This window comes from Ixodes scapularis, unplaced genomic scaffold (assembly GCF_016920785.2).
Source record: "Ixodes scapularis isolate PalLabHiFi unplaced genomic scaffold, ASM1692078v2 PGA_scaffold6__148_contigs__length_123643588, whole genome shotgun sequence".
In the NCBI taxonomy this organism is placed as follows: Eukaryota; Metazoa; Arthropoda; class Arachnida; order Ixodida; family Ixodidae; genus Ixodes; species Ixodes scapularis.
The window spans coordinates 79,022,334-79,279,606 of NW_024609881.1; the positions used below are offsets into that span (position 1 = coordinate 79,022,334).

Consider the following 257,273-nt stretch of genomic DNA (forward strand, 5'->3'; position numbering starts at 1 on the left):
GATCAAGCTCTAGCAACACTTTCCTGATAGGAAAGGTTTCTCTGTCCCCTTCTTCGTCCTTGTTCATTCGGCGCTTTCCATTCAATTCAGTGCCGAACATGCTCGGTACGGGTTCGTATCATTTTGTCCCCACAGTGGCCGTATCGAGGAAACTCTTTTCGTAGCCTGGTAAATACATGACGCACTTGTTTTCACTGCTTGCGTTCTTAACCCTCCGAAAAGGCGTAACGCAAAGAATGAACACGAGAAGTGTTAACGATTCAACTATTTTATTCGACAAATATTTACAGCTCTCGCATAATGACGAACATGTATTTCCTGGAAGGTAACCAACAAACGTTTGTGCAATTGTGTTAGCAGGTCTTAGCCGTTTTAATCAAACACAAGCTAGTGCTGACAGGGGCGATTAATTAAGACTTAATTTTGTGTTGGCTTGAAAGGAATCATTTCCAAATGACAAGTTACTTGGTGCTACACATGCACAAGGAGCTCCTACGGTTACCTTCGTGCTTACTTTATCGTGAGCCCAAAGAATCAGCTAGTTCAGTTTGAACTACTGATTAACCTAAATAGTTTACGGACGTAAATGAATAAACTGGGGTGTTGCGTAAAGTGAGGACGTGGTGACAAGACTACAGCGGGCTGTTTAATTATCGTATTCCGATATTGCGGTTTGGACTTGTGCCTCTTTCACTTGTCAAGTTTCCTTCCGCGTTTTTATTTGGGTAGGATATTGTTTATCAGGAAAGATGCGACGTCTAGACTAGACCAGATTTGTGCTGGTACTATTCTTCTTGGTGTCATAGCCAGAGCTTGATGGTGTGTTTCCGCTTGTCAGGCTTCTCAAAACCTCTTCTTTCTTCTGCGACGCGGCACGACTTCAATCTCTTCTTCGTCTTCTGGCGGCGCCGGGTCCTCGGATACTTCCATCCAGTCCAGCATCTTTCCTTGCGCCGGTACCTGCTGCACTCCGGTTGGCTCTGGAGCCTTGTAGAGTGCCCTGAGTGCCCGCTTTCCGCTGAGATCCAGCTGCCCGTCAAAGTATGTGTCGTTGATGTAGTAAAGGAGGCGGTCCACTTTTTCGGGGAAGTTTGTGATCTGCGACTCGAGCGTCGGAACCTTGGATTCTGGCTCCAGGTCGGCAGACTGGAACCCAAGAAACCCTTTGAACTTCTTGCCTACGAAACTGACCATCTCAAAGTCATTGCACTGCTTTTCCACGTCCTCTTTTACAGACTGGAAGGAACTGATGATAAGCGTGACGAAGATGTTGAGCAGTATGACGGACGTCACCATGGCGAATACGAAGAACACAAGCGGTCCGACGAACGGGGATGCCATGGCGATGTCGTCGAACTTGAACTGACCACGAGCCATGTCGAAACACGTCTCGGCTGCGGTCACGAACGTGGAGAACTCAGACATCTGGGTGCCCAGAAGAATGTAGAAGACCATGACGAAAGCGAAAAAGGTGACCCAGAAGACGACAAAGAAGGAGCTGAGGTCACGCGAGCACTGGGCCAACGTGCTGTACAAGATTCCGATCCTCTTGTTAAAGCGGAGCAGTTTTGTGAATTTGAGAATCGAGATGAAGATAAGGAAGGACATAAGGTATCCAAACAATTCATCAATCGCCGCCACGACCTGAAGCTTGACGTAACCGTTGCCGTGGCTACGAGAGAAGATCTTAAGGATCTTGTTGGTCACCACCATCCTGGAGATGTAGAAGAACATGGCGGCGTAAGAGAGTCCAAGAGCCACTAGTTCGGCCAAGTTCCAGTAGCTCCGGAAGTAGTCCATGCGGAGGTTGAGGAAGCACTTTATCTCATGGACCGTGAAGTAGATGACAAATCCGACGAAGACGAGCTCGCAAATGAGAACAAAAAGGCCGAAGCCCTGATGGTAGCGCATGAGTCGGATGGCGTCGATGCGTACGTTCGGGACCACGCCACCTCCGGGGTGAAACTCGGCGATCATGGTCACGACGCCGAAGAGATTCACCTGGGCGTTGTAGACGCTGAATTCGACAAACACGGCGCGGGTTCCGCCATCTATCCAATCGGACTTCTCGAGGTCCTTAAGGTGTTGGATGATGCGATCATTGGGACCACGCAGCGGCACGAGGTATCCCCCACCTCCGTAGACATCCAGTTTTCCCCAGAAGGGGAGACCGTTGAGTTCTTTGGCTCGTCGGTGATGCCACTCGTTCACTTCAGACATTGGTATTTTGGGGCCACCGAGGGGGACGACCTCATCCCATCCTGGTAAGTAGCTACGCTTGTCCTCGTTCAGGACACTGGACTGGCCTCTGCAGCCGCTGACCAGCTTCCGCATCAGCTTCTCCACCTTACAGGAGTCTGCGAGGGAGGGCATTAAGAACTGTTGTGATCACAAATGGGCACTAACTATGTTGCTAGTAGTTGGGCCGCGTTTATTCACTGAGGTTCTTTTACATTCCCGAATATTAGCTTTTAGTCATCGCACAGTTTACTGCAGAGTCCATAAAAGTGTTGTGTTCTCTCTTTTTGTTTTTAGCATCATCGATTTTTTGCATTAAGACAAGCCCACGAGTATGCTGCAGCGAGGGAACCATGGAGCATGAGCATATAAATAGGTCCCGCCTTTTGGGCCTAAAGTTGGTTTTATGTCGAATTTGTGGTGCCAAATTCACACGACTACTACGTGCATATGCAGCCTTCTGTCTGGCTTCATTATTGTGCAAGAAATACATAAAACGCAAGAGTTAGGGGTGTACCGTTACTTTTGAAGTGCGAGCTATAGACTTTTGCAAAACATCTTCTTCTCGATACTGCAATTTTTGTCTGCTGGCTGTGGAACGCCTTCTGAGTAGGCGTTGTTGCTGTGCTGTGCGGTGTAACAGACGCTGCGCGCACATCCATAGCTCAGTGACTCAGCATTTTTTGCACCGGTGATAAGCGATGAAAAGATCTATATTCAGTTTTGTTTTAATTCTACCGCAGCTGACGCTACGTTCCGGAGGAGTGAATCAGCAGCGCCAAATTCGGATCATCAGGCGCTAATGTTGGTGATTTGTTTTATCACCAACTAATCTAACCACGCACAGTGAAGGCCCCTCGATCTTGCGGTATTTTGTACGCGATTGATTAAATTGATAAAGACAAACCCACACACAAACCCACAAAACAACCGAGAGCCGTGACTGTGCTTTTTGATGTGGCTCGATTGACTTCATCGAATCGAGACGTCGGCTGCTGTCAGATTTAATGTGAAAATTAGCATAAAATACAAACACATGGCGATCTCAGGCGCACAGAGACCGTTAAAATTCGCAGCGTTAGTTTATGAAACTTAGTTCAATGACTATAATACCCGAGCTCAAAATTACAGTGACCATAGGCGAGTCGCGCATTACTTAGTTGGACGCTGCTAGCGTCGAGTCGTCCATCGAGTTTGATGGAACTCACTAGAACAGAGTGCAGTCTTTCGGAGCTCAAAAGAAAGAGCGATAGTGCATATATACTCACTTGGTCTGGCCCTGACTTGTCTTAGCGAAGCGAATCCCATGATCCGATTCACTTTGTCTTCCAGGAAGCCCCGGAGTCCGAACGGCTGGGCGCCGTTGTACCAGGCTCCAGCCTTCAGGTTTGGTACCAGGACCTCGCGGGACCACTTCCAAAACTGCTGAGCATTTGCTATCTGGACGAAACCGAGAGATCGAGGACAATATATTAAGGACGCTGTGAAGCTAACATCTTTTTATGCGGGCACAAATGACGATTCGGGGATAAAATATTGGTAGGAAAAGAACTTGTAGGTCAACCCTGATGAAATATGCAGAACGGGGCTAGGGTAGCTTGAATCGAAAGAGAACACAGTAAAAACAAGCTAAGGTAGAGGTTTGTTTATCCTTCTTGTGGCTGCGCGGTACGCCGCAGCGATACACACAAATTTGGTTGCCAACGTGGATGAGATTTGCCAAGAACCGCGGGGGTTTTCCGCAGGATATTCGTTCATTTATTCAACTTTTGGGGTCCCCCTAAACAACCTGTGAGCCTAGAGAAAGGTGTGCTTTTTTGTCAGGCATATGCTGGCTAACGTAAATATAAAAACACATTGAAGCATGGACAGTTGGTGCAACACAAAATATGTTGTAAGAAAAGAGTAGTACGTGAGAAAAAAGAAAAACTTAAAATATTCACTGGTGTGAATATGTAACATCAACGAAAACACGTTTTGTGACACTGTAAAAAAAACAGAGAAAGGTACACAAGATAAAGGACAAGGCTGTCTAAAATGTAAAATACACAGAACTAGTTAAATTTTTGGTGGATGATGGACATTTGTCTCAACTTTTGCTTACTTCAGGGAACTTTCCGTTGTCAACAAATTCGTGTCGGAGGCTCTGCTGCAGGTAGTAGGCACTTGGATCGCGGTTGCCGTACGACAGCACCGTGAGGATCCAGAGGAAGAAGAGGTAGGTTCCGATCTCCCTCAAAATGGCCGTCATCTTGAGTTCACGTAGACGCTCCTCTCGCACTCGGTCCAGCTCAGAGTTGTTCTGGGGCTTGTACATCCGGCGACGCCGGTGACCGGGAGCTTCTGTTGGCCCACAGTAGAATGAAAAAAAAAAAAAAATAAAAAAAAAACTTATTTTCCATGCAAGTATTAAAGAAACAACTCCAGAGAATTATTATATTATTTTCTATACAGACGACATTGTCCAGCTTCTACGTGAGCACGAATATATTCAACGTTTTTTTTTAACAAATATTCCTACATATATTCTTACTAAAACGTCGCAACTCAGCACTAATATTTATAAAGAGGATTTTATGACACTGGAAATGGGATTGTATTGGAAGTATTTTTATGTGCATTTTAAACCCCAAAGGTAAGTCCCCATCTTTCAAGCATAGTCAGATAAACTCTTGAGCCTGATGCAGATCTAGCTGCATACCATAAGGACGCAGCCTTGGAATGTCGAAAAGCGGGCCAAAGAAGCGCTTTGTTAATCCAAGCGACCATTTAATCAATCGGTCTCGTCAAGCTCAAACATTTGTCTTTTACATACGGGGCTTGAGGAGGACTAGACAAATTACTAAGAAACTACGAGCTTCATTGAAAATCTCGCAAAGAAACCTCATGCGAAATTCATGCTTTGTTCCAGAATATTATCGCAAAGATTGAGAGTCACGGCACCTGAGTCAATGTGAGCGCGAAACGAAGCACGGGACAGCTCTCCACAGAGGGAATGCACACCGGTAAAAAATTGCTACGTGTCTCTCTCCAGTGCTCTAAGTGACTCGTCGGGCCGTAGCGATAGCCCTCTGGTTAATGTAAAGTCTCTCGGCAAAACCTCAACTGCCGGTCTAATTAAAAAAGAAAAATTCGACTCGAGCGACACTTGCTTTCGACTAGTATTCCTCCAATGATATTACCGTTGTGAAGCCATTCTTCATGCTCGAGAAGCTCGGGTTCCTCTTCGTCTTCGTCCACGTCTTCGTCCTCCTTATCGGGTGACTTGAACAAACTGGAGAACACGATGGCTAGCAGGAAGACCTGCCGGGACCAAGCACAGTCCAATTATTACGTGCACGTCTCCTGGAGCGGAGGGCACCGCGAATCACGATCTAGGTCTCTAGACTATGTCGGAATCGAAATGGACCTTTTCCGAGAAACGTTCTGCGCACGCGCGAGCGCCCGATGCCGAGCGGCGGAATTCGGCACAAAAAATCGAAGAAATTCGGAAGGAAGCTGTGGATCAGCGAGTGGAGCACGAGTGTGACTGTTCATCCGCGCTGTTCCATCCAAGCACCAATCCGAGTAGAGCACATAATTGTAGCATATATATAACTCTGTGACGCAAAAAAAAAAGGAAGTGGACATAAAAAAAACACAACGTTTGGCGGGACGCCACCTATGCCCCTCTTTAAAGTCGCGTTGGGCACGCGCTGCAGCTCGGAAAGCGAAGAAACTGGTAGCGTGGCTCCCATTACGGATTGGTAGCGCAGGTAGGTTACTTCCTCGATTTTAGTTCGTGCAGCTATCACCTGGTGCCGTCGGTATGTTGAAAAGGTCCATTGATGAACTGCCGTACCGACGGAGAAATTCCAACTAGGGGTGTGAACACAAAACCGGCGTAATCATCGAGCAAATTTGAACAACAAAAATCAGCAACTGATTGCCCTTCGGTTTGCTGTCTGGGTCGCTGCCATCAATTGAAAATTGAAAACGTTCGGTAACCCAAACGGTAGGTTTTTGGTGGTATTCACTGCAGACCATGCAAAAACTGGCTTCATAAAATACTGCTAACGGTTAGCTTTCATGAGGCTTCCGCAACATGCAATCAGCATCATGAGGGTGGTCGTTTTTGTCAGACCATATCGTTCTGAGCACGCGCGAACAACGAGCTGAGACGTCTTTTTTTCTGGTTCACACCCAGCAAGTACATTCCGCTAGATTGTGACTCATTGCTTGGTTACAACTAGACTAAACACCGAGAGAAATGCCTGATGTGCTAAATATTTTGCGGTCTATACTCATCGCAATGCAGAAAATACCTGAATTTAGATGAACCCACATTAAGAAAAGCTGTAGTCACTAATATAGCTTAAGTAGACTGGTGGAACAACGGCGTTTGTTGCTTCGACATTGACTTCTAACGTTTAAAAATAATACTCCAATTTTTTAATCGCGTTGCCCGCCCATTGATAGTGCGAGAATCAGAGATGATTCTTTTTAAGTAGTCGGAAACTCTAGAAACCTTCAGTTGCTTGCACCATGCACCGTTTCTCTCAGCTTCATGATGTGACTGCGCTCAGTCAGTAGCTACCTTGCTCGATTGTGCCTGGATAACGCAGCTCAGTGAGACACTGAACAAAGACCATAGTTGCTGTTCAAGAGGTTATCTTGACTCGGAAGAGCCGTGTTATAAATTTGTATGTGCAGGCCAAGGGGCGCGCTGGAAAAAAACCCTAAAAAGTGCTAAAAATATAAGTCAAAACTATAAACGGAGGTTAAACTGACGACCCCTTTGTTTAAGATTATGCACCATAAACTATTATGTACGCATAAATCGCACAACGCTACTCAATGGTGACACAGCGCTGTGCTTCAATCAAAACGCCACGTTTGGCGTTTGGCTGCACGCTTGAGTTTCAAGGAAGTACACATATCTAGGCCTAACAGACGTCGATAAACCGTGCTTCGAAGACAACCCGATTACAACGACCTGATGATGCGTCCTGATGCTAAGGGCTGCGTAACACTCTTATCAAAATTGCGATGTTGATGAAATACTAAGCCTGCCGTATGGCGTGCTACGTCTCCAGTGGAAGCCCCACTTCTACACCCAAACTTATCTCGATCTCAACTTTCACCTGCCTCTGTAGATGGCACTTATGACATCAATTCAAAGACGAGTAAGGGCAGAGGCAACCTGATAAAATACAACCAAACTTGCATTCACTGTGAACGGATGATTAATCATAATATTGATGACAGCTCATTACTTCTATCAGCAGTGAGATAGAGATACGATACAAGGCTTGCCGCAGTGCGTCCTAAGCTTCCAGAGTAGATCCAACCCCTAGCCCTAAACACTTACCTCAGCCTCAACATTGGCATAGATGCCTGTGTAAATTGCACTTTCTCCTACATGAGTAAAGGCATGGATATCCGATCAGACGCAACTAAACCTAACCCTAGATGAGACAAGGTTTGACCAAATTGGTAAAACACAGTGTAAACTTTGACAGTACCTCTGCGTGCTCTGAAGGAAATTGGAAGCGCTGAGTCCATTAAGAATACCGAGCAGAAAACCGCAGCCACACTGCACATCGTACAAAAGACACTGCGTCCTCCGCAGAATGTTTAGGCATGTTCTAAGTATGCACATATGCATGCTTAGAACACTCCTAAACACGAGTTTTGTATGAACAATATGGCAGGACCGTCACAAGGAAGAAACCGGACTCAGACAGTGCCTGCACGCTGTCTTTTGCATAATGTAGTAGCGGTTCGATCGCAGCTTAAGGTTTTCAATGAAAGCGGTATACCTTGATGGGCTGCGTGACCAGGACAGACATAAAGAAGGACACCAGGAGGGACGTGATCCACTTGCGGGTCTTCTCGTCGCCGAACTGGACGCCGTAAGCCCAGATGAAGAAGATGGACACGAAGATGGAGGCCAGGCAGAAGAACCAGGCCACGTAGCGGCACCACCAGGGGAACATGAACTTGCTCTTGCGCTTCCTCTTGGACGCCTTGCCCTGGCGGCGCAGTCCACGGTTCTCCTCGAAGACGTCAGTGAGCTCCTTTTCCTTGAACTCGGTCAGTTCCATCGTGGATTCGGTCTTGCCGTGCTTGGCGGACGTGGAGCGGCTCACGACCACGGACCCTGTGGGGCAATGTGGATATCTTCGGGGAACATACGCACAACCACGCGACACCTATGAACCGAAACGCTCTTGATAAAGAAGTCAGCGCCTGCCCACACCAGGTTTGTGGGCACTGCGTGTTGATTGCTGGAGTTGCGTGCGTGTTCTTTGTTTGGCAGCACATAAATCGAAGCTTTGACTGCTCTTTTGCCTTAAGTGATTGTCAGTTCAAAGATTTATATTCTTGTCGGTTCTAATGGTGACATACGTACATTCATTGCACCAAACATCTATTTCACTATTGCGCGAAGCGCATTGAAATCAACAGTTTAGCACTGTGTGCATCTAAGAGTGAAACTGCCCCCTTATGGTGAATAGATAACATATGTTATTTCAAGACGGTCTTAACGCCACCTAATCATTCGTACGACAAATACTGATAGTAACTCAAGCATCACCAGCTGGGCTTTTAACTCAGCTGGTAAAAAGGACTAGTAATAAGCAGCCAGGGTTTAAAAGACATACTTAACTGTGTTGTTAAAAGTTTGCTAGTCCCGACAAGAAATAGGCACAAGTGACATGAGCACAAAAAAAAAAGCAAGCGGCAAATAGAAGTGTTACCTCTCTTCTGCTTGAGGGCTTCCGTGATGCGGTTGGGTCGCTTCTGTCGGAGCCGGGATCTCCGGAACAGCGTGATCATAAGGAAGGTAGGCGGGAACACGATCAAGTTGGAGAGTACGCCCACACCGACCTGGAATGAAAATGTAACAGGAGCTTATTTATTTCTTGAAAAAGTACCTTTTTACTCGTTTTCATATAAAAAATAGTTTGCGCATTTGTTTATACGCCGCGTGAAATAGTTCTCACAAGATTTGGTTGTTGGAGGAAGATCCAATGCTTTCGGAGATTGAAACGTGTACGCCTTGCTAAGATAACCTATATCGAATCTGAAATGTACCTACTCACACATATCTTAATAATCCACATAAAAATGGGAATTTGTAATCCTTCGCGAGGAGCAGGTCTTTTCTTTACTAGAGTTCTTACGATCAAAACTATTATAGGAATACATTGAGAGTGCTTGTTCATCAAAAGCTCTGCTTTCTTTGCGGAAGGGAGCGGATCACTTTCACATTGTGAATGTGTATAGTGCATTATTGCCATTTTGCTTCGTACTAATGTTATGAACCCTAATCAAAACCGCCACCAAAGGTGCATGGCGACGAAATGTAATCATTTATTGCGTTCGCATCAAACTACTTGTGTGCAGTACAAGTTGTACACTTTAGAGGGACCAGAATGTTACCTCACGCAGCAATCTTATCCCCCTACGATTGTGTTTCCTGAAAGCAGTTGTATTATATCGCTCGTAATAATAGTTTATTTAGACATGATTTAGAAAAAAAAACAACATACTCCTCACTTCAAAATATTTGATTGATTGTTTTCGATATTATTCTAAGCATAAGAGAAGCGAGAGTGTAAAAGTAATCTCGCGTGGTTATCTCTACTCCATAATAATTTAAATGAATACCTATCCCACCCAGATGCGCGATTCTTAAGCACGCAACGCAACACAGCGCGGGCATGATAGGGCGTCCAAACTATATTTCAAGTGATTGCTTATCATCACTAACACACCTTGGTACATAAATCGGCACCGATCACTAGTACAGTCCACTAGATTGTGACTTGTCGTTTGGTGAAGCTAAAATAAAGACCGAAAAAAAAATATGAGCGAATGCATTTGATAAACTTGTCGCGCTCTGTACACATCTCAATGCAGAAATTACCTGAATTTAGATCGCTATCAGGATCACATTGACAGATTGATTGTTGCCGCTCCTATCTGCAAAGAGCTGCTGACAGGGGTGGACAAAATCAGCAGGCCCAGAATTTTGGTTACGGTCCTTGCGTAGCTGTTATTCACAGTACTACTCAGCAAGTCAATAAAATGTTTCGGCTGGGTCAAACTGGCTAATTAACACAACTTAATTAGCTAATTTTGTTTCTAAATATTAATTTGTACGCGAACTTCCTAATATAAAAGTTGCAGAGCATGTTGGAAATCATCCCATCGTGTTGTTTTCATCAAGGCAGCCTTGTGTATCCAATCATTTAAAATTATTTAAAAAAAGCGCGCGAGATTAAAAAAAAAATAATCGCGCGTGGCTGTGGGCACCAATATTGCAGTTCTCTACCGGGTAATCAATTATTTCTATCTAAATCTCGCGCGAGATTCTTGAGATTCTTTTAAAGCTAACACTCAAATGTTACTTTTATGGAAAAGACGGGATGGAATGTATCTCAACATGCAACTTCTGTATTGGAAAGTTTGCGCACAAATTCAAAACCTAGGTATTTTATTTCAGTCAATAAACAAATTTCGCACCAAAAAATATCCTCACTTGCTTAATACTGCTGTAAACAATACTGCACTGGTTCAACACGCGTGGTGTAAGTCTTGGTACATGCTTGTTAAAACACCCTACATATATTTTTTTTTTCGGGCTGTCTTGTTTTAATGGTTACCATTCTGTATATCTCTAATCCTGCAGAGGCTGTGGAAACGAGGACACCGTCATCACCTGTTCCGGGCTGAGCGAGAAAGGCCCGAGGTTGACGGCGGACGCGGACGGCTTGGAGGGCACCCTGCCGTACCACATGGCGTTCACCAGCATGGACAGGTAGAGCAGGGCCACACAGCACGAGACCCGTTGGCAGCGGGTGAAGCGGCTCTTGGGCGGCCGCATGAACACGCTGAACCACAAGTGGCCGTCGGCCAGGTTCTTCTGGGATTTGAGTTGGAACAGGTGATTGAACTCGGTCGCCTCGTCCTTGCCGGCCACTGGGAGCAGACGGTCAGTCTGCGGTTGGGAGAAAGAAAGTAGAGAGCAATTATGGGCGCTGCCATGAACATCTATATACTGTCTTCATTTGTGGTGTCCAGAGGGAACTAACTGTTTCTATTGATGGGTTATCATTAGTAGCCACATGACAGGGGAAAGCTGACGACGTCCGTGTGTGGAAAAAACAATAAAAAGGGTTGCCAGCTCCGCGTAGAGAGGAAGAGAGTAGTGAAGGACAACGGCGAGAAGGAGGCGACGTCACGGTGGGGAAGTCAATGCGCGCGAGGGTGCTGGGAAGAGTGAACACGCAAGTGTGGGGAGCGCGTATGCTTTGGTTTGTGATACAAAATGGAGTGTGAACCAAGTGTGAACCTTTATGGACGTTTTTATTTTATCTTTTCTAAGACTTAAGTCTAAATTATTCAGCTTCATTACTTTCACTATCTTTGGTGAACATGTTAACCATCGTCTTTCATGTATCGCAATTGTTGATAAAAAGCTAAAAAAGTAGGCATAAAACTAATATTTTCAGCACTATACTTCGTTTTACCTTACGTACGAGCGCGGCCGACGTTATGAGCCGAAGCGCCAGTCAAACAGCGTAAAAAGCGCAACGTCATGGCGTTCTCTTTGGGCTTGATAGGACTAACCGGCGGAGGAGCACGCACAGGGAGACGGCGCATACAGGCTGGTCCTATCAATTGCAGAGAGCACGCCATGACGTTGTGCCTTATTCGCTCTTTGATTGGCCCTTCGGCTCATAACATCGGCCGCGTTCGGACCGAAGCTGAAACGAAGCATTACTTTGTCGAAAAATGTCGAGTCACTGTGCTGTGGCCGCGTGCGCCCTGTCTCACATTTCGCCAAAGAAAGCTAGTGCACAAGTCAAGAACACGTCCCACGGCTAAGTACACAACGGTGGCAGGTCTAAGAAGGCGATTAAAACAACAAAAATAATTTTTCTAATATTTCTTTTTCAAACGTGCTCTTAATTAACAATATAAGGTTGATGGAGCCGGTTTAAAATCTGAAAACACGAAACAAAAACCGAAGGGACACGCACAATGCCGTCTTCTTTCTCGACGGCGAACCACCGGTTGGCGATGAAGTCGTAGCGAGCGTTGGTCTGCACGTCCCTGACGGACACGAAGCGCAGATGCCAGGACCGCATGGAACCCTTGCCGGCGTTGTCGTGCCAGATGCGCATGTAGTTCAGCCGGCCCAGGGAACTGCGTATAGGAATACACCGATGGCAGAATGTCAGCATATGTTTAGGATCAAAGGAGTCTTGACGGAAAAATAAAGTTAGATAATTTCTTTGCATGGCATTTGTTTTTCCTATTAATATAAGACGTACTAAGCGGACCTTCAAATGTGAGCAAAAACAAGGTTGGGCGCGTTCGCAGACGACCAAGTTAGCCCCGCTATTAAGCCTAGATTGAAAGAGGGTTCATCTCAAATAATGGGGAGCATTTGCAATGTCATGGTGAGAGCCTCCTGCGATGATTGATAAAAACAAAGTATGCAAGCGCTGCGTTTTCGCGTGGCAAGGATTCAGCAAGGAACGCGAAAAGGCGCCGGCGGAGACGTTTGAAGACGATCAACGTTTTAGGCACCTCCTCGCACAGTTCGTATTGCAAACGCGACCCTTAAAACAGCTGACCCCGATCGAGCAGTTGGAAACTGTCTATTATACAGGCTCCCTAAGCGACGCTAGCTACCTGTGGCGCCATCTCCCGATAGGCGCAGCGGACAACAACAGAGCGGACGCACTCTGTTGTTGTCCGCTCCCTGCGCCTATCGGAAGATGGCGCCACAAGTAAATAGCGTCGCTAACTTGGTCGTCTGCGTACGCGGCCTACCTTAGTTTATAAAAAATATTTTTTGCTCTAATTTTTTTTTTTTAGGAACAGAATTGCGCTTTTAAATTTTACATGATGAAGCATATCTACTCATTGCAGTGCTCATTCGGTGAAAGGTTGAGGATTCCACTCACAGTTGCCGATTTTTCCAGCTAGTTTTAGTGCGAGATATCAGGTTTTACGACTTTTGTGGCTATGAGGGAGGAAATTCAACCGCCGCGTATTTATAGTAACTAAGAGCTTACGAAACTTGACATTTTTTTTTTGCTCACTTTTCTTATTTCGTGATTCGTCCTTCGGCGTTGTTATCTCAGCTCCAATAAAACTCAACACATCAAACCCCCTAAAAAATGTTCTAGGATAGAGAGCCCTATATGAAGTAAGTTAAGCACTAGGCTCTCAAAAACAAACTAATTAAAGTATTAATCACATATTACAAAACAAACAAGGAACACGCGTCTGTACTATACGTACCGTGGCACCGTCATGACAAAGGTATCGATTCCGCCTTTGCGGAAAATCTTGCGTTTCTGGTCTCCGAAGGTGCGTACCTCGGTCTCGTCATCGTCGCCAGAAACGATGAAAAATACCTGCAAGATAAAAAAAAGAAGCAGAAAAAAAGGCGTCGGGGATATAAAAATTATTAGCACTTTGCATGTTCGCCACATCACATTTTGCTAAAACGTCTCAGGGGTGGACCAGAAGGTCGCTTTCCGAGTGACATTAGCGAAATATGCAAAATTGTTGGAACAATAACATAATAGTTTTAGAGCGTTTCACTACGGAATTTGAAATGACAACTACCTAAAAGCCGTTAACCCGTCAACTGCAACTAAAGTAAAAATTTACCTCAACATAGTTTCCGCTATGGCTTAACTTACATCTTGCGTAAGAATATCTGAAGAAAGAAGACTCAATTCATTACGAAACAAAAAGCTATATGAACTCGAGCGATGCCTTTACAGGAAGATCGGCGCAAAATTGTTAGATCAAAATGCCGTATGAAAGTGCAAATGAAAAAAAAAATAAAAACAAAAAATATCCACAAACGTTGTGACAATAATAATAATAATAATATTAATATTATTATTATTATTATTATTATTATTATTATTATTATTATTATTATTATTATTATTATTATTTTTATTATTATTATTATTATTATTATTATTAATTTTATTTCCATCAACGACACATTATCGATGAAGGGGGCCGAGGAAAAAAGCTGTTGATAGGCAGCTTGAGGAGCCCTCAACCCCTTTTCAGACGCAAAAAATAATTAAAAAAAAAAGGCAAAAAGAGCATTTATACAGTCTTATTATAAACAATCAGCGAAAAGCACAAACAGCATACACACACACTATTGTTCTAAAAACGAAACCAAAAAACGAAGGACAAACTTCAGAAAATGAAATTGTTTTTATTCGTTGTTTTCATCTAAGCAATTCAAAGGCTTAGAGAGCGTAAACTTTAGCATTTGATAGCCGTAGTTGTTTTTAGATCTAGGAGCTTTGAAGCACTCGGCATAACGAGTGGAGTGAACAGGCATAACAAGAGGGTAATTCAGTCAGTGCAGTTGGTTTTCTTATGTGTTCATCACTGAGAGCACAAGCGCAGGGCGCCTTTGTTGATTGTCCATAACTCCAGCACGGGCTTGTTGACTTCCGTCGTGCATTTGCTGCGCGAACATGCTCGAAACTAATAAGACGCCGAAGCATCATTGAAGGTACGAAGCTCGCATCGGAGGCTGGAAAATTGAAAGACCTCCCTCCCGTTCTCAACTTGTCAGTAACTATACTTTTATGGAGTGGGACGGCAGGCAATTATTTCCAGCCTCGGATGGCGAAGGCGCATTTTAGTAGAGCTTTCAGCTAGTATCAGCTAGAGCTTTTTGCATGCCATTCATATCCTGGCTACTGTAAACGTCAATTGAAACAAGTTTTGAACTACTTTTGACATAATAATAATAATAATAATAATAATAATAATAATAATAATAATAATAATAATAATAATAATAATAATAATAGTAATAATACCAAAAAAAAAACGTGGCAGTTCTGAAAGGTTTTGACTAGGACTGTCACATTTCAGGGGCATATGGCGGGAGTTGATTTTGAGACTCCGATGAGCGGGGATACAGTGATCAACAAAACGAAACAGACCAGCGGAGCGCGTGGCCTCGGAAGAGAAACTATGCATGCTCCGCTTTGAGGAGAACATAATCTAGCCTAGGATGACCACATATGGCTCCGCCATCCGTTTATCCCGGGCATCCCTAGGGTAACTGCATCGCGCGGGACCACGCAATCCGCTGGCTCGTTTTTCTTTTCTTTTTCTTTTGTCGAGTACTGAATACCCATATTCATAAGATATACCCATAGAAGCCAGCTCACGTTTGAGTCGGTTGCCGCTCCCTTCTTGTCGCCCGTGAACACCACTATCTCGTAGACGTACTTGTCCTTGGGGTCGTTGTCCTGCAGCGGCGTCGCTCCCAGCTTTGCACCGAAAGAAAAGAAAGAAAACCTCAGTTTCATTTGCTTATATGCAACGCATCTTTAATCCCTCAATCGATCGATCGAGTTCATCTGCTTGAACATGGTAATTGAGATAGTTGACGAGCGAATAGCTAAGCTGTAGCCACTTTGTTGGGTATGTTTGCAAAAATATTTGATTGCCCCACCCCCCCAAAAAAAAAACAAAAAAAAAACAAAGGCAACAATCAGGACGCCGTGTAATGCCGCAGCCATATTGATAATACGTCATACACTGAGAAACAAAAACTGCAGACATTGTTTGAAGAGTGCTTCTTCCTCTTACGATGGTCCTGTTGGTCATGCAAAGCGTTTGCAGACATGTTCAAAGCATACGTGCTTCGAACATGATTGAGGCGTTTCCGGAGATAGTTCTGTCATTTTGTCTGCAGCGGAGAGAGCGTCCTTTGTGTGCTCTCCAAATTAACTCATAAATATTTTAAAGAAAATCGATCCATGGGTTGTTGAAGCAAGGAAGAAAAGTCACGCGCACCACCGACATATTGGGAATGATAACAAAGCGTTTGTCAAAGTGCAGTAAAGTTATAAAATGGGCGAGAATTGAGTTGGTTCCGCAAATTTCCTTTCACAATTTGGAAACAGCCTTTGTAGAATGTAATTAAACGATGCCGAGATCATTTAGTAAAAATGGTTTACTGTAGCCACAACTTTGAGTCAACGGGAAAAACTCTCGGAGTGTCAGGCACAATACGCGCCACGAGCAGACAACAGTGCGCGACGTCTGCTCGCAGCGCTTATCGGGAGATGGCGCCACAAGTTAACAGCGTCGCTAACCGCTCATTCACGATGGAGGCGGATCCGCGTTCGCAAAGCGGTTGCGAATGCGGTTGTATAAAGATCCAGTACAATTGCACGCGCACTCGATGTTATCGAGTGCGCGTGCAATAGACCGATCTCCCCAAGCGTTCGACGCGTGCGCGAGGCAGCCATAACTTTAGTTCACAGGAGGCAATCGGCAGTGCACGAGACTATTCGTGGCCTGCACGCGCAGAGCTCCAGCGAGGTTGTCGCACGCGCAGAAGGACTAAAGTTCTTTCGATGCTTTGCGGCAGCGGTGGCGTAGTCAAACTGGCTGGTGAGATCGGTCTACTGCACTGGATCTTCATACAACCGCATTCGCAACCGCTTTGCGAACGCGGATCCGCTTCCAGTGTGATTGAGTGGCAACTCGGTCGTCTGCGAACGCGCCCAACGTGAATTTTGGAAGGTTTGTTGCTCTCATTTTTTGCAGGAAGTGAACTACGCTTTGGAAATTTTCCACGGTAAAACTGACCTTCTTCAGTGCATATTCGGCGAAAGCTTGAGCTTTTCGTCAGAAGGCGGCTATTTATCGAGCCCCATTTTACAGCGTCACATACACTTGTGCAACTCTATTGTTACATTGGCTCGATCATGCGTCTGTCACCTTTTCGAGGTCCTTCTTGTCCTCGTAGCGCGCCCAGATGAGGAGCACGATGTAGACGAGCATGGTGACCACCACGGTCATGTAGATGGTCACGTTGTCGGCGAAACCCGCGTTGGCGAACACGTACGAGAAGTCCACGGTGTTAGGCATTACGAAGAACCCGCTCCCGAACGATGTCAGGTGGTTGCACTTGCACTTGGTCAGCGCGTAGTTGGCGTTGGACACCTGCGCCCCCGAGAAAAAAGCTCCGATACCTTGATATATGGCGACCTATTATTTCTTAACGAGCGCGTTTGCCTACAGGAGATGTGACGACCGCGCATGCGCAGTAAGTCGTTTCTGAAAGTGCGAAGCATCTGCGCAAGCTGCGTTTCAGTCAGCAGCACTTTAATCTGACGTCGATAATATCAATCGTGACGTCATATTTCTTGAATTTCTGAACCGGTCGCCTGCTGATACAAGGTACTTGTTCGTTGAGAACTGCACCATTACATCATGACTCCCAACATGTTGAATCGACCGGAAAATACGATCCTCAATATTCGTTTCCAGAAAGCAAACCACGGCTTTTGAGTTTGTTTGTGAACCAGCAACCCAATCATTGTTTCGTGTATGTTTATTTCGTTCGCGAGACAAATTGTGACATCCAAAATCCCAGCGTCGAAAAAAAACGTATCGCTTCATTCTCTCTCGCAACGTAAGAACTGCAGGAGGGGCGCCGAACTCGAATTTTTGAGTGGAAATGGAGTGATTATACTCCTTTTCACTTTAAAGAGACACTGACATTGTATTCATGCTTGCTGAGGTTTTTAATTGTACATGACATATGAGCGCCCAACTACCCAGAACAGAATTTGCGGCACGAAATTCGGTTTCTTTTTCGCCCGAAAGCCACCGATCGAGAACTGGCCGGTTCGAGTCACGCTCACCCTCTTCTCCGTTGTCACGGGCCGTTTGCTAAGGGTTAGACACAACCATCAAATTTAATCAAGATTGTGGGTCATTGAAGGCACACACTCAATATTACAAAGATAAAAACATATGACACCCATTTTTTGTGGCTTCTAAGAAAACTGCAAAAACGTTGATTGAAAAAAAAAAAAGTTGCACAGAAAACCGGACGCATTATGTGCGTTCACTGCGTAATTCAACATGGCGTCGTATCGCGTATCCTGAACTAGCGTGCTGGACGGCGATGGCGGCGAGCGGTGCTCGTGGGACCTCTACTCCAGAACTGTCGCTCTGAAGTCAGATTTGAGGTGCCGGCGAATCTGTCTTCCTTCGAAAGAGAAATTTTGGACTCATCAAGACAGGATTTCGAACCACCAAGCCGATTTGCACGAAGACGTCGCCGAGTCGTCGCCACTTCTCGTGACCGAAGACATCGTTCGTCTTACGAACGCGAATTGGTAAGAGCTTGAAAAACGCGCAAATGTAAAGCACGAAGTGCGTACTTGGAGTTGAATATGCATGTGTACGATTCCTTTGCTAGGGGCGAAAGTGGCCAATGCGTGGTGTTGCACGACTTCGAGCGTTCGAGCCTGTGGAGTGCCTTTGCTGCGGGGAAATTGACAGCAAACGTTTCGACCTCGAATCGACCCGCTGCATTATACAAACAAGGAGTTCCCCCTCGTCTGCCTGAACATTAGATGTTAGAACTATCGTACTTAGAGCTCCACAATAGGAAACTGCCTATGCCCAGGACAACCACAAGTTTATGTTGTTAGGAAGTGGATATTCTGCCGGCAGCCGGCACCAACGGGGAAAACATTTTGCCGGCAGTTGTCCCCTATTGGGTCTGGTATAAAATAAATTGTTAAAACGTAGATTTAAAGCTGTAAAGTAGCTCAGTAAAAAGGTGTACATTTCACACGTAGTGGACCTATAGTTCAATCCAAAAAGTGGGCATACTGTTTTGTTCTTTTGTCAGACATTTTAAGATATTTACACATTGCGTTTTTTACAATTATCACTGAAAAAAAATGTTGTGGACGAAAATTCGCTGAACTAAATGGTATGGAACTCCTTTTTTGACAGCCGCCAACTCAATGTAGTCACTTTCCACAAAATGCGAGGAGCATATAAATCGGGTAGCGTCCGCTTTCCGAGGTGCCCGTAACTGTTCTGTAAGAATTGCCGCCAGTCATTGCTCCCGATCCCGTTGATATTTCAGAAACTTGTATAGACTCTGCCGCAAAATGCCACTTTTGGTTAAAGGACATGGGAGGCAGCTCTTCACGTAACATCTTGGGGACATTCTTTTCGGATGCCGATCACGGGCTTGCACCACGGGCACTCACTACTCATTTTCAACTCCTCAATGTACAAAACTTATCTTGAAGTACAGAACAGCAAGCGGAACAAACATAACTGCAAAGGAATCGCATGTCAAATGGTACCCACCGCTGTCGACACCGTCGTCTGCTACGCAAAAAAAAAAAAACACGGCCGGATGTAGTGGCGCGACTTCCGGCACTCCCCCACCTCCGTGCACAGGTTTCGGTTTCGGTTTCGGGCAGTTGCGTTTTTTGGCTTTATTAAAAATATACGTGACTCTGTATCAAAATATTAATTAGATAGTCTTCTGATACCATATTAAATCGCCTGTCAGGAAATAAAAATAAAAACATTTGTGGGGTGTCAGTGTCGTTTTAAGTCCGACCGCGCGGCCGGCGCCGCAATCTGGTGAAGCCAATAAATCAGTACCAAAGATGCATTTTCACTGCACTTTGTCTCTGTAGGTTTTCCTTCCCCACCTAAATGAATCACGCACGGAAAAAAAAGCAAATAATCGCGGCGCATTTACTGCGTCTGATTTGTTTCAATCCCCACCGCTGTCTGTTTCGATCTGGATGAGCATCGTGCAGTCGTGTATCACTACCTGCGTGGTCCACGTTACAGGGGTACTCCGGCGTTTTCTTAATGTATACCCGATTTGACTGTAAATTTGCTGAGCACACCGGCAAACATCGCCGAAAGAGGATCTTGAAGGTCAAAATATTTTTTTTTTTCCCGCTAAGTGAATGAGTTTACGATGTTGGCCCTCACCGTGTTTTTCAAACTAAAAATCTCTACTGGCAAGAATGAAAAAGTGACGCCAGAAGCAGGCAAAGGTTCACTCTTTCGACTTTAGAATGTGTTTCCAACAGATTCTAAGCAATTTCACGGTGTCAAATGTGTGGTTTGGAACCTCGCCCCAGTATACCCGCGCACCAGCACGAAATAAAGGCTCGCCATAGTTCATTCTTTGGACTGCCTGCTCGACTGGCAAGTCTGTCTGCCACAGATGTCGCGGCACTGAAAAGAGCAAGTATATTTGAATGCTGGTTCATAGCATCATTTTCATTCACCGATTTTACGATAACTATTCAGAATTTCGCGATAGTAAACAGCATACAGGAAAGAGTAATGTTCGGGAATTCAAAAAAAAAAAATCATGATTAGTTACAGTAGTAAAAACAAATCGCCGGAGTCTCCCTTTAAAGACAACAGGCTGGCGGTGCACAACACTGGCTAAATTTCTCACCTACAGCTGAAGAACAAATTGTCCGTTGAGGCAGACTAACTTCCGACTGTCTAAACATGTGTACTTCGCAATTACTTTACACGTGATTTTAGTCGATAATGGGAAACGCACAAAAGCGGCGAGCGCCATGACGGTGCACTTTTGGCGCTCTTTGATTGGCTTCATGAGATCACCGTGTCGAATGCGCTCGGACTTGAAGTGAGACTGAGTATAGACCACTCAGTACAAACACATCATTTTACTGATGTCACCAAAAGGGACGAGCACACGTCGGCGCCTTTTTATTTCGATATGGGGGCCCTCAAAAAATGAAAGCCGCTTACAACTCCCTGTAACGCCGAATTAGAGCGCAGCTCTTGAGGAGGAGGAGGGAAGGGCACTGGGGGGGGGGGGGGTTAAACTAACCAGGGGGGGGTCACGTTACCTTGGGGGTCACGTGACCCCCAATGCCGATGATGTCATCACTGACGTCACTGATGACGTCATCAGTGACGATGACGATGCGGGTACCGATGACGTCATTAGTGACGTCACTGATGACTTCACCAGTGATGATGACGATGACGATGCGAATGTCGGTGACGTCATCGGTGACGTCGCTGATGACGTCATCAGTGATGATGACGATGACGATGCGGATGCCGGTGACGACATCAGTGACGTCACTGATGACGTCATCAGTGATGATGACGATGACAATGCGGATGTCGGTGACGTCATCAGTGATGATGACGATGACAATGCGGATGTCGGTGACGTCATCAGTGATGATGACGATGACGATGTGGATGCCGGTGACGTCATCAGTGATGATGACGATGACGATGTGGATGCCGGTGACGTCATCAGTGATGATGACGATGACGATGTGGATGCCGGTGACTTCATCAGTGATGATGACGATGACGATGCGGATGCCGGTGACGTCATCAGTGACGATGACGATGACGATGTGGATGCCGGTGACGTCATCAGTGATGATGACGATGACGATGTGGATGCCGGTGACGTCATCAGTGATGATGACGATGACGATGCGGATGCCGGTGACGTCATCAGTGATGACGATGACGATGTGGATGCCGGTGACGTCATCAGTGATGATGACGATGACGATGTGGATGCCGGTGACGTCATCAGTGATGATGACGATGACGATGTGGATGCCGGTGACGTCATCAGTGACGATGACGTCATCGGGGGGTCACGCGACATCGGCGGGGGTCACGTGACCTCGAGGAGGGGGCCACGTGACTTCGGGGGTCACGTGACCCCCCACGAGGTCACGTGACCTTGGTGGGGGGCTCGCGCGGTGCATTATGGGACATTTCCCATGATCCACCGCGCGGTTACGCCGACGCCGACGGCGACGGCGACGGCGACGCCGACGGCGACGGCGACGCCGACGGCGACGCCGCTCAAGCCGGAAACGGGCCCCTAAGAGCTGCGCTCTAAAAAGTGAAAGCCGTTTACAAATCCCTGTAACGCCGAATTGGAGCGCAGCTCTTGAGGAGGAGGAGTGAAGGGTACTGAGGGGAGGGTAGACCCCTCCCCCTTCTCCTCCTCCTCCCCTCATTCTTTAATATGCTCCGGGGGGGTGTCACGTGACTTCGGGGAGGGGGTCACGTGACCTCGGGGAGGCGTGACCTGGGGGTGACCTCAAGGCCACGTGACCCCAAAGGTGACCCCCACGTGACCTTGGGGTCACGTGACCTGGAGGGGTCACGTGACCTCGGGGGGTCACGTGACCTCAGAGGGGTCACGTGACCTGGGGGTCACGTGGGGTCACGTGACCTTGAGATGACCTTGGAAGGGGTCACGTGACCTTGGGGATCACGTGACCTCGGGGGTCACGTGACCTTGGGGAGGCGACCACGTGACCTCGGGGGTCACGTGACCTCAGAGGGGTCACGTGACCTCAGAGGGGTCACGTGACTTGGGCGTCACGTGACCTTCAAAGGGTAACGTGGGGTCATCTTGGGGTCACGTGACCTTGAGATGACCTTGGAAGGGGTCACGTGACCTCGAGGGGTCACGTGACCTTCAGGGGGTCACGTGACCTTGAGATGACTTTGGGAGGGGTCACGTGACCTTGGGGGTCACGTGACCTTGGGATGACCTTGGTTACGCCGACGCCGACGCCGACGGCGACGCCGCTCAAGCCGGGAACGGGCCCCTAAGAGCTGCGCTCTAAAAGTGAAAGCCGTTTACAACTCCCTGTAACGCCGAATTAGAGCGCAGCTCTTGAGGAGGAGTAGGTAAGGGTACTGGGGGGGTCACGTGACCTAGGGGGGTCACGTGACGATGACGATGCTGATGACGTCATCAGTAACGATGACGATGCGGATACCGATGACGTCATCAGTGATGATGACAATGACGATGCGGATGCCGGTGACGTCATCAGTGATGATGACGATGACGATGCGGATGCAAGTGACGTCATCAGTGACGTCACTGATGACGTCATCAGCGATGATGACGATGACGATGCGAATGCCGGTGACGTCATCAGTGATGATGACGATGACGATGCGGATGCCGGTGACGTCATCAGTGACGTCACTGATGACGTCATCAGTGATGATGACAATGACGATGCGGATGCCGGTGACGTCATCAGTGATGATGACGATGACGATGCGGATGCCGGTGACGCCATCAGTGACGTCACTGATGACGTCATCAGCGATGATGACGATGACGATGCGAATGCCGGTGACGTCATCAGTGATGATGACGATGACGATGCGGATGCAAGTGACGTCATCAGTGACGTCACTGATGACGTCATCAGCGATGATGACGATGCGGATGCCGGTGACGTCATCAGTGACGTCACTGATGACGTCATCAGCGATGATGACGATGACGATGCAAATGCCGGTGACGTCATCAGTGATGATGACGATGACGATGCGGATGCCGGTGACGTCATCAGTGACGTCACTGATGACGTCATCAGTGATGATGACAAAGACTATGCGTATGCCGGTGACGTCATCAGTGATGATGACGATGACGATGTGGATGCCGGTGACGTTATCAGTGACGTCACTGATGACGTCATCGGGGTCACGTGACCCCGGGGGTCACGTGACTTGGGGAGCCACGTGACTTTGGGTGTCACGTGACCTTGGGGAAGGGGTCACGTGACCTTGGGGTGACCTTGGGGAGTCACGCGACCCCCAGTGACCCTTGGGGAGGGGTCACGTGACCTTGGGGTGACCTTGGGGTCACGTGACCTTGGGATGACCTTGGGGGTCAAGTGACCTTGGGATGACCTTGGTTACGCCGACGGCGACGCCGCTCAAGCCGGGAACGGGCCCCTAAGAGCTGCGCTCTAAAACAAAACTGCGCCTAAGATTTAATGTGCCCGTGCGCATTGGACGTGCAGTGGAGAGTTTTTCCTTGTGGGTGGAGCCTGTCTTCCGGTCATGTTCCAACTACTGACTAGATATAGTGAAGGGATTTGGAACACGGATCATATCCCAGAGGTTCTTAATTTTGTGAGTCGTGGGGTCGTGCATCATACAGTCACTCTGTTTACGAACAAAGCAAATACATCTATCTTTTTACAGATCATTCGGCTAGCCAATCACTTAGATCCACGGCGCACTCCGAACCAGTGACACTACTCCAAACCGAAAATAAGGCACAAAAAAAAAAAATAAAGATTTCCACGAAAGCGAAATTTTCTCTACATGTTGGACATGTCAGAAGTTCTGTTCGTTCTCAGTCCCGCGGTGCTGATATCCCTTCGGAGTGACGTATCGTACACTGGCTCCCTCTTCTCGATCGTAACGACTTGAAAATACGTTCAAGCCCACGGGCTTTGCTCGCAAATAGTGTGAGTTGTGCCACAAAATTGTTGCTCGGCTGCTTGTAGTTCCGGCAACCCAAATGTCTTCAACATAAAGCTAGGTTGCTTATACCTTGTTTCCCACACTCACCTTTGGTTACTGTTTTGGTTACGTCCGGTTACTGTTTATTAAACTTTTGGTTAAAGTCACCATTTTTCGCTGAACACAGAAAAAGTACGGCGAACATTCCTCTCGTCAACTTGAGCCTGAAGAACTATAGCTCTCTTAGCGAAACTGTGGCTGCCTTTTTGATGGCCCTGTTACCAGGACGTGGCTCAATTTAACGTGTTTTAACGAGGCATATCACGTATTTCGATGCACCTTGTCACGTGCGTAACCAACACCACCCAAAATAATCAAAGCCTACGCATTAGACTTTTTTCGTCATCACATTGAGATCAATCCAAGACCCGGATTGGACACGAATGCTGCGCCAGCGTTCGGCTCGGCCGCGCGTCCAATCAACGCGTCGAAGGACTCTCGGCATCGGGCTTGGGTCCAATTGCCGAGCTGGTGCCTTTCGACGGTGATGACGGCCATTGAAGAGGAGGATGTTTGCACGCACTGATTATTATATAGGTGGTGTTGCGTAAACTCGCAACAAACTGTCCGGAGAGGAGTTGACCACTCACGAAGCAGCCGTCGGCGGACCAGCCCTTGGTCTTGGCGTTGAAGAAGTAGCATCCGGACGTGTAGATGCGCACCGAGTAGTTGGTGCTGAACTCCCGGCTCACGTCGGTCAGGGTCAGGTTGACCGGATCGTCGGGGCTGAACTCGGGCACCGACCCGTTCGGCTGCACCAGGCCCAGGTAGAAGAAGCCCGTGCGGTTGTCCACCATCGAGTTGTCCAGGAAGATGTCGTACGTTCCTAGTGGGGCGGCAGATACGAATCGCGAAGTCAAAGTCAGATCTAATTGTCTCTAATGTGCCTCAATGTCCTTTTGTATAGGGTGAGGACATCGTTTGTAGCACCCGATGCTAACAGCACGAGCTCACAAAGAAAAGGCTAAGAAATCGTCGAGAACAAAATGTCGCCAGAGCACAGTCAGCGCCACGAGCGCGTACATGCACAGGCTCTATCAAGCGCTTCGGAACGAAAGACAAAAATATGCGTTTTCGGAACAAAATACGCAGATGGGATCACCCTAAGCAAATCACGCACGAAGGCAGCCTAATTGTGTTTACATGATTAGCGCCGAGAGGTTTCGGTGGCGTCCGCTTAAGCAACTCTCACACTGCTAATACGTCCAACAAAAGACAGTCTTCTGAAACTGTCTGAGGAAAGTTTCTTCCTTGAATGGATGGTCTGTCACATTGGCTATAAAAAAAAGCTGCCTGCAAACATGTTCCAGGCCTACATACCCATGAAAGAAGGGGGCCGAGGCACGCCGAGGGCTCATCGTGCTGCCTGTCAGCTATTTTTCCTTGGTTCCCGCCATCGAGAATTTTAAATAAAAAAAAGATTCAAGGAGCTGTGCAACAGTTTCAGTGCTTTGCTTAAATAATTTGGGAGTTCGTGGCTCGACTTTTCTGAAGTAAAGAACAACAAACCTCTTTTTCCTGCATGCAGTTTTTATTTTAAAAATGGACAAAGATTGAGGAACTCCATCACCATCTTCAGAGTCACGTGCGCTGTGACGTCAATGGGGGTCGCGCGGGGTTCATATTTATATTTATGTTGGAACGACAAGATTTCTAGGAAAGTTACCTTTTATCGAGCAGGTATCTGCGCAACTTCCTATTTCTTTTACAAGACCCCCTTTGACGGCATGCCGCGTGGTTCTCATGGCCGCCGCTCGCAGCTGCAGGTCGGGGAATTTTTTAATTTTTGCCTCGCTATTACGCGGCGGAATCGCAACATCTCAAAGGAAGGAGGCCTGTTTTCTGTCCTTTGTGACAAGATAAACAATGTCAAAAGTAGAAAATGCCAATTGTTTCAACGTTTAAATCGTTGAACAGCTTCTTTAATATTAATATTATTTAAAAAAATATACGACTATACACAATTTCAATATTAACAAGTTCTGAACCCAGCGTGCCAACTCCTCTACCTAGCACGCACATGTTAATCGTCGCTTCGGAAAGCGAGAAAATCACGCGCAATGCACGAAAACTGAAAATGAAACCGGCCAGAACTCGTTTTTAAAAGGCCTATAGCGTATAAGTTATAACATAGTGCAATTTAGGATATCCAAATTTGTCGCGACCTTTACCTTCAAAGTCTTATAACCCATAAAATGCATTATAGCGATGTTGTTGTGAAAATTGGAGTGTCACGTGACGAACATTTTGCCGCTAAATTTAGCCGGGAAACAAAATGGTTGGGTAGGTCACGTGACGGCAGGTCATGTGACGTTGATTTTTCCCGCTAAACTTAGCGGGGAAACTGGATCGGTGTCTGGGTCACAAGTCGCGAATTTTCACCGCTAAATTTAGCGGGTAAACTGAATTGCTTTAATTTCCCGCTAAATATAACGAGGAAACCGGATCAATGTTCTTGGCCACAAGACATGAATTCTCCCACCAAATTTAGCGGGTAAACTGAGTTGACGTATGGTTCACGTGCCGTCAATTTCTTCAAGGTGTATAAGTCACGTGATGACACTTCTCCCGTTAAATTTAGCGGAAAAAACTTGATTTGAACGTGCTTGAGGCGTATCCGCTGATAATGATGTCTTGTCTGCAGCGAAAACTGTGTATTCTGTATGATGCCTGGATAGTGGACCGCGGTTCGATGGCTTCCGTCAGTGATGACACAATCAACATTCACTCGCCGTGACGTCAGGGCTTGTTATCCTTGCTACTTATCGTCAGCTGCGAACTAAAAAGTTCCACGGTGTGTGTAAAAAACACGGTAGAAGTTTGGAGTCAACCTATTCTTAAAACAACCTCATGAAAGTTGGCAGTTTGGTATTACTCTTATTAAGGGGAAAGCCTTATATGTCTCATCGTTCAGTCCTTGAGCGAAAACACGTCGGCGACACGAAACGTACTAAAACCCTCGGTTCGCCACTGGACCACGAGATGGCGTTACTCGTGCCAGAATTGGCAGGGGCACGCGCGCGGCGCAAATCCAGCGGGGGAGGACACCAGATACGGACACACGCTGGGGCGGCGGTGAGGAGCGGGCCGTGCGGTGTGCCGGCGTCGTCAGAGAGCACGCTGTCTTCGGAGGTTCGCTGTCACCGGGATCGGCGCTTGGGCTTTTGCCTTCAAGTCGTCTTAGGGGTAACATAAAATACCCTGTGAATTCTTTCCGTCCGCGAAAGAAAATTTGGTTTGACTATACATGATTGGAAACAGCGCATCCCCTTACAAAAATGATCAATGAGTTTCAATTGACTTTCTATTGTGTTCTATAGAGTCAATTGAAACTCGATATAAACTCAATGTCTAATGAGTTTGACCATTAGAAACTCAATTTTGATTCTATTGAATTTACTCATTAGGAATGCAATTGAGACTGATCATAAGAAACTCAATATCGATTCTATTGACTTTACTCACAAGGAATGCAATTGAGTTTGATCATTAGAAACTCAATCATCAATTCTATTGAATTTACTCAATAAGAATGCGATTGAGTTTGGTCATAAGAAGCTCGATTTAGATTCTATTGAATTAACTCAATAGGAATGCAATTGAGACTGATCATAAGAAACTCAATATCGATTCTATTGACTTTACTCACTAGGAATGCAATTGAGTTCGATCATTAGAAACTCAATATCAATTCTATTGAATTTACTCAATAGGAATGCGATTGAGTTTGGTCATAAGAAACTCAATTTCGATTCTATTGAATTAACTCAATAGGAATGCAATTGAGACTGATCATAAGAAACTCAATATCGATTCTATTGACTTTACTCACTAGGAATGCAATTGAGTTTGATCATTAGAAACTCAATATCAATTCCATTGAATTTACTCAATAGGAATGCGATTGAGTTTGGTCATAAGAAACTCAATTTAGATTCTATTGAATTTACTCATTAGGAATGCAATTGAGACTGCTCATAAAAAACTCAATATCGATTCTATTGACTTTACTCACTAGGAATGCAATTGAGTTTGATCATTAGAAACTCCATATAAATTCTATTGAATTTACTCATTAGGAATGCAATTGAGTTTGGTCATAAGAAAGTCAATATCGATTCTATTGAATTTACTCATTAGGAATGCAATTGAGCTTGGTCGTTTGTGGATTACTGCACCCGTGTGCACCGAACGATTATTGCTTGTACCAATGTTTTTCTATTAAGGGATAGAGTCAAATGACGTCGAAACACTGTTTATCATTTTTGAGACTTCCAAGGAGGAAATAGCAAACTGGGAACCTTAGTAGATGCTGAGGTGGTCACCGGCCAAATGAATACCTTTCTTATGTAGGGTATATAAGGCGGTGGGGTAGTCAAGGGAGGACGATTAGTGGGTTGTGAGTGCTTAGTTACGATGTTTGTGTTTGTTTCCTCTATGTGCTTTGTTTCCTTCATGTTGCATGCTTTAAAGAATTGTGAAAAAAAATTCTCAACCAGAGCAATTTTTTTAAATACAGTTGCAATAAATTCTATTGAAGCACGTTGCAATAATTCAATTGAAAGTCAATTGCAATATTTTTATTAAAACTCAATAGCAAAAGTTCTATTGAAACACTATTGCCAAAATTCAATTGAAATGCAATTGCTAAAATTCAATTAAGACTCAGTGTCCAATAGTCTGGGACGGATCAATAGCGACTCAATAGAAAAAGTCAATTAAGTTTCAATTGAGACTGAATGAGGTCTATTGAGTGAGTCCTTTACACTTTCAATTGAAAGTCAGTTCATTTTTTTGTAAGGGTCCAGGGCCCGTTTGCTGGAAGCTGGTTAACTCTAACGGCGGTTAGAAGTTGACCCCATTTCCCTACGAGGGGGAATTTTGGGTCACATGACCGGCAGAGTAAGGACGGCGGGGAAACATGGCGGTGCCCCGGTGAGCGAGCGCCGCTCGCTTTGGAACAAATACGTCGTAGTAGCTGTAATATCGAGCGCGTTAGTCAGCAATAAATGGTGCAGGAGGTTTTCGCTATGACTTACCTCAACTAAAACGCAAAATATGAGCAATGACCTCACCGCATTTTTTTAGACAGACTTTCGACTCTGGCCATTCCTAACCCTAAATGAACGCGATAGTTGTCGGCATGGTAACGCCTTTGGAAAGTGGATTACCTTGACTCAATCGGCTTGGTATTGATAGCACACAAAAGCAGAGAGCGTTGCCATAGACCTTTTGCTAAATTTCAAAAGCACCGAGGTCACCGTGACCGAGATGGATGCTACGAGTGTAGTTACACGCGCTGCACGTGCTGGCATCTGCAGTAATAACAGTTCCAAAGCAAAAAGCCTAAACAAATTTTGCCGTGCACGCGCGTTCGTCAAAGATTTATTATGGCTATTTACTTCAAATCTTTTATAAGTGGAAGGCCAGCGCGCGCGGATTGTAGAATTACACTTCTAGCGTTTTTCTCGATGTTCGGGTAATTTACTAATAGGTCAATTTACACTGGAGTCGAGTTACAGGTGTTTCAATTTATGACGGTGTTATATACAGTTCTTACATGCTGGCAAACCATGCTGCCCGTGTTCCGCCCGCCTTTCACTGCTCACTTCTTTCTCATCGTTTCTAAGACAGAACTTCGTCGTCCTTTTTCGAACTCGGAAGGAAATTTCAACGAGGCTTGTCTTCACTTCATACAGCCAAATATTTAGAACATTTCCAAACAAGGGTTAATTTGGTTTTACCTTGCCGATTATCTGTACCACGAGCAATAAAAATTGTTTCTTAAGCTCAAATGTATGCCGCGCTGCGTCGCGAAAACCAGGCAGCGCGCATTTTTGGGTCCCCCTAGGGTGCCTACATGTCTGTCTGTCTCAGGGTGAAGACATCCATTGTTGCCCTGAATGTGCCAGTGCGTGACGCTCTCGCGCACTCGGTGCGTGACTTGGGCGGTAAAATGGCGCATATGCATTATCCAAAGCTAGGCGCTCGAGCAGAGTGACACCGGATTGCGCGCACTTCAAAATGCATGAAAAAACGAATGGGCGGAAAAATGGCTGAGATGTCACCACTCAAGCAAAAGCGCGCGTGTGCAGGAGGGCACTCTAGGTCCCCCCATTTCGGGAACCTTTCCACGAAAGCCACTTTTATTCGCTACAGCCAGTAGGTGACACTAGCTACCACCCCACAATAAAACCCGGAGCTATCGCTCATCCAGCCCTCGTCAAACTTGGCTAGGTACTTGTAGGTACCAAGTAGGGAAGGGCGGTTAACATTTAACCGCGGTTAAAGTTAACCGGCTTCGAGCAAACGGGCCCTGGAAGCCGCCGCTATTTTCCTACTCGTGTATGCATGGAAGCACGTGCAGTTGTAAGCCTACCAAAGTCACCTTCACGTGCATGATGCGCGTGCTTGCAGAAATAAGGCATTAGCGCATTAGTCGGGACGCCGTGCTTGCATACATGTATAGACATTTTCAAACATGAGTTTCCGACTGGTGCGCCATCGTGCAAGCACGTGTAGCACGCGCGTGAAGGTAGCTTTGGCGTACTTGCACTCAGAGCCGTATATGTAGAGAGTTTGGCCATTCGTTGGGAAGTATAGGAGACAAATGAAGCGGCGCCATTGGCCGAAAGCGGGCTGGGCGTGTTCCAGGGCGTCTTCAGAAATTCGAATGTGACCAACCAGAAGCCGGAAAAAATACCCTGGCGGTGGTCGCGAGAAACAAACCTGATAACTGCATTGGAGTAACTCTTGATGGCTGAAAATATGGTACACGTGACGTTTCAATCACACTCATCTAAAATGATGGTGGAACAGTGCGACTAGCAAAAAGATCGACATAATCCTTACGCCAAACGCCGAGCGCCGGAAATCTGCCGTCAGAGCGGTCACACTCTGTCCGCGCAAAACAGAGTTGAGCGGCGCATTCGTTTCTTACATCTTTCTGCATGATCATGATGAAGCCACACGTAGAACCTATTTTCAACCACAAAGAGTTACTACACTTCACTCTTACGCACTTATTAAAACCATATACGAACATAGACCTTCGATGCCTTCGATGATCGATCGGCTCAGAACTGTTTCTCGCTACCACCGCTAGGGGATTCTTTTCGGCTTCTGGTTGGTCAAGAGAGCATGCCAAGCCCTCTTTCCGAGTCTACCGCACACCCTGGCTCTGCCCGCGCCTCCCATTGACCAAACTCTCTACATATACGGCTCTGCTTGCACTTGCTATCCTCTATTTCACCTTATGTTGTACCGCAAGAAAGGCTAAAGGCGCGAGCTCCTTGCTCTAGGGCACATCTCGGCGACACAAGCACTCGCGCGTTAAGCACAGCTGGCAACGCTATAAGCTTCCGCTTCTAGCCTTCGCTGCGGTATAATGTGAGGTGAAACGGAGTATAGGAGGTATTCACTGGACGCCATATTTGAGGGCGATGTTTAGAGCGCATGCTCAGAACGAGCTCACAATAATAGGCTGCTAAGACCGGCAACCTTGATGGTGCTAAATGCACGCTTCAAAAGGACTGCGGAAGCTCGCCGTCAGTACGCGCTCAGCAGCAGAGCATACGAATATGGCCGCCAGTGAATGCTCCATATAGTGCTTGCTCACACGAGCGAGAACATGGCGGCGGCCAGAAGGCTTGTTTGCAATCAATCCAATATTTACACGTCCTCAGCCCATCGTGCTATCTCCTCAGCCTAACACGCGCATGTTCGCGGCTTCTCAAAGTGAGCAAATCACGCTCCAAACGCACGAACACTGAAAATGAAACCGGCCAGGAGCCCTTCTTTGGACAAGATTAGAGCTGCCAAATGACCTACACTTAGACTACCGGGACTCTGTTAACCGATATTGTTGTAGGAGCCGCCATCTTCGTGCTTAGTGCAGAGCAAACGCAACTGTCCATCGTCATAATTTAGAAGTGTGACTTCCTCAGCACAAGATTGGGTGTTAAGAAACTCATGGAACGTTGTTTTGCTCGGTCACGAACTGTTCAAACATTTGTGCAGGGCGGAAAAGCGTTTCCTGTGATTTCGGATGAATCTTGGGATAACTGGCAACTATGATTTTAAGCCCCAAAACTGGCCTGCGTCGTTACTCTGAAGTGTAGTTTATTTAGTGGCTCTGGATATGACGATTGCAAGCACGGTATCTGGCCGCCGCCATGCTTCAGCTCGTGGGTGCAAGTACTTGCAATTGGGGGCTCGCCAAAGCTACGTTCACGCGCACGCCGCACATGCTTGCAGGCATGGGGCACCCGTGAGGCGTCATGCTTGCAATTGTCTACACTAGCAGACAACTTTCTGTGGCTTTTCACAAGTGAAGAGTGTGAGTGGAGAGCCTCCATGGACGCTTAAGATGCGCAAGCACCCGTGCGCCCGTAGGCTTGACTACAGAGCCACAGTCTGAAAGTTGTCCGCGAGCATAAGGACGTGACAGTGAGCGTTTGACCAAGTGTAAATATCACAGGGACACTTTTTTGGCCAAGGACAGGTAAATTAGAAATACAGTAAAAGCTCCGCCTCCGGCACGCAATCACTCGTGTTTTTCGCTGAACGTGCGCCCGTCATGAAAAGCAGAAAGCCCAAGCGGGAGTCGAAGTATCTACTGAATTCTCAACATATAGTCGGTGGAAGCTTAAAGGGGCCATGAAACGAATTTTGGGTTGGGATGAATGATTTTAAATTGGGCCTTTACTAATCGCATATCGTTTAGTTGACCAAAAGAAAGAGGCTAGAAAGTCAAAAGCCAGCTTTTCGGTACGAACATTTGAAAATCTAGCGAACTATTTTGTACCTTCTTGCCTTCGAAAGCCCTCCGCCCTTTCACTATGATACATCCGCGGTTCAAAAGCGCGTCACCGGCAACAACCTGACGTCAGCAGAGCCCAGCTCACGCATTGGACACGAGAACTGCGTCACTCGGACGTATGCGCTCGTCAACAATCAATCCGTCGACGAATATTTGGATTCGCGTTCGTGGCCAATGAGTGCTCTGACGGAACTCATTGTCACTGGGGAATGACAAGTTCTATGGTGTGCATAAAAAGCACGGTGGAACCTAGCAGCGGGGGGGGGGGGGGGGGGGGGGGTACGTAAGTAAGTTAACAGGTCTGGAGCATGAAACAGGTACCTTTTATTGCTACTTGGACATGGCTACGCGGCTCAGACAAACACGTAACTTTGCGTCCTAGGCCAACCGGGTGAGACTCCACGGCACAGCCACCGATGCCAGTCGAAAATCAGGATATGCGATATGATAATCCCGCCGCGGGGCACCCGAGACACGTAGTTCGGGAAGGTGTGGGGAAGAGGGAAAGGAGGTGACCGAGATGATCTCGTGCGGATTGCTGTCGTAGTTCCGGAAGCAGGTTGCAAATTAGTCACGTCCAAACTGGAAAACAAAAAACGTGCCAACTAAAAAAAAAAAAAAAAAAAAAAATTTGTTGAGGGTTTTGCGGACTTCCGAAGTGGCTTCGCGGACCCCCTAGGGTCCGCGGACCCCCATTTGGGAACCACTGGCCTACACCTTCCTGGCGTGAAAAAATAAAGCAAGGCTTTAATACTGTTCGTATATAGCAAAAGTAGAATTACTTACGCGTCGCACACCCAGCCTTATAGTGCTGTTCTACGACGATCATCCCGATGACAGCCATTTCGATAGGCGTCAGTTCGCCCCCCATAGGCCGTGAAAGTTGCAAATTACTGTAGGTGTTCCCTGGAGCCCCATCAATCTCAAGACCGGCTTGCCAGAGGGCAGCTGCCCATGGCAGCCCCACGAAGACCACCGTCGCGAAAACCGCTGCAAGCCTAGCGCCCTTCACACTCTTTAACCGCAACATCAAACCCTCACCCTTGTACACAAGCTCCATTTAAACCATCATCTCCACTCCTTTTTAAACTTCATCTGTGCAATACCATCTCATCACGTTGGACGCGACGCCGCGGGCCTTCACGGTATGGGCGATTTGCCGAAGTAAATCACTATCACTATTTAGTGCGAATCTACAGGGTGTCACAAAAGAAAATTTACACCATCTTTTTTACCGCAAAAATAAACTAGGCATCGCCAAACGCTCATTCTCCGCCCAAAGGTAGAGTTAAAGGTCACAACCAGATGCCAAAGTTTCAGCCCGATCCGATAACTTAATCAAAAGTTATAAGTGATTTTATGAAAATTTCAATGGGAAAATGGCGGCCGACGGAGTTTTCAAACACATGGAGCTCTATGGCACCAGAAACCGAAAACGGGCAAAAATGGGCTCCATTTTCTCGTTGAACTTTTCAGAAAGTCACTTATAACTTTTGATTAAGTTATCGGATCGGGCTGAAACTTTGGCATCTGGTTGTGACCTCTAGCTCTACCTTAGGGCGGAGAATAAGCGTTCGGCGATGCCTAGTTTATTTTTGCGGTAAAAAAGACCGTGTAAATTTTCTTTTGTGACACCCTGTATATTTTGACTCGCCTTCCTGATTTTGATTGGCTCAACTTCTTGTCTTTGGCTGAAATGATTAGACGCGCAGATTGTGTGAAAACGACATCGTGGGCATTTTTTTCTACACCTTTCGCGCTTCGAGAAGATTAACCTTCAAAATTCTATCAACTTTTTCCTCGCCAAAGGTCTGTGTGTTGCGGCAAGAGGCGGGGAGCACATTTTGACCTGCTTCTAAGTTTAGTACACACTTAAGTCACTGGTACACACCAGCTCGGAGCACGTGGAGCGAAAGCTCGCGCTTCAGAACCCAGGATCCTGGGCTCAATCCCCAACCCTGCCCGTTTCGATCTGGATGAGCATCGTACCGGCGTGCGGTCGCGTATCACTACTGCGTGGTGCACGTTAAAGACCCCAGGCTAGCGGTTTTACTGCACTGGCTAAATTGCTCATCTACAGCTGGGAGACTCGTCGCCCCTGTGAGGCAGACCAAGTTCTAGGCTGTATAAACACACTACACAACCCAATTTTTTTTCTAAGTTTAGTAGACCGACAATAATGGTGATGATGATAATTCGTAGCTTTTTCTTTGTATTGATGGCCTGCAGCTGAGCCGGTTGGTTAGACATGCTTACTTGTTGGGTTTGGTTGCGAGCGCCACTAAGCGCTCCGCAGTGGCAGTCTCTACCGCGCGAATGCAATGGCCTGAGGAGCGCAGCTAGCCCGAGAAAAATCTTGGAGGTCATGGGAGGAGGACACTACGGCCTCGGGAAGCACTTCCGACAGGCATAGAGGCATTGATTGACCTTGGTCAAGCCACGGTTCCAAGAGATATGCTAAATACTTGCCGACAGCCATGTTATAACCATGGTACAAACCACGACCTGCTCTATACTTACGACCTTGTCACCTCTGCGCTCCCTATGGAAGAGCCTGCTCTCGGCCGATGACGATAATTATGCGGCTTTTCCCTTTATAACGGGCGAGCTCAAAGAGTGCTCTTGCACAAGCCAATAAACCTACAAGCTTCTGTTCTAACCTTTCTTCCACCAGCGTTTTCGTCCTTCGCACGCACTGCATGGTACAGACGGTACAGATGTCATGCCTTTCTCGTCGAGGGGCGTCTGCTCCGCCCGTATTAGCAGCGAGATGTTTTGGTGGCGCCCTCGTTCGGTTACCTTTCGTGACGTCGTTACCTTGTGAACAACAAGTTCGATGGTGTTTGTAATGAGCATTCTGAAAGCCTGAAATTATAGCCTTCTCAAAGCAACACTGCCAACACCGTCAAAATTGAAGTTCTTACATTACTCTTATTTCCGTCGATCAGAGATCCTTTGCTGACGTCATAGTCAGCATTCGGCCAATTGTGGTGGGCCGACCACAGCGACGCTTTCGATCGCACACGTCGCCAATAGAGGTTGTCAAAAGTCAAATGGGACGTTTAGTGTTTATACGGTGTAAGGTTGGTCTGCCAGGATGAGGCGACACTGGTTTACACTGTAGATGAGCAATTTTGCCAGTGCAGTACGACTGCTAACCTGGGGTCTTTAACGTGCTCACGCAGTAGTGATACACGACCGCACGCCGGTACGATGCTCATCCAGATCGAAACGGGCAGGGGTGGGGCTCGAACCCAGGATCCCTGAGTTCTGCAGCGCGAGCTTTCGCTCCACGCGCGGCGAGCTGGGTGTGCGCTTCAGCCCACTCGGCCACCGATGGATGTCTGAGTCAGCCATTGTATTAAAACCCAGTGCAGACTGGGTATTAACAGTGAAGCCGGAGAACTACCAGCGAGGTTGGCAACAGGCACTTACAAAAGAATACAAGGTGTTCAACTGTCTCAGGTACTTCTCTGCACGCGCGGCACATCGTGGAAACCACTTTGGGGTCAAGCCGCTCCCTATAGGAAGTATTCACTGGCGGCCATAGCTGTGTGCGCGACTGCTGAGCGCGTGCTGATGGCTAGCTTCCAGGGTTCTTCTGCAACGTGCATTCCACACCGTCAAAATGGCCGGTCTTAGCAGCCTATTAATGGGGGCTCGTTCTGAGCATGCGCTCTAGATTGCACCCACAAATATGGCGCCCAGTGAATACTCCTTAAGGTGTATCCTGTGGGAACCATTGGGTTCCCTCTATCCCTATCTAGGCCTAGCTTCAAGCAGGCCGTGGGAGTCGTCGTCACCAATGGCGTCGGCCTCCCGGATACAAGGAACCACGAGGCCGAATTCCCCGAAGGGGCCGGTTCTCCCTTGCCCTTTTGGGTGAACGCGCCATCGGCACACCCTTGGGAGTGATTATGGACGCGTCCCGTTTTCGAGTGACCTTCTACCAGCCTCCCCGGGCGCGTCTATTTCCCGCAGGCTACATAAGCCGGCCACCCACCTGTGGCCGGGGCTCTTGGTTAGGGGGGCTACGCTCGACGGAGCATTCATCGTTATTTTACTGCTCCCCCTTTTCCGTGATCCTGCCAGTTCCGGCAGCGCGGACCTTTCTCCTGGTGATCCTGTCAATTAAGGCAGCGCCAACCTCATTTCTCTTTTATTCCGCCTACGGGCGCAAAGCGTGTGGCGTAAGCCCAGTAAACACGTTTCTACGGTATCCCTGTGTTTGGTGTGGTCTCCCGTCCACCGGAGCCTAACGGCAGTCAACGGACGGACCCGGCCGTAGCCGTCATAGCAGCGAACTACGGAGTGGGTGTTGCCTCACAGCGATCAGCAAGGTAAGTCGAAACCTACTTTATTGCATCCGACGAGTTACGGAGTGGGTATTTGCCTCACTGAGGACTTTGGGGTAAACTAGAATCCCACGTCTGGCGCCCAACGTGGGGCCCGTCCGGTGTCTGCAAACAAAGCAGCACGTTCGCAATGACAGCGAACCAGGCCAATTTCCGGCCTTGGACTTCGTGGACGGAGGGAGAGGCGAACGCCCGAAACCCGACGCCACCCAACGGCTTAGTGGCCAGGTCAGCCACGCACGGACACAATGCAGTGTCTTTTGAGCCGAGCTCGCTTCTAAGCGGAGGCGACCCAACATGTCCGGAATGCGCCCGAGGCATCCCCCTCCGCGACACTCCAGCCCACTCTGCTGAGCGAAGCGCAGCTGCGCTTGTCGAGGTCAACCCCGCGCTCGCACAAAGAGCGGCGACGCAACAGGCAAATATAGCCTCGTACTGCGATGACCTTCTGACCACGGACTGGCCTGCAGCTTCCCCACAAACGGAAGACACTGCCGCCGTCTGTGAGCAATGGCCCAGCTCAGCGGCTTTATGCGCAACAGGACACACGGCGGCACACGGCGGCACACAGCCAGTGTACAGCTCGCCAGCCGAAAGCGTATCTCATCAAAGAGAAAATGCGCTAAACTCGTTCCAGCCACTGCTAGATAACGCAGCACGAGTTATCGAGAGTTTGACGGGAGCGTTGCAAGCAGCGACGAGGCCCCCGCCGCCCACGCGGCCACCGGTCAGAATCCCTATCCCGACATACCGAGGATACGGAGACCGAGTGAGCGCCACGGACTTCCTCGAGGACCTGAAAAGTTATCAACAGGCCATGGGAATGTCGGACAACGAGATACTGGAACGAATCCTGCCAATCTCGTTGGTGGACCAAGCAGCGCGATGGTTCCGTCTAACCGGAAACCAGCTGCTGACTATCGAGCAGTTCCGAAAGGCTTTTCGCCAGGAATTCCTCCCCGCTGACTACGAGCGCAGGATGAGGAGAGAGCTCGAGCAACGGACCCAGCACCCAGACGAGTCACTGTTGGAGTTCGTAAGGGCGATGCAAGAGCTCTTCGAGCTAGCAGAACCCTCCGCGCCACATGCAGAGCGGGTAGAGCGCGTCATTCGACAGGCGCACCCGACTTTTGCGGCGTACCTCCGAGGCAGTCGCTTCCGCGACCTGAACGAACTAGCCTCGGAAGCTCGGCGGATCCAGGGAGACATTCTAGCCGCCCGAGCGTACCGACCTCCGCCGCCTGCGTCATCGGCACTTGAGCCGCGCTGCGCATGGAATGGGGAGACGGCGCCCCGAAACAGGAGGCACGAAGCCGCCCACTACGCCGACGGACCGGGTCGAAACACGTACGACATCTCAGATCGTGCGCTCGACCCATACTCTTACGAGAGGCGAACAGCGGAACCCGCGCCGCAGTGGCAAAGGCGAGATCGGAACAGACAAGAGTTACCGACGCCCCGGGAGCAAACGCGGCCAATGCGTCCAAATGCACAGGACGAAAGGCCCGGCGCGCAGCAGAACGTGCGACGCGACTCGAGAAGGGTTGCGCAACCACGCTGCTTTCGCTGCAACAGCGCCGACCACCTGGTTCGACAATGCCCAGAACGGCAGAACCCCGGTTTCCAACAGTCGGGAAACGAGCAAAGCCACCGATAACCAACCCGGTGGCTCTAAACGGCACGGAGCAAGATACTCTTTTGCCGTCCGCCTACAGAATAGGCTTTCCGACAGGCACGCCAACGCCATTCATAGCGTTGACGATCGTTGGTCGGACGTTCAAGGCGCTGCTCGACACGGGCGCAAGCGCATCGCTTTTCGGTGACGAAGTGTTGACCCACCTCCGGCAAAACTCTGTCCGAATGAGGGAGGGAAGCACGACCTTTCGACTCGCGTGCGGCACCGCACATTCAAGCGGTACCGTCCGGTTGGTTGCGAGATGGGAGAATCGAGCAAGACGGCAACGCTTCGTTCATCTCCCCAGTCTTTCCGTTCCGATCATCCTGGGCAGAGATTTTCTCGCCAAAACAGGGATCGTGATCGACGTGAGTAGCGGTGGCTACCGAGAGGGCACTTTCTCTCCTCTGAAACCTTTCTGCGAACCCCCAACCCCAGAAAAACCGCTGGTTAATGGGGCAGGCAGCAGCAGCCGAAACGAGGCAACAGCCTCCCAAGGTGAACCCTCTCCGACGCAGTTGCAAGCGAGCGCCGTAGCGTCGGAGATAACGCACCCCCTGCTGACTGAGTCATGCAGCGTGTCAGGGCAAGAAAAAGCCCGTCTGTCGGCATTGTTACGACATTATGACAAGATGTTCACAGATCGACCCGGGTGCACCAATGTAGTGCGACACCGGATCGACACGGGCGATGCGCTCCCTCGGAGGCAAAACGCACGACCCGTTAGTTTGGCTAAACGAAAAGCCATTGACGTTGCACTGGACGAAATGATCGACACCGGAGTTGTCCGGCGGTCAAACAGTCCCTGGGGATTCCCCGTCGTGTTGGTCCCAAAGAAGGACGGCACTTCACGTCTGTGCATCGACTATCGCCGTCTAAATGACGTCACGCGGAAAGACGCATATCCGCTACCAAGCATTGACTCGATCCTGTCCAACCTCGGCAGCGCACGGTATTTTACAACCTTAGACGCCAGCCGAGGCTACCTCCAAGTTCAAATGGAGAGGGGTGACGAGGCGAAAACGGCCTTTGTTTGTCACCGCGGGCTTTTCGAATTCACAAGAATGCCCTTCGGTCTGTGCGGAGCGCCCATGACGTTCCAGCGGTTGATCGACCGCATACTGGGAGAAGCCAAATGGAAACATGCAATGGCCTATCTCGACGACATTGTCGTCTACTCGAACACCTTCGAAGATCATCTCAGAGACCTGAAGGATGTGTTCGACCGGCTAAAAGCCGCGGGAATCACGCTGAACCCGGAAAAGGCTCAAATAGCCGAAACCCGAATCAACTTGCTCGGCTTCACACTCGATTGCGGGCGCATTGCGCCAAACGCCGAGAAGCTAGAAGCTATCCGGGAGTTCCCCGCACCAACGGACGTAAGCTCACTCCGTCGCTATTTGGGAATGGTGAATTTTTATCGCCAATTCATCCCGAACTGCGCCTCCCTCCAAGCGCCACTAACGCGGCTACTCAGAAAAGCCGTGAGCTGGAGTTGGGGTCCCGAGCAGGAGGCAGCTTTCCGCGGTACTTCGATAGCACTCGCGGACACCGCGGAACTAAAGCTTCCCGACTTGAACAAGCCTTTCGTGATCCAAACGGACGCGAGCAAACTGGGCTTGGGAGCGGTCCTGCTCCAAGAGCACGAAGGTGTGCTTCGTCCCGTGGCTTTCGCTAGCCGCTCGCTCGTGCCGGCAGAGGTGAACTACAGCACCTGCGAACAAGAGTGCTTGGCAATTGTATTTGCCTTAAAGCGCTTCGACATTTATGTCGACGGGACCACATTCACGATCGAAACGGATCACCAGAGCCTAATATGGCTGTCAAGACTTCGCGAACCCGCAGGGCGGTTGGCGAGATGGGCTTTGCTACTGCAAAAATACGACTATGTCGTGCGGTACCGGAAAGGCAGCACAAACGTTGTGGCCGACGCACTGTCGCGAGCCCCCGTAGACTGCGCAAACCTTTCCGCGGGGAGCCTGGCCGAGCCAACGGCACACGCAATGCCCGGCGAAGCCGAAATTCACTCCCAAAAGGAGGCAGCACCACTGACCTCCTCGGACGAGAGCGTGAACCACGTAGACGCAGTGAGCGCAGTGGGGATCGTGTTCAGCAAAGAAGAGCTACTGAAAGCTCAGCAGAATGATCCGTTTTGTCGAAAGGTGATCGACGGACTCTCGAGTGAGTCGGACTCCGTGGAGTCGGGCGGTGCGTCCGCCGGGCGTACGACTGCTGGTATTGCAGTAAACGCCGAGTGTCGGGATGTATCTGGTACTGGTACTGACACGCTGGATCAATTTCTGCTGAACGCCGATGGGCTCCTGCTGAAGTATATCCCATCTGAGAAGGACACAGATAATGTGTTCAAGGTGGTAGTGCCAAAAAGTCTGAGGTGCGCAGTAATGCGTTACTATCACGACTCGCACTTGGCCGGACATGCGAGCGGCTCCAAGACTTACACAAAGTTATGTCACATCGCAACCTGGCCGGGCATGAAAAGGGACGTATTCCGCTACGCCCGCACGTGCCACACTTGCCAAAGCTTCAAACCAAGAGGCGGCAAACCTCCGGGCCTAATGCAGCCGACCCAGAGCCAAGAACCATGGTCTTTGGCGGCTTGCGACGTGGTCGGCCCTTTGCCGAGGAGCCCCAAAGGACACCAATATTTGTTGGTTGTCACGGATCACTTCAGCAAATGGGTAGAACTTTTCCCACTACGAAAGCTGACAGCCCGAGCGGTCATGGAGAAGCTCATGGAGGTATTCACCCGATGCGGGTTCCCGGAAGCTCTCCTAACAGATCGCGCAAGCTACTTCGTCGGGAAGGTATTTGTGGACGCTTGCAAAGCCCTGGGCATCAAGCACAAAACGACCACACCCTACCACCCACAAGCGAACATCACGGAGCGATGTAACAGAAACATCAAACCCATGCTGGCAGCATTTGCCGAAAAGCACCGCGACTGGGACGCATACATTCCTGAAATTGGGTTTGCTCTCCGTTCCACTGTCAATCGTTCGACAGGCTTCACCCCCGCCTTCCTCACATTCGGAAGAGAGTTGGCGAATCCCATGGACCGTGTCCTAAGGGCGAACGCCGGGGCAAACGACGCGCAGTCGACACAGACTGAACACGCGCGCTCGCTACAAACTCGGATGACGGAAGCCTTCTCGGAGGCCCGTCACAATCTCGGGGTAGCGCGAGCTAAACAAAAGGCTCAGTACGATCGCTCTCGCCGAGATCTCCGCTACAAAGTAGGCGATCTCGTGCTCAGACGAAATCACGTTTTGAGCGATGCCAGCAAAGGCTTTTCTGCTTCGCTGGCACCAAAGTGGCTGGGCCCGTACGAAGTGCGAGAAATACTTTCACCGCTCGTGTACAAGCTGACTGAGCAAGAGTCACGAAAAGTCGGAGGGCCAGTGCATATTTGCGATCTCAAACCCTACCACAGAAGGGAAAACGAGGAGCAAAACCCAAAGCCACTCTTGCGCAAGAATGCACGCGAAACGCGAGACGACGCCAAAAACGAGGCGCCCCGCTACAATCTGCGAACTCGGAGAAACTAATATCCGGAGTTTCGCAAAGGCAGTCCCGATAAGTGGCGAAATGTCAAACTAAGAGAAGTGCAAGGGCAAAGAATGCACCAGTTGCCTTCGGGAACGCGTCAGCCACCATTGTTGGCAAGCCGTGACCTAAATACAAGGCCACCTCAACGTTCGCTCCCGGGTCATCCCGTACGGGGATTCCCCTACATACGGCATCTGAGGGAAAGGGTATGCGTAACGCCCATTGGTCAGTTACTGCCGCCCAGGCTCACGTGTGTCACTACGTCATCCTGAGGGGCACGGCGAGAGCAGTTGTCACAAGCGGTGAGACCGTGATGTCATTCTGCCGCAGTAGGACTCCACTGTAACATCCACGAAGAGGATCTCCAGCCAGGACGGGGCTTCGGGCCGTTCGGGGGCTGCGCCAGCCTGTTTCCTGGCTCCGGGGTTTTTGACGGCGTTCTTGGTCCACGGGTGCTGGCGATTCCTCGAGCAGCCCCGCGACGCCAGCGGACCAGGGGACCGAACCAGCGGCCTGCCGGCTACGCGCGCCACTGGGACCGACGGCTGCGCGGGGTCCTGCCCGCCCTTCGACTTCGGGACCCGCGCGGCGACGGACAACACTCTGTCCAGGGGCCGGCTGTTCCCGTCCAAAGGGCTCCACGAACCACCTCCACGACGGTGAGCGAACGCCGGGAACGTCGCAGCAGACCGTATTTGTGAACCCCGGCATGTGGGGGTAGGCACCGGACGCGGTCGTTTTTTTTTAGTTCTTTTTGTTTTTAAGAGCCGGTAGGACATTTTGTTTTATTCAAGTCCTACCTAAGCCTTAAGAAGGGGGGAGTGTGGGAACCATTGGGTTCCCTCTATCCCTATCTAGGCCTAGCTTCAAGCAGGCCGTGGGAGTCGTCGTCACAAATGGCGTCGGCCTCCCGGATACAAGGAACTACGAGGCCGAATTCCCCGAAGGGGCCGGTTCTCCCTTGCCCTTTTGGGTGAACGCGCCATCGGCACACCCTTGGGAGTGATTATGGACGCGTCCCGTTTTCGAGTGACCTTCTACCGGCCTCCCCGGGCGCGTCTATTTCCCGCAGGCTACATAAGCCGGCCACCCACCTGTGGCCGGGGCTCTTGGTTAGGGGGGCTACGCTCGACGGAGCATTCATCGTTATTTTACTGCTCCCCCTTTTCCGTGATCCTGCCAGTTCCGGCAGCGCGGACCTTTCTCCTGGTGATCCTGTCAATTAAGGCAGCGCCAACCTCATTTCTCTTTTATTCCGCCTACGGGCGCAAAGCGTGTGGCGTAAGCCCAGTAAACACGTTTCTACGGTATCCCTGTGTTTGGTGTGGTCTCCCGTCCACCGGAGCCTAACGGCAGTCAACGGACGGACCCGGCCGTAGCCGTCATAGCAGCGAACTACGGAGTGGGTGTTGCCTCACAGCGATCAGCAAGGTAAGTCGAAACCTACTTTATTGCATCCGACGAGTTACGGAGTGGGTATTTGCCTCACTGAGGACTTTGGGGTAAACTAGAATCCCACAATCCACACGACGGACCAAATTGCTGTTTTGGTCCGCGGGCCGCGCATCGCGTGACCTTACGTCACCGGTTTTCGAGGTCCGCCGGTGGTCCGCGGCCCGCGCTTCTGAGAAATGTCAAGAGACTTTTCTCGCCCGGACCTTGGCGGCGGACCGCGGCGTTTTAGTATAATTGAAGCGCTAAGTCTGGCAACAAGCTGACTTTTGTTGTTTGGATTGGAATCCAAATCCAAAGTCGTTTTCTTTTGGCGCCAACTGTTGAAGACGAAGAAGACGAACCTTTTGTTGTGCGACAATGCAACGTTTTACTTCATCGCGCTCGTGGAGCAATTCCCCGCTCTGTGGAACAATAGTCGCGACGACTACTCAAATAATCATCTAAAGATGTTCCCATGCCTTTTTCGCTTCACTAAAGTCCTCCTCGTTCTCAATAGTCAACGCCAGGGCCACCGCGGCCAAACGTCTCTTTCGTTCAACCTCCATCTTGGCTCCTTACAAATAGCCTCAAAGCAGCTCGCTACATGCGTTTGGCGGAGCTGTGAGGTCGAGGGTTAGACCGGCCCGTTCGCTCTGTCGTCTGCTCTTTTGGTCCGCCGTGTGGATGCTCATTGCAGCCGGGCGGCCCGCGGGCCGCGCATCACGTCATCAATCGGTCCGCGGCCCGGTCCGTCGTGTGGATACACCTTCATAGGAAGTATTCACTGGACGCCATATTTGTGGGTGCTGTTTAGAGCGCATGCTCAGAACGAGCTCACATTAATAGCCTGCTAAGACCGGAAACCTTGATGGTGCTAAATGCACGCTCCAAAAGGACTGCGGAATCTCGCCGTCAGCACGCGCTCAGCAGCAGCGCACACGGTTATGGCCGCCAGTGAATACTCCCTATTACCGGCGAGATGTTTCGGTGGCGCCCTCGTTCGGTTACGTTTCGTGACGTCATTACGTTGTGAACAACAAATTCGATGCTGCTTGTAATGGACATGGTGGACGCCTGAAATCATAGCGCTCTCAAAGCAACACTGCCAACAAAGTCAAAATTGAAGTTCTTACATTCCTCTTATTTCAGTTGATGAGACATCCTTTGCTGACGTCATAGTCAGCATTCGGCCAATTGTGGTGGGCCCACCACAGCGACGCTTTCGATCGCTCACGTCGCCAATGTAGAGCGCCCGCTCGCGCCTCGAGCAGAAGGCGGCTGTTGCTTGTTTTTGCTGTACACCAGCAGTGTTGGCGTCGCTTGAGCGGCTTCAAACCATGGAAAGCCTCCCTCTTGTGCTTTGATTCCCACTTTGGCCTCCAAACCCTCACCCGTCACTGCCTCTAAGGGTTCTGCAAACAAGCCATATTTTTTTTAGTTGGTAGAGGCGCTTCTGCCACCTTGTTTGTGTCCCAGTCATGTGAATGCGTACAAAAAGTTTTTTTGCCCATCGCTTTCGGTCCATGTGGCGGAGTCGTGCATCATAGCTTATCTTGCTGGTGGCTACTCTGGCTTTGAAGCTAGACCATCCTAGGTCTCCCTGGGCGGCTTTGTTAGCGACATTGCCGTGACAGCCCATAGCTTGTCGTGCTACTGCTCGTTGTCGTCGCTCCAGAGCTTCACGAAATTCACCAGGGGCGCACACTACAGCATTGGCGAAGTCAAGCCCAAAACCATTACTGCCTTCCACACTTCCCGTGTAACTAGGAACCTATTGCAGCTCCAGAGACTTCTTTCTTAGAGGACGCTGGCCCTTTCGCCTAGTCTTAGCACCAAGCTTGGAGGATCGGCGCTAAAACTAGGCCATGATGATGATGATGATGATGATCTTGCAGCTGATCCCTTTGTATCGGGCGGTCCCAAACCACGTTCGTACCTAGCAAAAAAAAAAATATTAAACGAAAAAAACACTTATTTCTTTCACTTTCTCCTTGTCCTTCGCGTTCCTTCGCCACCAGTCCTCCAAACTCCCTTTCGTTCTTTCGGTTACTTTCCAGCTCCGTCCAAACGGCTTCGTGGACGCTGCGGCGCGCGTTTCAACCTCCCTTCGAGGGATAGAAACAGCATCTCTATCTAGAAACGCGTTCAGCACTGACCCCGTCGTAGGTGATTGGAAGCCGAGTGCTTCCGCCAGCAATTGGGATTGTGGAAGGGCCTGGCCAGGTGTCTGTGCGTTTTCAGGAGCGTAATACCACTGCACCGGATGCCTTGGTTGCAGGCTTGTGCATGAGAGGACGATGTGTTCGATGGTTTCATCCGCTTCTCCACAAGCCCGGAATGTTGTTGTTTCCACCATCCCATTATATTTCTGTTGGTACACTAGCGTTCTCAGCCCTCCTGCACGTGCCTCAAAAAGCAAGCGGCTGCCCAGGCTGTTATCGTATAACTGAGCCTCCGCTGATATTGCACTTTTGCTGAGGTTGTACACCCGTAGCGTTGACTTGCTCTTGGCCGCCTTTGCCCACTGAAGGGCCTCCTCCTCACGCACTCTCTTCCGCACCTCCGTTTCCCACTTTGTGTCTCTATTGGCACTCACGCGGGTAGTGTGAAGAAACCAAATTGTTTTTCCAGTTGATATAGCCGCTTCCTTCATCTTGTCTGTATACTTGTAAGGTGGATGTATACGAAGAGTCGCTTTGCCCACCAAGGGCTAGAGTGCCTTCATACACACGCGCGCTACCAAGGGCTTAATTTTAGCGCCGCCTGGAGAGCCGTTCTCACTAGGCGGCACAAAAACTCGGTCCCTACCTCGTCTGGCTCTTCTGCTATCCTTGGATGCGTGCCAGGTGATCGCGCATTCTGGTTTCAAGCGTGTTTACGCTGTAATATTTTTTTCTCTATGTAAAGGATACTGAAGGAGTCGAATAAAGACGAAAAAAATACCAACCCTCCAGGCTCCGCCGCGAGGCGCCGCTGAAACTCGGCCCTCCAGGAGTTGCGTGCTGGAGCGCTTTCAGATGGAGAGGTCGTAAGTGTAGAGTAGGTCATGGTACAAACAGGACCGTGCTAGACGCTAAATTTATGCTCGCGCCAGGAGTGCAAGGCACGTTCGTTTTTCTTTCACTCTGGAACGTTTCCGGACGTGCCCTGGACGACTGATTCCAGCTGCTGGTTTCCACTCCCCCGTGAGGTTTGGTTGAAAAAACAACCTCCCAGAAATCAACACCTGCCGGGATTCGATTGAACTGTGGTTTCACTTGAGGTGAGAAGCACTCCCGCCGCCTGTAATCTCGGATGCGAAAAAGGTACGAGGAACATTCGTTGTCCACGAACGCCATTGCTGAAGTAATCAAAGGATAGAACGCATGTCGATCGAAAGCGGACAAGTTCAAAGAACTGGACGTGAACAAACCGTCGAATCGGACACAACAACACAGTTCACGGCAGGAGATTGTGCCCACCTTATAGCTTACTGCACATCGTGCATCTTTATTGGAGCGGTTGTGGTCGTCGTCACTATCTTCATGCTGTCATATTTCGAGCCAAGCAAGCCAAGCAGCCCTATTGAAAGGCTTCGTGTCAACTACACCCAGCTGCTGTTGGACTCTCTGGACAGGTCCATCGAGCCTTGCGACAATTTCTACAAGTTTGTTTGCTCCGGCTGGATGAGAAACCACCAGAAGGATTATTCCAGTCTCATCGACGCTCTCGAGGCTGACACCATATTAGATGCAATAGAAGCGCTTGAAGCTGTGCCGCTATCGAAGGAAGTCACCGATTCCTTCGGACACAAAGGGGCGTCAAGGACGTCTCGTGGAACACCAAAAACACCTGCTGCAAACGCCTTGACAAAGAAAAGTATCAGCGTCATAAGAGACTCGAGGGAGCCTCTGAATATAACGCACCTATATCGAGGAAAGGCGCTGGCCCAAATGAAGGCCGGGATTTTGGCAGTGCATAAAGCTGCTTACTTCTATACAAGCTGCAAGAACATCTTCGCTCAATCCAAGATAGAAAAGGCGCACCTCAGAAACTTCCTGGGCGCTTACACCAAGTTTCCCAAAGCCGAAGTACTGGATGTTAGCACAATTGTCGGCCGTCTGGTGGAACTCTCTTTGACATGGAAGGTTCACGTCCTCTTCATCGTCGACGTCTTCGCTGATCACGATGCGGAGGCGAAGCCAACAGTCAGTCTTAGCCCCAACATTGAACTGGAGACGTGGTTACAGTTGATGAACACCTTACGGGAGACCGGAAAACTAAGAGAATTCATGCTATCTCACTTGGAATCAATCGTCGATGTGGCCAGCTTGAACGCTGAAGTGTTACTTTACTCAATCATTGAGGCGAACAATGATATCATACTGTTCCTTCGGAGTGACGAGGGAAGCATCCAAGCGCCTACGTACGATGGTCTTCCTCATATCATCAAAGGCACGACTGCGACCACCTGGCTAAATGCTGTAAACAGCCAAACGCAGGCTTCATTTAACGTAACCAATACTGATTACTTGAAGGTTAGTAACGAAGGCTACTTTAATCAAGTTGGTAAACTTCTCATTGACCAGGGGCGGGCCGAAAGGCTATCGCTGTTTCTTGGCTGGCACATGGTCCGCCAACTAGCACCTTTGGTAACATACAAAGCTGTCGAGGTCCTCTACCACGAGGAGAAAGACTTGCGTCAGGCCTGCTTCCGTCGTGTGATGGAGGTGATGCCGCTAACGGTCATCCATCCGCTTCTGAAATTGATGCCAGCACCAGAAGCTCTCGTCATCACCGAAACGATTGTGAGTGACATCCGTGCCGCTTTGGAATGGATTTTCGACAGGGTCCCCTGGATGGACGTTTCCACGAGGAAGGCGGCGCTCGCCAAGCTAGCCGCCATGAAGCAGGTTCTGCTCAACCCCGGTTTCATCAAGGACACGCAAGGGCTGGACGACTACTATTCACGCTTCGCGCTGTACCCCGACTTCTTCACGACCAACATGGATGCAGCGAGGGTGGCGACGGGGCTCAAGCTTGAAACCCTGGCTGAAGGCGAGGTCGCAGAGAACTACGCATTCGAACCGCTGCAGCTCAACGCGTTCTACGAGGGGCCGTTGAACACCATGTTCATCCCGATAGGTATAATTCGACCTCCCTTCGCCAACGAGAACCTGTCCTGGCCGTTCAACTTCGCCGGTCTGGGAGCGGTGGTGGGACACGAGATCATGCACGGCTTCGACACTAGGGGCAAAAACCGTGACGCCGACGGAAAACACAAGGATTGGTGGTCCCCCGACGTGAACAAGGCATACGAAGGCAAGGTAGGCTGCCTCGAGAAGGCCTACAACACGGACGTTTTGGAAGAGAACGTCGCAGACTTCGCGTCCTTGCCGGCGGTGTTGAAAGCGTCCACTGCACGGTCGTCCGCCGCGGAAAATGTTATCTTCAACGAGTTCACGCAGGTACAGCAGTTCTTCCTAAACTACTGCTTCAAGTTGTGCGCCAGGACGACGGAGGGCGCCGTCGGGTACGCGACGGACGAGGATCGATGCAACGTGCCACTCAGGCACCTCGACAACTTCGCTGCAGCCTTCAAGTGCGAAGGACACGCCGCGATCAGACCGACTGAAAAATGCAACTTTTGGGATTTGCCCGTTTAATGCCAAGTCAGCGCAGAAAAGCGATCCGCGCTTTTCTCAACGCATATCTATGGAGAGGGCAAGTCCGTCTGCTTCTTGCACAGGGTTTGCGATGATGTCAGAATGCCAAGCTCTTATTGGCTGACTGAAAAACGAAATCGTGGGTGGACCTCAAGGCATCTAGTAGTGAGGTCTACCCACTATCCTTTGAATCTAAGCCAGTCGAACCCCGGTGTCGTTCTGACGTCATCAGAAACTCTGCGCAAAAAGCAGACGACTGGCTCTCCGGATAACTCTGTTTCACTCTATGTCTGACCACAGCAGACTCAACAGATTAATTGGCACATTTGAACTACTAACCCAAAATATAAATTACGATAATCATTTTTGCAGCTACGCAATTCGATGGAGCCAATCAAGGAGCGCCAAAAGTGCTTCGTCACTGCGCTCATTACCTTCGTAAGTTCTTTATCGCCGAATTAACCAATCACGCACAATGAGTGCGCCGCAACCCTGCGCTTTTTCTTTTGTGCGCGATTGGTTCAGTCGACGATAGTGTACCAGCATAAACATCATTATGTCGTAACTTCGTCCGCGGACAGACCTAAATAGGGCAGAGAAACTACGCATCGTCGGAAGGTCAATCTCTACCCGATTGTGGCTCTAGCAATTAGGAAGAAAAGATTTAAGATTATCTTACTTAAAAGGTACACGTCTGGAGGGCGTGGTATCAGAGTCGTGCTCAGAAAGCGAACCTTTTTTTTTAAATTCAGCTAGCAACTTTTAATTTTAGTAATTTATACAGTTGCTATCTAAATAGACTGAAGAAAGGTTTAATCTCAGCCTGTCTGTAACGCCATAGTCATGTAGTTCTAGTCAGGCAAAAAACTTAAGACACTTTTTCAATGGCGATACGGCTCCACTCTAGGTCATCTGGGGCGTCTACTTTATTGCGAAGTAGTTGGGAAAGCCACTAACCTTAATGGACGGGGGGATCTTGGCGGATGCGGAGGATGAGAATAAACGTAGACAAAAGAAAATGGTCTGCCCTGTGATAATTGAGAATGGAGAAACGTCAAGCCCAGTCTAACACTGCAGAAACTTTTCGTAAGCCTAAACGTGTATCACATTTTCATCCACGTCATTGGCCGAGGTCCCTCCGTAAATTTCGCCGATTGGCTCCCCCAAGAGCTTTTCTGGGAAGTAGAAGCACCAGACTTCTTAGAGTGCAGGTTGCGTGTTTTGGAACGTGCAGAAATGAACTGGTGTTTTGGAACTCCAGGCACCACAAGCGCATCATGTCATATCAATATTTACGATAATCTGTTGAAGTGCTTGTACTCATAAACGCGCATGAAAACGTATGGCTACTTTAGATTTGTTTATTTCATGTTTGCTTAAACATCAACAACCACGTTCGAAAATAGCATTAGAAACACTAAAAACGTCCTATAAAAATATATTTTGTTCCTCTAATGTTTCATTGAACATCAACAACCACGTTCGGAAATAGCCACGTTGCAGCACCAAAAACCTTCTATAAAGAATATTTTGGTTCATCTAATGTTTCATGAAGCATTAACAACCACGTTCAAAAATAGCCATATTGAACCACTAAAAAAAAAAAAAAAACGTTTAGCGTTTTCACTTTGGTGAAGATGTAAGAGCAGTGGAGCTGACTATGTGCCGCGGTCACTCATTGATGGCGGTAGCTGTCCAAAGGGTTGCGTCGAGATTTATTTTCCCACGGACACGAAACTCGGGAAACTATACTCCGTCTCACCTTATGTTCTACCGCAGCGAAGGCTAGAAGCGCGAGCTCATAGCGTTGGCAGCTGCACTTAATGCACGAGAGCTTGTGCCGCCAACATGTGCCCCAGAGCAAGGAGCTCGTGCTTGTAGCCTTTCCTGCGGTGAATCATGAAGTGAAATAGAGCGTAGGCCTTAACAGCTCCGCTGTAAAGCTTCTTATAAAAACGTATTTTGTGTGCGTTCCCCAACATTTATTTTGCGGAAACCGCGGAGAGTATTATCAAGATTCTTCCTCCACGTCTGGTGTTGCGGGGAAGGGCGGTACTACGCCGAGTTTTGCACGACCTCCAAGATTGCCGGTGCGCGAAGCATTCTCCGGCCGGTTTTATCCTCAGGAGTGACGCCAATAAATACACTCTAAAATTCCGTCAGTCAACATTCAAAACAACTGTACAGCAAAGAACACCGTCACCTTCGTACGTTTACCGCAGGGGTACCAAAATGACGTCACCTGAAGTGTTACTAGATTCGTACCGCTTTTCTCATCCGAAAAGTTATGAACACTCGATTTTTTAAAAGCTCTACTAAGAAAATGTATCGTGGTAGAGACCCTAGCCGACATACCTTTTGCTAAATTACCCAAGTACCAAGAGGATGCATCCTGCAAGTGTAGTCACACGCAAACGAATGACACTTTGCACTTGGTTTTGTCAACTTTTTTTTATTATTTACTATCAATTGTTAATCGTAATCGCTTGTTTCCAGCATTTTTTGTTGGAGCTTAAGTAATTTAGCAACAGCTCTAGTTGAATTCTCCCCTGCTCGTTTCGATCTGGATTAGCATCGTACCGGCATGAGGTCGTGCATCCCTATTGCATGGTACACGTTAAAGACCACAGGCTTGCGGTCGCACTACGCTGGCAGAGATATCGGACGCCCATTGAGGCTAACAGGGCAACACCCCAGCAATTTCATTTTCGCGGGCGACGCAGCCGACGCAACGAGGTAATGGTACCAATCAAGCAGCGTGTCAAGTGCACAAGTCCATAGGCCTTTCATTTTTATGATTGGTTCAGGCAATGATAGGACACGCTCAAAACACGAGGAACGCAATGACTGTGCGTTTTTTTACGCTGTCTGGTTGGTCCCGTCAGCTCGTATCGTCGGCGGCGTCTAGACTTAAGCTGAAACGAAGTATAGCTTTCCCTGGATCCTATAGACCTTTTCTGCAAGTGCGCCGCCATTTTGAATTGACGTCACTTCCAGTATGGGCGGAAACATTGTTTCGGCTTTGCTACGCCAATAGAAGGCATTTAGGATATAAGCGTAACCGTCACACTTTCTCGTTTTGCCTCCCCTTTATTTTTTTCCTATTTGCAGGTTGAAACGTTGGATTATTATTCCGTCGCCCATACCGGATATGCCTATTAGGTGGCTGGGGACAAGAGTACACAGAAAAGGTCTATAAATGAAGTTGCTAGGACGAATTGCACGGTCTGAAAAGGCCAATAGATCTTTTTGCTAACTCCACCAAGCGCCCCGGCCCGCACTTGAGAAATCATGGGAACGGTGGTCCTACAGCTCCGTCGTGATCGGTAATTTTGACCCATTCGATCGTAACACCGTTTTGTGTGTAATCTGGAGCCACCCCTGACGTCTAGAGTTCAAGGACCTGTCAGATCAGTTTTTTTTCTTCTAAATTTCTCGTCAGTGTTAGCGTTTTTGACACTGTGCATGAAAACCACCTTTCAACCATGTTGGGCTGCAGAAATCTCCTACAATATTGTCATCCTCGTGATTGTTGATTTAGCAGGAATTGCATAAAAAGCCGATCATTCGCAGCAACCAAAACCAGGATTTAGCCAGGAGTCAGTGGGGTGGTTTATAGCCTTTTTAGCATTTCCAACTTAATATCAGCGTCTTTGAAGCTGTACGCGAATGCTAATATTGTAAGAGATCTCTGCAGCTCAGCCAGGTTGAAGGGTGGATCGCATGCAGAATATCGAAAACGCTGACATTGGCGAGAAATTTTAGAAGTGATGTGACAGGTCCTTGGACTGTACACAAAACTGTGCAACAATCGAATTGGTCGAAATTATCGATCACTAGGAAACTAAAGGAACACCGTTCCCATGATTCCTCAAATGCTGGCAGGGAGTTTTGGGGGGGATTTTGCAAACGGTCTATTGGCCAGGCCCAAGTTCAGACAGGGCTGGTTGTTCCCTAGATTTCCCTAGATCCTGGCATTGCGACACGAATTGCTTGGATCGCGTCCGGCTTGAAGCGGACGAGCAACTCGGACAACTCGGAAAAGTTTGAAGCGGCAGCAGCCAATCAGTGACGCGAAAGTTTCACGTGACACCCCTGTGTCGGTGATGATGACAACTAACGACTTTTTTCTGAATTGCAAGGGATCGTTTTTGGAAATAAACGGTTTCAGATAGATGAGTTAGTATTCTCAATGCCATTTATAGTTAAAGAAAAAAAAAAGAAACATTTGTAGCGCGTAACTGCGTATTTAAATAGTGCAAGAAAAATTAAATTGAATAATAATGATGACAATTCACAGCCATTCGGTTGCTGTTGCATGCGTGTGAACGCGGTGTTGCTGGTGTTTCGACGTCAAGTTGCTGGGAGAATCGGTCCCATATGAAGCGGGCCTTAACATACACGCAATTACTTTAGAAGTTTTTTTTCGATATTAGCCAAATCCAGAAGCCAAAACTAAGCCGATTTTGGCTGAAATTAGGAGTATATCTGGGGGTTCCTCGTCTTCAACAGATAATAATCTGAAATCGGTCATATTATGCGAGAAAAAACCAACGTAAAGGTAGCCGCGGTACAGAGTTCAAAGCTAGTCCGACATGCACACATTCCTGTTCATCTCAGTTTCGCTTCACATAAATTTGGCTCATAAAGAAAAAAAAAGAAAAAAGAACTCCTTTCTTAATGGCGAATTCGGAGAAATCCAAAGGCTCTACATGCTCGCGCCTTTAGTGTGGTAGATGCGAGCGCGCTGCACCACCCAAAGAAAACCAACAAAAAAGAGGTTCAAAACCACTCCAAATCCAACAAGAGAAAACCCATAAGTGGCTCTGGCGTCACACCGCTGCGGTGGCGCTGCCATTGGCAGAGCGCATGCGCAGAAAACCCACTCTCCGTGACTCTGGTTCACGCTCAAGCGCAGTGCCCACCCATGTGTGGGAACTGCGCGTTTACCCAGACATCGTGTAGGCTTGTCCGTAAACATCGCGTTGGACTATGCGGATTGCAAGTTCGTCTGCGTCTTTTGCAGGGATTGTGGTGACGTCACAACACCGCGCTCTGATTGGCTCCGATTGAAGGATAGTGGTTAGACCTCATGGCAGCTTGCTTGGAGGTCTACCCACTATCCTTCAATCAGAACCAATTAGAGGTCGGCGTTCTGACGTCACCACAGCCACTGCAAAAAAGCAGACGGACTTGCGCTCCGCGTATACAAACCGGCGGCCTGCTTTGGAGGTTCGCGAGCACGCCGTCTTACCGTTGGTGCTTCGGATAGTTGAGAGGTTGACCATGAGGTCGTAGGCGTTCAGCTGGGGCTTGACCCTGTGGCGGATGTAGACGAGGAACTGGGCACTCGGGTCGTGCGGAGTGATCTCAATGTTGACCGCCGAATCCGGCTTGGGTACCACAAACTGGTGGTACACCATCTCCTCGTTCCATTTCACTTGAGGTGCGAACTCTGTGGGCTCCGGCAAACCCTAGAAAGGCACAATGAGGACTTTGTGACACGCTATCTGTTCTCACCATGGATGGGGTGGGGAGCACGCTATAGCTGATGTCATTCGTGGACATCACGTATGTTTCAGCTTGTAGGACGGCCTGAAAAGTAAAATTCCCCTTCCCCCTACGAAAACAACAAAAAAAAAATACGACTCAAATTAGTCCCATGCCGCTTTCGTTAACTATGCGTTGAAGAGACCTCAAGGTGGTTCTAAACTATTTTCTAACTTCTGTGTCGCAAATTTGGCCCCAAATTCCTGCTGCAGTATACCGTGCCAACGTAAATGTTCCGCGTCTATAGTATTTGTTTACTAATCACACGAACCAAATAAACAGTGAACAAGCTCTTCTTGCAGACGTGTCCAATACGCCTCATTGTACTCAATTTCGACGCGGCAAGCGGCGAAGCCACGCCTCCCCCTGAGCCGATCGAAGCATCATGGTACCATCATGTTAAAAGATATTGTCGAAGAGTACTACTTCCGTGAAAAGCTGTCACGTGCTTTGCTCGTTAGCTTTAAATGATTCACGAATTAATCCCAAAACCTTTCAGCCTTCACACTCTGGGGACGAAGCAAGAGCAGCGGAGCTGTACTATGTGCCGTCATCTATGAGTGACGGCGGCAACCAGACAACCGGGAAGCCGTTTGTGTGGTTGCCGGCGTCGCTGATAGATGGCGGTAGTTGTCCAGAGGGTTGTGTCGAGATTTATTTGTCCACGGGCATGAAACTGCGGAAACTAGCCCTCGAAAGCTCAGCTGTGAAAAAAGAAAACAAATGCTAGGTCTATTAACATTGCTTAGGAGCAGCTCCTGTCGCCAAAAGACAACTTCGTCTCTTTCGGCGAGCTCATTCGTTTGCATAGTCGGACTAAGTTATCGCGGAATCAAGCAAACCACCAAGCCGAGCACTTTTACTCACCGTTCCGTTATCGCTGCCGGACTTCCTAGGCACAATGATCTCGAAGTAGCTCGTGGTGTTGCTCACGTCGATGGGAAAGAGATTCTCGTCCAGCACGACCAACTGCAGAGTCTGGGTGTCTTTGGACAGCACGTCCACGCTGCCGCCGAAGGACTGCAGGATCGACGGCCAAGACACCGCCTGCGTTCGTCGCCAGATAAGTTGGTGGGTGTCGCGGATCCCCTTACTCAGACAATGATCTACAAACGGTTATTATAGTCCTAGACCTACCGCCGTCATTGTCATTACCAGGATTCTTATGGTTTCTGTCGTCACTATAATCGCCGTCTGCTTAAAATATGCAAGGAGTGGCTTGTGGTAACTCTTCTTGCATTGTGATTCGTTCTTCGACTCTCTTGTCGGCCAATGCCGCAATTTTATCGACTGCAGGGTGATAATAACATGTTGGGGATACTGAGAGTCTTAATCTTTATTACCATGAGCTGCATCCTGAAGGCTGGTTCACACAGACCCGTTTTCTTACGTTACGTTACGAAAAGTCACCGAGAAATGTGTGCTTCGTATTAAGCGTGGCTACCAATTCAAGGAGATAGCCTGGCACGCAACATTCGAGAAACGAATGTTTCGGTGACGACGAGCCAGAACGGTGAGTTACCGTGGCAACCAAGGACACAAGGCTCGTCGTAACGTAACGTAAGGAGTTGAGCTCGGTTCAACCTTTCACTCAGCACCGTTTTCTTCCTTTACGTCAAAGCCACCAAAACATTCGTGTCTTAAATGTAGCGTGCCAGGCTACCCCCTTGAATTGGTAGCCCCGGTGACTTTTCGTAACGTAACGTAAGAAACCGGGTCTAGTGTGAACGAGCCTTGAAGAGGACAACTGCCAAGGCAGTTGTCAATCATCAGCATATAATGAGCGCAAGGCATAATTTTGTTATCAGTCACAGAAACACGTGAAGAAGATAGCACATGTCACCCTCTAAACGCTGAAGACAATAACAGAGTTTTTTTTTTTTTTTTTTTTTTGGGGGGGGGGGGGGGGGGAAGACGTGCAGTATAGAATAGATCTATTGCTAATTTACCCAAGCATCAAGGAGAATGCAGGGATTGGTGTTCAATTGCACCGCACGTCCTGGCCTCAGCAGTAGTAATTTTTTTAACGCAAATGCCTAAAACAAATTTCATCTTAAACGCGCGTGTTCGTCAACGCTTTGTTTTGGTTATTTACTTCGAATCTTTTATACGGGGAAGGCGTGCGCGTGTGGAGCATGAAACGCCAATCCCTGCATGCTCCTTGATACTTGGGTAATTGCGATATGTCTATTACAGATCGGTTGCTCACAAAGCACGTACGTGAGTTTCCAGTTTGGCTATAAGAATATGAACCCACCATTCTTGTTTAGCCAATGTCATAGTGACGTCTTAGTAGTCCATCGAGCTGAGACCTGGAAGTTTAATACACTCTACACAATTGTCGGTCTTCGATTTCCCTTTTTTCTTTGCCTCTATTTTTATATCTTGTGTTACAACTGTGAGCGTTTGTCGCGTGTTGCTTCAAGCGAACCAATCACAAGCATAGACATCTTTTGATGACATGCCACCATTCCACGTACTATACACATCAAAAGCAGGGTTTAGAGGGAACCCAATTATTTCGTCCAGTTTTTAAGCACTCTACCGGGTGATTCAAGGAACAGCCAGGCCCTTTAAATCGACCGCAAAATTCGGTTTTTTAACCTATCCCGTTACCATTTTGTGCGGCGTTGTCCACAGATGGTGCATTTTTTTTTTTTTTTAATTTGCAAAGAGCAAACTTACCTGAGGAAAAAGAAAAGATAGAAAAAGGCTTGGCTCCTATGGAAATGCAGCGAAGCCACCGATCTTTAAAGGGGCGATGCAACAATTTTTGTACCTCGCGCAAATACCACTTAGAACGGATCCCTGACTTTAATGACCTATGAAACACGCGTTCGTTTTTCACCCCACGCAATACAGTCCCACAAAAAAATTAAAGAAAAACGAGCAGCGTTCACCCCCTCAACTCGCAGCCAGACATTGTTATGGCTCCGCTACTGTCGTCGATGCAGCGATTGGACACGGGCCACTACCCGAACGCTTCTTGAGCTAGTAATTATCACGAGCCTAAATCGAGCGCTCACGCAATGCTCGGGTCCAATCTATGAATCGCATTCAAATATCGTCACTTGGGTGTACTTCAATCCCCACGTTACGTCATCAAATTTTGCAAAGGAAAAAATGATCGCTTTTGTCCTTGAAATTACACCGTAACAAAGGAGTTTCTTGGCCAGTGGCGTGGCGTGCGAGTATCCTTGAGCTCCACTAGTGCCAGTAAGCCCGTGTAAAGTGAAAAACATTTCAATTGAATATCGTTGCACCGCCCCTTTAAAAAATACGGCGCCGCTTCGCACGGGAGACAAGAGATGGCGCAAGCGGTCGCAACGCCAACTGCCACCAACGATCGAGCATACGTCGCCGAGAGCCTGCGTCTTTAGAAGATGATCGTTTCGACTCAAACGCGGCGCGCATTCTGCAGGCGGCGACAGTCGCAGAAACAAAAACAGGCGCGGTAACAACAAGGAACTGCAAAGCAGACGACATCAGTACCCCGAAAAAAACAGTCAAAATATCCCGAAAAAAAACATTTTTTTAATCGATTCTCTGTCAATTCAACATGTTTTATTAGTAAGGATGACAAAATGATGCATTGGCAACTGATATCAGAAAAGCTCGCGCCGCTTTTGAGTCGAAACGATCGTCTGCTGAAGACGCCGGCTCTCGGCGCCATATGCTCGTTCGTTGGCGGCAGTTGGCGTCGCGACCGCTTGCGCCATCTCTTGTCTCCCGTGCGAAACGGCGCCCTGTTGTTTGAACACCTTTGGCTTCGCCGCGTTTCCATAGGAGCTAAGCCTTTTCCTTTCTTTACCTTTTCCTCGGGTATGATCGCTCTTTGCAAATTTTACAAAAAAAAAAAAAATGCACCATCTGTGGCAACGTTGCACAAAGTCGTAGCGCGATAGGTTAAGAAACCGAATTTTGCGGTCGATTTAAAGGGCCTGGCCGCTCCTTGAATCACCCAGTATTTTTAATAGAAGGTATTGCTTCTAACAGGTTTGTTCACAACATTACCATTTTTAGCGTCCATATGACATGCTCCGGGGTGCGTGAAGGTACGAACAATGTAGGGACAAAAAGGTGTACTTAACTGATTTTAATGCGGCCTAATTAGAACATGCATCATTAGAATTGAACAATAGCTTGGAGGCCTTGACACTTTACGATCAAACGACTAATCAACGACCAAATTTAATTTGTTTATGGAGGTCGACCTCTAGAAATTCAGTATTTAGCTATAGCCTAATGCTCGTAAACCGCTTTCCATGCTTCAAAATTACTACAGAGATATCTACACGCATCTAAATGCATCCCCACCGATGTTTATAGAAGCTGTCTGAGTTATGGGATCTTTCTGAAATGTCATCTTGCTGAAATTTTTAGTTACTTATTATTGTTTTTTTTTTTTTAATTTGCACGCTGTTGCCATGGGATCGAAGTGACTATGATTCAATCTCACGGAAAGCATGATGATGATGATGGTGGTGATGATGATGATGATGATGATGTTACTGGTTTTTGCGGTGGTGGCAACGAAGATCATAATACTAAGATCAAAATTATGGTACTGGTGGTATGGTGCCTCATATGTCTCTCTCAGCGTGAGGGGATTCAAACCCCATACCATGACTCCCAGGGTCTCGTTGCCGGCGCACATGGGTCGACTGGCCAGGACATCACACACACCCGGAAACACGTACACCGCATCGCCATGTTGAATGGCACGACCACTGAGGGCGCCACCGCTAAACCTGCGCATGCCCAAGGACAACATCAAAGCCAAATTTATTATTTATTTAAGATGTGAAAATCGACGGAGATCACATAAATACGTTTGACCACAATTCCGACCAAGCTTCTATGGCATGCAATCACAAGTGCAAAGATTACTGCACAACGGGCACAGGAGATCGGACTGATGTCCCGGGAGTTTATCCAGGTATGTTGCATCTGGACTCCGCATGGGCACACAATCAATCTGCCTACTTTGAGCTGCTTATGTAGTAGCATAACCTCTTCTATACTGACAAAGCCTGGCAGATCGCCATGAGACGCGGCCACCGAAAGTGAAAAGGTAGAGCGGCAGAACAACGGATGAGAGGAGAATCATGTAACGGGCGCCCCACTGCGGCGAGATGCCAAAACACACTTCTCCCGAGAGATGGAATGTCCGGTAGTGCTCCTCGCGTTCCTCGCGCATCCTCGCCGTTGCAAAAGCTCTGCGCTGACTGCAATGCTCTGTGCTACTAAATCCTCGCGCTCCAAATCTGCGACCGGGCACTCTATGGCTCCGTCGTCAAACTGCCAGGCTTTGTGAGTATAGACCATACCATTTAGCGCTCTCTGGGCGGCATTATTTTGTTCGACAGCAGCGCCCTCTCCATACATCCGGGAAATTCAGCGGGTTCGGCGGGGTAAAACGAGAGAGAGGGTTTTGTCGTCTGCTAGCGGAGTCTCCCGACTCCGCTAGCAGACGACAAAACGGTAGGTTGCCATTCTCCATCTTTGGGCTGTATCGGCGGGCTGTACGGAACATCGAACTCTCGCTCGTGGCTGCCGTTGTGAACTGGTTCGCGTTCTTAGAATAGTTGTGGCTACTCCAAAATCAGCCTAGAGCTCTCTGTTGTTCTACTTTGGTAAATGATCAACTGAAATATCTTTTTTTCGTTACTTAAATAGCAGTTGAGTCAGCCGGCAGTACTACCCTCAACTACTGCGTGTATTGCGGCAGGAGAGCACGTTTTTATTTATTATTTCAGACATCCACTCATGGTCGCTAAAGGGCTACACCAGTACGAACTTTGTATAGTAAAAAAAGGTACAGCCACCGGATTCACTTTTCGCCGGAGAGACCGGCCCGTCTGACACAGTTTTCCCTATTTTTTTTTTATTTGCACGCAGATAACAGCGCAATCGGACTCTGTTAGTCTTTTTTATCTAGCATAGTAATACACGATACCTGGCATACCAAAATCTGCGCATCTGCGCTTGAAATTGTCAAAATGACGCGATTTTAAACAGAGTTTGTACGCCAGCCGGATGCTAGGTACTGCCCACTCGGCGAAGCAGACGACAAGCGGGCGAGAGGGGGAGGGCATTTTTTTCTATTTTTACCCTCTCTGCTATGGTAGACGTCGTAGTAATAAACAAATTTTTTTTTTGTATTGATTTTGTCATTATTTCGTTATGTTTCAACATTGAAATCACATGAGAAAGCTTTGTTTACGGTTTCGAGTCATCAGCACAATATAAATTGCCATTTTCGGGAATTGGGGTCGAGGTAAACGTTCAACGTTTCGTACTTTTCCTCCCACTCTGTAAAATGCGAAGACACAATAAAGAAACTCATGAATGACAAAGCTCCCGTTAGTTGATATCTTTAATTGGTTCCAGAGGCGCATACGAGTCGCTGACTTAGGGCTCCTATCTTTCCACCAGGCGAAACTTTGGCGAGGAATTCGACTGCCGTGATTGAACAGCGTCGGCGTCGAGCTCGGCCCCGGCCAAACACGGCCACCGGATTCCTAGACGGATTTTCGCCAAGTGTCCAGATTGGAGCCCCTGTTTTAGTAATCAAAGTAATAGATCGTCCCATTACTTTCGGTCTCCAGTAACCATGTAATTTAGCTAAATGATCTCTTTCCCAGTGCTCAAGCTGTAATTGTGACAGATCGCTGCTTTTTAGAAACATCCGCAAGATGGCTTTGATATGTTTTGTCCACGCAGGTAAATAAGATCCATTCAAATTTGGGTGTTTTTTTACGCGCAAAACCGAAGAAGGGCAATTGGCACGTCCATCGAACCACTGGGGATTTATTTAAAAAAAAAACACCAGGGGATCTCTCGGCGTGCAAGCAAAATCTCACGGTTACACGGCGTGTTCTCTGCAATATACCTCCGGCAGATTGCGGGCACCTCTGTCGAAATTCCAACCGCTAATTAAGGATCTGTAGGTCATCGTTTTGCTGTGAACAACGCCATCCCCTTTCCTTCCACTCAGAATAATAATAAAAAAATAAAGAATACAACCGGAGGTGTTTTTTGACCTTTGCACTGACACTGAAAGAGGGGGAGAGAACTGGAGCAGTTTCTGGGCGTCCAAAACGCTTGAATTCGCATGAAGTCATTATCTATCAGTCACTTTCTCAAGTTGCTCATGTGAGCGTTCACCAGCTTTGTATCGCACCGTCAAAACTGTTGCTCATGGCAGACGATAAGTAGCTGACGACACATGAGCAGCGCTACATCAGCGCTTCGCTGCATGTGAGGACTGACCTTTAAACTGTTTTTGTAATCAGCTCTCTCTGCTCACTCTCAGGTTGCGTAAAAAGTAACAGTTTACTCTCCGCAGTGAAAGCAGACACTAACATGGAAATGGTTAGTCCCAGGCCGCTGGGCGCCCGGAACTCTAGCGGTTTTTCTCCCACGATGATGTTCCTCAGAATGGCCAGAACCAGGTCGACAGTGAGCTGGACCATGGTCGTGATCTGCTTCTCAGCCTGCCGAAAGAAGACACGGAAGTCAAAACACCGAGCGATTCGTTTCCGTTCTCTAGTGCCTCAACAGAAATCAGCCGCCGCTTTTTTTTGGATCGAATAACTGACGTAACTGCGGCGCTTTTTTTTTTTTTTCCAGGTAATGCGAGATGCCCTGTTTTACAAAATAACAAGCCAGGATTATTCTTACGGGTTAACTGCTTCCCATTTTCAATACGCTTTTAGTGTGAATAAAACGAATATATAATGCTATAAAGTAAGTTTATTGCAAACAGCTGACTGCTTCATAAGACTTTTGATCTGGACGGGCTACAAGAAAACAATCGTGATGCCGCCTTTTGTGTCTGTTTACACACAGGCACTTACTTTATGACATCGTACAGAAAAGCACTGAACGTCTTCCAAGAGGACAGTCTGTTTATTTAACACGCTTCTACTAAATTAAATTAACACGTATTTTATGTCCGCTTATCCAAAAAGCTAACGTTTGAAAACGCGTCGCCCCAATTGTGACGCCACAGATTCTACACAGAAATTGACCACAGCGACCCACTGTTTTCTTTTTTTTTTTCTACTTGTTCAGCGTGGCAATTTCTCCTAAGAAATCAGTCTCGGTTACACCTTACAACTCTTCATTTCATTGCGCTAGAAAAAAACTCCCTAGCATATATCACAAAGTCATCTAGTAAATCGGGTCAGTGTTTCGGTTTATCAGCTGCCGGGAGTTATGCGAGATATTGGCCTTGCTTATCACGAAAATGGTCGATGGATTGATTTCTCTCTACCTCAAAAAGTTCAAAACGGAGAAGAATGAGCGTACCTTCATTTTTTCCTCCAAGACTACCGCTCTGGCAAGAGCCACTTCCATTGGGACAGTTCCGTCGAACAGGTTTTCTGCAATGTACACAGCTAGCGTCAATTCTTTTCAAAGTAAGCGAAGGACACCTACGGTTTTACACGGAACTTGACAAGGGAAATCTGGCCAAAAACCAAGCACACAAGACAACAGGCGTGAACAACATCATTCATGGGTGTTGTATTTTCTGCTTTTCACTTATTCCTCGGTCCCGTCACACGCGACAAGAATACAGCAGGCACTGCTCGCTGGCAGACTACCGCAATATCCCGAGAGATAACCCACCTAAAATCAAAAGGATATAAAGGGAAAATAAGGAATAAGCTAACTTTCGGTGTGCGTTAAAAAAAATCAATTCTAGCTTTAGAAACTCTGATCCGCAGGACTTGCGACCGCAGGGAGGGGCGATGAACCAAAAATGACCGTCAAGGGGAAGGGGTTAAGGGTTAGGGGGGGGGGGGGGGGGATTGAGGGGAGGAGGGCGGCCGGCACAAGATGGAGGGAAAAAAATCTTTAAAAAAAGAGAAGGAAAAGGAAAAACATTTTAAATCACTATGTCGAATATCTCAGGGCATTAAGAAATCGATATCCAAAAAAAAAACAAAAAAACTCTTACTTCTTGATTTTCCTATAGACCTCCTCGGTCCATTGCACCACCCCAATTAAGGGAAACTGGGAGCCACCTCTAATCCATTCGAGAGAACAAAATGGGAAGGAGGCGGAGGAGCATGTGGGACAGGGGAAGAGGGAGGGGATTCCCTTAAAAACCAACCATTCTCGGAACAACCCAAAAACAAACCAACAAACATCCAACAATAACCCCACTGGGACACCACTCTCGGATTAACCTAAAAACAAACCAACAAGCATACAACAATAACCCACTAGGAAACAAAAATGAGGCACAGGCACGACAGGGGACGATGGGGGGGAAATAATCATTCCATGAGCTCATTACAGAAGTTACAAGAGAGAAAACACCATCTCAAATCAAGCACCAACCCTCCCACCACAATCAAGAACCCAAGACCCAAGAATCATCACCAAAGGACGAAGAATGAAAATCAACCTCGAAGAAAATTGTACGTCAAGTACAAAACCAAGAGGGAGAGGGATTAAACGGAAAAAAGAAAAGGGGAAAAAAGGGGAGGGGAAATGAAATCCGCTGACCGGGCCCGCTCCCTGAACTGCGGTTTCGCTATTTATTTATTTTTTTTCTTTTGGCGCTCAGCCCTTTTTATTTATTTTATAATCGGATTTAAGTCTGCAATGCTAACGCGGGAGCAGACCAGAGACACAACATTTTTCTTATTTCTTTAGGTCTCAACATATTATATGTTATTCCCAATTAGCAATGTTCCCCGTGGCTGAGTAACCCGTGCAATGAATGGAGTTTGCCCTGACAGGTCGCGCCTTAGAAGTAAATTTGAGCCCGGGACGGGCATGCATACGCCTAGTTTTACGGCTGGTTTTTGAGACGAGACGCAAGATATTGATTCTATACGAGGATCTCACCTTTCTCCGGCTCTCCTTCCAAGGCGATCTCGGTGTCGTACTCGATGTTGACCGCCTTCGCTCTGTCCGTGGGCATAACGACGCCTTCGATGAGTTGCTTTGTCATGCGCTGCACAAAAATGCGAGACACAAAAAGTAAACAATAGAATTATACAAGATTGATCATGCAAACACTGAGAATGCGTGATAGGTCTTCTAGGGAAAAAGGGAAGAACATACAAACGGTTTCTGTCATTCTGACAGAAACCGTGATATGGCGCAGCATGACAGGAAAGGTCTCGAGGTGTGCAACAGCGCGTAAAATAGCTTAGTCGGCAAACCTAAAGTCCCTTGATACTTCTTTTTACAAGTAGCGACAACCAATACAAACGACGAAGCACATTCCACTGAAACAAAATGGTGTCATTCAGTTCAGCCTTCTGCTGTGCGCCGCCATTCGCTTCCTCAAATCTGCACCGTCACGCAGTCGGCGCTTCAAAGATTGTCGCTACTTGTAAGTAAAATTCCTTGATACTTCTTTTACAAATAACGACAACCATTACAAATTACAAAGCACATTCCGTTGGAATAAAATGGCGGCATTCAGTTCAAACCTCTGCTGTGCGCCGCCATTCGCTTTCTAAAACCTCCACCGTCACGCAGTCGGCGCTTCAAATCATGGTGTAAGGTGCAAAACAACAACGGACACAAGAGAGAAATCAAACATACAGGCGTCTCTTGTGTCCGTTGTTTTTTGCGCCTTACACCATGATTTCCAACGTTCACCAACTAGCCCAACTACAAGTTCTTCCACGGCACTTCGAAGATTTGTCACATATGGGTATCCCCGACAACGAACGCGCCGATGTCCTTGCTTCAAAGGCACACAAGGAAGGTTAACCCAGTCTTTTCATCCCACGTTATTGCGAAGCGCGCAGACTGTGCCAATTAATTACCAGAATGCGTCACCCCCATACAAAAGTTGCAAGCGGGAATCCTCCTCCATCGCTCCCTGAGTTAAAACTAACAAGATCAGATTTCCACGCTACTTCATCTCCTTCCTGCAAACTGTGCCTACACATCAACGGCGCTTCACAAGATCTCCAGGTCAAGTACTCCCTACTGTGCCAGATGCAATGTCCCAAAGGACCTCGACAACGTCCTCCTAAATTGTTCTCACTACGATCAAGCTCGACGGTCCTTTTTTACCGCCATCCTAAGCGCCAGCACAACTGTGACTACTCAAAAGAACGAAATCCTTTTTCCTACCGGAGGTCGACGAAGAAGGGAATGTGCTTATAAATCTCTTCTTGAGTACCTCCAAGCCACTGGACTTGCAACGCGCCTCTAGCTTACCGGCCCGCCACCTAGACCCGTCAAGCCTTCTCGTCTCAACCGTCATCGACTAATTTGCGATCTCTATACCAGAAGACAGTTCTGCAGTGTCCCTCTTCCTCAAGAAAATAGCCTCCTGATTCGACCCTACTCATCCAGAGATTGGTGACCAAATCACCCCCAATCCCTCTTTTCTTTTCTCACCCTCTTTCCCCGCCTGTGCGAGTCTTGCCCCTGCCCAAGGAGGCTAACATTACGTGCAGGCATCCACTCTTCCCGTGTGTAACAATAACACTCAACAACAACTCTTATCTAGGGACTTTACTTGTAAGAAGCTCTTATATAGGAACTTAAGGCAAACCACTTGGCTCACACTTTCAAGATGTTCCAATCTTTCGGGGGTCTGAAAACTTTTGATATCGTTTTAAAATATATTCTATGTTAAAAAGCAACCTCGGGTGTGTTTTACTCTACCGTTGTTGGTTGATGTGAATTTATCATGGAACTTATACCACGATCATGCGTGGTGTGCCGGGTCTGTCGTATCTTATGAAAAGGTTGAGAGCAACGAAAACGAAACGTGCGCTTGCAAATGTTGCTCCCCTCTTTGCCTATACAACGCTGCGGAGCCCAGTAGCACGTTGAACAGTACCCCAGACTATATGCTTATATCTATCATGAGTTAATATATCACACTCCGTCCAATTTCGACAGGAACAGGCATTGTGGCGAAGTGCCCTTGTGAAGATATTACTGAGAGATGGAGATCAAAATGTCGATAGTTCGTTTTCGGCTGAAATACAGACGCAGCCGACACTACAAGGAAACGGGACCAATCAAGCGACTCCAAAAGAGCAAGTCCCAAGGCCTTTGCTGTTTATGATTGGTTCAGCGATCACAGAACACGTACAGAAACATAACGACCACCATGATGGTGCGCTTTTGTCGCTATGTGATTGGTTCCATCAGCTCATGGCGTTGAGTGCGTCAGGTAAAACAAATCATAGGTTAACAGTGGCGCAGAGTAACTTCACACTCTCAAAATCAACGAAACAAACTTGACCTAGACTGTGACACATGAGAAGAACCAATTAGTCACATATTTGCTGTTAAAAACATTGCAAACGCTCGTGCCCGCTTACGACGAGAATATGGCTGAACTCTTTAAAGGGACACTGACAGCGTATTTATGCTTGCCGAGGTTTTTAGTTGTACGTGACATATGAGAGCTCAACTACGCAGAACAGAATTTGCGGCTCGAAATTCGGTTTCTTTCGCCCGAAAACCGCCGATCAAGAACTGGCCGGTTCGAGTCTCGCTCACTCTCTTTCCCGCGGTCACGGGCCGTTTTCTAAGGTATCGATGCGACCACCAAATTTAATCAAAGTCGTGGGTCACTGAAGGCACACACTCAGTATTAAAAATAGAAAAAAATATGAAACCCATTTTCTGTGGCTTCTAAAAAGTTGCAAATACGTTGATTGAAAAAAAAAGTTTCACAGACAACCGGAAGCATTCTGTGCGTGCGTCGTTTCGCGTATCGTGGGTCTCGCAGGGACGGCGATGGCAGCGGACGACGGGCGTGGGACCTCTATTTCAGAACTGTCGTTCGTGGTACTGGCGAATTCTGTCTACCTCTAAAAGAGAAATTTGGGACTGATCAGAAGAATTGGTATTCATTCCGTACGACACGCCCGACCACCAAGCCGTTGGCACGAAGACGTCGCCGAGCCGTCGTTCTCTTCTCGTGGCTGAAGACATCGCTCGCGCAAACGTCAAGCACGACGTGTCTACTTCGAGTTGAATATGCACGCGTACGATTTCTTTACAAGGCGAGAATGTCGCCAATGCGTGGTGCATTCCGACTTCGACCCGGGAGTGCTTTTGTTAGAGGAAAATCAGCAGCAAACTTTCCAACTTACAGTTTATCGGCTGAATTATTACTAAGGAAAGAGATTCCCTAGTTTCGATATGCCCCAGTAGCTTAGAGGGAAAGACGTCCGTTTCACACGCCGCAGGACCGGGTTCGAACCCCCGTGAAACTTTTTTTTTTTTTTTTCATATGTTTTTTTATGTTTACATTTCTTTTTTTTTTTTTTACAATTATCACTGAAAAAAAGAACAAGAAACAAATGTTGTGGACGACACGTCGCTGAATTAAATGGTATGGGATTTCCTTTTTTGACACCTGCGAACTCAATGTAATCACTTTCCACAAAATGCAAGGAGCATATAAATCAGGTAGCGCCCGCTTTCCGAGGTGCCCGTAAATGGTCTACAGGAATTGCAGCCAGCCATTGGTCCCGATCCCGTTAATCTTTTGGAAACTCTATCGCACAATGCCACTTCTGTTTCGGACGCAGGACATGTGAGCCAGCTCTTCACGCAACATCTTGGGTGTATTCTTTTCGAAGCCGATCAAAATTCACCACGGGCACTCACTACTCATCTCCAACTCCTCAATGTACAAAACAACTCATCTTGGAGTACAGAACAACGAGCGGAACATACATAACTGCAAAAGAATCCCACGGCGAACAGTTCCCATACGCCGCATGTCGTCTGCTACGGAAAGGAGAAAAAAAAAAAAGAAAAAAAACCACGGTCGGGTGTAGCCACGTGACTTCCGCCACTCGCTCTCTTCTCTCCACTTCTCCGACCTCCGTCGGGTTTCGGTTTCGGTTTCGAGCAGTTGCGTCTTTTGGCTTTATTAAAAAAATACGCTACTCTGTTGCAAAATATTAATTGGGTAGTCCTCCGACACCATAATGAAGCGCCTGGCAAAATATTAAAAAAAAATTTTGGGGGGTGTCAGTGTCCCTTTAAATCGGGCGGCGCCTGGCGCCACCTAGCCAAAGCGAACACACAGGCACACTGCCGCCATCTATCAGACACCCCTGGAACTCTTTTCAAATCTACGCACTGTTTATGAGCTGTGGTTGCTTATAGCGTGATCAGAATCACTTAAAGCACACGGTGAAAGAATGACACGTAAAATGTACTCAAGTATACACGTTTGCAAGTCCGGCTTCAGGGCGCTGCCATCTTGCCTGTCTGGGGTGCGCTTGGACCAGTCATAATCCGATTACGAAGCCTTGCTAAGGCGTCGTAATCGGATTATGGCCGCTCCCGAGAGCGCACCCCACTGAGGAAGATGGCGGCGCCCTGAGACCGGACTTGCAAACGTGTATAGCAAGTGTTTCAGGACCTCCCGACAGACGGCGTCAGTGTGTTCTCTCGCCCAGAACCGTTACAGGTCAAGGAGGTAGCGGCCAATGCTCCTCAAAGGGATTCACAGATCCCTCCGTCACCTCCGTATCCAGTAGCGTCCCATCGTTTCCGTGACGTCGCGGTCAACGCGGGAGGGGGGTCTTGCCTTCCTGTAAATATTTGCCTTATCTTTCGACTCTGACTTAGGGTTGTGGAGCCACGAGAGGGAGGTTACAGTTTTCCCCCTCCGATGGAAACAAATACTGCTTTCGGGGGTTAGGTTCCCCCTCCGATGAATACAAAGCCTACTTTCAGGGGCTCAGTTCCCCCTCCGATGAATACAAAGGTCGTTTTTTTAAAAGTGGGGATCGGAGACAAGTTGGGCATCTCTCTGTAGCCAATATCTATCCATTGAAACGGAACAAGGGGCGTTTCCAGTGAACTATTCTTTCAACTGCGGAGGGACTTGAAACGGGCGCATCACGTCTGTAGATGGAAATCAAAAGCAACGCAAAAATAAGGACAAAAGAGGAACATACACACACGACAGGACAAACGCTTGTCCTGTCGTGTATGTCCCTCTTTTGCCCTGTCTTCTGCGTTGTTTTTCATCGTCATGTACAACGACTGCCAAATAGCTTAGCTGCATTCTACTCTCGTGCTCAGCAGTCACAGGCGGCTGCAGCGCAGTCCATCTAACTCAAACGCAAAGCGTGAACCGGCTTTTGTACCCCTGTCAGACAGGCTAATTCAGCGCACTTCAACCGAGTGAACCTCGACTTTAGTGCCATATATTGTATGTGTGCCACAATGCTTCCTCCCGAAGAACATACTCGACTTCAAGGGAGTTTGACGAACTCACTTCGCTCGATCGAGTGCGTAGCGTCGAAATCAATGTTTCAAGAGTAAAACGTAACAACACACAAACAACGCAAAAAACTTGGCGTCTATTTTTTAAAGAATTAGAAATTCGTAAAAAAAAAGTAAGAAATGTTATTGCAAAAAAAAAAATAGTAGGGTGTACGTAGCTTTAAGATTAGCGCCGCGGCGAATCGATAAAAGGCGACGACATAGTCAGCCCTTCCAAAGCTATCTTTGTTTTTAGAGAAAGGTATAGTCTACTTCTGGGGGGGGAGGGGGGGGGGGGAAGGGGGGGGGGGGGTTCAGCTTGCAGGTTTATGAGACAACACAATAATCATGGTCTAAAAAGGAAGGGTCAGGGCCACCTTGCAGGCCTCCGTGGGACCAAGCGGAACGCCAAGGTTGGATCTGCTTCGTGTTTATCTTGGCTTGTGATGATCGATCAGACTGATTCAATTGGCGCAAATATCGTCAATTAACGTAATATTGTGTTGTAACGTACTTTTTTATTAAAGATACGAAATACTGCTAAGAAAAGAAATGTACGCTTTTACTTTAACATTTTACGTGTTTAATTTCATTTTACACCTCGTTATTCCCATCATTTCCGAGTGACACTAATTTATTCTGTGAGGTACCGAAACACTTGAAGTGACATTCGGTGAGCTGAAGGGCACGCGCGGTTGAAGTGCACTAAATTAGCCCGTCTGACAGGAGTATTAGATGTTTACTCGAGAACTTGATTTGTATGAATTAATCAAAGGTTTACTTTTTCATCTGACATACCTTTCCTACGGAGTGAAAGCAAAACTTCCATGCATCCAAAGCAACTTTGTTCTTTCATCAAGATATGAGTCTCAACGTGGGACTGTTATAGCACGAGTATCTTCTTGGTTCGAAGGGCAATTGCTCACCGACACGATGCCGCCCATGGTTCCGACGGCGTACATGCAAAAGTCGAGCAGTTGTTGCGGCGCTTCAACCTTGAGGTTGGATGCCAGGGACACCGTCTTCTGGAGGAGCTTGATGATGATCGCCTGCGGACACGAGACACGTCGTCAAGAGCCAAACGAACACTGTACAAAAAGCATGGTGCCTTCAAATGCCTGAAAGTGAAAACTGCCCAAGATCTGCGGGATCGTGTTATTTTTTTGTTTTTGTTTTTGTGTGTGTGTCGTGGCGTTGGTTTGTGGAGTAGACCATTACTGTGAAGGATGCTATCACGGCCAACCTTCAAGGTCAATCGTCTGCAAGGCACAGAGGAGAACGTGACTTTTTGCTGTCGCCGCTTGTAGGGAATGGAATAAAACTCTCGCAAGTGGAAGGATGAAAGAGGAAGAGATCATGTTACAAGAGGAAGTGAGGAAGCGAAGAAAGTTTCTAGTCCTACAGCACCAAAAGAGTTGCTGCTCTACACTGGAGACACACGACGCCACTTCAAAAAAGGTATACTAACTCTCCGCTGTCTAGGCAATCGTAGATCCCCAGGTGGCGGGTTCGAATCCCGACCGAGATGCCCGCAATATGACGGAGGCTTATTGCGGAGAAGGCGCCGTGTAGCCGAGCTTTCGGTTGCACGTCAAAAGATCCCCAGCTGGTCGAAATTAATCCCCAGTCCTCCGCTGGGGCGTGCCAGATGCCCGTCGTAGGTTTGGCACGTAAAACCCCCCAATTTTTTTTTTTTTAGGCAATCGTAGAAGAAATTTGACTTGTGTCGGTGCTACAGCCGTGGTAACCCTGCTAATACATCATTCAAAAAACCTCGTTGTGTTGTCTATTTTTCTTGTTCTTGTTTCTCGTTTTTCTTTCATGTCTCGGGGTTTTATAAGTATGATACCAAATACAGTCTTGAGACAGCAGAGAGTTTTAGGGAACCTTGTCTGCACATCCGATACGGTACGATGCGGCCTTCGCTACGAACTGCACATATGCGAGTCTTTCGCGGTAGCGCATGCGCAGTTTGCACAGGACGGCCCATCGTACCGTATTGAATGCGCAAAAACGGTTCCCTAAAACTCTCTATTGTTTGAGGCCTGTTTCTTAACTTTATAATTGTTCCGTCACATCAATCATACAAGAACTGTCGGCGCACATGTTCGAAGCATACGAATGTATGAAGCAAACATTAATTAAACATGCGTGAACGTAGATATTTTTGTCATAATGCCCGCGGCGAACGCCGTGTCTTGTTCGCCATACGAGCAGGGCGACCGTTTCAACTATGGTGATATTCGCAATGTCGAAAAATATCACTCTCTAACATTGGAGAACGAAGCGAATACAAAGTATTTGAACGAGGACTGACATCTGCATGGTGTTTCACGGGTATTTTTTTCCCCCTTTGAAGATTGTACCGTTAAAAAGGTATTTTAAAGCACCAATCAACAAACGTGTCGCGAAAAAAAAAATCAACCAATAGCTTTTTACCACAAAGCCGGTTATTCTAGGAAAAGTTTAAACGCTACCTATTAAAGGGATACTACAACGAAATTTCGGGGCTCATTTTTTGGTTTGTATGTGTTCAAAAAAGCAGCATCACATTGAACATACCAATATCTTGTTAAAAAGTCACGAGAAGGAATTTTAAAACGAATTAAATAATTAGCAAAGAGCACCTGGTGGATGTCGCTAACGCCTCGCTTGTAATGCCCGTCTAGGAACCTTGACAGCTAGTGACGGAGGTTGTCTCGTCTCCGGCCACGACGAGAGAAGAGGGGCAGGAGGAACTCCCCTCTTCACGAGAATGACTTTTGTGTGTCACAGAAGTCGCTATTGTCCCCCTAGAAGATTACAGAAGATTAACCCGTCACTCAAAATTCGTACAAAAGCAGCCGCTTCGGTGGCTGGAACGACTAGGCCATCCTCTCGACATCAGCCTCGCCGTAGCTTTGCTCGTCTTGAGACGACCTACGTCACGACTGCGTTGGATGTCACGTGGTCTCCGCTGGGCCTTCTCCGAGCGCTTGCCAGAGTGGGCCGTTTATTACGAAAAATACAGCCACCAGGCTCAAAATACAAACGCGCGATTGTCATTTACGGATATTGTGGATCATATTCAACCTATTTTTGAACACGACGGGAATATTTCAAATTTCTTTGAAGTATCCCTTTAAGGGCCCACAACCCAAGGAGCACGCATCTGAGCGACGTTTCGCTACTATCAAGCACTCTGAGTCGTATCGACGTTGCTGAAAGTATTTGGCGTCTCTCCGTCAATAAAGCCAGCGCGGCATTTTCTTACTTAGTTCAGAGAGTGAGTTTGGTTGTGCAGAGTTGTGCAGATTTTAGAACTAAAAGCAACGTTGTTTTTTTTTTGTTTTTTTCAAAACAATTGCTTTGATTAGCACTATCAAAAAATTGCTCTCTGTGATCTCATTTTCTAGCCTGGTGCGGGGTACGTTGTTTCTCCATACTGTAAACGTCTTTCTAAGGAAGTGCCAGCTAACACGTACGAACAAGCACCACATGTCTGAGGCCTCATACGCATCATACCAGCTACTTGTATGAGGCGTAAAGAGAGCGTCTTTTATTTTTTAACTCCACTAGATTACTGGTTTCAGCACGGATCGTTTATCAGAGACTATGACACACGCGCTACAACTCGCCCTATTTTTCGAAATATTATCTACGCTCTTGGATAAAAAAAATAACAAACTCGCCCAGAGTGACGACGCCAAAAACATCGTCCGCTACATCGGCACTAAAGATAAGAGTCGGCGTCAAAAGCCACGAACGCCACATCCGCTCGAGAACGGGTCAGCTGACATCCGGTTTGGTTGGGGGGCGGGCAATGGAGGGGTAGCGCCAGATGACCACGCAAGACAGTCTCAAGCTCCATGGCAAGTCAGCAGAGCTGGGACCAGCTCGTCCCCATCGGCGAGGGCTTGCCGTCCATCGGTGAGTGTGAACGAGCTCCGCGGCAATGCTGCCGTATCTCGTTAAGGTGAACCCCGTTAATAAAGAGTTTTAGTAGATCGTTCCGATACCGCCGATACCCCCGACACGATGCATGCGCAAAGGCGGTGGCGGAGTATCTGGTATCGTCATCGGAACAATCTACTAAAACTCTCTGCTATGAATACTCTGCCACATGTAAAAATGTACATCCTTTTTTTCGAGGACAAGCCGGTTAAAATAATTGCATTTCTGTCTTCGATATTATGAACGACTGGAGTTTGAGTAGATCCTTTCGATGACTCTGATAACCATACCCGATACTTTCCCAACGAGTGTGCATTGTGCCGGTTATCCGGAACCGTTGTAGTAAATATCGGAACGATCTACTAAAACCCTATTATGGACGATTGTGGGTGGGGGACGGATGTGTCCATATTTACGAGGCAAGCAGCAAAAAGGACGAGCCAAAACCGCCCCCCCCCCCCCCCAAAAAAAAAAAAAAAAAAATTTCGCTTCTTTTTTTTTTTCTCTTACTTTACTTTTTTTATTGTAACATTACCAGCATGTTCTAACCTGCCTTGACGTTCTTGGTCAGGATTATCTTCCAGTGGGCGGTAGAAGGCATTTCCTTCTTTGCTTTCGGGTCGCAAATGAAGTGTTTGTGTGTATTGTTGCCTTTGCCGATGTCCTCAAGATTCCCTGAGCCTATGAACCGTAACAACAGAGACTTTTAGTGAACCGTTACCGTATTCCGTGCACCGCACTACCGGAGCCTCTGACGCGTGCTTACAAGCGCAAACCCGGGTCATACCGTGACTACGGGGCATGCGCTTAAAAGCATGCTTTAAAAGCTCCGGTAGCGCGGTACGAGGAACACGATAACGGCTTGCTAAAAGTTTATAGTGTTTCAAAAGAGTACAATCGCCGCGTTCCCGTGGTCCTGATCGAGCAAGAAATGTATCAATAAAACAATAGGCAGTTTTATCATAGAGTTACCGCACGCTAGCGTGGGCACGGCATACGGCTTCCTGCGCGCACGCGCGCTGAGCAGCATATGCAGCGCGAGCTCACCGTAGCAATACCACTACGACAGCCCGACTTTACGCTATTTTAAAACTGCATAATTGTATCGGAAAGTATAGTCCCGAACACAGGAAACGAGAACAACAGATCGACAGCCACCCGCCCTCGTCGCAATCGTTATAGTGGCAGCTCTCGCGCAGCTTGTGGCAGGCTTCGAGGGCAGTGACTGTGCCAAGTGGCCGCCCCCCTATCAGTAAATAAAATTCGCACCCATTTGCTTCAGTCTCCCTGCACATTCGACGCCAGGCGCGAGCTAATAATGTGACACGCACGTTTTGAATTCCCGCTGATGAAGCGTAGAAACCGAAAATCAGTCGCCTTATCACAGTGACATAACAATTTATACATTACACGGTGCGACCGATGAAAGATTATTTTGAGGGGCGTACGAAATGTCGTGCCGGATTGTCAACTCTGAGAAGGCGTGGCGTTCAGCACCGCATGTTGAGGTAAGCCGAATGAAATCGGCGAGAGCCGAATGAAATCGGCGAGAATTCTATTCATTAAAAGGGCAGGTCACTTGGCACCATCACTACTCTCGCAACTGTGGGGTATGAACCATACTCCGTTTACCCCCGAGCCCAGATTGCGGTGAAAGCTACGAGGACGTTGGGCCAATCATACGTCCATCCTTCGTCACTTGATCACTCTGTTCCCCCACATCCTCGCGCGGAGAGCAGGGTCAGGTGATGAAAGGGAAGCGGCTGATTGGTCCGGTGAGAGCGTAGCTCCCATCGCAGTATCAGCTTTGGGCTGAACGGAGAATACTACTCTCGCTAGTGTGGGGTATCGCTACTGGCGATATTCCACGCTGGCTAGTGTGGTTGGTGAATATAGTTACAAAAATGTAGAGGGGGAGCAAAATGGGGCTTAGAAGGGCGAGGGGATGAATCATATTTTTGGTATCTGCTAGGTGGCGCAAACTATCGCCCATTATAAAGGGTAGAGTCATTAGCATCCATATATCCGAAGCACACCACAGGCCAACGTTACTTTGCCACAGGCAGCACGAGAGCTTCCGCCGATAACTGTTGAGCGGCGCAACGAGAGCGACAGGGTGTCGCTCGGGTGTTCGGGTTTTTCTTGTTCCGTGACCGAGTGGGCTAGCGCACACCAGGAGGTATGATCTGGACACTTGGCGAAAAAGTCTGCAAAAAATCCGGCGTCTATGATTGGTCAGCGACAAGGTTAAATGTGGCGTTGGTCAATCACGGCCGCCAGATTTCTCACCGACGTTCTCGCCAAGTGTCCAGATTAGGGCCCCAGCTCGGAGCACGCGGAGCGAAAGCTCGCGCTGCAGAACCCAGGGGTCCTAGGTTCAATCCCCACCCCTGCCCGTTTCGATCTGGATGAGCATCGTACCGGCGTGCGGTCGTGTATCACTACTCCGTCTAGCAGTTGACCTGCACTGGCTACATTTCTCATGTAGAGTGAGTAACAACGTCATGTTTCTGCCAGAACAACCTCTAGCTGCATAAACCCTTTCCGAAATTCAGTCTGGCCACTTTGATTACTATCATCATCTGTGGAACGGCATCTGTGCCATACCAATGGCGGCCTTCTAGTGACTGATAAAGGAAGACGTTGAAGATGCTTCTAAGCGGATGTTGCCAGGCCTGTACATTCGGGAGGTCAGTTCGACGCGACGTAGAAATGGAACACAAAAGCTACGTAAGTGATTATTTCTAAAAGCTCAGATTCAGTCAATCTGTGGACGGCACACAATTGGCTTTAAAGCACTTTGGTGTATAGAATTTTCTCGGGGCATCTGAGTGTGTTGGAGCTTTGTTCTGAATGCAGGTTCTTGGTCACCATCGAACTGAAAGTGATCGAGAAAGAACTCACACTGAACAATTCCTCGCGTGCCGTTGACATGCGAAAGTGACGGTGCCGATAAAAGTTAATTTCCGCCATTGATATGGCAAAACCTAAACTGCTTTACGAACCACCAGATGGCACTGAATTTCGGAAAGGGTCTATTACTTTTTGGTCGGTGACAACATTAGACGGTGAAAAGGTAAAAATATTCCATCGTAACCGGAGACACTGGAAAATAATAAAAAAAAAAAGTTATGTCTTTTTTTTTATTTTCCGGTGTCTCCGGTTACGATGGAAGTTTTTCACCAGCTCGCATGTGCTTTTACCCGTTCTTCGTTAAAAAACTTCGCAGCTCAGATATGCATAGAGGAAGGAAACGAACAAAGCCGAGCTGTATTTTATAGTAGGAAGTTAAGGTATGTAAGAAATAAAATCACATTTTATCATCTCTTAGGGGCTCTTAATATACTATTACCGCAGGCTCTCGCGGGCACGGTAACGCTCCTGACGCACGCTCGGTCTCAAACGCGCTGTCCGCATGCGGCCCGCGACTCTTTTGGACGTGGCCCGCAAGCACCCCGCTGTGGCAAGCTCCCGTTCCCTTGCCTCTAGTGCTACATCGCCATAAATAAGTTTCATATCGTCGATTCATTTCCGCTCGCAAAGAAGCGCTGCTCATATCACCTGTTAACCTATTTTTCATAATTCTATTTTATTATCCTCGTAACGCTTTCTCGTGTAAATCACCTGCATACGACAACACCGCTAATGTACTATAGTCGGTGACCGGTTAAGATAAAAGTGGAAGTCCTTTCCACCCCTCTCTCCCCTATGGCAGAGCGAACGCTGGAGAGGTGGGAGGAGCTTCCACTTTGCTCTGAACCTGTCACCGATTTTGGCTGCACGGACTCTTGCTCTGCAGGAGCAACCGTCAAAGATAAAACTTTGAGGTCGTCTTCTGCTGCAGTCAAAGAATACGTTTAAGATGTAAGTGTTTTCTTGCGATGCTGCTATAAAAATCATCGAGAATCCAAACTGTCGTATCAGGAGTTGCATTTTTTTTTTCATGCCGGTTAACTAAGGCGACAGTAACGACCCTTCGCAAAAATCCCAAAAGCCAGCGCGCGCCGCGTGACGAAATGGGAGTCCCATCGTATTTCCTCCGGCTCTCACGTGGAGAGCGTATCGCGTTGGCTATCTTGCGAGGCTGCCCATTTCTCATCTCTCTCCTTTGTACAGGCTCCGTCGTATGCCGACAACGTACAAAACATGTTCGGTTTGTCTGTTCGTTGATCCCCTTAACGTCTTTCCAATTGTAACCTGTACGACCTGTCAGAATTTTTCTTTTTCTTATAACGCTTGGGCGCCATTTTCCGGCCACAAACGACCATGTTTGTGACCAAGCGATACTGCGGGAGATGGCTGGGGTAGCCGGAAGGTGATTAAGTTTTCATGTCGAGCAAATTCATTTTTGTTTGTTTTGCGCTTGTGGAACACTATAGTAAGTTGCAGGTCATGAAGGTAGTGACAAATGCCCCTCAAAAGGATTCATATATCCCTCCGCCACCTCCGCATCCAATAGCGTCCCAGCGTTTCCGTGACGTCGCAGCCAACTTCGGAGGAGGGTCTTGCCTTTCTGAAAATATTTGCCTTATCTTTCGTTTGACTTAGCGTTGTGGACTTTCCGGGGTTAGGTTCCCCCTCCGATGGATACAAAGACTACTTTCAAGTGCTCGGTTCCCCCTCCAATGAATACAGAGGTCGCTTTCTTAAAAAGTGGGGGAAGAAGACAAGTTGCCACCACTCTGTGGCCAATATCTATCCATTGAAGCGGTACAAGGAGCGTTTCCAGTGAACTCTTCGTTCGACTGCGGAGGGATTTGAAAAGGGCGCATCACGCTTGTGGGAGGAGCTTCTCCTACCTTCTTGACTGGTAACCGACTGCAGTTGAACCCTGCCGCTGATGCGGTGCAAAATAAGTGAATTCGGTCACACTGCGCGACGTGAAGGTAAATTACGCCGCATAAGGTATTCAAATAATTCAAACAGCGTAAACGCATCGCGACAGGTGAAACCTGTCGCGATGCGTTTACGCTGCCAGAGATGCGGTACGCCGCCAACGACGCTCGACGTTCCTGCGGATGACCGGGGATGGCAGATGTCTGCGACGGCTGCTGGCGGTAGCTGCCGCAACTCTCGCGGAGGCGCAACGAGAAAGCGCGTGATCTGTACCGAGGGTTCCCGAAATCCCCTGCCGTCGTGGCGTTGTACGTTTTGGAACAACGGCAGTTTGCTTCTTCTCGCTCTATTAAAAAAAATGCCAGCACGTTGGGGTTTTAAATCTTACCTCATCACGTGTTAGCCCAAAGTAGTCGTAGAAGCAAATAAAAGCTAAATATGGCACTTGCAAAACGACGAGTTGACAAAAAGCATGTGGTCCCTTTAGTGAAAGTCTCCAGGGTGCCACTGCGAGTGTCGATTGCTTTACAACGTGAAACGCCATTGCTTTTTCTTTTTTACTCAAAAAACCAAAATATAAGTATTTCCCCCCCCCCCCCCCCCCCTCCCCTCGCCCTGAGTTGGCTCTCGATCTTTCGGGGGTGACCTATTCTGCCCCCGCACTAGAGTGAGTTTGAGATCCCTACTGTAGACACTGTGCGAACTCCCTGTAGCAATATCGTGGTGATACGGCTAATACTAGAACTACAAGAAACGGCGTAGGGCCCGAAAAAGCGAAGCTCTTGGGGGCGATAAAGCAATAATCAGTTTTGACAGCCGTCGCATAAATCGCATAAATATCCTGCGACTTGATTGGAAGGTGGGACAGTGATTGCAAGTATACATATTCAGGTCGCCTCTGTTGGTACCTTGATTGTAATGTCAGCGCAGACCATCAGCAAGGGGCAATGGACTTCTTCCAAAACCAACCCGCCCCATCGCGGCGAACTACCACGCAGTGCACTCTGGGAACTAGTTGGCCGCTCAGTTTCGGTTTCGACTGAGCAGCTTCATCTCATGCTATCACGCCGCAACCGAAGGCGCTGCTTGCGTTTTCGATTATCTGACTTTTCACGAACGTACAATACACTCATTCTCGAGCGATACAAAACGAAGACCGGGGCACTTTTCTTGGTTCCCGAAACACCGGATATTATGAGTGCTTATGCAAGCGTAGTAAGACGTGGCTTAGTCACCTCACCCCACGAGTGCATCTTTCAGTTCAATTTCAATAATCCCGTCTAGTACCAGTGAACAACTGAAATTTGTTCATCTGGAGCCTTTCACCTATTTTGATTGCCAAACGTCCGCTTCGTGTTACTTCATTGGGCAAAAAGCAAGCCGCATTCTCACAGGAGTATCAAAGTTGAGCCCAGCGTTGACGCATGAACTTTTAAGGAAACGCAATAAATTCGACCTCTCTACTGCACAAAAGTTACTATGATGTCTTCCTCGTGTCATCATATATCTCCCGTGCACTCAAATTTTATGCTGATAGAAGATTAAGTTTTCGCAAACGCTGAGATCGGCGAGCTACGACGGAGGCCTTAACAAGCGTCCCCTACTCCTCGCTAAGCCTTTTTGGACGAGCTTTTACTGACGCCCAAGATCTGTGCCTGAACGGTGTGTCTGAAATTATCTCGACGTACTCAGGCAGGAAGAAAGCAAACACATAACAAATATTACGGCCATTAGCAACTGTCAAACGAGCTTTGAATAATTTCGTTCGTTTGGCGCACCGCATAGAGGTTCATGCCCGTCCGGCGCACTCCCGGCGAACGGTGCGACAATCTTCACAAAAGTGCTCGACTTTTGCCTTCTAAAAATGGTCTGTATGTGCGAATGTGCCTATATGATTGCAGGATAACTTTATGCGCACACGCCATGTTGAACATTAGAGGAATGCCAAGCGGGTGGGGACCTCACTTCGTGCAGTGCTGCAGGTCAGTACAGATAAGAGATAAGAAGTGTGTTAAAATTGAGCTTTTCAATAGCGCCTCCGAGTTTTACCTCGCGTACTCAGGCGTATTAAGAAAAGCAGTAACTGCAAAAAGTGATATTTCGTCTATGGACGCACGAAACAAACAAACTTTCTGATCAACAACACTAAAGTAAAGGCCCGAGCTCGATGCATGCATACTTATTGGTTGCTACAGCTTGTTGATTCGTACACAAGCAAGCTCCCCGAGCTTCGCAGCGTCGAGATTCCCAGCACTGGCTCGTCCACATACCTCGATTGCAACGCTAACAGAAAGGCTCAAGTACAAAAATACAACAAGCATGAGTTAAGACAAGCTATACGTCTCGGGTTTGTCTAAAGCTTCGAGGTCTGGTCATTTAGGTTAGTTTAGAGACCACAAATGACGCTCTCGGGACCAGAAAACATGAGATAACGGCCGTTAATAGCCCACGCTCTGTGTATAATCTCTTGTCGACGCGTCGATCGAAACCGAAACCGTGCCACCCTCCTCCCTGGCTGGCCAACTAGTTCCCAGAGTGCAACGCGCGCCGTGTTGCATGTATATGGGGCTTTATGGAAGTAGTCTATTGGGAATTGCCGGGGTGTGTTTTCACACGCTTTAGCCGACTTTCCCTTGTAAAGGGACGCATCGTTTAGACTCGGAAACAACTGCCTGAAGCGCAAAAAAACGCACTTGGGCTTGTTTGTGCCACAGTGAGGACAAACTGGAACTAAAGAATGAATCGAGCACAGTTCAGTTCTGAATCAACAATAGGAACATCGCTGACGCTGAGCTGCCATGGAATTAACACTGAAACAAGGCTGAGTCAGCACTGTAGTGCAAAGTCAGCTCTAAATCAACGTAATACTAAGAACCTTCCCGACGTGCTATTTTTTTTTGTTTTGTTTTGTTTTTAATTTAGAATTGCTATTGAGAATAGTGCAACTGTTAGTAAAAGGGCAACTCCGGTCAAATATCGATGTTGAGAAGAAAAAAACGCAGTCCTTCGTCGTGTCACCTGAAAAGCCTACATGCAGTGGCATCACAAGGGGGGGGGGGGGGGGGGGGGGGGGGGCGGACCGCCCCGGGTGCAGCGCTCAGGGGGTTGTCGCGGCGGGCCACGAGATGGGGGGGGGGGGGGGGGGGGGAGTTGCGGCGGACCACGCGAGAGCGGGGAGGGGGGGGGGGGGGGGGGTCGCGGCGGGCTAGGTGCCGCTGACCCTCGTGACGCCACTGCCTACATGTAAAATATTACGACGCAATTCCGCCTCAAAGTTTATTAAATCGGCCGACGAAGTCTGAGCGGCTCTACGGTCACCAAAATCCACTCAGTCTAGCGGGCGACGGAGCATCAACAACTGGAAGAATTGTTTTGTTCGTTAGAGCAAAAGAGATAAAAAGAGAGCGTGGGGCTGTGTGGCGTGTGTCCAGTAGTAGACGAGCAGGACAATGTTTCCAGCTGCGGGAAAGTTTTGGGTTTCGCTTTGTGATTCTCATTTAAACGAGGTTTGCAAGAAAACTTTAATTTTTGAGAAATCGAACGGCACGAGCCGTTTATTAATAGCACCGCCCTTTAGCAGGGAGTCAAAACATGAAAGTTTCTTTATATAGCTACTGCGAGATGGCGCTGCAACGCTATACAAAAACTGCCTATTGTCGCTATGACGGTTCGCGTCGGCTCTCTCGTCGCCATTTCACGCCGATCTGTTTACCACCTCAGCAGCTGCGATTCCTCGGTGGATAACGCGCGCACACTTGCGCGTCGCCGAACAGCAGTGCGCATGCGCGGGAACCAGTGATGTCATAAAGCAACCCGGACAAAGCCAACGCAGTTGGTTGTACTTGTACACACGGGCTGCGGGGGTGTTTGCGGATCCCAGCGAAGATGCCGGCCCTTGCGCGACTCGACTGAACCGGTACGTGCGGCCGTGCAGTTCTCGGAGCGGCCGTGCAGTTCCCGGAGCGACCGCTGCGGGAGAAATGGCGGCGTTGCGATCGCGTCTATTTCATAGGGAGGCTGTAGTGAGGGTGGGCGCAACTCAAAACCTGGAGAGCGTTTGCAATATAATGGCGGCGCCTGAGGGAGAGTATTCGAGAAAGGATTTGCGCCAGTGTTGCCTGCACGAGAGCAGGCGCCCGCTCTGTTGCAACTCTGTTGCTCCATGCGCCTTTCCTCCTCTCTCCCCCCTTTGCAAGCAACGAGCGCCTTGGCGCAGCCCCTCTCGCTTCCTTCTCGCACCACGAATTACAAACGTCAAGCGGAGCAAGCAAAGTTGCCAGACAAGCAGCAACGTCCAAGATGGCGGAATTTACCATTTTTCGCGTTAAAAAAATACTTAACCTATCGCAAAAAAACTGGTGGCTATGGAAAAGTAATCATTTATACCTTGTGTAAATCATTCAAGCACCTTAATGGGCTTTTATGAGCCGAGTTAGGAAAGAAAACGACCCTTTGCCCCATAGACTCCCAGCAAAATTTAGCAATTAAATGGCGTCCATGTCCCGTGATCGCCGATCTAGCAGTTGCACCCACCCTCACCTGAGCCTCCCTACTATTTCAAAGGGGCATGGAAAGTAAATTCTGGATCTCATTTTTTTTGCTTCAACATGACGTAGGTAGCAGTAGAACCTCAAAAACATCAATACTTCGTTCAAAATGTAAGGAAACATATTTTAAACTGAATTAAAGGGACACTGACACCCCCCCAAAATTGTTGTTTATTTTTTGCCAGGCATTTTATTATATACAGGGTGTCACAAAAGAAAATTTACACGGTCTTTTTTACCGCAAAGATAAACTAGGCATCGCGGAACGCTCATTTTCCACCCGAAGGTAGAGCTAGAGGTCACAACCAGATGCCAAAGTTTTCGCCCGATCCGATAACTTAATCAAAAGTTATAAGTGATTTTCTGAAAATTTCAATGGGAAAATGAAGCCCATTTTTGCCCGTTTACGGTTTCTGGTGCCATAGAGCCCCATGTGTTCGAAAACTCCGTCGGCCACCATTTTCCCATTGAAATTTTCAGAAAATCACTTATAACTTTTGATTAAGTTATCGGATCGGGCTGAAACTTTGGCATCTGGTTGGGACCTCTAGCTCTACCTTTGGGCGGAGAATGAGCGTTCGGCGATGCCTAGTTTATTTTTGCGCTAAAAAAGACTGTAAATTTTCTTTTGTGACACTCTGTACTTCGTCTCACCCTACGATGGACTAAAGGTAGAAGCTACGAACCGCCAGATCCAATCACGAGCTACTTAGACATTGCGTGGTATTTCGCTTCGATGCACGTATCAGTGCCTGCGGCTCGGATAATGGGCGGATAGTGGTTCGGATCAAGCAACGAGTGACTCGACAATTGTACACTCCAAAGAATGCCACGACGTACTGGCTCTTTGCAGTGTCGAAGCTATAAAAAAGACGCAGCGTTTTTTGGATTGGGAGCATTATTCTTCCAAACCTAATCAATGCTAAGCGTGGCATAGTTTAGCGTGGAACGTGATTGGACCTGGCGGTTCGTGGCTTTGGCCTTTAGTCCATCGTAGGATGAGACGAAGTATAGTGTCAGAAGACTACCCAGTCAATAACTTTCTACTACGTATATTTTAATAAAGAAAAAATAAGCGCAACTGCTCGAAACCGAGATTGGACTCGGGAGGAAGAACAAATATCGAAGAGAAGAGAGTTGGCAAAAAACGGAAAATTGTGCAGCTTTTTTTTTTTTTTTTTTTTTTTTTACTCAACAGATTTGCAGTTTTTTTAGGAATTACAAAAAAAAAATGGGTCTGATATTTATATTTTATTTTCAATATGGAGCGTGTGCCTCCGCTGACCCACGACTTTGATTATATTTGGTGGTTCTGTCTAAATGATAGAGAACGGCACGTGACCACGGAGAAGAGAGTGAGCGCGACTCAAACCCGCCAGTTCTCAATCGGCGGTTTTCGGGTGGAAAGAAAACGAATATCGAGCCGCAAAACGTGTATAGTTCTGGGTAGTTGGGCTCTTATATGTCATGTAAAAATTAGAACCTTGGCAGGCATAAATACCCCGTCAGTGTCCCTTTAAATTATAACCAAAAATGACCTGGTTGTCGGTTATGAAGCTTCAATGGAATTGACAAGTACTGATTGTTGGGCGAGTTGGTATTGTACGTGAGAAATGGACATTTCCGTGTCAGAAGACTACCCAATCAATATTTTTCTACTACGTATATTTTTAATAAAGAGAGAAAAAAATACGCAACTGCTCGAAACTGAGATTAGACTGAGGAGGAAGAAGAAATATCGAGGAGGAGAGATATGGCAAAAAAACGCGTGGTTGTGCAGCATTCTTTTTTTTTTTATCAACAGATTTGCAGTTTTTTTTATATATATATAATTTAAAGGAATGTCGTGACGGCATCGGTCTCTGACGGCAGCGCCACTACATGGGAACTCAAGAAGGTAACGGCTAGTGCCACTAAATAAGCTACGCTTCAGAGTAACGACACTTGACCATATTGTGTCGTAATATCATGGTTGCCAGTTCTCTGAAGCTTTATCTGAAATCACAGGAAACGCTTTTCCGCCCTCCACAAATGTTTAAATAGTTCGTGACAGAGCAAAGCAATATTGCGTGACCTTTCCACAACCGAATCTAATGCTGAAGAAGTCGCACTTTTGAATCATGACGATCGGCAGTTGCGTCTGCTCTGCATACGAGCCAAAATGGCGGCGCCCACAACAATGCCGGGGAACGGAGTGCCGATACTCTAAGCGCAGCTCATTTAGTGGCTCTAGTAACGGCGAGGGAAAGAAAGGTGGAACCACCACCGCCACCATGTGTCAACGCTCATAACTACACTACGCTTGAAGGCCGAAGACGTCGCGGACGCGACGGATATTCCGAGATGCACCGCGCTCTTCGAAGGCTGATTTTAAAGCACTAGCTAGAATCGAACATTAAGAACAAAAAATACAGCTATCTGTTTGAAATACAAGCGTTCGATTGTCATTAGCGGATGGAGCTGATCTTGTTTAAGCTATTTCTAAACGTGAGAGGTATATTTTAGGTTTCAATTCAGGACCCCTTGAAGTCTGCTCCGGCTCTTGAGTACGATTCGGAGCCACTTTTTGAATGCAGGCTTTCCATGGCAGTTTCCCAACTGAGTTGTTCTATGGTAACGTTGGCCAAAACCAACATTCAAGCTTTCCCGCGTCCCTCCGTGGTGTGACGCCACATGTTGTATAACTTGAAAGTTGAGCAGGCAGTCTAAAAAAATATATGCGTGTGTTTGTTCTTTTTTTTTTCTGGCGTGAATTTTTTTAGCAGCAAGTCTCCACCATCAAGTTCCTTGTAATCCGACGGGAAAAAAAGTTGTACCAACATTTGACGTCAAGTGCTCAGTCTTGCGAGTAGTCACTCGTATGAACTTTAAAAATTCTATAACTTCGCGAATTGCTGCGATTTTTATTTCTTCGATATAGCGCGTTGTGTTGTCCTCTTCTTCCCTTTTGTCCGTGTTTACAAGCCCGACCATGTTCAAAAAATATATTTACGCCATTACAGGAACAAAATAGATTATGAAAGCCCAATCTAGAGAGAGAGATGGGGGGGGGGGGGGGGGGGGGAGGTCTTAATTTAGGAAGCGCAAGCCGCCACTCGATTCAAAGGCTTCAACCCTATCCAAACATTCAGTCTGAATAGAGCCAGCACGATCTCGCTTCCTTAGTCGAGTGAGTGCCCGCACAGGCTGGATTACGTGTTCACGAATTTTCATTCCAGAACTTCGTGAACAGGATATTTCCTAAAATGTCTATTTTAAGCCAAACCAATAGTGCTGGCTTTTTTTTTTTTTTTTTTTTTTTTTTTAGGAGGAAATTAAACGTTATGGAGTGTTGAGGTCACGTGCGCAGCGTCACGGATGTTCGCTAATCCAACGAGCACGCGGAGAGCTGGGACCCGCCTTGGCGAGGGAAGAGATGTGGAGGTCACGAAAGCTGGTAATGTCTTGATTCATCCGCAAGGGTGAGTCAGCGTGCAATGGAAACCGTTGCTCTCTCTCAGAAAACCACAGTATGTTGAGATGAATTCGAACATTCCCTTTGCAACTACTGATGTTGCCTCCCGCATGGGGGGCGAAAGCTCAATGTGCTGGGCAGGCAAGTAGCATCTTTCGTAGAGTTTTTTGGGGTGTGAAACTTGATTGTTCGTATATTGGTCGACAACGTTTAATGAACTTTTTTTCATTATTATGTGAAGTCCGCTTCCCCTCGTTTTGGGGAAAGGATTATGGTTAAGAGGAGAAGCGGTCACTCCGTCGTCCCGTCGGAGTGCCCGCCTCCCTTCGTTTTTGTGAAAGAATTACGGTCCGGAGCATTGAGCGTGGGCCTTGGGCGCGGTGCCTTTATTTTGCTTTCATTCTCGTTCGCATGCCTTTCGTTTGATGAGCCCCGGAATGTCGCAAAGCACGTTTCACGAAGACTCCACCGACTCAACTGACTACATGCAACATCATCATGGCTCAGATTTTCTGGACCACCTTGTCCTTCTTACGGCCTTTCCTCCTCGTAGATCTATGACGTACTTCGTTTTTGCTGGAAATAACGCTGACTTATTTTGCGACCCAGGTTACCATCCCGGATATGGTGCTCATTTCTACGTGCCTATGCAAGGGGATGCTACGTGGTTTGACCCGGCTTCGATGGCTACCCTCGGCTCTCCTGGAGGACCATCGCCCTACGCCCAGGCGGTTCTGCATCTGCCAATCATACCGGTAACTGAAAAAAACCGAATGCGGTAAAAATATTTCAACAAATCTCGGCGCGAATCCCGTTTGCCGAAAAAAAAAAAAAAACAGCTCACTTGGTACCGTTTCTATAACCTCGAAGCGCAACACAAGCTGCGCGTGCGCGACAGTTTTTTTTTTTTTTTTTCTTTTTTTTTTTTTTTATGATGGTTGCTCCGTCACTTGCGTTTCTTTCGTGCGAGACGACACGTGCCGCGCTATCGGCCGAAGGTTAGGTATTCTGGGTTGTATGTACATTGCGTCATATTAAAAAAAAAAAGAAGAAAAACATGCCGCTTGTGGCTTGTAATGCAACAATAGTCGGTGCAGTGTTAAGACTTCAGGGGAAGCCCCTCCCACCTCTTTCCACTTTAGCAGAGCGAATACTCTAGAGGTGGTTGTCTCGTCTCCGGCGTTTGCTCTGCTAAAGGGGACAGAGGTGGGGAGGAGCTTCCCCTTATTTTATTACCGACCATAATGTGCGACGCTCGCGAAACCTAGCAGTTCGAAAGCGTCTGCCAGTCTCTTGACCTGTGAACACGTGCGCAGCGCGACTCTCCATCTGTTCGTGGGTTGCGAGGTTTTCTGCCTTTCCACCTTATTTTCTTAGTCATGCTGCGTATCATTATTGTTACTTCCTGTTGTGCGAACCAGAGCTCGTTGCTTGAGTGCCTCCTTCTCGAGCTTTTATGCTCCGCATTCAAGAGAAACGATGTGAACAACGTCGAACGGACCACGACGTGAGACTGTGCGGAATGACGACTATTCTCCGTGCGATAATTCCCAGAGAATCCGTCTTGGCCTTCGCCTAAAATATCTGATCGGGTAGGAGGAGGGTCAGTGGTGTTCTTCACTTTGGAGTTGTGCACGAAGCAAGCCCTCCCCCAAATCGTCCTAAAGCGAGTCCTTCGTACACTCCGCCCGAACGCCGTGAAATAATTGTTGTAGGCGCAATTGTCTCCATGCGCTGTTTTGCTTTAGATGTTTGAGATGGTACCTCCTCTGATCCTCTGATGTCATTGAAATGTCGAGACTTCTTTAGTTTCTTGCACAAGGCCTGTCGTAGTAGACATTGGTAAATACGTAATCTGTGCATTGCGAATATCATCCTGAAGAGGTTCTTCGAAAACATGAGTTCAAGCTGGATTCCAGATTATTTCTTCCGTGAATCTGAATATCAGGTTTCCTTTTCGCGAGGATTGTAACTAAACACGAGCCCTCCGACCAGTCGTTACGTCATACCCAGATCTCCAAGCGGGTGCCGCTCGTGTGGGCAAGGTAGATTCCCTCGCACCGACACCAGGGCCCGTTTGCTCGAAGCGCTAACCGCGGCTAAAGTTAGCCGCAGTACGTAGGAGAGGGATTTTGAAATCATGCGACTGGTTCGATAGGGATGCGGGAAACATGGCGGTGCCCCTGTGAGTGAGCGCTGCTCGCTTTGGAACTAATATGTCGTTGTAGCTGCAATAGCGGGCGCGTTAGTCAGCAACGAATGGTGCAGGAGGCCTTCGCTTTGCCTTACCTCACTGCTCGCAAAGCATGAGCAATGGCCTCGCCGCACTTTTCTAGATTGTCTTTGGATTCTGGCCATTCCTAAGCCTAAATGAACGCGATAATTGTTGGCATGGCAACGTCTTCGGAAAGCGGATTGCCTTGACTCAATCGGCCGGGTATTGATAGCACACAAAAGCAGACAGCGTCCCAATAAACCTTTTTCTGAATTACTCAAGCATCGAGGAGAACGCTGGAAGTGTAATTCTACGGCTCGCGCTCGCTGGCCTTCCCCTTATAAAATATTCCAAGTAAATAATCATAATAAGGCTTTGACGAACGCGCGTGCAAAACAAAATTTGTTTTAGATTTTTTGCTTTAGAACAATTACTACTGCAGACGCCAGCACGTGCAACGCGTGTAACTACACTCGTAACATGCACCTCGGTGCTTGGGGGGACGCTTTCTGCTTTTGTCTGCTATCAATACCCGGCCGATTGAGTCAAGACAATAAATACGCTTTCCAAAGAAGTTGCCATGCCGACAATTATCGCGTTCATTTAGGCTCAGGAATGGCCAGAATCGAAAGACTATTTAAAAAATGCGGCGAGGTCATTGCTCATGCTTTGCAAGTTAAGTGAGGTAAGGCAAAGCGAAAGCCTCCTGCACCATTCGTTGCTGACTAGCGCGCCCGATATTGCAGCTACAACGACATATTAGTTCCAAAGCGAGCGGCGCTCACTCACCGGGGCACCGCCATGTTTCCCCGCATCCCTACTGAGCCAGTCACGTGATTTTAAAATCCCTCTCCTAGGTACTGCGGCTAACTTTAGCCGCGGTTAGTGCTTCGAGCAAACGAGCCCAGTTGTGACATCTTTCCCTGACCTTTTTGAAAATAGCGAGAGTGCCTGTGCATAGTTTTGATAGGCGCTAAAGATATGCGAGAGCGATGATTCTGGATACGACGTCACGCTCCTGGAAGGAGGGGGTTCAGCGTTTCTTTGAAAGTTATTTTCTGCAGCCTCCGTGCAGCAAATTAAAAAATAATCTCGCTATTCGCGGTCGTGGAGGCCAAATGAAAACGATTTAGGTGTTCTTCCTCATACAGAACGGCTTCAGTTTCCCTTTAATTATTCTCAACAGTAAAGAACTTTGTGGATAAGTATAGCTGAGTGGGTGATGACGTGAAGTAAAAGGTACCTTTCAGTCGCACTCTTTTTGTCGCGCATATAGACAACAAAAACGGCGCAGTTTTCTTTTTTCCCCAAAAGTGCTAGTGTTTCAATGACCGAAACAAAGTACGCTCGCTTTAATCGCAAACACAAAGAAAACCGCCGAACTCTCGTTGCCAGCAGTGTCTCAAGAATTCCGCCTAAGTAGGCTGCAGCTTGCGAGGTCACAGCCCGCTCAGCTAGGGTTAGCAGAGACGCCGGGGAGCGGGTAGAAACAAGCCTCAATCGCAATGAGTGCGCTCAAAAAAACGTTTTTTTTTTGTCCCTAGGTCCCAGTTTTTCTTGGAAAGGTGATCAGCGCACCGAGTGATTCAGCAGCACATACATATGAATTTCGGTGTATTACAAGAGTGTGTTGATACATCGAAAACGATCAGTCAAGATTCCATTCATTGCGAGGATCACGTGCCACCTTGTAGCTAGGGGACTTCAGAGTGTAATTAAAAGAATTGTCGTGTCTCACAACGCGGTCTCAAGAATGCTGCGGTCTAAAAGGAACGATCGAGGAGTTCTGGTTTTAGACTAATTTTCTTGTGGCTGTGCTCGCGCGTTCAAAGCATCTTGAGTAGTCATGCTCACGTTCCTGTACGTGCTGTTACTCTTGATGTCTAAAGCCGGAATCACGTTGCTCTAACATCATACGAAAGACAGTGGTGTTCGTTAAAGACACGATAGCGGAATTATCTGCGGGAACGCGTCAAGCATGCTTGAAGCGCTTCATATACATGTATGACTAAAACCTGTCTGCAGACATTTTTCGTAAACCAACGAGACAGGACCACTGTACAAGCAAGAATGGATGGATGGATGGATGGATGTTAATGGCTATACCCTTTGTAATGGGCGGTAGCTTGCGCCGCCTAGCCTACGTAAAACACACACACACACACACACACCTTGGACAGTATCTGCAGACTGTCTCTTGGCATGGTGTATTAAAGGTGCGAGGGTCACACTGCTTGCGAGATAAGACTTTATGCGCTGTGCGGCGAGTGACGCACAATGCGACTCAACGTTTTCTCGTTTCCTTCTCTCAGATAGAACTGGCGGACATGTCCGTCCCGCCGCCATCCTACCAGTTCCGGTTGCCGGATATCACCCAGCCACCCCCGTCCCTACAGTGGCGGTGGGTCGGTGATCGCTCTTCACCCTGCACGACCGACAGCGACCTGGGAGGGTCACTGGGAACCGCATACTCCAGTGCCTTTTCTGCGCCATCGTCGCCGCCAGCCACAGTGTATCCTCAGTGGACAAGTGCACCTGAGGAGTCTGAACTGGAAGCGCAGTTTTCTACCCTCAGTTTGGACATTCCTCGTTACTCCGGAGCTACGGCCCTCCTAGCTTCCCCTCAAGAGGAACAAGGGAGGAGCTTCAAGCGGTCTGGAGCCGAAGTCCCTCTGACTCCACTTAAAAAAGCACCGAGGGTGAGCTCCCAGAGTCCTGGAGCCCGAACCCCTTTGGCTCTACTTGAAAAAGAACCAAGAGTGAGCTCCCAGCACTATGGAGTCATGAATCTCCTGGCTCCACCTCGACAGGAGTCAAAGGTGACATCCCATTGCCTCGTACAACCCAGGGACTTCATCCGTGAGGAAGGAGAGGAGTCCACCGCTGCCCAGGAGGTTCTGACACGGGCGATGCCTGTACCTCCGCGTGAAAGGCCCGTAAGGCCGCGACCTTGGCATCTTCAGAGCCCCAATCAGACGATGCGCACGTAGGCCCCAGGAAAGTACGGCAGAGAGGGTGTGCACGTGGATGTGGCCATGCCGTGTCGAAGTTTCGTCTGCGTCCCACTCTCTACGCCTCTTCTCTCTTGCGCACTTTGCTCCTGCTGCCTGTGTCGACTCGGCAGATGTTCTTTACTCCTTTCCACCATATGACCGATTGCAGCGGATACTGCGAGCCATCAGAGCCAATCCAAGGCCGTGTAAGTGTTACGTGACCTTGAGGAGGGAGCGCAGTGACGCGGGGAGAGCGTACCACTCGCTACGCTCACGGAGCTCGATTGGCTGGGATGGCTCGCAGCATCTACTGCCATCGGTGTTACAGGTTGCTGGCAGGAGTATTCTTTGTCCGCATCTTCTCACAGCCTGGCGGGAGGCTGGCGAGCGTCCCCTAAGATGCACGGTCCAGTTACGAAGTGCCGTGGCGCCCCTATATAGCTGAATACGAAACGGAACCGGGTGAATGTCCGTTTGTGGTTTTGCGGTTCACTTGCAACATGTTGGGTTCGACGGTAGGCACCGCACCGTGATTGCGTCAGAAGGGACAGTTGGCTATCCTGACTGGCTGCTACCAAGCAACGAGCCGGCGTATCCAGTCAGTCATTGGCGACCCGACACGTGATCGTGCTCTGCTTACGTCAATATGTCAGATTTCTGGGATGGGTGCGATTTCTGCGTGCTAATATTCGATATGAATGTCATATTTTAATGGGTTGGCGATTACTTTCGTAACATGCTTGTGGAACCACTATAGAGAGCATCGAGAGTAAGACAAGCATATACCTTCCTTGTGTTCAAGCTGCTGCATGTTTGCAGACAGCGTTGCAAACACCGGTAAATAGTTCCTTTCATAAATTGCAAGCACTGGACTACCCGTCGTTTTTAGTTTCAATAAATTGTGAGTGTTTATGATCTGCTGATGCCCGAAGCATGTTTCGATCACAACCGGAATGTTTATGGCCGTCGTGTCCTTCCAACAACGCGGAGCCAAAAATAAGTCGGCCAGCGATCGCTAAAAAGGATGCGCTTGCGCGCGTTATTCTGTTTCGGTTTTTATTTCTAGACTTGCATAATTTTGTGCTTTTACTAAGCTTAGTGCATCTCAATGTTACGGCTCTATTGTATGTCTCGTCACCCTAGAAATTCTTTTCATCTTACTGGGTTTGGCGCATGTCTGTTTTATAATTTGGCCTCTGAAACATTGCCTTCTTTTTTTTCTCTCCTCGGTGTCACAAGATAAGTTCTAGTTCTGCCATGTGTACAATGACTATTAGCATGTGCTAAATAAACTTATTTCGGCCTCTTTGAAACTGACTTCTTGAGTTTTGTTTTTCTTTTATGCCTCTTCCGGCGGGCCGCCATCTTTATCGACTGAGCTGTGGGTCGCGTTCAGAGCATGCGCACTAGCTCTCCCTTCGAGATGCCACTCTGTAGACGCCACGCATGCATTCACAGCCCAGTGAGTTGGCACTTTTCGCATTGGTGATCAATCTAATCGAGGGCAGGCATTCCGGTACCGTTGACTGTGCACCTTTGATTGCGGAGCCACATAACGTTATTCTCGAGTATACAGCTTTCTGGCGCATTTCAACCAATTAACAAAACATGCTGAGTCACTATACTTTGTTTTCCTTTAGCCCAGACGCAGCGACGCTACGCGCCGATGGGACAAATCAGACGGGGTCAAAAGCCAACCATCATGGTGTTCGTCATGTTTCTGTACGGGTTATATGATACCGCCGCGTGCATGATCAAGAAGATGCGCTTCTCCGTTCATGTGGAAGATTCTCGTACACTCTTACCACGTCCGTAAACGATAAGGAGGCTAGAATAACCTTGTTTAGTCAGGCAGGTACTAGCGCTCTTTCTCGAGGTCGAATATTCGAGCTGGCGCGGATAGTAGATAAAGAGCCATCCGCCGTATTGCCGATTTATTTACTTATTCTCTCTCGCGAAAGCCAGCTGTTACGCCGACGCATCGTCGCCTGCTGCTGCCGCCGTCGACGATCGCTCGCTGCTGCTTTCTCGACGTGTGTTCTCTTTTTCGTTCCTGGCAGAAGTTTACACGCGTGAAATTTTTAGTTCTTTCCGTTTTCGCCTGCCTCATCGTGTGTCATTCGCGACAATATCATCGCTGGACCAATCATAGACAGAAAAGACGCGCTTTTGACGCTGCTTGAGTGGTCCCAGTACCTCGTAGTGCCGGCTGCATCTCAACTTAAGCTGAAACGGAGTGCATGTGTTTGCAAGTACGGCTTCATGCCGCAGTAAATCTTGCTCCCCCAAAGTATGCGCGAAGTCTGATATTCTGCAGAAGGGTTGGTGTGGACGCTCAAAGTGCGTTTCAGCCCAGATGAGAAAGCTAGTAGCTCGCGGAAAGCGATTATTAAAGTGGTCTGGTCATTTTCTTTTTCTGCGTGTGTGTGTGTGTGCTCTAATTAGGTCTGCAAATGCTTCAATAGTTATTACATAATCTAAACTTGAAGAAAACGTACTTTCTACTTATGTCCCCTGTTTAGTCCAGTGAGCGTTCAATTTGAGCATTTGTGGTAGTCTATGGCTTATGATAGAATAAATTAGCAGCACCGACTGACGAAACCAAACGAGTTTCTTCAGACCGTTCACATAGAATTATTAATTTACCCTATCGCAAATTTTTACTGCACATTGAAGACTTTCATACATTGACACTTCTAAATTAAGGGCTTACGGAGTCTGTCAGAAGTAGTCTCGTTTTTGCCCCCCAAGTTCTCGTCCGAGCGATGCGCTTCCCACGCTGCATTTCATGGTAAGGTTCATTGCATGCATGAGCGTTCGAAATATGACCCTCGAAAACAACTTAACAGCGTTTTTTTCTTTTTACGGCGTTGAGAACCCCCCCCCCCCCCTCCACAATTGCTTATATGTAAGCATGTTTATATAATTGAATCAATTGGTCACGCCAGTTTCAAAAACCAAAATATTTTCTTCAGCGCATCTTCATATACCGCGAGTTTCGGTGTTGCTTTGTTTTCCTACGCGGACGCAGGATATATGTTTTTCTTAGTTGATTCGTTGTGTATTCATCCCGCACCAAACATCCACAGACCTCTAATTGTTTCCATTCCTTCCTCTTACCAACGCGTTGTAGAAGGGCACCATGTCAATATAAAGGCTGACGACCAGACTCGAGATTCTGCAAGGCAGAAGATCCTCCTCACCATAAGGGAGGAGGAAGCAGGCAACGGTGGACAGTGTGGAAAGGGGGAGAGGAGGAAGCGAGGAAAAAGTGGAAAGCGCGAACTGGTGGTCGGTCTTTAAGCGAGGAACTGGTCACGTGTGCAAAATGTCGCCATCTGTGATGCGGGAATGGAGACTTCAGTATGCTTCGCAGTACCAAATTCACACTTTTCCGGATTCCTGGTTTGAGGATTTAGAAAAGCGCTGATAAACTTTATGTTGCGAAGATGCGTGGGCGTGGCGCGAGCGAGCGCGAATATTCCTCCGAGTAAGGACGCTAGATCCTGTTCGCTCAACTGAGCTATGGCGACCTGTATTCAGACTTGTACGTAGTTCAACTACTCTACTCAAGTTACTGTAGTTTAACTACTTTTCTGGGTAGTTTAGTAACTTTGAATTACATTTGTATTTCAGTAATTAGTAGTTTACTTTAATTACTTTTTTTTAGTAACTTTTACTCAAATTACAAATTACTTTCGAATTTTAGTGGTTGTTTTGCCTATCAACAAACATTCCTGCACAAAGGAGATGAGATGTTGGAAGATCAGATGATATTTGCAAAAAGAGGGAAGCATGTGGCGTAGAAAGGGGGGAGGGGAAATGGTTTTGAGAGTCCGAAACCGCCCCAAACTTTTCACGAACCCTCCCCCCACTGCAACAACACTGCTACGAGGCGCGGGGAGCGAATAGACGCGACGCAAGAGAGGCCGAGTAACTGCGGGATTAGCGCCGAAGACTGTCGGTTCTCTGTGTCCCGAAGCTCGAGGAGACCTAACCTATTTGAATAGAGGGCTGGTCCCCGCTTGTCCCCAACCGTCCGAACGTAGAAACTCTCGCACACTGGAGGAGGTGCACACCTTGCGTCCTCACTCAAAGGAGACAAGAGAACGCAGCACCTGTTCTGAAACCCATCTGGTGCTCCCGTAGTTTGAGTTGCACTCGAAGAATCGCGTGCTAAAGGGCAACGCAAAGATTACCTTTTTGCGTTGCCTTTCCTCCCAAAACTTAGAATATACACTATGCAGATCTTCAAAGATTCAAAGATCGTTCGAGAAACCTGCAGTAATTCCCCAACGTTTTTATATAAAAAATAACAAACATGCAGTGTTAGGAAGTACTCTGTGTACATAGTACTTAAGGCACTACTGTTTAGAAAAAGTGTGCTTTACTCTAATTAAATTCTCTTTACATGTACTTGTATTTTCCGAGTAAAGTGAAACTCCCGACTTCAATGCACATTCCCGAATCGGAAAACAAGAAATGGCTTTATCGTCGTGTGAAAACGCGCTCTTTCGAGACGTCATCCGGTCGTTTCTCTGAGTGAAGTAATGGCGGCTTTAAGACCGATGAAAATAAGTCTTATAAGTTGATTGTGTCAAATAGCTCGTCAGCGAGAGTAAAACAACTGTTTCGGCGACTTGACCTTATACAATATTGGCAGCCATTTCCGTAAAAGGCTGATGCACCTCCGATTACCCCTGGAGCAATGCATACCAGTTAAAAAAAAAAACACTCTATAGGGAATGAAAGGGAACCATAAAGTATTGTGTTAAACGTGCTTGTATTTTACCTTGAAATATATTTGGATACGTTACTTCAAGTACATTGCACCCGGTGTACTTGCTACTTTACTTGAAGTACATAACCTTTAATTTACTTCTTATTTTACTTCAAGCACTTTTTTAGATATACTTTACGCAACACTGTAAACAAGCAAACACTGTCTGAAAAATCAAGCCCAGGCAGTGCTAAACCTTAAGGTAGAAATTACACATTCGGAATACATCATTGACAAAACAAACAAGAAAGTACAAAATAATTAGACACGCAGAAGCAGAACCAGCTATTAAAGCATTTCTGTGAAAAACACAAGGCCGATTCATATTGAGCTAGCACAATTTCGTTAACGAATCAAAACCTCTGCACTTTCTTTTTGACATAAAAAAACATAAAAGTAACTTCAAAAATAACTTCAAAAGTAATTCGCTACATTTTTACGGTAATTAGTAATTTTCTCAACTACTTTCTATTTGAGTAATTTCTACTCTACTCAAATTACTTTTGACGTCGATACTCAGTAACTTAACTTAATTACTTTTTTTGAGTAACTTGTACATGTCTGCCTGTATTCAGCTCCGGAGAAATCGCTTTGGTTGCCCGTTGTGGCTTATCTTTGATCTCCAAGTTTGTACAAAGCGAAGAAGCCAGTCCCCTCTCCTTCCTTCTGACATCTTTTTTTTTTTTTTTGCTTTTTGGGTTTAACAAGATAATCCTCTGACAGGGGGCGCCACTTCTGCCAGAAGAGCTTAACGGCTATATGTTTTTAAGATTTGTATACCTGACGCGAGCCGTCACCCGATTAAAAAGATTCCGCTGCGTTTATCTATTCAGTGGATTGTGAGCAAACCACGTACTCTATCATAGCCTCCTCTATAGAGGAGGCTATGACTCTATTATACAAAATCTACCCCCCCCCCCCCCCCTCCCCATTTTCCGGCACAAAGAAAAAAAAATTGATTGCAAAAGTACACATTGTAGGACGCTCAGTTTCCGGCCAATTGCAGCGCTAAAGGTCCGGAGCAGATGCGAAGAGTGTTTGCCGTTTTGTTTTTTTGTTTTTTTTTGTTTTTATTGAAAAGTTATATAATAAATTTTTCAAAACTTTCAATGGGAATATAATGTTAAAAAGCGCGAACAAACTGTGGGCAATAAACAAAACAAAAAAAAAAAGACGACGACAGCGCGTGTCCTGTCGTTTTTATGTCATCGTCGTCTTCGATTTGTTAGCACTTTTTAAGCAGCTAACAAGTATGGACCAACTAGCCCAAATTCAAGATTTCATTTCAATTGGAAATGGTCGGCCGACAAAACTCACGAATACATGAAGATGAATGACGTCAGCTACCCGGAGCGGACCTAATTTTCTAAACGAGTGTTTAAGAAAGACTCTTACTATAACTTTTGAACGCAATAACGAAAGGTCTGAAATGTTGGCATCTCGTCCGGGCCGCTGGCGCTACATTTGACCGGATACTGAGGTTCGGCGATAAGCAGTTTATTTTTGCGATTAAAATACATTTGTACATTTTTTTCGGAAACAGTAGCTTTTTTTGCGTTAAAGAAATTGAGATCTTGCAAAGAGATAGAGGAAAAGGGAGAGATGGCTTTGAAGGAAGCGGGAAACGTCGGTCAATATGTGCCTGTGCGGCGCCGTGTCGCCGTCCTGTCTTGCAAATTGTTAACAGCTATGCGAACAGATATTGAGGCGCTGTGACAGAAATGATTCGTGGGTGGAGGCCACGGTTTAAGATATAGATGCCACATTGAGCCGCCATAGCCGGCCTTCTCGTCTCACCGAGATGTCGAGCCACTGAAGCGGGCGATGACGAGCCTCCACAAAGGCCTATGCTTGGAAAAAAAACACAGTAACACCTAATATTGCAATACCCTGTCCTGCTGATGAAGTGAAGCGAACGGAGTAAGAGGGAACAAAAACTGAAGATCGGTTACGGCGGCGCACATGCACAGCTCTCTGCCCGACGTTGGGCGACCAGATAGAGTCCCCTCACGAGCGCATGCCCAACAGCCCGAAGCAAACATAGCGACGCTCACTGGCGAAATTACGCAACTGGGAAAAGCTTAACTAAAATATCTCGTTGCGGCATGGTGTCAGACGAGCACGAGCTCCTTGCTCGAGAGTGTGCGACCACTGATCTCTTGTGGTAGGCTGGATCGGGAGCCCGTCGGTGGCACCACCGACAGCCATTACTTGACAACAGGCAATACACGCGAGTCTATGGGAGAGACAAACGAAAGTTGGAATATTGAAGCTTGCACGCTGTTCTCGAAGGCGAGTATTTTATGAAGTGCTGCGATCATTATATCGGATGGATCGAATCGGTATTTGTCTAGCGTTCGAACGCCTATTAGGAAAATCAGACGTGCCGGAGCACTCACGACTGACCAGGAAAGCTTGCTCTCGTAGTGGAGTAAACAAAGGAACTTGCCGTCAATAAGACCGCCCTCGGGGAAGCCCAGAAGTTGATGAATGTCGAAAGAGTTCCTGTTGACAGTGGCTTTCCGGTAGTGAGTAAATTCCGCGCAGCAAAGCCTTCAAGCTTGTCGTCTGATAAACCCAACTCATTGAAACCGCCACAGACTCCGCGGTAGCTCTAGGTGACTCTTGTCTCATTGAGATGCACAACCTTCTTCGTCCAGCGGAGTCACTCTCAATCGCAAAACATTAATTTATAAGAAGTGGGAGGGCTGTCAATTTTTGCACAAGCTATTTGGCTAGCATCCTGAACAGCAGCCAAAAAGTTTCAGAGCCGTCAACTGCTTAGAAGCGGGGGAAATGACACCTTTTCTCGTATTCCCCGTCCTATGAATTAGCTGCAGTGTCAAGTGATGGGTCCCGGTGGTGCCACTCGGCCCTAGCAAGACAAGCCTCGATCCGCGATCCAAGCTACTACAATAGAGATCAGTGTGTGCGACACTGTGTGCGACGACTGCGCGAGAGCTGCATTGGCAGCGAGATATTTTATTTTAGTTTTTTCACAGTTGCGTCGTTTCACCAGCGAGCGACGCTAGCTGGCCGCGAGCTGTTGGGCGCGCGCATGCGCAAGTGGAACGACGTTATCTGGTCGATCGCGTCTCATTGTTCCTCGCGCCAGTGTCCTCTCCCAAAGACTATGTATCTTACACCGTGGTGGAGGCAGAGCTAGCTGTCTTTGTCTCCGTTGCACTCGTTGAACGCGTTACAACGCCGAGCGCCGGCGTTAGCGTTCGAACGCTTTCGAAGAGCGCATTGGAGACGAAAGCTGCCTTTGTGTCGGCTGCAGCCGTCGAACGCGAAACGCTGGCGTCCGGCGTTTGGCGTCTGCGTTCTAACGCGTTCAACGAGTGCAGTAGAGATAAAGGCAGCTAATTTCGCCTCTACTTACTAATCATTCCAGTCATTGCTCGGCGCTCTTGCGTCTCTGCGCCCAAACGTCTCCTTCGGTTTCTGGCCTGACAGCTTACGAGACTCAGGGAGGGGCTGATTATGATTACACGTTTTGCATTGCCCTTCTGTGCTCTTACTTTCAGTTGTAATGTTTGTGCACAAGCTATTTGGCTAGCATCCTGAACAGCAGCCAAAATGTTTCAGAGCCGTCAACTGCTTAGAAGCGGGGGAAATGACACCTTTTCTTGTTTTTCTTATAGAGTCCTATGAATTAGCTGCAGTGTCAAGTGATGGCTCCCGGTGGTGCCACTCGACCCTGCGTCTGCGTTCTAACGCGTTCCACGAGTGCAGTAGAGATAAAGGCAGTTAACTTTGCCTCTACTCATTAATCCTTCCAGTCATAGCTCGGCGTTCTCGCGTTCCCGCTCCCTGTCGTCTCCTTCGGTTACTGGCCTGACAGCTTACAAGAATCGGGGAGGGGCTGATTATGGGATCACACGTTTTGCATTGCCCTCCTCCGTTCTTACCGGCTCATGCCGCCATCTAATTGACTGCGGATCGATAATAAAAAAAGCTCGAGACTCGCCCTGCATGGTGCCTCTTAGCGAGGTAGTTAGTGCAGCCGTGCAGCCCTTCCAAAGTTCCCGCAAGTAGATGATGTTGCAGTGAACTAGAGGAGGTGTATAGTGAGCAGAGCCGTATATGTAGAGAGTTTGGTCAATGGGAGGCGCGGGCAGAGCTAGGACGTGCGTCAGACTCGGAAAGAGGGCTTGGCATGCTCTCTTGACCAACCAGAAGCCGAAAAGAATCCCCTAGCGGTGGTAGTGAGAAACAGTTCTGATGAAAGGTCTATGTTCGTATACGGTTTTAATAAGCGCGTAAGAGTGAAGCGGAGTAACTCTTCGTGGTTGAAAATAGGGTGCAGGTGTTGTTTTGATCATCATCATGCAGAGAGATGTAAGAAACGAATGCGCCGCTCAACTCTGTTTTGCGCGGATAGAGTGTGACCGCTCGGACGGCAGATTCCCGGCCTTCGGCGCTTGGCGTACGGATTATGTCGATCGTTCCGCTAGTCGCACTCTTCCACCATCATTTCGGATGAGCGTGATTGAAACATCACGTGTACCATATTTTCAGCCATCGAGAGTTACTCCAATGCAGTTATCAGGTTTTGTTTCTCGCGACCACCGCCAGGGTATAATTTCCGGCTTCTGGTTGGTCACATTCGAATTTCTGAAGACGCCCTGGAACACGCTCAGCCCACTTTCGGCCAATGGCGCCTCCTCATTTGTCTCCTATACTTCCCAACGAATGGCCAAACTCTCTACATATACGGCTCTGATAGTGAGGTCAGTCACCGACGCACGCCGGATGGATGGATGGATTTTGATGGCTATGCCCTTTGTAACGAGGGGTAGCTTGCGCCACCGAGCCCAAGACTAAAAAGACAAACATATAATTCCTCCCGCCCTTCTAAGACCAGTTTTCTCCCCCTAACTATCACCAGGCGGTATGCAATATCCCCAGGATGACCTTTGTGGGATCGGGCAAAAAAACTAAACATTACCACCCCGCCTCTCCCCTCCGGTAAGGGTGTGGCCAATTTTCCCATGGTGAAGCCTTGTCGGCATTACCGCAGCACCGGACCCACTGGGAGACAGGGTTGAGACTTTCGGCCGGGGCCACGCGGGAGGGAGTCCCAACTTTCCTCTGTCCCGCCTGTCCCCAGCTGTGCTAGTTAGTTGTGCATGTTTCAATTTTTCCTAGATAATTTCCACCAATCTCCTAATCGACTCCTTGTGACTGTAATCCTTTTCTCTTCCGTTCTTCCATCGTGGCCAGCAAAACCCAGGGCCCCGGCCGAATCCGTTACCCCTTCAGGACGGGCAGGGCGAAGCCCCGTGCACTTTAAAACCAAGCGCTCTAATGTCTCGCCCTCATTATGGCAGGCGGCGCATAATGTGTCGTGTCTCCTGAAATTGCTGTGAAGCGGCGAGCGAGGAAAGGTCCCGAATGTACACGGCAGCGCTGCGGTAGCATGGGCTGGAGGATATATGAGCGTTCGCTGGGCCTTCGGCGAGCAGGTTTGGTCTGGAGCTTTGACAGCACGAGCTGGCTGCCGTTCAGACTTTTCCCCCGTGTTTTGAATCGCTTATGTCGGTTGAAGTACAATGCGGAATCGACAACGACAACGCCAGTAGCGCGGGAAATGCTATGCGGCGCACGGGCTACTACAGCCCATCTCTGCAGCCCATGCTTTAGTGGCGCCCTCTTATGCTGTTGACACGATGTGCGGCAGCCGTAAGCGCTCGCTGAGCTCACTACCACTTCCCCCCCCCCCCCCCCCCTCTAGCTCACTTCAATGATGTGAACCAGCGTTGCCTAATAAGGCCGAGTGATGAACTTTTGTGACATCTACCGGAAGCAAACGTTGGGCAGAGATTTCACACAAGCTGTGTGCCAGCGTTGAAGGGGCCATGAAACGAGTTTTGGGCTGGGATATAGGATATTAAATTGGGACTTTACTAATCGCATATCGTTTAGTTGGCCAAAAAAAAAAAAAGAAAGAGGGTAGAAAGTCAAAAGCCAGCTTTTCAGTGTGAACATTTGAAAATATAGCGGACTATTTTGTACCTTCTTTCCTTCGAAGGCTCTCCGCCTTTTCACTATGATACATCCGCGGTTCCCAAAGCGCGTCAGCGGTGCAAACCTGACGTCAGCCGTGTCGAGTTTCATAGGTTGGGGTGCCCACAACAGCTGTGAAATGAGCGACCATCCAGTCCAGGCTCCCAGGCAGAAAAACGTCTTTATCTCGTGCATTCCTTTCGAGCCGTCCGCACGTGTCTCGTGCCAGCCACGTCGCACGTGGGTCACTCAAAAGAGCTAGCCCAGTTTAAACACATCACAAAGTAATATAAAATTTATACAAAACATCTGGCCAAGTTTTAACACATCACAGAGTAATTTACAATATGTACAGAGAACCTGGTGAAGTTTAAATCGCGCATTATCTGTCGAACAACAACTCGGACAACAAACGTATATGGTGCAAAGTATTTAACAAAACCTCTATTAAAGTTTAAATCCCACTTCTGACACCATGTCGAGTTTCCTAGGTTGGGGTAGACTTGTACGTAATCCGTTACAAGTAACGAAATTACTTGTAATCCCTTACATTTATCAGTAATTTTGTAACGGAATAATTACATATTTTCTGGGGTAGTTTTAAAGCAATTCCCTTACATTTTTGACGTAAAGGATTCCTTGTAATCCGTTAAATTTTTTGACAGATCAACCCCTCCCCCCCGCCCTCATTCTAAATAAAGGTTGTTTTCTTTTCTTTTTTTTTTTTCATTTTTGTAAAGTCGAGCGCAGTGACACTGTCACGCGAATCGACCAGCGCAAAGGGAGGCTTGGCACTCTTCAGTTCCGCAAAGCCTTTTTTTGCAACACCAAGCCCATGTATCTATCATTTTTTTTAGACCCTAACATCAATGTCAAAAAATCCAAATGAACAATTCACGAAAAAAAAAGGGGGGGGGGGGGGGGGGGAGGGCAAGTTATTTCCGCTTTTTTTTTTAGTCCCTTTGTTTTTTCCTTGCGATCGAAGACGGGTAGAGGTGGACACCAAGTAATTGTGCGCCTCTTGGAGAAGCTCGAGGTGGTAAGTGCACTGAAAAGAATTAACAATGTCCCTCTCGGATATAGTGACTACGACCATTTTCATAATGTTACAACAGGAGACAACGCTCCGTCTACCCTACCCTTTTTGTGAGTCAGCTTTTTGCGAGCATTTAGAAAATGTAAATAGTCTTCCTTTCTTCCTCTTCCTGTTTTGCCCCAGCAGGACGCATCTTATCTCAAGCAGATATTTTTACAAATAAAACATAATGGTGGCTGACGTAGACTTGATATTCTGGGCTTGAGGAGAGAGTGAAATACACTTTGCTGCCCGTGGCATCAGTGGACGTCTATCTGGAGAACACCGGAGTAAACTGCAGTCGGTTCGTGCTCCGTGCGTTTTTGAACGGCACCAAGAAAGGTACACATGGCAAACGTGCGTTTACATTTTCCTGTTTTAACCTACGTTCAAATTAATTTATTCACCAACGTCTCAAGTGAAGCTCTAACTGTCCAGAACCAAAGGAAGAAGAATATCGAGCCAAACCTTATTTATTATTTAATTATCACCTTACTGTTACAACTATGTTTTGCTATTGATGACTTCTATACAGCTTCGCGATTTAGAGAATGGAGAATTTTAGTAGATCGGTCCGATGACTCCAATAACGATATCCGATACTTCGCCGCCGTCTTGCGTACGCATCATATCGTTATCGGGTATCGTTATCGCGGGTATCGGAGGTATCGGAAGGATCTACTAAATCTCTCGAATAGCAAGCAACGGCTGCAACGACGAAGCTTTGCTCTACATTCGAGGTAAATAGTACGTCCCTTGCTTCGCTGAAAAAGCTCAATGCAGAGCATGCAGCATTCGTGAGGAACAATATGGCACTCCCATCCAGCGCCTCAGCTCAAATGGTGTTCAGCCTAGCAGTCGACATATTGAGTAAGAAATAATGCAAAATGTCTGACGAGACATTCGAGAGCCAGCTGTTGCTTAAAATACTCAAGGTCAATAAATGGAACAGGTGGCAAGAATAAGAACTTGAATAACCCTCTTCCCTTTGTTTCTTACTTGAGGACATTAATGTTAAAAGTAACGCCACGAAAGTCACGGATTACTTTTTGAGGTAATGGTCAGTTACTTTCATGGGAGGGTAATTGTAATTGTAATAAATTACAATTTAGCCTCGAGTAATTGTAAATGTAATTGACCTTTTTCAGAGTTCGTTGAAGCGACCGTGGCGCACCCTCGTGGAGATAATTCAAAACGTTTGCGGGCTCAGTCCGTCCTCCCGTCAACCTGTCACCGCTGTCACTCCGTTCGCTTCCTCGACACGATCGTTTTGGTGCGTTCGTTGTGGAAAGATTTTCTCGCTGTTTTTCGGCTGTCATTCTCTACAAATGGCTGACGACGATCCCGGAGGATCGAGTAAAGTAACCGTCTTCGACACTGCGGACTTTATCCGTCTGTACGCTTTTCAAGACAGATGGAGTGCCGATGCTGCATCGGTACTGGTCGTCAACACAGTGTGCGTCGATCGGTACTTCGCGAAGGACAGCAGACAACTCCGAGAAGGACGCACCTTCAAAGAAGAAGCCTACGTCAAGAAGTTCATGGTGAACAACTTTGATCCCGATCACGCCGTTCACCTTGTAAGGAGCACGTGTGCATCGTCTGTGAAGCCGGGACATTACAAGCAACTAATATCGCTTTCCAAGAGCGCCGATATCGTTCAAGTGTATTGCGACTGCGTCGCAGGGAGAGTTTATGTCTTCGGTAAAACCCGTGGCGATGTAATAATGTGTTAAGGATTACAAGATGTGTCAATATTTGTAAGACGTGAGCTCCATAGTCACTATCGTTTCGGCGCATTTGTATCGAGATCCGTGTGTGCCAGTCCTTTGATCATATTTTATGCATGACGCTATAAGTTATCCAAAAAAAACAAAAAAAAAGATTTGTCGTCTTCGTCTTTTCGTGGTACTTCAGCATGCAACTAAAAAATGGCCAAGCTATGTCATCGATCTACTTATCGAACTAGATGACGTGCTGATATAAAAGTTTGTAGTAGGACATTTTTTTATTCAATATTTTAATGAGTTTCAAGCGTAACTATAAATTTTGCAGGTTGAGCGGAACATGCTAGCACATAGCTGGCCTGCTCTTTACACTATGCGACAGTGTAAAGATCTGTTTTTCGTGGCAACGGCTCGGTGTCCCGCCTCTTCGCTGCCCTGCTCTACCGTGCAAGCAAACTCGGTGCGCGGAGGCAGGTGTCGGCTTGTATGTAAACAAGGAGGAAGCGAAGTCCGGGTGATTCTGGTCTCGTGAAGACACCCCTGCATCGTAAAAAGCAGGAACAAAAACCTTGCTATGAATGACTGGCCCGCACAGAGTATAACAGGTAGCTCCAGAGTTCAAACAAATATGAATGAACTAACCTTCAATGAAGTGGACACTGTAAACACGCGAGTTCGCAGATGGCTGCCAAGGCGTCCCGTCGGAGTTCTGGCGTCGCAGCGCTTGAACCCATTCTCTTGAGCTGCGCGGTAGCTTTCGGGAATCTAAAGAAGCTCACGTTCGGCATGTTTTTCTTGCTGTTTGTACACCCAACAACCGAGCAGCGGTGAGGCGTCGCGAAAGTGCCGAACAGACACGCCTAGCAATGCGAGCGAAGCCGGGCAGCGTAAGACGAGAGCCCGCAAAGATGGCGCCTTTCCCTTTCCTACCCTCTCCTCACGTTCGGGCATGCGCACAAAATTCTCTGAAAAAGGTCAATTCCTTACTATTTTTTGGTAACGTGTACAAGTCTGGCCGTTGGGGTGCCCACAACAGCTGTGAAATGAGCGACCATCCAGTCCAGGCTCCCAGGCAGAAAAACTAAAGCCCCTTGATAAAAGCGTTTTTTACAAGTACCGCCAACCATTGTTGTGGAAGCGCGCGAGACACGTGCCATGAGCGGGTGCTCCGCCGCCATTCGCTTTCAAGGCCCGCTCATTTCAGTGCTGCGCCGCCATTTGCTTCCAAGTGTCGCTCGAGACATGGGCCTCGTGCACACGCGCATTTGACGCTACTTGCAAGACAAGCGCAAACACATCAAGGGGCTTTAAGAAAAACGTCTTTATCTCGTGCATTCCTCTCGAGCCGTCCGAACGTGTCTCGTGCCAGCCACGTCGCACGTGGGTCACTCAACAATCACCACAAGCCGAGCCCAGCTCACGCATCGGACACGAGAACTGCGCCACTCGGACGTATGCGCTCGTCAACAATAAATCCGTCAACGAATATTTGGATTCGCGTTCGTGGCCAATGAGTGCCCTGATGGAACTTATCGTCACTGGCGAATGACAAGCTATATGGTGTGCATAAAAAGCACGATCGAAGCTATACTCCGTTTCACATTATGTTGTACCGCAGACAAGGCTAGAAGCGCGAGCCCATAGCGTTGGGAACTACTCTTAACGCACGAGAGCTTGCGCCGCCGAGATGGGCCCTATAAGCAAGGAGCTCGCGCATGTAGCCTTTCCTGCGGTACATCATAAGGTGAAACAGAGTATAGGAGTCATCGCACCACTGCTGAAGAATGTCACGACGACGTGATTTAACAATTCGCATTTGAGTTGAGGATTACAGCTAAGGAGGAAGAAGTAGGAATTGAAATATTCCCGTCGTGTTCAAAAATAGGTTGAATATGATCCCAATATCCGTAAATGACGATCGCACGTTTGTATTTTGAGCTTGGTGGCTGTATTTTTCGTTATAAACGGCCCGCACTGGCAAGTGCTCGGAGAAGGTCCTGCGGAGACCACGTGACATCCAACGAAATCGTGACGTAGAACGTCTCAAGACGATCAAAGCTACGGCGAGGCTGACGTCGAGACGATGGCCTACTCGTTCCAGCCACCGAAGCGGCTACTTTTGTACGAATTTTGAGTGACGGGTTAATCTTCTATAATCTTGTAGCGGGACAGTAGCGACTTCTGCTACACACAAAAGGCATTCTCGGGAAGAGGGGAGTTCTTCCTTCCCCTCTTCTCTCGTCGTGGCCGGAGGCGAGACAACCTTCGTCACTAGCTGTCAAGGTTCCTAGACGGGCATTACAAGCGAGGCGTTAGCGACATCCACCAGGTGCTCTTTGCTAATCGTTTAATTCGTTTTAAAATTCCTTTTCGTGACTTTTTTAACAAGATATTGGTACGTTCGATGTGATGCTGCTCCTTTTAAATGATATAGACCGAAAAATGAGCGCCGAAATTTCTTTCAAGGGACCATGAAATGATTTTAAAATCGAATTTCATCCACCGCACGTCGTAAAAGGTGTGAAAAGAAACACAAAAACACAAAAATAGGGAGCTACAAAAAATTATTTGCTATAGAACTTTTAAAAGAAAACTGGACTCTTTTGAGCCTCCTTTCCTTCGCCTTTTCACTACGATGCATCCGCGGAAACGGGGCACGTCAGCCGCATCCAGGTCGCCTATTGGGTAAGAGCCTACCTCACCAGCACCGCGATCGTAAACAATAAATAGCCGGCGAATGTTTCCTAAAAGTTTTGTTAAACAATATTCAGATCCACATTTTGTAGCATAATTAGAGATGTGTGGCGAAAATTGCCAAATTTGATAATGCTGAGAGCTAAGCACCATCTATCGTATGGTAAACGAAGCAACTACTGCGCGTGCGCAGTAGGGCGACGACCGATGAACGTTTATTTTTCTACGTGTTCTTCTCGCGCGTGCCGACTTCACGCAGCAAGAAAAACAGTTCTTGAAACAGACCACGACGAACAAGAACGCTGAATCCACAAACACCCGAGAAAAGCGACAATGCCCACGAATCCACCGACTCCGACGAAGCGAGCTGCTCAGAATATAGGCCTAGCAGGCACTCCGACTCGACGCAGCGTTGCTTCGTCGCAAGACCGTCTGCCTACGACTGGCTGGCGTGCTGAATGGAATATTCCCGCGCTACCCTTGTGGACCCTTCCCGTATTATAGTTTGATCGCTGACCTCAATTTTAGATTAAGAGGTGAGGTCAATCTCTTCTCCTTGTTTTCCGAGGCAGTGTTGACGAACACTCGTCGATTCTACCTTCTTGTTTTGTGTGATAAAGAGCTGAAATAAACGCCGTATGGATTACCTTCGTGACACGGTATGTACACTTTGTTATTGGTATGCCATTTTTATTCTGACAGTCTGCACGTCACTGTCGAGCTATAACAGTTCGTGGGAGGTGTACGTGCAATGCCGGTCAAACCTTTCTTTGCCGAGTGTCGCGTCAGTATCGAGTTGCAATCGTAAAAGAACGGTCCCGAAGCGCTTACCAACAGAGCGAATACAGCACTTCCATCAAAGGCGCGCGTCCGCTCCGAGTGTGAACAGGTATTCACGTGGCTCTTGCCGACACTCGTAGTTTAAACGTATCTTTTTTAACGTCGGCTCGCTCCTGCATCTCCGAGGCCGCAAAAAACGCCGCGGCAATTCGTTTCCATCTATGTCGCTTTGCAAACGACTGACACGGGCCGCCTTTTACCAACAATGACATTTGGGTTGACTTTTGGAGTCTTCACCGGAAGACTCGCTGCACTTCCCAACAGCCATACCGGCGTATGGGACTAGTCCCATGCTGTCGCTGTTGCGCAACATATCTCATTGAATTTCGCTCAGCTACGATGCGGCGATGAGAGGCGCCGATTCAGAAAATACGTCGGTGACATCAGTGCAGTAAAACCTACCGGCGCACCCCAACTCGTCGCCGCTAACGCTCCCATTCTCCTACTGCCGAGAGAACTTCCGGCTCCGGAAACAGCGTACGTCACGGCTTGTTTTGCGGTCAGTTGGAGAGAAAGAAAAAGTCGATATTTCATTAATTTTTTTTGTGTAGAAGTTAATAAACCGAGACGAAAACGGATGCCTGTTCGGCATTCAGTGAACATTGACGGTTTACTGTAAAAGTTATCTGGAATAAGTAAAAAGGTCGTTTCATGGTCCCTTTAAGCTGAGACACTCACTGCCTGAAGACGTGTGCCAACCAAAACGCTGATCCACCACTTGTCTAATCTCTGCCCCACGCTCAGCTTCCGATGGTTGACGTAAAAATCTCAGCACTACGGCCTTGCAGGGTATTCGGCCACTTTCGGCCGCCATGGAGGGAGGGGGGGGGGGGGGGGGGGGTACTTCTGGTTTTTCTATGTTTACCTTGTGTGTGGGTGGGCGCGCGAAAACTCTTGGTTCCCTAGCGAGCAGTAGACGGATCGCACAGTATATTTCATTGCGCCACCGCGGTGCCACCATAGATCGTGGAAACTGTAGTCCTTCTGCACGCGCAATTAGCGATGTGCGCGGCCGAAAGCGTCGCTGCGGTCAGCTTTCCATGATTGCCCAAACCATGGGCATATATATGAACATTGTCAGATTGTAAACTTTGACGGTGTTAGTTTCGGATTGCGATGGCTCTTAGCTTTCATTGTGCTTTCTAAACACACCACCGAACTCTTCGTCGCACCTGATGGTAAGTAGCCAGGGTAACAACCGGTGACGTCACGGCGAGGCAAATCCCAGTCGTGACGTCACGGATGGAAACCATAAGAGGGCGCCACCGAAACATCTCGGCGCTAATAACCCTGTTTAGGGTGCCTTCATGTGCGCTTTGCTTAGTGTGGTGGCATCTCGCCATTTTGTCCCACAGGTTTATTTTTCTTTTTTGTTCAGAAGCGCGTGCAAAAGCGTGTCCCGGCCAACGAGCTTGAGTAAACTTAGAGCGGTAAACCAGCGGTCAAAAATGGCACCCCCCCCCCGGTTGCCGCCATCTTGCCTGTTTGCCACATTAGTGATCACGTGACGTTAAGATGGCTGCGCCCAGAGGTGGGCCAGATCAGATTGGCCAGATCGCGGACGGCAAATGGGCACTCTGGGGCTGCGTTCGAATCTTACTCGAATGGCGCCGAGTTATTCCGGCGGATCAAATCACGTGACAAGACAGATGCAGCAACGCTGGACGCGGGTAGGTTTTCGAACGCAACGGGTAGGAGAACTTCACCCAGGAGTGAGATAAAAGCTGCGTTCGATTAACTTGCACCTCCTTCGCCGGTGCAGAAAAGTGTAGGGCAGTCTACTTCTGCACCGGTGCAGGAGGTGCAAGTAAATCGAAGTTCTTGTACCCGTTGCGTTCGAAAACCTACCCGCGTCCAGCGTTGCTGCATCTGTCTTGTCACGTGACTTGATCCGCCGGAATAACTCGGCGCCATTCGAGTAAGATTCGAACGCAGCCCCAGAGTGCCCATCTGCTGACCGCGATCTGGCCAATTTGATCTGGCCCACCTTTGGGCGCAGCCATCTTAACGTCACGTGATCACTAATGTGGCAAACAGGCAAGATGGCGGCAACTGGGGGGGGGGGGGGGGGGGTGCCATTTCCGCTGCAGGCAGTGGGTTCCGGTTTACCGCTCTAAAGTAAGACTCAAGCTCGTTGGTCCCGGCACGCGTTTGTGGCGCTAACTGTGCTATGGCGACATTTTTTTTTTGTCCATTTCTTTGTATTTTTCTCGTGTGCGCGTGCTGTCGGCATCAGGTACTACAAACGGTGGCATCACCCTAAACAGAAGAACATTAAGGCACCCTAACCCCGCTGAGGGTCTGCGCGAGCCAGGTACGTGGCGGCATGAGCTGTCTTGCGAACTGGCTCCTGTTAATGAACTACAGTTATCGCGGCGTCACGCATGCGTCAAGCGTTTAGTGGCATTGCTCTATTGCGCGAGAGCTATAGGCTTGAGAAATACCCCAGTGTCGAGCTTTTAAGTTGCCGATGCCCAAAAGAGGAACGCCGCCTAGAAAGGGTGATCGCAAGATGACGGCATAAGCAGAGGGCGCTGGCCTACTTCGACGTGCTGCGGGCAGATGGCGCAACGCGACGAACGCGAGGGTGCCCGCCTCGACCGACCATCTCCGTGCAACGATAGGAGCATGGGCGTAACAACCGGGGGGGGGGGGGGCGGCAAGCGCTTGCCCCCTCCCCCCCCCCCCCCCCGCCCCAGTTCTCAGAGGGGGGGGGGGGGGGGGGGCAAGGCATGTGCTTTGCCCCCATTTCCCCCCCCCCCCCTCCAAACCGCCGCCACGCAGGGCAAACACTAGCCGGCGGCGCCACAGGGATACTAAGGGCACCGCCCCCGACACGAGGGGGGGCGGGGGAGGGGGGGGGTGTTGTGGTTTGCTTCCCCATTCAAAGACAAGTTGGTACGCCACTGGATAGGAGCAAACCTGGCCATTACGGCACGTATAAATGCAAGGTAATACGGTAATAAAAAAAATTGATTACGAAAGCAATGAAGTCCAAACATAATAAATTTATGCATTGCAGACACTCGCGTCGCGCTGAAAAAAGCGTAATTAAGACTTTCCGTGTCTGCTAAACCAAGACGCGCGGGTCGGCGACCCCTGCAGGGAAGCTCGGCGCGTATCTTCGGTGCTTAGGGGAGGTAGGTGGCCATCGCCGATGCCTCGCCGTTCACGAAGTATAGTTGGACCCTTTTAAGGATTTGTATGTTTTCAATCGTTCTCAGGTATATGAACCAGGCGGCTCAAAAATGTGAAAATGTGCCCACGATACCTTCGCCAGATTTGTCATTTCTTATGAACAAGCCATCTTTATTTCCATTTAAGGGATCAAGAATGCGTGTCGATGTCGATCCTGTATAGCTAAATTTCAGGAGGTACAGCACTTGCTTCTCGGCGGTGAGACTTTTAAAAGCACGCGCTACTCATTGCGGTTTCTCAAAACAGGCAAAAAGGATAGCCAAACGGAAGTAACATCCTCCCACCCCGAGGTTCGGCCGTGTTTGTCATTGTTCACCTCGACCACCCTGTATTGGAGGGATCACGCGCACGATGATCCTCCTACTTGCCACTGAGCAGCCGAGTGAGAGGCACAACGACGCATGCTCCACAAGTGTCCCCAGCGTACCTTCGCACGCATAGACGTGTGTCCGGCAAAAACAACCGGTTGCTTCGTGCTGCACTTTCCAATGCAAACAGAGCCATTGTCGCAGACACGATAAGAACGACATGGAGGCCTTTCAGTGGCCCCTCCTCTAGCACGAGCTTCCTGCCTTCAGCATCACTTCGGCAACACTTCGGCTTCTTGTAAGCTTCCAATGTGCACGAGCTGCCAGAGCACGGTGGAGTCACGAGCGCGGGTTGGAGGCCGGGTGTGATAGACAGACTACCTGCCGTTCTAATCCCGTCATTGACCATAAACGATTTCTCTCGATAACGGCGCTGCCTAACGCATCTGTCAGTAAAGTTTAATAATACCATGGCGCCGGGGGACGGCAATTTTGTTGCCATGTGACACCCTATATACAGTATATATATATATATATATATATATACGAGGCTGGGGCTAGATAAGAGACGGAAAAATTGCGCGGGTGCCTTACCGCAACCGCTAGCCTTGTACCTGCTCCACGAGTGGTAACTTTAGTGCACTACTACGCTTCTCACACGTTCAAAGTCTTTCTGAAAATGACTGATTTAGTGGTTTTCGATAACGCTCAGCAAGTTTCTAATTAGAACCATATGTCTATTTTGACTACTTAAAAAGTTAATAAGCGAATTTTAATTAATTAGCCGACTTATCGCAAAGATTAGCCACCCCCATAATGTCCCCCTGTGCGTATAACTCACTCGCACAAACCGCAGAAGTGTATCTTTCATGGCTTTTTTTTTTTAACAAATCTGCAGTAATAATAATAAAAAAAAAGGAAAACACCCGGTATATATTTGAGTCGAGGGTTTAGGTGAGGTGAAGAAAGGCTTTGAGAATCTAAAGAAAACCAGGCCTTGCATTTTGTAAATGCAGGTGACTGCGTGATTCCGCTAAAGCTTACCTTACAGAAAAAAAATATATATATTTTTTTACGATTTTTATTTGGTTAATATTTAAAGGGATACTTCAACGAAATTTGAAATATTCCCGTTGTGTTCAAAAATAGGTTGAATGTAATCCACAATATCCGTAAATGACAATCGCACGTTTGTATTCTGAGCCAGGTGGCTGTTTTTTTCGTTATAAACGACCCACTCTGGCAAGCGGTCGGAGAAGGCCCAGCGGGGACCACGTGACATCCAACGCAATCGTGACGTAGGTCGTCTCAGGACGAGCAAAGCTACGGCGAGGCTGACGTAGAGAGGATGGCCTAGTCGTTCCAGCCACCGTAGCGGCTGCTTTTGTACGAATTTCGAGTGACGGGTTAATCTTCTGTAATCTTCTAGGGGGACAATAGCGACTTCTGCGACACACAAAAGGCATTCTCGGGAAGAGGGGAGTTCCTCCTGCCCCCCTTCTCTCGTCGTGGCCGGAGGCGAGACAAACTCCGTCACTAGCTGTCAAGGTTCCTAGACGAGCATTACAAGCGAGGCGTTAGCGACATCCACCAGGCGCTCTTTGCTAATCGTTTAATTGGTTTTAAAATTTCTTTTCTTGACTTTTTTAACAAGATATTGGTATGTTCGGTGTGATGTTGCTTTTGAACACATATAGACCAAAAAATGAGCGCCGAAATTTCGTTGTAGTATCCCTTTAAAGCTCCCTCATTTTTCCTCCGGGAATGAAAACAAAAATTTAATGGATTATAATGATTCCCTTAGTTAAAAGAAGCAACGAAATTACTTTACAATTACTTTCCGAAATATGTAACTATTCCCTTACATAATTACTGTTAAATGTAAGGGATTACAAGCAATTTCGTCACTTGTAACGGATTACATACAAGTCTGGCAAAGACATGGCAAAAGAGGGACCTTAAACTATAAGGAGCGAGCAAGGAGCGCTTTTGGATCGCCTCAAATCTATCGAGGGAATTCCACATCAGAGGGGACATTCCCTGGATGCCATATTTGAGGGCGCTGTTTAGAGCGCATGCTCAGAACGAGCTCACGTTAATAGGCTGCTAAGACCGGCAATGTTGATGGTGTGGGAAGCACGTTGCAGAGGAACTGTGGAAGCCCAACATCTTAGCACGCGCTCAGCGTTCTCGCACACAGATATGGCCGCCAGCGAATGCTCCCTCGCGCCTGTCGAAACACGCAGCGAAAAGCTTAAGCGCGATCCAAACCAACGCTTCTTTTTGCACCTGTAGGTCGTGCGGCTGCGGATGTGACGTATTTTCGTGACGTCGCGCCGCTTCTTCGCTCCTTCCGGGCGCGCACAAGAAAGTTGGATAATTTCAACTTCTCAACGCGCACAAAAACGCGCGGTGACGTAGTAGGGCGCTTCTGTGTCCCGGCCAATCGGTGGAGGGCAAGCTAGTTCCGGCTCCGCGTTTCTCGCCGTCTGGCTGCCCTCTCCTCCCCCTCTTTTATTCTCTTCCAACATAACAACGCGATCTCTCTCTCTCTCTTTCTCTCGCCGTCTGGCCGGCCAGTCTGTCGCAGTTGCACTTTGCTTGTGCGCTCGTGCCTGCGTGCGCGCGTGCGCGCTCGCCCGAAGTTTCGCCCGTCCAAACCAAAGCGTACGGTTCTGACTCAGAAAGCGCGCCCGGAAACAGCGAAAACGCCACGAAATGCGTCACATCCGCAGCCGCACGACCTACAGGCGCAAAAAGAAGCGTTGGTTTGGATCGCGCTTTACGCTGTCTCTCGGCGAAAATATGAAACGGAGGAACGGCACTTATCGCGCACCGTCGAAGTCACAGACAGCGTGTTCATCATCTTTGTTTCTATGATATATTTAAAAAAAATAGGAAAAGAAATTACGGCTTGATACTAGGTATTATAACTGTAACGCCTTGGGGTTTGCCTTTCTTTACACGTTCAATCATCTGCTAAACAAGTCAAACGTTCCGGTTGCCCGGTGACTTGCCTTTTAGTAACTCTGTCGGTGTTTGTTTTCGTTCGAGCCTTCGACTACGCTCAAATTTAGGATGAAACGAAGTATCGACCAACAAACTGTTTAGAGACAAGACCGCGTTGGCCCACACCGGGTGTGGCACTGCGCGGGTGGAGAAACCAAATTCGCGCGAGGCGAAGCATCTGCGCATGCTCAGTACCGACAGCAGCGCCACCGCAGTGGTGTGACTTCAGAAAGTTCAGTTGGTCTATACGTTCCGATATCTTATTAGTGATTGTGAGACAAACCATCAGCCATATTTCATAACGAATAGAAACAAAAATGTCGAACACACTATCACTGATAAATCAAAAGACCTGAAGTATTGAAGCTAATTTCGTACGCCATAGAGCAGAAGTACGCAAATACCCTTCAAAAAAGGCCGTTAAAAAAAAAAAAAAAGCATGGTAAAGTTTTTTGTTGCCGGTAATCGCAAACGGGTCAAAGACTGTTCGAGGAGGTCAGCAGGCTTCTTATGAGCACAGTTTAAAAAAAAAACTGTGATGTGTAATAGACCCGTTTCGAAATTCGCGTGCCGGTTATCAGAGGGTCGGAACCTTGCACAATGCAAAACAACTGGCATTGCGGAACGTACAAGTCATTCCATAGGATAGCGAACGTCAGAGCGCAGCCAACGCTAGGCGCCGACAAGCCAATCAAAGTGTCGAAAGTGCAACGTCACTGCGGTGACCATCTTTTTCTGTGGATGTGTTTTTGTTTCTACTCCAACCAAACGCGTAAAGTGTGCCATGACATTACGGTTTTAGTCCGCCATGCCGCAGGGATTTCGCAGCGTCCAACAGAGGGCAGCATTTCGAAAGGGGTCAACCCCTCGCCCCCCTTCTCTTTCGAACTGACGTTTTTGTATTATCGGACACACGACAGGCATAAAAGGGAGTGTCTGCGGCGTGCTCGGAGCACTGCGACCCAGACACCCCATTGCGTTCGCCGCTGTTCAGGCCTAGCACAGCAAGAGGCGGTCGTTTGCTACAGAATTCGGACCTGACCAAGTTCCTATCCCGGAAACAAAACAACAAGTGCCCGCGCGCCATGTGTTGAAACGCGAAGAACGTCCACATTGCGATGGACCGTTTGGGCCTATCGCAGCAACTTGATGAAGTCTGTCCCAGTTTCGACGAAAGGACGACAGTGCTCGTCCAATCTCGGTCTGAACGACATTCCCCTTCCTTCTGCATGTAAGTACAGCTACTCCCATGTCTCATTTATACAACACGCCGCAGCGCTACCTCATCGCAATTAGCCAGTGCTGAAAAGAGCGCGGACTTCGGTGATGTAGCGCCAATACTGATTAGCATCAGTGCTAAGGTGACGTTCAGGTCAGCGTTGCATCAGTGCTGTTTCTTGTGTTGACTTAAGCGCCGTTCACACCCTTGCATCCGAGTACGACCGAGAGACAAGACCGGTTTTTAAGCCTCTTGCGTTCTCTTAGGACCAGCTCCGCTGCATCGCATCCCGTTCTAAGAAGTCGCAAAAGGCTTAAAACCCGGCCTGGTCCCCCTCGGTCTTACTCAGTCGCAAGAGTGTGAACGGCGCTTGAGATGTTTGGATGATTCAGTGTGAACCGTCTATCACGGGGCGTTGCCCGTGCAGTTTTCATCCGGTTGAGATTCCCTTGAGCTGGCGCGTGAGATAAGATAAACGAGTCTGCATGAATTTACAGATGCGTCCAGGTGCTGCGCTTCGCAATCATGGCAACATGTTCATTGTTCTCGAGGGAAGCGGAGCTGGGTTACAGAGTAGCTCGGATGTGGAAAAGGAACTCCTGTGTTCCATAGGTCGGAGGTTTCGAACTTATTTGAGTGTGGGGACCAGAGAGCCTACCCCCGAAGGGTCAAGGGTCAACGCAGAAGTCAAGAGCCTTCGTAGATAAGGAACCTCGCGCTTTGTCTTGTGTGAACTCTCCGCTTTGCCAGTGGCATCTTCAGGCTTGATTACACAGGTCTACTTTGAACACTTGCCTGATATGAAAACAGGAATTGAGATTGGAGACCGTTGATGTTTGTCTTGCAAATAGCGTTAAATGCGCCAATGCATGAGGTCCGCTTATCGTGCAGTTCTTTGGAGCAAATGGCGGTGATGCGCTCAATTGAGCCAGTCTTGGAAGCAAATCGCGGCTCAGCGCTCTGTCGAGGCACGTGTTCATCGAGTTCACACAATGATCGTCGCTGCTTGAAGGGCTTGAACTGTCCTTCCCGTTGCTTGGTCAAGCTCGACAGTTTATTTCCTTGACAAGCTTTATTAGCTACATGCGCGATCGAATGCGTCGCTGTCTTCGGCCTTCCCCGATTGGCTGAATGCTAACCATGACGTCAGCAAAGGATTTCTCAATGACTGAAGTAAGAGTAATGCAGCAGTTTCAAGTTTGACGCTGTTGTCAGTGTTCGTTTCAGAGGGCTATCATTTTTTGCTTCCACCGCGTGCTCATTACAAACACAATGAAACTTGTTTTTTGCAAGGCAATGACGTCACGAGAGGGAACCATGGGAAGGTGCAACCAAAAGGTCTCGCTGCTAATAGACCTTTGTAAAAATCGCCTTCTGCGCGCTGCCATCTTTGTCTGCTGGGCTGTGGAAGGCCTTCTGAGAATGCGCTGTTGCTGCGTTGTGCGGTATTTCAGACCCTGCGGACGCGTTCAGTTCAGTGACTCGACATTTTTCGTCCCAGGTGATAAACGATGCAAATATATATAGCAGCGGTCTAAAAACATGCTTGAATTCTAGGGGTGATAATTTTTGAAGGCGAGAATCCCTAGCTGATAGCCTTATCTTTGGCAGTTTCTCCAGCTGAGCGAGTTTGTGCGACCTAGGTGCGTCCTTGAGCTAAAAGCTCGTAGCCCAATAGCAAAAGTGTCCTAAAGGTGATTAACATGACAAATCTGGGAAGCAAATATTAAAACGACACAAAGCATTTCAACCAGAATAGTACAAACTGTGAGAGTACATTATAAGGGCAGAGCTACGTATGGAGAGAAATAAACACAGCGGAGTGAGTTCATCATAATTTTAGTTTGAGGCGCATGCTAGTTCCCGCGCATAAAACATCGGAATAGGGCAGCCGTGGCATGCGGACCGCGTCCCAGCGAGTCACGGACTGCCTGGGGCCTGCCTGTTTAGTCGGCGTTTTAGTTGGCCCTGGTTTGAAGACCACTTGGGGTTCGTTGCTGGAGTAGTTAGTGACATCACTAAAACTTCAACAATCAGGGGGAAGGGAGGTCAACCGACGACTGCTTGTGCAATTTTTTTAAACTGGGCATCCTCGAAATGCTGGACCATCAAAAACACAAAGAACTGTAGAGCTGGTATCGGCAAGATCAATCGTAATTTGTAATTTTCTTTATCCCAGTATTTGTTCCCCACAGAAACGACAAAAAAAAAAAAAGTTATGAATACAATGGATATTCGATTATCAAAACCGTAGTGTCGTCCCTTTAAAAGAAAGGAAGAAAAAAAATAAAGCAAAGAGTCCCCTTTCCTCGACAAAATAAAAGAGTAAAACGTCTAATTTCATGGTAAGTGGAATACTCACTTCATCTCTAAACTCAGTGCTGAAGAAGCGACGTGCTCGCCCCACCAACCGCCTCCCTTTTCATCACCTGCTCCCCCTCCCTTGGGCGTCGGTCTGGGCGGATGCGTGATCACGTGACAGAAGATGAACGCGTGACTGGTCAAAGACGAGCACGTTGCTTCCACCGCACTGTCAGCTGAGGGGTGAACGGAGTAATGCGGTGGCATTTTACCGCCAGGCTAAATTGCCCCCCTTCCGAATGGCCTTGGGGTCACTTTTCTTGTCCGAGCTCCCGAGAAGTGCCCTAGATCTCGAAACAAACATTGGTTCACCCTTCCCCAGAAACGTTCCAACTTGGCAGAAAGGTATCTTCGCACCCGGGCCTAACTAGGGTGCCTTCATGTGCGCTTCGCTTAGAGTGATGCCAACTGCCTGTTTCCCTTTCCCACACCCTCTTCCACCGCCATTTTGTTCCTCTCATTGTTTCCCCGTGCGCCGGAAAGTGGCCTTTGTATCCATCGGTCCTCCCATCCGAGGGGGAAAATGCTAATCCTCCCTCCGTGGGTTCCACAACGCTTATCCGAACTTGTGATATAAGGTGTTTGTTTCCGGGAGGCTTATAAGACCCTCGGATTATCGCCGAGAACCAACATGGCTGCTGGTTCGTTGGCGAGTCGTATTACAAAGGGCGGCGTCACCCTAGCAAAGCGCACGTGAAAGCTCCCTAGGCCTATCCGCATAATCCCCCGGCCTCTTTGGTTGTTCTCCCTCAAGACTGAGTTTCTTCTCTCCTTCAGGATCCAACAGCGGAGAGTTCGCCCCGCAACAGCTAACAAACTTTGTCACGTCGACCTCGGGAAAGACCGGCGGCCAAGTTGTTCACTCGCAAATCGTCGCCCCATAGTTGTGGTTCGGTTTCAACTTGCTGATCGCCTCGTCCTGAGCGAAGATGTTCCAAGCTCAACCGATTTGCGTCGTCTACACCGGTGAGTCCTCGCATCCTACGTGTTTCCTAAAACAGTGGGGAGCGTCTTTTATTAAATTATATCGCTAATATTTTCAGGATTAAAAGCGCTAAAAAAAAGCGACGACCAGTAAAAGAATGTACAGACACAGTAGAGCGCACTTGCATTTGAGGTTTAATCTGACTTAAACCAAAGCAAGCATGTATGCCTTCTCATCAAAAGTCCTCTGTTGGCTCAAGCTGAAAAGGTTAAATGTAGATTATTGGACAATGTGTTTACAGGACGTGGATGGTTGTTGAAAAGGCATGTGTGTTTTCTTTAGTTTTAAGTGAAATTAAACCTCAAGTCCGCTCTACTGTCTGTATCTTCCTTTACTGATCCTTGTTTTTTTGTTTTTTAGCGCTTTTAATCCTGAAGTCTGCCACATACTAGCCCAAGTGAATACCCTTTTATCCCTAATACCTTGTAAAATTAAATCTAGTGCTGCGCTTTCTTATGCGTCCCGTTTGAGTACCTTGCGTAATGTAGACATTGCAAGGGGGCAGCCCCCGTCTTTTTTGCACCTACGTGTAGCGGGTTGCCAAAATCAGTTGAAATATACCTACGAGTTGAATATTTTGGGGGTCGTTAACCCGAACATTAGGGAGCTTTCGTAGATAGTTCCCACTGTCCCGCAACGTTCTCCGCAACCTGCTTCGAGATCCGAGACTCTGCAAACCGATCTCTGCAGGTTCTTTAAATCGACCGCAAAGATCGGTTTCTTAACCTATCTTGCTGTAACTTTGTGCAGCCTTGCTTACAGGTGATGCACTTTTTTCGATAAAATTTGCAAAGAGCGAACTCGCCTGAAGTAAAAAAAAAAAAAAAAAGCTTAACTCCTATGGAAACGCAGCGAAGCCACCGGCCACAGTTTGGCACGGGAGGCAAGAGATCACGCAAGCGGTCCCGATGCCAACTGCCGCCAACGAACGAGCATACGGCGCCGGAGCCGGCGTCATTAGCAGGTGATGTTTTCGATTCGAAAGCGACGAGCGTTCCACAGGCGGCAATAGTCGCAGAACCAAATAGGCGCGGTAACAACAAGGAACTGCAATGCAGACGACATAAGTACCCCGAAAGAAACAAAATAACCCTTTAATCGATCATGTGTTCATTCAGCGTGTTTTATTAGTAGGGATGATAAAATCCTGCATTGGCAACTGACATCGAAAAAGATGAGAATAATCCCTGGAGAAGGGGAACAAGAGGGACGAAGGACACGCATCTCAACACAGCTAGGGGACTGGTGCGCGACCGAAACAATCCGCCTGGTCCGGGTATCGAACTCGGGACCTCTCCATTTCCAAAGGAGCACCCTACCAACTGAGCTAGCCAGAGGTTAGACACCTGTAGAGCAGAGCGGTTTTATCAGCCGCCTCTAGTCTAACACCAACGAGGCTTGCTTTCTGTCGCGGACGCCACCTAGCTTTGGAGATTTGGGTTTTTCCTTTGTCCCTATTGTTCCCTTTCTCCAGAGATTATTTTCGTGATTCTTGTCCGGCTCGCTTGCACCCTTGCATTTAATTCCATTATAATCGAAAACGCTCGTGTTTCTTCGATGTCGGTTGCAGTCAACAATATCGTGTACGCCGTATGCCCGTTCGTTGGTGGCAGTTAGCGTCGCTACCGTTTGCGCCATCTCTTGACTCATTGATTGACGACCGGGGACTTCACTGCGTTTCCATAGGAGTTACGCCTTTTTTTAACTTTCCTCAAGTAAGTTAGCTCTTTGCAAATTTTATAGAAAAAAATGCACTACCTATAGGCAACGCTGCACAAAATCGTTGCTCTATCGGTTAAAAAACGGATCATTGCGGTCTATTTAAAAAGCCTGGCCTCTTTTTGAGACACCCTGTAGTTGTCTTGGCCTCCTATTGGCGTCGCGACCAAACAACATTCTGCCCGCGTAATTTTCCGGTAGATCTCGGCAAAATAAAGAATGACGAAAGCTTTCACTCGCCCGGGATTCCCCTTTTGCCGTATATTCTAAACGCCACAGCAGCCCTTCTAACTAGGGAGCCTTCATGTGCGCTTTGCTAGGGTGATGCTAGGGAGCCTTCATGAGCGCACATGAAGGCACCCTAGGTGATGCCATCCTTTGTAATACCACTCGCCGACAAACCAGCAGCCATTTTGTTCCTCGGCGATAATCCGTGGGGCTTAAAACCCTTCCGGAAACAAGCACCTTATCTCAGAAGTTCGGAGCAGCGTTGTAGAACCCACGGAGGGAGGATTAGCATTTTCCCCCTCGGATGGGATTACCGATGGCAGGGGAATAGCGACGCCTGTGCAAATCTGGGAGGCACAAAGGAGGATCCTGATAAGAGGGGAGCTCCTTCTTCCCCTTTTTTCTGGAGGGCATCGGAAATGACGTCATGTTAACACCGGAAGTTCGAGGAGGACTCATGTGGAGGGTAAATCGCTAGCCTCGTAAAAAAATGTGCTGTGGGTGACATCTATAGAGTTGGACCTCGTAATTTTTGGGTTCATCCTGCGGCTCCGGGGCCGGGGGTCAGTAATTTCGTTACTGACGGTATTGAGTGCCGGATATACATAGACCAGCTTGATGCATTTCGCATTTTATAATCTCTTTGAAATACTGGGAGAGTATCATCAAAGGTGGTTGTAAGTTGAGGTATCTTCTTTCCAGGATACCATTCCGACTACGCTGCCCATCTCTGGATGCCGGTGGAGCCCGAGTCGGCATCTTACGACGTCGCCAGGGTCGCGTCGCCGGTCCACGCACCGTATGTACCAGTCATTACGGTAAGAATTGTTTGGTCATATGGCAACGGTCTTCGGCTTATTCTCATGTGCAGCCAACAGCAATTGCTACGCATCCCGTCGATCGTTTCGTCGGCACGCCCCGCGACAGAGTAGCCGTCAGGTAAGAGAAAGTACGGGTGGCAGGAAAGGGTTGCTGACCCCCATTACTGAGGCATTTCATGGCGGCGAGTGACGGCACTTTTCTATTTACGTTCGTGCACGGCGATGCATCTGCTATGTCCGTTTGGGACGTAGATGCCCTTTGCCTTTTGTTTCATCTCGCCGTTTTCACGCTTCGAGCGAATTATTGGGGCCCCCTGCCGACTACGGGCGAGAGTGTCACGCCGCGAGTCCTGTCAGACGGCGATCGGTCGGCGGCGGCCCCCGTGCATGCGCGCGCTTGCCGAGACGCCGCTGCCGGGGCATCGGCTTGTACCGTCCGGGAGGCGGTAACCTTTGCAGGGAGCGAAAGTATTCAGGCGAGCTGGTTAGAAAACATCTTAATCCAAGCTGCGAGACAATGAGAGTCGTCCTGTCCGTCATTTTATTTCTCCTTGTCTCTGGTTTTAGAGCGTGACGCTGACATTGCTATGTTTACTAGTACTTCGCAAAATTGTAACAACTTACTACGATAGCCTCCAAGAGCCACTCGTAAAATTTTGTGGAACGCAATGAAGCTTTCTTTTTCTTCCGAAAAGTCAGCCTTTTGTGTCAAAATTTTGTCGCAGCTGCATATCGACACTTTCTACTTCTAGCGCAATCGCACAAACACCGAAAAATTTCGTACGTAGTGGCCGGACGTCATAATCGTAAGGATCGGCACGTTTTTCGAAGTTAACATGTAAAAGAATGGGTGCTACCCTTGTTGAAAATATTGTGCATGCCAGCGCATGTCTGGGAAGTTAACGGCATCCTACACCTTGGTAAACGCGTCCGGGCGTGTGAAGTCGACCACCAGCAGCATGGCGCGGGGCGCAGTCCTTCTCTAGCGTGACGTCACGTGCAAGGCATGTATTGAGTGTCGCGTGTACGTAGACCAGTGTGGTGCCCCTTCGGATTTTATAGACTTAGTTTGAAATGTTGGGAAAGTTATCAGTGAAGGTGATCGTAAGCGAGAGTGCCTTTTTTCCAGGGTACCATTCCGGGTACGCTGCACATCTCTGGGTGCCGGTGGAGTCCGAATCGGTACCTTCCCACGTCGCCAGGGTCACGTCGCCGGTCTACGCGCCCTATGTGCCAGTAATTCCGGTAAGGATTGTTTGGTTATATGGCAACGGTCTTCGGCTTATTCTCATCTCTGGCAGTTCTCTTGCAAGTTTGTTTACTCAGAGAAGCTGTCGGCACCGCGCAATCGTAGATAGTGAGGACGGGGCTCCACAGAGCCAATGCGCTGCTCAAAGGCTGCGTTCGCCCATGCTCGCGGCTTCAGGACAGTGGCTGTCGACGCCGCGGGCAATTCCGGCCACCGGAAGGAGGTGAGGACTAACGCAGTGATTTCCTTACACCCCCCCCCCCCCCCCCCCCCCCCCGTTTTTCTGAAAGCGCGGTGCAACGATTGTCGGACTTTGTCCAGTGTTAACTGCGGGTATTAATCTGTGTCGCCTATAAAACGAAGAACAGAAAACCGTATTTTCTTGCGAGCGCAAGTTTTTATTTAAGAAAAAATAAAACAGATCGAAGGTCAAGGTGCCTCTCAACTCTCCGCGTTGCCTTTCGAATGATGTACTCAGGGGGATCACGTGGTCTCGCCTTGGGTTTTCTCTTCAGAAACCCTAGCCGCTTCCTCCGCGATTGTCGACTTTTAAAGGATTAGCATCGTCAAGGGGGCGGCGAGCGATCGACAGAATAGACGGTTCCCAATGGCGCTAACGCCGAATGTAGCAGCGGAGGAGGAGAGGTTTTTGCTAACTCCCACGTATCCCATAGTGACGCTGTCACCGCAGTTCCCGTGGCAGCCACAAGCGGCTGCAGATCGGCAAATAATTAGTTTTTGTCTTTGCGATTACGCAGTCGAATAGGAGTTTATCGGTCAAGGTGACGCGTTTTTTGGTCACTTGTGCTTTATAAACAATATGAAAAATACAAACTGCTAATCCTTTGAACATCAAAATCGTAGCACTCCCCCTTTATAATTCGTAACGACTCCCTAACTTCAATTCCTGGGGAAACCCCTGGACTGACGTCTCGCGCAAGCCATGTATATGGGGTATTCACGGGACGCCATATTGTTGGATGTTGTTCACAGCGCATGCTCAGAACGAGCTTCCATTCATCGTCTTCCGGAAACTATTCTCATTGTGTAGAATGGACGTTGACCGCGTATCCTCGTACATTCCTCGCGGTCAGTCAAGTCAAAGCTATGAGCACTCGTTCGCTCGCGGACTGGCAACGATCAAAGCTGTGCTCACGTCTACAGTAATGCCAGAAAAAGTGATCGAAAAAATAGGAGGTAAAAGCGCTAAAAAACGACGGACAAGTTGAAGAATGACGAACACCACAGAGCGCTAACTTGCAACTGAAGTTTATTACTGAAAACACGTACACATATATACACCGTGACATCAACAAGACAAGTGGCAATAATGCCGCTTGTTGATGTCACGGTGTATATATGTGTACGTGTTTTCAGTAATAAACTTCAGTTGCAAGTTAGCGCTCTGTGGTGTTCGTCATTCTTCAACTTGTCCGTCGTTTTTTAGCGCTTTTACCTCCTATTCATGAATAACCAACTAGCCCAAGTACACACCCTTCTACTGATCGAAAAAAGTTGGCGTGTGTATGTTTATACAGCCTGAAGTTAGTCTGCCTAAACGAGCGACTTGTCTCTCATCTGTGGATGAGCAATTTAGCCAGCGCGGTAGAGTTAATCGCTAACCTGGGGGTCTTTAACGTACCCACGCAGTAGTGATTGATACACGAGCGCACGCCGGTACGATGCTCATCCTGATCGGGCAGGGGTGGGGATCGAACCCAGAGTCTCCGTGTTCTGCAGCGCGAGCTTTCTCTCAAAGTGCTCAGAGCTGGTGCGCGCTAGCTCACTCGGCCACCGATTCTCACAAAAGTTCTCGAGAATCTTTCTGAGCATGCACTGCAAACAATGCGTTGTAGCCATCAGACAATTCAAAACTCAGTTCGGGGCTCCGTGCAGACGGCGTGGAACAAGCAAAGAAAATGCGCAGTGCTTTTGTTTGCTCGTATTTGCAAGCTCAGTCTTTCTGAAGCAAAGAAAGTTTCCCAAGGCCATATATGAAGTTCCCGCGCGATCCGCGCCAGTGCAGTGACGTCAAAAATTGAGTCGTCCTGCAACTCGAGTTTCTCTCACGCCTCTTAACTGTCCCGACCGAAGTTTCGTGCTCGCCCGCGATCGAACGCTCTTCTCCGTGCCTGTCGCCAATCGCTGCGAGCGGACGACGCATCACTTTAGGTTAAGTTCTGCAGGACCCTTTTGGTGAGCTCAAATTTTTTGAAACTGTGTGAAGTCGAAGGGAACGCGGAGTAACTTTTGTGAGGGACGTGAGGGGCCACGTCGCGCCGGTTCTGCGTGAACCCAGTCGTTTTGACCGTTAGACGATTCGCTGAGAGGTCGGCGGGCACCTAAGAGAACTTCGTTCGACTCGCCGATCCTCATTGCTACATGAGCGGAGCACTGCCAGCGCCACCAGGTTTTCCGAGGGAGGATAACAAGCCAGGAGGCGACATCACTCCGGACTCCGATTTTCGGTATCTCAAAGAGAAAGGCATGCGTTCGTAATTGCGTTAAAAAAAAAAACATGTTTTAGGAATGCCGTTTTTAAGTAATACAGAAATGTCGCTTGGAAAGCTTTTGAATTTCACAATTTTTGAATTCAAAAATAAAAAGGAGCGAGGAGGTGAGAAAAGGCAGAGACGAGCGCTAAAAATAAAAAGGCGCGCGCGTGGGAAACTGTTCTCTCGCGTTGTGATATTTTCTTGTGTGTAAGAGAACAACTTGCATCGCTTTAGATAACAACAAAAAATACTACCTCTAAGCTTTCGGTCTGTAATGAATCTTTAAAATCTTTAATAAGATTTTTGTCAGTTTTTTGCTTGTAATACTTGTGCCCATGCACCATTTTGGAAAGAAAAGTCAAAACTGCCGTGCACTTCGCATGGCTGGGTAATTTCTTCTTAAGTCATCATCCTAGGTATTTGTTTAGGCAGCTTAAATTTGGTGCCACTAGTTAGGCATCACATCTACTGCACCGTGACTCGACTTTGCGAATTGCGTTTTAAGCCTGAAAGTTTGAATAGCTAGAAGCTGTACATATATGGTGTGGCTTCATAAGCGATTTCATGTTCGCCTTCTTTCTTCCACCAGCTGGAACTGGCTGACCTGTCCACCCCGCCGCCATCGTTCCCGTTCCGCATGCCTGACACGACGAGGCCCCCTCCGCCCCTGCCGTGGCGGGTCGACGGCGACCAGGCTACTAGACTGAGCACCGCCCCCGCCATCGTCACTCCTGCGCCTCCGCTGACCAGGGCGGGACATCAGTTGACAAGCGGCTTCGAGACCCGGTTGGCCTCCCTCAGCCTGGAGGACTCTCGGAGTTCCGGAGCCGCGATGACCGTGGCTTCAAAACCACATCAACTGCCTTTTTTCCCTAGTCTTCGAGGTTGTGTACGTCTTCTAAAGACACCAACCTATTATTGCAGCTCCTTATAAAGATGTTTTCTTCTACGCGCTGCCAATTTTCTCCGAGGTCAGGATTATGTTAGTTTCGTTCTCCGGCCTATATTAAATATAATAGTCCTTGTCTCGACTCAAGCCCAAATATTTTTACCTTTGTTTTGAGATGTGTGACCCTTTTTGGGTACTCAAGTTGCGAAGGCATTTTACTGTACAAAATGATTATTTGCACTCCAAATAAACTTCGCTCTCAAACTGTTTCCCGCTACGGCGTGTGGAGTTCTTCCTGCTTTATTGTGTATTTGCGATTGCCCCAGGGGTCTCAAGCACGCGGCCCGCTGCGAACCGGCTGCGAGTCCCGGTTCCCATGTCTCGAACGCCAGAAGTGGCATGCGCCATAGTAATCTTATCTCGCAGATTCATTTTCGCTCGAAAAGTATAACTATGCTCTTTCAACGTCTTCACATAATTTATACTTATCGGTGTTCGTTTTCCATTTGTTTCGCGTTATTTTTAGTTCCCAGCTTCTTGTAATGGACAGCAATCCCGCTACTCCTGCAAGAGCTAGCTCTTCGTTGAAAAATCCATCTCTGCTGCGCAAACTCTCGATCAGCAGGAGCAGCTGGCAAAGATAACGCTCCGAGTTAGTCTGCTCGACTTCAAAAATCTTGTAATAAAAATCGCCAAAACAAGAGCTATCAAATTAAGATTTTGTTTTCTTTTTCTCGTTTATTAGACACATGTCGAGCTGGGTTAATTACTGAGTAAATTGAGCAACGGGAACAACAGTGTGTACGTACTTGTCCTCTGGTTCTATTAACTAAGCGAGCACGCTGTCGGGGCGGTGTCATTTTAATTCTTGTTATCAGGTCATAGCCCAAAGTAGTCGTATAAACAAATCAAATTCGGAGGTCACTGGCAAAGTTACGAGTTTACAAAATCCATAAAGCACGAGCTCTCTTGGGTTTGAAATCATTGAACTCCCCCCCTTCCTCCCCATCCTACTTTGGTCCTCGGACCTTTCCGGTGCGGGCTATTGTGGTCCTCTCACTCAAATGAGTTTAAGACCACCAACCTCTACTTACATTGTGTTTATCAATTCTTGCTTAGCTAACATTTCACTCTTCGTTGGTGATGTCAGATTCGATTCGTTGGTTCCTCCAGCATACTTCCGACAGGTGGCCGATATGTTATCTTCAAATATGTTGTTAATTAAATTAAAAAAAAGTGAAAGAAATCGTGAAAGGTGAGACAAGAATGTCAGAAGTTTGTCTTTTGCAAGGATACACCCGATGAAAGAATAGGGTCAGAAATAGATGTCAAGATTCGATTTAAATCGCCTTTTCGTCGCGGAAGGTTTAGAAATCAGTCAACCGCAAATTTATTTTTGATAACACTCCGGCGCACGCAAAGCCAGACGAAAAGCAATGAACTCGTGCGGCAGTGGAGTTTCTAATTCATTATTAATCAGGCTGTCGCCTATGATCTTACTACGTGGGTAATTTTACCGCAAAATTTTCTGCAAACTAAATTTATATTGTTTATTGTTTGATACAGTCCTTGTGCATTTCTTATGTCTTGGAAGCACAAAGTTGAGGACTACTTAGATGAGGCTGAACATGAGCTGAGAACATGGCGTGGCGCCACCTGACGGGCCTATCGTCGTGACGTAGGATGGGGGATCACGTGACCGTTTCCTGTACTCTGCGTCAACGGTGGAGTGTCTCGGGCTTCTCTTTTTTTAATACTACTGTTAAGGCTTCCTTTAAAGGGGTACTCCACCGATTTTTTGAGCTACCTCAACTAAGTATATTTTCTGACTCCCCGGCCTTTAGCCTTTCCCTTATGCTATTTAGCATCGCTAAATGCATAATAGGTATTGTGAAATCGGCAAATGAAAACGGTGCAAAAACCAATATTCAAATATTCGCGCACTTTTCAGTGCCGTGAAGTCAGTGGCAGGCAGGCTTGCCAGTCGAGCAAATAGTCTAAAAATAGAATAGGCCTATCATTTGTTCCGTGCTGGAGCGCGGATACGGGAGCTAGCTTCCAAAGCACTCATTTGACACCAAGAAACTGCTTCAAATCCGTTGGGAACAACTTCTGTAGTCCAAAAAGTTAACCCCTGCCTTCCACTGACGTCACTTTGTTGTTGTTGCCAGTACAGACTTTTAGTTTAAAAAACATGGTGAAGACCAAAACTGTAAATTCAATAACTTCGCGAAAAAACAATATTTTGGCCTAATATTTGGGATACTATTTTAGCAATGTTTGTTGGTTAGTTTAGCAAAATTTCAAGCAAATCGGAGACAATGAAAAAAACGGTGGAGCACCCCTTTAACCCAATTTTCGTTTCACTACTCGACCCCGTCAAATTCCTAAATCGGCTACCGTACTAATGTCAATGGAGAGCCGGTTGCAGTTGAGCAGGGAACCGGTCGCTGCAACCAATTTGTTGTCGTTTTCGTTGGCTGTCTCGCGCACCGCAATGGTTGCTGACGAAGTGCGACCTACCGTTGAAGGCAAGCGATGTTTTTAACTTCTATTCGACCGGCCACCCCGTTACAACTGTGTATCCCTTTTCGGTTGCGCTGCCTGTAAGTGGCATCAACGCGTTCGTGGACAAAGCCTACGAAACATCCCGGCTGTTGCTCGAGGGCGAAAGAGTTCTTGAAGCGGGACGCGTGTTCTCCTGCAACATCAAGAAGCTGGATAAGGCCTGCTATACGTTCATTAAATTTGTTCTCCAAACGTCGGCACTTACTTCGGACCTGCACGAGCTGGAGATAACACAAGGGATTCAGAAAAGTTCGGCAAGATTCGGAGCGTTGCCATGGTTGCCAGATCACGTTGATGAGTTTTCAACTTTTCGTGATACTAAATTCACTAAATTCACTAAATTCTACAAAGTGCACAAAATAATGTTGTAATATAATATCATAGTAATAAATAAAATGTTCCGCTTTGTTTATATTATTTTTTATGTTTGTCGAGAACGGTAGCCAGACATCGCGGGAAAATTGGTTTCGGTTCCGGATTACGACCAAAATAGGCGTGCTTGGTGCACGTGGAAATACAAGCGCATGTATTCATCGCCTCAAGAGATCGATGCCGTACGTGCTGTTTTGTACAGACACATTTCGTCCGCATAATTACTGTCATAGTGGCACACACCACACAAGTGAGTATGTTCGATTCGATTATCTCCAACGTGTGTCCACTGAGCTATTGTTATCGGAACACTGGAAACAATATGAAACTCCTTGCGCCGTACTATTACAGTCTCCTGTAATGCATTTGTACCTTTCTGATTAATGATATCCGATTTAGTTACAGTATCCTTTCACGGCCGACTTGCTGCCGAGAACGTAGAAATGACAGTGTGAATTAACGACGTTTTCTACGCCGTCGAAGTACGCGGTCGAAGTTGTAACGAGCAATATTCATCTCGCTCTCGCGCCTTACAGGTACGGACATACGCAGCTCTAGAGAAAACGAATCATTTCCATGCCTGAATATATTTTTTGTGCGTTGCGCCACATTATGTATAACACAACGTTTCCCTGCATTTCACCGATCACCGCGAAGCCGCACAGAAACCGAAACCGTGCATTGGTTAGCACTACGTCAACCACACCTGTTTTTAAACAGGCCCTGTTTAAAAACAGGCCAGGTTTTAGAACGACAGTATAGTACGTATCTTACGTTGAAATAAACAAGACGAAATATAATTATATACAGCAACATTGCACAAAAAAGAAAAGAGCCGACTACATTTGCGAGAGGTTTACAACAAGTTTCACGCTACCGTCTGCAACCAGCGACGAATCTGGCGAGTCTCTGAATCTGCCGAATATTCGTCGCGGGAAGTTCGGAAATTCCCGAATCTTTCCGAATCCGAATCTCCAGTGATTCGTCCCATTACTAATTAAAATAACTCCAGATCACTTTCTGAACATCTTCGCTCTAACCGCATACATGAAGCTTCATCTCGAAATTGCTTGCTGCACACTGTTGAACTTTAAAGGGGCACTGACACATCAAAATTATATTTTTTTTTTATTATCCGAAACGATTGAAACAATACCAGGACATTACCCTCAAAATTTGAAATTGGGAAATTCAGTATTTGTGAAGTGAAAAAAATAATTTCCAAATGCCGAATTCGAAGTTCCCGCGCGATTCGCGCCGGTGCGTTGACGTCAAATATTGCGGAGTCCTGAGAGTCCACTTTCTTTCACAACTCCCTGCTGTTGCCGTGGCGACCCAAAGCGAGGAGGAGAGGAGCAAGCGCCGGCGGGCCGGTTTTGAGCGGTGTCGCCTGTTTTCCGTGGGAGGATACAAATCCAGGAGACGGCACCACAACGGACTCCGATTTTCGGTATTTCAAAAAGAAGGGCCGTAGCGCGTTCGCAATTGCGTTAAAAAATATGTCTTACGATTGCCGTTATTAAACGTTATAGAGATGTTGCCTACAAAGCTTCTAAATAAATTACAGAGAAGATGCAAGCGAGCTGGTGAACTTTCAACATTGTAAAACCCGAGACGTGGGACAAAATGAGAAGAAAAAAGGGGACAACACAGACACAGGTCTGTGAGTTGAGTTGAGTTGAGACCTGTGTTTGTGTTGTCCACTTTTTTCTTCTCCTTTTGTCCCACGTCTCGGGTTTTACAATGTTAAAAGCTTCTAAATTTCATGATTCTTGACGTCACGAATCAAAAGAAGCGAGGTGGCGAGAGGCGGGAAAATCAAACGCCAAAAATAAAAAAGCGCGCGCGCGAAAAAATTTTTTTTTTTTCGCGATGCGGTTTTTTTGTTTTTTTTGCCTGTCTATGACTGCAACTTGCGTCGTTTAAGCCAATAAAAAAAAATACGACCTATGGGGTGTCAGTGCTGCCGCACAGACTGGACGTTCTGGAGGGAAGAACCTTCTCTCCCGAAGTTGGGGGACGGGGAGGGAAGGGGCCAGCGAAGGGATGGAAAGAGCGTCGAGAGAATGGGATTTGCCTCGGGGCGAGCTATCCTCTCGAGAGGGAGTGGGGACGGAACAAAGCTGCCGCGGCGTTCCGGCAACCAGGTGGAAGAAAGATAAGCTTGTCTAAAGGCGCATTCCCACCGGCGATGTAAGCAGTCGCGTGATGCGACTAGATCGCATCGCAAAAAAAGTTAGATGGTCACACCGGCGTGCGCGATGAGCGAGTCCAACGCTTCGTTGGCGAGTCGTTTTTCGAAAACTCTCGCTCCGAACGCCGTTGATTGGCTCAGCCGCACCGCGACTAGGTCGCATCGCAAAAAAGTCGGGTCGAGTAGCGACTGCTCAAATCGCGTCGCTTTTTGCCCGCGATGGTCGCTTTTGCGATGAAAGTTATCGCGCGACTAGATCGCATCGCCGGTGGGAACGCGCTTTAACGGCGACCTCGGATGCGAGAACGGGAACGTAAGAGAATTTGAAAATAGTCTTCCCGGTTGTGCTCTCGTGCTGCTTGATGAGCCGGACGACCCAGTGCGGTCTGCTGGCTTTAGAAGGTGACTTGGATGAGGAAAACTCATTTTGCTCCAAAATTCTAAAAGCATTCTGGAACGGGAATTCTGGCCACAAATGAAAATAACACAACATGTATGAAAAACTGCGAGGGCACCTACGCTTTCTCCTATGACGTGAGAATGCGTGAGCCTTACCTTCGGCCGAGTTATGTTGGCGCAACGGATAGCGCGCTAATTGCACGATCAAGAGGGCCTAGCTTCGAGACCAAGAAGGGGATGGTTTTTCTCTCGTTTTATTTTTTTTATTTGTTGTTTCGTCACGTGGCCGGAAAATCACGGGAACAGAGTTGTTTTTTTTTTGTTTTTTTTTTGTTACATTACCAAATATATATATATATATTTTTTTTCGGCTTGTGCTTTTCAAAACTCTTTGCACCTATTTCGCGTTACTAGGGCTTGAGCCAAATTCATATTTTTTTTATGGCAGGTAATTCTGCCGTACGTATCTTATGATACTATTACCTACCCCGGTTTGCAATTGGAATAGACAATTTTGTCCGGCAACCAGTTTGTGAATGACGAGGCCAAATTTGTGTTATAATTTTTTTTTAGGCCTAAGTAGAATTTCGGCCTCGTTATCCGTCGGTCTTGATGATTGCCTCGTCAGGTATCCTTTGGGAAAGTAGACGACAGGCATTTTTAGAGAGCACGTGTGTCGAACAAAGTGAACACTGCTGAAGCGCCTCCCGTGTGATTTTGGGCGTGAATAACTGGAGGCCCCGGGCAAACCCACCCGATGTAGAAAAGTATGTATACCTTCTGGTTTCATACAGAGCTATGAAAGCCAGAAGGGGTGAATCCCAGCTGAGTTAGAACAACCGGCTTGCAAATGCAATCGTGTTGATAATAGCGCCAAAGAGTCTGTATGACTCTTTCTGGCGGTGTGCAGAGAGTGAAGTCACGGAGGTTGTGCTATAAGCGTATAACAGCGGCGCACGTGCTGCAGACTGGCGCGATGAAGGAAGAGGAAGAATAAACGTTCTCGCTCGTGTGCTCAGCCTGGCTGGTCGATATCTCGTATTTGTCCGTTCCCACCCCGGGATAGCCGAACACAACAGGGTGGCAGCGCAAGTGGATTTATTTCAAACGAAACCACGTCACTGAAAAATCCTGGACGACGATACTACCGATCGGCCGGGGGCTACAGGGGATTCCTCCAGGTTGAGCCCCAGCGTTCCAACTGAAATGGGGTCTCCATTCCTAACATGACAACCACCGGAAGAGTTTGACTTCTCAAAGTCAGAAGACTGGCCCCGGTGGATTCGAAGGTTTGAGAGATTTCGCATGGTCAGTGGGCTGCAAGCGAAAACGAGCGTCGAACAGGTGAATGCCCTTATTTACACTATATGGGAGATAAAGCGGAAGACGTCTTGCTTTCATTGAGTTTAACCGAGGAGCAAATGACGCAGTATGATGTGGTGCGCAAAGCGTTTGAGGACCACTTTATAGTTCGACGAAATTTGATCTACGATAGGTCAAAATTCCATTTAAGGATACAAGAAGACGGCGAACCTGTTGAACAATTCGTGACCGATCTTCACGCTTTGGCTAAATACTGTAAGTTTGGCACTCTGCACGACGAGATGATTATAGAGATCGTATTGTTGTAGGCGTCAGAGATCACAAACTGTCCGAAAAAAATGCAGTTAGACGCCAACTTGACTTTGGAAACAGCAACTACTATGGCCAGGCAGTCGAAAACAATCAAGGGACAGCAGGCCGAACTTCGACCTACCGACAGCGTGAGTCGGGTAAAGGCTATCCGTCCATCAAAAGATCCTCCTTCTCACAAGAGGGCCCTTACTCAAGAAATTCGGGATGCCACTAACGACCGCCACTGCCTTGGATGTGGGCGAAATCGGCACGCAAGAAATGAATGTCCAGCCAGGAATGCAATATGTCGCAACTGTGGCAAGCCAGGACATTTCGCGAAAATTTGTTTAGGCTCGAAAGTTGTTCAAGAGCTTATCGTCGAAGACGAAGACATCTCTTTTCTCTGGACCGTGGTCGCCAAAAACACAGAACCATGGACGGTTATCGTGAAGGTCTACGATGTCTCTCTGTCTTTCAAGATTGACACTGGAGCCGGCGTCACGGTAATTCCCGAAGCCGTGTACAATCAACACTTTGGACAAGCCCCTTTGACTGGACCGACGAAGTGCTTAAGGGGACCTGGTCAAGACAAGCTGCACGTTGTTGGAGTCCTGCATGCTGATATAGGGCTGTGCGGCTGAAGTTTCGCCGCGCATACGCAGCGCCACTCCTCCCCCTGGCGAGGCGCGCCGATACTTGTTAGAAGTACGAGGAGCAGACGACGCGGGAGGCTGGTGCGTTTGTCGGGCTGGATTCGCGCTTCGTTAAGTAATGTACCGGATGCAAAGGGTACCCACATGTCACAGCATCGTATTAAACAATCAACGAAAAGTTTTGTTTGGTTCCTGGGAGGTGATTCAAGAAAGATCGCCAGAAGCATGAATCGCCAGCTGTGCGAGGAACAGGTTTAATTATTGTTTCTCTACCTTGTCGCGTGATTCAGTAATGCAGCTAGGCTTGCTTGTCACATTTAGGGACTTCTCGTGGCTCACACGCGGGAGCATGCAGGAGTTTTGCGTTGATTGGGGGCGGTATAGCTGGCGCTCGTGGGGCCCGGAATCCGACACTGACGTTCTACGATAAGTCCCTAATGTAGTAACTACGATGGTTCCCCATGGCTGTCTACAAACGAAACTCGAATATGCAGTTACCGTTTTTTTCTAAAAGATTTTCAATTTGATAACCAAGCTCACTTTGCTTACCCGTTCATTTTGTTCCCCGATGTTAATAAGAAAGTGGGTAAACGGCAACAGGCTTGGGGAAACATTAGGCAGATAATCATAGCACCTATTGCGTACTGACTTGAACGCATAATTGAAAAAAGAAAATTGACGGCTGTATTCCAGTTTTTTTATATATTATTAAAATGATGTAGTTATCCCACAACAGGTATAATTACTTCCTAAGTGCCTCACAAAATTAAATACTAGAACATCCCTGGGTCGACCAATTTGAGCGTGTTAGCAATGTTAGGTATGTTCCTAATGCAATAGGTAGGATCGTTCCCCGTGGGTGTCGACAAAATAAACCCGACTATGCAGTGACTATTTTTTAAACAAGTTTAAATTTGATAACCCAACTCACCTTGCTTACTTGCCAATTTTTCATTTTGATGAATTAGTGGAGACTGGGTCGAGAAAACTAGAAACATCAACCGTGGACAGAAGGAGGTATCCCTCATACACGGTTGATATTTTTAGTTTTTTCGCCACAGACTCGGGTAACTCATCCAAATGGTTAATATACACACCAGCTCGCCTGCGCTCTCACATGAATTTCTATCAATTTTGTTCCCTTATGCTTACAGCGAAAGACATGAGGGCCAATGAGGCAGATAATCATAGCCCGTATTGAGCACTGACTTGAGCGCATAGTTGAAAAGAGATTTACACTGACGGCTGTACTCTAGTTCTTTTTTTTTATATTATTAAAATGATGTAGTTAACCTTCAAGAGGCATAAATACTTTCCAAGGAACTCTAAAACATCAAACCCGGGCATTCCTCGGTCAACCAATAAGGGTGTGTTGGCAATGTTAGATGTATAAATTGAAAGCACCACTAAGAGGACGAGGACAGGGCACATAATAAAGGCCAGTAACTAAACATTCATGACTGAAATTTAAAATTAAATAATCTTTTTTTGCAGAGAGAGAGTGAAGCAATATTGACGAATCTGTCCTGGCACACATACTCAAGATATCTCAAGTTTAATTGTACCTAAACAGCAAACGAAACAAGGAGTGACGCAAATTTTTTTATTAGTTGTGAACCGGAACAGTGTTCGAAATTATCATTGTGCGGTCACATAAAAATAAGTTTAAAAAAGGAGACGCTTTACAACGCAAATGCAAGTCGGTTGGAAATGCCTCCCTTCACTAATAAAATTAAAAGTGGGTTACTGACGCACGTGCATGAATTACGATTCTACCGTTTTGACGTCAGCGACAGATGCGCGCAAACACAGCAAGTTTTTTTTTTTTTTTTTTGGACCCGTTCAAAATAAAAGCGGCGGCCTTATTGACGTGCCGTTTCGTTTTTTTATTAGAACTTGACCCACTGTTGCGATCAGGCTGTGCGTGCCTTGTCATTAACTTCATTCGGATGAATTAGAACAGGCGCGGCAAACTTCCAGCAGCCGGTAACCTGAGTTCAAGGAGTGTATGCGACAGCGCATCCTCATCTTTGTCCGAATAACCCTGACTTTGAAGAGCTAGCGAAACCATAAAGAAATAAAAATATTTATCTCGAAGCGGATGTTACAGTCGACGCTGTCTTGCACTTGCGAGGCACACTTCGCAAACGACAAATATTCCTATGCCTGGATTATTTCCTCCACCCCGGAGACCTAACACACAGGCAACCTTTCCTTTTGTGGAGGTTCGCCTCCCTAAAAAAATTATCAGTTTTTTAGCGGACAGAAAGCTTCAACGCGGTGCCCTCCATTGCAACTGGCAGCGCGATGGGACGAGCGAACGGCTAGGTAGGGCGAATTTGGGCCACTGCGCGGCGCCACTCGTATCGCTCCGGCGCGCCCCCTCGCCCAGCCGAACGGTCCCATAGCATTTCGGACGAACAAGGTGACCACTGACATCTATGTCCTGAAGAATCTCGAACTCCCTCTCTTGTCAAGACGCAACAGCGAGAAGTTGGTTGTGGTCAAGAGACTCAATGAAGTGTCCACTTCCAACTACAGAACAGTCAATGCTAAAACTGAGTTCCCTTCGCCGTTCACGAGCCTTGGTTGCGTGAAAATGCCTTACAAGATAAGGTTGCGCCAAGATGCTGTACCTTTTTCGTTGGCATCACCAAGAAGGATTCCAATACCTCTCATGGACAAGGTGAAGTCGGAGCTCGAAAACATGCTTCAACGTGACGTCATAGAACCCGTTGAAGGACCGACTGACTGGTGCTCCCCCATGGTAGTAGTCAGAAAACCCAACGGAAACTACAGAATCTGCGTCGATTTCACATCGTTGAACAAGTACGTTGAGAGAGAACTTCATCCCCTTCCTGTCACCGATCACATTCTCGCACAACTGGGAAACGCAAAGTTCTTCTCCAAGCTTGACGCGAATTCCGGCTTCTGGCAGTTTCAACTAGCGCCAGAATCGCAAATCCTGACGACCTTCATTACTCCTTTCGGGAGGTTTAAGTTCAAACGACTTCCGTTTGGTATCACGTCCGCACCGGAGTTCCACCAGAAGAAAATGAGCCAACTCTTGAGCGACATCCAGGGCTATGTGTGCAACATGGATGACATCCTTGTGTACGGCTCATCCAGGGAGGAACACAACCAGAGACTAAGAGAAGTCCTTTCAAGGCTACAGCAAGTGGGAATAACGCTGAACGACACCAAGTGCGTTTTTGAGGTAACCCGAGTTAAGTCTTGGTCACGTCATCGATCAAACTGGGATCCACTCCGACGAGGAAAATCTTGAAGCGATCAAGATGATGAAAACACCAAGGAACGTCAGCCAACTCAAGAGCTTTCTGGGCATGACAAACCACCTCGGGAAATTTGTTCCACATTTAGCAGAAAAAGCGCATCCCCTCACGGCGCTTCTGAGCTTTATGAACGAATGGGTTTGGGAACATCAAAAACAGAAAGCTTTCGACACCATCAAAGTAGCGCTGACTTCAACCCCAGTACTCGCTTTGTTTGATCCCAAGAAACTGACGGTTATCTCGGCAGATGCCTCATCCTACGGCATCGGAGCAGTACTACGACAGAAGCAGACAGACGACACATACCGTCCAGTAGCTTATGCGTCAAGAACCCTCAATGAGACGGAAAGGCGCTACGCGCAGATAGAAAAAGAAGGTTTAGCTGTTGTGTGGAGCTGCGAAAAGTTCCGTGACTACATCACCGGATTGAGAGTCGTGATAGAGACAGACCACAAGCCGTTGGTCCCGATCTTCCCAACAAAGTGTCTGGAAGACACCCGGTGAGATTGCAGCGAATGAAACTATACACATGATGAGATACAGCTATGACATCAGGCATATCCCAGGCAAAAACCTCGTCGCCGCTGATGTCTTGTCAAGACACCCTCTAGCTGAAGTTTGTGGGAACCATTGGGTTCCCTCTATCCCTATCTAGGCCTAGCTTCAAGCAGGCCGTGGGAGTCGTCGTCACCAATGGCGTCGGCCTCCCGGATACAAGGAACCACGAGGCCGAATTCCCCGAAGGGGCCGGTTCTCCCTTGCCCTTTTGGGTGAACGCGCCATCGGCACACCCTTGGGAGTGATTATGGACGCGTCCCGTTTTCGAGTGACCTTCTACCGGCCTCCCCGGGCGCGTCTATTTCCCGCAGGCTACATAAGCCGGCCACCCACCTGTGGCCGGGGCTCTTGGTTAGGGGGGGCTACGCTCGACGGAGTATTCATCGTTATTTTTCTGCTCCCCCTTTTCCGTGATCCTGCCAGTTACGGCAGCGCAGACCTTTCTCCTGGTGATCCTGTCAATTAAGGCAGCGCCAACCTCATTTCTCTTTTGTTCCGCCTACGGGCGCAAAGCGTGTGGCGTAAGCCCAATAAACACGTTTCTACGGTATCCCTGTGTTTGGTGTGGTCTCCCGTCCACCGGAGCTTAACGGCAGTCAACGGACGGACCCGGCCGTAGCCGCCATAGCAGCGAACTACGGAGTGGGTGTTGCCTCACAGCGATCAGCAAGGTAAGTCGAAACCTACTTTATATCATCCGACGAGTTACGGAGTGGGTATTTGCCTCACTGAGGACTTTGGGGTAAACTAGAATCCCACATCTGGCACCGGACGCGGTCGTTTTTTTTTAGTTCTTTTTGTTTTTAAGAGCCGGTAGGACATTTTGTTTTATTCAAGTCCTACCTAAGCCTTAAGAAGGGGGGAGTGTGGGAACCATTGGGTTCCCTCTATCCCTATCTAGGCCTAGCTTCAAGCAGGCCGTGGGAGTCGTCGTCACCAATGGCGTCGGCCTCCCGGATACAAGGAACCACGAGGCCGAATTCCCCGAAGGGGCCGGTTCTCCCTTGCCCTTTTGGGTGAACGCGCCATCGGCACACCCTTGGGAGTGATTATGGACGCGTCCCGTTTTCGAGTGACCTTCTACCGGCCTCCCCGGGCGCGTCTATTTCCCGCAGGCTACATAAGCCGGCCACCCACCTGTGGCCGGGGCTCTTGGTTAGGGGGGGCTACGCTCGACGGAGTATTCATCGTTATTTTTCTGCTCCCCCTTTTCCGTGATCCTGCCAGTTACGGCAGCGCAGACCTTTCTCCTGGTGATCCTGTCAATTAAGGCAGCGCCAACCTCATTTCTCTTTTGTTCCGCCTACGGGCGCAAAGCGTGTGGCGTAAGCCCAATAAACACGTTTCTACGGTATCCCTGTGTTTGGTGTGGTCTCCCGTCCACCGGAGCTTAACGGCAGTCAACGGACGGACCCGGCCGTAGCCGCCATAGCAGCGAACTACGGAGTGGGTGTTGCCTCACAGCGATCAGCAAGGTAAGTCGAAACCTACTTTATATCATCCGACGAGTTACGGAGTGGGTATTTGCCTCACTGAGGACTTTGGGGTAAACTAGAATCCCACAAGTTCCAGAAAGAGAACTGGAAGATGAGATTGACGCATACGTTCGCGGCATCACCTCTGATTTACCTGCTACAGACAAGAGATTGCAGCAAATAGAGGAAGAACAAACAAGAGACCACGTTTGTCAGCTCTTATCACGATACTGTGCTGAAGGATGGCCTGACAAAAACAAAGTAGACCTAACATGTCAAATGTTTTGGCAATACAGAAATGACATCTCCATGAACCAAGGACTTCTAATGAAAGGGTCGAGGATCCTTGTGCCTCAGTCCATGAGACGAGACATCCTGGACAAAATACACCATGGACACCAGGGTATCACCAAGTGGAGAGGACGCGCACGCGAATCTGTCTGGTGGCCTGGGTATCAACGCATATTGAAAACCTCGTCCGAAGATGCCCTCAGTGCATACAGGAAGCAAGTAACAGACGAGAACCGCTAACTCCAACGCCCTTCCCAGAAAGACCACGGCAACAAGTCGGCATGAACCTATTTTACCTCTCAGGAAAGTGGTACTTGCTCGTCACCGACTATTACTCAAGATTCCCAGAAGTTGCGCCACTCACAAGTCGGTCGACGACATCTGTAATTGACCACCTGAAATCTATCTTCGCCAGACACGGCACACCAGAAACAGTATTTGGTGACAATGGACCTCAATTCCAAAAACTCGACTCATCCGAATTTCACAAATTTTCTCAAGACTGGGGCTTCCACCACAAGACTTCCAGCCCGAGATACCCACAAAGTAACGGCTTTGTGGAGTCAGCCGTCAAAATAATCAAACGTAGCTGGAAAAAGACAGATGATGCCTACCGCGCACTCCAAGCCTACCGGGTCACCCCTCTTGAAAACGGCTACAGTCCAGCGGAACTTTTGATGGGGAGACGTATAAGAACGTCACTCCCTACGATTGGATACAGTTTAATGCCAGCGATTCCTAATCACGAACTTCTAAAGAAGTGGGAGGAAAACAACAAAGCAAAACAAAAAATGAACTTTGACAGAAGACACGGCACCCGACCGTTGAACCACTGCAAACTGGTCAGCGCGTATGGATCTCAGACCAGAGACAAGCGGGTCATATTACATTTCCTTCGGAGGCGCCACGCTCATACCTGGTTGAGAGCGACCGGGGAGTTATAAGGCGCGAGGTGATTAGGCCTTTGCCTAATCACCTCGCGAACGGTTGGGTATTGGCTGCAGAGATCCATTTCATTTTGTTTTATTACCGTGATTATATTTTTTTGTAAACAGTGATAGAGTGCAAGCGTCCGTTTTTTGTCGTTCCCATGCATCTCAGGGTTTACAAGATGTCAATTATATTTTGATTTCTTTGTTCCTAGTTTCACAGACAGAACAAAATCGCTTTTCTCGTGTGACGTCACGGCGGGGAAACAGAAATCAATCAGTGTACCGTAATTGTAGCGACGCTTGTGCTCGTTCTATAGCGACTCTAAAAACTGTGCGATCACGGCAGTGCAACGTCAACATTGGCTAAACTGCCGTTATTGTACTCGTATTGCACCGTGAGCGAACGACTGGGTAAACAGGAATAGGGAGAATGTGTGCGTGTGGATTTGTTGAGGTTCGATTCAACAAAGCGAGGTTCAACGAGTGCGATGGTATTGAATTCACTCAACCAGCTATACGAGTTTTCAAATGGAGTATAGAACGGTACACCTTCCAAGTATGCGATTCGTGTTCTGCCAGGGGTACCTGAGCTAGACTGTAAAGCAGAAGCGAGTTTTAGTAGACCGTGTTTCCCGCTCCGCTAGCCCTCCGCTACGAAGAAACCGCCACTGCGCCTGTGCGCCGATGGCCTTGGCTGTAGAGTTCCGGGTAGCGGAGGGGCTGAGCGGAGCGGGAAACACGGTCTACTAAAACTCGCTAATAGGGAGTTTTAGTAGACCGTGTTTCCCCCTCCGCTAGCCCTCCGCTACGAAGAAACCGTCACTGCGCCTGCGCGCCGATGGCCTTGGCTGTAGAGTTCCGGGTAGCGGAGGGACTTAGCGGAGCGGGAAACACGGTCTACTAAAACTCGCTATTATCCGCGTTGCAAAAAAAAAAAAAAAAAAAAAAGTTTACGGTGACTTGAGCCGCTCCCGCGCCGAATCACGTTTCACGTAAACATAATCTTGGGTTCGATGCACGACGAGAGGTCTTCAATCATAAAAAAGATTTTGATTGCGAATATTTGCAGCCGTATGAACGGAGTCGTCTCCTAATCCATTCTCCGTGTTGGACCCTTGGGGGAGGGCGGTAAAGGGAGGAAATGAGGGCAGGAGAGGAGGAAGCACGAAAAAGGGGGAAGCCGAACTGTACATGCAGCGATTCCGCGGCTGAAATCGCTGCCGCTAGCGGCGCGCACAGATCGCGAGGTTTCATTTCACATGAGCGTTTTCTACATACGCACCTGTTTTCTACCGTTGCGACGGCCAATGTTGCTTGCAGCAAGCAGATGCGCACAGTCGGCTAACAAAAATTTTAATCCCTTAATTTTCAGTTTCCACGTTAATTTCACATTAATAAAACGAGAAAAGCGCTTGAAATACTAAATAAACCTGGCTCTAGTTTGCTTATGTTTTTTGTTTTAAACTTCGTTGTCGCTTAGAATGAAACTTCTGATCATCCTCGGCAGCGTCACGGGCAGCGCCTTCCTCGGACGAAAAGACTCCAACCCGATCCTCCTGGACGGCGTTGGAGTGATGGATATTTCCGAAATGGGGGTATTTATTAGGTGTGAAGATTTGTATTGAAAAAACACGCCAATGTCGCTCAGTTCTTTTCTTCTTCTTTTGTTTTTCTCACTAGCGCTCGCACAATTAAGCCGCCTCCAATTAGCGTCTCTTGTGCTCGCTACAGTTGGTACTCAGGCGAGGAAAGTAAGAAAGAGGCACGTAATTCATTGAGAAAACAAATTCCGAGGAAGGGGACAGCAATCCCCCTCCTCTATATTCTCCTGAACAGTTCCGACGCGACTGCCTGAAGCAAAGAAGCTGGACCTACCGGAAAAAAGAAACCGCAAACCAGTCGCTTGCGTGCTTTTTCTGTTTGCCGTCTGTTTCAAGAAGGTGAAAACGCCGTCGTCCTATGCGCCAGCTTTCCCGCAATGTTTCTCCTCCTGTCACGTGATTTCCCGCCGCGCTGCGAGTGGCCAGCGCGCAATCTGCCGAACCGTGCCGCTCAGCCGCTGCGGCAGGCCAGAGCGCCGCGACGGCAGAAATCGCGCGGCTCTAGGGCCATAATAGCTGCGTGTAAAACCCGCTTTAGAGCTTAATTTGCCCATTCTCAATTTCCCCCTGACGAGGATGCGCGCATCCGCCGACGATGTCTGTGCAACAATAGGAGCAAACCTGGCCATTACGGCACGTATAAATGCAAAATGAAACGGTGCTCCAAAGGCGGAAAAAAGTCGATATTTGAGTACGAAAGCAATAAAGTCAGAACATTATAAAAGCGTGCATTTCAGAGACTCGCGCCGCGCTAAAAAAAGCGCAATAAAAACTTTCCGAAGATTGTCTGCTAAACCAAGACGCGCGGCTCGGCGACCCCGGCGGGGATGTTCGGCGCGTATTTTCGGCACATAGGGGTGGTAGGTGGCCATCGCCGATGCCTAGCCGTTCACGAAGTAGTTGAACCCCTTTAAGGACTCGTAGGTTTAAAGCCGTTCCCAGGTATATGAACCAGGTAGCTCGAAAAGGTAGTCGTGAAAATGCGCACACGTTACCGTCGCCAGAATTGTCATATCTTGCGAGCAAGCCATCTTTGTTTTCATTCAGCGGATAAGTAAGGCATGTCGATCCCATAGAGGTAAATTTCAGGAGTTACAGCACTTGCTTCTCGGCGGTGAGACTTTTAAAGTACGCGCTACTCACTGCGGGTTCTCTAATCAAGCAAAAACTATGGCCAAACAAAAGCAACGTCCTCTCGCCCGGAAGTTTTGTTTTTGTTTACCTCTGCATATGAGGGATCGCGCAAACGATGACCCTCGTGGTTGCCACTAAGCTGCCGAGTGAGAGGCACAACGACGCATGCTCCACAACTGTCCCCGGCGCACTTTCGCACGCATAGACGTGTGTCTTGCAAAAACGGCTGGTTGCTTTGTGCTGCACTTTCCGATGCAAGCAGAGCCATAGTCGCAGACAGGATTAGAACGGCACGGAGGTCGAACCCGCCTCTATAGCGCTAGCTTCCTACCTTCCGCAACACTTCGGCGTCTTGTAAGCTTCCAACGTGCACGCGCCAGAGCTGGCCAAATTACTCATATTTTGTAATTAAATTACATTACTAATTACTTTGCCGAAAATTGCTGAAATGTAATTAAATTACATTACTAATTACTTTGCCGAAAATTGCTGAAATGTAATTAAATTACATTACAAATTACCACAGCCAGAAAGTAATTAATTACCATTACAAATTACTCTTAAAAGTAATGTCATTACTTTCACATTACTTTTGTATACCTTTAAATATAAAGGAGCTATTGATAACTTCCTTTTACAGATAACTTTATTTACATTATTTACGCAGTTCATGGCACACAGCTAGAACTCTCTGTTGCATGTTTACCGATGGACGGAGGAACGCACGCGACTGATCCGTTTCCCACCCCAACCCGGACAACTATTTTTGGAGATGACTGAGGACCCTACGCGGATTATCTCTGGGTGGGGGGAGAACAATTGTCATTGTTTGCAAAATCGAGTCGAGGCCGTTCCACTAGGGGCCTTAGTTCGACCTACTTCCCCTCCTTCGTTTCCCGAGAATGTCGAGCAGAAAAGCTCGAATGGCAGGCACTTACCAGCCCTATTTCTCACAGTAGAAGATAACACAGAGAGGGTACGCAGCATGCATCAGAAAAAGTAAGCGGAAACTTTCAAGAGGGGCCAGAAAACGTCGAATGCAAAACCGCAAAACATAGGTAGAGAATCGCGCTGAGCGGGTTTTCACAGTTCAAGAGAGTGGCAAAAAATGTCTAGCTGAGAGCGGGCGCGAGAGTCGCACCAGCCGCATTAGCATCAGCAACATAGCGGCGGCCGAAGAGCGTTTTTTGGAAAGGTGTAGAGGAAAAAGAAAAAGTAAAATAAAAAGAAAAGCGCTCTTGTGTAATGTGGACACAAAGATATGCCTGGTGCGAAAAAGTAATTAGGTAATTTAATTACAATAGACCCTTTTCAAAAGTCAGAGTCCTCTTGTGGCCGTCCAAAAAGCTCCAATATTGTCGCTCTAATGGCGGTGATAGGAGATCATGCGCGGCTAAATCAAGCACCCTCGATTTTGTGCATCGAAGGTGACGTGAAACTACCAACAACTTTTCCTTTGTCTGCTCTATGCTTTCGAAGACGTTCGATTTTTCTGGTGTGGAGAAACAGTGTAGTTCCGCCATTAAAGGGACCATGAAATGACTTTTTTACTTTTTCCAGATAACTTTTACATTAAACCGTCAATGTTCACTGAATGCCGAACAGGCATCCGTTTTCGTCTCGGTTTATTAATTTCTACACAAAAAATTAATGAAATATCGACTTTTTCTTGACCGCAAAACAAGCCGTGACGTACGATGTTTCCGGAACCGGAAGTTCTCTCTGCAGTAGGAGATGGGAGCGTTAGCGAGTTGGGGTGCGCCGATGGGTTTTACTGCGCCGATGTCACCAACGTATTTTCTGAATCGGCGCCTCTCATCGCCGCATCGCAGCTGAACGAAATTCAATGAGATACGTTGCGCTACAGCGACAGCATGGGACTAGTCCCATACGCCGGTATGCCTGTTGGGAAGTGCAGATGGAAACAATTTGCCGCGGCGTTTTTCGCGATCTCGGAGATGCAGGAGCGAGCCGACGTTAAAAAAGATACGTTTGAACTGTCAGCAAGAGCCACGTAAATACCTGTTCACACTCGGAGCGGACGCGCGCGTTTGATGAAGTGCTGTATTCGCGCTGTTGGTAAGCGCTTCGGGACCGATCTTTTACAATTGCAACTCGATACTGACGCGACACTCGGCAAAGAAAGGTTGGACCGGTATTGCACGTATACCTCCCACGAACTGTTACAGCTCGACAGTGACGTGCAGTCTGTCAGATTAAAAATGGCATACCAATAACAAAGTGTACATACCGTGCTACGAAGGTAATCCATACAGCGTTTATTTCAGCTCTATATCACACAAAACAAGGAGAGGATCGACGAGGGTCCCTTTTCGACGAGTGTTCGTCAACACTGCCTCGGAAAACAAGGGGAAGAGATTGACCTCACCTCTTAACCTAAAATTGAGGTCAGCGATCAAACTATAATACGGAAGGGTCCACAAGGGTAGCGCGGGCATATTCCATTCAGTACGCCAGCCGGTCGTAGGCAGACGGTCTTGCGACGAAGCAACGCTGCGCCGAGTCGGAGTGCCTGCTAGGCCTATATTCTGAGAGTTTCGTCGGAGCGGGATTCGCGGCTGTTGTCGCTCTTCTCGGGTGTTTGTGGATCCAGCGTTCTTGTTCGTCGTGGTTTGTTTTAAGTACATTTCTTTCTTGCTGCTTGAAGTCGGCACGCGCGAGATGAACACGTAGAAAAATAAACGTTCAGTCAGTCAGAGTCTTGAGAGGAAGGAAACCAAAGGAAATAACCGTTCTGACTTGGCCCTGCCCTACTGCGCACGCGCAGTAGTTGCTTCGTTTACCACACGATAGATGGCGCTTGGCTCTCAGCATTATCAAATTTGGCAATTTTCGCCACATATCTCTAATTATGCTACAAAATGTGGATCTGAATATTATTTAACAAAACTTTTAGGAAACATTCGCCGGCTATTTATTGTTTACGATCGCGGTGCTGGTGAGGTAGGCTCTTACCCAATAGGCGATGTGGATTCGGCTGACGTGCACCGATTCTGCGTATGCATCGTAGTGAAAAGGCAGAGCTTTCGAAGGAAAGAAGTCGCAAAAGAGTCCAGTTTTCTTTTAAAAGTTCTACAGCAAATAATTTTTTTTGGCTCCCTAGTCTTGTGTTTTTGTGTTCCTTTTCACACCTTTTACGACGTGCGGTGGATGAAATTCGATTTTAAAATCATTTCATGGTCCCTTTAAAGCGTCGGGTCTGGCTCTGCCCAAGGTGGGTAGACTGACTTTCGGAAAGGGTCTATTACCGTCGCTGGAGTAATTCATTACATTACTAAACTACCTGCTACAAAAAGTAATGAATTACATTACTAATTACTGGAACAAGTAATTAAATTACTGTAATTTCATTACAGTAATTACATTACTGCCAGCTCTGGCACGCGCTGCCAAAGCACGGCCATAGCCTCCGCTATAAGGAGTATTCGCTAGGCGCCATATTTGTGGGTGCTGTTTAGAGCGCATGTTCAGAACGAGCCCACATTAATAGGCTGCTAAGACCGGTAATCTTGAGGGTGCGGAATGCGCGTTACAGAAGAACTGTGGAAGCTCGCCATCAGCACGCGCTCAGCAGTCGCGCACACAGCTATGGCCGCCAGTGAATACTTCCTATAATCAGAAAGCCTGGCAGTTCGACGACAGAAAGTGTGCCCGGTCGCAGATTTGGAGCGCGAGGCCCTGGTAGCACAGACCATCAAAGAGCCATTTCTCGGGGAACCTGGACGTCAGCGCACAGCTTTTGCAGCGGCGACGACCGGAAACACACTTGTTCGCTCGGGACAAGTGTGTTTCGGCGCCTCGCCGCAGCGGCGCGCCAGTCACTTGGCTCTCCTCTCATCCGTTGTCTGCCGCTTCACCTTTTCCATTTCGGCGGCCGCTTCTCGTGGCAATCTGTCAGGCTTTGTCAGCATATAGGAGGCTATGGATAGAGAGACTCCCTGCCGTTCTAATCCCGCCATTGTCCATTCACAATTTCTCTCGACAATGGCACTGCCTTACGTCTCTGACAGTAAAATTTGATGATACTGTGGCGCCGTGGCGCGGCAGTTTTGTTCCTATATCCTGAAAAAGCCAAAAACAAAGATGGCCAGAGATGGGGCTGGTATGTGGAGACTAGCGGTACCGCCAGGACAACGCTGGACGCTTTTACAAGGTGCGGCCGCAAGGACCGACACGTTTGGCACGCCTCGCAAAATTCGAATTCCAGGTGTACATATACCTGAAATTGGGCACGCGAACGTAGTTTCGCAAGAAGTTCTATGTCGATATATATTCGTTTTTCAGAGCTCGAGTCAGATGGCAAAATACTAAAGATAGAGCAAAAACGGCGGCCGTGCAAATCCTATGCCCTATACTGATTGTTCGTCGACTACACTCTAGTTTGCGAGCTTATTCCCAGGTGGTAATTGTTTATATATCTCGTTAAAAGTATTCCGTATCCCGATTATCTCGCTCATAACCAGCCTCTACTATTCGTTCTCAGCATTTCTGCGTTCAGCAAGCCACCCGGGAGAGAGCTCATAAATGGATGTGTGCTGACGACGAGGATAGGACATAGGAAATTCACGGCCTCCGATTTTGCTTTCTTTTTAATCTTTCACTACCTACGAGGTCAGCTCTAATAAAATATACAAGGCGTCCCCAATTTCAGGTGTGTCCACTTATCATCCGAATTTCGCAAGACATGTCAAATATGTTGTGCCTTACCGCCGCATCCTGTACAAACAAGTCTGGTAATTTGTAGTTCTTAGGAGCGCAAGGGGGGGGGGGGGGGGGGGGGGGACACTTTTGCGTTTAATTTACACAGGGGGTTGAAGGGATACCAGCCTCATTATCAAAAGAGAAGCCACTACTGAAGTTAACTACAGAACGAAGTGGAAAATGCGGAAGGGCAAAATATATTCGGTATTTTGAAACCTTTGTTCGCAGTCTACAGTTCTTCAAACTAAAACCATTCTTACATAAAAACTCTTTTTTTTTTTTTTTTTTGGGGGGGGGGGGGGGGGTTACTCTAATTTTGGACCCGGCCGTTCCGCGTTCTACGGCATTTGCAACTCCAGAGGGGACACACAATTAATAGGTTAAAAAGGGACCTTACACTATAAGACGCGAGCACGGAGCCCTTTTGAATCGCTCCAAATCTACTAATGGAATTTCACGTTAGAAGGGGTATTCACTGGACGCCATATTTGAGGGCGCTGTTTAGAGCGCATGCTCAATACCAGCTGAGATTAATAGGTTGATAAGACCGGCAATGGTTAATGGCGTTGAATGCACGTTGCAGAAAACTGTGGAAGCTTAACATGCCCTGTATGCTGAGCACGCGCTCAGCATTCTCGCACACAGCTACCCGTGAATACTCACTTGCCGCACCTGCTGAAACGTGCATCGAAAAGCTTCCGCTGTCTCTCGGCGAAAATGTGAATCAGAAAAACGGCATTTATTCCACACCATCGGAGTCTCAAACAGCGTGTTCATCATCTTTGTTTCTATATAAAAAAATTGTTGCTTTATACTCGGCATCAGTCTTTATTTTCATGCTTAATCATCTTCTGAACAAGTCAAGCATTGCGGATGCCCGGTTACTTACGCTTTAAGTATCTTAATTTGTCGGTGTTTGTTTTCGTTCGAGCCCTTGACTACGCTCTAACTTATGATTAAACGAAGTATACATTCCAATATCTTATTAGAGACAGTGAGACCAACTGTCGGCCATCTTTCATAACAAATAGAAAAAGAAAAGCCGAACACAGTATCACTGATAAATCAAACGACCCGAATGATTGAAGCTAATTTCGTACGTTATAGGGTAGAAGTACGCAAGTAACCCTGAAAGGTGTCCGTAACAAAAATCTCCTTTGCTGCCGATAATAGGCAGTTTTAGTGGAACGTACGCTAAAGCTTGGCGTACGCAAGGAAGCTTCGCGTCGGGCGTGCGCATGCGCAGAACGCAATAGAAGGGTCAGCGTATTGCGTACGCACGCAACGCTGGGGATTTTTCGTTGCGGTCTAGCCGATTTTGCAGGAAACTCTCGAGATCTCGGGCCCAGCGAGAGCAGCAGTTTCAAGATGGCGGTTACCTTGACTGGCGAAGCAAGAGCGACCGGGTGTTCGCGAAGTTCAGTGTTACGTGAAATTGCGTGGTGTTCAGCTCGGCAATTATTTTCGGGACCTACCGCAGTCGAGTCAGATCGCCGTGCAGCTGAAGGAGTGCATAGTGAAAAGGTTCACCGCTTGGAATGTGCCTGAACCAGGGATGGGCAGTATTTCAAATACAAGTATTTGAAATACGTATTTCAAATACTTTGTGTATTTTGCATTTGTATTTAATTACAAATTGGGTAATGTATTTGACGTGTGTGTTTAAATACTAAAACGTGGGTATTTCAAATACAATTCTAATTAAATACAATTTTGTGGGCCCCTCAAATTTATTGTCACTTTCCAGAGCAGGGAGAAAGGTATACCGAATGCAGTGTCTCTCAATCAAGCACGAGCGTTTAGCGACTTTGTGATTACGGTGCTAGTCCAGGGAAAGAATAGTGACGAAATTGACGTTCACAGGCAGACTGGCTAAATAAGTGCCTGTGACAACTTGTGATGCTTTCCAGCCTGATTTCCATCCAGTTTTGCCTGGAACATTCTAAATGCGCGGGTCGTCCAGATTTTTGTAACTGGTGCGAGTTGCAACAATAAAAAAATCTCTAGCTAGTGCTGCGCATCTTGGTCGTCTCGGTTCTTTGTTGGTCTATACCAAAATGCAATCGACAAAAAAAAAAAAAAACTGCTTGAAGCTCTGTACTTCTTTAACTATATATATACGTCCAAGCTGATTAAATATTTTTGTGATTATGTTTCTATTACGTTACTACAGCCTCGCACACTAACTCCTGAGTGTGCGATGCAAAAATTAAAATGAGATACTCAGAAACCCGTTGCAGGTGCCCTGAAGTCGCTGACGCAAATTTTGAGGAATGTATTTGGAAAAGTATTAGGAGGAGATCAAATACATTTGGTTGTATTTGCATCTTGTACTTAAATGCTTTCTTGGAAATGTAATTATATTTGTAATTAAATTCATTTTTGAGGAAGTATTTTTTGTATTTGTATTTCGGTACATATTTGCATGTATTTTGCCCATCCCTGGATTGAACGTTGCGACCTGCTCAACGCTAAGCCTCTTCGCGCAGTTTATTGCCGACGAACGAACGACCCTTAAAATAAATGCCAAAGTAGTCGCTGTGCACTGGACATCAGAATAGTCATAGATTTCTTTCCGCGATAGAATTGTTAAAAGGTGCCGCCTCCACGGGACGATTGACGGAGGCTCCATGGTCGAATTTGGCGCACTCCTGCTCCTAGCCTCCGTATCCCGCAGAGAAGCGCGATTGACCAGGCAGCTGCGTCTTGGTTTAATTTGAATTAAAATGATTGGAAACGGTTAATTGTCAATATTTATTTTGAAGAGCCTGGCGGCGCCGTAAGCCCGCGGACTTCTACCGCTCTAGCAAATTTAACCAAAACCATGCGAGGGGTTCACTCGGAAACGTAACGCACAGCTAAAATTGGTCCGAGCAGGTCGTTTTTACCGCACGCTATACTACTGCGTATTGCGTACGTAAGAGCCAGCAACGTTATGCAAAAACTCTCTAATTGTAAACGGGGCCAAGTCTGTTCGAAAAGGTCAGCTGGCTTCCTACCAGCCCAGCTAAAAAACGCTGATGCGTAATTGAGTAAAGTTTACTTATAAAAAAAACAACCTCCCCCCCCCCCCCCCCCCCCCCCCCTTTCCTCTTTCCAACTTACGTTTTTGCATTATCGGACACTCGGCAGGCCGAAAAGAGAGGTTCTGCGCCGTGCTCGGAGCACTGCAACCCCGAGACGCCGTCGCGTTCGGTAACCGGACAAAAGCTCACCGGACAAAAGATTAGGCACAATGTCTCTTCATTACGAATGCATGGGTTTAATTTAATTTATCGTTGTATTTTAGTGTCGTACGCATGCACCTAAGTTGTCTGCACACGTGTTAAGACCAACATGAAATTTTCTCCTGGTGGGCTTTTGTCCGGGTCAGTGAAGAAATGGGTGAGCTTTTGTCCGGTGAGCTTTTGTCCGGTGAGCTTCTGTCCGGTGAGCTTTTGTCCGGTGAGCTTTTGTCCGGGATTCGTCGCGTTCGCCGCTCTTCAGGCCTAGCCAGGCAAGAAGCGGTTGTTTTCTACAGAATTCAAACCCAAAGAAATTCCTGCCCCAAAAAAATACAGCAGGTGTCTGTGCGCGATGTGTTGAAACGCGAAAGACATCTACACTGCGATGAACTGTTTGGGCCTATCGCAGCAATCTGATGAAGTCTGTCCCTGTTTCAATGGGAAGGACGATAGTGCTTGTTCAATCTCGGCCTCACCGACACTCTCCTGCCTTCTGAAAGTAAGTAAGGCTACTTCCATGGCTCGTTTATATTATGCGCCACAGCGCTACCTCAGCGCCGATACAGCGCAGCATCAGTGCTGAGGTAACGTTCAGATCAGCGCTGATCAGTGCTGTTTCTTGTGATGAGTGAGCGCAAGGAAGTATGGGTGATTCAGTGTGAACCGTCTATGACCGGGCGTTGCACGTGAAGTTTCGTCCGGTTGAGATTCCCATGTGCTATCGCGTGCATCGAGATAAAAATAGATAAACCAGTCTGCATAGATTTACATGTTGCGTCCAAGGTAATGCGCTCGGCAATCATACAATCATGTTTATTGTGCTCGAGAGAAAGCCACAAGCATAGGGTTTGAGCCTAGTTGGATCCCACTTTATGCTGCTCACGATAATATTAGGTATTCGTGATTCTTTCCAAAGCGAAGCCGGGTTACAGAGTAGCTGGGATGTAGGAAAGAAACTCCCGGGTTCCATACATCAGGGGTCTCAAACGTATTTGAGTGTGGGGACCAGATAGCCCACCCCCGAAGGGTCAAGGGTCATTGTAAAGTCAAGAACCTTCATAGAGAAGGAACCTCGTGCTTTGTCTTTTGTGAGTGGCATATATAAGGTACAGGTCCCGTCAAAGTAAAACGGAGCGCCGGAACGGCGACCGAACTGCATCGCCGCGCTATCTAGCAGCGCCGGCTGGAACTGATAGGTGCCGTCTGCGCATGCGCGCGTGCCGTTCGCGGTGTCCTCCGTTTTCTTGTTTGATTCTCGCATTATTGGCGTGTCGAGCTGCCAAACGCTGTTCCAATAAACACCGCTAGGTGTTCGACTCACACTCGGAGATAACGTCGACTGCAAGTGGGAAAGGGCCTGTGTTGTCAACGAGCACCGCCCCTTGTGCTATCAGGCGTCGTTATAAGGAACATCGTTGCGCCGCTCGAAATAACGATAACGTGTGGGTTGAAAGAAGAAAACGGAGGCCCCAGCGGAAGGCACGAATTCGCATGCGCAAATGTAGCCTATCAGTTCCAGCCGTCCCTGCCAGATAGCGCGGCGATGCAGTTCGGACGTCGCTCCGGCGCTCCGTTTTACTTTGACGGCACCTGTACGTTTATACTCCAACGTAACGTCGACGTGCGTGGCGTAACGCAGCGCGCACGGATACTGATTGGTCGCAGATATCGAGTTTCTGGTTGCCGGCCAACGAAAGGAGCGCGATCTGCGCTACGCTGCGTTCACTGCGCTCAACGTCGGAGTATAAACAGCCCTCCAGGTTTGATTATAGAGGTTTACTTTGAACCCGTACCTGATAAAAAATTGGTTATTAAGACTAGAGCCCGATGATGTTTCTTTTGCAAGTAGTGTCAAATGCGCCAGAGCTTGAGGTCCGCTCATCGTGCAGTTCTTGGAAGCGAATGGCGGTGAAGCACCTGAACTGTGCCAATCGTGGAAGCAAATTGCGGCTCAGCACTCTGTCGAGGCACGTGTTCTGAGAGTTCACACAATGGTTGCCGGTGCATGAAGGTTTGTAATCAAAATGGTACCGCACCGCCAAGAAGCTGGCACCTTTTCATCGAACAACAGAGCAAGCAAACTGTCGTTCCCGTTGCTCAATCGAGCTCGACAGTTTTTGTTTCGCTGACAACCTTTACGGACCTTTCCAAAAATCGCCTTCTGCGCGCTGCCTTCTTCGTCTGTTGGGCTGTGGAACGCATTCTGATCATGCGCTGTTGCTGTGCTGTGCGGTATATCGGACACAGCGCATGCGTCCACAGCCCAGTGACTCAGCATTTTTCGCCCGGGCGATAAGCGAGGCAAAGGTCAGTCTAAAAAGAAATGGTCCAATTTTAACGGTGAAAATTTTCGAAGGCGAAGATCCCTCGCTTCTATCCTAATCTTTGGCATTTGCTCCTGCTAAGCGAGAGTTCGTGAGGTCGAGGTGCGTCCTTGAGCTAAAGGCTCGTAGCCCAGCAGCAAAATTGTCGTAAAGGTGGTTAACATGACAAAACGTTGGGAAGCAAATATTAAAACAATACACAAAGCTATTTCAACCAGAATAGGTGGTATTCACTGAGCCTACAGGTTCGATTTTGCCAGGGAGCGCCACCGTCGATCCGCCATCTTCGAGGTCTCGGTTTGACTGGCTTGGCTACGCTACGCGGTCGTCCGCTGCTAGTGTGTGCTAATTTCATATCGTTGAAGCTTCGTTGAACAGAAGAGAGAAGAAAAGTTGGTCTCGGGGGCGGGCCGTTTTCTTTGTTGCCGCCGAGTACCGTGTGTAAAGGCTGAACCGCATGTAAGCAATTTGGTGAGCGACGGGACGAGACGAGCGACAGCGACGAGACAAGCGACGACGACCCGCTTCGCTGTCGCTCGGTCACTCGCGCGAAGTGGCAAACCGCATGAAAGCGACGGGAGCAAGCGACCAAGGCGATAAGCGACCCTTTCTAGAAATCCAAAAACCGAGCGACGCGACGACCGACCGCGAGAAATCTCCGTCGCTCGTCGCCGACTCCCGTCGCTGTCGCCATCGCTCCCTAAACCGCATTCATGCGGTTCACCCTTCTGTGTCACTCGTCGCGTAGCTCGGTTTTGGGATTTCTAGAAAACTTAGCGCTCATCGCCTTGGTCGTGTGCTCCCGTCGCTTTCATGCGGTTTGCCTCGTCGCGCGAGTGACCGAGCGGCAGCGAAGCGGGTCGCCGTCGCTTGTCTTCCCGCTCGCCAAATCGCTTACATGCGGTTTTTAAATCGCTTGGGCTAATGAAAAATGCGCCGCATTTTTCATAAGCTGCGCACTCTGTGAGCCGCACGGTATGTTTCTGCACAGGAACGAACACCGAAAGCACGACGTATGTACGACACAGCGGCGATGGAGCAACACGGTTACACGGCCGTAGTACAGAAAATCCGCTAGAGAAAAACAGTAAAGAAACTAGCAAAACAAAACAAAAAGTAATCACACCGTGCTACAAAAGCACCAAAGTAGAAAAATTAGTTCTTGCAAGAGCTATACCGCCGTCGGCACGGCGGGCGACACGGAGCGCTTCATGGAGCCGAGGGAGCAACGCGGCCGCGGTAAACGAGTCTGATAGCGACAAAAACGAACTAAAACACGCAAAAAATACTCATACGGCTCTTCAAAAGCATCGAAGTATAAGAATACGCTTTAGTTTCGATCAAAAAGACCCTTTGAAGTTATAAACTACTGCTAAACCACGTTCAAAAGGTCCGGCCAGATGGCATTCGCGATAGCAAGAGACCTCGAAGATGGCGACCGTGGTGGGCGATGCCAGCGAACCTAGCGAGTGACGTCAAGTAAATGTCACCTATACACTCCGTGCGACGCGACTGGCGCGCCGCCGGACGGCTGGTACCGAAGGTAGGCAGTGAGAACCCCAGAGAAAACGAAACCGAAACCACGCCGCGTACGTTGGTACGCATTGAAGTCGGAGTTGTGCGGTTGCGCTGGGTTCACAGCATGAAGTGCTGCCTGTGCTGCGTCATTAAGTGCTTCAATAGTTATGCGTCGTATCTCGTGGAGACAAAGTTTCACAGTTTTTCACCTCGCCGATGTTTTGTGGGACAGCGACAACGGTGGACCCGTGCCGTACGACGCGAGAAATTTAGTCTCCCGATCATGTCTGCCACTGTGTCGGCGCGGCTGACATATTCTGCACTGCCGCTTTGCGCACTGCGTTTGTTTTCGTACCAGTAACGCCTACATATCTCAGCTCGAACTGAAATGCCATCCCACACTCGCGGGTATGCAGTGTAAATTTCGTTGGAGGACTGCCCTCCAAAGAAGTTTCGTCCCCATCGTACGTGTCGATGATATTTCCGAACTAGTATGGCACGCAATCTGTATGTCATGAAAAAAAATTTGTACGTTAAAAAAGTGACAATATAAATCTAAAGATAACAACAATGAAACTCGGAATCACTGGAGAATCGACGTTTGAGTATGGAAGTTTATGTGGTGTGCTTTCTTTCTTGATCAGCCTCCTTTTGGATGTGGAAACGCTGACACCCTGAGGTCTGTAGACAACATTTTTTTCTCGGCTTTAGAGCCACCTATCGCAAAGTGGTTCGAACTGGAAGTACCGTCCACTGGTCCCTTCCTACCTGTAAAGTGCGCACCTCCCACAATGAGTGCTATTATCTGACAGCATTTGACGCTCAAAGCAGTTCCCATTTAGTTACGCCGCCCAAACTAAATTTCCACCTGGTTTCGTTATGCAAACTCTTTTTGTTATAATAAGTGTTGGGCCAAGTGACGGTCATGTCAAATTACCTGTGCGCCGAAAATCAGCACCTCGCACAACAGGTTGTTACGCAACAGCTGACCGCAAAAGTCCTTGGCGGCCAAACCGTGTGTTGGCCGACAACTTTGTTTTCGCGGCTTTGAAACCACCTTTCGTATAGTTGTTTCAATTGGAAGTACAGTCCACTAGAGTCAGTTACAGGTTAAGAAGTTAGCGGCAAATGCCCCTCAAAGGGAATCAGATATCCCTCCGCCACCTCCGCATCCAATAGCGTCCCACCGCTCCCGTGACGTCGCGGCCAACGCGCGAGGAGGGTCTTGCCTTTCTGTACATATTTGCTTTATCTTTCGACTTTGACTTAGCATTGTGGAAGCCACGAGAGGGAGATTAGAGTTTTCCCCCACCGACGGAAACAAATAAGACTTTCGGGGATTAGCTTCCCCCCGATGGATACAAAGGCTGCTTTCAGGGGCTCGGTTCCCTCTCCAATGAATACAAAGGTCGCTTTCTTAAAAAGTGGGATCGGAGACGAGTTGGAATCCATTGAAGCGGAACAAGGAGCGTTTCCAGTGAACTCTTCTTTCGACTGCGGGGGGATTTGAAACGGGCGCATCACACTTGTGGGAGGAGCTTCTCCTACCTTCTTGACTTGTCGCGACTCCAACTAACTATAGGTGGCGCCACTCATTTTCCAAGATGGCGGGTTTAGTGAGGGTCAGGGATGCGTGCCGCTGTTGAGCCTGTCTAGCGTGCTGGCTTCACTGAGCGACATAAATTATTTCTGGTAATACGAAGAAGCGAATGTTTTATGAGCGCAGGTCACCTCTTTAACCTAAAAACAAGAACGGTGTTTAGCGTATTAATTACGGAAGGATGCGCGTTTTAATTCTGGAGCGAAACCGAAACTTATCTCTATTTTGGATTTAATTTCTCGACAGAGGTCTTAATTTCGGATTCTTTCATGACTCAAGATGTGTCTCATATCGTAATTATTTACTTAGAAAAGTTGTTCGCGGAAACTTTATATTGTGACATACTGTTCGATCCAGGCTGATATTCGTAGTTGTTGAAAAAATCAGTGCTGATATCTGTACGTTCTCGCTGCCTTTTTCTCGCACAGATAATTGTGATGGGAAATAATGACAATCATCCCAGCACAAGAATATGTGAATAATTCCAATTTTTACAATATGTCCACGAAACGCATAAACTGATAAATGCTGCTCTCACTGCAACAACCCAAGACGGAATCCGAGTCAGACAGCTGAAGTGTGCGTGTGTGTTTTTATAGCACCGCGTGACGCGTAGGACTTCCTATTACATCCAGCGTTTAACTGTTTGTCTATCTTGATAGCTATGTCAGAGTTTCTCATATGCTAAAAAGAAAACAAAATTATACCTCTCTAGAAAGACTATTATGGTTAAAAAGAGTATTCTCGTGATCTTGGCGGTAATTAGAGGCATACATTGCCGCGATTTTTATTAATAATAATAATATTAAAATTCAGATATTTGTATAAGTAATTCTTCTAGCTCTAATATAATTTGTTGCTTATGATCTAATTTTAAACGCGCGAAGAAACATGGCAATGAAAACTGTGCTAATTATCATCACTGGTTACAATTGATGCATTTTAATTGCAAAAAAAATAAAAATAGTCTAAAATCAATGGAAACATTCTAGCTAATGTGAGAAATCCATGTAAAATTACATTAATTGTGGGTAAAGTATATTGTGCTATCAAAGTCGCGACTTTTGACGATCGGCGAAACGTCCAAAGTCACCGCCAATATACTTCCAGACCAAATGCCCAAAAGTAAAAAAAAAAAAAAAAAAAAAACTTTTTTTTAATTATTAGTTTTTTCATAACATTTATTTGCTTTTGTATTTGCTCGCCGTCGTTTTGCCAATCTCAGCCTGTCCAGTTCGAAGGAATGCCTACCTGCTTGCACGTCTGCTCACTGCAGCACGTTTCGTTGGCGTTGGAAGCCGGTGAAACAGTAGTGAGTTTCAATATTGCGTATACGAGCGAACTGAAGCCCTGTGTGTTTGCGTTAGCTTTGCGCGTTCCACACTGCGCTTGCGCGGAGCCCGAAATCGCGGTCTTGGATGGCGCATGGTGATGAGGCGCACGCACAACCTGGGGCACGCAACTCTAAGGCAAACGCACACCGCTTGCGTTTGCTTCTATCCGCAATACTAAAACTCTCCAGTAAGGTACAATCCCATACCGGCTGCAGCACTACGTTCGGACAGTGAAGAGTGTTGTTTGCATTCGGAAACGACATTTCGCGAGCCATGATCGTGAGCAGTTCCGCCATGCCCGCTGAGCAGGAGAATCGGGGGACCCTCACTAGAGCGCTTCCCGTTTCCGCCGCGGGGGGGCGAGCGTCGAGCTGGAGACGCGAATAGTCCCTTCCTACCTCTAAAGTCTCCACCTCCCCCGACAAGTGGTATTCTCTTGACAGCCTTTTCATGGTCAAAACTAGGGATGTCGCGAACCACCCTAGATTCGATTTCGAAAGGTTTCGATATTTCCGAAGCGAACTGAGGTTCGATTTCGAAAAATTTCGATATTTTCGTACCGACCGAGCTTCGATTTCGAAAAATTCGCAACTTTTGACCACAGCGGAGTTTCGAATTCGAAAATTTCGAAGCTTTCACGGTTTCTAAAATTTCGAATTCGAATATTTCGAATATTTTTTTACTTCAGGTTCGATAAATTCGAAGATTTCGAAATTCTTTGTAAAAAAAATGCGAAAACTTCGAACGCTTCGAATTTTTATAGACATGAAGGTCGAAAAATTCGAAGATTTCGAATTTCTTTCTGCATAAAGTTCGAAAAGTTCGAAGGTTTCGATTCTCTTTTAACGCTAAATTAAAAAAAAAAAAAAAAAAAAACTTCGAAGTTTTTGAATTTTTTTCTAATCCAAGTTTTCAAAGTTCGAAGTCCAATTTTCAAGTTTTTCCATAGTTTCAGTTTCAAATAACGTTTTCACGACTCACTTGTTTTCGCAAAATCAAGTTTAGAAAAGATAGGATGTGATATCTGGATTCTGCGAAGTTGGTCAGGCAATTAAATGAGACGACGAGTGTCCCGGACGTGCTAGAATATTTGCCAGTGCAGAATTGTGACCGCCAGCCCCGGGGGGGGGGGGGGGGGGGGGGGGGGGGGGGGGGTCTTTATCACGCAGTAGTGATTGCACGAACACACTGGTTTACGAGACTCATCCAGTTCGAAACGGCCAGGGGCGAGCAGGAGGTTGAGGCTCAGAAAAACCTTGGAGCGACCTGGCAAACTAGCTCGCCACCCCTTGCACGCTGGTAGTAATCCGATCCGGTGAAGTTAATAATTGTCCTGGAGGTTTATTTTCTGGGACGGTAAAATTGCCTCGCAAAAAGCACAAAAGCCGACACAACTCGAGGTCGAGGAGCGTTCTACCATACAAGTGGCGTCGGAAGAGGAAAACCGGGGGGAAAGACGTTAGCGGAGGGGGGGGGGGGGGGGGGGGGGGGGGGGGGGGAGGGCTTCAGCCTCCTTCTCCCCCTTGCAGGTATTCTGAAATTATTTATGCATATGTATAGCTACTGTCGCTCTTCACTGCATAAAAGATCGCGTAGATGGTCATTGTTAGAAACTCGTTGTCATAAGGCACTGCTCGTCACATGCTTAGTGGTTCGGAAGTTCAAAGCTGTCTTTTCGACCCAAAACACCTGTGCCGATAGTAACAAAAAAAATAAAAAAAAAAAATAATAAATGCGGGAAAATAAAGCAGGAGAAAAAAAAAAACTATCAAGAATTCGTCGGAAGTGTTCTATTCTTGCATATTCAGAGGTTCAGAACTTCGAAACAAGTTTCTTTTACCAAAATATGTACAGGCTAAAAGAAACACGTCCCAGGAACGTGAAGCGAAAAAAAAAAAAAAAGTTTTCTTTTAATGACGTGCTGAACTTCAATACTATTAGAAATCTTCTCCCATGAGTTAATTTATTCCTTAACGTGAAAAAAACAATAAATATAATATTTTGTATTCTGCAGATGGCAATGATATGTACTGTCTGTGGTGTTAATTTAAATGCGATACCTCAAACAACTTAGACGAAAATAAATATTAAGTTTAGGTCATAATTGCATGCAGATACACGTTTGGACATTTCTTCGAAACTCACGTTGAATAACAATAATCACATCTTAAGACGGCACTTACCTAGGCTATACATAGGTCATTCTTAAAAAAAGTATAACATATATATCACAAATAGCTCCGGCTGCAGCGGCTTCAAATCTGGCACAAACGATAATCGTGAAAAACCCGTCGTCCTTCCTCGCCCCTTCGGGGATTTATTTCTTTAAACCTAAGCATGCCAGAACATTGAAATAAACGACATTGTCATTCGTAAGGAACGCAGCACCGCGTGTAAAAGTTCGAGAAAAAAAAATTACGAATGTACCCCACTACTTGAAATCAAATGAAACCGTCCGCCGGTCTTTCGAAGTTCGACGAACGTCGAACTTTTACCCTAAAAGTTCGAAGTTCGTCGAACTTCTGACTTTTCAGAATTCGAAAGTTCGAAACTTTTCGATTTCTCTTGATAATTAAGTTCGAAAGTTCGAAATTCATCGATTTTTTGGTCAGTTAAGTTCGAAAGTTCGACAAGCATCGAACCTTGCAGCGCAATAAGTTCGAAAGTTCGAAAAAGATCGAATTTTTTAGCGTAATAAGTTCGACGGTTCGAAAAGCGTCGAGCTTCTTAGCTTATCAAGTTCGAAAATTCGACCTCCGTCGAATTTTACGATATAGACAATCGAAGAATCGAAATCTTTCGAACCTTTCGAACCGCTTGATTCGATCATCGAAACTTCGATTCGAAAAAAGTTCGCGGCATCCCTAGTCAAAACCGGTTCCCATTGAGTTACGCCGCCCAAACCAAATTTTCACCTGGTTTCCCTATGCCACTTTTTTGTATAATAAGTGCTGTATCATGTTACTGTGAAGTCCAAGCACCTGTGTGCCCAAATCTGCACTTTGCACAGCCCGCTATAACACAACATTTTGGGTCCAATATTGGATATCCCGTACAACTTTATTTCTTTATTCGTTAAAAACATAACTTTCACGCCTGCTGTCTTAAAGAAACTTGGCACTCTTCGTGCAAAAACTTAGTAAACACCTCACTCGCCTCCAAATATCATGGTTCTAGCAGTCCTAGGTTTACAGCGACGAGCGAAATAAATTTCCCACTCAGAGTAAATATGGTGGCGGCCGTCTTGTTTCTCGGAAAATTGCTCCAACTCCTTTTTCGGCCGCAACTAGAGAAATTATCCCTAATAACGACTCAAACGCAATATATAAGAAGTGGAGAACAGCTAAATGCCCTTCTGCCCCAGAACTCATGCAACGTCACCCTCAACCTATCGGCTCAAAAAGCAAAAGTTTCGTCCGTGCGCCCTTCCGCCGCCACAGCTTGGCATGCGAAAAGGCGCCGCAGGCTGCTGAACGCGCCTCACAGTCGAACGCCAGCCCCTCCGCTAGCGGCGCTGCGCGCGTTTTTGAAAGCGCCCCCTATAGTTCCCGCACGGAGTGTATAGTACGAACTGTGAGACTACATTATAAGGGCAGAGCTACGTATGGAGAGGAAATAAACCTGCGGCGTGAGTTCATTATAATTTTAGTTTACGGCGCATGCTATTTCCCGCGCATAAAATATCGGAATAGGGCAGCCAGTGGCATGCCGACCAGGTCCGAGCGAGTCGCGGGCTGCGCGGCTTTTCGTTCAGATTTTCAATATGCTGCGAGTTTCAGGACCACCGGGGGTTCGTTGTTGGAGTAGTTAGTGACAACGCTGAAACCTCGAAAGTCGGGGGGATGCCAAGCGACGACTGTCTATGACCACTCAGTTTTGGGCGTACAAGTCCAAGTTGTGTAATTTTTCTGAAAACAAGCCATCCTAGAATTGCTGAACCATCAAAAAGACATAGAACTGTAGAGCTGGTATCAGCAAGATCGACCGTTTTTGGTAATTTTCTTTCTTCTAATTTTTGTTCGCGACGAAAAAAAAAAGAGGTTATCAATACACTGGTGGTCTCTCTTATTATCAAAGCCGTACTGCAATCCCTCTAAAAAAAAAAGCAAACAAAGAAACAAAAAAACCCGGAGGTTTTCTTTTTACTTTCAACGAAATCAGCAAAAAAAAAAAAAAAAACACCCGAAGAGCCCTTTTTTTTTCGACAAAATCCGCAAAAAAAAAAAAAAAAAAGAGAAACAGTAGAACGTCTAACTTCTTGGTAAGTGGAATCATCAGTTCTCACAGTGCTGAAGAAGCGACGTGCTCTCTCAACCCATCAACCGTTTTCCTTTCCATCACCTGCTCCCCCTCCCTAGGCGTGTGTGTGGGCAAGGGCGTGATCACGTGGCAGAAGATAAACGTGTGAATGGTCAAAGACGAGCACTTAGATTCCGCCGCACTCTCAGCTTAGGGTTGAACGGAGCACATGTGGTGGGCTTCTTATCGCCGGGCTGTATTGTCCCCCTTCCGGGTGGCCTTGAGGTCTCTTGTCTTGACCGAGTTCACGAGGAGTGCCCTAGATCTCGAAGCAAACACACTCTTCCCCACAAATATTCCAACTTGGCAGAAGGGCATTTTCGCACCCGGACCTATCCCTATAATCCCCCGGCCTCTTCGTTTGTTCTCTCTAAACACTAAGTTTGCCCTCTCCTTCAGGATCCGGCAGCGGAGGGTCCGCCCAGCAACAGCTAAAAACGTTTGTCACGTCGACCTCAGGAAAGACCGGCACCCCGGTTGTTCAGTCGCCAATCGTCGCCCCCTAGTCGTGGTTCGGTTGCGACTTGCTGATCGACTTGTTCTGAGTGAAGATGTACCAGGAACAACTGATTTGCGTCGCCTACGCCGGTGAGTCTTCCTATCCTGCGTGTTTCCTAGCTCAGTGTGGAGAGTATCTTATTGAATTCTATCGCGAATAACTCGTAAAATTAATTCTGGTGCCGCGCTATCTTATGCGTTCTGCTCGAGTACCTTCCGTAATGTAAACATTGCTAAAAACTGGGCCCTCGATTCTTTTTTTTTTTTTTTCTTTTCGCCTGCGTTTTGCGAGTTGCCAAAGTTCGTTGGAATATACGTGCGAGTCGAATATTTGGGTGTAGTTAACTCCAACATTAGTAAGTTTTCGTACATCGTTTCCGCTGTCCCGTAACATTCACCGCAACCCGCTACGGGATCTCGAACTCTGCAAGCAATGTTAGCGTCGCGCATGCGCAGTAGTGGCGTCTTCATTCCGGAGAGCGTAGCGGAGGTGGGAAAACGGCCTACGATTTGTTTCAGCGCAAGAGCTCGTTCGATTACGCTTTCGAAGGTCTGCCTAACTTGCTGTAGGAGGCAGTACTAATATCGGTGGTCATGCCGCTCGCTTATCCTCTTTCCCGTGGAACTATGGTAGGAGCCTTGAGTCCGTTGCAACGTTGCAACTCAAGGAGGTAAGGCGAGGAGAGGGGGACACCTCCCCCTCTCTCTAGCGTTCCCCCTGCTTCCTCCTCCCCGGCCTTCCTTTCCCTCGCTCTACTTTCTTGAGTTGCTACAAATTATAGATAAGCGTTCAACATAGGACTACTTTATTAAGGCCTCCTAAATGGGTGACAATTGGTAGCACAATTATGCCTGGCCGTTCGCAGATTTTCATGGCCCCTTTCCGGAGTTTCGGCGAATGAGAACGGAAAAGGAGCGTCTTACGAACGCCAGGCCTCCAGCACACATGCTCTGCGCCTTCCACCGTTCTTCGCCTACGCGCGCTCGCTCGCGGTGATCGAGTTTCCGAAGCGTTGTCGAAGGTGGAAAGACTGAGCTCCTCCCTGCCGTTCTAATCTTGCCAATTGCGCATTTCATACGTTTGTTTCCTGAATCGACAAGGGACTGCCCCTCGGGTACTTTCTCACAGTACAAAAATGCTTGACAAACGCCGTCTAGAAAGCCGCACTTAGTGTTTGACTTCCGTGTTGTCTTACTTATTTTGACCCCATTGTCAGGTCAGTTGAAAGCACCTTTTCAGGTTTCTGAGCCTCGTTTCGGCGTCGCGACCGAATGACAATAAAGCGTGTCTGCCAATTTTTTTCTTTCCGCCCAGCGCAACTAGTTTTTCATCCTGGCCGCAGTACATTTCCGTGTTTTCGAAGTTTATTTCTCGTGAAATTCGGAGGGTGCTTTTCGGAGTTTATTTTTTGCTGGGGATTCGGGGTTTGTTCGAGTTTATTTTTGTTAGATACCCAATTCCTTGAAATTCAAAGTTTATTTTACTGCGTAAAATTTACAAAAAAAAAAATTACCATCAGCCGTTGTCCCGAAGGAACCTCGACGTGCTAAAAGACAGACACATTATGTCAGTAAGTGGAATCTCGTCGGGACCACTGACCTTGTGGTCTTATGAAGTTTAGTTGTAAAACTCTTATTTGCTGATCCTTTTATCGTTGTGACCTCGAAATTCGGAGTTTTTCAATTTTATCCGTTGTCCCCGGTTACGTGGCTTGGACATTGCGTTATTCAGCAGTGCTGACAAGTTATTTCTGTTTATTGCTTTCAAGCAAAGTTTCGTGTATAGTTAACACCGAAAGTTCGGGGAGGGCTCTCGTGGCGGGCGAATTGCTAGCCTGGCAAACAATTTGGTGTGGGTTACACCCACCGAGGTCGACCTCGAAATTTTTGGATTCCTCACTTCAGATGATCCCTCACGCCAGTGCTTCCCAGACTGGAACCCATTCAAACCGTAAAAGCGTCTTCGCGACAGCAGAAAGTTTTAAGGAACCATTTTTGCACGTCCGATATACGATGCGACGGGCCCTCCGGCACGAACTGCGCATGTAGGAGCCTTCTGTGGAGCGCATGCGCACTTTGTACCGGAATGCCCATCGAACAGCATGGGACGTGCAAAAAATGGTACCCTACAACTCTTTATCAATTCTATCGCGACGCGATATCAGTAGGTTCGTTATTGAGTATACATGCCTTGCACCTACGTCACATGAGGACGTCGAACACCGTTAGCAACCACACTGGTGGTTGTTACCACCAGCAATTGCTACTCATCCCGTCGATCGTTTCGTCGGCATGCCCCGCGACAGAGTAGCCGTCAAGTAAGAGAAAGTACGTGTGGCAGGGAAGGAATGCTAACGCGCATTACTGAGTCTCCTGGAGGCATTTCATGGCGGCGAGTGAAGGCACTTTACTACTATTCTTTACGTTCGTGCACGGCTATGCATCTGCTATGTCCGTTTGTGACATAAATGCCCTTCGCCTTTTGTTTCATCTCGCCGTTTTCACGCTTCGAGCGAATTATTGGGGCCCCCTGCCGACTACGGGAGAGAGCGCCACGCCGCGAGTCCGGCCATACGGCGATCGGTCGGTGGCGGTCCCCGTGCGCACGCTTGCCGAGAAGCCGCTGCCGGGGCATAGGCTTGTGCCGTCCGCGACGCGGTAACATTTGCAGGGAGCGAAAGTATTCAGGCGAGCTGGTTAGAAAACATCATAATCTAAACCCCGAGACAATGAGAGTCGTCCTGTCCGTTATTCTATTTCTCCTTGTCTCTGGTTTTAGAGCGTGACGCTGACATTGCGTTGTTTACTGGTACTTCGCAACATCGTAACAATTTTACAACAGGAGTCTCCAAGAGCCGAAGCTTTTTTTTTTTCCGAAAAGACAGCTTTTTGCGTCAAAATTTTGTCGCCGCTGCATATCGAAACTTTTTACTTCTAGCGCAATCGCACAAACACCGAAACATTCCGCACATACTGGCTGAACGTCATCATCGTAAGGATCGGATCGGCACGTTTTTCGAAGTTAACATGTAAAAGACTAGGTACTACCCTTGTTGAAAATATTGTGCATGCCAGCGCATGTCCGATCAGTTAGCGGCATCCTACACCTTGCTGAGCTCGTCCGCGCGGTGTGAAGTCGACCACCAGCAGCATGGCGCGGGGCCCCGTCCTTCTCTAGCGTGACGTCACGTGCAAGGCATGTATTGAGTGTCTCGTATACGTAGACCAGTGTGATGCCCTTCGGATTCTATAGACTCAGTTTTATATATTGCGAAAGTTATCCGTGAAGGTGGTCGTAAGCGAGAGTGCCTTCTTTCCAGGGTACCATTCCGGCTACGCTGCCCATCTCTGGGTGCCGGTGGAGCCAGAGTCGGCATCTACCGACGCCGCCAGGTTAGCATCGCCGGTCTTCGCACCGTATGTGCCAGTCATACCGGTAAGGATTGTTTCGTCATATGGCAACGGTCTTCGGTTTATTCTCATCTCTGGCTGTTCCCATGCAAGTTTGTTTACTCAGAGAAGCTGTCGGCACCGCGCAGTCGTAGATAGTGAAGACGGGGCTCCACGGAGCGAATGCGCTGCTCAAAGGCTGCGTTCGCCCATGCTCGCGGCTTCAGGATAGTGGCTGTCGACGCCGCGGGCAAACCGAATGAGTTGCCGGCTGTCCGCCGCATATCCGTTTTGCGTAGTTCAGCCTTTTGTTCTTTGCCTGTAAATATAGCTTCCACTGACGTCACTTGGCCAGACCATAGCGGGCAGTACATCCCCCGCCCTGTTTATCTGAAAGCACCCCCTTAAATGCGCGGTGCAACGATTGTCATACTTTGTCCAGTTAACTGCGGATATTAATTGGTGTCACCTATAGAACGAAGAAGAGAAAACCGTATTTTCTTGCGAACGCAAGTTTTTATTTAAAAAAAAAAAATGACAAATCGAAGGTCAAGGTGCCTTTCAGCTTTCCACGTCGCCTTTCGAGTGACGCACTCTGGGGGATCACGTAGTTTTCGTTTGGGTTCTCTCTTCAGAAACCCTAGCCGCTTCCTCCGCGATTGTCGACTTTTAAAGGATTAGCATCGTCAAGGGGGCGGCGAGCGATCGACACGAAAGACGGTTCGTAACGGGGCTAACGGCGAATGTAGCAGCGGAGGGAAAGAGATCTTTGCTGACTTCCACGTATCCCCTAGTGACGCTGTCAGCGTAGTTGCCGCAACAGCCACCAGCGGCTGCAGATCGGCAAATAATTCGTTTTAGAGCGCAGCTCTTATGGGCCCGTTCCCGGCTTGAGCGGCGTCGGCGCCGGCGTAACCAAGGTCACGTGACCCCCCCCCCCCCTCTTCGGGGTCACGTGACCCACCAAAGTGACGTGACACCCCGAGGTCACTTGACCTCCCCGATGACGTCATCGTCACTGATGATGTCACCGGCATCCGCATCGTCATCATCACTGATGACATCAGTGACGTCACTGATGACGTCACTAACATCCGCATCGTCATCATCGCTGTTGACGTCATCAGTGACGTCACTGATGACGTCATCGGAATCAGCAGCGTCATCGTCACTGATGACGTCATCAGTGACGTCACTGATGACATCATCGGCATCGTCACGTGACCCCCCAAGGTCACGTGACCCCCCCCAGGTCAGTTGACTCCCCCCCCCCCCCAGTACCCTTCCCTCCTCCTCCTCAAGAGGTGCGCTCTAATTCGGTGTTACAGGGAGTTGTAAACGGCTTCCACTTTTTTGTCTTTGCGATTACGCAATGGAATAGGAGTCTATCGGGGCAAGGTAACGCGTTTTTGGTCACTTGTGCTTTATAAACAATATAAAAATTACAAACTGCTAATTCTGTGAACATTAAAATCGTAGGATTCCCCCTTTATAATTCGTAACGACCCCTCTATCCTCAATGCCCCCCCCCCCCCCCCCTTAACCGCCGCTCCCCCCGAAAAATTCCGACACTAATTTCCCCAAATTCAATTCCTGGGGAAACCCCTGGACTAACGTCACGCGCAAGCATGGGCGTACCAACCGGGGGGGCAAGGGGGGCACTTGCCCCCCCAGTTCTCAGAGTGGGGGGGCAAGGCGTGCGTTTTGCCCCCCCTGAAACGGCCGCCACTGGGAAGAGCAGACACAGCCCGGCGGCGCCCAAGGAATACCAAGGGCACTGCCCCCCGACCCGCGCGGGCATATTTTTAAGAGGGAGCGCTCCTCGATTTTCATCTCCGATAGGATTTCATCTCCGATAGAGCAGCGTGCGTGGCGAAATGGTGGCGCCCTCACGCGGCGCTCGTCGAACTAGTCTTGACCGTCCAAACGAGGAAAACAAGCCACAACACCTTGGTTGAGTTTTTTCGATGTAGTTAAAGAACGGATGTACTTACAGCTATAATTTTAATATAATTGAATTCCGTGTTAAATTCCGCAGATATCCCACCAGACACATTTGTAGTTAAAAATTCACAGGTTTTTAAAAACGCGTTCTAACGTAAACATGTCAAAACAGCCAATTCCGACCGATTTCACGATTTAATATAAAATATAATAAATTTTTTTATGAAAAATATGCTGGGTGGGATAGTTGGACGAAGAATCAATCTTTTTATAGCAAAAAAGTTTGAAAAAATCGGTGTAACGGTTATTAAATGAGAATTTTCGTAAAATGGCAGAAAATCGCGTGTATTCTCTATGGGGCTTGGAGGAGCGCTCCCTCTTAACGCGCAGGCGATACAAACCCTAGCAACGGTGCTCACGCACGCCGGATTGGCTGGTTTGTGGAGCCTTGCCCCACGAACAAGGCTACACGGTAACCTAACGGAATCCATGCGCGAGACATGGGCCGGACGGGCCGTCCAGACCAGGACGTAGGCCCTTACACAAAATAAAGTTTTGCTTGCTTGCTTGGAGATAGGCGCTGCCGCCGTCAACATAGGCAGCGGATGCAATGCGAGTTTCCGAAGAGGTAGCGTAACTTAGTGGTGAGATGTCTGCCTCATACGTGTCAGACCCGGGTTCTATTTATGGTGTGGGCCGGCTTACTTCTTTTTATTTTTTTTCTCGAACACTTTGTTTTGTCGAGGCATTTGGCGATATTTACATTTCTTTTTTTACCATTAACACTAAAAAAACGAATGTTGTTGACGAAACATCGCTAAACTAAATCGTATCGACTCTATTTACGGAAGTGCATGGGGGGCAGAGGGGCTTGGGTTGCCGACCGGACGCCGCAAAGCGGCGTGTACGGGGGGTGGGGAGGCTAGGTGGGTTAATAGATTTGTAATTAGCAGCCGCACACCGTCACCGCGAAGCGGCGTGAACGCAGGCGCGGGGGTGGGTTAACGCGCTTCGAGTGATACACGAGCAGCCCATCCGGCGTGAGCGTCGTTGTTAGGGGTTCTATCGCCTGCACCGTAAAAAGAGCAGTGTGTGCACCTCCTGTAGTGGGCAAAAATTCCTACATTGGAGAGAAGCGGGGACAAGCCCTTTCTTCAAATGCGTCAAGTCTCCTTGAGCTTCGGATTTCAAAGAAACGCCACTATTCGGAGCTAATCCCACAGTTACTCGACCTCTCTTGCGTCGTGTCTGTTCGCTCCCCGCGCCTCGTAGCAGTGTTGTTGCAGTGGGGGGGCTCGTTAAAATTTTGGGTTTTTTTGGACTATCTAAATCACTTTCTTCCTTCCCATCCCCCCCTTTTCTACTCCGCATGCTTTCCCCTCTGCAAATATCAGCTGACCTTCCGACATCTTTTCTGTGTTGATAGGCAAAACAACCACTAAAATTAGAAAGCAATTTGTAATTTGAGTGGAAGTCACTCGGAAAAGTAGTTAAAGTAAACTACGAATTACTAGAATATAAATGTAATTAAAAGTTACTAAACTACCCAGAAAAGTAGTTAAACTACAGTAACTTGAGTAAAGTAGTTGAACTACGTACAAGTCTGGCCCGGCAGGCGCTCTGCGTAAGGGTTTTCACCTATCTGCCTAGCCCTGCACACCATCACATGGGCCAAGAAAGGTGTAGTTTTACTGCAGAGGAGAAATCAGCAGGGTCCAAGATGGTGACAATAAAGGATGGGGGACTGTTCCAGTCGCTGATGGCTTGAGAAAGGAATGACCAATTGAAAGCGTTAGTAGAGCCAGAAATGTGTTTGATGGTGCAGACGTTGTTGAGGCGAGAAGATGTTCGGTCGGGGGGTAATAACAAAGTGGTTTTGAGGTCGGGAATGTGGTAGTAGATTTTGTGAATAAGGCACAGCTGAGATCCTTTCTTGCGAAGCTGTAAAGAGGACATGACTGGTTCAGTTTTTAGCGCTGAGACACTGAAAGAAGTCATAAGTGGATGAAATGAAGCAAGCAGCTCTGTTCTGAACTGCCTCTATAGGGTATTGATGAGGTACAGTCGATGGGTATTCCAGATGGTTGAAGCATATTCTATGTTTGGGTCTGACGTACGTGTCAAAGGTTAGTTTACGGACAAAGGGTGGAGCGCTTTTTAAGTTTCGTCTGCTTAGTCCAAGAGTTCCAGATGAATCGGCAGTAATGACTTCAATGTGGTTATTTTAGGGAAGGTCAGATGTTAGTCTTACACCAAGGTATTTATACACAGTAGCGGTCTCAATCAGATCGGAGTACAAGAAGTAAATAAATGACAGTGTTTTTTTTTTCTTGGTGAAGTGGATTAGTTTGCGTTTATACTTGTTTAATGACACAATCCACTCTTTGCACCAATTGTTAATTTTCTCTAGATCTTCCTGAAGCTGGTTATTATTTTGCACACAAGTTACTTTGTTATGGATGACGCAGTCGTCGGCGAAAAAGCGGTTTTTTGAAGGAATCCCAATGGGGATGTCATTAATAAATATTAAAAAGAGTAAGGGCCCAAGTACGAACCCCAGGGGAACACCAGGAGATACATTTATTAAGGAAGATTCATGATCATCATGGACGTGACCTGTACACGGGAAAAAAGAAAGTCACGAATCTATGCAAACGGTTATTTGGTCGAGGCAAAAAGATGATAGCTTAGAAAGAAGGCGTTGATAAAAAACACGGCCGAACGCTTTGGAAAAAAAACAAAGAAAAAAACTGCGTCAGTTTTTTCATTTCAAGGTTCAAGGTTCAAGGTTAGTGTGCAAGTCATGGATGAAGTCGCAGAGTTGTGTTTCGCAGGAAAGTACAGTCTCCGGCGATATGAAAGACCCACTGGGAGCGCGTGGCCGAGGCGGTGGCTGGTGGGGGCGCTGCGAGCGCTCCGGGCAGTTCCATTCTGCTTCGAGGGGAGGACGCTCATTCGGCACTCGGCACAAACTGATAAGCGCGTTTCGCTTTATCTGAGCCCGAGTGAGCGTCCTCCCCTCGAAGCAGAATGGAATTGCCCGGAGGGCTCGCAGCGCCCCCGCCAGCCACCGCCTCGGCCACGCGCTCCCAGTGGGTCTTTCATATTGCCGGAGAGTGTACCCTTTTGAAAACCGTGCTGCTGTTTAAAGAAAAGAAATGGGATGATAGGTGCCTCATGATATTGGAGTAGAGGATATGCTCAAGTAGTTTTCAAGAAATTGAAGTCAAAGAAATAGGGCGATAATTAGATGCGGAAGAGCGGCTGCCCTGTTTAAGGACTGGGAATTACCCTTCCCACCTTTTGGTCAGATGGAAGGCACCTTTGAGATAAGGACTGAATAAAGATAAGTTTTAAATACTCACTCGAAATAACACTGGTGTTTCTTTTAAATTTTAGAGTTGATGTTATCGGTTCCAGCGGACGAAGTAAGTTTTAGTTTATCAATCAATGTTATAATACAGTTAACGTTAATAGGATGCATGAGCTCGTAAAGCTCTTCAGGGAGAGTGGGGACGGAGTCCAAGCACTCGTTAGTAAACACTGAGGAAAAATATTCGTTAAACACAGAACTATCATGGTCGACGTTGCACATCCGACCATTCCTAACTCTCCCCATCTTCCTAAACGTCCGTGTGTGTCCGAACACCAGAAACCGGAATTTTAAAGGTTAAAAACGGCACGTTGCGAATATAAAACGCGCACTTTCATGCAAAGCTGACGTCAAGTGACTCAAATCGAAAAACATGCATATTTACAATATTGTTATCTCTTCTGGTGAAGGCTCAGCAACCGTTGCATCCGTTTTCGCGCACGAAACGGCGACTACCAGAGAAAGTAAGAACGCAGTGATTGCCTTTATTTTAACAATGTAAACACACTTGCAGGCGTGCGCTGATGAAGCCTCAAAATCAAAGCTCTCGTAGTGTGATTCGTGACTGTGCCGGCTACTACCCAACCTCGTTGTCACGCCACTTTCTGGAAGCATACACCAAAATTACAAGTAAACACACAAAAGCGACATCGATACAATTATCTTCTAGAATATCACCTTATTTAGTCATAACTCTTTCAATAGGCACTACAAGTTGTATTTATTTTAAGAAGAAGAAGCAAAATTTTTTTCGTGAGAAAAAACAAAATATCAATGTTAAGTCTGGTAACGTTGTAATTTTGCCGAATTATTGCCAAATCTTTAGAAAAGTTGGACAAAAGTTGCGCCGAATTTTCGATTTGGGGGGGGGGGGGGGGAGAGGGTCTGGTTTGCCCCCCCACTCAAAAACAAGTTGGTACGCCACTGCGCGCAAGCCATGTATATGGGGCATTCACGGGACGCCATATTGTTGGACGTTGCTCATGCCTATGCTCAGAACAAGCTCCCATTCATCGTCTTCCGGAAACAATTCTCATCATGTAGAAGGGAGGTTGAACACTTATCCTCATACATTCCTCGCAGTCAGTGAAGTCAAAGCTATGAGCACTCGTCCGCCCGCGGACTGGCAACGATCAGAGCTGTGCTCGCCTCTACAGTAATGCCAGAAAAAGTAATCGAGAAACGTTGGCGTGTGTATATTTATAGTTAGTCTGCCTAAACGGGAAACTTGTGTCTCACCTGCAGATGAGCAATTTAGCCGGTGCGATCGGTACGATCGCTAGCCTGGGGTCTTTAAAGGGGTTGTGCAACGACATTGGGTAGGAATATTTCTTACTTTACACCAGCTTCCTGGCACCAGTGGAATCCAAGAATACTCGAATGCAACACCACTGACCAAGAAGCGCCTTCGTCGCGGCGGAATTCAATCGATGAAAGCGGAGCATTTCTTTCACCGCCGAATTCAGAAACCTCACTCAAACTACACTCAAACTGAAGGGGCCCCTCCACCTAATCGAGGAAGGCGCGAGGGCCGGCGCTGGCCAATCGCGAGGACGGATCCGCCGTCGCCATTGGCCAGCGCCGGCACTCGCGCCTTCCTTGAGGAAGTGGAGGGGCCCTTCAGTTTGAGTGTAGCTTGAGTGAGGTGTCTGAATTCGGCGGTCAGACACTCCTTCCAAAGCCGCCTTTTGCTCCTTCGCGAAATTTGATGACGGAGCTGTGGGGACAATGGCAACAGTACGATCCCCGGGAACGCGTCATCGAGCTTTGCGGTGACGATATTCCAATGCTGCTCACACAGTGGACGTGAAGACTGCGTACGCATTCGATCTGGGCTCGTGACAATCGATGCCCCGACATGCATTCGGGTAGTTGCCCGTATCCAATCGCTGTAACGAAGACAATAGAGAGTTTTAGTAGATCGTTTCTCACTCCGATAACGATACCCGATACTGCGCCGGAGCCATCACGCATGCGCTAGAGTATCGGGTGTTTCGGGCGCAGGTATCGGGAATATCGGGAAATATCGCGCGCACTCTCGTGCATCGCGAGAGTTGACGAGATCCGGCAAAAGCTGAACGATCATGGCCGCTCCACTCGAGCCTCTTTTTGCCCAAGCGGGTCGAAAACGATTCACGATCATCGAGGATATCCTCCTTTTAAGGGAAGTGCTTGCGGTGAATCCGTTTGTGAATTCTTCACGGTGGGATACAGTGGCCGCGAACCTAAATGAAGCACTGGGGAGGAACTTCAGTGTTCGCGGAGTGAGAGACCGCTGCGACCTGCTGCTCGGTCTGTTCAAGCGAGACGACCGCACAAACTTGAGAAAGTAAGTCGTTTTTGAGTCCCGTTTGAAAGTTCAGAAGCGTTTTAGCTGGGGTGCCTTCATGTGCGCTTTGCTTGGCGTGATGACATCTGGTCATTTTGTTTCGAACGCTTATTTTTATTTTTTTGTTCTGAAGCGCGTGAAAGTGCATGTCCCTGCACGCGCTCGTGGTGCTGACTGTGCTACGGCGACATTTTGTTTCCTGCGATTTCTTTGTATTTTCCCTGTGAGCGCGTGCTGTCGGCATCGGGTACTACCAACGATGGCATCACCCTAAACAGAAGGACATTGAGGCACTCTAGTTTTAGCATACTGCCATACCCTGTCCAACAGCTGGCGCAACTGCGAGCTAGCGCGAGCTTGTTGCTTGGAAACGCACATGCCTGTGCCGCTAGACATTTCGCGTAGGAAAGCGCGTTTTCAAACTACCGAGTTCGCGTTGCAGCTTTCGCGACACGGAGATGTACTCATGTTCGTTGACTGAAATAACAGATCTACGCTTGAGGAAGACAGGCGCACTTGTTGATACCGCTCTCCCCCTGAAACCCTTAGATCCGGAACGGAAGAGCAGTACACCGAAAAAGAGCAGCTGCTGCAGGATGTTGCTGATCTGGCCTGTGAATTTTGTTACAAGGTTAAGCCAGTGCTCAGGAAGGCGACAGCCACCGAGGAAGGTGCCACCACCACCTCCACCGCTGCGCTGGAACCGCGGGAACGTGCCACAGCCACCGCAACCAGGCCGGCGACAAATCGGGCTGCTCGCGATGCTGCCACTACAGCGCGAGTTGTTGCGGCTGCAGCCGAGTACAGACCGGTCAATCATAATGCAGTGGCAGGGCAGTCTAGTAAGTATGACACGTGCGTCGTGAACCCCACCTGGTTAGGAAAGTCAGGTCGTCATGACCGCTCCATCAATCGCGTTTGTCTACGACTGATATTAGGCTACTCGCGAGTTCCCATCGAATAGCCTACTGAGGACGACTTACATGGTCTGCTGCTCTCAAGTAAAAGTGTAATTTACTTGGGTACATCTGTAGTTCCCAGAGCACAGCTTTGAGTAAACTGCCGAGTTCTGATTAGGTATGTTCTAAACCTACATTAATGTATGTTCTAAACATACATTAATGTTTCAGGCATTCAGAAAATGCAGAATGCTAAGCCGGCATGAACAGCTTCTTCTATTCATGGAACATTTTCTCTCACGCGCCGCACATCGGAGTGTCGTGATGTGTCGAGGAAACGATAAGAGGCACTACATATTTTGGAATGGTCTTTTGAAGATCTGACTCCATCATACCTGCGTTGTATTTTTCATACATTTTCAATGCCCAGCTCCACAGCGTGTGTCATGATACACCACAAATATTTATGCAATACTCTATTTACAGGTTCTGAGAACTGCCAGTCTATCTTTGCTGACATAATGAATGGCGTGGAGGACGCCGACGCCTGGCAACCAGGCAACACAGACCAAGTTGTGGAGCTGGCCCCAGCCCCTGTACCGCCGGTTCCGACCCCTGTGCCGCTGGTCCAACCCCCCTTGCCACCAGTCCAGGCTCGTGTGCCGGTTACTTCTGTCGCACGACCTAGGACTTGGGGCGGACAGGGTAAGCACTGCCATCTTTCAGTAGATGCTTCAAGCATACGTTAAACTTTTGAAAGAGGATACACATAACCCCATTTGTAGGAATTCTCCAAATCTGCTCTAGAAGTTTTGGGCTGTGATTTACATTTGTTATTTTTTGCTTACTAGACAGACATATCTCAGTCACTGTTTGAACACACATGAATTACCCAGTATTTTTTGTGCAGTACCTTCATTGAATGGCCAGGTCCAATAAAATAAACAGTCAATCAATTGTCAACCTACACACTAAGAAAAATTTTAAAAAAGTTGTTTATTTGATGCTGTGTGCATTGTTTCCTTTGTTGTATTTTTCCAGCAACCAGGCAGAAGCGGTACAGGGAGCACCTTGCATCGCTGGAGAAGAGAGCAGAAGAGGACCGCAGCATAAAAAAACTAGAGATCGCTCTTGAGGAAAGGCGTCTCGCCATGGAGGAGCGCCAGATGGAGAGGCGCCTGGCCATTGAAGAGCGCCAGGTGACCTTAAGCGAAAATCGCTTAGCGTTTGAAAGAGAAAAATTTTATGTGCTACAGGAGGCTGGAGCAGAGGAGAGGAGGCTTCGTCTCCAACTGCAAGAACATTACCTTAAAGTAGTGAATGGTCAAATTAACAAGTAAAGTTAAGTGTGAGCAAGTGGTATGACATCATAATACATAATGCAATAAATCTTTCATTTCATTAAACAATGTAGTTGAAAAAAAAAAACGGCAGGGGTAGGCCCGTTCGATTTACTATACAAAGAAATATTTTGAGTGTAATATTGAACAGACAGCAAATGCTATGTTGGCAATGACTGGCAAAGCAATAACATGAGACACTTGAAAATCACCACGCTGATAAAATGTATGTCAAGCTGAAGGCGCTTGACGAATAACAGAAATAGCATATACTTAACATATAAACCTGTATCGTTCACAAAACTAAAACAATATGGGAACACGGTTGCTGCTTTGAAAAGAACACAAGAGGCAGATAAAAGAAATGCAGCAGGTAAGCAACCAGACAATTGCACAAAAGTCATCCCGTGGAATAAATAGTCATAAAAGATGCTATGGTCTGTTGCAACTAAGAAGGTAGGGCGAGAAAAAGAAAGACAAAGGAGGAGGAAGCAGATGAAACGCTAGAGGAGGAGGTTTCCCCCACTCCTCTCCAGGGTTCCGTCTACTTCCTCCTCCCTGGCCTCCCTTTCCCTCGCCCTACCCTCTCGTGTTGCAACATGCAACAGACTATAGGCACTCGGACAAAAAAAAGATTGCACAAAAAGAATTCAAATTATACGAAGTCAATAACGAGGTGAAAGATATTCATCCAGCGTCGGCGGAGACAGCTGAAAGTACGTGGAGGTTTGGCTGCCATACAGGCACGTGTGGCAGTTTGTTAACAGTGTTGCAGCCTGATACATATCGCTCACGCGCTGCAGCCTGTGCTTCTGATTTTTTTTGAAATCTACAAAAGCGAAGAGAGTTGACACTTTCCCAAAGCCCCATTCTACTGCTTGCCTCACGCTGCTCATTTTTTTGTTAAAGTTCTGCTCTGCGGCAGTCAAGCTAGCACCCATGAATGGTTTCTGCAACAAAGGCCGCAAAGGATAGGCAGGGTCACCGTAGATCGTGTATACGCTGCCCTGCACGAGGTCCTCAAGCCTTTCATAAAGGCCGCTCAGCCGCAGGATACCTGAAAAAGGAGTCAGACGAGACACAACGATTAGACACTGAGTAGCACATAGTGACAATCACCACCTGCACGTCGATAAGCCACAAAGATCGACACGCCCTTTCCTCACTGCATAGAGCAAAACATTGATTTGTGTGACCTTGTTTGGCTTTGCCAATTTAGAGGTCAGAGGGTACTGTTGCCACTGCCACAGCCACCTTGTTTAATGTTCCAGTTTGAAAACATCCAAATTTGTTGGCATTTCAAACGCGAAGGGATTTACATCAGAGCTGTGGACGCATCAGCCGCCTCGGTCGAGGCAAAGCGTCGGCCTACGGATCCCCAGGTGGCGGGTTCGAATCCCCGCCGAGGTGCCAGCACTCTGATGGAACAGTCAAATTTGGGGGTTTTACGTGCCAAACCAACGACGGGTATCTGGCACGCCCCAGCGGAGGACTAAGGATTTATTTGGACCACCTGGGGATCTTTTGACGTGCAACCGAAAGCTCGGTTACACGGCGCCTCCTCTGCAATAAGCCTCCGTCAGATTGCGGGCACCTCGGCCGGGATTCGAACCCGCGACATGGGGATCCGTAGGACAGCGCTCTCGCCTCGGAGCCACCGAGGCGGCTAGCACTCTGATGGAGGCTTATTACAGAGAAGGTGCCGTCGTAACCGAGCTTTTTGTTGCACATCGAGATACCCAGGAGGTATAAATTAATCCTCCACTGGTGCGTGCCAGTCGCCCGTCGTTACTTTGGCACATAAAGCCCTCAACTTTTACTTCTGCGGACAAATCATTCCCACCACGGCAGTTAGGCACAGTCTCAGGTTACCAGCTTGACATCGTTTTAGCTTGCTGCCCTTGTTCGGCCGGTGTCTTGCACTGCGTCAGCGACTGTGACTGCTGCCGTCATGTGTTCAATAACTGGGCTAATGGTTACCGAAACATTGGTTTACTGGAATGCCCGATGATCTTGTGAGCTGCCAAGCTGGCAGCTCGCATGCAGGCTCTCGTCTGCACGACCGAACACGCTGGAAAACTATCCGCAACTCTGTCAGGCAGCCTAATGAAACAAGTAACCACGCAAGGGTAAGTGCTGCATTCAGTGGCAATAGGTCTACTGCAGTAGTCATAACTGACATGTTAGGATAGGAGTAAAGGACTGCCATTCCTGGTCCATTCTCAGCTTTGTCTTCTTTTATTCCACAGTCCCAAGCTTATACAACAACGCCCTTTAACAAAAAAGCAATGGGACAAGTGTTTGCCTCCCTTCGTACTGTCAGATTATTTTTCCACCCCAGTTTAAGAGTTTAACTCCCTGTCCGAAGAACACCAGCTTGACTTTCAGCATTTAAGCATGAAATAGTATTTCTTCTGTACTATCGCGGCCAAGATGAGCTGAAAAGCCAGAATGTGAGGCAGGCAGTACTTTCCAAGCCGCCTGCCGCACTGTTCTGCAAACTGTATTGCACGATGAGGCCAAGACATACCCCTTTCTGCGCTCGTTGTGCCACCCTGAACTTCTGTGTTCTCTGCCTATGAAACAGCAGTTCTGTTCAAATGGATGCCTCGATGGTCGGGTCATCTTGAAGCTCCCACTCCAATTGGAAAGAATAGGCTTTTTGCAAAAATCCTTCATTGCCTGCCCCCCCTGACACTGAAGAGAGCAAGAGGTATAGCACAGTTGCTCGCCTTACTTTGCTGTCGCCTCCCCGGTGCTGTGGACAGCGGCATCGTGCTTTGAAAAAGGTCTATTCACCGATGCAGCTCTGGCAAGCTGGCGGTCCCTGTCCCTTGAAACACGAAAACGCCCTTTACGTGGTGTACCCTGAGGTCGAAGCACATTCCTGTAGGTGCGATCTATGTGTTTCGGGCACTAAATCGTTTACCAATTATTGTGTTATCATAAGCACAGTCTTTCGACAAGGTCTGCAACAAAGATTTATTCTGCATCGTGCGTGGGTTTTGAGGTTTGGCGAAAGGAAGAAATGTCGCAACCATTTGCTCAATAGCAGACGACACGGAAATATAGAGGTGAGCCGCCAGTGTAGAAGGAACTCTGTGTTGGCCACGGCGCCCATCACAGTTTGCAGAACAATTCCACAGGCTGCCTTGATAGCAGCACGGGTCTTGCCTGTGGCGTTTCAACTTATTTTGGCTGTGATAGAGGCTGTTCCTCTATTTATGAGCGCTTCTTCCAAGAACCTGTAGGTTACGATTTCCGAGCTTTTGCTATTGACTTACCGGCGTCGTGTCGGTGTCCCGGGTAAGGGCCATTCATCTCCACGATGATGCCGTTGGCACACATGATGCCCTGATACTTGATGGCGTGCACACGCTTGTGGCCAGAGAAATAAAGCCGCTGGTCCTCCGTGGGTCGGCAGATGGGGCGGGCCGTTCCATCAAAGAAACCCCAGCAATTCTGAAGAGGTGCCCCCTTCGCGCGGACCGCCTGCAAAAGCAAAATCAACAACGCACTTGCATTTTTTTTTTCTTTTTTGTGTTTTTAATTTAACTTTACAATATGCTTACCTCGGAGAACTCGTCCAAGCTCGCACGGTTCAGCCACGTGTGAGCTGACAGATCCGCGGTCAGCTGCCCGAACGTGGACGTCAAATGGTTTAGCACCACGGTCGTCGCACTCGAAAGTGTCGAAGAGTGGCGGCCAAACATGCCTTCCAGGTCGCAGAGGCGGTTGGGGTAGGAGAGTCTCCGCAGAAGAATACACAGAGCTTCCTGCCCGGGGATGGCGACGTTCTGGGCCGTTCTAATTGTATGAGGGACTCGCAGCGCGCTACACAGCTCCATTAAGTCCATCTGCTCAAAACGAAACTGATGGCGGAAAGCTTCACTATCTATGTTGAGCACATCCAAGTAGCCTCGCCCGGACCTAAACCTCCGCGGAACGGGGTACTCCATATCCAGAAAGGAGAGTTCTTCAATTTCGTCCCACCTCAAAACAGCTAAGGCCAAGGGATCCTCGAAAACACACGTCGCCATGGCTCAGGTTGGTCACTCGCTCGACTCGCTCACGCCCGTGCCACCCGTGCTTTCTATGGCTTCCCGTGACAAGCCACGGGGGGGGGGGGGGGGCTAAATTGGCTTGTCTTTAGTTGGCTAGATGTAGCTTGCTGCTGCATTTCTCTAATTTCTGCAACTTATAAAACTTAATTGATGTTTTTTTTTAATTCTATTAAATGTAAGAACTGTTATTTTTCCTTCAGTGAAACATCTTTCTTTAATTTCGTTATTTTTCGTTTTGGAAATTGCAAATCGTTTCCACTAGGGAGTGCCCCAGCGCCTTAAGTGACCGTATCGGATGTATCGTCTTCAAAACGGTCTACTAAACGCTCATTCCTGTTCTGTGTATCGGTATCGTATGGTTATCGTATCGTTATAGGGTATCGTTATAGGAACGATCTACTAAAACTCTCTAATAGCCGAGCCCATAACAATGTCTGGAACTCAGGGGGGGATCGGTGGCCGAGTGGGCTGAAGCGCACACCCAGCTCGACGCGCGTGGAGCGAAAGCTCGCGCTGCAGAACCCAGGGATCCTGGGCTCGAGCCCCACCCCTGCCCGTTTCGATCTGGATGAGCATCGTACCGGCGTGCGGTCGTGTATTACTACTGCGTGGTGCACGTTAAAGACCCCAGGCTAGCGGTTGTACTGCACTGGCTAAATTGCTCATCTACAGCGTGTGACTCGTCGCAACCTTAATGGCTGACCAACAACACGCTGTATAAATATCCCCACAACCCCAATTATTATTATTGTCTGGAACTCAGCGCGTGTCCTGTGCTTTGCCAATACCAGCGCGTGGCTATGATCAATACTGGAGGCATATAATCGGCTCCAGATCACGTGGCCGCTTGTTCTGGCTGCGAGTTGAGGGGGTGAACGCTGCTCGTTTTTCTTTAATTTTTTTTCTGCAACTTCTATTGCGTGGGGTGAAACACGAACGCGTGTTTCATAGGTCATTAACGTCAGGGATCTGTTTTAAGCGGTATTTGCGCAAAGTACAAAAAAATTATTGCGTCACCCCTTTAAAAGGCCTCTGAAACGCCAAAAAAAAAAAAAATTTTTTTTTCGTGCTAGGCGTTGAAATGGCATATCAGGACATTACAAAAAAAATGTTTCACTATAGATTTGCGTAGCTTTTTTTATAAAAAATAGAAATACGAGGTCCAATTCAAAGTTCCCGCCAGTGAACTGTGACGTAACAGTGCACCGGAAGGTGTCGGGGCGGTCAGAAGGGAGGCATCGCCGGAAGTCACGTGAGTTGTATCCCTCCTCGTGCTTACCGCGAACGCGTGTAATATTTTTTTTTAAATATTTTTGTTCTTCTCCGCATCTTCACGAGCGATCCATGCAGACAAGGTTTCTTTTTTTGCTTTTCATCGCTTAATGTGGCTGTAAAGGTACAAGAGGAGGAGTCGCTGAATTGACGTGATCAACTGCAATGCCTAGAAGGTGCTGTCTGAGGGACTGTCCCGGTATTTCAGCAACTGAAGAAAAGATCACACTGCATGCATTTCCGATAGACATACAAGTGACGGACCGGTGCCTGACCGCGGTTCCCGGAGGACAGCCATTAGAATCCGTGGCTAGGCAATGGATATGATCGATGCACTTCAGTGATGAAAATTACAACCCTAGGCAAAGTTTACTAAAACTCACAGGTCTCGACGTGAGACCTCAGCTGCAGGTCTGTAAGTTTCCTGCCCATCTCCCTGCAGCAGCGGCACTCAAGAGGCTTGAATTCAGGCACTACGACGCATCGGCTGCATGTGCACCCAGTAAAAATTTCTACTCATGTTCTAGACGAAACACGTACTTTATACTTGACGTTTACTTGTACTTGGTACACTCACCAGTTCGTATTCTTTAGACGGCAGGCATCTTCAGCCTGGAGAGTATCCGATGATTCAACGACCACGGTGTCTGAACCTTCAGCAATGCGATCGGGCGGGTCGTATGCTAGCAATCCTAATTTGTGCGAGCGTTCTAAATATTTTTTTTTTTTTCAAAATTTGATAGTTTGTTTTGTGCGCCCAGTATAGCTCTGTATCATCGGACTGACGGCACGTACACTCGCAACGCTTTCATCATTGACCTCCATCACGTCGATCCACTGACTCTTTGTCCTCAACTTTTACAGCACGCAAACTAACCAACGGTGCAGCGATAAAGAGCTATAGTCGGATGCAACCTAAGAACAATCTTTTAGCTCCACCCACAAGCGCATTGCGCCCATCTGAAGTGCGTCCGCCGTCGAGAAAGTAGTTCGCTAGCAACGTTGCTTTTTCTTCCTCCAGGAAACGTGTCTTAAACTACTACAATATTTATTTAATTCATTCGGGACATTTAAATAAGTTAGAATACGTTTTTGTCAACGAAATAGCTGTTTAGTAAAGAAAGAAAGTCATGTCCAATGTACCGTCTTCCCAATTCATTTTCTGTCCAAGATACTGTCTAACATACCTCTCAGCAATGCTAAGCCTCGCGCCCGCTTCGAAATTTTCGTTGGCGATAGCGTCGCTGGATTCTCACGTTGTCGCGCAAAAACTGCTGCAAACGCAAGCCGATACCATTAAGATTTCGTGGCGTAACCTCGGGCACGTAAAACACGGTGCAAAAAAGCAGAATAATTGTCACGAGAAACTAGCGTCGCGTTGCTAAGGCCAGCAGCCATGTTGGGCTTTTCTTTTTTTTTTTTTTTTCAAAAGGATCGCGATTGGTCCACGGAATCGTGACGTCATGAAAACGATTGGCTGGCGTTTCTCGGCGATGGATTACATTTTCCTCTGAGAGGCATTTCCGGTTTTTTCTTAGCTTGCAACCGACTATAGTGGAACTGAAACTTCGTTTTCTACGATCGCTCGTATGAAGAGCAGAATAAAAAAAATAAAAACAAAGTCTTAGGCACGGTAGCGGAGAGCACGAGTAGTGAAACTCACGTGACTTCCGGCGAACCCACTTTTAGTAGCGTAGCCCGATGCCTCCCTTCTGACCGCCCCGACACCTTGCGGCACACTGTTACGTCACAGTGCACTGGCGGGAACTTTGAATTGGGCCTCGTATTTCTATTTTTTATTAAAAAAAAAAAAAAACCTACGCAATTCTATAGTGAAACAGAAACAGTTTTTTGTAATGTCCTGATATGCCATTTCAACACCTAGCATAAATCTTTTTTTTTTTTTTTTTTGGGATGGGGGGGGGGGGGGGGGGGGTGTGCGTGTCAGAGGCCTTTTAATGTACACCATGCAGTAGTGATACACGACCGCACGCCGGTACGATGCTCATTCGGATTGAAACGGGCAGGGGTAAGAATAGACCGGGCTCACCAAGCGTTCGGCGCATGCGTGATGCCGTCATAACTTTAGTTCACAGGGGGCAGACACCAGTGCACGAGAGGGCGCGTGCCGTCTCCTGACCGACACGCGGAGAGCTCCAGCGAGGTTGACGCGAGTGCAGAGAGACTAGAGTTCCCTCGATGCATTGCGGCAGCGGTGGCGTAGTCAAACTGGCTGGAAAGGTCGGTCTATTGAACCAGAGCCTCATCATATTTTTTGTCCTTTTCTAGTATCGAGTGTGTGCCTTCGATGGGCGCACGACTTCAATTATTTCTGGTGGTTCTGTCTAAACCATAGAAAACGGCACGTGACCACAAAGAAAAGAGTGAGCGCGACTCTAACCGCCCAGTTCTCGATCGGTAGTTTTCTGGCGGAAAGAAAAAGAATTTCGAGCCGCAAATTGTGTTCTGCGGAGTTAGGCTCTCATATGTCATATACAAATCAAAACCTTAGCGAGCATAAATACCCTGTCAGTGTCCCTTTAGGGGCGCTAACAGGTCAAACTGATCTTTTTTTCTTTTTTTTTTTCGAAACGATTAAAAAAAAACAACAGCAACAAAGTATTCGTGAAATATTAAAAAAAAAAAAAAAAATCCGATGACCGAATTTGAAGTTCCCGAGCGCGACGATCCGCGCCAGTGCAGTGAGTTCAAAGATTGAGTGGTACCGCAACTCGAGTTTCTCTCAGGCCCCCGACCACCCCGACCGAAGTTTCGTGTTTGCCCGCTTCCCGCGGTCAAACGCTCCTCTCCATGCCTGTCGCCTATCGCTGTGAGCAGACGACGCATCACTTTCGAGTTTCCCATTCCTGTAGAACCCTTTCAGCGACCTCAAAGTCTTTGAAATGGTGTGAGGTGTGAGGTCGAAGAGAACCGCAGTGCACTTTTGTGAGCGACGTGAGGGGCCACGTCGCACCGGTTCTGCGAAGGCTGCCCCGGCGGAGTCACAACTGGCACTACGGTACACAGACACCAAACCCAGTTGTTTTGACCGTTTGACAATTTCCTTTTTCGAAGTCAGAGGTCGTCGGGCACCTCAAAAAGAGAACTTCGTTCGATTCCTCCACTCACCGATCATCTAGAGTTCCTGTATAGGCTCCCTACGAGAGCCAGAGTTGCGCGTTTGATTCCACGTGCCGCGTGCCGCCCTCGCCGCTATTCGCCAAGATCCGATTACGTGAGGAGCCGTATCAAGAGTCGTGCAGCAAATAGACGTTGTACGCGCCCCGGCGTACGTTCCCCGGCTTTTGAGCGCGCCGCGCGCCTCGAACGCGCGGCGCTGCTATTCGCCGAATTCAGTCACGTGAGGAGCTGTATCCACATGCCATGCATGAACGCGCAACTCTGGCTCCCGTAGGGAGGCCTATACAGGAACTCTACGATCATCTTGTGCCGAGCGCCGCCAGCGGCACTATGTTTTCCGAGGGTGGATGAAAAGCCAGGGCGACATTCCTCTGGACTCTGATTTTCGGTATTTCAAAAAGGGCCGTAGTGCGTTCGTAATTGCGTTAAAAACGTATTTTCTGAATGTCGTTATTAAATATGATAGAAATGTCAAATCGAAACAGATTTTTAAAGTCACAAATAAAAAGAAGTTAGGAGGTGAAAAAAGGAAGAGAAAAGCGCTAAAAAAATAGGCGAGTGCGTGGGAAAATTTTTTTGGCCGCATTGTAGTATTTTCTTTTGTGTATAAGACTATAAAAGCCCTTCACACTCTTGCAACCGAGTACGACCTAGACAGACGAGACCTGTTAAAACCTCTTTAATTTTTTTTTTTTAAGACGAGAGAACACACTGGCATTCTGGTGCCATCTATGCGGTGACCCTGGAACTGCATTTCACAAAAGCGTAGCTTTTGCGGGATTTCCGAGGTGAATGTGCGTAATACCTATACAGAAGGCTCGTTTCTAACGTCGGCAAAAGCTTTTCGAGCCAAGAACGAAAGGATAATGCGCGCGAGAAATAGAAAATATGCAGGACCGCCAAGTTTACACTGCTACACAATAGATGGCGCCAGTCTGTCCTGTCGTTGTAAGAGGTTTAAAGGCACCCAGTTCTAAGAGGTCGCAAGAGTGTGAACGGGCCTTTACTTGCATCGCTTTCGACAACAACAAAAAGTACGACCTTTGGGGTGTCAGTGCCCTTTTAATAAGATTTGTTTTCAGTTTTTTCCTTGTAATACTTGTGCACATGTACCATTTAAAAACAAAAGTCAAAATCACCGTGTACCTCACGTGGCTGGGTCCTAGGTATTTGTTTAGGCAGCGTAACTTTGGTGCCGCTAGTTAGGTATCACATCTACTGCACCGTCACCCGACTTTGCAAATGCGTTTTTAAGCTTGCAAGTTTGAAAAGCTAGAAGCTGTACATCTATGTGGCTTCATAAGCGATTTCATGTTCGCTCTCTTTCTTCCACCAGCTGGAACTGGCTGATTTGTCCACCCCGCCGCCGTCCTTCCCGTTCCGTATGCCTGACACGACGAGGCCCCCTCCGCCCCTGCCGTGGCGGGTCGACAACGACCAGGCTACTGCACTGAGCACCGCCCCCGCCATCGTCACTCCTGCGCCTCCGCTGACCAGGGCGGGACATCAGTTGACAAGCGGCCTCGAGTCCCGGTTGGCCTCCCTCCGCCTGGAGGACTCTCGGAGTTCCGGTGGACTGTGGACACCCCGGGCTCAAGGACAGCCTCTCGGCCAGCACCAGGCGACTGCTCAGGTCGAGCACCGGACTCCAACCGTAGTCCAGCGGGCTGGACCACAGGCGACGCCTGTGCCTCCGCGAGCCAGGCTACCTGGGCACCATTCTGGGCGTCTCCAGAACCGGAGGGTGCGTACGTAGGCCGCAGGAAATTGGCAGAGTAGGTGAACAAGAAGAGGTGGGACGTAGACATAACGTGCCTATGTTGTGTCGACGTCCCTACTTTGTCCTTATGGTCTGCTTTGCTGCGGCCTACGTCGCGCCGTTGGCGAATCCATGTGGTGGGTGGGTGGGGATTCGCTACCGGTGGCGGACAGTGCAGGCTGTCTTGCACTGTTCAGTGTTGCCGGCGAAGTGGTAACATGGCAACTTCTATCCTGCCGTGAGGTGCGTGTAATACCCTATAGTTACACGGGCGCTTTAAACTGTCGTAAAATGTACGACAGTTATCGGCCAAACTGTGATTGAACGGAACTGTACTGAGATGGCGCTACACGGCTCTCTAGAACACAGTCGAAGCTAAAACTAAACCAGTTCTTAAAAACTTCAACTTGAAATTCTAACCAAGCTTTATTAAAAGCAAAGGTCCCGACGTTTCGGGACCAATTCGGTCCCTTGATCACGGGCGACTGTTTTTGTCGCTCCGAACGGCCTGCCCACGAACCCGAACCACCCCCGGGTGCTCTCCGGATTATTCCTCCTAATCCCGAAACAGGGTTAGGAGGGATAATCTGATAGCCAAACCTACGAACCCGAACAGCCCCGGTACTCCGGAGAGCACCGGGGCTGTTCGGGTTCGTGGGCAGGCCGTTCCGCGCGACAAAAACAATTGCCCGTGATGAAGGGACCGAGTTGGTCCCGAAACGTCGGGATTTTTGCTTTTAATAAAGCTTGGTTAGAGTTTTAAGTTGAAGTTTTTAAATAATTCCTAACCAGACGAATGTCCTTCGAAAATGTTTACATTTAACGACCGACGACCAGTTCGCGCTTTCCACTTTTCCTAGCTTCCTCCTCTCCCCCCTTCTACCCTGTCCACCGCTGCCTGTTTCGCCCTCCTTGTGGTGAGGAGGATAATCTGCCTTGCAGAATCTCGAGTCTGGTCGTCGGCCTCTAAAACTATAGTCGGTGACAGGTCAAGAACGAAGTAGAAGCTCCTCCCACCTCTTTCCACTTCAGCGGAGCGAATGGTAGAGAGGAGGCCGCCTCCTCTCCAGCGTTCGCTCTACTGAAGTGGAAAGAGGTGGGAGGAGTCTTCCACTTCGTTCTTGACCTGTCACCGAGTATAGTTCTTGTGCCACGTGATCAGTCGAATTCTTAAAGTAATTTACTCGGAGGCGCACCTTTTATTTATTATAAATATATCGTACAATATGTTCATACCTTGTTGCTTTTTAGCGGCGTTTACACGAGTACCAAAGCAGATTCAGGGCTGGATTGTGCATAATTTAGGATAGGTGGTGCAAGCTACTGCCCGCTACGATGGGCGAAGCCATTACTCTTTGTCCATTTAAACAGCGGGTCCCTCTGTCATCTTCGCTCTTTTGGTGGCTTGCCGGCTAGCCGGGATCGTTTTAGCGGCAGCTCGGACGCCTCAACCTATTCCTTCCCGGATATTTTGCTGCTACGATTCTTTCTAGACGCCCCCCCTGCATTCCGAAACAGTAAGTGCCTCGCAAATGATGGTCGGCGGCAGCGGTCCCGCAGACAGGCTCCATTTTACCTCCGTTGGGGAAGTCCGTTCAGTTGAACTGAGGCAGGGGCGGCTCGATGTCAGTTGGCGCCGCCGTGTAACTCCGGCCGATCGCCATCAAGTCAATAGGGAGTTTTCGTAGACCGCGTTGCCACCTCCGCTGAGCGTTCCGCAACAAAGAAGTTGCTACTGCGCCTGCACGCCGATAGCTTTGACTGTAGAGTTCCCGCTATCGTAGCGGGTTGCGGAGGGCCTTGCGGGACGGCGAAAACGATCTACGAAAACTCCGTAATGGGAGCTGTAGTAGATCGTTTTTCTCCTCCGCTACGGTATCCCTGAAGAAAACGCCGCAGCTGCGCATGCGCGCCGCCAGCCTTTTCTGCATAGTCACGGTCTTGTGGCGGATTACGGAACGCTATCCGGGTGCTTAGTGGGCTCCGGGAACGGTCTACTGCAATTGCCTAATGGCAGTTGAGAGCGCCCGTGTAACTAGGGTGTAAGCTGACTTTGAAACCGGGTGAATGAGATCAAATCCAGTTTCAACCGCCGGTGAGATTACTGCCTCCTTTTGGGGATTCTTTTCCCTAGTCTTGGGGATGTTGTATACGTCTTTTAAAGACGCCAATTTATTGTTGCAGCTTCGTACTTTTTTTTTTGTATGCGCTGCCGATGTTCTCCGAGGTCATTTGTGTTGAGATATTGCGACCTTTTTTGGGTCCTCAAGTTGCGAAGCCAGTGATATTTTTTTTAGTGTATAGACCGACACGCGGAGCGGCTCTGTTTACCAACACGGCCGGAAGGCCGCGCATGCGCGGTAGCTATGTGGGCAAAAGCATCCCGCCTCTCCGTGTTTTCGCCATTGCGCTCCATGGCGTGCGCTCGTTGTTGACGTTGTAGGGACGCTTGTATCTTTATTTGTGCGTCGTATTTCTTCATAACGTATGTCGTATGCTATGCCCGACTATTTGAGCTTGTTGCCCAAGCCTGAACGGTAGCGGTATCGAAACAAACTGTGCGTGGACGGCGTTGCCTGCGAGGATCCGTACGCCGTAAACAGTGCTGGACTTCCGACGTAAAGTTGCTGCCACGGAAGTCGACGGCTCAGGTCGTCGTTTATTTAGTTTTCGCCGAGCCAGTTCAAGGCCCACACGGTGCAGGCCTACAAGTCTCTCGAGGCCTACGATTACATCGAGTCGGTTTCCGCACTGCCGGCGGGATCAGCAGACTGTGGGTCTGCGGAAGTGTGTGTATTCATTAATTGATTAAATACACAGAGCGTCTTCAAGTCAAGGTATGATATTTTTCATACCCTCGTGACCACAAGGCTTTACAGCCAGTAAAGGTTTGTCCGTTCTGCAGTCTTGGCGGTAACAGGTTACAAGTAACGGCGTTACCAGGAACGCGTTACTTTTTTCAGTAACGTAGTAACCTACTCGTTACGTTTTCGACACAGTAATGGGTAACGTACTTATGTTACTATTTCAAGTTACGTAGTTACGTTAGTCGTTACTACTTCCCAAGCCTTAAAGAAATTACACTTCAATTGTTTCCGTGTTTTAGGCGTCAAGCCATGTTTTCTTTGCGTTTTTTCACGTAAGTATTTAGGTGAAACCATAAAAAGAGATAAAGTATTTATGTTCAGCTTCTGCTTGATATATGACCTGTATCGTCAAAACCGTAAAATGTGTTAAATCATAATTTAAAGAAGTAACGCAGAATCAGAAGTAACGTGCGTTACTTTTTATCGGTAGCGGTAACGCGTTCTTTTTATTTTTAGGTAACGTAGCTCACTAACACGTACCTTTTATTTGCAAGTAACGAGTAACGTATTTCGTTACTTTTTTTTCGGTAACGCCTACAACACTGCCGTTCTGTCGCTGTTCCCCTTCTGCTGGGTAGCACGGGCGTAACGAGCCTCCGACGAGCGCTTGGCCGGTGCTTTGTGCGCGAACACCATGGGAACAAAATCCGGGTGATCTCGATCAGACAACGGTTTCATTGCACATAAGCAAGCCTCGGGACCGAGATTGAAATGGAAGCCGCACTTGCCTTCAAGAAAGTGTTTGCCGCGCAAACGGTCGTTCGCGCGAGGCGACTATTCTTTTCGATTCACGGATATTATCCACCTTCTATGCCTTTCAGAGTCTGCCGGGAACTTGTGGAAACTCACTCCGCTGCTTTTCTTGTACATTTCGGTGCAATTAACGGCAACACAGCTTCGCGGCATGCTGAAATGCTATGACGCCCATGCGAAACGTGCGCGCTTTTGCCCACACCCCCCGGCTCCGGCGCGATCGCAGCGCCGCCGCAGCTCCGTGACGTCGAGCCCGCGTGTCGGTGTATACATGACTATTTACAGTCCAAATAAACTTCGTTCTCAAACTGTTTCCCTTTATGGCCTGTGTAGTTCTTCCTGCTTCAGTGTGTATTCGTGATCACCTATAATACACTGTGTGCTCATCAATTCTTGCATAACTAACGCCGACTCTTTGTTGGTGATGTGAGATTCAATTCGTTGGTTGACTCTAGCATACTTCCGACAGGTGGCCTATACCATCATTTTCAATTATCTTAATTAAATAAAAAAGTAAAAAATAATCATGAATGGTAAGACAAGAATGGCAGAAGTTTGTCTTCCGCAAGGATGTATCCGATGAAAGAACATGCCAAGTATCGTGATTTAAATCGCCTTTTCGTCGTGAAAGGTTTAGAAATCAGTCAAGTGCAAATTGGTTTTTGCTAACACTGACGCACGCAAAGCCCGACGGAAAGCCATGAACGCCGGCCGCGGTGGAGTTTCTAATACATTATTAATTAGCCTGTCGCCTATGATCTTACTACGCGGGTAATTTAATTGAAACGTTTACCGCAAAATGTTCTCTAAACAAAAATATATTGTCTATTGTTTGATACAGTCCCTGTGCATTTTATAAGTCTTGGAAGCACAAAGTCGAGGACTATTTAGATGAGGCTGAAGATGAGCTAAAAACGGTCTATATTCTGAGCAAAAATCCAAGCTGCATTCCACTTTGTTCGTCAACAACCAAATTGCGTGCGCGGTAGAAGAAACCGCCATCGTAGGGCCCAGATTGGGCACGTGTGTTCGGATGGGACTTGTATAGATCAGTGTTCGAAATCCTAGCCCCCAGCGATAAAAATGGGAAATAATAATCTCAAACGCAGGATCGTGTAAAGGAGGGGCTGCGCATGAAAAAAAATATATATTTTTGCTCTTTACTATACTCCGTTTCACCTTCAGTCCGAGCGCAGCGCACGCTAGGAGCCATCCCAGCCAATCCAGCGCGGAGAGAGTGTCATGCGACCTTGAGCTCCCTGTGTCGCGCTGCCCAACCGGCAGGTCACGCGACTTTCTCACTGCGCTGGATCGGCTGGAATAGCTCGTGGCATCCACTGTGCTCGGACTGAAGGTGGAACGGAGTATAACGCCTTTGGCATCGGTGTTCTTGGAACTTCGTGACTATGCATTTCTGACGTTCTTGCGTTATGATATCTGCGAATGTTTCTAAACAAAAAGCGCAGCCCCCCCCCCCCCCCCCCCCCCCCCAGCATAAACAAACATGGTTGCGCCCATGGAACAGAGCAGACACTGGTCTATTCGCGACTCCAGCGGGTCAGGCAAAATGGCAGACGAAATTCTTTTCGTCGTTCAGCACGAGACTACCATAAATTTCTTGCACTTCAGCGTAAAATTGGTGTTATATAGACCTTTTCCACAAGGGCGCCGCCATCTTGAATTGTCGTCACTTCCAGTATGGGCGAAAACATTACTTTGCCGTCGCCACGCCAATAGAAGGCATTTAGGACATAAACGTAACCGCCACACATCCTCGTTTTGCCTCCCCTCTATTTTTTTTACTGGTTACAGGTTGAAACGTTTTATTATTTTGTCGTCGCCCATACTTTAAGTGACGACAATTCAAGATGGCGGCGCCCCTGTGGAAAAGGTCTATATAAAAGCACAAGCAATTTTTTGGCGGTAAAAACCTAGTCGGTGCGTCGTAGGAATGGCAGGGCGGAAGCATAAAATAAATGACTGGAAACGATGTATGTTTCTATGCTGTCTACCAGAACCAAGCCGCGATAGCAGACGAAAAAGCCGAAACGACCTCCTCTCCTGAGCCTCTCAGCGTTGCCGCAACGCGGCGTCGATTTCGCTGACGTCTCGCCGGTGCGGTGGTGCGCACAAATTTCCGGGTATCGTTATCGGAGTCATGGGGACGATCTACCAAAACTATTAGCACAAGTCGCTGCATAAGGCTGATGCAAAAGTCCGTTCTACGAGGATCCAAGCTCAACGGTTTGCCGGGTTCGCAGCGAACCCGACTGCGGAAAACACGATACAGAGCAGAGGTATATTTCTATATACAAAAGCAACCAATCAAACGTCAAAACACACCGATGACGTTATTAGTACGTGGAGAAAAACTGCGGCGGTATGCGGGAGGGAACCATGAACCTTTGACCGGCCTGTCTGCGAACCGCCGAGCGTTGTCCTGCCGGAACTGGACGGACACCTTGTGCGGCTCACCTGTTTGGGACGGCCGGACAGAGTGCACACACTGCCATATGTTCATCGGCCTTCAATGTTTTCCCACACACGATAAGGCGGCCGGTCTGTTGTACTGCTTTTCAAAAATTTAAACGTTCGCCTACTCAGCAAACGTAAACATTTCCGACGACTGTGGTATGGCCTTGCCGTGGCTAGGAGCACTGACCAACACGAGTTAATCCTATGTTATCGCGTCCAAAAAAGGGGTCTGACGATTTCCGCCTGATGACTCCAAGGAAGTGTTATTTTGACAACCGCGTCCGTAATGATGTCAGCAGCGGTGGTGGATACCGCACACGCCTGTTCTGCTGCAGGTCACGCACCAGTTTGACAGTCCATGACGAGCTTGAGCAACCAGGAGTCGGGAAGCGGCGACGACAGCGATACTCCTGTTCGCTCGGAAACTTTATAACGGGACTTCTAGGACCAACCGCCATGATCGCGATATTCGATAACATGAAACGCCGGCTCCCGTGAGGTCATTCAATGCCACTTCGTCACCTCTTTTGATGTGCGGTCTGTAAAGGACACTAAACAAACGAATGAAAGAGGCGTCCAGGCATTGTGCGTGGATCGAACCTGCTGGCTGTGCCCTGCGGTATTGGATGGCCTTATACACACCGTCGCCGCCCAGCTGTCCTTTAACTTCGGCCAACTATCAAGAGTTATTTAAGCAACATAACCATTCTCACATATAAAAAAAAAAGTATAGATTTTTCTTTTTAAAACGTTGGAGGTTGCGTACCTTTCCCTCGTTGTCGACGCCGCTGCCGTCTCCTGCGATGGCGGTCAAGGCACTGCCCACTTGCTCCAGACTGCTCAGCGTGTCCACGTTCATGATGGAGGACACAGAGCGGACCATTTTGGAGCGCAGCAGAGCCTGCGCTTCCATCTCGCGGTCCAGAACCTCGGGATCTGTCAGGAGACACGGACACTTTCAGACAGCTGTGCATGGGCTATACGCCAACGGCGAATGTGAACAAAAAAAAAAAAAAAAAAAAAAAAAAAAAAAACTCGATGGATAACATAGGTGAAACTTCAAGACATCATGTGTAAAGGAAAATAATCGCGCCGAATTGGTTGCAGGTGGCTTTTTGATTTTGATTATTTAGTAGGTACACAGATATTAACACTTTACTACTGCGTACTATTTTGTTTTAGCGCCCACAAGTTGCGTCTCATACGTGATTCAGGGTCGCTCGTACATGTAGAACCGTTGACGCTGACATCAAAAGACGCCCGCTTTCAAATATTTTAGAATTCACTCACCGAGTTTGATTATATACTCTTATGGCATAGTTTCACTAAAACGACGAGCACCAATATGTGTCCCCAATCAAAAAAAAAATATTTTGATATTTTTGTTGACTCACTTTACCCCAGCGCCGCTTTCTCACATCTCTTGTGAGCCGACGAGGCTGAAGTACGGTGCGTAAAGCCCGTCTGTTTATTCCGCCCGTGCATCGAACACTGTCCGTCCCGAAATGGCAACCAATGACGTCACAAAGGACGGAGTGTCACGCTGTCGTATATCACGATCCTGGCGGTTGGTCGTAGAAACGCTGGCCAAAAAAGCACGACCAAACGTTAAGTGTCACTGTCGTCACGACGTCCCAAGCAAACTCCTGGCTGCCGAAGCTTTCGTATTCTGTCCATCTGGAGAGCGACTTGCAGCACAATAGTGGTCTGCCACGTCCACCACCGTTGCTGGGACACGCCGCCAGGATCGCGGTCGGCGATGGCATGACACATCTGTGACGTCATCAGGTGGAAATCGAGGGACCACTTTTTGTTTTGTTTTTTGGACGCGGTGAACACACCAGTTTTTGGAGACGCCTTCGCGAGATCGAAGCCGTCGCCACCGTGCGGCCGAAATCGGAAACACGCGTAAGCGGACGATTCCGCCGTGTGTCGTCTGCTATGGGCGCACGTTCAGAGGCATGGATCTCGACGACACAAGCCCGTTTCCAACTGAGTTAAACCCTCCTCACTAAATGCTTTTTTTTTGTCGTTTCTTCTTATTAAAGGTTGTGCTGTATCGTTTCACACGAGTGGAAATTAAGCAAAACGATTAATATAAAGTCGGATGCTCCCGTAATCTTAGTGATGTGGTTTGTAGAACAGCCGGTCCTAAATATCTTGTGATCTCGCACAAACCATAGCTTTCATAAAACACTGAGTGTTGATTGGAGCTGTGGGTTGATTAAAAAGTTAACTCGACTGATCGCCACCAACAGGCTAATCAATTGATAAATCCGTTGATTTTTCTCCAGTGATACTACACGAAAGACGTTAAAACTACATTTCTTTACAATGCCATAAATTGCATACTGCAGTACCGTTTCAAACTTCATGTTGTGACGCCCACAGAAATAAGAACACGGCAAGCCTTATAAAGTGAAATGATTTTTAAGTTATTATTTAAACAGTAATCACCATCAAAGACAATCATAAGCGTGCTAAAGTGGTTTAGTGTGCAATCCTGTGTAAAAACGCTAGGCACTAAAGCGGGCTTTCTTTTCCTTAATAGTTGCGCTGCGGCCGATGCTGTTTGTGTCTTGGTGCGGGTCGTTTGTTGGATTTGCAGTCTACTAGGTTAAAAACGCAGATGATTTAGCAATAAATTTATAATATTACATACCAGCCAACTCTTCCGAATTTTTCGTAATACGTACGAATTGGGACTAATTTTACAAATCTTGCTTCAAATCTTACGAAAAAAAAAAAAAAAAATATATATATATATATATATATATATATATATATATATATATATATATATATATATATATATATATATATATATATATATATATATATATTTTGTTTTGTTTTTGTAACTACGTTGCTCGTGGTATCTTGCACCGCCACAAGAGGGCGATAGGTACCGTCCACAGCAGCGTCGTGATTTTCACTATTCGTCTATCCGGTGGCCACGGATCGAAAACCAATCCAAAACTCAAAGCCTTTGTTCGTGTGTTTGGCAGTGCACAGGTGCACGTTTTTCGGCGTGTTCAGACGTTGTTGGGCCTCGTTGTTTCGGCCAGTTTCGAGGCGAGAAGTACGGCGTCTGTGTTTGTTGCACGTGTAACTGTAGCATTCTCCTGGTCACTGTGGCTTCGCGGCGCAATGCCGAGCTCGAAACCTCAAAAGAGGTACTTTCAGGTGTTCCTGAAGTCCTACACGTCGAAGTTTCCCTGCTTCGTGCCGCCCAAAAAGCGAGAGAAGTTTGGATTGTGTAGCACGTTCACGTGTGATGTAAGCGTTTCGCACGCTGGCCAGGCTGACATTAAGCTGCACATCGGTTCGCGTAACCCCCCCCCCCCCCCCCCCCCCCCCCCCCCTCCGCCTCAGCCGCGCGACTTTTACGAATTTGAAAGTCCACAGGTTAACAGGTATGATAATATTCTCTTGAGATCCGCGGCCCTCCTCGAGAAAATTGAAGCGGGTGAACCCACACTACCGAAAAGAGCAACGTTGCCCGGTTACACACGTTTATTCCACTCACGGCTGATATATTAGACCAGTTGGTTTCACTTGTTCCGTTGTCCTACGAACGAACAGCTTGCGGATCGTAACTATAAAGGCCCGTTCACACTCTTGCGACCTCTTAGAACTGGGTGCCTTAAAACTGCTTACAACCAGAGGACACACTAGCGCCATCTATTGGGTAGTAGTGTAAACTGGCGGTCCGGCATATTTTCTATTTCTCTCGCGCATTATCCTTTCTTTCTTGGCTCGAAACCTTTTGTCAACGTTGAAAACGAGCCTTTCTTATATATATTACGCCCATTTGACCTCGGAAATCCCGCAAAACCTTCGCTCTAGTGAAATGCAGTTCCAGGGTCTCCGCATAGATGGCTCCATAATGCCAGTCTGTTTCCTCGTCCTAAGAGATTTTGAGAAGTTTTAACAGATCTCGTCTCTCTCGGTCGTACTCTGCAAGAGTGAACGGGCCTTAAGATGCCCTCTCTCCTCACCGAAAAGTAGTGAAATTGTTCCCACTGCGAAATACTTACGCAGACCACAAAACATGTAACAAAAAATTGACTGCAGCGAAACTCTTCATTTAAAGAAGCTAGCAATAGCTCGATAGTTTCCAATACAGCACTCTATGCAAAATATTTATATTATGGCAAAAACTAAAAATTATGCACAAAAAAAAATGCATGGAGCCTGCAATTCCACAACCCAGGTGATCAGTATTATGTTAGTATTCGAGTTGGAATTCCTTTTTTTGTTGAATTTCCACGCTGGTAAACCGATACATCTATTTTAAGATAAACAAATGTTTAGCATAAATTGTGCAGTTCACCCAGAAACATGAATCCATCATGGTGATTCATGCTTCCCAACGTCTATCTGGAGCAAACAACGAATCCCCACGAGCGATTATTTAAATTTAGGCCGTATGTTGGTAACACGATTCGATCGTCACAGAAGCACCAAACAGTACCACACCTTACTCCGCTAAAATTGTTTTCCTACCGATTCTATGCGACAAAGTAAACGCAAGAATCTACACTGTCTCAAGCGCGAACATGGAGAGCCTATGGAGCCTTGGACTACCAGCCGGGGGGCAAGGCACGTGTTTTGCCCCCCCCCCGCTCCCCCAAGAACAGCCGCCACTGGGCAGGGCGAACACGGGCCGGCGGCGCGCAAGGGATTCCAAGGGCACCGCTCCCCGGCCCTGGTGGGGTGGGGGGGTCTGGTTTGGCCCCCCCCCCCCCCCCCCTCAAAAACAAGTTAATACGCCGCTGTATGGAGCGGCCATGCTTTGGTCCCCGCTTTGATGATGATAATAGCGCGACTGTAGCGCCACCTCTAGGTCGATTTCGAGGCCAAAGGCTTCTAACTTTGCTTGTTTGCCTCGTCTGCAGTCAGTGTTTTCTTGCTTGCCTCTTTAGTGGGACGTATCCCTCAGCGAATAAAGTGTCGTCCTTTCCGGACTGTAGTCCGCGCATTATACATGTTCAAAGGTTGAAATTTTATGCGGTGCTTAAATTTTAGAGGTGCAAAATATTCAATATTTTTTCTCCTCAAGATTGTTTAATATGATCAGAATAGGAAGATTTAATGCATGACAGGTTCTGTTAATGATTTTTGCTGCGCTCATAAAGCAGGCATTTCTCAAGGTGTGCTAGCTGTATAGGACATTTTTCAAGCCAGGTAAAAGCTTTGTATGAAAATCTTTTTTTTTTTTTTTGAAGCGATAGTTTTATGGGTGACACTTTGCAAAGATTTCGTCCTCGTCGCTTGTCGTCGTCGCGCGCGCGGAAATTGGAAAAAAGCCTTTCTTCTCTCCCCTCTTCCCACGAGGAGAGGAAAGTCGGGACTCCTCAATCCTAGTCCGTGCCGCGCGAAGCGAGCGAAAAGGGGACCCCTGGCGTCCCGCCAAGAATTGCGCAACGAAGAGAGAATCATCGAGTCGTCTGCTTGAAGGACTTGTTTTCTAACATTACTCGCGTTATGCGAAGTCCCACTTTGACAGTATCCAGTTGCTACTCGTAATGTTAAAGGGTTTCAGAAACTTCCACCGCGATTGCCCACTTGACGGATCACTGGTGGCAGTCGTCAGTGTCATCCACGACGCCAACCGTAACGGCTATAAAAATTAACCACGTCGTACCTCCGTCCTCAGGTACGTAACAGCACCATTCCACCCGCTTTGCGTGACCGTGCTACAGCTATTGTTTTCGTTTCTTCGAACATTGTTGGCATAAAATACGTTTTTCTCTTCTTTTGGCCGAAATCTGTTGTTGCGGATTATACACTAAATGCAAACTATAGTCTGAAAAAAAAAGCAACAGCATGCTGGCAACCCAAATATGGACGCACCGGAGTAGTTGATCTCGTTCTCCATCTCGTCGGGAAGGCGCACGTTCATGAGGGACGCGATGGCCTGCGACATCTGGTTCATGCGGGCCTGGTCTCCGGCGGCGTCCGCGTTGTCCAGTGACCGCTCGCCGAGGTACCGCTCGAACTCCTGCCTCGTTGGAAGGTACGTCTGCCGAGGAGGAGCACGGGGGAGATGTGGTGGCTCAAACACGCGTTCAGTGGAGCTGTGCTGTTTTCTGGAGGTAGGCAAACTAACTACATCTTCGGAATGCCCGTGTTTTACTCTTCCCGGCAAGCTATTAATTATCTTTATATTCGAAATAGCTATTGAAAAAAAACGACAATCGAGGGTGACGCCAAAACGAACATTCAAATTTTCCCGCAATTTCTCTTAACGTCACGTGTTGTAAAACATTCAGGTTGAGCAGGCAGTTCAATGAACGCGGCATGTCGAGCCTTTGTTTTTCTCGTTCTGCTAGATTGAGCTTCCGCAATATTCATTTCGCACCATCAATCATTTTGTAATTCACCGGAATCAGGTTGCACTAACCAAATTGCAACATCGACGGATGGATGGATGCCAATAGCTGTACCTTTTATAAAAGGTAGTAGCTTGCGCCACCTAGCCACGTTTTTAGTTTTGCCAGCGGGTCTAAATTTAAAAATTTGAGAACTTCGCGAAGAAATTATTTTATCCTATAATCTAGGCTACTAGTCTATCTATTTTTATTGACATGTCAGAACAAATTTACTTTTTGTCAAATGAGTATTACAAGAGAGGAGCAAACTACGTCCTTGTATTCGTTTTTGTTTAATTAACTAAAATCACCCTTCTCGAATTGTTGCGTCTATAAAAGTTGTGGAGAGTGTACAATACTATGATCTCTTGGATGTTATTGTTACACTCACGAAAGGTGTCCTGAAAGCTGCTATGCGGACATTCATTTATATACAGGCTGCATAATTTTAATTCGAACCGGCAAAAAAACAAATAGTGAGTTACACGGCTACGCCTTCACGATGTATTTATCAGCCTAGAGGCACATTGAATATTGGAGTAAACATCAAGGTACCTTCAACAATTAACTCAAAATTTATTGTTAATTATATTTTCAATTATTGCTTTTAAAGGTCTTGTAATTGCAGTATTGAGGGCAATTACTATGACAGGCTACATTTCTAATACAACGTGTATGTAATGCAGTAAAATGTCGCTAAAGTTACAGAGGGCGCAGTAACATGCGACATATAACTAATTTTAAGAGACCATTTGCCCATGAACGTCTCGTGTGGCCACTGTTGAGTGGTGGACGCATTTTTATTCTGCACTGTACGTTTTGTCAATGCTTCACATGAAGTGTGGTATACGCGCTGAAACCTTGCTAGGCTCTGTTTAACTTTTATTCACCTTTTTGTTTTCGTTACCACACCAAAAGGCTAAGAGTCGTATAAAACATGCGAACGAAATGTATAGACACTCTAAGAAATAAGGGGTGTATAGGGGCACACCCCGTGTCGCATATGTAACACCCCAAACAACAATTCGACGTCCAATTCACAGACATCGAAACAGGGATACCAACCTTCAAGAGCAGCTTGATAGTCGACTGATGCCACTTATTAAAATAGCTAATGTATACGGACTAGAAGCTACAGTAAGACAATCAAGGTTTTTTGGACCCTGCTGCAAAACCTCAGTGTTTTTGTTTTCTTGTCTTTGATAGGCACATTAGCTATTTAGTACGTTATTTTCAACAGATATCAAGCCGCTCGTCGAAGTTGGTAGCGCCTGGTGGACGTCATTGGACTGAGAGTTCAAATGTCGTTATGGGGTGTTACGTATGGGACACGGGGTGTACCGATATACATCCCCTATTTCTAAGAATGTAAGGTGGAAAACAAGAACCTATTCAATGTCGCCCCAAGGCACCGGTGATCGTTCGGCGTAAAGCAACGAATACAAATAAATAAATGAATAAACAAAAGAGCTTTCGTGCGCTTGTGGGGAGCCGAATTAGATGTTCGAGCGCTCTCCTCTTTCGAGCACTTACAGCGAGTGTGGTCATGTTGACCCGGGTGGTGGCGCCTTCCTTGTCCTTGACGTCGGCGCCGACTTGGAACTCCCCGTGAGGCAGCAGCAGCGTTACCTCGGAGTCCGGGCCGTACGTCAGGAAAGTCAGCGCGCCGTTCGCCATGTCGCGCACTGGAAGACAGAGATTGGCGCAGCGGGTGAATGCGAAGACAGTCGGGAACCCCACGTGCCTGGCCGTTTGGCAAGAGGGGGAAGCACGCACCAAGCGCATCAGCGTTTACAGTCACGACTTAAAGGCCGACGACCAGACTCGAGATTCTGCAAGGCAGAAGATCTTCCTCATCATGGTGTAGAGAGGAGGAAACAGGCAACGGTGGACAAGGTGGAAGGGGGAGAGTAGGAAGCGAGGGAAAAGGGAAAAGCTAGATTTTGTCGTCGGTCTTTAGAGAAACTTAGAGCGGTGGAGAGCCTCAAGCTTCTTACTGTCACTCTGGAGTCAGTCAGATTCCAATCTTAGCAAAAGAGAACGCTTACGAACAAATTACGAAGCAAGAATCGTGAACATTATGAGCCATGCACTCCCAGAAAAAAAGGTGTATTATTACACCCCTTGTCCCATATAATACACCCCAAAACTTTAACTCGACGTACAGCGCCCCATAATCGAACAGGCGTCCCCAAAGTTTACAAGGGGCTTGATAGCCGTGTGGTACAACTTATTAAGATAGCTGATGTACGTATTATTGACTACAAAAAAGATTATCGGACTTTTCTTGGCCGTACTGCAAAAGCTCCGTGTTTTCTTTCTTTAGTCTTTGATACGTACTTTAGCTATTTAATAAGTCATATCGCACCGTTATCAAGCCCCTGGTTAAATTTCGTGCCGTCTGTTCGACTATAGGGTGCTGTACATCGAAATGAAGTTTTGGGGTGTATTATATGGGACAAAAGGGTGTAAGGTGATACCCTTTTTTTTAGAGTGTGTCCTGTGTTTCTTGTGCTCACAGTGAATAAGGAATGGCGGCTGCCACAAAGTAAAAGGAGCGAGTCAATGTCTACGAGAAATAATATTCTCATATGCAGGGGAAAAAGTAGCATAGCCAAAGGGGAGGTGGAAACAAAAATTCGCGGCGGAGTGCCATCAAAGGCAAAAAGCTCTCGCACTCGAAGCGGAGATTCTACCGGGTTTTTAACCTGTCACTGACTTAGTCTTGTTCTGAACGAATCGAGAACAGAGGTTAGTTCTTTATAGGTAAAAAACGTAATATTATGCAGTTCTGATTCGAGACTTGGGTGTTCGCTGAGATTTAATTTAATCATCAAGTTACGCATGTTGTCAATTCGTTTCTACGCGTGGGTGTCATAACGGCAACGCGTTTATCTAACATCTAACCCATTTTGCTTTCTCGTCTTATTTTGTTCGCTTATGCGAAGCGCCTCGGGTGTGACTCAGTCGTGTGGAACTCCATTGGAGTCACCAAAATCGTCTAGTATTGAGCGTCTCCAAAAAAAAATTACAAGTGCGTTTTATGATTTTTATTTACGACCCAGTGTATTTTATGACTATGATAGAATTTTTATTCTGATAGGCTTAAAACACTTATGTACTAGACGAATGATTCGAGATTTGATGTTCTTGTACAAGGTTGTAAATGGTTGTCTAGACTCACCGGCGCTATTGAACTGTGTATGTTTCGGAGTTCCTCAAAGGGTAAGCCGTGTTTACTCCTTATTTCTTCCTTTCCCTTTGTACAAAACTGATTCCATTACTCGTTTGCAACTCGTTTTCAACAAATTTTAATCTAAATCAGGTAAGGAGAAGAAAAAATTCGAGAGTGCATCGATGTCTTTCTTTCATCCTGCAGGTATATAGACCTTTGCTTTGTCACTTGGACGTGATTTTTTTCCAATGCGCCACTAGAAAGGATTGTTCGTACGGCGCTCAAGCTACATAAAGGAAGCAAATCAAGCTCAAATAAGCATTCATACTCACGCGGTGGTGTTGGACGATGACATCTAAGTCATTTTACAGCACTTTTTTTTTCGTCCACGAAGCCTATCGATGACGTAACGTGCTCATTACCTAGGTATTGTTAGAGTTCACCGCCAGTGGATACCACGTAAACAACAGTAAAGGAACAGTTACGTGGTGCTGAATAGCATATAGTAGTTTTCCCACCTTCTTCCAAGATTAGCATGGGGGATCGAATCACGTGATTCCCACACATATAGCTTGAGAAAGGCATGACCTCTCCTTATCACTTCACGGCCAATAAGATTGCAGCATTAGCCGATAGGGAAGCCGAAGAATGCACCATGAAGCAAGAATCGCCGACATTATGAATCACGGCTAGCGTTTTTCGGGTTGTCGGTGACCACATTTCTGAAGAACTGTCTCTGAGTGCGCTTTTCCACAGAACACGAGACAACAAATCACGGCGAAAAAAAAAAAAACACGATTCCAGTAAACGACGAAGCTCGAAATACGGTTAGAGTAAGAAATATGGGATGTGCGCACGGACAGACTCGCACGGTAAATGGATTACCCTCTGGGGTAATTTCGTAATCGCTCGGATACGTTTATTAGGAAGTAATCCCCACAGTAATCTGAATACCTTTGTAAGTACTAAAATTACTTCTAACCGTAGTTATTTCTCCCACCCCTTGCTAACGGCGCCCCTGGTTTCTACAAGGTTTCTACAAAGGAATCCTCTGATGTACCAGGCCCCCGACATAAGAATGGTTTACCGAAATTGGTAAATTAAGAAGATAAGTAATTTTTAATTAGGTGATTCTAATCCAATAGCGTACAGTACAGAACCCCGTTTTCCAATCGACCGAAAAAAAGCTGTCGTTTTTTAATATCTGAAGGAACCGGAAAAGTAAGGGTTACCTTTTCAAGTAACGGCCAATTACTTTTCTTCTCGAGTAATTGAGTAATCTAATTGACTTCTTTTATCAAGAGTAATTGTAATCCAATGCGGAGAGCAAATCGTCCAGCTGCTTCTCGCACAGGAGTGGCGGTGACGTCAGATCGACGCTGAGCTCTTATTGGATGATTGAAACAAGTTGTAGGTAGACCTCAATGCTAGATGCCTTGAGGTCTACCCACTATATATATATATTTTTTTTAATCGGCCAATAAGAGCTCGGCGTCGTTCTGACGTCACCGCCACTCCTGTGCAAGAAGCAGCTGGACGATTTGCTCTCCGCGTTGGATTAATTTTTTTCGAGTAACGTGTACAGGGTGCGGTCGTAAGGACCAAGAGATTTGCCACACCTTGCAAAATTCCAATTCCAAATGGGCTTACCTGAAATCGGGCACCCAAACATAGGTTTGCAAGCTGCTTTATGTTTTTTTTTTTTTTTTTCAGAGATCAGCTCGGAGGTAGTGATATGTTAAAAATAAAGCAAACTCGAAGACGTGTATTTCTCACGTCCTACACCAGCCTGTTTGTTATCTGCACGCTGGTTTATGAGCTCGGTCCCGGGTGGCTTGCTGAACGCAAAAACGCTAAAATCCAATAACAGCTAGAGGCTGGCAGTGAACAAGATTATCGCGATAGTTAATACGTTTGACGAAATATATTAACAATTACCACCTGGGAAGAAGCTCACACAGCAGTGTGCAGACGACGAACATCCGCTATAGGGCATAGGAAATGCACGGCCTCAGACTTTGCTAAATTTTTAATATTTCACTACCTAAAAATTGAATTCTGAAAAAAAAAAAAAAAAATAGACAAGCTTTTGGCGGAACTACGTTCGCCTGCCCGATTTCAAGTATGTGCGTTAGGAATTGGAATTTTGCAATCCTTGCCAAATGTGTGGGCCTTTTCGGCCGTACCTTGTACAAGACTATGCAGGGGTGATGAGCGTGACGTGTCCCTACGCACATCCCACCTTTCAGATCAAATGGATTCTGAGCTTCGTTATTTTCAGGGATCCTCCTGTTCGCCGTGATTCGTTGTCACGTGTTACGCGGGAAAGCAAACTCACAGACCATTTTTTTAGAGTGTAGAGATTAAACTAGATGTCCGTACCCCAGAAGGCGAAGAACTCGATGTCCAGTCCTTCGGGATCTGTCCAGTCTGAGCAGGACGCCTTAAACTTGTCCATGAGGGCTCTGCCCTCGTTGGGCTCGAAGCTGCACTGGCCGTTCTCGGGGGGCTTGTTGATGTGCAGAAAGAGGTCACTGACCCCGCTGACTCCCCACTGGTTGGTCACCGTCAGCCGGGCCACGAAATCACCGAAAGTGGGATAGTAGACCTTGAAGAAGTCGTCCGACAGAGCCATCTTCTGTTCCGTCGCACCTGGGTATGCCGACCGAGTAGAAGGCGATAAACTTTAACATACAAAATCAGCTTGAATATATTTTAGACATTGGCGCTCGACTGAACGGGAATCAATCCACAAGTGTCTATTAAACTTGTTTTTCTTCCGAAATTTTAACCTGTAATTTTATCAAAAGCTGCTTGAATCCGGTAAGAGTCATGAAACGTTTTGTTAATCAGTAAACCCGCTGATATGTGGCCGCCGCATGTATTTCCACTAACTGTCTCGCGCCAGAAAAGCACGTAAACATAAAAGTAAGCGCAGCATTTTTTTGTTTATTGCGAAGAAGGAAGATTGCTTTCTGGCTTTGTTGCTTAGGTACCATACTGTTAACTGGGACCGTTAACGTTGTTCTTTGGATGGTAACATAGTTTTTAATATAGCGTAGCGGTATCAGCAACAGTCAGTCAAGCAACAGTTTAGTGAATGTTCATTAGGTCTGCTTTTAACTAAAAATTAAAAGCCACTGTCATGAAATAGTGCTCCAGAAACGTATACCTCTGAAAGATGAAATTCTTGGTGACGCTATCGTCCAGCTTCTTCACAATCTGGATTGCTGAAGTGGCTAGCACTTTGAGGTAGATCATTTTCGTTTCAAGGTTAAGTTTTACTTATTTGTAAATAGTGGAAAGACTTACTTTGGTTGTATAGAAGTGTAAAGTTTGATTTGTTTTACTAAATCATCGCTTTGGCAATCAAGGCAATTTATTCAACCGTCACCGATTTTAAAGCCATGAATTTGTGAGCAACAAACTTTCAGTGCAACTAATTGGTTTTTTCTTCCGAATCAAAACAAAGACGCGGGGGTAAACGTTTCAAATGATCCTGTAGCTTACTCACCGACAAGGTAGTCCCTGGCGTCTTCCAGATAGACCTCGGTGAGGTTGTCGCTGCCAAACACCTCCCAGCTGTAGACCATCTCTCCGTCGCAGTTCTCGATGCATAGACCGATCAGACCCACGCGCACTGGGTTGATCTTCTGGCCGATCGGGTCGTTCGGGTAGCACAGCTTCTCAGTCTGGCACCTGTATGGCGCAATCGGACAGAACAACCTTTTTCGTCTTGTCCCGTCTAGCCCTATGGACAACCAACAACATCAAAAGAGTAGGGAGATTCAGAAGTTGTATCTCCGCCTTCGTTTAGACCCAGAGATATCGACATCACACTTCCCGCTACAAACTTGTGAAATGAAGTTTTGACCTAAGCTACAGCTCCGAGAAGTGACAGAACCAGTGGTAACAAAAAAAGGAGCAGTGTTGTAAAGCTTTCTCAAAAACCGGAACGAAAGCTTGTTCTTCGCTCCTTCTCCATTTTGGATCTAGTTCTCATTACAAGTTTTAATTGTTCGAAAGGAACGCGTTCCCAATACATTCCTAAAGTAGAAAAGTTTCATTTTTTTAACGTTACATTTGCAAATTTTAATAAAATATTGGGCTGGATAATTTAAAGATAAAATAAAGCGAGGAAGTTAAAATATTCTCCTCGAGCTACGTGTCGGGTCGCAACGTGTTCCGGTCCTTTGTTTTTGATTACCTCGGACACTTCCTCATCCCTTAAAGTCGGAAGTTGAAATAGAGGTAACAAAAAGCTGCAATGTCTCCTAACGTCGGGCAAAATTGCAAAAGATATATATACAATAAAACAACTTTTTTTTCTAGCAATTCTTTTTTCTTTTTTTTTTTAATTTTCGAATTGCTGTTTTAGCTTCGGTCGATGCAAGATAGAAGGGCGGCGTTTCTCCGTTCTTCCAAATAAGAACGCGTTCCAAGAACGCCATCTTTTGAAACGCCGTTTCGTACAGCACTGAGTTTGAGTATTGATAGCTTGTATGGAACATTTCAAGGTTTGCAAGCCAACAACCCAGCGTGCAAACTACATTCTCCAGCATGTGTGTGTGCCTCGCTCTCAACGTTTGATATTTACTCTCAGAACAATTGTCATCAGCTTACTCGAAACAGAATTTTCTGCAATAAAACACTGCCAGAGGTCTATCGCTCCAGCAGTATGGCACGTGAAGATCGCGTCTCATGAACCCACGCTCCAGCTTTGTCAATGAATTGTTCCAGATTGTCTCGAATAAGACATTTGTACTAACAAGCCGACTTAGCTTCCACTTTTCCACACAAACTTGTAGGCCCCTTCAGCCTTAGGTGGAAGCAGAGCTAGAGCAAGCGCAGAACTCTTATCGGAAAGGTGTCATACGTTCTATCTTCCAGTATAACACTTAATGCTCCCGGCCTCGTTGCCTCGCTGCCGCTTGATTGCATCATTCTTACTACAGGGTGATTTAAGGAGAGGCCAGGCTCTTTAAACCGACCGCAAAATTCGGTTTCTTAATCTATCGCGCTGCGACTTTGTGTAGCGTTGCCCACAGATGGAGCATTTTTTTTTTTGTAAAATTTCCAAAGAGCGAATTTACCTGAGGAAAAAGTAAAGTAAGAAAAACGCTTAGCTCCTATGGAAACGCAGTGAGGCCACCGGTTTTCAAACAACATGGCGCCGTTTCGCACGGGAGACAAGAGATGGCGCTACGAACGCCGCCAGCGTACGCTAACGAACGAGCATACGGCGCCGATAGCCGGCGTCTTTAGCAGACGAACTTTTCGACTCAAAAGCGGCGCGCGTTCAGCAGGCGGCGACAGTCGCAGAAACAAAAACAAGCGCGGTAACAACAAGGAACCGCAGTTTCTTGTCTGCTAAAGACGCCAGCTCTCGGCGTCGTATGCTCGTTCGTTAACGACAGTTGGCGTCGCGACCGCTTGCGCCATCTCTTGTCTCCCGTGCGAAACGGCACCGTGTTGTTTCAAGACTGGTGGTGTCACTGCGTTTTTATAGGAGCTAAGCCTTTTTCTTTCTTTACTTTTTTCTCAGCTAAGTTCGCTCTTTGCAAATTTTACAAAAAAAAAAAATGCACCATATCTGGGCAACGCTGCACAAAGTCGTAGCGCGATAGGTTAAGAAACCGAATTTTACGGTCGATTTGAAGAGCCTGGCCTCTCCTTGGGGGGGGGGGGGGGGGGGGGGGGGGGGGAATCACCCTTTAGAACCAGTGTATGACATGCAGGATAGTTAAATTCGCAAAATAAAAAAAACGTTGTCAAGTAAAGACGCAGTTTGGTACTGGTAATGCTGTTTCTCAGGGGCTCCACCACAGCGACACTTTTTAGCGTTTCTTAATTTCTTTTTAGCTTTTTCGGAACACTGTTTGTTTGTGCATTGTTGATCGACGATAAAGTTCTCTTTGACAGGAGGACGCTCTTAAAAGGTACCTTCCACTGTAAGCGGTAGAAATAGATCAACGTGTGATCTGCTGACTCACTGCACACTGATGGAAGGCGGCACCTTCTCCATGAGCACCAGCTGGATGGCACCCCAAGATGGCGGCCGATCTGGCTTCTCCAGCTTGGCCAGTATCTCGTACGTCACGTTTGGTTTGTAGAACACGATCGTGCTCCACTCCAGCGCACCACCGCTGATGTTCACCAGTCCTGCGCAAAAAGCGACAGAGAAACCAAAAGACTGTGAGGGCAAGGAAGTGTTTAGTATTGTCTAGAGCCACTAAATAGGCTGTGTCTAGAGTTATCGGCACCTTATTATTTGATTATTTTGAAGGCGCCGCCATTTTGATGCGTCGTACAGAGCACGCGCAATTGGCGATAGTTGTGATTGAAATATAGGGCGTCCTGAATTCTGGGTACGGCGTCAAGGAGTTCATGTGTTTCTCTGCCGAAAAGTATTTTTAGCATTTTGGGAGGACGGAAAAGCGTTTTTTGCGATATCAAATAAAGCTTCAAATAATGGACAAAAATTATTTAAGCAACAAGAAGACTGAAGATTAGTTTCTTTGAAGCCCAGATTCTTCGGTGGCTCTAGGATAGTCCTGAAATGCTTATCATAACTGAAAAGGATCAGACTAAACTTTTCTGATTCAGTTTAGGCAACACATACGTTACCTTGATTTGCAGCTCATAATACGAAGAAACAATCTGTCACTTATTGTCTGCCGGGAGGTGCAACCTTGATGGCGTGGAATGCGCATTGAGGGATCGTTTTGGTAGGTTGCTGTTTCTTTTTTTCTCTAAGACACGTTATTAAATTAAATTAAAACGTTGCAATAAACGGCATAATATACTGTTCATTTGTTACACTACACGTCTAATTTGAAACTAGTTGTCATCTTTAGTATTGTAAAGAAATATTTCCATTAAAACAAACAAAAATATCTGCGCGGTTCCCATCAACTTTTGGGTAAACGCCGGCGCCACACAAGCCCAGTGAAGCTTCACTGCCTAACCTCAGTGAATTGCACCAGAACCAAACCGGGACGTCGTATTGCCACTGTAAATGGGAGGATGGTAGCCAATTCGCATTAGTTTACATAATTCATTAAAAATTGTAACAGAGCGTTGTTTTATCGAATTTTTGATTATGAATGACACTTGGTGAAGGTGAATATTTTGAATGTTCTTTTTAAACAAGTACTATTCTTCAAAGACACAACTGAACTCTTTCTTTTTCTTAGAAATCCAATATCTTGAGGGACCTTATAATATTTTTTAATACGCTTCTATTTGTCCACCTATTAAATAAAGCGCAGAAACATAATTACTAAATTATAAGGTAAAAGAAAAGAAAAACAGAATGCTAATGAATCAATTTTCATAGGAGCTTCAAGTGACAGCCGATGTTTTTGCCTTCAGAGGTTACTTCTTCAGCGCTAAGTAATTAAGCAAAACGTCGGGTGGTACTCTGAGGATTCCAGCCCCAATTAATCTTTATCTTCCTTCTACCAGTTGCGTCAACTATCTTCCTGATTCGTTTAAGGAATTGTATTTTTTAGTTCGGTGATAAACCAAGAAGACGTAGAACAGAAAACTACGGCTTGCCTCTGGCTGCCACCAAGCGAGATGCAATGCATCCGTATTTGAGATCCTTTGCCTGATGGATTATTTATTCGTTTTGGCCTGTTTCGTAAATTGATCCCTACGTTGCTGTGCTTGTATTTTGTTTTTAACTTTTGTGGGGGTCATGAGATCATCCTGTTCTCTCTTCTCCGTGGACTGGATAAAGCTCACGTGACACTGCGTTCAACGTCACAATGTAACATCCCAGCGTCACGTGACGTCAGGCCAAGTGACGCAGTGTCACATTACTTTGACATTCAAATGACGCAACTGCCACGTGACGCAATGTCACATGACATTGACAGTCATGTGACGTCATGTGACATAACAATGTCACGTGACGACATGGGATGCAACGAAAGTGACACAACGCATGTGACGTAACGATGTCACCTGACCCCACGTCATGTGACGCAGTGTTACATAACACGACACTGAGGAAAAAACAAGTTAAGGTTTGCCCGCTAAATTTAGCGATGTAACGCTATTCCAAATTTAGCCATTCAGCCGTGAAGGACGGACGAACATATTTCGAGCAGTGTTCCCAATTTAGCGGTTCTCCCGCTAAATTTAGCACTTTTCTGAGTCACCTAACGGGAGAAATGGCCATTTTGTCATTGGCGGTATTTGTAGCGGTTTTCAAGTCAACTTAGAGCGCTTTCCGGCGGTCTAAAATGATCTCCAGCTTACATTAATCCGTCGTAAATAGCTTAATTTTTGTGGTAAACCAAAATCATGGGTCGTTATTTCGACTTACTTGCAACAAAATTGTTTTCAGTGAGAATAACGCTTGCAACGCCATTGAGATAGTAGGGTTGCAAACATTGAAGCGGGGCCTGGTCCCCATACATAATTCGCGTTTTTCCGGAATTCCTTTAGCGGGCTTCTTTTATTTCTGATTTGGCAACCCTAAACGCTTCTGGGTTTGTTGACCCTAGAAATGCTATCGAATTTGAAACGAATCGTACCGGGTCCGGTGCCGAAGCAACCCCCCTTGTCTTCCATGCCCTCGGCGGCCAGGAAGCCGACCGTGTCGAAGTCGTGGCCCTGGGCCGTGATGTTCTGCAGCTGGTCGAGGCGGTGGTACAGGGGCGCCGTCACGTTCTGCTCTTCGTCCGCGATGGTCCTGTTGATCGTCTCGTAGGGCACGCGGCGGCAGAACCAAGTCACTGTGAAGTTCTAAGGGAGGACAGCGAACGCAATCTATCAATCAATTAATCAGCCAATAAATCAATCTATATATTAATAAACATTAAGCTTTCGTTTATTCTAATACCCCGATATTGCGAATTAACTCCAAAATATCGGGTAGTACGCCTGACTGCAAAATATATGAGCAGTAGTAAGGACACCTTAGTATTGGCATTGGTACTTGACCGGCCTTTTTTTCTGTAAATATAGTGGACGGTTGGGATACTCGAGTGATCAAAGCAACGAAGTTGTTTTTGTGTTTTCTTTCAGTGGGACACCTAAACTTCTTTCTGTGGACGATCGTGATTTGCTTCCTACGACAAGTTTCTTTTTAGTTCTCTTGTTTACTTTTCATTAAGTTTAGGTCCTCTCCCTTTGAATAAAGTAGTAAACTGGGACGAAGCTCACAGGTTAAAGGGGTTCTGAACTGAAATTTCGAGCTCACAATACAGGGCTGGAGCGATAGGCAGGACGCTGCAGAACCCAAAAGCATCACTTATACAGCGATATCTCTAAAAGACGGCCGTATTTTCGGAAAAGAAATGCACGACTGAACACGGCCGCCGAGGCCGACGAGACATGTGACGTCATGATTCTCACTCCCTCTCCTCTTCGCTTTGTCCCGTCGAGCAGGTGAACCGAAGCGAGCAGGAGGAGAGAAGCAAGGCCGCTTCACCTCATTCTCAACTTTTCCAGGAGGATCGTGACGTCAGAGTCCTCGGTTGATCACTCCCTTCTTTTCCAGAAATACGGCCATTCGTTTGAGATATCGATGTATGAGTGAGGTTTTTGAGTTCGTAGCGTCCTGTTCAACGCTTCGAAATTTCGGTTCAGTATCTTTCTAACTTTCTTGGCTTCCTCGTTTCTCCTTCCTGTTATGTTAAAATGCATGACTAAAGTCTATTTCGTAGACGAAATTAGGCTCAAGCTAAGTGATGGATTAAACGTTCGGTGCCTTTAAAATATTAAATAAAAACCAGAAGCTCAAGGTGCGCGGACGTCATACTGGGTTTGAAGGGGACACGAGGGTTGTATGAAATACATTTTGTTGGCTGAGTTTAGGCCCTTAATCTGTCACATTTCTTCAGTCCCTCCTGAGTTATCTTCACGTTTCCTCCCCAGTCTCAGTGTTTAAACATCATGATTAATACCAGCTCGCTTGCACTTTGACCATTTTTTCTCGGAAAAGAGTGCCACGTCAATCTAAAGGTGCCAAATAGTACAACACGCATGCCACCAACGGTGCTCTCTTCCTAGAGGTTTGACTGGAAGCATCGCGTCGTACCTTGTCCGTGGGGTCGTCGGGGTTGATGGAGTAGTTCCCAGGGTTCAGGATGAGGGTCTGCGGGAACCCACGTGTCACCCTGGACTGGGCGCCGTTGGACATTTGCGGGAGCAGCGGAGAAGGCTTCATCTCGATGTAGGTCTCCGCGAAGCGCTTGTGGAACATCGGGGGCTTGGCCCTCGGCGCTGCCACAAACAAGAAACGAGAGAAGATACAAAATAGGTCGGGGAACTGTGTATTTTATATTATGGAAGTGATACCAGGAGCAGCTGAAAACACAGAAAGACAGATAGACACACACACACACACGCACGCACGCACTCGCACACATGCGCGCGCACATACGCACAAAATAGTTTGGCGAAAATGCTTGAGAAGGTGTAGATGTGCTCTTGGTGATGACGGTGGGAAGCCAGCCAATAATATACTTTGAGAGGTTTAAGCGCATCTGGAGCGATGGATGCATATTTCGTCAAAAAAGCACCGTTGTTTCGCATACCGTACACCATGCATTGGTAAATTACTTTCAAAGTGTAATTTAATTACAATTAAAATTACTTTGCTTCAAAAGTAGTTTAACTACAATTACAATTACTACTACGTAAAAAGTGATTAACCACAATCACAAATTACTTTTAAAAAGTAATGCAATTATTTAACAATTACTTATTTCTGAGAGCGATCCCCGATTCGGGCCATATAACTTTAAACGAGTTTTTGTTCATTCCTTGCCTCATTATTTGAGGAGGCTTAAGCATCGCTGCATAAATGCCACGCATTGTACTTTTATGAATTTTGTTAAATTCATGATGTAACTTGACAGTTTGAGGCAATGAAGTACTACGTTGTTAATTTTTTATAAATAATAATAAATTAGTTCATATGCTGGAAGACGCTAGATCGCTAAAGAAAAAATTGGGTTGACAGAGTTTTGTTAGCCAGGCAAATGAAAATGCGACAATTAGTCATGTATGAATATTTTACCAGTGTTAATATAAAACTAAAATCCACGCGCGCTTATACGACCACATTCACATACAAACATCATGGTATTGTAAATTATTTACATTGAGTTGAAATTATAATGGCTCAGAAATATATAAGAATCGAATCGGGGCTCCCAAATCATTGTAACACTATTCACAGGTGCGAGGTCAGTCTCCAAATTGCTTATGAAAAAAAAATCTACGAATTAAAACCAACTGGAAATAAACTTGAAAATAGTGTAACCGATACAAATATGCGACAGTACTGGAAGAGGGACGTAAAAAACTGGCAAAACAAAAACAAAAATAAAACTGCATAGACAATTAAAATTCCCCAGCTCAACTAGCTCAAAAAATTGAGCTGAAGCTCAATTTCTTTGTTCTGCTGCATGTTTACGCTAGTTTTCTGCTCGCACAGCAGACGGCGCAACACGACGCCGTTGAGGTAGGCTCCAAAAAGCATTGTCTCTCAGCCCGCAGTGTAAGCAACAAAACAACAAACAATGCGACGCTATTTATGTTGTTCGTGTGTGTGAGTGCGTGTCTGCGTGCGAGTGTTTCATTGAGAGCTGGACCGCTTGTGCGAGCGCTGAGGCTCTCCGATGGCGCATTCACACTGGAAGCGGATCCGCGTTCGCGAAGCGGTCGCGGATGCGGTTCGCGAGCGACCCCGTTCAGACTCACCGAGAGGCGGTTGGCGGTTTCTCGGCGATCACGCGTGATCTTTCGAGACTTGCGTTTGGCAACCCTGTTTTACAATCCAAAATCCACTTTAATTCAAGATCCAAAGCCAAAGTTTTGTTATTTTGGCACTCGGAATATTTTTCTCCGGGATGTTCGCGCGCATCACTAGTTCAGGCAGCGAAAAAGGAAGCATGGACCCGCCACTCGCCTGTGATTCCCTCGACTTAGCCCACAAGCAAAGCCCAGCTAGGCACGCCTCGCTGACTCAGAACAGGATGCCCCCGACCTTTTCTTCGAAGTGGGCCCTTCCCGCATGAATAGCTGACCTTGTTTTCGGGATAGAGGGCCAGTTTTTCCCCCCTCGTTGTTCGCTCTTATCATTTTCGAAGTTGTGAGCGGTGGGGTGGACCGTGGTGCGGGGGAATGTGTTCGGTGCTAGCCGGTCGTGGCTTCGTTGGTGGCGGACTCTCCTCTTGTGACTTGCTCGTCGATCGAGTCTACTGTTTGTTTGACATTAAGCTCAAATAAACGCCGTATGGATTACCTCTGCATTGTCTGGTACGTGCACTTTATTCCTTGAGTGGGTTCCTTTTATTTATTTTATTAGTAGTAAACGTTACAGGTCGAGCTAGCGCAGGTACCCTGCCCCCTCCGCGGTAGTGCGTTGGCTACGCAATCGAGCTCACGACGTCTCTATCGGCCTTCGTGGTGGTCATGCACGGTGTCGAAAGCTTTCAATAGTTCACGCGACTATCTTAGTGGGTAGAAAGGCTGTTATTTCGGTCGATCAGGGGCGGGTTCCGACGTTCTACAGGCAGAGATTAACAAGGCAGCGAGCTTGGGCTGTGGCACCCGGGATAATAAACAAACTCTTACCCAAACCAAATCACCGGTGCGAAGCCCGTTAAAATTACGAGGCAATTCTTTTCGCGGCGGATTCGAGTGACGGACGTGAACATCAAGTTTCTCCGTTGATTTGTCGAAAGCTAAGACTACAGCGCTAGGACTACAGCGCCTTGGATGCCTCACCAGCGACAGGTGCCATCTTGTTTTGAAAGTCACTGGCGTCACGTCAGCGTCGCGTTGTGATTGGTTGCCGCTTTGCGGTTCTTGAAAGCGGTTGGGAGAAATCGGTCTCGAAGCGGTTGGCAAAAACGCGCTCCAACCGCTCGATCCTAGCCGCTTTGCGGTTGAGAACGCGCGGATCCGCTTCGCGAACGCGGATCCGCTTCCAGTGTGAACGCGCCATGAGAGGTTCCGTCGGCGCCGCAAAGTTTTGCAAAAGTAATTGTAATTGTGCTTGAAATTTTGTAATTACTGACGCTAGAAAGTAATTAAATTACAATTACAATTCCTTTTGGCTGAAAGTAATTGATTACAATTACAAATTATCTAGAAAAGTAATTAAATTACAGTAATTCAATTACTGTAATTGAATGACTATTCCAGTGTGCCGTACACTGAAGAATGCGTGATCTATGAGGTGCAGGTTTGAAATCTCAGCGATTTTACTATTTTTAATAGCTCTAAATCATTTCGCATAACACGCACTTGCTTAGGTAAAACCATCTATTTTAACAAAACCTAGCGTTGTAACTGTACTTATACGTAGCTGTAATGTAACTTAAATGTAACTACTATAAAGGTAACTATAATCCAGAAAGTAATATTTGAGGTGATGACTTGTGTCTATTCAAATCTTGCTGAGGCTCACAAAACTGATCATCCGAAATTCGATTACTACACCTCTTCATTCCTTCGAAATAGGGAGCATAACATCCTTATACCTAGCAGTCAGTTCCTATTTAAGTTAGCAGCAGAGGAACTGCTAAGCATGGTTTATTCAAGATACTGTGACATTGCAGAAATGATTGACAGTGCTTTCTGATATACAGCTCCACAAGACAGCGTGACCTTGAGCTCTGCAGAGAGTCTAAATGATTGATTGGGTGCTTAAGAATTCATTTGTGTGTCTTTCATTTTCATTTAATTCTATTAGCCTTAAGTCACCCATTTCTGGGCTTTACATAAAGGGGGGGGGGGGTACAAAATAATAATAAAAAATTACGTAAGTACAATACAATTTAACAACTGACACACAGGTCGTGCGCTTTTAGCGTATCTTTGAAATCATCCGTATTTGCTAGAATTACAATGTCATCAGGCAGCTTGTTCCACAGAGCGATCGACAGTTGCAATGGTGAGAACTTGTATACTAGATTCGTTCGTGGCGTGGATAAATGAAGTTTGCAACATTATCACTTCGCGGGTATATGTGATCCGCAGGTTTATAATATTTTTGCTTGTTCAACTCTGGGGAATGATAATACAGTCTATGTAACATTATTAGGCCCGCACGAGCTTTTCGATACTTCAAAAGGGGAATGTTAAGTGTATCCTTCATTGCTGTGACACTGCTTTCACGATTAAAGTCTTGGAGTATGAAAGGCACAGCTTTGTTTTGTGCCGATTCAAGCAGGTCTATTAAGTAAGACTAACGGGAGTTCCCTACTGACGAAGCAAATTCAAGCTGTGATTTTACAATAGAGTTACAGGCAATAAGCTTCGTTTCTAGCGCAGCTCACTTCTAATGGAATTTAATGTAAGCTAACGATCTGCTTGCTTTCATAACTATGCTCGTTATATGGGTTTTCCAGTTGAGATTAGCTGTTAAAACACGCCAGGGTATTTATCACTAGTAACGTTCTCTATTACACTGTTGTGGAGCGAATAAGTAGAATTTAGAGTCTTACGTTTAGTGGTAAATGACGTACCCTTTGTCTTCATTAAATGAACTCGGCCTATGGGTGTGTCTTCCGCAGGCAGGGAGTTGATCGCATAGGCTAGGTATATGTGACTATGCGGAGAGCAAGCTTTTCTGCCTCTTGAGCAGGAGTTGCGGTGACGTCGGCACGGCGTCAAGCTATGATTGGCTTTGATTGAAAGGATAGCGGGTAGACCGCAATGCTAATTGCCTTGAAAACTGCACACTTTTTTTTTCAATCAGCAAATGAGATCTTGGCATTCTAACATCATCGCAACCCCTATGCAAGAAGCAGACGAACTTGGTGTTCGCATACTACGTTTCGGCTTAAGCCCAGACGCAGCCAGCGCTAGGGGCATATGGGACGAATCAAGCATCATCAAAGCGAAAGTCACTGGGCCTTTTCTGTTTATGATTTGTTCAGCGATTAAACAAACCACAATGGTGCATTTTTGATACTGTCTGATCGGTCCCATCAGTTCGTTGCGTCGGCTGCGTCTAGACTTGAGAAAATACGAAGTATACTTAGAAGTTAAACCAAATTATCGATTCTATTAGGGTCATTGGAACACGTGGACCTACAGATGGCTTGCACTGATGCCATACCAGTGGCCATCCTGCAACTTTTGCCGCATGCCAAGATGATACTCGTTAATCTCAGCTAGCACAAGTTAAAATGACCGCCTGCATCATGCGATGGCGTCATGTGCAAGTCAGGTCTACTTGGGTACAGCTGTTTCTGGCATTCACAAGTAAAAACCGCGCGTGCACAGCTTTGAGCGGTGATCAAAGTGTGCGAGTAGACAGGTGCCCATAGCTTTTTGATTCTATTACCAGAAAAGTTTTGTTCTAGTGCGGTAGCGTCCACTCACCGCTCATGTTGACGTTGTAGCGTAGTTTGTACATCCCGGCGTCGAGGAAGAACTCCGGCACGAAGATCATGGACTTGGTGCGCGAGTCAAGGGGGGTGAGGTCGACCTGGCGGATGATGTCTCCTGTTTCGTTCAAGAGGAAGGCCTCCCAAGCTCGAGTCACGTCGATGGAGATGTTGCACTCGACCGACGTGAAGGTGTACAGCTCGACTGGACGCAATCTGCGGTCAGACGTAGCGCCAATACTTATTTTATTGACATCAAAACTTGATGCCTCAAGGGCATAAAATGCATGCGCAAGGGGCTTGTCACATCATGAAGTATTTAAGCAGTCACAACTTTCTTTAATGAAATGACAAAGAACATCGTCTACACTGTTTATTAGATTAAAAATATCCGGCTTGAAAAATTGCAGGTGTCATGAGAGTATTCAATATTGCGTCGATCTCAAATTGGTGTAATCGCTGTACGAGATGCCATTTGAGATGCCCATGTGCTCATGTCGTCCTTAAGTAATCTCAGTTTGGGTACTTTTTTTTATCAAATTCGGCTCACTTGTGCCATTATATTTTATAAGTACTAGTTTTACGATCTTTTTTTTTTATGAAACTTTACTTTTTTATAGAGGGACGCATTTTTGCAACCACTTTTCTGCTAGGAGAGTCTTGTTCATATCTCTCCACGACCCGATAGAAAATTGTCATTAAAGTGATGTCTCTTATTTTGCTGGACAATTAAGAATTTATAAGTTCGAACTTATATCCTAGCTCTGGCAGCTGCCTGCACTCGCGTGTGATAGATGCGCCTGGGAGATTCTTGAATACGCGCCCGTGTAGCCATTCCTGTGTCGCGCTAAGGTAAGTATCAGGAGACTTCCAGTGGATCGCCCTTCACCACAGTTGATACGGCGGGTAAAAGTGGAGGGACATATGTGGACATCAAATTAATTTATGAGCCACTTCTTTTTTTTTTTTGTTCTTGGGACGCTTACAAAAGCAACAATGGCAGGACACATTTTTCTTCAAAGGCTTTTCAATTTAGCGCACCTGTAGAAGACGGTGGCGTTCACCGGGTCCAGGACCTGATTTCTGATTTTGATGACAGGCGGCTTGCAGGGCTCGTTGTTTACGGTGATGTTGAACGAGGTGCTCTGCTCGCTGATATCGTTGAAGGCAATCAGCGAGAAGACGTAGTCGAAGCCGCGCTCGTAGATGTTTTGGAGCCACATGGGGTTCTCCAGCTCGCCCTCGTGCTGGAACTGGTCCGGACGGTACCGGGTGAAGCATTGGGACCTGATGGCAATAGAAACAAAACACAAGCAAGGTAACCAACACTTCCGCTGCTCCACCACAAAATTATTGTTTGGAATTTTTATATAACACGTTCAACCTAAACACTGAACTTTATGATACGTTACTATGTACGAATTGTCTTCTAATGTTGGTCAAAGTCATGACTCATTACGTGGGTAGTGCGAATTCCCGTCACCCATTTCATGTGCTGTTCCACAAACATTGTTTTTTTTATTAAATCCTCTTACTAACCAACTGTAGCTCGTACATTAGTTATATTTCCTATTTCATATACTGAGTCTAAATTTATCTTTAGTAAAAGGTGAATCAGTAAATAGACTACACGTTTAACTTCACAAAGTATCAATTCTTGCTGTCATACCACTTATCATTACTGTATTTTTCTAAAAAAAATGCTTTCCTTTTGTCTGTAGCTGATGTACCAAAGCTGCGATAGTACAGAAGTCTCATCAATGTTTGATCATGACCCCACTCAAACGTACAATACCCACCGGGAAATTAAGTTTGGTTAGACAGGTGGAACCATCTCGGAGATGGTCCGCGGCCGCAATCATTGCCGCAGCGGGCCGTCTTGGACATGCGATCTCGAGCTCGAATATCCGAGCTCCTTTCCGACCTATCACGCAGTTAGTGCTCGTGTGCAATCGCTCGGTGGCTAGGCCTCCCCAAGGTTGCCTATTTTGACCACCAGCCGCGCGGGCTAGCAGTTGACCGAGGCGCCTTCTATTCGCTGCCCTTGGGCAATAAACAAAGTATACAAAATTGGCAAACACGGCTTCTGGGCCAAATGTTTCTTGCTAGCTTGCTACCAGCGACAAATGATCTCGAATACAAGAGCGATATTGATGGCTTTACTTTGTCGCCACAGAAACAATATTCTGCAGGGCAAGCAACCTAGGTGCTTCTTTCACATGAATTAAAACCAGTGACATCTTAATCTGCGATATCTTCCAGGAAAATCCGATTAGCAGAACCTAGTTTCTAAGCCCTTTTGCAGCGTCATCGCTTCGAAAAGTGTATGGGCATGGCATTGGGCCTCTGTGTTGTTCAGGTTACACGAGAAGGTTCACAGATGAGCAGATCACAGGACGCCGCCTTGACGGTCCCTATTGGAAAGGAGATACAACCGTCGCGCCCCTAGACGCTAAATTGAGAACTAAACCGATGAGGACAACAACAACATAGATCATTCGCTTGTGTTTGGACGCAGCGCTCGACCCACGTAGAGCCGAACTTTGCATAATAGTTCCACTGGGGCTCGTGTCCAATCAGAAAAACCGAACCCGGACGCAGCAAAAAAAAAATGGGCAAGATTTTTGCTTAATCTTCGCCCCGCGCTCAATCGAAAAATACGAAGTAGAGAACACAGTGCGCGCGCCTCATGGTGGTAAACACAAAACTCCGGGGAAAACAAGTTGGACGTAGCGCCCCCTGTAGTTTTATCTTCTCGCCAATTGTAACTGACAGCCCAAGGAACTCTCTTATTACAGCGTCAGAGCGAATCACGTTGCTGCTCCACTTGATAAAATGGCCGAAGCACGGATTAGGAATTAAGAAGCACGAGCGTAATAGGGCATACCCTGCTGCGTATTTGAGCCCTCAGTGACTCTAGGTAGATCGATTGCTCAGAAAACAAATTCCCACAGTGGCCGTTACCTAGACCCGTAAGCCCTCTTGGGCGTCTCGTCCCCGTAGTCGACCATCAGACAGGTGTCGGTGCCCACGAGCCCGAAGGAGACGAGGAAGTTCCGGATGTGTTCGTCCTTGGGCGTTGTCTCGTTCATGTAGACGTCCAGCCCCTCGATGGGCTCCATGCTGCGGAAGCTCACTAGGAACGGTTCCGTGCGTTGCTGCACGTGGTTCCAGGCGTACACGAACACGTCGTGCTGACCGGGCTGCATGAGACACAAGAGGAGAAAGGCTGCTTTAAAGGAAAAGAATGAAATAGCAAGTTGAAGGTTTCGAAACTCCGGGTGAAGATTTATTTTGTTAGAGATAAGAAACACGAAGCAATTGATATATGCAATATAGGCATAAGAGGGCAGTGCGTTCTCTTAGGAGACACTGTGAGCCTGGTTTGTCGTATCTCGTGACAGCTTCGTGAATACATGTATAAAAAAAAGAGTGTACTGCTTCTTGTTCTGGGCGCCGGAAACATCGTGCGACAAAACTCCAGAGAAGTCGCTGAAAAACTAGTCCTTATGTACACTGCAAGGTTTTTTGCTTGATTTGGTTACGATATCATAAGACCTTGGAGTGCAGCTGTCTTTCCTGATGATCACGCAAACCTTTCAGATGCACAGGGGATCATTATTCGATGCATTCTTAATTTAAACCTCCAGCTATAAAGTAAAGCTAACCTCAAAACACGCACTGACATGCACACTGAACTCTCGAAAAATTAGCTTATCTTCCGTCAGACGACGATAGTGTTCCCGTTTCAGACTTAAGAACTTCGTTAAAATACAAATGGCGATCGCATGTATTACATTGCGGATATTTTTAACTAATTTTTCATTGACCGTGATCTGCGGCATGAGGTCCAAGATCGCCGGCATGTCTACAGCTTTACCATAATTGCTTTTTCGTATAAAATGCGTAGCTTTAGTGGAAAGAAGAGAAGAGAGCACGGGACTAAATTGCAACAACTTTGTCTCGCTCGACGGAAATACACCCCGGACTAAAACGAAGAAAAAAAATATATGTACAGGTTATAAAATCTTGCCCACAAAACAAGCTCACCTCCGGGAAGTTGAGGGTGTATTTGAGCTGCTTCCCAGTTCCGTTGGCGAGAAGCTGACCTTTTGCAGTCTCGATGATGAACTGTTCCACGATGCCTGGTAAATCAAAAAGCAGTTGCAAGGTTGAAAATCTTTCTCCTGGGTAGCCGCGTTCACAATACGTTAGGCAGTATCTCTATCACCCCTTGCCACGTAACTCCAGCACAAACTTTCATGTGGGACATCCCTGAAACTCGGTCTCCTCTTGAAATTTAGCAGGGTCACTGAGCACATGCCCACACCCACAACGAACAGCTCGTTCACCAGGTGTGCATTCTTTTTTGTAGTCGAAGAGCACGTGTTACGATCGATCCCCCGAGGGTTAATGAAAGCAACAGCAAGCTTTAAAGTTTACTCTACGCATAATTCTTGCTACTGTGGGCAATAACAGTGCGAAAAAATGCGTGCATTGGGAAGTTGAAGAGGATATTTCGCAGGGAAGTTCAAGATGGTTACTTCATAATCAAAAAAGAAGAACGAGGTGTCAAAATATATATAAAAAATAAAAGTGAGGAAACAGACGGCTAATAAACAGTGAATTCCGTTGTGATAACAGAAGTTGTTTTCATTGTGTGATTTACATGGTGCGACTACACTTCCAATTTCGCAGTTGCGACGTCGCCAATTTTTCAAAACGCAGATGCAACCTGTGAAATCACAAGCAAAATCGCACCATGTAAATGAAGATTGATATAGCCATCAGGATTTATCACAGTGTCAAAGCATTGTTCACTGTTTGAACCATTGCCGGACGTATCGGACGGTGCTCCGAACCATCATTCCCTTCTATTTCTTTGACTCACCGGTTCCCGTTTTCACGGTGAATACGACTGGTCTCGTTGTTGGGAAGATGTCGTTTGTCGCGCCAAGACCGACTCGCAGTGGAGCGATGTCGCTCGGTTGAAACTGGACCTTGGCCAACAGGCCCGTAGTTCGAGTTGCCGTTTCCACCTGCGGTTGTCCAAGAGTTCACATTCTTTAAGGAAACAAGCAAAAAAAAAAAAACAATTTCAGCAACCAAGTGACGGAAACATTAATATTTTCAATAATTCTTTCCCCTCTTCTTCTTTCGTTCGTTTTGATTGAACATGGCATCTATCTCCGACACCAGGCGTATGTCTCGTTTCTTCTTCTACGTTCTTGATGCATCTGTTTATGCAGAACGCCGAGTTTTATAATAGCAAGGCAGTTTACGAAACGCACAACGTGGCAAATACCCAATCTCATTGACCGCGATGAGATAATAGGGTGGTCAGAAATTGTCACGCTCTGCGTTTGTTGATTTCTTAGTGACCATAGTGCTAGGAGTGGTCATGGTAGCCTTACGTATCCCAACAACAAGTATACTTGTCACCTAAAAACAAAAAGCAACGTTTGCGTAAAGTTCACAGACTACGCTTAGTAGTTCATACAAAAGTTTGTTGTCTGAGTAAGAAACGATGCTCTTAAGTTTGAAACGTGCAAATTGTAAAAAAAAAAAACACTAATCCTAAATGTACGTACAATTGTTTGGAGTTTATTACGTGAGTAGATTATAAACGATTTGCGAGAAACCGAACATTTATTTTAACCCCAATTCTTGGGGTGAAAACGAATGAGTGTCACGGAATAACTGACGCTGGAAAGATAAGAGCACCGGGCTGTAGTTGAGCTGGTTGGTGCATAATACTATAATATGGCCAGCTGAACTTAGGAAAATAGAATATAGAGAGAAAAAGAGACAGACATACCGCACGTTTATACAGGTCATGGTAGCGCGGAAGTAGACCGTTGCATGAGGAACTGCAGATCCACTCCTGATTTGGCCACACGGGTACATTAAATATTGTTTTGTTGGAACACTAAGAAATTTCGGGACGGCGCCAGGCGAGAAATCATGTACTGTGAGCATGCCGAATATAGCTTGTCCTTTCTTCAACAATTGAGGATGAGCATTCGGAAACTGTGGAACATGTATTATGGCGGACGATATGAATTGAAACGTCCCTTCATGCTCCTTTGTCCTATCGGCCATTTTTTTTTATTTTTTTTTTTAGATATTTGTGGTCTGAAATACGAATAAAATTTGAAGTGAGGGACTCATTTTTCAGACTATACGACCAATTGAGATAATAAAGATTGTGGGGAAAGTTCATGCCAAAAAATCCGAATCGGGTGTTTCAGCTCATATTGGCCGCAGGGGTACACGACCAGACGGTACCGATGAAGACAGCTAGCGGCACATAGAAATTTGTTCTTGTTATGTCGCCAGGCAAAATGCTGCGTTCCTTGCGATAGTGGCGCTATTTATACCCTGCTGCTGGTTAAAAAAAGGACAGGCTCCTCCGTCACTCTTTCTACTCTAGCAGAATGAACGCTGGAGAGGAGGCGAGTCCCTACAAGCCTCCTCTTTCCACCTCGCCAGTTTTATCAGCGTAAGTGAAGTCTTTCGACGCCTCGAGCCCCGCTGTACTTTCAAATGTCTTGACTGCGTGCGGGCTCAAAACTTATGACGCCATTCTATCATCGAAGATTAAAAGCTGGCGCAGAAAATGGCACATGTGGGGGACCTCTAATCAAACTAAAGCACTTCGAGTTCGTAACGTCTTGAAGTGCACCTGTTTTTTTTTTTTTGGATAAAAATCGGCAATTAAGCAATTTAAGCATTCAATCGTCTTGCTTTAATTTCTCTATTAGGTGATCGCGTAGTTTTGACTTGTTCTGCGCAGTATACGCGTATGTTCCCATAACGCAATTTTAAGGCCCAAAATTTATTCAGGAGTTTGCTGGCGGCACTCGATGCAAGCAAAAAAATGCGTCCACGTTGCCATAAGCATACATCAAGCCATCCATCATCTGTACTTTTTATGCAGTTCTTTGAGCCGATGCAGCTCTGCTCACCTTAGCGTTGAGCACGTAGCTTGAGATGAGGTTGGAGATATTGATGGCCACGTTGTAGTGGCCGGGCTTGAGGTAGACGTGGCTGAACTTCTGGGAGACCTTTTCGGCAGACTCGCTGGGCACCTTCCACTTGGCCTTCTGCCGGTCCCCGAACGAGATTCGGGCCACGGCGTCCGTTGGCAGTTTCTCTGTCTTTGGGTACGTGAGCGTCACGTAGACCGCCTCTGTGAAGACAGTTCGTCTTTCAGCGTCGAGACATTTAAGGGACCACATAAAACAAAGGGTGTGCGTAGAAGGGACAATATGCCTTTAGACATGGTGTTTTTTTTTTTAGCCTTTACAGATTTGTTTAAAGAAAGCTGTGAGAGCTGTAAACTAATGCGGTTTGTGCAGGTGAGCCATACGCAAGAGTACATAGTATAAAGGGCCTATTGTCACGAGAAGTCGGAGAATTAAGTAAACCATGTTAATTAACTTTTTAATTTGTAAAAATAGACACATGGTTCTAATGACAAACTTTCTGAAACCACATAATCGATCATTTTTAGGAAGACTAAGAGCACCTTGGAAGCACGGAGGAGAGCTAAAGTTACCAGCCTTACGACAGGAGTAGGGGTACCCGTGCAATAACACGCTCGTGCGGTTTTCCCGCCTCTCGTCAACCGCGTTTTGTCGCCGCTAGCCTTTTGCACGTTGCACGAGGGGTGTCTTCAGCGCACTAGTGCGCTTCCCACGCGCTCAAAGTCTTTCCGAAAAATTACTCATCTACTGGTTTTTGATGACGCTCAACCAGTGTCTACTTGGAACCACATGTTTATTTTCATTAATTAAAAAGTTTATTAACTTTTTTTAGATGATTATTCCACTTATCATAGTCCCCTAGATTAGTACCCCTCGCCGTAAAACTCACGTGGGCAGACAGCATTAATGTAGTTTTCACAACTTTTTAAAATCAAATCCGTAAAAAAAAAAAACGAAAACACTGACAACTTAAGAAACTCAGGGCGTGGGTTCTTATTACGTTCGCGCTTTCACCTCTTCATTTTTTTTTTCTTGTGCATTCTTATCAATCTCGTTGACTGCCGAGCGATAAGATGCTGAGACACGCCAGGCCCTAAGCTGCCAGTGAAGTCTTTTCGGTACTTTTGCTGAAAACGTTTTGTGTGATAAGGGCCAAGGCTGATAATTGTTCGGCCTCACTCTTTCTGCCTTGTTGCTTTGCGGACGGAAATTGAATACGTGTTTTCCGCAAACTTTGGGGAGCGCGAAGCTACAGCGGGCGAAAAGGGACACGCGGAGGAGAACCCAATGGTACTCTAGTGAAAAATCGTATATATATATATATATATATATATATATATAAATATATAGGAATTGTTTGGGCCAATAAACACTTCTGCTCAGGTAAGATCATATAAGGGCAGATACGAACCTCATAAGAGCATATACGATTAATATAAAACGGTATAAGAAACTTTTGTATCAGCTTCTAATAGCTTCTTATATACTCTTGTATGGTTCTTAAATGAATTATTTTGATCTTATTTGATCATATGCGTTCATTAGACCAAGAAATTTTTCATAAAAATAATTTTTTTTCCTCTAGGGTTAACCCTTTATTTGATGACTTCATTTTTGTTTTTTGGGAAAACGACATTCAATTGTTTCTTTACTTTCTTTTTTTTTTTTGGGGGGGGGGGGGGGACGTTGAATTTTGATCTTCCAATGAGAGACATTTCATCTGGTGCTAACTCTGACTCGACCTTTTTGCTTTGCCCAGATTTTAAATAAACAGCTTGTTCCGCCTCGTTTAGATCAGCATCGTCTCTCTTTATCAATATAAATGATGATGATGATGCTTGCGTGGTGTGTCGAACCTGTACTTGCGTAAAAACGCTTCATGTGCCCAAGCAGTCTCAACGCTAACCTGGCAGGATGACCGGGGAGTTGGTGTACAGCTCCCAGGCTTCAGTGACGGGCCGCTGGACGGCGACACTCCGGCGAGCCACGAAGTTGCCGTGCAGATTGGACGAGTTCACTTGCACCACGTACGTTCCAGGGTCTTTGAAGATGTGCTGCTTCACGAAGCGTTGTCCGGCCAGAACGCCTAAGAAAGAGAGGGGGCGTGCAGACAACTTTAAAACATTAAGACAACTCTTACAAAGTCAAACAATCAAATGGTAGGTTGGATGGCAATAAACACGACGTCAGTTGTCGATTGAACGTCAGTTGTTAGTCATCTCTTGTCCTGAATTCCCCGTCCACTTGTCCTTGTCATTTTGTACAGTGTTTATTTCAACCCTGATAAGGGTAAGGATGGACCCATCCACAGCTACGCTATGCAAAGCGTATCCTTGTCAGGAAGCGAGGCATGTTCATGACTATCCTGCTTAGTTAATAGAAGAATAGTAACTTCTGACATTCAACTTAGAGTCTAACTAGTAATTCAACAAGTGAGCTTTTTTCACAGAAGTGAGAATTCGTAGGAACCTATTTCTTGACCTGATGTCAGATGGCTAAGTTGCTGCGTTTGTAATTATTATGATAAGATAAACCATGTCATGGAAGTCTCGTGTCCTCAAGTAGCCTCAGAAAAATGTTCAGTGTTGCCGTAGAAACATTTCTCGAGGATTACAAGTGCTTGTAACCGTCCACTCAAGCTGATAATTCCACTTTGTTGATAATGCCAATATGGCTGGCAAAACTATACCGGCAAATGTGAAGTAAAATGCATTGCGATACAACACCCCTTGTTACTTGTGCATTTAAATAACGTCCCAAGGAACGTGCATCCAACCGGGGTTTCATACCTACCGCTAGCATAATTGTATTGTTGCTATCTTGAATTCAAAAAAAAACATTAAAAGAATACGAGCAGAGAAACATCCTAAAAACCTTGACAACGGTGTGTCTGATTTTTTTTTTTACTTATGCCTCATAGCGTTTGATTAATACAATGATTCGTAGAAGGAAACAAAACGCAGACCTTGCAATTCAATTACACTTGAGCTTTTTTCGCTTATTCACAAATTAATTTGAGATGCTTCAAAGATTTGTAAGTACACGTAAGGTGACTCAATGTTTTGCATCGGATGTCAACTTGCGCCACCTGTTCTTATGTTGACGAGACTCAAAACGTGAACCAACAGGTTGTTTGCCTTGCAGCTTTTAGTCTCAAATTTCAGAAATTTCAGATTTCAGAGATGGAACTCACTCTTGACCACCTCCTTGGTAGTGTGTCCGTCGCCGAAGTTCCAGACCATGGTGACATCGCTGCCACCGAACATACGGGCCGTAATCTCGACCTCGGTGCCCGTGGGCACTTGGTTGCGAGACACCTCGAGCCGGAAGCTGGTGAGCTTCTCCTGACTGCTCACGTCCGTCATCTTGCGCACGTTGCTGTCATGGTGCTTATTCTGCAGACCTGCACCAATACAAAGTCGTTCAGTGGGTTTCAATGAGCGTTGCACTCTATATTCTGACTCCGCTTACATAACTCGCGATACCATGACAATCGCTGCAAGACATCCGAGAAGTTGGGTTGGAAATTTTAAGAACATTTTATGCAATCTTTTTTACTAGTTTGTGATATAAAATCAACTTTGAAAAGCCGATAATGACGATATAATCACAAAACCTGAAGCGTAATTTATAATTTGTGGTTGCCAGTAGGGATTTTTACTTCGTCTAACATGTACGAGGACTTTGGGATATAAATCTCCATGATTAGGATTCTTACAAATACAACTCCCGCTACACTCTCTCATGGACTCGGCATTATGTAGATGAAGATAAACGAATAAAGGTCAATGCGCCTGGACTTGTGCGCTCCAGGGTTCTTGGTGATTAGGACTCATATGTATAAAATCCTGCTACAACCTCGAACCAGAGAAGAAATTTACAATAAAAAGAAAGCATAGGTCATTTACTAATGTCACTCACTGAGCCTGAACTCGTACGCCCCAGGGTCCGTGTAGAGGTAGTCGTAGGTCAGGTTGACCGGCGCGTAAACAAGGGCACTGAGCAGGAAGCGACGATCAACGGAGAGCAGATCGTCCGTGCGCACGGCTTGACCCTTCATCTGGTTTCGCTTGATCAGGTCCGACGACTCGCCTTCCAGGGTGCGACGGTACGCGAGGCGGCCTCCGGACGTCGTGAAACCCAGAATGTCTCCTGTTTGTTAAAGACAAAGTTAACCAGCGTCGTATACACACCCCTTCCTTCAATGCAGAGATCAAGTGGGTAGAGCTTCATGCTATAGATGCCTTGAGGTCTACCCACTATTTCTTTCGATCAAATCTAATCAGAGTTCGGCGTTCTTACATCATCGCAACCCCCGTGTAAGAAGCAGACCCACTTGCTCTCCACGTAGACCCTTTTCAAAAGTCCCCGCCAACGCCTGTCCGACATTGCTCGATCATCACCTATGCATTCTGAACATGTAATGCACGCGAGGCCCGCGACAGCGTTCGGCGAGAACTCGGCTCAGCTCGTATAGAAAACAAACGCTGCGTCAGCGTTCTGCAAGGACTCAGATCCAATCACGTGCTTTGTGTCCAAGGATGTTGACGTCATTATTTCCGGCTCTGAATTTGGGGCCTTGGAACATCAAAGGACGCTTTAATAAGGTATTTTATTAGGTGGTATTTGAGTCAAGACATGTTAGTACTAGTTAATAACAGGGCGTCCCCAAAAATATATAGCGTTTTTTTTTTTTTTTTTTTTTTATTGCATAAATAGATTTCGTGCGCGTCTTTAAATGCTCATTCTCCACCCAACTGTAGCACTGGATTTCCAAACCAGATGTCATAGTTTCCGCACAAACCGGTATTTTGTTCAAAAGTTACGTGATTTACTGATATTTTCAATGGGAAAATGAGGGTCGAAAGAGCTCCCAAATACGTGGAGCTGCGCCAGTTACTGAAAGCGGACGAAAATGGGCTCCATTTCCCCATTGAAAATTTCAGATCGCTTATAACATTTGAGTAAGATATAGCGGTTACCACTGAAACTTTGGCATCTAGTTTCGACCGCTAGTGCTACAATCGGCCGAAGAACGAGTGTTCGCGATGCATAGTTTATTTTTTCGTTGAGAAAATAAACATTCTTTGTTTGTTTGGGCCACGCTGCAGTAGTTGCTAGATACACACGCACTATAAAGAGGGTTTTAGGATTTTATGGACATGCAGATATCTGCACTGTGTTCAATATCTATGTATGTATGTATACAGTAATAGATCACTTGTGGCGGGTCATTTTGATATTCAAAAGGCTGTTGAAGCATTTTTAGAAGAAAATCGTTCGCAAGTCATTTATACCTTCACTTGGCTGTATTATGCTTAGTTTCACCAATACTATTGCGCCGCCTATTTGACAAGCCAGTTTACGCGTAGGAGCCTTTCTGAAAGTCTTATCCCAACAGAAAAGAAACAAATGTTTAACTGTTCTTTTAGCTCTGGTAATGCACGCTGTCTTAAAAAACATTTACCCGTAACGCTAACCCACAGATGACCGAGCTTATAATATTGTAACATTAGTAAAACAATAACACGATCAGCCAAACGATAACATTTTGGGACAATAGGTCGCGGTGTGGAAACACCGCAGCGTTGAACTCGCCTGACACGACTTGCAGCGGTGTGGCCAGCCTCTGAATGAAGTAGCCCTTGTTGACCATCACGGAAACCGTCTCCATCATCTTGTAGATGGAGTAGACGTTGCGTTTGGGACACTGGTCGTTCCGTAGGCAGTTGGCTTCTTGGGAACACAGCGAATTTCCCTCGAGGCAGGTCACGTTGTTGCCCAGGAAGGTGCAGCCCTGGCACGTGGGCCGCAATAGCTGCGAGATCCAGGACAGGCACCGTCATCAACTACGACAACTACGGTAGTCGGCATCACCCCTAGCGCGTCTCGTAGCGTCTCAAGACGAGTGCAATGTTAGCAGGCAGCGACGTCAAGATCGACGCGTCTGCCACTTTCCGCAGCGTATCTCGCCGAGCTTCAGCGTCTTGGCCGCTTGGACCGGGTCGGAGAGCCACGAACGACGATGTCATTCGCTGGCCTTGTCTTCCGGGTTGTATCCGGAGTGTAAGTTCGTCTGCTTCTTTTGCAGGGATTATGGCGACGTCAGAATGCCGAGCTCTGATTGAAGAATAGTGGGTAGACCCCAAGGCATCTTGCTTTGAGGTCTACCCACTATCCATTCAATCAAAAAGCAAATCAAAACTCGGCGTCGTTCTGACATCACCGCAACTCCTGCGCAAAAAGCAGACAACGTGCTCTTCGCACCGGTTTAGCTATGAAGCCTGGAACGCGTCTTCGACGGATGTGTCTACCGTCTTATCCCCCCCCCCCCCCCCCGCCCCCCATACGTCGAAGGTGGTCCCGAGGTGGCAACAAATTACGTCACACGAGTCAATCTGCCATGCAGTCGGATGTCGCGATCCTGGCGGTTAATAATAGAAACGCTGGCAAGAAAAAAGGCGAGTGGACGCAAGTGTTGCTGTTGTCGCGGCGTCACCAAACTCTTTACTTGCTTTCCATTGCCTGTCTTGCTGCAGAGCGTCCTGCACTATAGGAGAGGCACCTGCTGTCTCCACCTCCGCGACACTGCCACCGCCACAATCGCGGCAGGCCACAGCATGTCAATCACAGGAAGGGACGCACCAGTCGGAGGTGCGCTCCAGGCACCATAGCATAGTGTCCTATACCGCCCAAGCATCGAAACTGGTCCCGAAGTGGCACCGAATGACGGTAAAGGAGCCGGCGTACCATGTTGTTGAAAGTCGCGATTCTGGTGGTTGATCATAGAGACCAGGGGTCGACAACTTTTTTCAGCGGCAGGCCGAGTCGACACGATGCCGACAAGGAGGGGGCCGGACGATAAATCGCTAGGGGAGGGGGGGAGGGGGGGGGAGGGCATCCGAAGAGGCAAGAAGGAAGTGAAGATGTTCTCTTCCCAAGTATGGGGTGCCAGGCAATCCTCATTTGAGGGTCAAAACCAGTGTTAAGGGGAACGCGTTACAAGTAACTGCGTGACTGGTAGCGCTTTACTGTTTTCGGTAACCTAGTAACGGACTTATTACTTTTTGTAAACAGCAACGGATAACATATTTCCGTTACTTATTCAAGTAACGTGTAACATAGTTACATTACTCGTTACTTCTTTGCAAAACTTAAAAAGAATCTTCACTTCGATTTCTTTTTTGTGTTTTAGGCGCCAAGTTAGTGAATTTCTGAGTTTTTCGCGCTTTTATATGTTTTTTGGTGAGTATTTGGGGAAATTGTAAAGAAGATAAATTATTCATGTTTCTGCATGAACATGTTTTTTTTTTAAACATGGCGCTTATGCATACCTGTACCGTCAAATCAGTAAAACGTGTTCATTCATAATTAAATAAGGCGCAAAAGTAACCTGCGTCACTTTTTTATCGGTAACGACAACGCGTTCCTTTTATATTGAGGTAACGTAGGTCGGTATCCCGTTCCTTTTATTTGCAAGTAACAAGTAACGTACCTCGTCACTTTTCTTTTAATAACACCTACAGCACTGGTCAAAACTGCCGTGTGGTCCTTGAGTCTGTGTGAGGAAGCGGCAGAGGGAAGGGGCGGGGCGGTGCTTTTTGATGTCGTGCTGGGGGCCGCATGAAACTGCCTCGCAGGTCGCATGTGGCCCGCGGGCCGTGGGTTGCCGACCCCTGAAATATACCTTTTTTTTTCGTATGCTCTCGTTCCCAGTCATCTGGTAAGCATATCTGGTATAAACAACGAAAACAAATATTTTTTTTTTCAAATTGAAAATAGTAAAATATTAGAGGGGAGGCAAAACGAGGATGGGTGACGGTGACGCTTATATTCGAAATGCATTCTGTTCGCATGGCAACGGCAAAACAATGTTTTCGCCCGTACTGGAAGTGACGAGATTCAAGATGGCACCACCCTTGGGAAAAAGCTCTATGAGTTCCGACAAAAAAGACGCGTGAAAGCCAGTGTCCCTGTCGCCGCGGCGGCCTAACTCGCTGCTGCAGAACCTTCCATGAAGTGTTTAGGTGCAGAGCGACCTGCAGGTAAACAAACGACTGCCACATAAACAACCACTCTGGTACCACCGCCAGGATTACGATAGGCAACATAGCATGAAATTTCTATGACGTCATCGGGAGAAAATCGAGGGACTACACCTAAGGACCTGTTAAACACACATGTGCGATGAGCGCTTGTAGGTACCATAAAAGCAACCCAGGAACTTTCCCGCGCTACTTTTTAAACCATGCCCGTACAACAAGGGCTGTGTTCCCAATCTTACCTAAATGAATCCGAGTTACTCTGGCGGGTCGTGCCACGTGACATCACAGATTGAAAAACACTGGACGCGGGCAGGTTTTGGAACGCCAAGGTACAAAATCCTTACCCTGGAGTAAGATCGAATAAATTTTGGAACACGGCCAAAGACAACGATCAATTTAAAGGGACACTGACACCCCCCCCCCCCCCCCCCCCAAAAATTATTTTTGCCATGCAATTTATTTTGGTGTCAGAAGACTATATTTTTAATAAAGAAAAAAAAAACGCAACTGCTCGAAAGTGAAACCGAAGCTGCACTGGGGAGGAAGAAGTTATATAGAGGAGGAAGAGATAGAACCTCAGAAATCAGGTGGCTGAGCAACTTTTTTTTTTCTTCAATTGACCGACGTGTTTTCAGTTTTCTAGAAGCCACAAAAAATGAGTATCATATTTATTTTCTATTTTTAGTATTAAGTGTGTGCCTTCAGTGATCCACGACTTTCATTACCTTTGGTGGGTGTCTAAGCCATAGAAAATGGCACGTGACCACGGAAAAGAGAGTGAACGCGACTCAAACCGGCCAGTTCTCGATCGGAGATTTTCGGGCTGAAAGAAAACAAATTTCGAGCCGCAAATTGTGTCCTGTGTAGCTGGGCTCTCACATGTCATGTACAAATAAAAATCTTGCCGAGCATAAATACCCTGTCAGTGTCTTTTTAAGAGGCTCGATTGTAGATGCGCAACTCACCAGTAAATCCAGTTTTCCGGCAACGCTTCCATAGCCCTGAACAACTTCAAGCTGACCCGATTGCACGGCGCGAGCGTAGGGTAGAACCGCAGAATCTGCCGAGTCATCCTCGTCTATTACGACGTCGTCGGTCGGAAACTGGGGCACCTGTTCCCCGACGATCTGAGGAACCACATCTGGACAGAAGGTGAGGAGAAAATTGGGTAGGCAGGGATGAGGAAATGGAACCATCATCATCAAGTGTGGAAAGGTGTTTGCAAGTCACTTTTGGGAGGGAATGAAACCCTGTCCAATCGTATGTTATTTTATTAATGATCAGAAATTAAGTGTTAACACTGATGTTAAATATTTGGGTATTTGTCAAGCACACTTTCTTTTAACTTAATGTCAGCCAAACTGCGAAGAAAGTCAGCCGCACATTCAATTTTCTCATTCGAAATTTTCGCGGGATCCACAGAAACTCAAGAAGACCGCCTATTGCTGTTCGTTGAGGTTTTCACTGGAATATACGTGTGATTTGTGGGATCCGGATCAAGAGTACCTTGTAGGTAAGTTTGAAAAACTTCAAAACCGTGCCGCAAGATTTGTAACAAGAGAATAGAATTGAGACAATAGCGTAACGGAAACGTTTACTTGGTTCTGAACCCTTATTTTTAAGACGCAAAGACTTTCGATTGAGGTTCTACGTCGCAATTGGTAATGATCTGTCAGGCATAGACAAAAGCAACTACATAGAATTACCTAATATTTTTTTAATAGTGTGCATCATTGGGGGAAGATAATGGACATTTGTTTGTCGGACAGAATATAGGAAAATTTTTCCCCAACAATTACTAGATCGAAATTGTTTCTCATGTTTGTCTTCATTCATTATGACGTGGGACCCCTTATCTGAGGAAGTTAGCTTGATTTTTAATGTTTTTATGCTCAACGTTTATGTATTTGCTTTATTAACAGATCTTTCTGAATATTCAAGTGTGCTTTTCTTTTTGCTCTTGAGCGTTTCTTTTTTTTTTTCTCTTCATATCTATATATCAGGGCTCTACCTACTGTAATGCCGTAGCTTCGGCACTGCATGTTTTTTTCGTGTAAATTTTTTTTTTATTTTTTTTTTTGTTTTTTTTTATGGAGAGATGTTACCAGGTAGTTGAACCAAGATAACATGCCAGAAAAGCGCGAAACTTGGGCCAAGTTTGGTAATCCCAAGGGCCTAACTTGTTGCTAACAATTTTTTTAAGTCGTTAGTTGGTGCCAAAGTACATTTGCTGTAAATTTTCTATGACATTCATTTATTTTTCCACATATTTGCCGAAGTGCCAGAAATATCAGTCAAAGATGCCACGGCTCATCCGAGTAACCACCAGTGAAGCCTAATTCTGGCACTTGTTTGGCAATTAAGTATCAAGTTTAGTTATGCCTTGCCTTTGGTGATTTCAGGGCCATAAGTTGTCAGACAGAAACCAGATTCTGGGCTAAACCGTGCAACTTGTAAAATGTCTCGGGAGCCACTGGGTAAAGTCATTGAATTAACCACTCAACTGAATAGTACACAGACACCAGACAACTGGAAAGTCAATTTGTGATTTCCTCTAATCGAGAGGTCATGAGATGATCGAGAAGTTACTAGAACAGCAACACGACTCATGAAGGAGCTCGCTCAGCTCAAAAAGTTACTACAGAGTTAAAAAATGTTCAGCCTCTCTCTGTGGTCTGTACACTATCTCATCACATCATCCTTAGACGCGGCGCCGCAGGCTTTTATGAATTTGGGAATTTGGCTTTCAAGCTGTGTCGTGAATCTCCTGGACCAAAATAGGTATTACTATTACCATGACTATTACTACTGTAAGTTTTCCTACCAGATAATTCTCTAAACCGTTGAGAAATCATTAAAATTTCTGAGAGAGGTCTCGCGGATTTATTAGACATCAAGATACTATAATTAATTCTCTCACATGTGAAATGCACGAAATCGACTGAAAGATGTTAAAAGATAATCTCAAGTAAGCACTCAATAGACGGTTAAAAGTTGTTTGAGAGGCTTATCTCAGGAGTGAGGTCACCAAAGTGTTGGAACGTGAAGTCCCATGGGTGAATTTGCTAAGCTGAATTTATTAGTCTAAAAAATTATAGTAACATTTCTTGCTCGCAAGGTACTTGATAAATCACGCGAACACCCACAGAAGTCAGATAAAGTCTGTACATTGTTGAGAAATTAGCAGAACTTATGTGAGAATTTATTATAGCAACCGTGCAGGCCAAAAGTCGTCAGGCGTTTTAAAATTCATGGCTTATTTCAGTTGCAAAGACACTAATTACACACTTGAAAATTGAATCGATATGCTGATAAAAATAACATTTCCGCGATTTTGTAATCTTTGTCTTCCGTCCCTATAATATTTTTTTCAGGTAGCACAAGTTGCATTTATGTCACCAGACAGTTCAAACATCTATGCACTGGCTTCTTTAAGACCAACACTAACCAGACATCTAAGGAGTCGTTAAGGAAACAGGTGTAAGTCACCAGTTTTGCAAAAAAAGCTCACGGACAGAGGAAACAATACAAAAGCTATTTACGACTGCTATTTTCTAAATCTGAGTGTATCTCTTGATTTTTCTTCATTGTTTCAAAAATAAATTCAAAGAAAGTTCATCTGCAGATGCGCCATCACCTTTTTGGTTCTACCTTAGTGCTGAATAACTTTAATTATTTATTTCTGATTGCAATTTAAAGTAATAATTCTTGCTGTCGAACATAATACAAAACCACTATTTTTGAGGTTCTCAATTTGTTAGCTTCAATGCAGTTAATTTGCACTATTGTTACTTTCCTCTGTCTGGAACAGTAAAAATCATCACCTGCATTGCACCTCTGATACACGCCAATTCCTATTCCTTTATATTTTCATGATCAATGAAAGTGAAAGGAATTCAGCTAGCCCCTTGATCAAACTGAAATGAAACTGCACGATAATCTTGCGAGGGTGCGCCTCACCTGGCACCTTCATGTTATGGCGCTTTGATCCGTCTCCGGGGTCCACGTCTACCGTCATGTCGGCTCCCGCGGCGACGCTAAGGTGGCACGTGAAGCGTGTGCCCGGTTCGACCAGCGCTGGACACGTCCAAGAGACGGTGTCCTCCTCCGGAGCCGTGGTGACCACCACCATCGTCTCAGCCTTTACCGTAAACAGCTGCTTGACAGCAAAGACAAACAGACACACGGCAGTGTGACATGACAGCGCAGCAGAGGTTGGTTGCACTATCTCTCCACGGGGCGCGGTGCCGCCGGGGCCGAGATGCTCTCCGATAGCAAACCGAAACTTAAAAACCCGTCGAATTTGTGCGGTTTTTCAGAAAGCCGTAAAATGCTTCGCGTGCCTTCTGTCATTCTGCAATTTGTTGATTTAGTGTTTTCGATGATGCTGATCAATTTTTTAATTTAAACCATGCCCTTAAACGCAATATTAGAAAGTTAATTACGCAAAATTAATTAAACACTTAATTATTTCCGGCTTTAATAATTTTCCTAAATAGGCCCCTGGCTTAGGACAAAAACGCCATAAGCCTTTTTTTGTCAAGATGAGTAGTTTTCGCAAGAGCGATTTGGCCTGCGTTCTCTGAAACACCCTCTATATATATAGGGTGTCCAAGTCACCAGGCTCGATCTAAAATGGACCGTAAAAATCGCCGCCTCCACGTAGCAATCTATTCTTTTCGTTAAAGGTGTATTTCACATGTCGGTTTTTTCTTGTAAAATTACAATCACCTTTCTATAAAAAAATAGGGCCAAAAATCTCGCCACGGTCAACCGTGTACGGCGACGCAGACGACCGAGTCGAGTTGCGTGGCGCTTTGGCGCGCGTATTGATAGATGGCGTCGGGAGCAGCGTCGGATGGTGCAGCCACTGATCTCTACGTCTATTTGCTGGATCGCGTTTGACCAGCTCTGCCTATGAACGGGATTGCGGGAACGGTTGGCCATCTTTTTGGTAGAGCTATATTATCTCTAGCTATCATAGTAATATGTCGGACAGCGCTATGGGCGGCAGGCTGCCATAAAAATAGCCGTGGGTCTAGTACACTGTACCGTAGGTGATATTTCGTGCTTGATTGAAGTTGTTCGACGAAGCAGATTCTTAAAACCCGGCGTGAACGGTAGCCCAATCTTTGAGGACCCGGCGAAAATTATACGGTAGTAGGATTCCTTGCAGGCTTGCGCGCGCTCCGTCCGGTAGGTTTTATCAGATCGAAGGCTAGACGCGAAGCAAGCAGCTCCGTCCGGTAGGTCACGTGCTGGGCCGATAAGTTAGGAGGGTAAGGAGGAAAATGAGAAAGAGGCGAGGCGTCAAGGGAGCTTGGCTTGTGGAGGCTACACGGATGACGTCATGCCCCTTCCTACCCTTCTAATTTCCTTGAATAGCGGCGTCTGCTTTCGATTGAACATCATTGTAAACCTGAGACTGGGGCAGGAAGAGAACACAACAGAAGGTAGTAAAAGAGGAGGCAACGTCTCACGTTGCCTCCTCTTTTACTACCTTCTGTTGTGTTCTCTTCCTGCCCCAGTCTCAGGTTTACAATGATGTTCAACTTACACCAGCTCGCCTGCACGCTGACTATTTTTTTATGCTTTCGATGCTTGTTCCGATGCGGCTTTCGATGCGTGCTGTGCTGCTTTTCCCAAGTGCTGCGATTTCGTGAAACTTTTACCGGGTCCTCAAAGATACCGTTCACGCCGCATTTCAGCAATATGTTTCGTCGAACAATTTCAATCAAGAACGAAATATCACCCACGGCTATTTTTATGGCAGCCTGCCATCACAACTGCCACAACACTGTCTGCCATGGATGGATGACAGTAGCTGCACCAGCTGTACATTGGCTAGAGGTAATATAACTCTACCAAAAACATGGCCACCAGTCGCCGCATTCGCGGTTAGACACCCACTGATCTTTATGTCTATTTGCTGGAATCCGCATTCGCGGATTCCAGCAAATAGACATAGAGATCAGTGGGTGCAGCCGACCAGCGAAAGAAAGCAGACGACACGCAGACGAAATCCGTTGGCAGCAAAGGCGCCGTCGTTATGCAGACGCGTTTTTTTTCTTTGTAAGTTCTGCTTTAAGTTTTAGAGCGCAGCTCTTAGGGGCCCGTTCCCGGCTTGAGCGGCGTCGGCGTCGCCGTCGGCGTAACCAAGGTCATCCCAAGGTCACTTGACCCCCAAGGTCATCCCAAGGCCACGTGACCCCAAGGTCACCCCAAGGGTCACGTGACCCCTCCCCAAGGGTCACGTGACCCCAAGGTCACGTGACACGCAAGGTCACGTGACTCCCCAAGGTCACCCCAAGGTCACATGACCCCTCCCCCAGGGTCACGTGACCCCCAAGGTCACGTGACACCCAAAGTCACGTGGCTCCCCAAGTCACGTGACCCCCGGGGTCACGTGACCCCCGATGACGTCATCAGTGACGTCACTGATTACGTCACCGGCATCCGCATCGTCATTGTCATCACTAATGACGTCATCAGTGACATCACTGATGACGTTATCGGTATCCGCATCGTCATCGTTACTGATGACGTCATCGGCATCGGCACGTGACCCCCTTAGGTCACGTGACCCCCACGCAAGGTCACTTGACCCCCCTCTAGTACCCTTCCCTCCTCCTCAAGAGCTGCGCTCTAATTCGGCGTTACAGGGAGTTGTAAACGGCTTTCACTTTTTTCTTTTATTGAACACTTTGAGTTTTTAATTAAACGTACATTACAAAAAGATTACGTTCATTTTAATAAACCGCGATGGTCGCGAGCCGTTCATAGGCAGAGCGTGCCCCGCCACTCGACTCGGTCGTCTGCGTCACCGTTTGCCGTTGATCCTGGCAAATTTCTTGGCCCTATTTTTACAGAAAGAGAGCTACTCTTTGTAATTTTACAAGAAACAACCGACCTGTGAAATACACCTTTGACAAAAAATTTACATTGCTACGTGCCGGCGTCGATTTTTACGGTCAATTTTAAATCGAGCTTGTTGACTTGAGACACCCTATATATATTTATATACACTCTGTTTCAATTAAGTCCGAAAGCAATCAAAGCTGTGCGGAGAGCAATTCGTCTGCTTCTTTTGGAGGCGTTGTGGTGACGTCAGAACGATGCTGAGCTCTGATTGGTTTTGATCGAAAGGATAGTGGGTAGACCTCAATGCTAGATGCCTTGAAGTCTACCCCTATTTTTTTTTCAATCAGCCGATAAGAGCTTACATAACAACACAGTTGCAGGGCAATTTGCCCTTCAATTTTGTGTGTGTTTTCATTAACCCACTATCCAATCATAGCACGCCACGTAAAAATATGTAGGCCTAGGTCACCTGTAAATTAAATATTCCCCAATTGCTAAAGGACACTAAAAAAAACAGATCCCGATGGCGTCGTTTGGACAAACTGGTGCCTTTCACAAGCTACCAGGTCAAAATCCCCGGTACCTTGAAAGATGATTTAGGAACATCGGGCAACCTGCAGACCATCACTCACGTCTGACGCTCCGACCGGAGTCGCTTGCACGACGATGCTGTACGTCCCTGGCTTCCAGTAGATGTAGCGGGGTTCTGTGGACAGTGTTCCTTTGGTTCCGGGCAGGCCATCGCCGAAATTGAAGGCCACGGTGGCGTTCTTGCCGGACTTGACGGCCAGGTGGAAGGCCACTTCCTCGCCGACGTTGACCACCGACGAGGACGGCATAACCCGGAGACCCTCGACCGGAGAGAAGAGGTCCGAGTGGAAGAAGAGGGTGGACATCTCTTCTCCCTTGTCGCACACGTCCTTCTTGGTGGCCGTCAGACGCTCGGCTGCGACAATATCAATATTATACTATTAATATTTATAATAAAAAAGGACGGGTTTGTTGCTTCAGCAACTGGCTTCGAAAATAGAAGTCGTTAAATTGGATTAAATGTGGCAAATCCCCCCCCCCCCCTTCCCGAAAATCAGCGTGCAAGCTTGAATGTAACACTGAATTTACTCCCACTAAACTGGGGCTACCTTAGCTGGCCATCAAAAAATAAAATGAATCGCCGACACTACTTTTTCTTTTTTTTTAAGTAAGGAGTTTAATTTTTTGAGAGGGATGTCCTGCACTGGGCGGGACGGTCAGCGAAGGTCGCAAGGAGAAGGTGTGTGTGTCTCTGTGAGGGTGGGGAGGGGGGGGGGGGGGGGAGGGGTACACTGATTATTTTTACATATAAGGTGTTATATGGCTGGCACTTAACCATTTCCATTTTTTTTCAGCAGTCAGTGTTAAAGGGGTACTGCAACAATATTATAGCCCCAATATTTTATTGTCTAAATGTCAAGCACGTTCTGGCCACACAAGAGACACGGATATTTTGTTCAAAAAGACAACAAAAACACTCTTTCAAACGGATAAACCGATTACCAGATTTGCCCTGGTGGATGTTTCAAAAGCTACTTCAAATATCGTTACGACCCCCTTCTCATAAAAGCAGCGCCGCACCGCGGAAGCACGGCGCCGATCTCCGAGCGTGCATATGCTTGGACGAACCAGATTTGGCTTCTCTCCCGCGCCTATTCAACTTCTGCGGGGAGAGGGGAGTTCGAAGCGGAGGTGAGTCAGTTTCTCGCCTCCGCAGGCAAAACTAGTCATTGGGCATCTCGAATGGCCAGGTTCTAAGTTCTAACCCGTTGACGCCACCAAGTGATGAAGCTCACAACCACGCCAGCTTCCCTGTAGCCTTGCCCGTGCAATTAAAGGGCAGCTCCGCTTCATTTTTGTTTAGAAAAAGAACAAGAAAACAATGCAATCCTCTTCAGTATTACTTAGGAAGACCGCATGTCTAATATAACGACCTAGTTATGTCTAAACGTTTCTTAAACGATCCGGCAAACTTTACAACGCGCCAAGTCGCCGAAATCTGCTGACTCTAGCGGGCGAATCGAGGCGCAACCCAACAGGGCTATGACGTTTGCGTGGCCAACATTGAGCTAAACGTATTGCCATCCATTCAAAATGCGAACGTGCGATTGTCATGAGCAGAATTTCTTGATCATATCTAACTTATTTCAGAACGGAAAGGCATACTCAAATTTTCGCTGCAGTATACTTTTTACCAAAGTAGGTAGCTGGTAGGATATAACTCATTATTGATCTCACGTAGAACATAAAATTATTGTAGACGTTTTGCTAAAAGTATTTAACCGATTAGCTGAAATCATTTGCAACAGAACCTGTCTACCTTCATTAGCTGATGAACTAAAGAAAACGTTTGTCCTTTGTCCCCCTTGTTCCCCTTCTCCGGGGATTATTTTCGTCGTCGTTAAAAAACGGTTTTTACAGATAGTGCTTAGTTGTAAAGGCTAATTCAAACAAACAATGATACCATCGAGCACTGATACTTTAATAGTTTCCTCTTCGACCATTGTACAGCGTGTAGAAAGACGTAGAAAGCGTAATTACAATTAAATGATGAGCGCTTAGATATTTTGACTAAGATATTACGAACTGATCCCGGGGCTGAGGTACTGATACAGCACAATTTCAAGAAAATGTTGAAGTGTAGATAACCCAACTATATCATCAGCACCTACATATAACAAGACCGCCAATATAAACCTTTAGCCAAACTCCTTGACTCGATGCTTTGTAGAAGACTAGCATTGCATTCTTTTACAATTATCATATTTAGATTCATTCGTGGAAGTTACCTGGAACGTTCTAAAAAACAATTGTTGCTCTCTGTAGGTAAAAAAAAAAGAGTTTCTTTTGTTTTCTTTTTTTAACAGTATACCGTCGGAAGACATTGTTTTGCAGAGCTTCATCATGGAGTTTTAGGAAACCGTTTCTGCACATCCGATATGGTACGACGGGCCCTCCGGGGCAAACTGTGCACACACTACCGCATAAGGCTCGCAGATGTGTATTTCAAACCGGAGTGTCCAACGTACCGTGTAGGATTTGTAAAAAAAAAAGGTTCCCTAAAGCTCTTTATTATTTCACGAGTATGTTTTTTTTTATAGTGATTCACACATCTTGTGGGATGGGGTATCTACTAGAATATTGCGCGTACTGTTTACGAACAGATAACAAGCCCGCGGTGCCGGAGTTTCTACGTCACCTACAGGAGGCCATTCCGGGGCACATATTGCACACGAGCACTGCGGGTCATCGTTCGACTGGGGCTAATGCTTTCACCGATCAAACACGCGTCCCAGCCGAACGGTGACGTGCCAATCGTATCCAATCTACGCACCGCGCTAGCCTCTGGTGTGTGACGTAGGAAATGCAGGGCCAAAGCCCTTATGGACCGCAGCGGAACCCACGAGCCTTCGAAGCCTATCCAACTCTGCGAATGTCTCGCGTGAGTATCACGTGACTCCACCGGAACGTCACGTGATACCCGGGCGGCATTGGATTGGCTTGGATCGCTCGTGGCGTCCTCCGCGGTCCATCCATGGGGCGAAATGGAGTATCTACGAAGTGTTGGGTCCAGCAGGGTCCCTCACCGAAGGGATCGTCCGAGCAGAGGCAGTACTTCTTGGACTGCACGCCGGAGTATGGCGCCGAGATGGAGGCGCACAGGGCCTGGCACCGGCCGCCGTCCATCCCCTTGGCCGGGTCGTAACCCCCCGGGTTCAGCTGGAAGTAGGGCGCCGAGTCCGCACGCAGGCAGTCGCCGTTCTTCAGAGCCCAACCTAGGTGCCAGAAACGGCGTCAAATTGGCGGAGACTCTTGTCGCGCAACGGTCGTCATGTTAAACACAAACGTTATTGAACTGGAAATAAAAAAAAATTTTTTTTTACGTAGCTATAGCATTAACAAAAAGAAATTGTCTTGACAAAACTAAGCCTTAATACTAGTCACCCAAGACAAATGGGAGTGTTACGCATACATACAGGGTGTCTCCCAAAAATGTGAAGTGCGAAGTCACGAATGAAGTGTAGATCCCGTTTCGCTCTACGTTCGGAGGAGTTTGGCGGAACCTAAGCGTTTTTTCACTGGGGTTCCAACGCTGCAAGCGACTGTGATCCAGAAACTCGTTGAATTTTAACTTATTTATGTGCCGGAATTCGAACCGGCAAATAAACAAAAAAAAACACTGATTTACGCCCCAACTTCCTTTCACGTTCCGCCCGCCTTTGTTCGGAATTCTACACATTGTGACCAACATAAAAGAAACGGTTTGGAATCTGCAGCATTGTAAAAGTTGACGAACAAAAAAGTCGACAGGGCTCGGCGACATATTAAAAGCAACTTTACGGCGACCTGCCCGGTCTTGTCGGCTAAAGTGTTTTGGTGTTGGCAGTTGGTTTGTGATGCTCAAGTGAAGGAAATGTGGCTAGCAACATATAAAGAAACAGATGTTACGTTTGCAAATTATTTTTTTTAAACAGTGCTTTAAGTTTTTGGCGTTTACATTTGAAGCATTTTGGTCTTTATTTGACTGCAAATTTGTACAGTAATTTATGTATCAAAACACGCGATAACACACAAACGCGGGCAAAAATCTAACACTAGAAATTTGGGAAGTGTTGATTTGGTTCAGCCCTCTTTGATCGCATAACCACGAGAAGTCAGGTATCTTCAGTTGTACATTTTGTTTGATAACCAAATATATCTGAATTAGTGCACCTTGCAAATCACTTTGATAGCAAGATGGCAACATTCGAAATTTTTTATAAAATGCTGCTTGACGTCCGGTTTTATATTCAATATTTTGAAGTGTACAAATCTTACGAAAATGAGTTGTTCCTATTTTAGTTCCGAGTGTTACATGATATTATTTATTTTTATTGTAACACCCTTCTAAAGTGAACAGTTCTCAGTGTCAACATATCAAGCGTTTAAAACTGTTAGTATAAATAAATAAAAACATAAAAGGCCGTCTTCGAATATAATTTTTTTTAAACAGAGAGGAGTCTAAATTACAGTCAATCATACTTTGCGAGTTTCAATCTGCTCTTATTGCGACGTAAAAAAAAAAAAGAGAGAGAGAAATGAGAAAACCAAGGCAGCTGCAGTTTCTGTAGCGTAAGTACAAGAAGTACCTAAATATTTTACGCATTTCTATTACATTGGCAGGTCTCCTAAGGTCTGCCAGCTGTTTGGGGCACAATAAATAGCAGTTGATTTATTGATTGATTGATTAAAAAGGAAAAGAAAATAAAGAAGCGAAAGAATTGGTCTCAATATTTTCAGCTCCATTATTTTTGTTTGTTTCAACAATGTTCAGCACTGGGTACGATACACTTTGTCTAAAACGTATATGTAGCACATATAATTTGTTACTGCAACTAAAGTACTTGAAATAAGCTTCAATTGAACTGCGTTAGACCACGCCGTTTTTTCAAAGTAAACTGGAAGGGATGTCATAAATAACCGAGGTTGATACTACGTTCATACTTCCTCGCCTCAACGTATTTTGTAGTTATACTTGTGCGGACTCAGCAAGGCTTGCGGCTAAAACGTATTTACACATTCGTCAACTTTAAGAGTTTGGTGAAGGGAATCAGCCGTCCTTTATGCCGATCACTAGAGTATTTGTGTGTGCACTTACACTCAGAAAATACAGCTGCCCACTTACTCCCCTCTTCAATGACGCCGACCCTGCCTGGTCATTGACAATATATATATTTTTTATTTAATTTGTAAGTACTATCGTGTTCGAATGAAATTCAAACAGCGGAGCGCGTGACCGGCCACACATGCTGCGCCACCTGAAGGCCTCTGGAAACTGATACCATGCGGAGTGGAAAGTTGTGCACTACGAGGGTGTGCGTCCATCTAGATAAGCAGAAGACCTCCGCACCGTCATCACAGACAGTTCGATCGAGGCCTGAGATTGGGCTCGAGTGCTGCGTCAGTGTTCGGCCGGGGCTCGTGTTCAATCAGCGCGTCGAAGGTCGGACTCGGGCCCAACAGCCGAGTTAACGCGATCCGACTGACGTTTGTGAAAAGAGAGGAGGCCCTGCGGAGGCTTCGATTATTCTAGGTGGTGTTGGTCCTACTCCGATCTGTTTCACCCTCGAACAGAACAACCCAAGCTTTGACGCTGCGCCGTTTGGTGCCAGTGGTACGCTGAAAGTTCCATCACAGCCACTTCTTTCGGCTCAAGCGAAGCAGCAGGAGCAGGCTGCTTGCGCGCGTGCCTTGCGCGCACGTCTGTGGAGCACGACCGCAGTGTCACGCTCCCTTCTAATTTGCGCAGTTGTTGTTATTATTATTATTATTATATGAATATTTTTTATTACGTGTTTCTTAATGCGTACTATTTTGTAGGAGCCATGCGCTCTCAATCCTTCACAAGGACATCTGCGTGGTTCTGATAACGGATGTCAATCAAGACCCACAGGTCTTCTGTGCACATAGGAACTGCTTTAACTTCGATTTCACGTTTCTTACACACGGGGTGGTCATTTAATGAGCGCGATGAAGAAGATCCTCACTGCCTGCAAAGTGTGGCTTGTCAATACGGGCTTTTAGCGAACTGTTACCATGTTCCGCGTGCCGCGCTACCGGAGCTTTTGAAGCATGCTTTGAAGAGCGAGCCCGGATGATACCGTGACCGCGTGGCGCGCGCTTAAAAGCATGCTTCAGAGGTTCCGGTAGTGCGGTACGCGGAACATGGTAATGGTTTGCAAAAAGTCCCAAGCGATAAAATTACTACACTTTGTTAAAATCTTTGGCAAACGCAAGAGGTGGTGGGCCTGCATTTCGGTAGTCCCAGCACCATACGCGAAACACAAGAACCAAAGAAGACGCAGGGCGAGCGCTGTAGCCGATATATAAATGTCTGCCGAGTAATTGACTTCATGTAGACGTCAACCACCGTCCTAGGTCCCCTCTTGTTCTTCTGTCTCAAATGTTGCACATTTTCTGCTGAACTGTTCATACACGAACAGAATTCACTACGCGTACTAAAAGAACAAAGAAAAAAACGGCGCAAGTTAGGAGGGAGCACAACGCTGCTAACGCTGCAGTCATGAAATCAGCTCGCTCCTGTGGCGAGCTGCTTTCATGACCGTTGGCTCGGCTCGAGCTTCCTCGCGTGGCTCGTGCCGAGCCAACGAATGTGGTGGTGATGGAACTTCCAGCGCACCACCGGCGCAGCGTCGAAGCTTGGGTTGTGCTGTTCGAGGGTCAAACACATCTGAGTAAGACGTTCTAATATAGGAACCTTAGAACGCCTACGCTCGCAGTGCCCTACCCTCCAACCCGTCGTTGTATCAGTTTCCAGAGGCATCCAGGAGGCGCAGCATGTGTCGACGGCAACGCGCTCCGCTGTTCACATTTCATTTGAACTCGATAGCACGCTGAAAAAGATTCAGTGTGTCCCGGAAACAACTTAAGAGAGTCAATCGAACTAAAAAAACACAGACAGAACAAACACAAAGAGGACAAGAACACAGACGAGTACGATTGTCTGTGTTCTTGTCCTCATTGTGTTTATTCCTTCTGTGTTTTTTAAGTCTCTATGCCAACAGGCTTCTTACGCTTTAGAGTCAATCGATGCGCCACCTACGAGCGGAGCGCGGTGAAAAGGGAGGCCGAAGACATGCTTTAGGCCTAAAAAAACTGTCTGCGGTTAAACCCTGAGCATAACGTAAACACGTGTTTTTTTTGAAAAATTAGACACACCAGATTTCTTGAAGTGCAGAACGGAGCTAGCCACTTATGTTAAAGTGCACCTCGTCGCCGGCACAGGTTATTTGCTGGCCCTCATTTTATGCACATCGCCGTTAAGGGAGGTTAGCTATTCAGACATATTAACGATTCTTGACGGTAAAAACCCGAAGAATTGAATCCCGGGTTCGAAAATACGCGTGGAAGATTGCCAGTGCATGTGCCCCTTTATTTGGGGGGACGATACTTCAGTGGAACGTTGGGTTAAATTTGCATTAAAGCGATTGCTGACATTTTGGATTTACTAGATGTAAGCGCACGAGGCATTCTATAGATCCGAACGCCATGGGCACTCGCATTATGTTTTAGTACATAAACAAAGCGAGATAAAAATTTATATTTTTTGTTTTCACGGTGTCACTTCTCCGCATCAGTCGTGTAAGTAAGAAGTCCGACTTTAGCAGTCGTAATTGTGGTGCGTGAGTTTTACGTAGATCAAACGCGTCATCAATCCACTTTTTCCGGTGTTTTCTGTCATTGGAAATATAATATTAATATCGTCTTTTATATGAAAACTGTCGAAAGGTAGTAACAATTTGCTGAATTTAGGAACCTTTTGAGAACATAAGAAAGGGAGCACCTTGAGCACACAAAGTAAAATAAATATCTTTAACACACACCCTTTTGCCGAGAGTGACACACTCAGTTTGTAAAAAATGTATATTGTTTCGTGCGAAACGTTAATGTCACGTCATTATTTTATTTTAATCTTTCTAAAAAAGAAAACTCCGTCATATCAAAATGGGTTGTATTAGGCTTTATAAGCCCTTGCACCTGCACGATGTTGCCTTGGAGGTGATTTGTCTGTTCAATATGAGCAGGCAAGCGACGATGAAGCACGAGGATTGTTTCCTTTTCAACGTCTAATAGACTGGGTAACAAAGCCAGTCATAAAAACGTTTTAATAATAAATAGAAATGCATCTTGCAGTTACAATTTCACATGATTTCTGCACAGATTTAGGCACTTATCATGACGCGGTACAAGCTTTTCGATGCCCTCCTTTAAAAATGTTGCTTATTGGGTTCTCAGTGATTCCATCACTGGTTTAAAAAAACCTTCATTCGGCACAGACGTTCTTTTCTGAGCCCCATAACCGGGAACGTCTGTTTGTCCTTCCTAGAACTTCATACAGCTTCTTCCTACATATGAAATGTCTGTGGGGCATGAAAAAATGAATGAAAACCATGGTGGCACCTATCTTGGAGGAGGGCGTTCAAAAGCTTGTGCCACGTCATGATAAGTTGCTGAATATTCGCTGTGCTCACATGGAGAAGTAACTTCGGTACTATAAAATGTTGGGCATATTTTTTTACCGAATATATTGGAAGCTAAATGAAATCAGCCCTTGTATAAACATATAACTAATCGTTTGTTGAAAGAAAAACCGGCAAATTAATTCTGCTGTCCTAAAGCCGTCCGCAAGTATCAGCAGACCCTCGGAGAATATATGGGATTCAACGTACCGCGTTCGATGACGGGCTCCAGCAGAACCATCCAGAAGAGTACCACACGAATGAACGTGTGCCACCCCCTTACCAGCGTGGAATACCCCATCACGGGGCGGTGTGCTTTCCAAGCCTTAAGAAGCGGTATGTCTTCTCCAAGCCCGCTTATTCTCATAAACGTCTTTTCCTAAATACACTCAACGAAGAAGAACCGTTAAGTAATCAGCGACGGCACAATCCAGCCCGCATGCCGTCTTCCAGAAGGTCCACCAATGTTCCGAAGGGTCCGGGACAGTCCAGGACAGCTCAAAAACTTCCAGAAGGTGTTTTTGCTGCGATGAATTCCTGCAGTCAAACCCTGCCGTCTGTGCGGGAATGGCGTTTCAACAGTGTCCCCCGAGGCGCTGTAGCTGAACCGTGTTGCACCCGGAGTCGTTCTGTTTGGGTACCGGTCGTCCTGGATACCAGGGTGACGCTTCGGTGACCACGGTCGCCTCAAGGTCGTATAATCCGTCGGCCGGCTCCTGGCCAATAAAAATAAGCTTTCTCAATTAGGTTCCCTTGTTGCTTTAGTTTGCCGGGCTACCCCTGGATGAACATCAGCAACGTGAAGCTACGAGTGTGTCGTGACATTTTCGGGATGACCGTAGTGACGTCATGGGTTGTGTGACGTCTGCGGGTCGCCTTCTGATCACTTAAATGGCGTAACTCTATTTGTGGTCTACGCTTTAGGGCCTCGTTAGCTTTTGCGCTCTTACAGCCGAAGAAAATCCAAACGTATTCCTGGTCCAAGAACTATTCCTAAGCCTCGCAATGCTATCTACTTAAAAATGAATCCAGAGGCTGGTCTTTTTGCTTTGTGGATTAAGGTTGCGTTCATTGGTGAACTTAGTAGCACGTAACGATACTTCCAACAAATATAACACCATTCCCAATGTTGATATAATTATCGAAAATAAACCCATACATGCGCGTTATCAACTCACGCCGTGAAGGTCGGTGTTTATAAGAAAACCTCTATTAGTCAAATATGCTATATTACCACTGACACGCTAAAAAAAAAAAAAAAAAGAAACACTTTGTGCACGATTTACGACTATTGCCAACATGTGATCTCGTAGGGAGAAAGTGACCTTGCTATTTTCTTCCTCTTACGCGTACGTAACCAGGAATATAAACTTTGTTTATATCTTAATAATTACCCCTTGACGCTCACGCTAACTATGTCCATTATAAATCTGGTCACACACTTACCGAGCAGGTTACGCGGAGAACCCAGGTGACTGTTCCAAAGAAATCGACAGAAGTTTAGCGAACATTTTAACATATCGCAGATCGAGGTAGATCACAGATGTAGTTTTCACGCTCTATTGCGCATGCGTAAACAAAAAAGATCAACTCTTGAACAAGAAAAAGCGGTAAAAGAAACAAAAGTCACCTGGAAGCCTGTCACGTCCGTGACGGTCACGGTCCGGCACGTGCTCAAACACGTGACCAGAAGTCAGAAGAGCATCCGATGCTCCGAACAAGAACGCGGACACGGTGACCGACTCCGGACCTTGATATAATCGAAGAAACGAACGCCCCTGTGCGATATGAAACGAAACTAAAACTTGATCATATCCATTTTATATTTAAAAAAAAAAAGTCTGCTTTATTCGAAAAAAAAAAACAAGTGCGTCAACGCCCCTGTGCGATATGAAACGAAACTAAAACTTGATCATATCCATGCTATATAAAAAAAAAAAAAAAATCTGCTTTATCGAAAAAAAGAAAGCAAGTGCGTCAATTCCTAGAGTTTGTTGAAACAAGAGTAGCCATAGAAGATTACAAAAGCCGTTCTTTCGCTCCAGTTACCAATAAACATTTTGCGTTAACAAAACATGGCGGCGAATTGTTCTTAAGTACACGTTTTGGTGCTTTGCACAAAGGTGCATTTATGAGCCTTACATTCCTTTGCCTTCTCAGCTTCCCGTTTCTCTTTAGAAACTCAAACAAAGAAGGAATAAATTTGCTCTTGGAGAAAAATAATGTTGAGCACAGCGGGGCGCCGTAAGCCTCAAAATCACCAAAACAGTAAAGGACAGAATTAATAGCTGCGGCCATTAAGCGCTTTGGAACACAATGCGTCACAAGTAGTACCCGGTATCGTCTTGGTGAGGTAAAGGTATGCAGGAACGGAGAGCGATGTAGTTTCGAACCCTGTGCGTCTGTTTTGTGGTTCTTCGGCGCATAATTTGCATTCGTATGCTGCAGTAAAACAAAGCAATTCTGAGGTACCGTTTTATTGACAGCATGTAGGGCACGGTACCTTGGCGCCTGCTGCGGCACGGGGACTCGGTCATGATCCTAAAATGTCACTCAATTATAATTACCGTATTTCCCAAGCTATCGTCCGTGCCTCAGGGGTAAATTTGGGCCAAAAACAAAAGTGCTCGCTTATATAGACGCTTTACACACGAGCCAGGTTGAGCCGCCATTGCCGACCTTTTCTTGTCTTACCGAGATGCCGAGCCACTGAAGCGGGCGTTGATGGGCCTCCACAGAGGCCTATGCTGAGGAGAAGGACACAGTAGCACTTAAAGTGGCAATAACCTGTCCTGTTGTGGCAATGGTGAAGTGAAGCGAACGGAATAAGAGGAAACAAAAATTGAAGGTCAGTTATGGCGGCACCCATGCACAGCTGCCTGAAAGCGTCTATAGTCCGCACCAGTGTTGTACGGAACGGCGTTCCAAGGAACGGCGTTCCTGGAACGCGTTCCTTTTAGGAGGAAAGAAGGAACGCCGCCGTTCCATTTTTGATTGGTGGAACTGGAACGGGAACTCGTTTCATTTTTACGGGAACGGAAGAAGGAACGGCGTTCCTTTTTCTTCGTCCGCTGGAGTCATTTTTATTTTATTTGTAAGAGGGGAATTTTGAAAAAAAAAGTATAAGAACATGATATTTACGGAGAGGAGGGTCTCGTTCAGTTTTTTGTTACTTAGGGTTTATTTACTGGTTTCCTCGCTTGGTAACAGTAGGGAGCAGGAAAGCTATTGACCATTGATCATAGCCACGCGCTGGGGTTGGCAAAGCACAGGGCACGCGCTGAGTTCCAGATATTGTTATGGCTCGGCTATTGTCGTTGTTGCAGCGATTGGACACGGGCCACCACCTGAACGCTTCTCGAGCTAGTAATTATCACGAGCCCAAGTCGAGTGCCCACGCAATGCTCGGGTCCAATCTATGAACCGCATTCAAATATCGTCATTGGGGTGTACTGCAATCCCCACGTTACGTCATGAAATTTTGCAAAGGAGAGGTTGAATGAAAATGATCGCTTTTGTCCTTGAAATTACACCGCAACAAAGGAGTTTCTTGGCCAGTGGTGTTGCGTGCGAGTATCCTTGACTCCTACTAGTGCCAGTAAGCTCGTGTATAGTGAAAAACATTCCAACTGAATATCGTTGCACATTTCCTTTAAACTTCCTACTCTGTCCTTTTCACCCACCTGCTTCTCCGTTTGCTCGTCTTGCTGACAGCAGCATCGAGAAGCTATACTGTTGCTAAGTTCGAACACGGGAGTTTGTTAGACTGAATCCTGTGAGGTTGACGAAAATAATCCCTGGAGAAGGGCAACAAGAGGGACAAAGGACAAACATAAATCTCCAAACACAGCTAGGTGACTGGTGAGCGTCTGAAAAAATCCGCCTAGTCAGGGTATCGAACTCGGGACCTCTCCATTACAGGTGGAGCGCTCTACCAACTGAGCTAACCAGGGGTTAGACGTCAGTAGAGCAGACAGGTTTTATCATCTGCCACCAGTCTAACACCAACAAGGGTGAAGCTTGCAAATTTAAGGTCATAATTATAATGCAGTTAAATGCAAAGGTGCAAGCGAGCTGGACAAGAATGACGAAAATAATCCCCGGAGAAGGGGAAAAGCTGTGTTTGGAGATTTATGTTTGTCCTTTGTCCCTCTTTTTCCCCTTCTCCAGGGATTGTTTTCGTCATTCTTGTCCAGCTCGCTTGCACCTTTGCATTTAACTGCATTATGATTATGACCTGTGAGGTTGTTGTAAAACGCTCGTGCAATGGAGTAACAGTATATTTGGCTCGTCTGAATTGTCCACCAGAAACGTGACTATGGCAAAACGCTGAGATTTTTTAAAAGGGAATATAACAACAAATGAAACCTTTCTTCCGTTCGTTTTTTTTTTTTTTTTCTCCTAGCGTCCTTCCATCACGGCATTCAAATTAGTATGTTGCTATTTACTGGGATAGATAAAAAAATGTTGGTTTAATCTAATTAAATATTTTAATTAGCAAAGTACAAATGTAACGTATATGTAACGACACGTTCCATTTTTTAAACTGTAACGGGAACGAGTTCCTTCCTCCCAGATGGAACTTGTAACGGGAACGCGTTACGAAAATCAAGAGGAACGAGGAACGAGCTTCCGTTCCTCTTTCTGAGGAACGTGTACAACACTGGTCCGCACCCTGTGCATAGCCCGCACCTGTGCCCCTGGTGCTTAGTCGACAGGAAAACCTTCTCATCCACGGCACACCTTGACAGATGTCTGCTTTCTTAGCTCACAAAGACGGCTTTATTATACCTAAATCATGATTAACATATTCTTTTATTTACGAATTCCGTCACGTCTCGTCACAATGAACGATCTCGAAAAACGAAATTCCCGTATGGTCCGCACGCGTAGATACTAGGTAGTCCGCACAGCAAGAAATTTCAACTTTTAAACATGTATAATTCGCGGACCATAGCCAGGAAGATAGGTTCTAACAACTTAAGAAACAGGGGACGTGGCGAATCTCGAGAAGTTTGTTTTTATTGTCGCCCCGACTAATGAGATGGCGGCATTAGGTGACAAAAAAGTCGAAGAGAGAGTCACGAAACGTGTACATCATAAGCGACGCACCTCGTTTCTTAAACTCTCAGAAACCTTAATATACAATACAACACAAGGTATCGCTAACATATGCACAACTTCCTGATATAGAATGCTTTACTCTTTTTTTTTTTTAATATTGTGCCACGCTTTGAAGTTCCTGTACTGGTTGCGCGTGGTTCTACGATAGCTGGCCTTTGTAGCTTTTCTTAATTGCCACCCGAAAAAGATGATTCCGCATAGCTGAAGAAGTATTTTTTTTTAAAGCATGAAATGCTTCATAACGCTCTTTCCCAGTTTCAATATTTTGTCCACTTGTTCGTTCGTCCGTCCGTCCGTGCCCTTCCCGATAAATTTAGCGGGGAAATTGATGCCACATGACACATACACGAACTTACTTTCCCCGCTAAATTCAGCGGGGAATTTGATGTCACGTCAACTGTCGTTACGGGAAGTATACAGACCAATTCAGTCTCAATTTAGCGGGAAAAAAAATTACGTCACAAGACCTATACACCAGTTCCGTTTCCTCGCTACATTTGGCGGGGAAATAGATGTCACGTAACTTGGCGTCACGTGAACTATACTCCGATAACGTTTCCCCGCTAAATATAGCAAGAAAATTGACGCCACGTGACCCCAGGTCACCTTACCTTTACTTTCGATATATACGTGGTGTTTCCCGAAAGGTGGACAAATTCGATATTGCAAAAACTACATATTCACCAAAAAAAGGCTTGTGTCGTTTTGGCCCTATAGGCCAGGGGCGTATTTAGGAAAATTATTATAATTTTGGGGTAATTAATTTTCTAAACATTGAGTTTAATGGCACGGCTTTATTTGAAAACTTGCAGAGCATCACCCAAAAACACTAAAAACATTAGAGTGCGATCGAAGGCACGCGCCGCATTTTACAGCTTTCTGAAAAACCGCACGACTTCGACGGGCTTATCAGCTTCGGTTTGCAATCGGAGCGCTTCTTGGTATCGACGGTACCGCGTCCCGTGGAGAAATAGTGCAACCAACCTCTGCTGCGCTGTCCTCGCGCAACGCAACAGAGGCTGGTGGCACTATTTCTCCACGGGGTGCGGTGCCGTCGGTGCCGAGAAGCGCTCCGATTGCAAACTGAAACTTAGAAACCCGTCGAAGTTGTGCGGTTTTTCTGAAAGCTGTAAAATGCAGCGCGTGTCTTTTATCGCACTCCAATTTTTTTGTGTTTGTGATTTTCGATGGTGTTTAGCAAGTTTCCAAATAAAGCCCTGCCCTTAAACTCAATATTAAAAAAAAATAATTACGCGAAAATAATTAACGATTTAATTGTTAATTACTTTTTTAAACTTTAATAATTACCCTAAATAGGCCCCTGGCCTAAAAAAAGGCCCCAACCTTTTTTTTGTGTGTGTGTGCGATGCGTAGTTTTTGATATCAAATTTGTCCATCCTTTGTGAAACTCCAGGGTGTTTTTGTTTTTTAAGACTTACAAATTTCTTTTTTTTTAAATAGCCGTAAAAGCTACACTTACGCGGTTTGTGCAGGTGTGTTATGCGGCCAGGTGGACATATAGGTTGCTAATCGTAAAGGTCAGTAGGCTAATTAAATATAATTTGATAATTTGATAATTTGTTTGTTTGTTTGTTAACTTTTTATTTAGTGAAAATAGATATATGGGAAAAAGACATACTTGAAACCACCAAATTAGCTCTTTTGAGGAATATATAAGACAGGGGAAGCATTTGAAATTAATAATATGCAAAATCCAAACAGTATCAACTTTGAGTTTA

The 257,273-nt window shown here is 47.1% G+C and overlaps 6 protein-coding genes across 6 annotated transcripts; 1 reads left to right on the top strand and 5 right to left on the bottom strand.

The window, feature by feature from the left end:
• Positions 1-261: 261 nt before the first annotated feature.
• Positions 262-25,286, bottom strand: LOC115309979 (polycystic kidney disease protein 1-like 2). Its single transcript, XM_042294828.1, has 12 exons — positions 25,056-25,286; positions 17,035-17,259; positions 15,471-15,572; positions 13,546-13,661; positions 12,273-12,438; positions 10,949-11,227; positions 8,982-9,111; positions 8,040-8,380; positions 5,421-5,541; positions 4,333-4,581; positions 3,507-3,674; positions 262-2,357 (listed from the first exon to the last, which is right to left on the bottom strand). The coding sequence occupies exons 1-12, from the start codon at positions 25,260-25,262 to the stop codon at positions 844-846; spliced, it is 3,618 nt and encodes a 1,205-aa protein (XP_042150762.1). The 5' UTR covers positions 25,263-25,286; the 3' UTR covers positions 262-843.
• A 23,638-nt stretch (positions 25,287-48,924) lies between these two features.
• On the top strand, positions 48,925-49,962 carry LOC8029671 (neprilysin-2-like). The gene has a single exon (XM_002406668.3). The coding sequence runs from the start codon at positions 48,925-48,927 to the stop codon at positions 49,960-49,962; it is 1,038 nt and encodes a 345-aa protein (XP_002406712.3).
• A 1,570-nt stretch (positions 49,963-51,532) lies between these two features.
• LOC121838528 lies at positions 51,533-60,271 on the bottom strand. Its single transcript, XM_042294829.1, has 4 exons — positions 60,137-60,271; positions 56,380-56,559; positions 55,217-55,436; positions 51,533-51,555 (listed from the first exon to the last, which is right to left on the bottom strand). Exons 1-4 carry the CDS (start codon positions 60,269-60,271, stop codon positions 51,533-51,535), a joined length of 558 nt encoding a protein of 185 aa, XP_042150763.1.
• Positions 60,272-62,789: 2,518 nt separating this feature from the next.
• LOC8029670 lies at positions 62,790-195,485 on the bottom strand. The gene is made up of 5 exons (XM_040502544.2): positions 195,315-195,485; positions 71,679-71,801; positions 65,380-65,488; positions 63,829-63,902; positions 62,790-63,011 (listed from the first exon to the last, which is right to left on the bottom strand). Exons 1-5 carry the CDS (start codon positions 195,459-195,461, stop codon positions 62,790-62,792), a joined length of 675 nt encoding a protein of 224 aa, XP_040358478.2. The 5' UTR covers positions 195,462-195,485.
• Positions 178,823-181,652, bottom strand: LOC120843387. Its single transcript, XM_040214743.1, has 2 exons — positions 181,502-181,652; positions 178,823-179,274 (listed from the first exon to the last, which is right to left on the bottom strand). Exons 1-2 carry the CDS (start codon positions 181,563-181,565, stop codon positions 178,883-178,885), a joined length of 456 nt encoding a protein of 151 aa, XP_040070677.1. The 5' UTR covers positions 181,566-181,652; the 3' UTR covers positions 178,823-178,882.
• Positions 195,486-202,279: 6,794 nt separating the features above from the next.
• On the bottom strand, positions 202,280-206,735 carry LOC121838529. Its single transcript, XM_042294830.1, has 3 exons — positions 206,483-206,735; positions 202,459-202,610; positions 202,280-202,285 (listed from the first exon to the last, which is right to left on the bottom strand). Exons 1-3 carry the CDS (start codon positions 206,733-206,735, stop codon positions 202,280-202,282), a joined length of 411 nt encoding a protein of 136 aa, XP_042150764.1.
• Positions 206,736-257,273: the final 50,538 nt, after the last annotated feature.

What these genes read in the sequence shown, in the direction of transcription:
- LOC121838529 (XM_042294830.1), bottom strand. Translation starts at nt 206,735, where the DNA reads ATGGCTCTGTCGGACGACTTCTTCAAGGTCTACTATCCCACTTTCGGT. An exon ending in CGAGTTCTTCGCCTTCTGGG is followed by an intron (nt 202,611 to 206,482) that starts GTACGGACATCT and finishes TCTGTCTTCCAG; the next exon opens with TGCGCGACATGGCGAACGGC.
- LOC8029671 (XM_002406668.3), top strand. Translation starts at nt 48,925, where the DNA reads ATGGTCCGCCAACTAGCACCTTTGGTAACATACAAAGCTGTCGAGGTC.
- LOC8029670 (XM_040502544.2), bottom strand. Translation starts at nt 195,461, where the DNA reads ATGGAAGCGCAGGCTCTGCTGCGCTCCAAAATGGTCCGCTCTGTGTCC. An exon ending in GGAAGGAGAGCCGGAGAAAG is followed by an intron (nt 63,903 to 65,379) that starts GTGAGATCCTCG and finishes TGTACATTGCAG; the next exon opens with AAAACCTGTTCGACGGAACT. An exon ending in TCTTGGAGGAAAAAATGAAG is followed by an intron (nt 63,012 to 63,828) that starts GTACGCTCATTC and finishes TTCTTTCGGCAG; the next exon opens with GCTGAGAAGCAGATCACGAC.
- LOC120843387 (XM_040214743.1), bottom strand. Translation starts at nt 181,565, where the DNA reads ATGTGTGCCAACGGCATCATCGTGGAGATGAATGGCCCTTACCCGGGA. An exon ending in GGGACACCGACACGACGCCG is followed by an intron (nt 179,275 to 181,501) that starts GTAAGTCAATAG and finishes CTCCTTTTTCAG; the next exon opens with GTATCCTGCGGCTGAGCGGC.
- LOC121838528 (XM_042294829.1), bottom strand. Translation starts at nt 60,271, where the DNA reads ATGCGCAGGTTTAGCGGTGGCGCCCTCAGTGGTCGTGCCATTCAACAT. An exon ending in CCGGCAGCGATAACGGAACG is followed by an intron (nt 55,437 to 56,379) that starts GTGAGTAAAAGT and finishes GTGCCTTTCTAG; the next exon opens with GGTTTGCCGGAGCCCACAGA. An exon ending in AACTATCCGAAGCACCAACG is followed by an intron (nt 51,556 to 55,216) that starts GTAAGACGGCGT and finishes TTTTTTTTTTAG; the next exon opens with TGGTTCAATATGGCTATTTT.
- LOC115309979 (XM_042294828.1), bottom strand. Translation starts at nt 25,262, where the DNA reads ATGGTGGACAACCGCACGGGCTTCTTCTACCTGGGCCTGGTGCAGCCG. An exon ending in GGTCCGCCGACGGCTGCTTC is followed by an intron (nt 17,260 to 25,055) that starts GTGAGTGGTCAA and finishes TCGGGGGCGCAG; the next exon opens with GTGTCCAACGCCAACTACGC. An exon ending in ACAAGTCAGGGCCAGACCAA is followed by an intron (nt 2,358 to 3,506) that starts GTGAGTATATAT and finishes CCTCCCTCGCAG; the next exon opens with ACTCCTGTAAGGTGGAGAAG.